The sequence below is a fragment of the Phocoena phocoena genome, chromosome 4 (assembly GCF_963924675.1).
Source record: "Phocoena phocoena chromosome 4, mPhoPho1.1, whole genome shotgun sequence".
NCBI lineage: Eukaryota > Metazoa > Chordata > Mammalia > Artiodactyla > Phocoenidae > Phocoena > Phocoena phocoena.
The window spans coordinates 18,756,319-19,044,676 of NC_089222.1; the positions used below are offsets into that span (position 1 = coordinate 18,756,319).

Consider the following 288,358-nt stretch of genomic DNA (forward strand, 5'->3'; position numbering starts at 1 on the left):
AAAAGATCATACGGAACTATCATATCATATAAAATATCATATCACTGACTATCAAGACAGGCAGTGCCTTGCTTGCAATGTGTACAGAAACACGAGAGACCCATGGACAACTGTTTCACAGTTCCTCCCTCTCTGACCACTTATTTTCTCTCTCCTCTCCTTCACTTCCCCAGACTCTAGGAGTGGGCTGTCTAGTACTATAGCCACTAGCTCATGTAGCTATTTAAATTAAGTTTTCAGTTGCATTAGCCATATTACAGGTGCTCAATAGCCACATGAATGGCATAGATATATAAATATTTCATCATCTCAGAAAGTTCTATTAGACAGCACTACTCTGCATGTTTGAGTGCTCCTAAGCTCAGCCTTTGGATGTTTCTTTCTGTATTCTACTCCTATATAGAAATAGAGATTTCTATAGAATCTTGTAGAATAAGATTTATTATGGAATAAATATTTATATATATTTCTCTCTCTTTTCTTTCTATATTCCCTCCCTTGGTGATCTCATCTAGTCTCAAGGCTTTAAATATGACTCTCAAATTTGTATAATCCTAAATCTCTCCCCAGAAGTCCAGATTTAATTCTTTAATAGCATTCTGCACACCTTTACCTGAATGCCTAGTAGGCACCTCAAAAGTAACGGCCAAAACTGAACTACTGACCTTCTTGCCACAGCTGCTCCCTCTCCCACCAACAAATCTGTTCCTCCTGCAGTCTTCCCAGTATGAATTAAGTCAGTTCTCTTCTTCCAGTTGTTCAAGCAAACAAACAAGTTTTAAAAAAATCAACCCTTAGATTCATCCTTGACCTCCCTCTTTTCCACAAAACCGACACATCTGTCCCATTGGCTCTTGTTTCAAAATATATCCAGAATCTGACTTTTCACCCTTCCCCTGCTACCACCTGGTCCAAGCCAACACCATCTTTTACCTGGATTATTCCAGGCAAGTTTGGCCCCCTTTTTGGTTTCCCTGCTTCTACTCTTGTCCCCTGTGGTCCATTCTCATAAGAGCAACTAGAATGGTCTTGTTTAAAAAGTAAGTCAGATCATGAATTTCTCTGCTCAGAATTCTTTAGTAGCTTCCTATCTCACTCAATAAAAGTCAAAGTCTAGTCACACTGGCATTCTCACTCTTGCTAAAATATTCAAGACATGCTCCCACCTCAGAGCCTTTATAGTTGTTGTTCTTTCTACCACTTCCCCCCACAACGCAGCTCCACACATGTGCTTTTTCCCTCATGATACTGACTTATTGAAGAGACCAAGCCAGTTGTCTTATAGTGAGCCATATAATGAATTTCTCTGTTTACTCATGGTGGTGTGTAGCTTATTTCTCTATTGCCTGTATTTCCTATAATTGGACATTAAATCTGAAAGTTTGATTAAAGCTAAATATTCTTGGCAAGAAAAATCCGTACATTATATTCAGTCTTCATATTACATTGAATTGGAAGGTACATATCTGATTATCCCACCATTAGTGATTCTAAGTTTAACCAAGGTGTTAAGGTGGTAACTTTCAGATCTGTCCATTATAAATTTATATTTTTACCTTTGTGATTAACAATCTGAAGGGTGAATGTTATTTTTTTAATCGTGATTTTTAATAATGTTTTTTAGCTATATAAGTTTGTTTTTTCAAATAAAATATTTTTTAGAGATCCATCCAATATATAAAACAGATAACAGCAGAACTATTCTAGTTGCAGTGGGAAATGGCTAGTATTGGCAGCTTCCAAGGGAACTGTGACGAGCGCAGTTTGTAATTCACAGAGCCCAGCCAAGTGCTGGAGGAAACAGAGGCCCAAAGAGGATCCATGAAGTCTTAAGGCGGCCTAGCATCTCATGAGAAAGGCTCAGTGCGCTTTGTGTTAGAGCACAGTGTGGGGAGCGCTCACTTCCTGGGAAAGCCGTGGTTATGGATGATCATTAGAATGGCACTTGGTTTTTCCCTGGCAGTCCACCCACTGTTTTTAGTTGTCTGAGTGCTGTCTTTGACATTCTATCTGTTCTGCAGATGTGAAGATTTGAAATTACTTCATTTTTAGCGTGTGTTGGGCTGCAGACTTTTTTTGTTTCCCTTTTGGAAATTCTTCATCCACAAAGAATTCCAGAATCAGACATTATTCATCTTATGTCTGGAACACTAAAATCTCATGAGCTTCCATATGTCTTACCTCTTTCCACCTTTAGAATATTGAAAATGCTGCCACAACTGAAGTCAGTTTTATCATTTCCTTGCTGCTTGCTTCCTTTCTGCACCTTATTTATCGTACAGCCTTAATGTGCCTTTGTAAAGAATTGAACAAGTAAATTTGGTATATCCACAGAATGTATCTAAGATGTATGGTATATATTTTTATTTTCATGAAAAGAGGTCTCCCTATATTAAGTGGAAAAAGCAGATAATAAACTATAATTGTCTCACTTTTGTTAAAAAAATTAATATTCACAAAAATCCCATGTCTATTTCTGTGAATGTTTATGTGTGTGTTGAAAATCAAAAAAGGCAAAAATGTTCATATTGATATTATCTCTGGGTGTGATCTTTATTTTCCTCTTTGTATTTCTCTTTTTTTTTTCCCCAGCAGTCGTGTCTTATTTCTACAGTCATTACTTTTATAAAGATTAAAATTGTTTTTTTAAAAAATAAGCAATAATAACTTTGATCTGTCAAATCCAAGCTACGTTGAAGGCGATTCCAGGCTCATCCTCTGTTTACTCCATCCATGCCATCTGCTGGGATTTTTCCCTGTTCTCTTATTGTCCCATTCAAGCAAGTTTTCCCCTGACCCAGGCTTGTATTTATTTTACTCCAGGTTCCTGGTCCTCTCCTAGAATTGCTCACTTGGCTCTGGAGAGATTCTCTGTTCTCTTGTACCCAAATAAACTTGTCAGAAAAGGAAAGGAGGATGCAAAAATTATGTTCTAAAAGGAACTGTCACTAGAATGTGATCAAGGCCCAGAAGTGCCCCAATATACACCTGTTGAATGAATTGATCTATTCTTTTTTGTCTCATTTATTTTGTAAGTTCCTATAATCAGGAGCTTTGCTTGTTTTCTGTAATGCCCTAAACATTTTGGGTACTTAATATACATTAATGAATAGTCCTTTTTTTTTAAAGACCCATAATTTACCTAATAAAAGTGAATGTAGGATCTGTTGTCAACTTTGACCAGAATTTGTGCTTGCACAGGGTTACAGAAAAGGACAGGATTTAAAGATAACTTACATTCAGCTCGTACTCATAGATTTGTGATCGTGGGTAGTCGCATAAGCCTCTGAGCTTCCTTCATTTATAGCCTCACTGCTTCTCTTCTGGACTCTCTCTGCACTGTCCTCTGCAGTGCTACACAGTGTAAATCTGACCTGGTCCCCACCACCCCCGACTGAAATCTCTCAGGGACTCCCTGATGCTACATTGCCTCCCACCCAACCCCCACCATTTAGCGGTAGCACCTAGAAGCCTCTCTTCAAACTTGCCACTGGAATAGCACCAAACTCCCAGTAGCTCCTCACACCTCCCAGGCCTCCTGGGGCCACCTCCTGCCTTGCTCCGTTTGTCCACAAGGCATCTTTCTGCAGCCACTGCTTCTGCTTAACTCCAGGCTGGGCTTCGCAGCCCTCCTCTCTGGGGTGCCTTCCTTGATGTAAAAGATATTCTGTTTCTCTGCCCACTCACACCGCAAGCTCTTTGAGGCAAAATTATAGGATCTGTAGTTCCCTTGTCTTGAAGAGTACCTGGCAGCATTCAAATGTTTATTAAACTGTATTGTATATATGTTCTTCTAAACCATCCAAATGATTTTTATTTACAGAATGTGATTTCATTTTTATATAATCTCCTCCAAAATAAGAAAAAGGCTTAGAAAAGGAAAATATATGAATTAAAGTAACTTAAAATACTACCAGCAGTCAGAAGTGACTATTTTTTGGAATATATTATAGAGAATTTTTTTAAATTATAAAATGGTCAAAGTTTAACCTCTTGATTTTCCTTTGGAGCCAGTACTCCAAGAAATCAGTAGCTTTGCAAATTACATGCATTAAAAATTAATAGCCAGTTCATTGTGCTTCCCACATCAAAGAATACAAAATAGTTTTCTGGTAAATATATAGCTTTTTTGTAATTCAAAATAAGAAAGAATTTTTTGCTTTTCTCGTGTTCCCTAGACCCCAGAGCCATCTTTTGTCCTATTTTTCCGGAAGAGAAGGCGAATCCCAGTGAGGGAAGCGACTTGACCATCTTACTGAGCTGGTCAGTACAGAAGCAGAAGCTGGGAGGAGGAGCCCCTGACTGCCCACCTGGTGCTTTTCCCCTCAGGCACATTTCCTCTTTCTCCACTGGAGTAAAGATAAAAGTAAGTTTTTAAGCACTTCTAATTCCTGTATGCGCAAATTAGACCTGCTGCTGAGATGTTCTTATTTTACTTTTAGTCTCATTAAGACATTAGCCCTAAACCTAGAGCATTAATTGTTCTTTCATGTTCATATGTATAATTTCTTTGAGCACAAGAAAAATATTGCCTTCTAAGAGATTTCTTAATTTGTTTTCTCAACTATTTTTGAAGAGAACACAACAAATAAAATATTCCAGGTCTCCTTTCTTATCCTGCAAATACATATAGTATATGTTTTTGTATTCCTCTAAATTGTACTCTCGGGATCAGTTTCCATACTGAGTCATCCACCACCGAGCACCCGTGTTTTCCAGGCAAACTGTTTTATTATTTCTAAATGACTCATTCCTTCTGAATCATCACACCTTATGTATTCTGTTAAATAAAAAGTTTTAGGCACTTTTCTACAATTTTTCTTCTTCCAGACTTCAAAATGTCCCATTTAAATGACATAGCTATTCAACCAGTTTTCCCTTGTATCTACGATTTATGTGGATCATTTTCTTCTTGAACCCTTTCATAATTTGAGATAAGCAGAGGAAGTTCTTTACATCATACCCTCTGCTCCAGATGTTTCCTGAAATAGAACACATAAATAGCAACATAAAAATATGTGTAACATCATTCTCTGTTTTCCATCATTATATTTATGCTGTTTACGGTTTTATTAACTTCCCAAATTTTTACATGAATTTAGGGAGAAACACCTGTAAAAGAAAAGTACAGCTTTAATGTTTGTTGGTACACAAAATCTTTGGAATTCAGCATGTTGGAAGAATGTAGCACTTTCCTCCCTTGACTTCCATGTCATATTTGGCTGGTTCTCTCCCTCCCCTTTGGAAATTCATTCTCTGTCTTCTTCCTTGAATCATTCTCCTCACCCTATACATACCAGCCTTCCTCAAAGTTTCTTTTGTTTTCTATTTTGTCTCATTATTCTCACATTCTTTTTTTTTTAATTTTAATGGAGTGTAGTCGATTTACAACGTTGTATTAGTTTCAGGTGTACAGCAAAGTGAATCAGTAATACATATACATATATCCACCCTTTTTTTTTTTTTTTAGATTTTTCTCCCATATAGGCCATTACAGAGTGTTGAGTAGAGTGCCTTGTGCTATACAGCAGGTTCTTATTAGTTATCTGTTTTATATATAGTAGTGTGCATATGTCAGTCCCAATCTCCCAGTTTATCCCTCCCAACCTCCATCCCCTGGTAACTATAAGTTTGCTTTCTACATCTGTGACTCTACTTCTATTTTGTAAATTAAGTTCAGTTGTACCTTTTCTTTTTTTAGATTCTACATATAAACGATATCATATAATATTTGTCTTTTTTCTGTGTCTGACTTACTTCACTCAGTATGACAATCTCTAGGTCCATCCATGTTCTGCAAATGGCATTATTTTGTTCTTTTTTATGGCTGAGTAATATTCCATGTATATATGTACCACATCTTCTTTATCTGTTCTTCTGTTGATGGAAATTTAGGTTGCTTCCATGCCCTGGCTATTGAAAATAGTGCTGCAGTGAACACTGTGGTGCATGTATCTTTTTGAATTACAGTTTTCGCAAGGTATATGCCCAGCAGTGGGATGCTGGGTCATATGGTAGTTTTACTTTTAGGTTTTTTTTTTTTATGTCTATTCTTATGCTAATACCACATTGTATTGAGTACTGTAGCTTTATAGTAAGTTTTTTTTTTAAACATTTTTATTGGGATATAATTGCTTTACAATGGTGTGTTAGTTTCTGCTTTATAACAAAGTGAATCAGTTATACATATACATATGTTCCCATATCTCTTCCCTCTTGAGTCTCCCTCCCTCCCACCCTCCCTATCCCACCCCTCCAGGCGGTCACAAAGCACCAAGCTGATCTCCCTGTGCTATGCAGCTGCTTCCCACTAGCTATCTACCTTACGTTTGGTAGTGTATATATGTCCATGCCTCTCTCTCGCTTTGTCATAGCTTACCCTTCCCCCTCCCCATATTCTCAAGTCCTTTCTTCAGTAGGTCTGTGTCTTTATTCCTGTCTTACCCCTAGGGTCTTCATGACATTTTTTCCCCTTAAATTCCATATATATGTGTTAGCATACGGTATTTGCCTTTCTCTTTCTGACTTACTTCACTCTGTATGACGGATTCTAGGTCTATCCACCTCATTACAAATAGCTCAATTTCATTTCTTTTTATGGCTGAGTAATATTCCATTGTATATATGTGCCACATCTTCTTTATCCATTCATCCGATGATGGGCACTTAGGTTGTCTCCATCTCCAGGCTATTGTAAATAGAGCTGCAATGAACATTTTGGTACGTGATTCTTTTTGAATTATGGTTTTCTCAGGGTATATGCCCAGTAGTGGGATTGCTGGGTCATATGGTAGCTCTATTTGTAGTTTTTTAAGGAACCTCCATACTGTTCTCCATAGTGGCTGTACCAATTCACATTCCCACCAGCAGTGCAGGAGTGTTCCCTTTTCTCCACACCCTCTCCAGCATTTATTGTTTCTAGATTTTTTGATGGTGGCCATTCTGACTGGTGTGAGATGATATCTCATTGTAGTTTTGATTTTCATTTCTCTAATGATTAATGATGTTGAGCATTCTTTCATGTGTTTGTTGGCAGTCTGTATATCTTCTTTGGAGAAATGTCTATTTAGGTCTTCTGCCCATTTTTGGATTGGGTTGTTTGTTTTTTTGTTATTGAGCTGCATGAGCTGCTTGTAAATTTTGGAAATTAATCCTTTGTCAGTTGCTTCATTTGCAAATATTTTCTCCCATTCTGAGGGTTGTCTTTTGCTCTTGTTTATGGTTTCCTTTGTTGTGCAAAAGCTTTGAAGTTTCATTAGGTCCCATTTGTTTATTTTTGTTTTTATTTCCATTTCTCTAGGAGGTGGGTCAAAAAGGATCTTGCTGTGATTTATGTCATAGAGTGTTCTGCCTATGTTTTCCTCTAAGAGTTTGATAGTTTCTGGCCTTACATTTAGGTCTTTAATCCATTTTGAGCTTATTTTTGTGTATGGTGTTAGGGAGTGTTCTAATTTCATTCTTTTACATGTCCCAGTCCAGTTTTCCCAGCACCACTTATTGAAGAGGCTGTCCTTTCTCCACTGTATATTCCTGCCTCCGTTATCAAAGATAAGGTGACCATATGTGCGTGGGTTTATCTCTGGGCTTTCTATCCTGTTCCATTGATCTATCTTTCTGTTTTTGTACCAGTACCATACTGTCTTGATTACTGTAGCTTTGTAGTATAGTCTGAAGGCAGGGAGCCTGATTCCTCCAGCTCCATTTTTCGTTCTCAAGATTGCTTTGGCTATTCGGGGTCTTTTGTGTTTCCATACAAATTGTGAAATTTTTTTGTTCTAGTTCTGTGAAAAATGCCAGTTGTAGTTTGATAGGGATTGCATTGAATATGTAGATTGCTTTGGGTAGTAGATTCATTTTCACAATGTTGATTCTTCCAATCCAAGAACATGGTATATCTCTCCATCTGTTTGTGTCATCTTTAATTTCTTTCATCAGTGTCTTATAATTTTCTGCATACAGGTCTTTTGTCTCCTTAGGTAGGTTTATTCCTAGATATTTTATTCTTTTTGTTGCAATGGTAAATGAGAGTGTTTTCTTGATTTCACTTTCAGATTTTTCATCATTAGTGTATAGGAATGCAACAGATTTCTGTGCATTAATTTTGTATCCTACAACTTTACCAAATTCATTGGTTAGCTCTAGTAGTTTTCTGGTAGCATCTTTAGGATTCTCTATGTATAGTATCATGTCATCTGCAAGCAGTGACAGCTTTACTTCTTCTTTTCCGATTTGGATTCCTCTTATTTCCTTTTCTTCTCTGATTGCTGTGGCTAAAACTTCCAAAACTATATTGAATAAGAGTGGTGAGAGCGGACAACCTTGTCATGTTCCTGATCTTAGTGGAAATGCTTTCAGTTTTTCACCATTGAGGATGATGTTGGCTGTGTATTTGTCATATATGGCTTTATTATGTTCAGGAAAATTCCCTCTGTGCCTACTTTCTGCAGGGTTTTTATCATAAATGGGTGTTGAATTTTGTTGAAAGCTTTCTCTGCATCTATTGAGATGATCATATGGTTTTTCTCCTTCAATTTGTTAATATGGTGTATCATATTGATTGATTTGCGTATATTGAAGAATCCTTGCATGCCTGGAATAAACCCCACTTGATCATAGTGTATGATCCTTTTAATGTGCTCATGGATTCTGTTTGCTAGTATTTTGTTGAGGATTTCTGCATCTATGTTCCTCAGTGATACTGGCCTGTAGTTTTCTTTCTTTGTGACATCCTTGTCTGGTTTTGGTATCAGGGTGATGGTGGCCTTGTAGAATGAGTTCGGGAGTGTTCCTCCCTCTGCTATATTTTGGAAGAGTTTGACAAGGATAGGTGTTAGCTCTTCTCTAAATGTTTGATAGAATTCGCCTGTGAAGCCATCTGGTCCTGGGCTTTTGTTTGTTGGAAGGTTTTTAATCACAGTTTCAATGTCAGTGCTTGTGATTGGTCTGATCCTATTTTATATTTCTTCCTGGTTCAGTCTAGACAGGTTGTGCATTTCTAAAAATTTGTCCATTTCTTCCAGGTTGTCCGTTTTATTGGCATAGAGTTGCTTGTAGTAATGTCTCATGATCCTTTGTATTTCTGCAGTGTCAGTTGTTACTTCTCCTTTTTCATTTCTAATTCTATTGATTTGAGTCTTCTCTCTTTTTTTCTTCGTGAGTCTGGCTAATGGTTTATCAGTTTTTATCTTCTCAAATAACCAGCTTTTAGTTTTATTGATCTTTGCTATCATTTCCTTCATTTCTTTTTCATTTATTTCTCATCTGATCTTTATGATTTCTTTCCTTCTGCTAACTGTGGGGTTTTTTTGTTCTTCTTTCTCTAATTGCTTTAGGTACAATGTTAGGTTGTTTATTCGAGATGTTTCCTGTTTCTTAAGGTAGGATTGTATTGCTATAAACTTCCCTCTTAGAACTGCTTTTGCTGCGTCCCATAGGTTTTGGGTCGTCGTGTCTCCATTGTCATTTGTTTCTAGGTATTTTTTGATTTCCTTTTTGATTTCTTCAGTGATCACTTTGTTATTAAGTAGTGTATTGCTTAGCCTGCATGTGTTTGTGTTTTTTACAGATCTTTTCCTGTAATTGATATCTAGTCTCATAGCATTGTGGTCGGAAAACATACTTGATACAATTTCAGTTTTCTTAAGTTTACCAAGGCTAGATTTGTGATGCAAGGTATGACCTATCCTGGAGAATGTTCCATGAGCACTTGAGAAAAATGTGTATTGTTGTTTTTGGATGGAATGTCCTATAAATATCAATTAAGTCCATCTTGTTTAATGGGTCATTTAAAGCTTGTGTTTCCTTATTTATTTTCATTTTGCATGATCTGTCCATTGGTGAAAGTGGGGTGTTAAAGTCCCCTACTATGATTGTATTACTGTCGATTTCCCCTTTTATGGCTGTTAGTATTTGCCTTATGTATTGAGGTGCTCCTATGTTGGGTGCATAAATATTTACAATTGTTATATCTTCTTTTTGGATCGATCCCTTGATCATTATGTACTGTCCTTATTTGTCTGTTGTAATAGTCTTTATTTTAAAGTCTGTTTTGTCTGATATGAGAATTGCTACTCCAGCTTTCTTCTGATTTCCATTTGCATGGAATATCTTTTTCCATCCCCTCACTTTCAGTCTGTATGTATCCCTAGGTCTGAAGTGGGTCTCTTGTAGGCAGCATATATACGGGTCTTGCTTTTTTATCCATTCAGCCAGTCTGTGTCTTTTGGTGGGAGCATTTAATCCGTTTATATTTAAGGTAATTATCAACATGTATGTTCCTGTTCCCATTTTCTTAATTGTTTTGGGTTTGGTATTGTAGTTCTTCTCCTTCTCTTGTGTTTCTTGCTTAGAGAAGTTCCTTTAGCATTTGTTGTAAAGCTGGTTTGGTGGTGTTGAACTCTCTCAGCTTTTGCTTGTCTGTAAAGGTTTTAATTTCTCCATCAAATCTGAATGAGATCCTGCTGGGTAGAATAATCTTGGTTGTAGGTTTTTCTCCTTCATCACTTTAAATATTTCCTGCCACTCCCTTATGGCTTGCAGAGTTTCTGCTGAAAGATCAGCTGTTAATTTTATGGGGATTCCCTTGTGTGTTATTTGTTGTTTTTCCTTGCTGCTTTTAATATGTTTTCTTTGTATTTAATTTTTGATAGTTTGATTAATATGTGTCTTGGCATGTTTCTCCTTGGATTTATACTGTATGGGACGCTCTGTGCTTCCTGGACTTGATGAACTATTTCCTTTCCCATATTAGGGAAGTTTTCAAGTATAATCTCTTCGAATATTTTCTCAGTCCCTTTCTTTTTCTCTTCTTCTTCTGGAACCCCTATAATTTGAATGTTTGTGTGTTTAATGTTGTCCCAGAGGTCTCTGAGACTGTCTTCAGTTCTTTTCATTCTTTTTTCTTTATTCTGCTCTGCAGTAGTTATTTCCACTATATTATCTTCCAGGTTACTTATCCGTTCTTCTGCCTCAGTTATTCTGCTATTGATCCCTTCTAGAGTATTTTTAATTTCATTTATTGTGTTTTTCATCATTGGCTGTTTCCTCTTTAGTTCTTCTAGGTCCTTGTTAAATGTTTCTTGCATTTTCTTTATTCTATTTCTAAGATTTTGGATCATCTTCACTATCATTATTCTGAATTCGTTTTCAGGTAGACTGCCTATTTCCTCTTCATTTGTTAGGTCTGGTGGGTTTTTACCTTGCTCCTTCATCTGCTGTGTGTTTTTCTGTCTTTTCATTTTGCTTATCTTACTGTGTTTAGGGTCTCCTTTTCCAGGCTGCAGGTTCGTATTTCCCGTTGTTTTTGGTGTCTGTCGTCAGTGGCTAAGGTTGGTTCAGTGGGTTGTGTACGTTTCCTGATGGAGGGGACTGCTGCCTGTGTTCTGGTGGATGATGCTGGATCTTGTCTTTCTGGTGGGCAGGTCCACGTCTGGTGGTGTGTTTTGGGGTGTCTGTGGCCTTGTTATGATTTTAGGCAGCCTCTCTGCTAATGGGGCTGTGTTCCTGTCTTGCTAGTTGTTTGGCATAGGGTGTCCATCACTGTAGCTTGCTGGTCGTTGAGTGAACCTGGGTATTGCTGTTGAGATGGAGATCTCTGGGAGATTTTCACCATTTGTATTACGTGGAGCTGGGAGGTCTCTTGTGGACCAGTGTCCTGAAGTTGGCTTTCCCACCTCAATGGCACAGCCCTGACGCCTGGCTGGAGCACCAAGAGACTGTCCTCCACACGGCTCAGAATAAAAGGGAGAAAAAATAGAAAGAAAGATAGAGGATCAAATAAAATTAAGTAAGATAAAATAAAGTTATTAAAACAAAAAGTAATTATTAAGAAAAAAAATTTTAAGTAAAAAAAAAAAAAAACGGACAGACAGTACCCTAGGACAGATGGTGAAAGCAAAGCTATACAGACAAAATCTCACACAGAAGCATACACATGCACACTCACAAGAAGAGGAAAAGGGGAAAAAATAATCTATCTTGCTCCCAAAGTCCACTTCCTCAATTTGGGATGATTCGCTGTCTATTCAGGTATTCCACAGATGCAGGGTACATCAAGTTGATTGTGGAGCTTTAATCTGCTGCTTCTGAGGCAGCTGGGAGAAATTTCCCTTTCTCTTCTTTGTTCGCCCAGCTCCTGGGGTTCAGCTTTGGATTTGGCCCCGCTTCTGCGTGTAGGTCACCTGAGGGCTTCTGTTCTTTGCTCAGACAGGATGGGGTTAAAGGAGCAGCTGATTTGGCAGCTCTGGCTCACTCAGGCTGGGAGGAGGGAGGGGTATGTATGCGTGGCGAGCCTGCGGCGGCAGAGGCCAGCGTGAAGTTGCACCAGCCTGAGACGGGCAGTGTGTTCTCCCGGGGAAGTTGTCCCTGGATCCCGGGACCCTGGCAGTGGCGGGCTGCACAGGTTTCCCGGACGGGAGGTGTGGAGAGTGACCTGTGCTCGCACACAGGCTTCTTGGTGCCTGCAGCAGCAGCCTTAACGTCCCATGCCCGTCTCTGGGGTCCGCGCTGAGAGCCGTGGCTCGCTCCCGTCTCTGTAGCTCCTTTAAGCAGCGCTCTTAATCCCCTCTCCTCACGCACCAGGAAACAAAGAGGCAAGAAAAAGTCTCTTGTCTCTTTGGCAGCTCCAGACTTTTCCTGGACTCCCTCCCGGCTAGCCATGGCGCACTAACCCCTTCAGGCTGTGTTCATGTGGCCAACCCCAGTCCTCTCCCTGGGATCTAAGCTCTGAAGCCCGAGCCTCAGCTCGCAATCCCGCCCCGGCGGGTGAGCAGACAAGCCTCTCGGTCTGGTGAGTGCCGGTCGGCACCGATCCTCTGTGCGGGAATCTCCCCGCTTTGCCCTCCGCGCCCCTGTTGCTGCGCTCTCCTCTGTGGCCCTGAAGCTTCCTTCTCCGCCACCCGCAGTCTTCGCCCGCGAAGGGGCTTCCTAGTGTGTGGAAACCTTTCCTCCTTCCCAGCTCCCTCCCACTGGTGCAGATCCCGTCCCTATTCTTTTGTCTCTGTTTTTTCTTTTTTCTTTTGCCCTACCCAGGTACGTGGGGAGTTTCTTGCCTTTTGGGATGTCTGAGGTCTTCTGCCAGCGTTCAGTGGGTGTTCTATTGGAGCAGTTCCACATGTAGATGTATTTCTGATGTATGTGTGGGGAGGAAGGTGATCTCTGCGTCCTACTCTTCCACCATCTTCTTCTAGCTCTTCTGCCCATTTTTTAATTGGGTTATTTGATATTTTTGGTATTGAACTGCATGAGCTGTTTGTGTATTTTGGAGATTAATCCCTTGTCGGTTGCTTCATTTGCAAATATTTTCTCCCATTCTGAGGATTGTGTTTTTGTTTTGTTTCTGGTTTCCTTTGCTGTGCACAAGCTTTTAAGTTTAATTAGATCCCATTTGTTTATTTTTATTTTTCCTCAGAGTTTTGTCCTTGACTCTTTTCTCACCTATGCAGGTTCAGTCTTGTCCACTCTTGTGGCTTTAAAACCTTTATCTGGTGCTTACTCCCAAGTCTTTATTTTCAACTCCTATCTCTACTGAATGGGAATTCAGTATATTCATCTGAATGGGAAATATGTCTCCTGGATGCCCCACCAAAATAACACATGCCTGCAGCTGAGTCTGTCTCCCCTACACCCTTGCCCCCCATGCCTTAGCACACAATAATCAGCCGCAGCCTCATTTTTACATCTCCCTAGAACCCAGTTTTTAAAATTTGTTATCAAATATTACATATTCTCATATTTAAGGTGTCAATCCTTAAAAGACCTTTTGAAAATATCAGTTTCTCCTCCCAACTAGGCCTGCTCCTCAGAGACAACGACTGCCAATTTTTTCTTAGCTATTTCTTCCATTATTTACCTTCATATTTATAAATGCATATATATTGCAACTTCATCATTAATTAATTTTAGACCTTATGTCTTGCTTTCCTGATATGAATTTCAGTTCTCTCACCCCTATTCCACCACATTAACGAAATAAAAGGTAAAAATTATGTGAGCATCTCAACAGATGCAGAATTAATATTTAACAGTATTAAACCACCTTATGAATGGATTAAAGACCTAAATGTAAGACCAGACACTATAAAACTCTTAGAGGAAAACATAGGCAGAACACTCTTTGACTTAAATCACAGCAAGATCTTTTTTGACCCACCTTCTAGAGTAGTGGAAAGAAAATCAAAAATAAACACATGGGACCTGATGACACTTAAAAGCTCTTGCACAGCAAAGGAAACCATAAACAAGATGAAAAGACAACCTCAGAATGGGAGAGAATATTTGCAAATGAAGCAACTGACAAAGGATTAATCTCCAAAATACGCAAGCAGCTCATGCAGCTCAATATCAAAAAAACAACCCAACCAATGTGTGGAAGACCTAAATAGACATTTCTCCAAAGACGACATACAGATTGCCAGCAAACACATGAAAGGATCCTCAGCATCACTAATCATTAGAGAAATGCAAATCAAAACCACAATGAGGTATCACCTCACACTGGTCAGAATGGCCATCATCAAAGAATCTATGAACAGTAAATGCTGGAGAGGCTGTGGAGAAAAGGGAACCCACTTGCACTGTTGGTGGGAATGTAAATTGATACAGCCACTATGGAGAATAGTATGGAGTTTCCTTAAAAAATCAAAAAAAGAACTACCATATGACCCAGCAATCCCACTACTGGGCATATACCCAGAGAAAACCATAATTCAAAAAGATACATGCACCCCAACGTTCACTGCAGCACTATTTACAATAGCCAGGACATGGAAGGAAGCTAAATGTCCATCAACAGAGGAATGGGTAAAGAAGATGTGGTACATGTATACAATGGAATATTACTCAGCCATAAAAAGGAATGAAATTGGGTCATGTGTAGAGACATGGAGGGACCTAGACTCTGTCATACAGAGTGAAGTAAGTCAGAAAGAGAAAAACAAATACCATATGCTAACGCACATATATGGAATCTAAAAGAACGGTACTGATGAACCTAATGGCATGTAGGGCAGGAATAAAGACGCAGACGTAGAGAATGATCTTGAGGACATGGTGGGGAGGGGAAGCTGGGATGAAGTGAGGGAGTAGCATTGACATATATACACTACCAAATGTAAAGTAGATAGCTAGTGGGCAGCTGCTGCATAGCACAGGGAGATCAGCTCAATGCTTTGTGACTTAGAGGGGTGGGATAGGGAGGGTCGGAGGGAGGCTCAAGATGGAGGGGATATGGGGATATATGTATTCTTATAGTTGATTCACTTGGTTGTACAACAGAAACTAACACAATGTTGTAAAGCAATTATACTCCAGTAAAGATACATATTTAAAAAAAAAGCTTATGAGATTTTTTAAACTCAACAAACTAGAAATAGAAGAGAACTTTCTCAATCTGATAAAGGGTATCTACCAAAAACCCTGCAGCTATCATCATATTTAATGGTGAAAGACTTTTCCCTAAGATCAGGTACAAGGCAAGGATTTCTGAACTCACCACTTCTATTCAATATTGTTCTGAAGATCCTAGCCAGTGCAGTAGTCAGTAAGGCAGTAAATATTGGAAAGGAAAAAGTAATAACTCTGTAGTCTCAGATAATATGATTGTCTATATAGAAAATCCCAAGGAATTTACCCCTCAAATACTATAAGTGAATTTAGCCAGGTGGCAAGTGACAAGATCAATACACATAAGTCAAATGTATTTCTCTATACCAACAACAAACACAGTGGAAAATGAAATTAAACTAACAGTACCATTTGTATTAGCATCAAAAAACATGAAATACTTGGGAGTAAATTTAATGAAAGGCCTACAGACATTGCTTAGAGAAATAAAGGAGCATCTAAATAAATGGAGAGATACACTACGTTCATGGATTGTGATGACTGGAGCCTTGATATTGTTAAGGTCTCCATTGTTACCAGATGGAGATTCAGATTCAATGAAATTCCAATCAAAACCCCAGCAGGTTTTCTCTGTGAAAATTGACACACTGATTCCAGTATCGATATGGAAGTGCAGAGGACCTAGAATAGCTAAAACAAAAAGAAAAAAATGGAAGATTTACATTATTATTTTAAGGCTTACTATAAAGCTATAATAATTATGACAGAATGGCACTAGTGTTTATAAAGACAAAAGAATAGAGAATCCAGAAATAAATCCATATATATAGTAATTTGCTTTTCAGCAAAGGCTCCAACATAATTCAGTGGGGACAGGATAGTCTTTTGAACAAGTGGTGCTGGGTGATGTTCAAACTCAGCTCATACCATACATAAAAATTAATTCAAAATAGATTGTAGACCTAAACATAAAACTTGAGACCCCCAGAAAAACCTTAAGAGAAAGCATCTATGTCCTTAAGATAGGCAGAGATCTTAAGACAGGATACAAATGTATTAACTATAAAAGAGAATTTGATGAATTGGATTAATAAAATTAGAATTAAAACCAAAAGCTACTGCTAAGAAAATGGAAAGGGAAGTCACAGACCAAGAGATATCTACATCTAAAATATGTAAATGAACTTTTAGAGCTCAGTAGTCAAGGACAACCCAAAAGATTTGAATAGAAACTTCACAAAAAATGATACATTTGAATTGCTAATAATAAGCATACAAAAAATACTCAATATCATTAGTCGTCAGGGAAATGCAAATTAAAACCACAGTGGGGTACCACTTCACACTTGCTAAAATGGGTAAAATTAAGGAAACTGACAAGTATCCAAAAGGTTGTAGAGCCACTAGAGCTCTCAGGTGTTGCTGATGAGAGCGTAAAATGGTAGAACCACTTTGGAAAACTATTTTACAGGTTTTTTAAAATTAAACTACACTTCTCATGACTCAGTATTTCCATTGTTAATTACCCAAAAGAAATGAACACGTATTCACAAAAAGACTTTTACTTGAAGGTTCACAGCAGTTTTAATTCATAATAGTCCAAACTAGAAACAACCCAGATGTCCATTAACTGAATAGATAAGACAAATTTGGGTGTATTTAATTATACATCAGTAGAATATCTACTAAGCAGTAAAAAGGTATATACAAATGATGCATGCAATAACATGGATGAATCTCAGAACGATTGTTCGAAGTGAGAGAAGCCAGACTAAAAAGTATACATCTCATGTGATCACATTCATGTGAAGATCTAGAACTGGCAAAATGAATGTATCGTGATAGGACTCAGATCAGCAGTTGTCAGATATTGCAGCATAGGAGAATTGATTTGGGAAAGGGCACAGGAATAGTTTTAGGGTGATGTAAATGTTCTTTCTTTTTTAGGACAGTGGTTACTATACAATATGAACATTTTTACTGTATGTAAATTATACATCAGTAAAGCTGATTTAAAATAAAAGTGAGGCGCTGAAGAGCTGAGAGGAAGCTCTCTGTTTTAGAGCAGCATTTGTCAATTAGTGGGCTTCATGAAAGGTGATCATGTGGATAGATGGGATTTCCAATCTCCAGAAGAGAATTCTTTAATCCATAGTGGGGGCTGGGAGCTGGAGGTAATAAGCCTGGTTTCTGGTGATCTGGACTTGGGCAGGGGAAAGAGGGCTGGTGGACTTACTCAGAAAGTAGACTTTTACTCAACTTTAAGTCCTTTACCACCCTCTCCTTCATATACAGCCCTGGGGTTGGTGCTTTTCTGGTTCATTTTTTTAACCAGCAAATAAGATTTCTGTCTTAGCAGGATGAAGGAGGGATGATTTTCTGAGTTTGTGGAGTAGTGGTGGGGAGAACTCTATTCCTTTGCAGACTTTCAAACAGTCCCCTGTGTTCAGTCCTCTACCCTAGCCCATTTTCTGTGGTACTTGGTACCTCCTAACCTGGGCCTTTGGGGGTTGTGCAGGGAGAATTGGTTTGTTTGTCATTAGTATCCTTTCCTCCTCTACTCTGCTAAGTCATTGACCATTCTGCTGCTGTTTTCTATCTTCATATACAGTGATTTGGGGTTACAGGTGTCGCTTAGGGTCTTTGAAGACAGAGTTTACATTCCTATTTTTGTTCTTACTGTTTGGAGGAGGACCTTAGAACAGTAAAATCCATACTGTACATTTTCAACTTCAGCAATACCAAACTCCTGCTAAGTCTCCAAACACACAAGTTTTTTTTCATATCTCTGTACCTTTGTAGAACTCCTTTTTGCTTATAAGGTCCCGTTTAATTTCTTCTTCACCTGCAAAGGCTTTTATCTTTCAAAATCCAGTTCTCCCTCCTAACTTTTCTTGTCGGCTGCTTCTGTACCTTTATTTCACAAGAAATCCACTTCATCAGGAAGTTTACTCTGGAGGAATACCAGGAGCCACTGGAAAGTACTTGTTAGAGTAATCATACACTGACTAAAGTGAAAGTGATAGGAAGGGTTGAATGAACTCTGAAATTGCATATGAACCACTTAGATAGAAATTGGGAAAACAGACCCTGGCCCATTGCAGGGATGGAAGAAGCAGGGAAGATGAAAGCCTTGGGGGAGATGGGCAGGCAATGTGCAACAAGACCGGAGGAGGAATAAATGTAAACATTCAACATTTATTTATTTTATTTTTTTTTTTTGGCTGCATCAGGTCTTAGTTGCAGCACGTGGGATCTTCGTTGAGGCATGCAGGATCTTTCATTGCGGCATGGGCTTTTCTCTAGTTGGGGCGTGTGGGTTTTCTCTCTCTAGTTGTGGCATGCGGGCTCCGGATCACGTGGGCTCAGTAGTTTGCAGCATGCGGGCTCAGTAGTTGTGGCGCATGGGCTTAGTTGCCCCATAGCACGTGGGATCTTAGTTCCTGACCAGGGATCAAACCTGCATCCCCTGCATTGGAAGGCGATTCCTTACCACTGGACCACCAGGGAAGTCCCATAAACATTCACAATATAAACTCTAATTTCCCTTTCTACCCCTGACATACATGTTTAGACCGATATTTCGTCAAATTGAAGATTGTAAAACACTCATTGCATGTGCCATCAAGAAAGAAAAAACTCAAACTATGATACAATGCTTTCTTATCATTTAGAACTTTTTTACTTATTAGAAGAGTTCTTTTCACAGATATCGTTTAGACAGATATTTTTAATTATACATAACTCTTGTGCATACATAGAGTTTGGGGCTATGCCATAGTCTTTGGGATTTTTTTTTTGAAATCTCACTTGCCAAGGTTACCAGTGACCTTCACATTGGCAAAGCCAGTGGGTAATTTTTGTTTTTCCTTAACCTCTCAGCAGCATCCAACACCAGTGACCTCCGTTTTGAAAGTTTCTCCTTCAGCATCCTTGAAATTGCTTCTTAGGATCCCTCTAAGAATTCTGTTCTTCTCTTTAACCCAGAAATGTCAGTGATTCTCAGCCCAGAGCCCTTCTCACTTTATGCACTCACCCTGAGTGGCCTCTCAGGGCTGCCTCTCCAACCCAGATCTTGCTGCTGACCTGCAGGTTTTTATATTCACACTTCATGCAGTCATCACCACTTGGATGTTCCACAGGTACCTCTTCAAACAACACATTCAGAATAAAACTCTTATCTTTTCTATGGCCACCTCCCATAAGACAAAAACAAAAAGTCTGTGTTGGAAGTGACAACATTAGTCCCCCAATACCCAAGCGAGAAACCCAAGATTCCTCCCTCTTACTCTCTTCTCCTTTTCTGTGAATTCTTTCTCACTATCTAATCAGTGCCCTTCTCTTTGTTAGTTACTGCCACCTTCCTGGTTTAGGGTCTCACCACTTCTTGCATGGATTATTACAGCCTTCTAATTGATTTCCATGCCTCCACTCAGCTACTAGAGTCGTCTTTCTCAAACATAAACCTCATCATGTTACTTCCCAGCCTAAATGTCTTTGTTTCTTTTTGCATAGTTTTCCAAATAAAGTTCAGACTGCTTAGGTTAGCACACGAGACAGTCTGTGGTCCAGTTCCTGCTGCTCTCTGGTTTCCTCCCCTCTTGCATGTCTGTACACTTCCTCCGGTGAAATCAGCTGGAACTATCATAGTTCTGAACTCACTGTGCCATGTTAGGCCTCTGAGCCTTCACATGTATGTCTCCCTCTCCCTAGAGTATTCTTCCTTTCCTTTTTGTCTAAATACTTCTCATTAATCCCTTAAAACTAGGTATATACATCCCTTATTTGGGGAAGCCTTTCCTTACTCTTAGATCTGACTTAAATACTCTCTTTCAAAATGGACAAAGGGCATGAAGAAAGGCTTTGTGAATGAACAACACAAAATGCCTACTAGGTAAATAAAAAGATGTTCAGACTCAGATTAAAACAGTGTACTTCATTTATTCACCTATAAAATTTGCAAAGATTTAAAGAGTGGTATCACTCAAGGAGAACGTGGGGAGATGGGCCCACTCCTACACTGACATTGGAAGTATAAATTTGCCATTCTTCTGGAGCACAGAAAATGGATGTATATATTTATCTAAGAACCATTAAAAAGTATATGCATACACATACACCCCTTTTGACTCAGCATTCTCCTCCTTGCAATATATCCTAAGAAAATAACTTTTTTTGGTAAAACATATTTTCACAAGAAAAATTTCAGGATGTTCATTCATAAAAATATTAACAGTGGTTATTTCTGAATGGTAATATGAGTAATTAAAGTGTTTTTCTAACTTTTCTGAGAAGAACATGTATTAATTGTGAGAGCAAAACGGGAAAACAGAAGCCCCAGCCTAGTGCTCCTGATACCCTGTTGTGCTTGCCTCCCCTGTTGCCCTCATTAAACAGTGAGTGTGCTGAGGGCTATCACCATGAATTATTCAGTATCATCCCACCAGCCCCTGGCTCAGAGTAGAAAATGCTGGATGAGTGAGTTACACCAGTAACAGCTAATGAGCATTTCCTGTGTCTTGGGCATTGTTCTAAGCATTCGACATATTAACCTCATTCTCATAAGATGGGTACTATTATTATCTCTGTTTTGCAGGTGAAGTAGGCTGACAAAAGTTAACCAACTTCTGTAAGGCCACACAGCTGTAAGTAGCGGGGTTGGGATTCAAACCCATGCAGACTGGCTTTTACTAGTGACACAAGATAGCATCGTGGTTCTGAGTTAGATTGTATCTCTGATTGAGAATAGTTGGATTAGGTTCCAGGTCTAGGATTCCAGCCAGACAATTGGGCATCAGTTGAATCGTGGTCTAAATAAAAAGGCAGAATTTGACACCCACAGATCTGAACCAAATACCAGGGAAGTAATCTTCATTTCTTTGGCCTTTAAAAAAAAAAAAACTCAAATCATTTTAGACTGTAAACTTCTCATTGAAATTGGTATCACCCCCTTGGGATTTAGCTTTGTTATATGTTCCCTCTCTCTGCTATTCATGTCCCTTCAAAACTTAAAGACCTAAATTTTTAATTAGTTCTTTAACTCTTCTTCCCACCACTTCTCTTTCTCAGTAAGATTACTTATGACACGTTCATCAAATTTTATCTTTAAAACCTATCAATCTTCATTTTTACCATATCTTCTCTTTTTTTCTTTTAAAGTCTCAGAATTTCTGAAAGCTGCATTCCTATTATCTGGAACTGTACTGAATAATATGATGGCCGCTAGCCATATGTGGCTTTCTAAGTTAAAATTAATCAAAATTAATTTGAATAGGCAAAAGATTTAAACAGCGCTTCTCCAGGGAGATACGGGGCTGGTCAGTAAGCACAGGAAAAGATGTTCAGCATCATTAGCCATGTAGATGTAGGTTAAAGCCCCAATGAGATAACACTACACACTATTAGAAAGGCTAAAACAATCACAAATGTTGAAGAGGATGAAGAGGATGTGGAATCAACCGTATCTCTCATACATTACTGGTGGGAATGTAAAATGGTATAGCCACTCTGGTAAACAGTTTGGCAGTTTCTTATAAAAATACACTTAACGTTCAACCCAACAATCAGACTTGTAAATAACCTGTGGTTAATTACCATAGAGAAATGAAAAACATGTTCACACAAAAACCTGCACACTAATACTCACAGCAGCTTTATTTGTAATAACCCAAACTGCAAACAACATAAATATCCTTTAATAGGTGAATGGGCAGACAAGCTGTGGTATATCCATACAATAAACTCAGCAATAAAAAGGAATGAACTGTTGATACATGCAGTAAAGTGAATGACTCTCAAAATCATTGTGTTCAGTGAGAGAAGCCAATCTCAAAAGCTTACATACTGTGTGATGCCACACATAAAACATTCTTGAAATGACAAAATCATAATGATGGAGAACAGATCAGTGGTCTGTTGACTGTATGACTACAAAAGGGTAGTATGAGGGGTTTTGAGGGATGATGGGGTAGTTCTGTATCCTGATTGTGGTGGTACTTACTATAAAAGGAAGGGAAGAAGGAAAGAAAAGGAAGAAGTGATTCATGTAAAACTGGTGGTATCCAAATAAGCTCTGTTAATAGTCAGTTTCCTGGTTTGGGTCACTGTGGCGATATAGGATGTTACCATTCGAGGAAACTGAGGGAACGGTACACAGGAACTCTCTATATTATTTTTGTAACTTCTATGTGAGTCTACAACAATATCAAAATTAAAATTTTTTAAATGAAGTTACAATTCAGTGCTTCAGTTACACCAGCCACGTTTTAAGTACTCAGCAGTCCCATGTGGCTAATGGCAGCCATATCAGGGCAGATATGGAATGTTTCCATCAATGCAGAAAGTTTTATTAGACAGCACTGGTCTAAAAGCATACGTCTGACTCTGGCCAGTGTTCTCTCCTCCTTGACTATTTCAGATTCTAATATCACATGAATACTTTCTTGTATTTTCTGTCATGTTACTTTATCAACTTGTTGTTTTGCTTATTTTCAAACCTAGAGAAATACTTCTCTTTACTTTCTCAAATTTCATGTCAATTTAGGAATTTATTTGACATGGGTTTTAATAGGTATCTGGATATTTAAATTTTCTAACAGTTCTGCATTTTGCTTCTGGACCAATTTTATCACCTGTATTAAGATATAGTCCTAATCCCACTACTGGGCATATACCCTGAGAAAACCAAAATTCAAAAAGAGTCATGTACCAAAATGTTCATTGCAGCTCTATTTACAATAGCCCGGAGATGGAAAGAACCTAAGCGCCCATCATCGGACGAATGGATAAAGAAGATGTGGCACATATACACAATGGAATATTACTCAGCCTTATAAAGAAATGAAATTGAGTTATTTGTAATGAGATGGATAGACCTAGAATCTGTCATACAGAGTGAAGTAAGTCAGAAAGAAAAAGACAAATACCGTATGCTAACACATATATATGGAATTTAAGGAAAAAAATGTCATGAAGAACCTAGGGATAAGACAGGAATAGAGGCGCAGACCTACTAGAGAACGGACTTGAGGATATGGGGAGGGGGAAGGGTGAGTTTTGACAGGGCGAGAGAGAGTCATGGACATATACACACTAACAAACATAGTAAGGTAGATAGCTAGGGGGAAGCAGCCGCAAGGCACAGGGATATTAGCTCGGGGCTTTGGGACAGCCTGGAGGGGTGGGATGGGGAGAGTGGGAGGGAGGGAGATGCAAGAGGGAAGATACATGGGAGCATATGTATATGTATAGCTGATTCACTTTGTTATAAAGCAGAAACTAACACACTATTGTAAAGCAATTATACCCCAATAAAGATGTTAAAAAAAAAACAGATTGAAATTAGCACACATACCATTCCATAAGCCAAATACATAATAAACAAGACCTACTCTTTGCTCAACGAAATAGACTCATCCATGGTGTATCACCTCACACCTATTAGAATGGGCATCATCAGAAAATCTACAAACAACAAATGCTGGAAACGGTGTGGAGATAAGTAATCCTCTTCCACTATTGTTGGGAACGTAAATTGATACAGTCACTGTGCAGAACATTATGGAGTTTCTTACAAAACTAAGAATAGAATTACCATATGATACAGCAATCCCTCTACTGGGCATATACCCAGACAAAACCATAAATCAAAAAGAGACATTCACCACAATGTTCATTGCATCACTATTTACAATATCCAGGTAATGGAAGCAACCTAAATGCCCACAGACAGACGAATGCATAAAGATGTGGTACATATATAAAAAGGAATATTACTAAGCCATAAAGAGGAATGAAATTGGGACATTTGTAGAGACGTTGATGGATCTAGAGACTGTCATACAGAGTGAAGTCAGAAAGAGAAAAACAAATCTTGTATGTTAATGCATATATGTGGAACCTAGAAAAATTGTACAGATGAACCGTTTTGCAAGGCAGAAATAGAGCAACAGATGTATACAACAAACGTATGGACAACAAGGGGGGAAAGCTGTTGGGGGTGGTGGTGGGAGGAGTTGAGAGATTGGGATTGGCATGTATACATTTATATGTATAAAGTAGATAGCCAAAAACAACCTGCTGTATAAAAATTAAATTCAAAATAAAAAAAATAAAATTAAAAAAAGTAAAAAAAAAAAAAAAAAGATATAGTCCTGGGACATCCCTGGCAGTCCAATTGTTAGGACTCCGAGCTTCCACTGCCAGGGGCATGGGTTTGGTCCCTGGTCAGGGAACTAGGATCCCGCACGCTGCACGGCACAGCCAAAAAAAAAAAGATTAAAAAAAAAGCTCTCATACAGTTATTCTAATATACTTTCTTGACAGTATCCATTGTATTTTCCTTCTCTTTTACCCTTACCCAAAAGCTTTTTCAAAATATTGGATTTCCGAAAAGGTGCGTAGTTTTTCGTGTTTGGTGCTGTATCTTCCCTGTCTTCTGGATGTACATCTTTTGAAAAGGTAATTCCTTCGATTGCCACGTTCTAGTCTTTTGTCCCATAACACTTATTCCTCTTCGGCACCTTTGTATCTTCACTTAAAAATTAATGGGTACTCACTTTATTGTGGAACTTTACTATGGAACTTTATACTTGAGCTTCATCCACCCTGTAGGATACTTAGCTTTATAGTTTTATATGAGCCACCATCTGGGATTTGAAGACAAGGCAGTAGAGGATGAAACAACAGCTCAAGATCCATTCACATAGCAACAAAGTTGAGACACTGAAGGAAAAAAAAGAATAGGGGTGACTCACCTGAAGAAAGACACAAAAAAAGAAAAAGAAAGGAATATTGGAATTAAGATTTATATATTTGTGGAAGGAAAATCTGAATATTATAATGATATCAGTGTTCCTTCAAAATAATTCACAAGTTTATTACAATTATAATCAAATTCCTATAGGATTTTTCTTAAAACTTGACAATGCAGAAACTCATCTGGAAGACCATCAAAGAATATTTGAAGTGTAAAAACGAATCATAATTAGAAATAGGAGGGAAAAAAGCCAGGTAGTAAAACTTAATAAGACAACAGTAATTATGATAGTGTAGGCTTGGCATAAAAACAGAGTAATAATCATTGAATCTAAAGAGCCAGGAAATATACCCTAAACAGTATAAGAATTCAACAAAAGAAAGGGTTCTTCTTGAATTAATTGTATAAATTGTATCTGATTTCACTACCTGTAATACATAAATAAACAAAGGATATGAATAGAAAATTTACCAAAGAAGAAATATAACAAATAAGGAAAATAAACAGAATTTTCTAGGATTGAAGAAATAAAAATGAAAACAATGAAGTTCTGTTTCTCATTATTAAATGGGTGAAGGTTTTTATCATTAAAATGCAGATGCGATTGATGGTACAGTTAAACTCATGCTCTCCTTCTCTGCTGTCATCATCTCCTTCCTATCGTGGCCTTACTGCACCTTTCTTGGTGCAGTAGTATTGCACATTCTATCATTCAACAAATCATATCAGCTCTACCTTTGTCTCCAGTGTTCCTCTCCTGGTTCAAGCTCCCAGCCTTCTTGCCTGGTTTATTGCTATAGCCCCTGACTTGTTTCTTCTTATCTTGCTCCTCTGCAATCTCCTCTGAACACAGAAGCCAAAATTACCAATTTATAATGTAAGTCTGCCAGCAATCCCACTACTGGGCATATACCCTGAGAAAACCATAATTCAAAAAGAGTCATGTACCACGGTGTTCATTGTAGCACTATTTACGATAGCCAGGACATTGAGGCAACCTAAGTGTCTATTGACAGATGAACAGATAAAGAAGATGTGGCACATATATACAATGGAATATTACTCAGCCATAAAAAGAAATGAAATTGAGCTATTTGTAATGAGATGGATAGACCTAGAGTCTGTCATACAGAGTGAAGTAAGTCAGAAAGAGAAAAACAAATACCGTATGCTAACACCTATGTATGGAATCTAAAAAAAAAAGAAAGAAAATGGTTCTGATGAACCTAGGGGCAGGACAGGAATAAAGGCACAGACGTAGAGAAGGACTTGAGGACACGGGGAGGGGGAAGGGTAAGCTGGGACGAAGTGAGAGAGTGGCATCAACATATATACACTACCGAATGTAAAATAATTAGCTAGTGGGAAGCAGCTGCATAGCACAGGGAGATCAGCTCAGTGCTTTGTGACCACATAGGTGGAATAGGGAGGGTGGGAGGGAGATGCAAGAGGGAGGGGATATGGGGATATACGTATACATATAGCTGATTCCCTTTGTTATACAGCAGAAATTAACACAACGTTGTAAAGCAATTATACTCCAATAAAGATGTTACATAACTAACTAAAAAAAAAATGTAAATCTGATCATGTCATTTCTCTGCTCAGTAGACATCAGTTGTATCCCAACTCACTCAGAGTAAAGTCAAATTCATCTTAATAGTCTACAGACCCTGCATGGTTTAGTGTCCTACCTTTCCTTTCTGGCCTCATCACTCACACTGCCCCCCTTGCTTTCTCTACTCTGGTCATGTTAGTCTCCTTGTCATTCTTGTAGTAAGTCAAGCATACTCACACCTCAGAGCCTTTTTACTTATGGTTATTCTGCCTGAGATGTTTTAGCCCAAAATACCTCCTCAACCTGCTCCCTCTCTTCTTTCAGATCTCTGTTCAGTTGTCAGTGAGGTCTTCCCTGACTGCCCTTTGTAACACAGTACCCTCTCATCCTTTCTAAGCCCTTGCTCCACTTCATTTTTCTCTATTGCACATACCACCATCTAAGTTATATGTTTACTTATGTGTTGTTTTTCTTTTTCCAGCTAGATTGTCAGTTCAGTAGGTACAGGGACTTTATTCACTGCTGTATCTCTAGCATTTAGCAAGTGCCTGGCACATAATAGGCACTCAGTATTTATTGATTAAGTAGGAACATTGATTGAACCTTTCTGTTTTGTTTCTTTAATTTTTTTCTTTTATTCTTTTTTTCTTTTTTTAATTAATTTTTTTATTGGAGTATAGTTGATTTACAATGTTGTGTTAGTCTCTGCTGTACAGCAAAGTGAGTAAGTTATACGTATTTTATGATAGTTTGTTTCCCTCCATCTGGCAGATATAACAATTAGAAACATATACACATCTAACAACACAGTATCAAAATACAGAAAGCAAAACAAATTAAGGGAGCAATAGAAAACTCAACAATAATATTTGGAGACTTCAATAGCCCCACTTTCAATAATGGATAGAACTACTAGGCGGAAGTTGATTGAACCTTTTTGGACGTCAACTTACAGCATGGTTTAAAAGCCTTTTTTTTTTTAAAGTAAGAGAATGTTAAATTCTATCCATTGATGATGAGAGAGAGAGGTCTGCATGTAGCAGGGTCTGAGAGGATGAGATCAAGAGCAGTAATAAAGGTTGTTTTTCTCTCTCTCTCTTAGAGAGTAAGAAAAGAGATGATGGTAGTGTAATAATTTCCAAGTATAGAGGAAGTTGTACAATCAAGAACAAGCACTATGTGTTGGCCATCTTTAATAAACTCAAAATGGATCAAACCCCTGAACATAAGGCCAGACACTATAAAACTCTTAGAGGAAAACATAGGCAGAACACTCTTTGACATAAATCACAACAAGATCTTTCTTGACCCACCTCCTAGAGTAATAAAAATAAAACCAAAAATAAACAAATGGGACTTAATGAAACCTCAAAGGTTTTGCACAGCAAAGGAAACCATAAACAAGATGAAAAGCAACCCTCAGAATGGGAGAAAATATTTGGAAATGAAGCAACTGACAAAGGATTAATCTCCAAAATATACAAACAGCTCATACAGCTCAATATCAAAAAAACACAACCCAATCACAAAATGGGTACAAGACCTAAACAGACATTTCACCAAAGAAGACATACAGATGGCCAACAAACAGATGAAATGCTCAACATCACTAATTATTAGAGAAATGCAAATCAAAACTGCAGTGAGGTGTCACCTCACACCAGTCAGAATGGCCATCATCAAAAATTCTACAAACAATAAATGCTGGAGAGGTTGTGGAGAAAAGGGAACCCACTTGCACGGTTGGTGGGAGTGTAGAATGGTATAGTCACTATGGAGAACAGTATGGAGGTTCCTTAAAAAACTAAAAATAGAACTACCATATGATCCTACAATCCCACTCCTGGGCATATATCCAGAGAAAACTATAATTCGAAAAGATACATGCACCCCAGTGTTTATTGCAGCACTATTTACAATAGCCAAGACATGGAAGTAACCTAAATGTCCATCAGCAGAGGAATGGATAAAGAAGATGTGGTAAATGTATATAATGGAATATTACTCAGCCATAAAAAGGAACAAAATTGGGTTATTTGTAGAGACGTGGATGGACCTAGAGACTGTCATATAGAGTGAAGTAAGTCAGAAAGAGAAAAACAAATATCGTATATTAACGCATATATGTGGAATCTAGAAAAATGGTATAAATGATCTTATTTGCAAAGCAGAAACAGACACATAGAGAACCAATGTACAGATACCAAGGGGGAAAGGAGGGGAGTGGGATGAATTGGGAGATTGGGATTGACATATATACACTATTGATACTATGTATAAAATAGATAACTAATGAAACCTACTATATAGCTCAGGGAACTCTACTCAGTGCTCTGTGGTGACCTAAATGGGAAGGAAATCCAAAAAAGAGGGGATATATGTATACATCTAGCTGATTTACCTTGCTGTATAGTAGAAACTAACTCAACATTGTAAAGCAACTATACTCCAATAAAAATTAAAAGGAAAAAAAAGAAAACTAGGTTGATGGAAGCAAAATGTTGATGCAGGTCAGTAGCAGAAAATGAGGCTATAGGTGACGAATAGATGTTAAAAGTGTTGAAAATGAGTCAAAGGAGCTAGGCCTGCCATGATGTCTGATAGAGATCAGTAATGTGAATTCTTGAACTATGAGAGGTGTGAAAGCTCTCTAAATCCAGGCTAGTTAGTGTCATGTAAGATAGCAAGGAGGGTAGGATAAGAAATACCAATTGAGAGGCAGTTGTAACAAGGCAGAGTTGAGGTATCACTACTCTAGGTTAGTAAGGAGTGTATGAAGCAAAGGCATGAATCAAAGATAAGCCGTCAGTGATGTGGCAAAGAATGAGGTGATTAACTGCATATGGGATGCAAAGGGAGAGGAAATAAAAGGTTCTCTCAGTATTAAGAGATCATATTCCCTTTTAATTATTTTGTTTTTTCATTATAGGTTTTCCTGTCATTCACAGAAAAATGGATCATTTAAACCTTTGGAGGACTCAGTTATCACAATACTTCTATACTACCAACTGAGATTCATGACAGTAAATTTATGACCATAAATGTCTGCATCATAGAACTGCTGAAGAACTAAAAGAGAATATTCTTTAATCTTCTTAAAATTTATTCCTAAAAATAATCCTATAGTATCATGATATTACTAAATTAAACTAGAAGGCACAGTTATTAAATTATTAGACTTGTTAATAAGAGCACACATGTGCAACGGCTACTGTATCCTGACAGTTACCAAACCTCAAATTTTGATGATTTCCCTTTGTGGGAAAGGTCATTATATTTGCAAGAAACCACTGAACATTGTCATCAAATATATTTTCAGCTGAGTGTCTTTTAGGAGAATTTACTTGAAACAAGTTCTAGAAAATTCCATGCCCCACCACTAAGTGGATTTGATATTATGGCAGCAACTTACAGACTTGTGGTTAGTACTGTGAACCACTACAACAGTGTGGTGATAGACCGGCGTTTTGAGCAAGCTGTACATTATTGCACTGGAACCTGCCACACCTTCACCCATGGAGTTGACTGCATTGTGGTCCATCATAGTGTTTGTGCAGACCTCTTACACATCCCTGTGTCTCAGTTCAGAGATGCAGATCTGGACTCTCTGTTTCTACCCCATGAAAATGGGTTTTCCCCAGCTGAAGGTGACTATCCCCATCAGGCCCTCACAGGCATACCCAGGGTCAGGAAAGGATCTACAATTCAGAACACCTGTAACTTAAAGGACATTGCAGGAGAAGCAATCAGTTTTGCCAGTGGGAAAATAAAAGAATTTTCCCTTGAAAAACTCAAAAACTCTAACCACGCAGCTTACAGAAAGGGAAGGAAAGTTAAGTCTGACTCATTTAACAGGAGGTCAGTTGATTTTGACTTGCTCTGTGGCCATTATAACCATGATGGGAACTCCCCATCCTTTGGTTTACTCCGGAGTTCCTCAGTCGAGGAAAAATCTTTATCCCATAGAAACTCACTCGATACGAACCTGACTTCATTGCTTCTTCACAACTTCTCTGAAGAAGACCTGGTTACTCAGATTTTGGAAAAACATAAAATAGATAATTTTTCTTCTGGAACAGACATAAAGATGTGCTTAGACATCTTGCTAAAATGCTCTGAGGATTTGAAAAAATGCACAGACATCATAAAGCAATGTATAAAGAAAAAGTCAGGGAGTAGCATCAGTGAAGGAAATGGCAATGATGCAATTTCTAGCTCTGAAACTGTCTATATGAATGTAATGACCAGGTTAGCATCCTATCTGAAAAAGCTACCATTTGAATTCATGCAGTCTGGGAATAATGAGGCTATAGATTTAACAGAACTGGTCAGTAATATGCCTAGTTTACAACTGACTCCCTTCTCCCCAGTATTTGGCACTGAACAGCCCCCTAAGTATGAGGATGTTGTCCAGCTCTCAGCCCCTGACTCTGGACACTTTCAAACTATAGAACTGCAAGATGACAAGCACAGTTCTAGGAAAACAGACACTGTAAAATCCATTCCAAACACCTCTGCAAATTCCTTATGTAATTTAGAGATAAGTGATCCCAGACCTCTAAAAAATGTCCAGCTTCAATCACAGTCATTAACCATGAACGCTTTAGAAAATGTTTCTTCTGGTAATCTAGTGGAAACCCTTTATATTGAGGAAGAGTCAGATGGAAAGAAAACATTAGATAAAGGACAGAGGACAGAAAATGGACCCAGTCAGGAGTTGTTAAAGGTAAATGAAGATAGAGCATTATCAGTTCGTGGTACTCATCTTAAAAAATGCCCTGCCTCAATGCAAAATGAAATTGGTAAGATATTTGAGAAACCAGTTGTTAATCTATCTGAGGAAGATCTTAAATCAAAAATTCCTAAAGTTGAAGAGGGAAACCACAGAGATTTTATGAAGCCTAACAGTCAGGAAGAGATAGATAAATTGTTAATGGATTTGGAATCTTTCTCACAGAAAATGGAGACCTCTCTAAGAGAGCCAGTTGCCAAAGGTAAAAGCTCTGTCTCTCTAAATAGTCATAGTCAGTTGACTGGTCACCTCCCTGTAGATCTTGAGCCTGAATCTAAAGTCTCTTCACCCACGGAAAAAGTGTCACCTTCCTGCCTAACAAGGATTATTGAAACCAACGGACACAAAATAGAGGAAGAGGATCGAGCCCTCTTACTGCGAATTCTAGAAAGCATTGAAGACTTTGCTCAAGAACTGGTTGAATGCAAATCAGGCAGAGGGAACCTATCACAAGAAAAAGAGATGATGCAAATTCTACAAGAGACCTTGACAACTTCCTCGCAGGCCAGTTTATCAGTCTGTAGAAGTCCTGTTGGTGATAAAGCCAATGACACTACCTCGGTTTTGATTCAGCAGACCCCAGAGGTGATCAAGGTAAGACCCGACAATCTTCAGTTCTGAGATGTCGCCAAAGAAATGTTCTAATGTTTGCAAAATTTATAAACAAAAACTTTTTTTGTTACTCATTTTATGTTCTACTAAAGCTCCTGCCCTGCACTAGGCACGGTCTCACTAAGTTCAGTGGAGAAAGCCAAAAAGCGAAATCTTTAGAGTCAGTCAGACTAGTTTTAGTTGCCTTCCCCACATCCTTTATCATCTTCCTAGCTCTGTGACCAAAGGAGAGTTACTTAGCCTTAATATTCTCATCTATATAATGGAAATAATAACGATCAAGATAACTTATGTGAAGCACAAGCAAGGTGCCTTACACGAAGTAGGCATTTAATATTAGTTCTTACCCTCAGTCAACCAGTAGGCCACTTATTACTGAATGCTGTGTAGAGTGCAAGCCAGTGTAGAAGTTAAAATCTAGTTGGGGAAACAAAGCTAACATACCAGAAACAGTATGTGAACATGTAAGCATGTCTCTGAAAGTTTTGTTAGTGCAGTAGGTCTTCAAAGAAGGTAAAGACTAGAGGATGTGAGATTTCCTTCATCATGCAAGTGGGAATAAATATCCATCTACAGTCATAGGGTAGAAGTATTTTCAAAAGGCTTTGAATCTACCCTGCTACTGATAGCATTGTTTTTGAATAATCCCAGAAAGGGAGTTATCTGCCCATTTGTAGGTATGTGTGTGTGTGTCTTAGCACAACAGGATTATTTTTGTTCATTTTACATGTCCAACGCAGTTGGTAAGAGGCTCTGCTCCACCTCACTCAGGGACCCAGGCTGATAGATGCTCCATGTTCCTACAGCTGCCCCATTGCCCCATCTGGAATATGTGGCCTGTGAGTTCACCAAGGAAGGCGAAGAAAGGGATGGAGCTTTTAACTGCCTTGTCCCACACATGACACACTTCCCATCTGCTCACAATCCAGTGATTCCAACCTGAAGTCTAAGAATCATAGGGGAGCACATAAAATATTTGGTGAGCACTGTCTCTACCATATGAATATACCATACATGCCAACATGTATGAATTCAGACATGAAGCCAAAGCAAGTTGTAAAATAACGATATGAATTATTTAGAGATATTTACATTTGTCCAAAAAGTATGAATAAATACATGGATACATCACATACAGTATTCAGAACAATGATTAATCCCTAGAGGTAGGAAGAGAGATGGAACTGAGGAAGGGTGTCCAGGGCCTCAGTAAAATTAGTAATGTTCTATTTCATAATCTGGTGATGGATCGTGAGTATTTTGTCATATTATTTTATGCCATGTTGTATATCTTTAATGTAGTAAATTTAAAAAACAAATGGATATTAGAGATGGCATAAGTATGGCCAAGTTAAAAAACAAGTTACTTATTATTTTAGCATTAATGTTTTCATTGGAACAGGAAAAAATGCATATTGTGATCAGAATAAATTTTACCTCGTATTTGTTTTGTGGCTGTTGTTCTCCTGTGCACATTTTTAGTTACTAGTGACACTAAAGTTTAAAACAATAACTACTTAAGGTTATTAAATAATTTAGGTCTAAAGATCCTCAAGTGTTCACTGAGCATTTCTGTGAAGTCTCTGTGTGAGCCTCCTCATTCATTGATTCACAGATGGTAATATCTTTAGTTAATGTGAGTCAGTGCTGGGGGGAGGAACTATGGAAATTAATTATAAAAATAAGAAAAAAATCCTTTCATGTACATAAGCAATACTGATGTGCTTAATATTTTAGAAAGAAAAGAAAATGCCTATATAGCAACCTCAAAATGGTAATAACAGAAGATCTAACAGTATTTGTGATCTGAGCCATGCCAAGATATTTAGATGTATTTTCTCACTATTTCCCCATTAAAAAAAAGTCTACTTTCTCTGATGACATATTCCAATGTCTCACAGCCACTCTAGCCAGAAACTCTTACTGTAATATAGTGTTTTGAATTTTATTTAACCCTCTTGCCCCATTATCTTCTGTGAAAAAAGGAGACAAAATTCTTCTAGGAGAGGTGGGCTACAGAAAGCAGAAAATGTGAACTTGAAGCCAAGAAGAGGTCCTGTGCAGCACCTCTCCTGTGTCCCTGGTTGACAGCTCATAAGTGGGTCTCCAATCTACGTACAGCTACCTGAAAATGACACAATGGCCTCTAATGAGCTCCCCAGTTTTTTGACAAGTATGGACTGAAGTCAAAATCATATTAAAAGACTCTCCCATAGGTCTTTTAAATAAGTTCCAATATCATAGAATAAAATTTGATGAGATTTCTTCTTTTTTTCCCCCCAGAGGTACATAATTTTTTTTTAATTGAGGTATAATTGACATATTAGTTTCAGGTGTACAACATAACAACTTGATATTTGTATACACTGTGAAATAATCACCACAATAAGTCTTATTACCATCCATCACCATTATAATTTTTATTTCTTTATTGAGATATTGAGATATCTTCTTAATGAAAGTTGAAAAAGTAATTCATGAAAAGCTAATTTAAAGAAACAGGTAATATAAAATGTTTAATTCAGGAATGTACTTAATGCAAGAAAACAAAACCATTCTTCCTTGCCTCCTACCTTTTCATTTTTTTTGTCTTTCTTTTCTTCTTATGAAATATTTTAAATCAGGAGATGGCAAACGTTTTCTATAAAGGGCCAAATAGTAAATATCTTAGGCTTTGCAGGTCACAAGTTCTCTGTCACATAGTCTTCTTTGTTGTTTGTTTGTTTAAACAACCTTTTAATAATATAAAACCATTCTTAGCTCCAAGTCTTAAAAAATGGGCAGTGGGCCAGATTTGGCCCACAGACTAGTTTTTCAACCCTTATTTTAAACAAATAGAAAAGTATTGTGAATGGTAGAAAAAGCATTCTTATTACTCACCACTTAGCTTTGTCAAATCTTAATGTTTTGCCATAGCTTTGTTTCAGATCTTTGTTTTACTTAATATTTTCGTTAATATCATCATCATTTAATAAAAGGTCATCTCAGATATAGTTGAAATCCCTAGGGCTCCCCTCCCCAGTATTCTCTCCCCTTTCCAGAAGTAACCACTTCTTGAAGTGTCAATATTTATCTCCTGCAAGCTTTTTTTTTTAAACGTTTTTTAAATTTTATTTATTTATTTATTTTTGTCTGCATTGGGTCTTCGTTGCTGCGCGCGGGCTTTCTCTAGTTGCAGTGAACGGGGGCTACTCTTCATTGCAGTGTGCGGGCTTCTCATTGCGGTGGCTTCTCTTGTTGTGGAGCGTGGGCTCAGTAGTTGTGGCACATAGGAGTAGTTGCCTCGTGGCATGTGGGATCTTCCTGGATCAGGCTTGAACCTGTGTCCCCTGCATTGGCAGGTGGATTCTTAACCACTCTGTCATCAGGGAGGTCCCATACTGCAAGTTTTTATACAGTATCGTTGGTCATGTTTTTATTATTGTATTAAAAAAATGAACAGAAAGTAGCAGAAAATAAAATCAGAGAGGTAGGTTAGGGCCAGCTTACGAATGACCTTCCTTGTATGCTATGCTAAAGAGTTTGTTCTACAAAAAAGAAGCAGACTCTGGGCTTCCCTGGTGGCGCGGTGGTTGGGGTCCGCCTGCCGATGCAGGGGATGCGGGCTCGTGCCCCGGTCCGGGAGGATCCCACATGCCGTGGAGCGGTTGGGCCTGTGAGCCATGGCCGCTGAGCCTGCGCGTCCGGAGCCTGTGCTCCGCAACGGGAGAGGCCACAGCAGTGAGAGGCCCGCGTACCACAAAAAAAAAAAAAAAAAAAAAAAGAAGCAGACTCACAGATATAGAGAACAAACTAGTGGTTGCCACAGTGGGGAGAGGGAAGCGGGGAGGGGCAATATAGGGTTGGGGGAGTAAGAGGTATAAACTACTAGGTATAAAATAAGCTACAAGGATATATTGTGCAACATGGGGAATATAGCCAATATTTTATAATAACTATAAATGGAATATAACCTTTAAAAATTGTGAATTACTATATCATACACCTGTAACTTACATAATATTGTACAGCAACTATACTTCAATTTTTAAAAAAAGAGTTTGTTCTAAGGCAGTGAGGCACTAAAGGAGACTTTAAAGCAGAGGAGTCCCACAAATACAGTTTTTTAAGAATAATAATTTTTTAAAGAATAATAAATTAAGGCTTTTATTTTTTCAACATTTTGGACAGTCAAAAATTTTCCAGCTGTTCAAAACATTTCAAGTAAAAGACTTACGTAAGGGGCATGTAGGAATTGCTTTTATATGACATTGATGATTATCCCTGAGAAGAAAGATTGACTTGACAATATTATATATAATTAATATTTTAATACATATGTATTTCAAAATAATTTCTCACAAGGAACAGTATTTGTTGTCCAGAAATACTATTCAAACCTATATTGGGAGAGGGAGTCAAATAGAAAATACTAGGAGGATGTTGAGAGATTGATAAAGAGGATATTGGTCTAAATCAGGGGTCAGCAACCTGTGGCCCATGGACCAAATGGGACCTGCCACCTGTGTTTGTAAATAGTTTTATTGGAACACAGCTAAAGTCCTTCACTTACATATGGTCTATGACTGCTCTTGTGCTTTGCCTACTAAGCTGAGTAGTTACAACAGAGACCTTAAAGCCTAATATATTTACAATCTGGCCGTTTACAGAAAATGTTTGCTAATTCTTAGTCTAGGTATTATTTCATAGTAGATCAGCAAAACAGACTTTTGATAAGGTTCAGTGTGATATTTTGTTAAAGACATTGGAAATCTTGGAAACATCATTAAATATCAATAGCAAAAACTACCAATGATGGATGGCAGTAAAACAGTGTACCAGTAGAAACAGAAAAGTGAGTAAGCGCAGTTTCAGAATCCTTCATCATGGGTTCTGATCTACACAGCTTCCTCCCCTTTCCTCTCCAGTCACTACCTATCTCTGACTTTTCCACTTAAGATAGATTCCTTTTTTTTTTAACATCTTTATTGGAGTATAATTGCTTTACAATGTTGTGTTCGTTTCTGCTGTATAAAAAAGTGAATCAGCTATACATACACATATAGCCACATATCCCCTCTCTCTCGCATCTCCCTCCCACCTTCCCTATCCCACCCCTCTAGGTGGTCACAAAGCACCGAGCTGAACTCCCTGTGCTATGTGGCAAAACAGATTCCTTTTCATCCCCTGTCTTATTGCCTGTTCTTTTTTCCTTTTCTTTGCTCATGAACTCTCTCACTGTGTCAAGTTATCTATATCATTGGTCAACAAATGAGTGTTTGCCTGTGTACGTACATTTTTCACAAAGACTCTAAGTGACAGGAAACAATCCTGTAGGTCCTAGAATAGCTGAGATGTTATTCAGATGGGTCTGAAATGAGTTAAACAGAAGAGAACAGTATGTTTTCACTTATATGTAGAATCTAAAAAATTAAAGCAAATGAATGAATATAACGAAACAGACTCACAGATACAGAGAACAAACTAGTGGTTACCAGTGGGTGGAGGGGTGGGAGATAGAGCAAGATAGGGGAAGGGGGTTAAGAGGTACAAACTACTAAGGAGAAAATAAAGAAGCTACAAGGATATATTGTACAGCATCGGGAATGTAGCCAATATTTTATAATAACTAAGTGGAGTATAATCTATAAAAATACCAAATCACTATGTTGTACACCTGAAACTAATATAATATTGTAAATCAACAATACTTCAATTTAAAAATAAGAAGAACAGCTTGTAGAGGAGAGAAAGGAGGTGTGGCTGAGGTTTCAAAGGGTTTCATAATAACAAATGGGTGAATTACTTAGGACATGTTTTGACATGGGACATTAAAAAATTTTTTAAACACTGAGAAAAATTGTACTGCTTTGGAAGTTCACGTAATAAATGATATTTTAATTCCATGTTTTATTACCTCCAGCAGATGGTATTACATTTGTTTCTGGTCTGTTTTTAGCCTTATGGGGCAATAACCTGTTGGCTATTATTCACAGGTTAAAATAATAAACCCTTGCCTCCCCTGAAAATTATTTACTTTTACTTAATTTTAGTAAAAACAAAGCCAGGGGGAAATTTCCATTACTGCTTGTCTCAATGGAAAGAGTGGAGGGCAGGGGGAAGAATTCTTCAATGAAAGAGGAAGATTTTTTTTTAAGCTATACTATAATATTTAAATCTAGTGAAACCATACAAATTTCACTAATTGAGGGGGAAACCTGTCTGAATTACTAGAAAGTACAAATTAAAATTTTAATGTTTAATTTTTTTAAAAAAACTATTAATTTCAAGATTAAAGAGTAAAACTATTATCAGAGTATTGCCAGGTGTGAACTTTAGCTGGATCTATCTTAATAATGTGGTAAAGATCATTCATAGTTGTTAAAAAATGATTAAAGAAGACAACTTAGGTGATCAAACAGACTTTATTTAACACTTCATGAAGTAGAATCTCCTTTTGGAGAGTGGCAAAATGGAGTGGAAGGCAAGAAGCTTTTATAGGATAAAAAATGAAGAAAAAGGAAGAGGCAAATATCTGATTGGCTGGGGCCCCATAGTCAACCTTGTTTGGGGTGAGAAGGCCCACAGTTGGCTTGGCATTTGGGGATTAGCTGACTGAATATACAACATTTTTGGTCAAGTGGACCATTTACAGGGACACATAAGTTATCCAAGTTTTGGTTTGATGACATGGCAGAAGCAGCTCCATCTTGAGCCTAGAAGTTTATTTCAACATAGTTAATACATTATCGGTATGCAAAACGGAGGTTGCTAAAATGCTTTAAAATGCTTTTAAAAAGATAGTTTCTAAATAGCTTAAGCATGTACTGTGTACAGCACACAGTTGGGGATAAAGATAAATCAGACATCGTAAGCTTTGTGGAGCTCACAGTCTAGTAGGAGAGATGAGCTATTTACTGTGATGCAAAGTAGAAAGAATGGATTCCATGAGAGAGATAAGTGAAGTGCTACAGAGTTCAGAGGATGGAGAGAGAGATCCCAGCTTGTGGAATTCAAGGAAGTTTCTCTGGAGGAAATAGCATTTGGATGTGGATACCCTACTCTTATCCAATTAATTTACTTAAGGTCCTAAATGTTGGTGTTATTACAGTGTTAATGATACTAAGGGTAGAGGTTTATTTCTCACATTGGCTTAGACCATTTCCATACTGTTCCAAGACATCAAAATGTACCTTAGTCTTCTCCATCTATCTTACAAATATAAGCCTTTGGTCCCAGGAGAAGCCAATAAGGGAGGCTAGATGGATAGATCATAAATCCATTGTTTCTCTCAAACCCAGGCTCTCTGGTAGTCTAATCTCGATGATCAAGGGCAAACGAAATGGGCTTAACAGAACTCCCCTTCCAAGAGAGTATAAAGGGAAATATCAGGCTGCTGTGCTTATATTATTTCAATTTCCAAGTTAGTAGAATTCATACTAATAAAGTAAAGGGTTAAATGGGTGGGACCCATCTCCCATCATTTTTCTGCAGTTTTTAAGTCAGACTTTAAGCAGACATTCTATCTCACAACCTAATTCGTACCTTATCTTCTCTTTAACCACTTCAGACTCCAAAATTGTAATCTCCGGCTCCCAAACATACCCCTATTAAAAATGTAAGCACATGCAGAGAGATTTATGAATTCCTCTCAAGTTTCTTTGCCTGAGCCACTATCCTCTATTGGCCTTTATTTAGCAAATGGTAGCGTTAAATAAGTATTTATTGAATGAATAAACAAAAAAGTGAATGAATAATCAGATGAAGGATTTTTGCTTGTCTGCTTTGCCTCCTTCTCAAATGGAAACTCTGCCCTCTTGCCTGAAGGCCATCTCTTTCCCGGCCCTTGGCTTCTCAAGGATGCATGCAAAAGGACCTGACATAAGGTTCCCTTCTAGGACTTGAGGGTGGTGCCTCAGCAAGACTCAAATATATCACCCAGACCTCTGGCCTCTTAATTCCTCTAGATTTTAACACCTAAAAACCTATGGTGTTCTGGGGAAAATGCCATCACCTTCCCTGGCAAGAGGGGAGAACCCCATTAAAAGTGTAGATCATTTTACCTTATCGCAGGATGGAAATTTCTTGATTATAGACTGTAGGCATTTTGAGGAGAGGGTGCTCCCTTATTAACCATTGCACCCTCAAGCCCTAGTGTAGTACCTCCATATACAAGCTGTTTGTTTAAATCTTGAAAATTCCTTTTCCCCATTCTCAGAAGTCCTATCTTCATCCCCATGGATTTAGGTTGGAAAAGAACTTTTCTGGACACTTAATTTCAGTACAATTGTTTGTTTTTGTTTGTTTGTTTTTGGATGCCCAAGAGGGTCAGAGTAATCTTTTAAGGTGGGAAGGATTTACACTTATTACTAGCACTCACTTTGTTTTTTCTGACCCTGATCAGGAATATGTGTCTGAGATACCATTCCAGCGGCAATAATGGGCCTTCCTAGGTTAATGATCTAACATTACGGTTTTTTCAAAGTTTAGATATTATATTCTATAATTTCATATATATTTAAATGCAGAATAATTATGTAAATAAATAAAATTGTATCAAAGCACACTTTTGGAACCTTATTAAAAGTTTCTTCTGGAGCATTTCTCTTTTTACTTTCTAGGTTTGTATCCATGCCTTCATTAAGATGAACCAGCCATGTCATTGAGGGAAAATGTTTCTTCTCCCCCAGCTTTATAGGTGCTGACGGTTTCTTGAGTTCAGTGCTGGAAATGTTTGACTAGAAATCAAAACACTCAAATAGGAAACCATTCTCCCTTCTACTTCATTAACCACCATGTAGATTAATAAAAGTAAAAAGGGATCTGGCCAGGGACAAATATAAATTTGCAGAATGAGTTCAGCCAGTGTTCCTCCTCCACCTTTAATGTCTTCTGAGATCAGGTCCTTTTGCATCTCCATCCATTCTAATTAATCAACATCACTTATCTCAGATATGTCCCCACCTGTATTCAAAAGAATATGATATGTATGTACTAATGTAGAAAAATGGTCACAATAAATAGATAAAAATATAAATTGCAAAACAGATGTACCAATGTGATCTCTTTTTGTTATTGATATGTCTGTATGTACACAAAAAAATGGGGAGGGGTAAATATGCTCCCAATTATGCATGTTCCTCTAGAAGTAAAATGCGAGACCCAGATATCCAGGTACTTCTGCTAAGTATAGCCCCCCCTACAGCCTCCAGAACAGGAGTGAAAAGGAGCTCCCAGAGCTCAGATTGCTCCTCGGTTCCCCTCACCATTTCTGCCTTAAGACCATCAGGACTAATCTGATATGCCCTTCATCCCTGTTTACATTAGTCACCAGGGAAATCTAGGAATCCAGATCATCACTTTCCTCCTCACCCTACTCTTGTACATCCCCTTTTCTGAGCCCAGCCCTGAAATCCTTTCACCATGCCCTCTTGATCATCCACTGGCAAAATGTCCTAGGTCATCAAACTCTTTTCTAAACATTCCCTTTACCTTCTTGTTCTAACTGAAACCTGTTTCTCCCTAAGAGTACTATAGCCATGTGAAATGATGGCACTTTTCTTTCCCACTCCACCCCCTGTCTCACTGGATCTAGAGGGAGCAGTAAATGTTCTTACATTTCATTGCAGCTTCCAGGCTATTCTTTTTCCCACCTCTCTGAAACTACCCTCCCTCAACTTTGAGCTAATGTCATCAGACTTGCCACCCACTACCCCTCCTTGATTTTAGTCATCTACCACCCCCAGGTCCCTTCCCTTATTTCCTGAAGATTTTAATTCCTGGCTGTATGACACTTTCCAATACTACTTGCTAACATTCTTGTGAGTTTTCAGTAGATGAAGCATTCAGTACATGCTTCTCAGTTCTTTGATCTCTCCTCCAGTGAGCTTGTCCTCTGCCCTTCTTTAGCTACTCATTCTCTAGTCCTTTGTTTATGTCAGTGGCTTTAAAAGTATGGTTCCCAACTAACAGCATTAGCATCACCTGGGAGCTGGATAGAAATGCATATCCTCAGGCCCCAGCCCAGGCCTACTAAATTAAAACTCTGAGGTTGAGGCCCAGCAACCTGTGCTTTAACAAGCCCTTTAGGTGATTCTCATACATGATCTTGTTTGAGAACCACTGTCATAGTTCATCATTAAAATCACTCTCTGAATGTACTCTGTTTCCATGCCTTGCCTTCATTTTGTGGTACTCATCTGGGAAAACTCCAACTCATGTTAAATGTGTTTCTGTCTACTCTGGGCTTTTATTTGTGCAGCTGACCTTGACTGGAGAATATCACACAACCATACTGAGTGGTCTTGTGTTAAATTTATGACTGCCAACATACAGTGCACCTTTAGCACTCTGGCAGTCCTACTACATTTCCCTATTCCCTCACTTTCCCGCTCTGCAAATGACTCTTTCGTAGTTTCTTCTCTGTCCTCTAACATCTCCTCTTCCATCCTTGCCCTCAGCGAATTACTTTGGTTCCTATTTTACTGAGAAAACTGAAGCAATACGAGGAGACCTGTAGCCACCCACCTAGCCATATCAGTACCTATATACTTTCCCTTCCCTTCTGTTGCTGTGCATATACAGTCCGGGCACCTTTCTAAGGCCATCCTCTATACTTGTGCTCTAGATCCCCTCCTCTCCCATCAACCCAGGGACACTCCTCCAGTGATTGACCCTTTTCTCCCCTGCAGTCATCAGTTTTTTCCCTTTGATCATTCTGTCAGCAGATAAACATACAACAATTCTGCCCTCTTTAAAACCAGGCATCCAAAAGGCACTTTGACATCCAAAAGACACAGCTCCATCAGTACATTTGCAACATAATGCTCAGCCCTAGGGTCCTTGACCATCAATTCTAGCCTTCTCTCTTTTTTTTTTTTTACATCTTTATTGGAGTATAATTGCTTTACAATGGTGTGTTAGTTTCTGCTTTATAACAAAGTGAATCAGCTATACATACATCCTCATATCTCCTCCCTCTTGCGTCTCCCTCCCACCCTCCCTATCCACCCCTCTAGGTGGTCACAAAGCACTGAGCTGTGCTATGTGGCTGCTTCCCACTAGCTATCTATTTTACATTTGGTAGTGTATATATGTCCATGCCACTCTCTCACTTCGTCCCAGCTTACCCTTCCCCCTCCCCGTGTCCTCAAGTCCATTCTCTATGTCTTTATTCCTGTCCTGCCCCTAGGTTCTTCATAACCTTTTTTTTTTTTTAGATTCAGATTCCATATGTATGTGTCAGCATACAGTATTTGTTTTTCTCTTTCTGACTTACTTCACTCTGTATGACAGACTCTAGGTCCATCCACCTCACTACAAATAACTCAATTTCGTTTCTTTATATGGCTGAGTAGTATTCCATTGTATATATGTGGCACATCATCTTTATCCATTCATCTGTTGATGGACACCTAGGTTGCTTCCATGTCCGGGCTATTGTAAATAGAGCTGCAGTGAACATTATGGTACGTGACTTTTTTTTTTCTTTTCCTATGTTTTCCTCTAAGAGTTTTATACTGTCCAGTCTTACATTTAGGTCTCTAATCCATTTTGAGTTTATTTTTGTGTATGGTCTTAGGGAGTGTTCTAATTTCATTCTCTTAACGTAGCTTTCCAGTTTTCCCAGCACCACTTATAGAAGAGACTGTCTTTTCTCCATTGTATATCCTTGCCTTCTTTGTCATAGATTAGTAGACCACAGGTGCGTGGGTTTATCTCTGGGCTTTCTATCCTGTTCCATTGATCTATATTTCTTTTTGTGTGCCAGTACCGTACTGTCTTGATTACTGTAGCTTTGTAGTGTAGTCTGAAGTCAGGGAGTCTGATTCCTCCAGGTGCATTTTTTTCCCTCGAGACTGCTTTGGCTATTCGGGGTCTTTTGTGTCTCCATACAAATTTTAAGATTTTTTTTGTTCTAGTTCTGTAAAAAAGACATTGGTAATTTGATAGGGATTGCATTGAATCTGTAGATGGCTTTGGGTAATATAGTCATTTCACAATATTGATTTTTCCAATGCAAGAACATGGTATATCTCTCCATCTGTTTTTATCATCTTTAATTTCTTGGATCAGTGTCTTATAGTTTTCTGTATACAGGTCTTTTGTCTCCCTAGGTATTTTATTCTTTTTGTTGCAATGGTAAGTGGGAGTGTTTCCTTAATTTCTCTTTCAGATTTTTCATGATTAGCGTATAGGAAAGCAAGAGATTTCTATGCATTAATTTTGTATCCTGCAACTTTACCAAATTTCATTGATTAGCTCTAGTAGTTTTCTGGTAGCATCTTTAGGCTTCTCTATGTATAGTATCATAACATCTGCAAACAGAGACAGTTTTACTTCTTCTTTTCCAATTTTTATTCCTTTTATTTATTTTTCTTCTCTGATTGCCGTGGCTAGGACTTGCAAAACTATGTTGAAGAATAGTGGTGAGAGTGGACATCCTTGTCTTGTTCCTGATTTTAGAAGAAATGCTTTCAGTTTTTCCCATTAAGAATGATGTTTGCTGTGGGTTTGTCGTATATGGCCTTTATTATGTTGAGGTAGGTTCCCTCTATGCCCACTTTCTGGGGAGTTTTTATCATAAATTGGTGTTGAATTTTGTCAAAAGCTTTTTCTGCATCTATTGAGATGGTCTTATGGTTTTTCTTCTTCAATTTGTTAATATGGTGTATCACATTGATTTTGAGGATATTGAAGAATCCTTGCATCCTTGGGGTAAATCTCACTTGATCATGGTGTATGATCCTTATAATGCATTGTTGGATTCTGTTTGCGAGTATTTTGTTGAGGATTTTTGCATCTGTATTCATCAGTGATATTGGACTGTAATTTTCTTTTTTTGTAGTATCTTTGTCTGGTTTTGGTATCAGGGTGATGGTGGCCTTGTAGATGAGTTTGGGAGTGTTCCTTCCTCTGCAGTTTTTTGGTAGAGTTTGAGAAGGATGGGTGTTAGCTGTTCTCTAGATGGTTGATAGAATTCACCTGTGAAGCCATCTGGACCTGGACTTTTGTTTGTTGGAAGATTTTTAATCACAGTTTCAATTTCATTACTTGTGATTGGTTGGTTCCTATTTTCTGTTTCTTCCTGTTTCAGTCTTGGAAGGTTATATACATTTCTAAGAATTTATCCATTTTGTCCAGGTTGTCCATTTTATTGGCATAGAGTTGCTTGTAGTAGTCTCTTAGGATGCTTTGTATTTCTGCGGTGTCTGTTGTAACTTCTCCTTTTTCACTTCTGATTTTCTTGATTTGAGTTCTCTCCCTCCTGATGAGTCTGGCTAATGGCTTCTCAATTTTGTTTATCTTCTCAAAGAACCAGCTTTTAGTTTTATTTATTTTTACATCTTTATTGGAGCATAATTGCTTTACAATCGAGTGTTAGTTTCTGCTTTATAACAAAGTGAATCAGTTATACATATACATATGTTCCCATATCTCTTCCCTTTTGCGTCTCCCTCCCTCCCCAGCTTTTAGTTTTATTGATCTTTGCTATTGTTTTCTTTGTTTCTATTTCATTTATTTTTGCTCTGATCTTTATGATTTCTTTCCTTCTGATAACTTTGGGTTTTGTTTGTTCTTCTTTCTCTAGTTCCTTTAGGTGTGATGTTACATTGTTTATTTGAGATTTTTCTTGTTTCTTGAGGTAGGATTGTATTGCTATAAATTTCCCTCTTAGAACTGCTTTTGCTGCATCCCATAGGTTTTGAATCATCGTGTTTTCATTGTCATTTGTCTCTAAGTATTGTTTGATTTCCTCTTCGATTTCTTCAGTGATCTCTTGGCTATTTAGTAGCGCATCATTTAGCCTCCATGTGTTTGTGTTTTTTTATGTTTTTTTCCCTGTAACCAATTTCTAATCACATAGCATCATAGTCAGAAAAGATACTTGATATGATTTCAATTTTCTTAAATTTACTGTGGCTTGATTTGTGACCCAAGATGTGATCTATCCTGGAGAATGTTCTGCGTGCACTTGAGAAGAAAGTGTAATATGCTGTTTTTGGATCGAATGTCCTATAAATATCAATTAAATCTATCTGGTTTATTTTGTCATTTAAAGCTTGTGTTTCCTTATTAATTTTCTGTTTGGATGATCTCTCCATTGGTGTAAGTGAGGTGTTAAAGTCCCCCACTATTTTTGTGTTACTGTCAATTTTCTCTTTTATAGCTGTTAGCAATTGCCTTATGTATCAAGGTGCTCCTTTGTTGGGTGCATATATATTTATAATTGTTATATCTTTTTCTTGGATTGATCCCTTGATCATTATGTAGTGTCCTTCCTTGTCTTTTGTAACATTATTTTAAAGTCTATTTTATCTGATATGAGTATTGCTACTCCAGCTTTCTTTTGATTTCCATTTGTGTGGCATATCTTTTTCCATCCCCTCACTTTCAGTCTGTTTGTGTCCCTAAGTCTGAAGTGGGTCTCTTGTAGACAGCATATATATGGATCTTGTTTTTGTATCCATTCAGCGAGCCTGTGTCTTTTGGTCAGAGCATTTAATCCATTCCCGTTTAAGATAATTATCAATATGTATGTACCTATTACCATTTTCTTAATTGTTATGGGTTTGTTTTTGTAGGTCCTTTTCTTCTCTTGTGTTTCCCACTTAGAGAAATTCCTTTAGCATTTGTTGTAGAGCTGGTTTGGTGGTGCTGAATTCTCTTAGCTTTTGCTTGTCTAAAGCTTTTGATTTCTCCATTATATCTGAATGAGATCCTTGCCGGGTAGAGTATCTTGGTTGTAGGTTCTTCCCTTTCATCTCTTTAAATACATCATGCCACTCCCTTCTGGCTTGTAGAGTTTCTGCTGAGAAATCAGCTGTTAACCTTATGGGAGTTCCCTTGTATGTTATTTTTCCCTTGTTGCTTTTAATAATTTTTCTTTGTCTTTAATTGTTGTCAGTTTGATTACTGTGTGTCTTGGCAAGTTTCTCCTTGGGTTTATCCTGCCTGGGACTCTCTGCACTCCCTGGACTTGGGTGGCTATTTCTTTTCCCATGTTAGGGAAGTTTTTGACTATAATTTCTTCAAATATTGTCTCTGGTCTCTTAGGCTGTCTTCATTTCTTTTTATTCTTTTTACTTTATTCTGTTCCATGGCAGTGAATTCCACCATTCTGTCTTCCAGGTCAGTTATCCGTTCTTCTGCCTCAGTTATTCTGCTATTGATTCCTTCTAGTGTAGTTTTCATTTCAGTTATTGTATTGTTCATCTCTGTTTGTTTGTTCTTTAATTCTTCTAGGTGTTTGTCCTTTAAGTCTTCTAGGTCTTTGTTAAACATTTCTTGCATCCCTCAATCTTTGCCTCCATTCTTTTTCCGAGGTCCTGTATCATCTTCACTATCATTATTCTGAATTCTTTTTCTGGAAGGTTGCCTATCTCCACTTTATTCAGTTGTTTATCTGGGGTTTTATCTTTTTCCTTCATCTGGTACATAGCCCTCTGCCTTTTCATCTTGTCTGTCTTTCTGTGAATATGGGTTTTGTTCCACAGGACGCAGGATTGTAGTTTTCTTGCTTCTCACATGACTTTTTGAATTACGGTTTTCTCAGGGTATATGCCCAGTAGTGGGATTGCTGGGTTGTATGGTAGTTCAATTGTTAGTTTTTTAAGGGACCTCCATACTGTTCTCCGTAGTGGCTGTATCAATTTACATTCCCACCAGCAGTGCAAGAGGGTTCCCTTTTCTCTACACCCTCTCCGGCATTTATTTTTTGTTGATGGCTACTCTGACTGGTGTGAGGTGATACCTCATTGTAGTTTTGATTTGCATTTCTGTAACGATAAGTGATGTTGAGCATTCTTTCATGTGTCTGTTGGCAATCTGTATATCTTCTTTGGCAAAATGTCTATTTAGGTCTTCTGCCCATTTTTGGATTGGGTTGTTTGTTTTTTGATATTTAGCTGCCTGAGCTGCTTGTAAATTTTGGAGATTAATCCTTTCTCAGTTGCTTTATTTGCAAATACTTTCTCCCATTCTGAGGGTTGTCTTTTCATCTTGCTTATGGTTTCCTTTGCTGTGCAAAAGCTTTTACGTTTCATTAGGTCCCATTTGTTTATTTTTATATTTCCATTTCTCTAGGAGGTGGGTTAGAAAGGATCTTGTTGTGATTTATGTCATAGAGTGTTCTGCCTATGTTTTCCTCTAAGAGTTTTATAGTGTCTGGCCTTACATTTAGGTCTTTAATCCATTTTGAGTTTATTTTTGTGTATGGTGTTAGGGAGTGTTCTAATTTCATCCTTTTACATGTAGCTGTCCAGTTTTCCCAACACCACTTATTGAAGAGGCTATCTTTTCTCCATTGTATATTCTTGCCTCCTTTACCAAAATTAAGGTGACCATATGTGCGTGGGTTTATCTCTGAGCTTTCTATCCTGTTCCATTGATCTGTATTTCTGTTTTTGTGCCAGTACCATACTGTCTTGATTACTGTAGCTTTGTAGTATAGTCTGAAGTCAGGGAGCCTGATTCCTCCAGCTCCATTTTTTGTTCTCAAGATTGCTTTGGCTATTTGGGGTCTTTTGTGTTTCCATACAAATTGCGAAGTTTTTTGTTCTAGTTCTGTGGAAAATGCCATTGGTAGTTTGATAGGGATTGCACTGAATCTGTAGATGGCTTTGGATAGTATAGCCATTTTCACAATATTGATTCTTCCAATCCAGGAACATGGTATATCTCTCCATCCGTCTGTGTCATCTTTGATTTCTGTCATCAGTGTCTTACAGTTTTCTGAGTACAGGTTTTTTACCTCCTTAGGGAGGTTTATTTCTAGGTATTTTATTCTTTTTGTTGCAGTGGTAAATGGGGGTGTTTCCTTAATTTCTCTTTCAGATTTTTCATCATTAGTGTATAGGAATGCAAGAGATTTCTGTGCATTAATTTTGTATCCTGCTACTTATGAAATTCATTGATTAGCTCTAGTAGTTTTCTGGTAGCATCTTTAGGATTCTCTATACATATCATGTCATCTGCAAACACTGACAGCTTTACTCTTCTTTTCCCATTTGGATTCCTTTTATTTCTTTTTCTTCTCTGATTGCTGTGGCTAATACTTCCAAAACTGTGTTGAATAATAGTGGTGAGAGTGGGCATCCTTGTCTTGTTCTGATCTTAGTGGAAATGGTTTCTGTTTTTCACCATTGACAGCGATGTTGGCTGTGGGTTTGTCATATATCAGCTTTCTTTTTTGACATCTCTTAATTCATCCCTCACCCAAAATCCTGAGACATCACACACATGTAAACCTCCAACAAAGACATTGGGGCAACTGATTTTATAGTAGTGTCACCATGCATTCACTGATATTCAACATGGCAGTGTCGGTGGATTGGAAACCCTATATTCCTTCGAACTTGAGTTGTCTAACATGTTTTTAGGCCAAAATTGAATTCTTATGCTCCATAATGAACAGTCTCTACTTGAAGTAATTACTGAAGGAAGAAGAAAGGCAGACTAAGAAGTACAGAACTCTATGAACCAGAAATTCCAGTTATCCAAGAATTATAATATGTAATAATTTTAGGTTCTTAATTATCTCTGCCTGCCCCAGATCGTAGAAGAGCATCTACCCCTAAGTATTAGGAACACTGAGAGTTAAAAATATTAGATTTATGGGTTCTTTTTCCTATGGAATGTGTTCCTGTCATTTGGAGGAGTTGAAGCAAGACACAAAAATGCTTAATTAGATGTCCTCCTGTTTTGCTACAACCAATGAGGTTAAGGCTAGAGGAGCAAAGAAACCATGGATCACCACCAACATCAACCACCAGCCTCCTTCCCCCACTCCAGTGTTGCATTACTAAAAGTAAAATAACATTCGTGACACAAAGTAAGCTATTAATTAGACAATGAGAAAACACCAAGTTGGAGCATAAAGGAGGATATAAAAATTTAGCATTAAGAATAATTAGCTTATAATCAATTTCCTCTATTAAAGCTTATTTACAATGATATTTTAAATAAAGTCTATGATTCCAAGTTATTATTAGCTTTTTTAACTGCTCTGCCAGTTAGAGCCAAGATGAGAAAGGCTTTTTTAAGTTGAGATGTAATAGTACAAAATTCACCCTTTTTAAAGTGCCTAATTCAGAATCACTATATTTGATACCCGTTACTTATATAATATTGTACATCAACTGTACCTCAGTTAAACTATATGCCCTATAGTGTTCATTGTATCACTTTATGTTTCTACATCAATAAAATACAATCACACACACAAAAAGTGCATAATTCAATAGATTTTAGTATATTCAACAAGATTTTGTAACCATCAGCACCAACTCCAGGACGTTTTCATCATCCCACAAAAAAATCTGTATTCATTAGCAGTCACTCCCCATTCCCCCCTCCCTCCAACCCCTGGCAATCACTAATCTTTCTTCTGTCTCCATAGATTTGCCTGTTCTGGACATTTCATGTAAACAGAATCATACCGTATGTGGTCTTTTGTGTCTGGCTTCTTTCACTTAGCATAATGCTTTAAAGATTTATCATGTAGCATGTATCAGTACTTCATTCCTTTTTATGGTTAAATAATATCCCATTGTATGAATATACCACATTTTGTTTATCCATTAATCAACTGATGGACATTTCAGTTGTTTCTACTTTTTGGCTACTGTGAATAACACTGCTCTGAACATTCATGTACAAATTTTTGTGTAGACAGAAAAAGGCTTCTGATTTAGCTTTTTTTTTCAAAACAGCCAGCTTCCTTTTTAAAATCAGAAGTACCCTCTTGATGTAGCGTAACTTCCTCTTTCATATGTAACTTTTTTTTCCCTGTAGCATCTTATGAGCAAAATCTTTTGATGTCACTTCAGAGTGACTCTCATGTCTTTCTGGACCTGATTCTTCTCACCTCAACACAGGTCCTCACAGCTGAGCTGATTTCCCAGGCTTGCTATGCTACGTGTTTCTATCACTCACTCAAATGTTCACAGTTTTGCTGCCTTGTTTATCCCAACAGGTCTTCTTAACTCTGTGGTCTTGATCAGTGCTATTATCTCAGTCTCCAAAGTCATTGTCACCTGAGGCTGGTATGACTTTACATGTTAGTTTATAAAATAAAGGCTAGACTTATTTTAGGACAACACATTGCATATATCGATACAACATTAACTGTTTAGCAGTTTTATACAAGTCAAAATAAGTGATTCATGTCTTCAGCAAATGTTCAAAATTTTCTCTATCCTGTGTAATCAACCCATTTTTTCCTTAAAACATCCCATAGAGCTGATGCTTTCTGAAGAGAGTGAATTAATATTGTATATCACCACTGTCTTCATTTTCAGAGGGGGAAGGGCAGGGAGTTATGAGAGGATTTGGAAAGCTCTAGAAAATCCATTCTGAGTTCCAAACTAAACTTCAAAGACTGAATCCTACAAAAACAATATGTTGGGTGTCACACACAGTTTTATCCTTCTATCTCCTTCCCACTGTCACCTTCCTTTAGGGTATAGGCTCTTTCTGGACTCACGCCTCAGTTCTGTAGGTCATTTCAGGACATGATAAGGGAATATCTTTTCTTGCTTGATATATTGGAGGCTATCCTTAAAACAGTTCTATAGTTTTTAGTCATTTCGGAGAGGCCAGTCTCTCGTATGTACCCCTGCCAGGGAACCTGTAAAACCCTGTAACCCTGGAATCCACCACTGAGCTGGTTCTCTTTGAGAAAGGTTATCCTTCTTGCTCAAGCATGTTTGCTCAGGGGGAACATATACGGAATGGTAACACAAGAAAGGAACCCCAGTCAAGGCAGCTGGATCTTAAGGTAACAACTGATATATCCCAGTCATTCCCACAGCAAGAGAGCACCAGTCTTTTCCATCCTCTAGTCAAGCTGTCTTAACACAGTTGCCCTGAAGACCAGGTTGGGCCCATGGTCCAGACAGGACATCCTCTGTCTGCAGGCAGTGTATGTGCATGAATGATCTGCAGGCCAAAAAGAGATGCAGGTTGCTGTGCAGGAAACACCTACTATTGGCTAGCTGTCTCGTTAGGATGGACTTCATGTATGCTGCAGAGGGCAGGAGAGAGTATCGCATGGTTTATTCCAGAAGGACATTGGGAAGACCCTTACATTCGACTCTTTCCATTATAACTGACAAACCTTCCATCTTTGCAAATTGAATTTATAAACTATATGTTTATAGTTTTCTATTCTTCCTCATTCTGTTTAGTTCCTCCCTGGAAAACCTCACCTAGAAACAGCTTTTCCCTTCCAGCCCCCAGCCCCAAGGATTGTACCACTTTCTCTGTGACTGAAGTAAAGAGAGAAGAGAGCAGATCATAGGCCGTGTTTATGTCAATAGTGAAATTCCTTGTTTGATCTTTTTCCAGTAAAGAAGAGGTCACTCTAAAAGCCATGTTCTTTGCTGCTATGTTTCAGTTATCATATACTTCTTGAAACTAACTCACATTCTTAGACTCTTTCTTGAACCAAGCAGGTATACTTCCATACAGACACAAGTAAATATGTAAAAAGCAAATAAACAAACTTCATAATAGTCTTTCTCCATCAATAACTCACTGCCACAGACCAGTTCTTTCCTAACCCCCTTTAGGGGACCTGGCCTTTCTCCCTGTGAATTTTTTGGAAAGCCATTGGATAAATAAAAACTTAGAGCTTATTTCACCATCAAAGGACATGGAGAAATGTCTTCTTCCTGCTTAAGAGGGGTAGCAGGACAGCCTCTTAACCACTGTTCTGACTTTGAAACTCCAGAGATTTATAAGAAGTAAATGAAAGTATTTGCTGTCCTTTGCTCTAAACCAACATTGTGCTAGGTGCGATGAAGAAAAAAAGGGATCACTTCTTATCTTCTTCGTATCCTCAGCACCCAGCAAAGTAACTGCACATAATAAGTGTCAGAAATATATTTGTTGAGTGATTGAATGACTTTACAATTGGCCTTACCCTGAAAAGTTTAGACACTATTGGAAAATATTGCCAGATTATAAAATATTGCAGTAGAAGCCCTTTTACCTGAACATGATTGGGATGGATAGTTACTCAATAGGGAATTGTAAACTCTATCCATGTATTCTGTAAAATGTGTATCTTAAACATTTTATTTTAACTTGGAACATTAATTATTCAGATCTTTTAATGTAGAGCCAAGCCTTTTCTTTGGAAATGAGTGTCATAATTGGAAATTGAAGTTTCATGACATCTTTTTGTAGTAAATCACACTCAGTATATTTGTTAACTGATTTCCAGAAACTTAAGTCAGTAGTGAAGCAATTTGAATGTAGTTACCTTCTAGATTTTAATGATTTTTCTCCTTTATCTCACCGATAACTAATTTTACAGCAGAAAAATTTTAGTAGTTTTTTGCCTTTACTGAGTCTTTATAAAATATTCAACTTAGGGTTTTAGTTTTAGAAATATCAACTCTCTTTTTTCCACATTCATATTTCATTAGTTTATGTAATTGAATTGAATTATTACTGTAAAAAGTACAACCAGTTTAAACAGATGGGGACAAATACAACCAACTCTTAGTAAGCATAGAACTCAACTACTGAGATAAGAAACATGAGAGCATAACAGAAACTAAACTATTAGCCATGAACCAGTAGTCCTGGGCATTGGTGGTTCTCCTATAGGTAAAATGGAGAGCATTGGTTCGTCCAGAGAATAAGTTAAGTGGAAGTCATTCAAGAAAGACTCTACAATATTTTATTAAGAGAATTGCAATAAGGGGACTTAAATAGATAATCCTTCATGAAATAGGTAAAATTTGAATTGAATTTCGAAGGATGGTTAAAGTGTGTATAATTTGAGGAGAAGGAGTATTCTCAGGAAGGGGATGAAAAGTCACACCCCTGAATCCATGGGTTGTTGTAGGAAGGGGAGAAATACAACTAAGGTGTGGCTAAAGTGAAAAAGCATTAAATCACAAGTCTAAAAACCCAGCTGCGTTCATAACAGACTTTTTTAATGTTTTAATTTGGAGGTAAATAATGAAGGAGGAATTAGAGCGTTATAGACAAGAGTGTAGGGAAAGCCACCTAGCTCAAAGAGTTAACCTGAATGAGAGAAAATTGGGGAGACAAAGGAAAGGCCCAGGTTGAAGCATTAGACCAGTGGTTTCAATGTAATCCTCTTTCAATCATAGTATATATTGAGAGCTTTCAGGTAAGATTTTGTATGAGTGGAGAATTCTACAGCTTAAAAAGAAATTTGAAAACTACAGGTTTAGGCATATAAGCCCAATATACATGTTATAAAGTGTTACCAGAATGTCTTAAAATCGAGAAAAAAAACTTAAGTTGCAGGAAACAATGGAAAACCAAAGAATTTAATTCCCAGTAAATTAGACAAAGGTTCGGCAGAAGAGAATTGTAAGCTGTTTTTGGTTTTGGGGTTTATTTGGTAATATTTGGTTTATATTTTCTAGAAGTAGAAAATCAGTATGGATTGAATAATATGGATGACTGAAAATAAATATTGAATTCTAAATATTAAACATGAGATAATACTTGAAGATTTGCTTGTAAATAACTATGAGGCAGCTATTCAATATATGATAAAATAATAGAATTTTTTTTAAATCTGAGATTTCTTGAAAGCTTAAGAAAAACGAGTCTCACAAATTCAAGATGTATTATGTCATTGCTATTTGATCATCTTTTGTACCTTTATTATAACCAAATTTCATTCACTTCTGTGTATCTAAATCTGCTTTCTTTTGGCATTCCATCATTCTTCTTTCTTAACTAACCAGTGCTTTGACAGTAAATTTTCAAATGTATCCAGAGTCATAATCACTTCAAAAAAGTATGCTTGATCACTAGATAGTCTTCTGCAAACTGACCAAAAAAAAAAAGAAAAAAGATTTGATTTTAAAATCTGAGACTAACAAATCTCTGTATATTCCTGTTTGAGGATGATAGTGTTTTTCTCCATATTTTGACTGGTTATATCTAGAAGGTTTTAGACATTTGCTTCCCTTCAAATAAGAATGTTTTTAAATTATTCTTAAAATAATAGTTTCAAATTTGAAGTGCAGCATGTTCTTTTTTTCATAAAATATTAAATAGCAAAATCAAAAATGCTCTACATGTTCTCTCCTAGCTTGAGGAGAAACTGTTTTATGTGGCTTGACACCTCATGTACTCTGAGTTTAAGAAGTTAGCATTATCTGAGAAGTCACTATTTTTAGGTCCAGCTGTAATGTTTCTAACTTTGGTGCTCAGAGTAGTGGGTGCTTCCTTTCCCAGAAGGCTCTGTATTCTCCACATGGGCAGGTCAGTTTGTCTTAAAGCTACCTACGAGGAGCAACAGGCCCATTGCAGCCCGTGTTTCTTACTTGAAAATTATGAGCAGGTCTTGGGAGCCACAGGCTGTATTTGGGAAGCAGCTGCATGTCAGTACAAGCATGGATTGTGGTCCCTGGAGGCTGGGAGAGCACAATGCTTGAACTTAATTTCTTTGGGAGATAAGAAGAAAAAAAATACCTTTCTACCTGACGAGATTGACAACTTATTAAGTCTGACTATCTTCAGAAGTGTGCTGGACAGTTTGATAAGTAAACATCCACTTTTCAAAGATGATGATCAAGGAAACATCTCTACGAAGGGACCCGGACTTAAGGGGAGAGTTAGCTTTCCTGGCAAGGGGCTGTGATTTTGTTCTCCCGTCACGGTTTAAGAAGCGGCTGAAGTCATTTCAGCAGACACAGGTTTGAAACTTGGGTGTTTCTTTTAAAATATTTTTATTACTAATAAAACCACCCAGTGAACTAACTTACAAATAATTTTACAGCTCACTTGATATTAGATCAAGGAATTAATCTGTGTCCTCTATTCAGCTATTTCCAGAAAGCTATTTGTAGAGAGATTCCAACAGGTTTAAAAATAGACCTTCTGGACCTGAAGTACAGTACTCACATTTTTCTCTTGTAGAGAGGGAATCCAGTTTTAGAGACAATTAAATACAGCTTAACAAATATTTTAGAATTTTTCATAGAAATATCTTTGAGAAGTTAGAATTTCCATGTTAAAATCCTTGTTTGTACTTTGATTCAGTAGACTTAATTTGTATTAACATACATATATCTGTAATGAATCTTTTTTAAAAAAGAATATTGATCCTGATAGTTTTTTTTTTTTTTGAAAGAACTATTTTTATACATATAGGCAGTTGTGTGTGTGTGATATACTGTGTGTAGGGAGCAAAGGATGGCAGTTACTCCTGGGTTGTGAAAGAATGTCTTCCCTCAGCTGTGAGGTTGAGTCATTTCTGCCTGCAGTGGCTGCTTGCAGAGATTGTGCTTATTTGCTTACAACTGTAGAGCCAGTGTCTCATCAAACAAGTTACCTAGCACTGAATACAATACAGATCAAGGGCCATATCAATGATGGACATCCAGAATCCAGCAAGAAACCATAGTTTTGTAGTTATTCTGACCTAAAGTAATTTCAAATTATTTGAGTGAATGATATGAAATTGCGTTTTTAAAAATAGGTCAAAAATGGTCAAATATTGGAAATGCTACAGTAACATAAGGGTACTGTTCAGAATGAATATCTAAATGATACTGTATAGGGAAAGACTGTAATGGAGAATTGAGATACTTTACACAGCTAATTCTGTTTTAATGCTGTTCCTAGATTTGAATGAAATAGTTTTATTTAAAGTGGGCAGATGCTAAACTTGGTAAATCTGACGAACTTTATATTACTGTTTTATTCTATAATGTTGTAAAGCGTCAGTTTTATTAAACTACTTTAAGACTTAAATTATATGTCTCCTATTGAACCCAGTGGAAAGTAAATCAATACACCTGAAAAGTTCAAAGTAAATGCATTCTTTTTATCTTCCCTTTAAGTATTAACATCAGTTTTATTAAATATGGACTTAAACAGTGAATTAGTAAATACTTCCCTATTAGTGAACTGCTCTGTGTTAAAGTACACTGAGGAAAGCAAAGTAGACTATTATATAATTGAATATTTTCCCATTCAAATTAAAACTTTGACAAATAGCCAGGGTTTCTTCTGAATGTCACTTATTTCTGTCAAAGCAAAAGTGTAGAGTTAACACTGAAGGGCTTGCTCTAAACCTTCTCCAGTATTGTGTGTTCACTAGAATATTGAGTTTCATTCCCAGTGGCACCAGTGGTCTCAATCCTATCGTTATAATTGCCCTGAAGTTATCCATAACTACCCTGGATGTCACACCATGGGAAACATTTTTGAGAAACAAAAAAGAATTTTGGTGACTGTATATTTGTAGTCTCACAAATCTCTTTCAGCATAGAGTAATAGAAAGGAAATGACACTAATACAAGTGACCTAAGTAAAGCCCCTGAAGAATTATATGCTTTATTTTAGAAATTTAAGAAGTTTCTACTGTTATTGACTCATAGGACTATGTAATAATAATTGCAGATTTAGCACTAAGGCAGAGACAATTGTTTACTTAGAAGAGATTATCAGTTTGTTAAATCAAAAGTAGTTTGTAAACTTTAAATTGCCTTACAAGTGTAAGTGATTATTTTATTTAGTATTGAATCTGAAGGACCATGCCAAGTTATGTTTAATCTTTTTTTTTTTTTTTTTTTTTTTGCGGTACACGGGCCTCTCACTGTTGTGGCCTCTCCTGTTGCGGAGCACAGGCTCCGGATGCGCAGGCTCAGTGGCCATGGCTCACGGGCCTAGCTGCTCCGCGGCATGTGGAATCTTCCCGGACCGGGGCACGAACCCGTGTCCCCTGCATCGGCAGGCGGACTCTCAACCACTGCGCCACCAGGGAAGCCCTGTGTTTAATCTTTTGAGAATCCCATCCTTTGGCCTTGTGACTCATTTTCTTAAATAAGACATATCTCTGCCCAGCACAGTTTTGAGCCTCTTCCCTATGTTACATCCTGTAATTTCCTTTAATCCTCACAACAACCTTCCAAGAAGAAGGTTGTTGTGAGGATTAAAGGAAATTAATCTGTAAGGATTAAAGGAAATTAATCTGTTTTATTACTGAAATTCTAAAAGGTTAAGTAACTTTCCTGAGGTCACAGAGCTAGTAAGCCATCACTGATTTTTGTTAAGTTTTTCATATTTCATTGGCATCACTTCCCTCTGCAATGTCTTCCTTGACTATTGCTTTATATGAGTGATATCCTGATACTGCAGCAAAGGCTTGGTGTGACCAACTGGCCTTCGTATCCCCAACAGTATTAATATATGAGCAGATTCCACTCTGTATTAATGTCAGATATTAACATGAGAAATGGGCCGTGTTTAATAAAAGTAGGAGATTAAATCATATTTATCACATATTTATATGAATGAAGCCTGTCTTCCTATAATACTTATGCTTTTCAAAGGTAGCTAAAATTTTTACCCTGAATTTAAAAATCATGTTATAAGTCCATATGTCAAAAGGGAATATGTCCAGATCTACTTCATACTGATAAATCATTGTTCAGACTTTAGGAATGGCGTTAGGATATAATTTAAGGAAGAACACTCGAGTAATATTTTGTGTTCACAGTGAATTTAAAATAAATTTAGCTAGTCAACAGTCATGTCCATCTTTCATACTTTACGTAGCATTTAATAATGCCATGCTCATGAGCCTTGACAGATAATTTGGTCAAAATTAAGAATAGAAATTAAACTCTGAAAATCTTCATGGAATCTTTTTTGCTTTTTCTATTATGAATCTCAGAACTAAATTTAGTCTTCATTGCTAAAATAAACTTCTACCTGAATATTAGTGTACCTCCCCTCCCCTTTCCCTAAATCATGGTTACTCTTAGTCTCCCTGTTGCCCCCCAACCTTTAAATACTGTCCTTTCTATGTCTGTTTATGGTACACCACATCAAATCCTTTTTGGAAAAAGGAATGATATAAACTATTAAAGAATTAATAAACTGTAAAGAGAGTTTGGCTGTGGTGAAATTAATGACCATGATCCTTGTCTATTAGAGTATACTAAAAATGAGAGAATTGTGTATCTCAAAAAATAGCATGCCTCTGGTGGCAAGTCAGTCAGCCTGGTAGAAGACATTCTAAAACTAAAATGCTTTAATTTTCTTAACAAAGACTTTCTTTGCATCAGGGACTAGCAGTGATTTTACCTAGATAAAGTCAAACTAGGGAAGAAGGTAGAAGGACAGCCCCCACAATACATTTTAGATCTATATATTTAAAAAGAACTCATTCTGTTTGCTTACTGAAGGACAGGTAGAAATGCATAGAAACACCAAGAACAGTCTTCAAGAAGAATTTACTAATCCAGGTCCAACAGACTGAGAATTCACCTTAAGGTCCTTAATATGTCAACTGACCTTGCTCTTAAATGTCTTGCTCATCACTGGTGGGAAAATGTACTGTAGGATTTTTTAAGCACAAATCTATGTAGACTCTAGTATTGACAGATGAGTAATGTACTGATTGATTCAGTGTAGGTAAGCATTCCCTCAGAGCATGCTTACCCCTGTCCATGGTTGAGTGAGCTCTTCATCTGTACTGCTTCTAATTGTGGTTTCTTGTATCTATACCCAGCTTCCTCTTACTGGTGAGGACTTTCCAGTAATATATACTGTTTAGAATATTTGTGTCTCATGATCATATTTTCTTTCCAGATTCAAAATAAACCAGAAAAGAAACCTGGAACACCACTTCCACCTCCAGCCACCTTTGCAAGTAGTGCCCGACCTCTCTCCCCTGTTCCTCATGTGAATAATGTTGTGAATGCAACATTATCCATAAACATTCCACGGTTCTACTTCCCTGAAGGACTCCCCGATGCCTGCAGTAATCATGAACAGACTCTAAGCAGAATTGAAACTGCTTTCATGGATATTGAAGATCAGAAAGCAGACATTTATGAAATGGGAAAAATTGCAAAGGTAATATAACTACTAAATGACGTATAATCTCCCTTTCTCTAGCAATCCCAATCTCCCTCTCTTTATTGCCTCCTTGCTCTCTGTTTGTAAGCATACATAGATCTTTTTTTTCCATATTGGAAAAATGTATTTGATACTGATGTATTAGCTATGGTTCTACTTTATGGAGCTCTTAAGTTTGAAAAAAGCCTTAGAGGTTTCCTAGTCCATCCTCCCATTTAATACAGGAATTCCATCCATGGCATCACCAACACATAAATCCATTATCTGCTTGAATGCCTTCAGTGACAGGAAACTCACTACCTTGTCAAGCAGCCTGTTCCATCATTAAATAGCCTTCCTTGTTAGAAAAATTTCCCTTGTGTTGAATATAAATCTCTCTTTTTTGTTCTCATTCATTGATCATAACTCCTTGCCCTGAAGCCAGACAAGGAACAATTAGGCCAGCTCAACACTGTAATTCTTCTCAGAAATAAATGGATTTGCCACTAGGAAGCAAGTCTGTGATACTTTTCAATATATCCAACTGCTTCTAATTTAAGGTCTTAGTCCCTAACGCTAAGACTACTGTAATATCTTTAGTAATGGATTCTACACCTCCAGCCTCCTCCTAGAACAGTTACTACTGAGCATAATCATCAGTTTATATTTGATCATGTCATTCCCCAGCTCAGCAATATTCAGGGATTCCTACCATCTGTAGGAGTGCTTTGTTTCGTTTGGGTTCTGTTTTTATGATGCATGTATACTGAAGAGTCAGATCATACCTCAGGATTTAGCAGTGGTCTCAAGCTGTGCTTCAAGAGACAGAGGGGCTTTAGTAGGCTAAGGGCTGCACGTGGACAACTAGACACCAAGTGGGAGTTCCCAAGACCCCATGCACCCTTCCACTGGGAATGCTTCCTCTGCTTTCAGGAATAATATTTGAAAGTTTGAAGACTACCGCTTTTGAGGATAAAACCCAAACTACTGTTCCCTGCATGGGCCTGACCCACCTGCCCTCCCACAGGCTTGCCTCTGCATTTGGGCTCTCATAGTTCTCCCCTCCAAAGTGGGCTTCCACTCTGCCACTCCCACATCACCCATCCTCTAAGACCTAGCTTCCATTGTGTCCTGAGAGATGTCCCTGAACCCCCGCCCTGTCATGTCCCATCTTCTCTCCTACCTCTAACCTCAGAACATTTGTTACTGCTGTTAAATAATTTGTAAGTAGAGTGATTTTAAGGGAAGTGAAAAAGAATCCTTTTTTTATTCCTTTTTTCATCACCCCCCCAATCTTAGAACTTGCTTTTTGACCCCTTAGAATGTTTCTAGTGAAAAACAACCTCTTTCATTCCAAAAGTAAGAGCTCACCTGCTTCTCCTTTATTGTACATATGAGGAAACCGAAGTCCTACAAGTATGTACGTAGAGTCACAGAGTTTGTCCATGTCAGGAGACATGTCCTCTGACTCCTGCATCGTGCTGTTTCTACCCTATCTCCCCTGGACGTATGCTAATATACCATCAACTGACTTCCAAGTTATATCCACCCAAATAAGTTATAAGTTCTTTCAGGACATTGGCATTTTCTTACCCCAAGCTTTGAGAGATGACTATTTTATGAATCAAGTGGTAAATTATCTGAGTGGGCTAGAATGATGAATCTAAATCCAAAAGATAGAATTTAGCAAGGATGAATGAAGTCTAATTTGGAGATAACATGTTAATCGCATAAATGCCAAACAGGGTATGTCTAACATGGTAACAATTTGTGTGAGAGAGACATGAGGTTTCATGGACCACTTCGGGCAGGCAAACAGGAGAGACTGCAGATTGCAGGACATGGTAGTTCCCCGGTGGTCTGCTGGGCTCCCCACATCTGGAGAGCCAATCAGTGACTAGTGCCTCACTGCCAGAGACCTGCAGCCTGCTCTGTCTTGAAGGTCTCTGGGTCGACCTTCCTCTAAGTATTCCCAGCGCCTAACTGAGGAGCCTTCCTGCTGTGCTGCCTCCACCCTCCTGCTCTGGCTCTCCCACCTGGCTGGTGGTAGCCCTGCCCTGCCTGTGGCTCAGTGGCCGCCAGCACTCCACAGTGAATGCACAGTGAGAGGAGAGCAGAGAGCCTGAGGACTCCACATGGTCACGAGAAGTGTAGGAGAGAGCGTAGTCAAGTCAGAGAAGGGGTTTACATGCTGGGGAGTCAGAGGGAGGACTTTCCTATTTACAGGCAGTGAGGATCAATCTGTAGGTGGCATCAGGAAACACTGCCAGTGTTGAAGCTGACAACATAGAGAAGTTTAAAAAGATAGAAAACTATTTTGTTTAGTAGCCATAGTAACAGGCATTTACGTGACAATTTACTGTTTATACCAAATTATCATGTGGCACAATAGCCCGCATACACATACGTGTCTGATTAACTTGTCTGAATTGTACTTGATTATAGCCCTAACTTCCATTAGGGGTGCCAAGCATTTGTGTTCACTGCTTAGACCTTAATTGTCAGCGCAGATAGCAAGGTGAACTGCTCATACTTTTAAAAAGTTAAAACTAACATTGCATATAAAGATGAGGATGTGTGTATAATGACCTTGGAAGTACTGTATCAGCTCGTTTTATTGGATTTTGTCTCTCTATTCTTAAAATCATTTATTTTTTAAAAAATTCATTTAATCATGTCTTCCAGTTAGCTAGGCTCATGTAATCCAGCTTTTCCTTGGCTACAGCCAGTCTTTTAGCACTCACTAAATCAATCTTACTTTCCACCGTTCTTTGCTCTACAGACCGTCCTCATCCTTTGGCAGTGCCTGTATCACTGACCCTCGTGTGCTTGTGTTCTCATGACAGGTTGGCTATAGGAAAGGAGAAGACAACCCCTGGGGGACAACAAAGGAGGATGTGGTCAGAGCAATAAATGAACGTTTTTATGGATTCTTATAGTTTACAAAGCTACTTGGAGGACCTTCCCTGGTGGTCCAGTGGTTGAGATTTTGCCTTCCAATGCAGGGGGTGTGGGTTTGATCCCTGGTCAGGGAGCTAAGATCACAGATGCCTCACGGCCAAAAAACCAAAACATAAAACAGAAGCAATACGGTAACAAATTCAATAAAGTCTTTAAAAATGGTCCACATCAGGGCTTCCCTGGTGGCGCAGTGGATGAGAGTCTGCCTGCCGATGCAGGGGACACGGCTTCGTGCCCTGGTGTGGGAAGATCCCACATGCCGCGGAGCAGCTGGGCCTGTAAGCCATGGCCGCTGAGCCTGCGAGGCCCGCATACCGCAAAAAAAAAAAGGTCCACATCAAAAGAAAAGAGAAAAATCTCTCTCTTATAAAGCTACTTGGAAGGCCACCTTGAGTTTACAGTCTACTCTCCATGATGCTTAAGTGTAGCTGTAGAGACTGGGGTCTGTTTTTTAAGTGCAAAGAAAACTCTGTTTATGAAATCTGCATCTGTTGGTGAAGTTTAGCTCATTCATCTTCAACCTCAAACAGCGTGGAGAGATTAATGTCCATTTCTGATTAAATTCTCAGTGTGTAGTTTGTACTTTTTTCCACAGCTTTAAGTAGTAATGGAGAAGAAATGACTAGAGAATCAATCTAAAAGGAGCAAAAGCAGCATAGGATGGGCTTCCCTGGTGGCACAGTGGTTGAGAGTCCGCCTGCCGATGCAGGGGACACAAATTCATGCCCCGGTACGGGAAGATCCCACATGCTGCAGAGCGGCTGGGCCCGTGAGCCGTGGCCACTGAGCCTGTGCATCCGGAGCCTGTGCTCCGCAACGGGAGAGGCCACAACAGTGAGAGGCCTGCGTACCACAAAAAAAAAAAAAAGCATAGGAACAGAAACTGAGGAACAGCAAGGGAAGTATTTGTCACCACTGAGTTTTAGCCTCTAAGAGAAAGTTGAGAGAAAAGAATGAAAGTCTTCTGAACCGAACAAAGCCCTCCAGCTCCTCTAATTGGCTGATACAGTACCATCTTGACCCATCGTGCCTGTGGCCTGGAAGCTAGCCTCTCTGTACCTTTTTTTCTTCATCTGCAGAACTGGATAAAAATACCCACCCTCTTCTGTATGGGATCATGTCAGGGCCAAATGAAATAACGGGCGTGAGACATTTTAAAAATGTTAAAGAACATTACAAATATTGGGTGATCATCTCTTCCTGTGTATCATTAGACAACCTTGCTTTCAGTTCTTTATGTTGTTGGGCCATTTTTAGATCTAATTATAGGTGTCAGTCAAGCTTTCTTTGCTCCAGCAACGCTGACTCTTTCCTCCTCCTCTAAATCTCAGTTTCCTAAACCCATTTTCAGCACATCTTGTACTTCCTCACTTGTCATCCAGTCTTTTCCTTTGTAAAAAGCCTTGACATGAGCTTGTTCTCTCCTTTGTTATAAAAGTTTCTATTCTGTTGCACTCAGGTTGATATCATTTACTTTTTTTTTTAGGTTCTTATTGATCTCTGACTCCCTTTATCTTTTTTTTTTGTCTGCAAGAAACCCACTTAATTAAAAAAAATTTTTTTAACATCTTTATTGGAGTATAATTGCTTTACAATGGTGTGTTAGCTTCTGCTGTATAACAAAGTGAATCAGCTATATGTATACATATATCCCCATATCCCCTCCCTCTTGCATCTCCCTCCCACCCTCCCTGTCCCACCCCTCTAGGTGGTCACAAAGCACCGAGCTGATCTCCCTGTGCTATACGGCTGCTTCCCACTAGCTATCTATTTTACATTTGGTATGTCAATGCCACTCTCTCACTTTGTCCCAGCTTACCCTTCCCCCTCCCCATATCCTCAAGTCCATTCTCTATGTCTGCATCTTTATTCCTGTCCTGTCCCTAGTTTCTTCAGAACCACTTTTTTTTTAGACTCCATATATATGTGTTAACATACAGTATTTGTTTTTCTCTTTCTGACTTACTTCACTCTGTATGACAGACTCTAGGTCCATCCATCTCACTACAAATAACTCAATTTTGTTTCTTTTTATGGCTGAGTAATATTCCACTGTATATATGTGCCACATCTTCTTTATCTATTCATCTGTTGATGGACACTTAGGTTGCTTCCATGTCCTGGTTATTGTAAATAGAGCTGCAGTGAACATTTTGGTACATGACTCTTTTTGAATTTTGGTTTTCTCAGGGTATATGCCCAGTAGTGGGATTGCTGGGTCATATGGTAGTCCTGTTTTTAGTTTTTTAAGGAACCTCCATACTGTTCTCCATAGTGGCTGTATCAATATACATTCCCACCAACAGTGTATGAGTGTTCCCTTTTCTCCACACCCTATCCAGCATTTACTGTTTGTAGATTTTTTTGATGATGGCCATTCTGACTAGTGTGAGGTGATACCTCATTGTATTTTTGATTTGCATTTCTCTAATGTTTAGTGATGTTGAGCATCCTTTCATGTGTTTTTTGGCAATCTGTATATCTTTGGAGAAATGTCTGTTTAGGTCTTCTGCCCATTTTTGGATTGGGTTGTTTGTTTTTTGATTTGAGCTGCATGAGTTGCTTGTAAATTTTGGAGATTAATCCTTTGTCAGTTGCTTCATTTGCAAATATTTTCTCCCATTCTGAGGGTTGTCTTTTCATCTTGCTTATGGTTTCCTTTGCTGTGCAAAAGCTTTTAAGTTTCATTACGTCCTATTTGTTTATTTTTGTTTTTATTTCCATTTCTGTAGGAGGTGGGTCAAAAAGGATCTTGCTGTGATTTATGTCATAGAGTGTTCTGCCTGTTTTCCTCTAAGAGTTTTATAGTGTCTGGCCTTACATTTAGGTCTTTAATCCATTTTGAGTTTATGTTTTGTGTATGGTGTTAGGGAGTGTTCTAATTTCATTCTTTTACATGTAGCTGTCCAGTTTTCCCAGGACCACTTATTGAAGCGGCTGTCTTTTCTCCATTATAGATTCTTGCCTCCTTTATCAAAAATAAGGTGACTATATGTGTGTGGGTTTATCTCTGGGCTTTCTATCCTGTTCCATTGATCTATGTTCCTGTTTTTGTGCCAGTACCATACTGTCTTGATTACTGTAGCCTTGTAGTATAGTCTGAAGTCAGGGAGGCTGATTCCTTCAGCTCCATTTTTCTTTCTCAAGATTGCTTTGGCTATTCGCTCACTCTCTTTATCTTAATCCTTTGTTTTTAAGCAGATGCAGGCCAGCCATACATTTTTAAAAAATGGTAAAAGTGTATTGTCTGAAGCCCTTGCCATCCACTGCCCTTCCAGTTTTTTCTTTTGGCACTTTCTCCAAGGGCCCGATACCCTCATGTTGCCTAACCTTTAGCTGCTCAGGGTGACCCACTACATGAAAAACAAGTCAGCCCTTTCCCATCTACTTCAAAACATATCTATTCTGTACTTTATCTCTTAGGATTCTGCCTTTGGGTCATAAAAAATTTGTAAATGTTAATCCCAGTGATTTACTACTCTTTATGAGCTGATGTGTACACATATTAACTGGAGTCTTCTGAATAAAAGACTGTAATCTAAGGAAATGAAAGTTTTTAATAGTGGAAGTAGCCCCACTGGAGATAGTAAGTGCACAGTCCCTGGAAGTGTTTCGCTGAGCTGGTGACCACTTCCCAAGGATGAACTAGAAGATTCCTGATCCCTTCCAATTCTGAAAAATCCGTAGTGGCTCTAGTGGTAGGAGCTTCAAGCACCTTGGCAAGCCAGTTCCAGTCTCTCCTTGTATTTTCTCCCTTTTTGTGGCTCTGCACCCCCCACCTCCATAATACAGGCTATTCTTTCAAATTTTCCAGCAGTTACCAACAGCCTGTCATATTTAAGAGCATTTTCTTGGCAAACCACCATTCTGCATGAAAGGAAGGATTGGGATTGGGGAAAGTGGATTTGACAGTTACCACCCAAAGTATGTTAATTGTAAGCTTTGTACCTTGGCAGTCATAATTTATACAATAAACAAAATCCATTTGTTTGCTAAGCAACACCTTTCCCTCATTCTTGACCTCAGTGGAGGTATTTGACCTCTGGACTTAAGAAATCTTAAATTCCATCCTGCTTGCAGAACACGCTTTAGTGGCCCTGGCAGAAGCAATCTCATTTCTGCCCTGTACTTACCTTCCTTGGCCTGAATCTCACCATCCATATCGTCATCTCTGACATGAACCCAGCAGCCCTGGGCATTCTCTCAGCATAACTGATCTCAGATGAAGTACTATGCAGACTTCTGTGGGGATCCCCCATGCACTGAGGCCTCACATCAGGAGCAGCTTCACTTCAACCTATTGTGGGTTCACATCCAGTTATCTGTCAGAGGGGAAGCTTCCCTTTGTAGAATAAGGCTCAACAGATCCTATATCTAATATGAATAATAAGAATATCTTTATCCAATGACAAGATGTGACTCTCTGAAGAGCTTCAGATTTGGGAATACATTTTATGTGTATATATAAAATTGGGATCATTTATAGAGACTATTTCTCTGCTAATATTTAGATATTATTATTACTTGGAAGAATTTTCCCTCTAGAAAAAAAGCAGGTTAATTTGGTACAGACTGTCTCTTATAAGAGTATAAGAATAATTTTTCTTAATTGAAAGAAAGAGCTTTTTTATTGAGGAGAAAAAAATCATTATCTTTTAGGGTATTGTATTTAATTCTTTCTAAGGCTTTTATAATATGTAGTCATTTGTGGTATCTTCTAAATAAATAATAGCATTTTAATTTTTGCCTTTCAGCTTTCACCTGAATTGTATCCATTTAAATAGATTTATAGCTGTTTTCTTGAACAGTCCAGGCTTTTCTGGTTCTTTTTGCACCTGGGGCTTAATAACACAATAAGCAAAGGAGAGAGAGGGAGAGAGGTGATAGAGTGTATTGACACCAAGTGAGTGAGCAATAAAGGTGGCTGTGTTTTCCTGCCAAAGGGGGAAAGGCATATACAACCATGACATTCAGTCACTTCTTTTTTTTCCTAAAGGTAGAAAATATATGATGTAAGAGTGGTAGGAAGGGAGGGAGACTGGTTGCTTTTTCAGGTTAGGGGAAAGAAACATCACTATAAATGCACTTGAAGAAAAGGCAAATGGATTTTCATTTTCTTCATTAAACATGTCATCTTCTTATTTTGTTTCCCCTCTGTCTTGCTGAATCTACTCCAGCTGATGTATCTGCCTCTGCCCCAGTTTTGCTCCTCCAAGGGCCCTTCTGTCCACTGTGGCATGAAGGGTAAAAGCCACAAAGGCCCTTTCTTTGGTCATGTCATCTCTTCACTGCCCCTTGGCTTACACTGTATTTGTGCTTTATTTGCAGGTCTGTGGCTGTCCTCTTTATTGGAAAACCCCCATGTTCAGGGCTGCAGGGGGAGAGAGGACAGGATTTGTGTCAGCCCAGTCATTCATTGCCATGTGGAGAAAGTAAGTATGAGTGCAGTTACTCTGGGGCTGGGCAAGGAATTGTCTGGCCCTCATGACATGCTTTATAAAAGTCACTTATTTTACTCATTTATTACTTTTCCCCTTATCCTTTGTTTCAACAAGTAAAATTCAATGACTCACAGCTTATTCCCACACACAAATTCTTTCCCTAAGCCTTTATCTTACGTCTCTAATCAGTAAAACAGACCTTCAGAAATACTTCTTTAATGACTATTTGGTAGTTTCTTAGTTTCACTTGTTAACAATTTGAGTCTTAGGATTTGACTCTTGCAGCAGTGACATAAATGCTCCTTTAAGGGGAGCAGACCACACATGTCACATGCTTCCATTCTCATGTGATCAAATTTAGAATTGTATGTAGTTGATTTCTTAAAAATAGCTGAATTCTAGTAGATTTTAGTTACTACTTTTTAAAAGCTCCAGTTAAGGAAAAAAGGAATAGTACATCTATCAAGATACTCCTGGATTTTAACATCCTGACAAGTTTTCTTGAACTCAAATCCAACTTTCTTCTCTCTTTTGTTTTTTTCTCCCTTCTTTCTTCTTTAGAAGTTATTTCTTGATATATTTATCAATTTAAGAGACTGTTATAGTATGCCCCTTCTACCTCTTCTAACTGATCAGCCTTCTTTAAATATGCTCTTCTCATCTTTTCTGGGCTAGATACCCTTCCTGATGAACTATTGGGAAATGCTGTTCACCTGATGTCACTATCATCATCATCATCATTTAAAATCAACATATAATAGCAGCAAAATTCAGCTTACAGATTCTTCTGGTTCTTCCATGCCACCTCAAAGCCCTTAGTAGTATAATGCTTGAGAACATAATAGGTGATGAATAACTGTATTCTTATTTTGAAAAATCTAGCAGCAAGTTGAGTTCACCAAGTTCTTCTTGCATTACAATAGAACTAAAGTGATCAGGGGATATAAGACTACCAGTTAATGGACTTCTTTTAAAGAACGACATCAAAGCTAAAAGTTATAAATGCTTCATGTTTTCCAGGTGAGTTTTAGTCATTTTGTTACAGGGAATAGTTCTAAGTTGTTCAAATACCAAGGACTAGAATGGCCCTAGGACTAGAACCACTCCTCATACACCAGCAGGATGACCCTCCAAAGTCAGGGCCATGGTCACCATTCCACCTCTCCTATAGCAAATAGGAAACAGCTAGATAAAAATCTTAAAAAAAATTTTTGTGTGTGTAGTCGTAAAAGAAGAACTCCTTGGAGTCTAGAATTAGCAAAACAGAACTAATTAGGAGTAAACCAGTAAAAGAATTGGCATTTGCCATTCTGGCTGTCTCTGGCACCCTAGAACCTGAGGGAAGAAAATAGAGCCAAGGGCCTGAACAATAGGGGGGTCAGCTTGGATTCCCTCTCCTTTCCCTACCAGTAAAGCCAGGACTTCAGCTGGGTGGTCTGCTTGTCTATTATTAATTATTATTGTTGTTATTAAAAGTCAGTGTATAACAGTAGCAGAATTGAAGATCTTGAAATGTGTAGATGTTCTAGCTTTCATTCAGCTAGCTTCTCTCCCCCTGGTAGGTGCCAGGCCCTGAAAAATGCCTCAGGTGGAGTGTGAACAAGGGTTAGAAAGAATAGGGATGTTACACAGCTCTTGTCCTGGGTATCTTCAGCCATTGAGTTCAGCATTGTTGGCAAAAGCCATCTAACAATCTGGGAAAGCAGCAAAAAGTGAGTTATTATTTCAGAGAACGTGTTGAAGAAGCTGGGAGATTAAAAAGGGGTGGGGGGAGTAGTTCATTCTATAAAAAATTAGAGCCAGAGAGAAGAACTATAACTACTTACATTCTAAGTTACTTTGAATATGCTAGGACCCTATGTTTGTGAGCCTGAGGCTGACTATCAAAGAAAAACTAGTAATCAACTTGTTTATCGGCAGTTAACTGCATAATATTAAGGAAAGTAACAGCCAGTTTTTTTGTCTTAGACTTCATGTCACCGGGATAGGGTGGACATTTCTGTTGGTGGACAGAGCAGCAGCACCCGCAACAGCTATATTCCTTTATTGAGATGAATCATTTTCACTTTATCTCTAAGGAAAAGAGATTATTTCTGCAAAGGCAAAAGGCAAAAATACTTGAAGCACAAGTCTTCATTTTCAGTTACTGTAGGACACTGCTTATGAAGTTATACAGCATGAGCAACTGTCCCTGTCTTTTTTCATTAAAAAAATTTTTTTTTTAATTCTGTGAACAGATAACTGATGTCTCTGTATCAAAGCTTTATTTTCTGGCCAGATACTATAACGACTGGAGCGCCCTCTAGTGGGAGCTCCTTTCTCAGCACTTAAAATGCGTGCTTTAAAAGAGACTCAAGTATGGCTATTTTGGGAGACAAAGCAACTAAGCAGGATGGTTTGAATTACCACACTGACCTTAAAGAAGACATGTGTTTATTTTTATAATTTTTTACAAATTGTACCCTTTGCATAAAGTGACTTGGGTCCAAGTATAGTATATAAAACTTTCAAGTACAAAAAAATAACTGGCAGGACTTCCCTGGTGGCTCAGTGGTTAAGAATCCGCCTGCCAGTGCAGGGGACACGGGTTCGATCCCTGGCCCAAGAAAATCCCACATGCCGCAGAGCAACTAAGCCTGTGCGCCACAACTACTGAGCCTGCGCTCTAGAGCCCACGAGCCACAACTACTGAGCCAACGCACCACAACTACTGAAAGCCCGTGTGCCCTACAGCCCGCACGCCGCAACTACTGAAGCCCGTGCGCTCTAGGGCCCGCGTGACACAACTACTGAGGCCCACGTGCCTAGAGCCCATACTCCACAACAAGAAAAGCCACCACAAGGAGAAGCCTGCGTACCGCAACAAAGAGTAGCCCCCGCTCACCACAACTAGAGAAAGCCCACGTGCAGCCAAAAAATAAATTTTAAAAAATTAAAAAAAAAATAACTGGCAGATAATGACACAGAATTAAAACATATTGGCATATACATACACATGCTGACTTGCTCCAGTAATAGGCTCTATATAATCTTGAGGGGAAAGTCAAATACAAAAGTTAACAGCAAAACAGGAAATAGTTTGCCTCCTGTCCCAGTGTTTATGGGGTGGAGGCTTCTGAGCCCTCCTCTGAGTGGTTTGAGCATGAACACCTTAACAGGCTCTTGTTCCCCTGCCTCTGCTCCCCGTCCCTTCCCTGCTCTGCTGCCCATTTCATATCTGTACTTTGACATCTGTTTCTCTTGCAGTCAAGACATTTTTAGGGGAAAGGCATTGCTCCACAGCTTTTCTTTTTGAGTTCCCAGTTTACCAGCTTTGTGACAGAGCTCCTCTTACACAGAGTCAGTAATATTGTCCCAGCTTTTTTATGCTTTATTTCCTCTTACCTTTTCCTGTCAAAGTGTGATTTTTCGACTAACAAAACAATATTTCATCCTAAGAGCTCTGGATGATAGTTTAGGATAGCTATGTTTACCTTCTTTCTCCAGCTTTCACGCCTTTTTTTAATCTCTTTCTCTCCTGCCTTATAGAGTTCACCAGCCACTAGCATTGGCTGAGAATCAGAATTCACCTTTTCTCTCTGATTCATGCTTCTGATCGCAAAAGGCCATACCTGATTTGACTTTTCCCTCTTAGAGAGTCTCTCATCTGTCAGTGTCTGTGCAGTTCGTACTTAGTGGTGCTATACCTCACTGCCTTTTGTTGTGATCATCCCACCCATTTTCTTATCCTAAGAGGTGATTCCCATCAACACCTATTTCAGTAATCTTTTTCTGAAATGTATATTTATTTAACTTTGGGGGTCCTGAGCATGCTGAAAAATGTTAAGGAAAATAAATATAAAGATCATTCTATGGCTTTAATAATCACAAATGAAGTCAGTTAAGGGTATATCTGTTAGATCACAAACATTTTTTGAGAATCTTCAATGTGAAAGTCACTATATCTAGTGTTAAGGGAAAAAAAGAGCTATAACTTTGCCTGCCCTTTAGGTGCCAGAGAAATAAAAGAAAGTTCGTGGTACAATGGTGTATGTAATACATACAAATTAAATAGTACAAAGATCAGTAAGGAATTTAGTTGTCAGAGAAGGTTTTTTGAAAGGGGTAGTTTATTAGCTGGACCTTAAAGAATAGCCAGCGTTCAGATAGCAAAGTTGGGAGAGGTGGTGTTCTAGGAGAGTAAAACAACATGAGAAATGGCACCGAGGCAAGAATGCACACAGCATGCTCAGAGAAGAGTGGTTCAGGCCAGCTGCCTGGAGCGGACGTTTCATTTATCATAGTAGTGAGATAGGCAGACTCTAGCCTAATTAAAGAGGGCCTTAAATGCCCAACTTAGACATCTAGACTTACTCATATAAGTGGTAGAAAACTGTTGAACATTTTTGGAAAAGGGAATTATATAATCAAAGAATGTTTTAGAATGATGAATTGTCCATGATGTGAGGTTGCATGGACACTGAAGCCTGTTATGACCCTCTTCCCTTCTAAAGGTCTCAGCATGAAGGAATAAGACCCTGGACTTGATGATAAGACAGAAATAGGAAGGAAGGAATGGTTGTCTAAAATGTTTTGAGGAAATATTCCTTAGGACTCTAGTATTCCCATCCCAAATTCCAAGCACCTAGTGGTCTAAGTTAGAAAGCTGGGAGTCATCATGGACTTCCCCCCTTTTACCCCTCCACACCTATCAACTACCATTTCCTTTCACTTGAACCATATTTGCCCCTTTCTCTTCATCTCCCACTGCCAGTATCCATGCTCAGGCCCTTGGAAAGATTTCTGCTTGATATTTTTGAAAAACACATCTGGTCATGTCTCAGTCCAAGTTAAAATTCTTCTGTGAGTAGGCGAAAGTCCAGGCTTCTTGACCTAACATAAAAGGGCCTCCAGGGTCCAATCCTACATGCTCATGTCCCCTTCCCTTACCACCCCGTGCTTGCAGCTGCTCAAATAATCTGTGCAGGCTCACACCAGGTCTTTGTACATGCATCCCTCTTGATCTGCAGTAGTCCACTTTCCTACTTCACAACTCTTCAGGGAATTTCACTGGTCCTCCTGTGTCTTTCCATGACACCCTGAGTTTATTACTTCTGTAATAACATTATACAGGATTATACATCTTATTGGTGTAGCTCTTTCACTAGACTGTAAGTTCCTTACAGGGCACAAAACTATGTCTTGGGCTTCCTGGTGGTGCAGTGGTTGAAAGTCCGCCTGCCGATGCAGGGGACACAGGTTCGTGCCCCGGTCTGGGAAGGTCCCACATGCTCCGGAGCGGCTGGGCCCGTGAGCCATGGCCGCTGAGCCTGCGCGTCCGGAGCCTGTGCTCCGCAATGGGAGAGGCCACATCAGTGAGAGGCCCGTGTACCGCATAAACAAACAAACAGACAAACAAACAAAAAACTATGTCTTATTTTCTTTGTATTTCAAGTATTCACAAGGCCAGACAGTATCTGGCACACAATTAGCATTCAGTAAATGATTAAGGAAGAAAAGCAAGAAAGGTTGGAAACTAATTGGATGTGGAGAATAAGGAAGAGAAATAAGTTTAAAATGACTTCAAATTTTCAAGCCCAGATAACTTGGAGTGGTACCACCATTAACAAAAATAGACATCCATGATTTTTGAGAGGAAGATTTTAAATTTGGTTTTCGCTATTTTGACTTTGCTGTCAGAGTATAGCATCCAGATGGAAATGTCCAGCAATTAGTTGGATGTGAGGAATTCTTAGAACTTGAAGATTTAATAGGGCCTTCATTTTCTTCTTAAGCCTGGTGCTTCAAAGTCTAATTTCAAAAGCCCCCTACCATGTTAGTCCTGAATATGTCTGCCAACCTGGACAAGCAGAAGTTCATGTCTTACGTGGTATGTAGTGGTCCATCAGATGTGTTCCCTCCTATTGGGCAGCTCTGGAGTTCTGGTTCCAGTTGCCCTGAGCTAACCTGAACAGACATTCTCCTTCAAGTGTATTTTTACATGCATTAGTTCAGTTGACTCTGTGGTCTCAGAAGCATTCTACAAAAATAATGTACCGTCTTGTTGTTGAGCTTTTATTAAGATGGCCCTTTGACAAAATCAAGAGCATGGAAAAATTTCCTTTTTTTAATCACTGAAAAGAGAGCACTTGATTCTTGATCTAAATGGCCTTCAGATCAGACTGAAATTACCAACTATTGATGTTGTAGTCATTGTTCATAGTAGTCAGTCTTCCTAAGCAATTGTTTCTTTTCTAGGTTGCTGAGTAACCATCATGATGATGCCTCTAAGTTTATCTGTCTTCTTGCAAAGCCCAGCTGCAGCTATCTAGAACAGGATGATTTTGTTCCTTTACTTCAGGTAATTTTCATTTCCTTTTAAAAATGGGTTTTATTTTTAGAGTTTCAGAGGCTTTTAAAATTTTTTCAACTGTGAGATATGTCAACTGAGATATACAAATTTAGAGGTCAGATTTCTAGACAAGTTGTTTCCAAGCTTGTTTTAGCAGCAAAATCCTTTTGTTTAGAGAAAATTAACACTGATAATAGTATAAACAGATAATAGTATGAAACAGATAAAACAGGGCTACTCCCACTGAAGCAGAAGAGAGAGGCCTTACTCAGCCTCTCCTCTTGCCCACCCACAGTAGTCACAGAAGCACCTTCTGAAACCAGGCAATTGGCCTAGTTGAGTAGACCTTTGTTAAGGTTAAAGAGAAAGAGATCGCCAACAGAAAGAGCCCACTTGGGGAATATTTATATCCAGGCCTTCTGATGAGAATCAATTGCATGCCAAAACTGGATCTGTTTTTATTATAGCATTCTTCATAGCCTGATACATTACTTGTTAATATTCTTAATTTCATATTTAAATATTACATTTTTCTAAGTAGTTCACAAATTACTTGAAGCTGAGACCTGCCTTTCATTTCTGTTGAATGCACATCATTTTTTTAGTTGTTCTAGTAAATCCTTGTTTACTGTTAGTTAGGATACCTAAAGAAGGGCAGAAAGATGCATTAATGTAGTGCAGGTTTTTTTAAGTTGTATTCGTGGCTACCATGAATTTTTTAATAGATTTTTGTTGAATTGCAACATACATACACAAAAAGACACACTAATCACAGTGCATCAATTAATTTTCACAGTGTGAGCACATCTGTGTAACTAGCACCCAGATGAATAACCAAAAATTACCAGTACTCCCAAAGTTCTTCATGCTCCCTCCCAGTCACTGATGCCCTAGGGGAACCGCTATCCTGACTTCTAACACTGTATGACATAGATTTCTAGTTGCTGGAACAGTTTTACATGTTCAGAAAATGAAGTTTGGTTGTAATTTATTTTGTGTGCAGGGTTTTGAGCTTGTCTTAATTTGCATGGTAGCCTTGATTATCCTTAGACTCATCTGCTACATGTTTTTGTTCCCCTTTAAAAAGTGTTCATGGGAATGAGGATTGTTAATCGTTTCTTACATTTAATCAAGGTCATCATACATAATATCCAATATTATGTGTTCCTATTTATGTTTTGTGAAAGTTCTCCAGCCACCCCTCACCCTCACCAGCTCAATCCATTCGCAGCCGTGCTCTGTCTCCTACAAACTGCATCTTTTTGGCCCCCTTCCCCTAATAGCTTCTGGTTGGGTCTGGCAGATGGATAGCACCGCCAGGAGGTGGGAGGGCAGAAAAGAAAGAAGTTAGCATTTTTTCCCAACTCTTTGCTTCAGCACAGTAATGTATTTCTCTATAATACAGCTTCTGCTGGATGGCCGCTTCTCCACAGTTGTAGTGCCTACTGGGCTCCTGTAGCTCTGTTCCTCCCCTTGCCCTTTGGCCCTAGGGATTGTAACAATATCTTTCTGTTGCTCATCCCCGGTGCCTTCCACTCCCTTGTTTGTTCCCTTAACCTCCCCACGACTCCACACATAATTGCTTCGTGAAAGGTTCATATGGGTGAATTCTTTTTCCTATGGGGACCTACCTTGACTGAGTTTTATCAGAAGCTTTAATAAAAGCTTTGACAGGAATATAAATTAAGCTGTATCAAGAGAATTATGAACAAACAACAAAATTATGAGTTAGTGGACATTTTTACTTCCTTCCCTTAAATGTAAGGAGAAGTTTTATTTTCATATAAGAAGTGGACGTATGGAGTCTTCTGGTAAAAGATGACAGACTGATACATTCTCCTCCCATTCTTTTCCAAACTCCTCCAGTTAAAATATAGATATTTAAAAGGAATAAATCCATGAAAGTTAATGGAATGGCATAGAGGAACAGAGGAAGAAAAAAATCAGTATACAAGATAGGTAGTATTCCTTGAAGATAGAAAGCAGAAGCAGGCTAAGGAGACCACAGCCTGGAACGAGGGGCTGTGTATGGGCTGCAGTGGAGAAGTGAGCTACTCTGTTCCACTCTGCTCATTAGGATCCCAGAGAGGCTGTAAACTTGGAGCTGGCAGAGCTAATGAGAAGTATTAGAAATGGGGAATCATTGAAGGCTGGTATACAGAGCAGTTGACCAGTTGACTCCTTACCTGGTTCCCAAATGTAAAGTGCAGCCTGACAAATTAACAAGCAATAGAGCATGTTAAGACAAATTCCAGTAGAGGAACATCCTAGATAGTGTCTGGCCAGTACTCATCAAAACTGTCAAGATCATCAGAAAGAAGGGAAGTCTGAAAAACTGTCTTAGCCGGAAGGAGCGTAAGGAGGTACAACAGCTAAATGTAATATGAGATCCTAGAGCAGAAAAAAATACATTAGGTAACAACTAAGGAAATGTGAATTAAGTATGGCCTTGAATAATAGTAATAATGATGTATCAATATTGGCTTATTAATTATAGCAAATGCTAATGTAAGATGTTAATAATTAGGGATCTGGGTGCAAAATATGGGAACTTTATACTGTCTTCTCAATTTTTCTGGAAGGCTAAAACTGTTCTAAAAAGGCATTTTTAAAAAATAATTACTATATTCAGGGAGATTATATAAAACAAGAATAGATGCTGACACAAGAAAGAGCTGTTTGAATTTTAAAATGTAAGTGCCAAAATTTTAAATTTCAACATAAGGCCTGGAAACTAAAGTTAAGGATATCTCTGGCACACACAAACTCACAGATGGGGGAGAAAGAGAGAGACAGAAGAGAAGACATAAAGGACCAATTCAAGAATTTCAACATCTAACTAACTGGAATCTGAGGAAGAAAGAAGGGAAAAAATGGAGAGAAGGAAATCATCAAAGAAATAATATAAGAGTCATCAAGGAAATAATACAGGATGGAGAGAATTGGGAAGACTGGAGTGATAGGATGGGTCCAGAGAGCAGGAACCCAGTGGGATTCCTTGGGATTCCTGTTTCCTTTCTTGAGGAAATACAACATGCCTGTGTAACCATCATCTGATCAAAAACAGAATGTGACCCTCCCATCCCAGCCTCTCATGTTCCCTCCAGTTACTGCCCACAGAACCAGAATATACAGAATATAAATCTTCTGGTTGAGAGGAGCCTCTGAGTGCCAAACACAGTGAATAAAAAAAAGATATACATAAACCAGTCCTCTTGAAATTTTAGAAAACCACTGGAATCCCCCAGAGAGAAAAACCAGGTCACCTTAATAAGAATAAGAATCAGGATGGTATTAGATTCTCATTGGCAGCTCTGGGGAAATGGATTTGAATTCAGATTTCTACATCCTGCCAAGCTATCAATCGGATATGAGGTTAGAATAAAGTCATTTAAAAATTCAGAAAGTTTATCTCCTGTTTTCTTAGAGAGTTACGGGAATATATTCTACAGCAAATTAAGTAAAACAAAAAAGAGAAATGCATGAGATACAGGAAAGAGTGGATTCGATCCAGAGAAGCAGTGAAATAAAGTCCCAGGTTGGCAACTGAAGAACAGCCAGTCCAGAATAGAGAAGGTGGAGGATTTCTCTGGAAAGGGAGGTAGAAGGGGATAGTTGTTACATGTGAGAACAGGGAAACTGGAGAGTATGATGAAGATGCAGCATCGTGTATCAACAAGCTAAAGAAAAGCAATTAGAAACTCCTTGAAAAATGAAAAACCTGTGTAAGACAGTCATGTATAAACACGAAGCAAACTGAAATGTGACATGATTATAAACAACTGATGGAGGGTAAGAAAAGGAAGTTCATCTAACCTCAATGCCTGGAACATTCTCCTTTGAATGCCCCCAAGGGACATGATGTTGGACCAATAAGAAATGAAATGCATTCCTTATATGCTGCTTAACTTAGCATTCAACAGTATTTATATAATCAAAATGTCATAAAATATTTTGATGTATAACACCTAAAGTCACTCTATGGATTAACTGTAGAAAATTTTATTATGGTTGCAGAACAGTATTTAAACAACCTGAACAATGTAAAAGTCAAAATATTGCCAACAAAATGTGAAAGAGAAAAAGAAGGAGAAGAGAAAATAAGGGTAGGGGTGCTATAATCATCATCCTATGTAAAAGGAAATTAAGGCACTAAGATGAATGGAGTGAAAATTAAATGTATAAATAGATTATTTGCAGTTTACAAAGATAACCAATACAAGAACTAAAAATCATAACCTCAAATATTGGGTAAGGTGAGTAAAGTGGGACAGTTTAAATGAGCTAAACCCTCATCTTCCCTAGCAAAGAATAATAGATATTGTCTAAAGTTGATAGAGCTATAAAGAAAAGTAATTGTAGGGACTTCACTGGTGGTGCAGTGGTTGAGAACCCACCTGCCAACACAGGGGACACGGGCTTGAGCCCTGGTCCAGGAAGATCCCACATGCTGCGGAGCACCTAAGCCCATGTGCCACAACTACAGAGCCTGTGCTCTAGAGCCCGCGAGCCACAACTACTGAGCCCATGTGCCACAACCACTGAAGCCCACATGCCTAGAGCCTGTGCTCCACAACAAGAGAAGCTACCGCAATGAGAAGCCCACACGCTGCAATGAAGAGTAACCCCCGCTCTCCACAACTAGAGAAAGCCTGAGTGCAGCAATGAAGACCCAGCACAGCCAAAAATAAATAAATTTTTAAAAATAAATTAATTTTAAAAAGTGATGCCTATTAAAAAGAGTAATTGTAACATAGTATTTAATTATACTTAAATAATAATTAAATTTTATGTTTAATTATAGAGTTAAGCAGCAAAAGAAATAAAAATATGAATGATTCAAAAGAAGTGGGGCTAAAGGTGCATGGATGGGGTAGGTTGGTAGAATGGTTCTTCCATCATAAGTTCTTATATACTCCTTGATTTTATACCATGTGTATATGTAATTTCTCTTATTTTTATTATGGATAATTTTGAGCATATACAAATGCAGGCAGAGTGATCTACTGAACCCCCATGTACCCATCACCCACCTCCAATAATGATCAGAAACCAAAGAGACAGAGAATTTAAAAAATAGTAGCACTTTCAGTAAGTTGAAATCTTGGTATGGGGAAAACATTAACAAAATAGACCACCAATTAACTAATTTCATCAAGAAAAAGGAGAAAGAACTAATAGACAAAATAAGAAATGACAAGGAGGAACAGAAGAAATTTTTTAAAAATCATAAAAGACTATTTTGCAGGCCTCAAATTTATTTGGAAATAAATTTGAAAACCTAGCTGAAATGGAAAATTTCCTAGGAAAATACATCTGACCAAAATTGACCCCATTTTATTTATTTATTTATTTTATTTATTTTATTTATCTATTTTTGGCTGTGTTGGGTCCTCGTTGCTGTGCACGGGTCTTCTCCAGTTGAGGTGAGTAGGGGCCACTCCTTGCTGCAGCGTTAGGGCTCCTCATTGCGGTGGCCTCTTCTGTCACAGAGCACGGGCTCTAGGCACACAGGCTTCAGTAGTTGTGGTGCATTGGCTCAGCAGTTGTGGCTCATGGGCTGTAGAGCTCAGGCTCAGTAGTTGTGGCGCACGGGCCCAGCTGCTCCGTGGCATGTAGGATCCTTCCGGACCAGAGCTTGAACCCATGTCCCCTGCATTAGCAGGTGGACTCTCAACCACTGTGCCACCAGGGAAGCCCAACCCCATTTTATTTAGAAAGCTTAACAAAGTAATTTCCTTAGAAGAAGTAGAGATCTTTATTAAGGAACTACCCCACAAAAAGCACCAGGCCCAGGTAGTTTCACAAGGGAATTCTACAAAACCTTCAAAGACCAGATAGTCCTAATGCTTAATAAATTATTCCAGAGAATTGAAAAGGAAGGAAAACTCTATAGCTCCTTCTATAAAACAACTGATACATAAACCAGGTACAGACAGTACAAAAAAGAAAATTGCAAATGAATATAATTCATGATTAATAATAAAAAGTAATAAATAAAATATTAAAAAGATGCATACAACCTGGTGGGATTTATTCCAGGAAGTCAAGATTGCTTCAGTATTAGGATCTTTTTTAATATCACATGTTGTTTCTAAGAAAAAAATTATGATTGTCTCAATAGATGCTGAAATCACTTTGGACAAAATTTAACACCCATTCATTAAAAAATGCTCAAGAAAGGAGATATTTGAGATACTTTCTTAACATGATTATAATATATATATATACCTAGCGCTAAAGCCAGTATAGAAAAACATTAGAGGCATTTCCATTAAGATAGAGACAGGGCAAGGATGTCACAATATCCATTACTGTTCAGCATTGTACTAGAGTAATTATACTGTACAAGAGAAAACAATTAGAGGCATAAGAATGGTTGAAGAAGTAAAGTATTCATAGATGACGTGACAGTAAACCTGGAAACCCAAGAGAATCAGTGATAAAACTCAAAACAATAAAATAATTCAGTAAAATAGTAGGAAATAAAATTAACATATACAATCACCAGATCTTCCATTTCTGACCAAAATGGAGTAACTGGGACTGGATTTGCCTTCCTACCCGAAACAACAAAAACGTCAGGCAAGAAATACAAAATAATGGTTTTCAAGGTGCCAGACATCTGGCAACAAAAGATAGTGATTCCTGAGAAACAGTAAACAAACAAAGTGATCCTTATGATTTCCTTGAGAGAGTTTCCAAGCCACAGTGTGTTGATGGGGACCCTAGGCAGAGTTCAGGGAACTCCCTGAGTTTAGGAGACAGAGCTGAGAATCTAGAAGGACCAAAGCAGCTAGAATTCTTGGGACAGAGCACCAAAGAGGAAAGAAATGCACAGAGAGAAAACTCCAAGGAGCTTCAGAACTCCTCCATGAGTATTCATCAGAGGTACTGATCAGCAGATATATGTGAGGAAAGTAACCAAAGCTGAAGAAAGAGCTACCCCAAATTAGAGGGAACAGTACCCATAAGTCACACAGGGCCAATCAAGACTAATATCTGTCTCTACCAGCCAGACTGGAAAACCTCATAATACATGGCACTTTAGGTAGAGTAGTCATAGGAGTCTTGCCTCAGTAGTGGGGAATAATTAGCCCTAAATTAGATAGCACTCAGTCCTGTCTAACAGATCTGAAAAGCAAAATCTAGAAGGATGAGAGGGTTTTTCAAAGTAACTTAACAGCATCCCAGAACATAAAATATTTATTCTATTCAGAACTTGAGAATAAAAGAATGTAAAAATATCCAGCACTCAAAAAGGTAAAATTCAAAATGGCTGGCAACACCAGGCATGCAAAGAAACAAGAATACAATTGATGATTAGGAGAAAAATCGATCAATTGAAACTGACTCAAAACTGACACAGATGTTAAAATTAGCAGACAAGTATATTAAAACAGATATCAAAAACTGAATACTTTTTTCAAGACCCAAACTGAACTCGTAGAGATGAAAACTAAGGTGTCTGGGGTGGAAAATATACCAGATTAGATTAACAGCAGATTAAACATTGCAAATTAAATGACTAGTGAACTTGAAGACATAGAATAGAAACTATCCAAAATGAGACATAGAGACATAAAAAAAGAAAGAAAAATGAAAAGAGCATCAGTGAGCTGTGGGGCCTAACTTCAAGCAACTTAACATACTTATAAATGGAAGAGAGGATGTTGTTAGATAAAGAATTTGTCAGGTCTTAGTCGCAGTTTCCTAGGACGGAACTTCTAAAGCCTCGGAATTTCCCGAATGATGAGTGTCTTTGTTTTTCATGCCTGAGTTTATACTAATGAGGTGACTCATCGTGGGCCCCTGTATAGTTCCAGGATGAGGGCTTCCCATGCCAGAAAGGCCGACCATGTGATTACAGGTTTGAGACTTTCAGCCAGGTGATATCAGCCTGACCTCCAAAGAGGCAGGGAGCCTGGAGATTGAATTCAGTCGTGTGGCCAGTGATTCAATCAATCATGTCTACATAATGAAACCCAATTAAAAAGTCTGGACACTGAAGCACAATTGAGCTCCCCCTGGTTAACGATACACAGTAATGTGCTAGGAGGGTGATACATCTTGAGGACACAGAAGCTCCACATTTTAGACCTTCCCAGACCTTGCCCTGTGCATCTCTTATTTGGCTGGTCCTCATTTGTATCCTTTATAATAGAATAGTAATCATAATATATTACTGTCCCCAGTTCTGTGGGTCATTTGGGCAAGTTGTTGAACCTCAGAGGATAATGGAAACCCCCAAATTCATGGCCAGTTAGTCAGAAGTATGGGTAGCCTGGGAACCCCAGAGTTATGGCTGGTGTCTGAAGTGAGAGGAGTCTTGTGGGGGACTGTGCCCTTAACCTGTGAAATCTGCACTAACTCTGCATAGTTAGTGCTGAAATTGCATTCCAGGGGGACAGAAAATTATTTGAAGAGATAATGGCCCAGAATTTTCTGTACTTGGTAAAAACTATAAACCCATGAAACTAAGATGCTCAATAAGCCCAAAGCACAAGAAACACAAATCTATACTAGGGCACATCATAATAACGTGGCTCAAAATCAGTAATAAAAAGAAACTTTGAAAAGTAGCCAGAGAAGATAGTCACATTTCATAGAGTGGAACAAAGATAAAGATGACAGCGGATTTCGTGTTGGAAAAGTCCAAGCCAGAAGACAGAGGAGCAACATCTTTAAAGTACTGAAAGGAAAGAACTATCAACCTTGAATATTATACACAGTGAAAATACCGTTCAAAAATGAAGGTGAATTAAGGATTTTTTTGGACATAGAAAAGCTCAAAGAATTCATCACCAACAGAAATGCACTACAAGAGATGTGTTGTGTTTGTTTGTTTTTTATTTGTTTGTTTGTTTTAAAAGTTGTTTAGGCAAGGAAGAAAGTAATACCAGATGGAAATGCAAATCTACACAAAGGAATGAACTCCAGAAGTGGTAACTACATGTATGTGATTTTTTATTATTCACATCTCTTTAGAAGAAAAGTAACTCTTTAAATGAAACTATCAACAATGCATTATGGTGTTTCTAATATATGTTTAAGTACAATTTGACAACAATAGCATAAAGACTGGGAGAAGAGAAATGGAAGTATATTGTTATGGCTTGCATGTAATCCATGAAGTTGTATAACATCTCTTGAAAGTAGATTGTAGTAAACTAAAGATGTATGCTGTAACCTCTGATGCACCTCTAAAATAAGAGTTATAGCTAATAAGCCAAAAAAGGAAATAAAATGAAAGAATCATAAAGAACACTCAGTTAACACAAAAGGAGGCAGAAAAGGAAGAAAAAAAAAGAACAAAGAATGGATGGGACAAATAGCAAGATGATAGATTTAAACCTAACCATATCAGTAGTCACATTACGTATAAATGGTGTGAATACCCCCAAAAGCAAAGATTAGACAAAAAACCAAGACCCAAATATAGTATGTTGCCTGAAAGAAATATAAAGACACAAATAGGTTAAAAGTAAAAGGAGGGAAATATATATACCATGCTAATATTAATCAAAAGAAAGCTCTTACAGAAATGCAAATCAAAACTACAGTGAGGTATCACCTCACACCAGTCAGAATGGCTATTATCAAAAAGTCTACAAGTAACAAACGCTAGAGAGGGTGTGGAGAAAAGGGAACCCTCCTACACTGTTGGTGGGAATGTAGATTGGTGCAGCCACTGTGGAACACAGTATAGAGGTTCCTTAAAAAACTAAAAATAGAGCTACCGTATGATCCAGCAATCCCACTCTTGGGCACATATCCAGACAAGACGAAAACCGTAACTTGAAAAGATACATGCACCCCAGTGTTTGTTGCAGCATTATTTACGATAGCCAAGACATGGAAGCAACCTAAATGTCCATCAGTAGATGAATGGATAAAGATGTATATAATGGAAGCCATAAAAAAGAATGAAATAATGCCATTTGCAGCAACATAGATGGACCTAGAGACTATCACACTAAATGAAGTAGTAAGTCAGACAAAGACAAATATCATATGCTATCACTTATACGTGGAGTCTAAAAAAGTGATACAAATGAACTTATTTACAAAACAGAAACAGACTCATGGACATAGAAAACAAACTTATGGTTACCAAAGGGGGAAAGGAGGTGGGGGTGGGGGGGAGGATAAATTAGGACCTTGGGGTTAACAGATGTACACTACTCTATATAAAATAGATACACAGCAAGGACTTACTATATAGCACAGGGAACTATATTCAGTATCTTCTAATAACCTATAATGGAAAACAATCTGAAAAAGTATATATGTATAAAATAAGTAGCAAGGATATACTGTATAGCACAGAGAATTATTAGCCATTATCTTGTAATAATCTATAGTGTAGTATAATCTGCAAAAATACTGAATCACTATGCTGTACACTTAAAACTAACATAATATTTGTAAATCAACTATACTTCAATAAAAAATTAAATGAAAAAAACTGATTCAAATTTGTAAAATAAATATCTATATTCCAAACGATAAATAAGTAAAATACAGGACTAATCCCATAAGGGACATACAGTTAGTAGACAAACAGTGGGAAAATGTTAATTCTCACTAGATATCAAAGAAATGTAAATGAAAGCAGTCTGAAGATGACAATTTACACATTCTAAAAGAACCCCCCAAAAATGTTTATATCCAGTGATGGTGAAGTTGCCCAGAAATTGACTCATACATTCTTACAGCCATGTTGTTCCCACCCTTTAGCCAGAAATGTTACCACTAAGAACTTAAGAAAGCAACAATTTGGCAAAGGTAGAAAGGTCCCTCCTCATCCTCCTGACTTCTAAATGTTGGAACTCCCATAGCTGAGCCCTTTAACACCTTCTCTTTTCCATCCATATGCACTGTTTGGAGGATCTCACCTATATACCCAGATCTCTCTCCTCATGGATCTCCAGGAAGAAAGCAGACCCCAGCAGAGATTTTCCTGGGGGTGGGGTTTGGGGAATTTTTTAGGCACTTCAAGGGCTCTGAACTCAGTCAGAAGGGGCCGTGAAGACAGGAGGGGCCAGAGAGACCCCTAAAGCAAGCTTCTTCATAATATTACTCCCTTATGTTAATAACCAAATGTCCCAGGCTTTATCTGATGGGGAGTAAGGATGAGGTCCCCAGGAATTCCCTCATTGCAGTAGCCCTTAGCTCTCCTGCAGGCCACCAGATCTCAGCTGCCCTTGACCCCTGCCTCAAGTCTGTGAGAATTATTTTTGTGAGATAGCCCATTCATATTTTGACTTCCTCACTGAAGCCCATGTAGGAGAGCAAAATTTGCCACCCCAAAATGTCTCTTTGGCATGTAGGTTATTTCAGGCTGAACATAAAGCCCAAAAGACACAGGAAAAAACTTTGACCTTCTCCCTAATTGCCTAAAAGAATTTAGATAGAGGGACTGTTCCTGGAACAGAGCTATCAGCAGAGATCTCTGCAAAGAATAATGGGCTAAGTATGGTGGGGGAAACTGGGCAGGGCCTAGAAATCAGAGTCCACTCTGTTCTATTGTCTCTGTGTAGCCCAGCGAACACTTGTTTATCAAACATTTGCTTTTCCATCTTCATGTGAATTGCCTTCCTCCTCTTTGAAGTCCCAAACCACTACCCCCAACATCCACGTGTGTCTTTAGCTGAAGATGGTATTTAAGGTAAAGGCTTTGGCCATTTTGGCTAGTTACTCAGTTTTCCTGGGTCTCTCCCATGTATACACATTTAACTTTTGTTTAATTTTTCTCCTGTTAAAAAAAAAAAACTCTTACAAATAAATGGAAAGACATTCCATGTTCATGGATTGAAAGACTTACTATTTTTAAATACCCATACTATCCAAAGCAATCTATAGATTGATGCAATCTCTATCTAAATCCCAATGGTCCCATTCCCCCATTCCCTGGCAACTACTATTTCTGTTCTCTGCTTCTCTGAGTTTGACTATTTTAGATACCTCATATAAGTGGAATCATGGAGACGTTGTTCATTGGTTATAAAGTTTCAGTTATCCAAGACAAATAAGTTCTAGAGATCTGCTGTACAACATAGCACCTATCATTAACAATACTGTATTGTGCACTTAAAATTTTGTTAGAAGGTAGATCTCATGTTAAGTATTCTTACCAAAAAACAAACAAAAGAAACAAGAAGAGAAGCAGCACAGGGAAAGTGTTGGAGATGAAGTATATGTCTATTACCTTGATTGCACTGATGGTTTCCTAGGTGTATGCATGTGTCCAAACTCATCAAATTGTGTATATTAAATAGGTGCAGTTTCTGTATATCAGTTATACCTCAATAAAGTTGTTTAAAAATACCAATGGTATTTTTTGCAGAAATAGAAAAAACAATTCTAAAATTCATATGGAATTTTTAGGACTTGGAATAGCCAAAACAATCCTGAGAAAGGAGAACAAAGCTGGAAGCCTCACACTTTATGACTTCAAAACTTATTACAAAGATACAGCAATCAAAACAGGATGGTACTGGCATAAACAGAGATATACAGACCAATGGAACAGAATAGAGAACCCAGAAATAAATTCTTGCTTATATGGTCAAATGACCTTCAACATGGGTGCCAAGAATAATAATGGGGAAACAATAGTCCCCAACAAATGGAGCTGGGAAAACTGGATATCCACATGCAAAGGAAAGAAGTTAGAACGTATCTCACACCATATAGAAAAATTAATGCAAAATGGATTAAAGACCTAAACATAAGACCTGAAACTATAAAACTCCTAGAAGAAGACATAGAGGAAACTTCACGATATTAGATTTGACCATGACTTTATGGATATGACACCAAAAGCACAGGCAACAAAAGCAAAAATAGACAAATGGGATTATATTAAACTTTAAGCCTTCACAGAAAAGAAACAGCACAGTGAAAGGCAACCTACAGAATGGAAAAATATTTGCAAACGTATCTGATTAGGTTACTATCCAGACTATATAAAGAACTCCTGTGACTCAATAACAACAACAACAAACAACCTGAATTTAAAATGGGCAAAGGACTTGAGTAGGTATTTCTCTAAAGAAAATAAAACGTCTGATAAGAATATGAAAAGATGTTCAACATCATTAAATAAGTAGGGAATGCAAAGCAAAACCACAATGAGATACCACCTCACACCCATTAGGATGGTTACTTTTTTTTTTTTTTTTTTTTAAAGCATTGGTAAGGATGTGGAGAAATTGGAATACTGGTAGGAATGTAAAATGGTACAGCCACTATGGAAAGTAATATGGAAGTTCCATATGATCAGCAATACTACTCCTGGGTGTACATCCAAAAGAATTGAAAACAGAATCTCAAAGAGATATTTGTACACCCACGTTGATAGCAGCATTATTCACAATAGCCAAGAGGTGGAAGTAACATAAATGTCCATCAGTGGATGAATGGATAAAGAAAATGTGGTATATACATGGAATGGAATATTGTTCACCTTTTTAAAAAGGGAAATTCTGTCACATGCAGCAACATAGATAAACATTGAGAACATTATGCTAAGGGAAATAAGCCAGTCACAAAAAGACGTATACTGCATGACTCCACTTATATGAGGTATCTAAAGTGGTCAAATTCATACAGGTAGAAAGAAGAATGGTGGGTGCCAGTGGCTGAGGGAGGGTGAGGTAAGGATTCATTGTGTGATGAGTGTAGTTTTAGTCATCCGGGATTGAGTGGGTGGGGAGTGGGGGGAATCTGGAGATCTGTTGCCCAACAATGTGCAAGTGGTTGACAGTATTGTACTATATGCTTGGAAATTGTTGGGAGGATGAATCTTATGTATTTTTTTTGCCACAAAAAGAAAAGAAAAGGCAGGGTGGCTATATTAATGTCAGACAAAGTAGTTTTTAGAGAAAATAATGTTGCTAGGGAATGATAAAGGGATCAATTTGTCAAGAGGATATAACAATTCTAAATGTTTACACACCTAATAACAGACCTTCAAAATGCATGAATCAATATCTGATAGAACTGCAAGGATAAATCCACACTTATAGTGGTAGATTTCCACGTGCTGCTCTGAATAATGAATAGAACAAGTAGAGAGAAAATCAATAAGAATATAGAACACTTAAACAAAACTATCAACCAACCTGACCTAATTGACATTTGTATTACACTTCACCCAACAACAGCAGAATACACATTCCTTTATTTTTTCTCTGAAATCTTGATATATTTGATTATATTTTTCCCCACATGTTATCTTTTCTACTTTATATTGAAAACCAGAAAGGATATTAGGAATCTGAGTAAGAAGGTATGGGTTCACACATACCTTTGTCATACAGTATACACATTCCTTTAACATGTACACAGAATATTTACCAAAATAGACCATATTCTGGGCCATAGAACAAATCTCAACAAATTTTAAATATTCAGCTCACAAAATATATTCTCTGACCATAATGGAATTAAATTAGAAATAATAAAAGATCTGTGAAAAATTCCTAAATATTTGATAACTAAATAACCTATGGGTCAGAGAAGAAGAAATCAAAAGGAAAATTAGGAAGTATTTTGAAATGAATGAAAATGAAAATACAACATATCAAAATTTATGGGATTCTGCTAAAGCTGTATTTATTTTTTTACTTCCTATTGTACTTTTTTTAATTTAAAAATTTTTTTATACAGCAAGTTCTTCTTAATTATTTTATACATATTACTGTATATATGTCAATCCCAATCTCCCAATTCATCCCACTCACCCACCCCCATGCTTTCCCCCCTTGGTGTCCATACATCTGTTCTCTACATCTGTGTCTCTATTTCTGCCTTGCAAACCAGTTCAACTGTACCATTTTTCTAGATTTCACATATATGCGTTAATATACGATATTTGTTTTTCTCTTTCTGACTTACTTCACTCTGTATGACAGTCTCTAGGTCCATCCACATCTCTACAAATGACCCAATTTTGTTCCTTTTTATGGCTGAGTAATATTCCATTGTATATATGTACCACATCTTCTTTATCCTTTTGTCTGTCGATGGGCATTTGGGTTGCTTCCATGACCTGGCTATTGTAAATAGTGCTGCAGTGAACACTGGGGTGCATGTGTCTTTTTGAATTATGGTTTTCTCTGGGTATATGCCCAGTAGTGGGATTGCTGGGTCATATGGTAGCTCTATTTTTAGTTTTTTAAGGCACCTCTATACTGTGTTCCACAGTGGCTGTATCAATTTTACATTCCACCAGCAGTGCAAGAGGGTTCCCTTTTCTCCACACCCTCTCCAGCATTTGTTGTTTGTAGATTTTCTGATGATGCCCATTCTAACTTGTGTGAGGTGATACCTCAGTGTAGTTTTGATTTACATTTCTCTAATAATTAGTGATGAGCAGCTTTGCATGTGCCTCTTGGCCATCTGTATGTCTTCTTTGGAGAAATGTCTATTTAGGTCTTCTGCCCATTTTTGAATTGGGTTGTTTGTTTTTTTAATATTGAGGTGCATGAGCTGTTTATATATTTTGGAGATTGATCCTTTGTCTCTTGATTCATTTGCAAATATTTTCTCCCATTCTCAGGGCTGTCTTTTCATCTTGTTTACAGTTTCCTTTGCTGTGCAAAAGCTTTTAGGTTTCATTAGGTCCCATTTATTTATTTTTTTTTTTATTTCCATTACTCTACAAGGTGGGTCAAAAAAGATCTGGCTGTGATTTATGTCAGAATGTTCTTCCTATGTTTTCCTCTGAGCGTTTTATGGTGTCCAGTCTTACATTTAGGTCTCTAACCCATTTTCAGTTTCTTTTTGTGTATGGTGTTAGGGAGTGTTCTAATTTCATTCTTTTACATGTAGCTATCCAGTTTTCCCAGCACCACTTATTGAAGAGACTGTCTTTTCTCCAAGGCAAGGTATCCTTGCCTCCTTTGTCATACATTAGTTGACCATAGGTGCATGGGTTTATCTCTGGGCTTTCTATGCTGTTCCATTGATCTATTTTTCTGTTTTTGTGCCAGTACCATATTGTCTTGATTACTGTAGCTTTGTAGTGTAGTCTGAAGCCAGGGAGTCGGATTCCTCCAGCTCCATTTTTTGCCCTCAAGATTGCTTTGGCTATTCAGGTTTTTTTGTCTCCATACAAATTTAAAGATTTTTTGTTCTAGTTCTGTAAAAAAATGTCATTGGTAATTTGATAGGGATTGCATTGAATCTGTAGATTGCTTTGGGTAGTATAATCATTTTCACAGTTTTGATTCTTCCAATCCAGGAACATGGTATATCTCTCCATCTGTCTGTGTCATCTTTGATTTCTTTCATCAGTGTCTTATAGTTTTCTGAGTACAGGTTTTTTATCTCCTTAGGGAGGTTCATTCCTAGGTATTTTATTCTTTTTGTTGCAATAGTGAATGGGATTGTTTCCTTAATTTCTCTTTCTGATCTTTCAATGTTAGTATATAGGAATGCAAGAGGTTTCTGTGCGTTCATTATGTATCCTGCAACTTCACCAAATTATGTATCCTGCAACTTCACCAAATTCACTGATTAACTCTAGTAGTTTTCTGGTGGCATCTTTAGGTTGTCTATGTATAGTATCTTATCGGCATGATAGTTTTACTATCATGGGAAACAGTGACAGTTTTACTTTTTCTTTTCCAATTTGTATTCCTTTTATTTCTTTTTCTTCTCTGATTGGTGTGGCTAGGACTTCCAAAACTATGTTGAATAATAGTGGTGAGAGTGGATATCCTTGTCTTGTTCCTGATCTTAGAGGAAATGCTTTCAGTTTTTCACCATTGAGAATGATGTTTGCTGAGAGTTTGTCATGTATGGCCTTTATCATGTTGAGGTAGGTTCCCTCTTATGCCCACTTTCTGGAAAGTTTTTATCATAAATCGGTGTTAAATTTTGTCAAAAGCTTTTTCTGGATCTATTGAGATGATCATATGGTTTTTATTCTTCAGTTTGTTAATATGACGTATCACATAGATTGACTGGCATATATTGAAGAATCGTTGCATCCCTGGGATAAATCCCACTTGATCATGGTGTATGATCCTTTTAGTGTGTTGTTGGATTCTGTTTGCTAGTATTTTGTTGAGGATTTTTGCATCTATATTCATCAGTGATATTGGTCTGTAATTTTCTTTTTTTGTAGTATCTTTGTCTGGTTTTGGTATCAGGGTGATGGTGGCCTCGTAGAATGAGTTTGGGAGTGTTGCTTCCTCTGCAGTTTTTTGGAAGAGTTTGAGTAGGATGGGTGTTAACTCTTCTCTAAATGTTTGGTAGAATTCACCTATGAAGCCATCTAGTCCTGGACTTTTGTTTGTTGGAAGATTTTTAATCACAGTTTCAATTTCATTACTTGTGATTAGTCTGTTCATATTTTCTATTTCTTCCTGGTTCAGTCTGGGAAGGTTATATACCTTTCTAAGAATTTGTCCATTTCTTCCAGGTGGTCCATTTTATTGGCATAGAGTTGCTTGTAGCAGTCTCTTATGAGGCTTTGTATTTCTGCAGTGTCCATTGTAACTTCTCCTATTTCATTTCTAATTTTATTGATTTTAGTCCTCTCCCTCTTTTTCTTGATGAGTCTGGCTAATGTTTTATCAATTTTGTTTATCTTCTCAAAGAACCAGCTTTTAGTTTTATTGATCTTTGCTATTGTTTTCTTTGTTTTTATTTCATTTATTTATGCTCTGAACTTTATGATTTCTCTCCTTCTGCTAATTTTGGGTTTTGTTTGTTCTTCTTTCTCTTGTTCCTTTAGGTGTAAGGTTAGTTTATTTGAGATTTTTATTGTTTCTTGAGGTAGGATTGTATTGCTATAACCTTCCCTCTTAGAACTGCTTTTGCTGCATCCCATAGGTTTTGGATCGTCATGTTTTTGTTATCATTTGTCTCTAGGTTTTTATTGATTTCCTCTTTGATTTCTTCAGTGATCTCTTGGTTATTTAGTAACATATTGTTTGGCCTCCGTGTGTTAGTGTTTTTTACGTTTTTCTCCCCTGTAATTTTTGTATGTTTCTTTTTTTTTTTCTTTTTGCGGTACACGGGCCTCTCACTGTTGTGGCCTCTCCAGCTGCGGAGCACAGGCTCCAGACACGCAGGCTTGGCGGCCATGGCTCACGGGCCCAGCTGCTCCGCAGCATGTGGGATCTTCCCGGACCAGGGCATGAACCCGTGTTCCCTGCATCGGCAGGTGGACTCTCAACCACTGCGCCACCAGGGAAGCCCTCCCCTGTAATTTATTTCTAATCTCATGACATTGTGGTCAGAAAAGATGCTTGATATGATTTCAGTTTCCTTAAATTAATCGAGGCTTGATTTTTGACCCAAGATGTGATCTATCCTGGAGAATGTTCCATGTGCACTTGAGAAGAAAGTGTAATCTGCTGTTTTCTTATGGAATATCCTACAAATATCAATTAAACCTATCTGGTCTATTTTTTCATTTAAACTTATGTTTCCTTATTAATTTTCTGTCTGGATGATCCGTCCATTGGTGTAAGTGAGTTGTTAAAGTCCCCCACTATTATTGTGTTACTGTCGATTTCCTCTTTTATAGCTGTTAGCATTTGCCTTATGTATTGAGGTGCTCCTTTGTTGGGTGCGTAAATATTTATAATTGTTATATCTTCTTTTTGGATTGATCCCTTGATCATTATGTAGTGTCCTTCCTTGTCTTTTGTAACATTCTTTATTTTAAAGTCTATTTTATCTGATATGAGTATTGCTACTCCAGCTTTCTTTTGATTTCCATTTGCATGGAATATCTTTTTCCATCCCTTCACTTTCTGTCTGTATGTGTCCCTAGGTCTGAAGTGGGTCTCTTGTAGACAGCATGTATATGGATTTGTTTTTGTATCCATTAAGCGAGCCTTTGTCTTTTGGTTGGAGCATTTAATCCATTCACATTTAAGGTAATTATTGATATGTATATTCCTGTTACCATTTTCTTAATTGTTTTGGGTTTATTTTTGTAGGTCTTTTTCTTCTCTTGTGTTTCTCACTTAGAGAAGTTCCTTTAGCATTTCTTGTAGAGCTGGTTTGGTGGTGCTGAATTCTCTTAGCTTTTGCTTGTCTGTAAAGCTTTTGATTCCTCTGTCAAATCTGAATGAGATCCTTGCCAGCTAGAGTAATCTTGGTTGTAGTTTCTTCCCTTTCATCGTTTTAAATATATGGTGCCACTCCCTTCTGGCTTGTAGAGTTTCTGCTGAGAAATCAGCTGTTAACCTTATGGGAGTTCCCTTGTGTGTTATTTTTCCCTTATTGCTTTTAATAATTTTTGTTTGTCTTTAATTTTTGTCAATTTTATTACTATGTGTCTTGGCGTGTTTCTCCTTGGGTTTATCCTACCTGGGACTCTCCGCACTCCCTGGACTTGGGTGGCTATTTCCTTTCCCATGTTATGGAAGTTTTCGACTATAATCTCTTCAAATATTTTCTCTAGTCCTTTCTCTCTTCTCCTTCTGGGACCCCTATAATGCAAATGTTGTTGCATTTAATGTTGTCCCAGAGGTCTCTTAGGCTGTCTTCATTTCTTTTCATTCTTTATTCTGTTCCGCAACAGTGAATTCCACCATTCTGTCTTCCAGGTCACTTATCTGTTCTTCTGCCTCAGTTATTCTGTTATTGATTCCTTCTAGTGTATTTTTTATTTCAGTTATTGTATTGTTCATCTCTGTTTGTTTGTTCTTTAATTCTTCTAGGTATTTGTTAAACATTTCTTGCATCTTCTCAATCTTTGCCTCCATTCTTTTTCTGAGGTCCTGGATCATCTTCATTATCATTATTCTGAATTCTTTTTCTGGAAGGTTGTGTATCTCCACTTCTTTTAGTTGTTTTTCTGGGGTTTTATCTGGTACATAGTCCTCTGCCTTTTCATTTTGTCTATCTTTCTGTGAATGTGGTTTTCGTTCCACAGGCTGCAGGATTGTAGTTCTTCTTGCTTCTGCCGTGTGCCTTCTGGTGGATGAGGCTATCTAAGAGGCTTATGCAAGCTTCCTGATGGGAGTGACTGGTGTTGGGTAGAGCTGGGTGTTGCTCTAGTGGGCAGAGCTCAGTAAAACTTTAATCTGCTTGTCTGCTGATGGGTAGGGCTGAGTTTTCTCCCTGTTGGTTGTTTGGCCTGAGGCAGCCCAGCACTGGAGGCTACAGCCTCTTTGGTGGGGCTAATGGCAGACTCCTGGAGGGCTCATGCCAAGGAGTACTCCCCGGAACTTCTGCTGCCAGTGTCCTTGTCCCTGTGGTGAGCCACAGCCACACCCCCTCCTCTGCGAGAGATCCTCCAACACTAGCAGGTAGGTCTGATTCCGTCTCCTATGGAGTCACTGCTCCTTCCCCCTGGATCCTGATGTGCATACTACTTTGTGTGTGCCCTCCAAGAGTGGAGTGTTTCCCCCAGTCCTGTCAAAGTCCTGGAATCAAATCCATCTAGGCTGAGAAGTCTGATTCTCTGGGAATTCCTCCTCCCGTTGCCTGACCCCCAGGTTGGGAAGCCTGACGTGCGGCTCAGAACCTTCACTCCAGTGGGTGGACTTCTGTGGTATAATTGTTCTCCAGTTTGTGAGTCACCCACCCAGCAGTTATGGGATTTGATTTTATTGTGATTGTGCCCCTCCTACTGTCTTCACTGTGGCTTCTCCTTGTCTTTGGATGTGGGATATCTTTTTTGGTGAGTTCCAGTGTCTTCCTCTGGATGATTGTTCAGCAGTTAGTTGTGATTCCGGCACTCTGGCAAGAGGGAGTGAGTGCACATCCTTCTACTCCGCCATCTTGAGCCAATCACTTTAAAGCTGTATTTAATAAGTGAGTTTAGCAAGGTTACAGTTACATTATCAATGTACAAAACTCAATTTTCTTTCTATATGCTAGCAACAAATAATTGGAAATTGAAATCTTTTAAATACCGTTTATAATACTACCCCAAAATATCAAATACTAGAGGCAGATCTGACAGTAGATGTGCAAAACATGTGTACTGAAAACAGTAAACATTGCTGAGAGAAATTAAGATTTATATAAATGGAGAGATTGTCTTCTTTATTGATGGGAAGACTTGATATTATTAAGATGTCAGTTTTACCTTAGATTTGACTCTTAGAACCATAGTAATGTTTTACATACTCTCCCTGCAATAAATAATAATCAACCAAGACCTGTAGGCAAGAAACCCAAAATAGAATATAAACAGTAACAAATGAACTGAACTGTATTACAAATGGACAGCACAACCACATTAAAGAGGATAAAGGAAGATAAGGAAAGAGCTAACCTAAGTAACCTTGGAAAGAATATTTTAACTGGAGACTCTTAAGACTAAAGACAAAAGGTACTGTACACAAATACTGTAGCCTACTTAGTAAATTACTTTCTCAATGGGGTAGGTGTTGGCAAGTCTGTTAAAGTTACAAAGGAAAGGGGGAAGTCATGAATGAGCCTTGTGGTATTGAATTGAAATCAGTTATCTGTATGATTACATAGTTTTTAATATACACAGATAGAAAGAGAAAGAAATATATGTGTACATACGGACTGATATACACACATATATATATTCCTAGTTCTGTCTGCCAAGAGGGTCCACTAGCAATGACACCCTAGTAGTAACAAGCAGCCCCCAGATGTGGTTTCTCAATACCATTCTGCAGTAAAAGGAATCAGGGCTGCTTGGAGAAAAGGTTGATTCTAGGGCTGGAGCATGGAAAATATAAGATGAGACTGGACCATCTTGTGATACCAAAAAATACAGAAGTGCTTACAAAAGGGTGGGACATGTCAAGAGGACACAGGAGCCAATTTAAAAGAGTTCCCAGTGACCAAAGCTAGCTCATAAATTGAACAAATAAGTACGCCGGAGAGAAAGGACAGCTCTTCCTTATAGAAGGAAGGGGGAGACTTAGGTAGGGGGAGACCTTCAAGATGGCAGAAGACTAAGACGTGGAGATCACTTTTCTCCCCACAAATACATCAGAAATACATCTACATGTGGAACAACTCCTACAGAACACCTACTGAGTGCTGGCAGAAGACCTCAGACCTCCCAAAAGGCAAGAAACTCCCCACGTACCTGGGTAGGGCAAAAGAAAAAACAGAGACGAAAGAATAGGGATGGGACCTGCACCAGTGGGAGGGAGCTGTGAAGGAGGAAAAGTTTCCACACACTAGGAAGCTCCTTCACTTGTGGAGACGGGGGATGGGTAGGGGGGAAGCTTTGGAGCCACAGAGGAGAGTGCAGCAACGGGGGTGCAGAGGGCAAAGCAGAGAGATTCCCACACAGAAGATTGCTGCCGACCAGCACTTACCAGCCTGAGAGGCTTGCCTGCTTACCCACTGGGACGGGTTAGGGCTGGGAGCTGAGGTTTGGGCTTGGGAGGTCAGATCCCAGGGAGAGGACTGGGGTTGCCTGTATGAACACAGCCTGAGAGGGCTAGTGTGCCACAGCTAGCCAGGAGGAGGTCCGGGAAAAAGTCTGGAACTGCCTAAGAGGCAAGAGACCATTGTTTCGGGGTGCATGAGGAGAGGGGATTCAGAGCACCACCCAGATGAGTGCCAGAGACAGGTGCAAGCTGCATCCATCAGCACAGACACCAGATACGGCATGAGACACTAGGGCTGCTGCTGCAGCCACTAAGAAGCCTGTGTGCGAGCACAGGTCACTCTCCACACCTCCCCTTCCAGGGAGCCTGTGCAGCCCACCACGGCCAGGGTCCCGGGATCCAGGGACACCTACCCCGGGAGAACGCATGGCACGCCTCAGGCTGTTGCAATGTCATTCTGGCCTCTGTTGCGGCAGGCTTACCCCGCATTTCGTACCCCTCCCTCCCCCCGGCCTGAGTGAGCCAGAGTCCCCTAATCAGCTGCTACTTTTAACCCTATCCTGTCTGGGCAGGAACAGACGCCCTCAGGTGACCTACACACAGAGGTGGGGCAAATTCAAAGCTGAACCCCAGGAGCTGTGTGAACAAAGAAGAGAAAGGGAAGTTTCTCCCAGCAGCCTCAGGAGCAGTGGATTAAATCTCCACAATCAACTTGATGTACCCTGCATCTGTGGAATACCTGAATAGACAACGAATCATCCCAAAATTGAGGTGGTGGACATTGGGAGCAATGATATATTTTTTTTTTTCCTTTTTCTCTTATTGTGAGTGTGTATGTGTATGCTTCTTTGTGTGATTTTGTCTGTATAGCTTTGCTTTTACGATTTGTCCTAGGGTTCTGTCTGTCCGTTTTATTTATTTTTTTTACTATAATTTTTAGCGTTTGTTATCATTCGTGGATTTGTTTTTTGGTTTGGTTGCTCTCTTCTTTCATTCCTTTTTCTTTTTTTCATTTCTTTTTCTTTTTTTTTTTTTTTTTTTTTGCGGTTTGTGGGTCTCTCACTGTTGTGGCCTCTCCCATTGCGGAGCACAGGCTCCAGATGTGCAGGCTCAGTGGCCATGTCTCACGGGCCCAGCCGCTCCGCGACATGTGGGATCTTCCCAGACCGGGGCACTAACCTGTGTCCCCTGCATCGGCAGGTGGACTCTCAACCACTGCGCCACCAAGGAAGCCCTATTTTTCATTTTTTTATTTTTAATAATTTTTTTTAATAACTTTATTGTATTTCTCTTTTTTCTCTTTCTTTCTTTCTTTTTTTCTCCCTTTTCTTCTGAGCCGTGTGTCTGACAGGGTCTTGGTGCTCTGGCCAGGTGTCAGGCCTGTGCCTCTGAGGTGGCAGAGCCAAGTTCAGGACACTGGTCCACCAGAGACCTCCCAGCTCCACATAACATCAAATGGCGAAAGCTCGCCCAGAAATCTCCATCTCAACGCTAAGACCCAGCTCCACTCAACGACCAGCAAGCTACAGTGCTGGACACCCTATGCCAAACAACTAGCAAGACAGGAACACAACCCCAACCATTAGCATAGAGGCTGCCTAAAATCATAATAAGGTTACAGACACGCCAAAACACACCACCGGATGCGGACCTGCCTACCAGAAAGACAAAATCCAGCCTCATCCAGCAGAACACAGGCACTGGTACCCTCCACCAGGAAGCCTACACAGCCCACTGAACCACCCTTAGCCACTGTGGGCAGACACCAAAAACAACAGGAACTACGAACCTTCAGCCTGTGAAAAGGAGACCCCTAACACAGTGAGTTAAACAAAATGAGAAGGCAGCAAAACACACAGCAGATGAAGGAGCAAGGTAAAAACCCACCAGACCTACCAAATGAAGAAGAAATAGGCAGTCTACCTGAAAAAGGATTCAGAGTAATGATAGTAAACATGATCCAAAATCTTGGAAATAGAATGGAGAAAATACAAGAAACGTTTAACAAGGACCTAGAAGAACTAAAGAGTAAAGAAACAATGATGAACAATACAGTAAATGAAATATAAATTCTCTAGAATGAATCAATAGCAGAATAACTGAGGCAGAAAAATGGATACGTGACCTGGAAGATAAAATAGTGGAAATAACTACTGCAGAGCAGAATAAAGAAAAAATAATGCAAAGAATTGAGGACAGTCTTAGAGACCTTTGGGACAACATTAAACGCACCAACATTCGAATTATAGGGGTCCCAGAAGAAGAAGAGAAGAAAAAGAGAAAAGGACTGAGAAAATATTAGGAGAGATTATAGTTGAAAGCTTCCCTAATATGGGAAAGGAAATAGTTAATCAAGTCCAGGAAGCACAGAGTGTCCCATACAGGATAAATCCAAGGAGAAACACGCCAAGACACATATTAATCAGACTATCAAAAATTAAATGCAAAGAAAAAATATTAAAAGCAGCAACGGAAAAACAACAAATAACATAAAAGGGAATCCCAATAAGCTTAACAGCTGTTCTTTCAGCAGAAACCCTGCAAGCCAGCAGGGGGTGGCAGGACATAGTTAAAGTGATGAAGGAGAAAAACCTACAAGCAAGATTACTCTACCCAACAAGGATCTCATTCAGATTCGATGGAGAAATTAAAACCTTTACAGACAAGCAGAAGTTAAGAGATTTCAGCAGCACCAAACAGCTTTACAACAAATGCTAAAGGAACTTCTCCAGGCAGGAAACACAAGAGAAGGAAAAGACACACAATAACAAACCCAAAACAATTAAGAAAATGGTAATAGAAACATACATATTGATAGTTACCTTAAATGTAAATGGATTAAATGCTCCCACCAAAACACATAGACTGGCTGAATGGGTACAAAAACAAGACCCATATACATGCTGTCTACAAGAGACCCACTTCAGACCTAGGGACACATACAAACTGAGAGTGAGGGGATGGAAAAGATATTCCATGCAAATGGAAATCAAAAGAAAGCTGGAGTAGCAATACTCATATCAGATAAAATAGACTTTAAAATAAAGAATGTTACAAAAGACAAGGAAGGACACTAAATAATGATCAAGGGATCAATCCAAGAAGAAGATATAACAATTATAAATATATATGCACCCAGCATAGGAGCACCTCGATACATAAGGCAACTGTTAATAGCTATAAAAGAGAAAATCAACAGTAACACAATAATAGTGGGGGACTTTACCACCTCATTTACACCAATGGAGAGATCATCCAAACAGAAAAAAAATAAGGAAACATAAGCTTTAAATGACACATTAAACAAGATAGACTTAATTTATATTTATAGGACATTCCATCAGAAAACAGCAGATTACACTTTCTTCTCAAATGCACACGGAACATTCTCCAGGATAGATCACATCTTGGGGCACAAAACAAGCCTCAGTAAATTTAAGAAAATTGAAATCATATCAAGCATCTTTTCCGACCACAACGCCATGAGATTAGAAATCAGTTAAAGGGAAAACAAACACAAACACATGGAGGCTAAACAATATGTTACAAAATAACCAAGAGAACACTGTAGAAATCAAAGGAAATCAAAAAAAAATCTAAAGACAAATGACAACAAACACACAATGATCCAAAACCTATGGGATGCAGTAAAAGCAGTTCTAAGAGGGAAGTTTATAGCAATACAAGCCTACCTCAAGAAACAATAAAAATCTCAAATAAATGAACCTTACACCGAAAGGAACAAGAGAAAGAAGAACAGACAAAACCCAAATTAGTAGAAGGAAAGAAAACATAAAGTTCTGAGGAGAAATATATGAAATAGCAATAACAAAATTAATAAAATAATAACAAAAATTAATAAAACTAAAAGCTGGTTCTTTGTGAAGATAAAGAAAATTGATAAACCATTAGCCAGACTCATCAAGAAAGAGAGGGAGAGGACTCAAATCAATAAAATTAGAAATGAAGTAGGAGAAGTTACAATGGACACTGCAGGAATACAAAGCCTCATAAGAGACTACTACAAGCAACTCTATGCCAATAAAATGAACAACCTGGAAAAATGGACAAATTCTTAGAAAGGCACAACCTGTGGAGACTGAACCAGGAAGAAACAGAAAATATAAACAGTCCAATCACAAGCACTGAAATTGAGACTGTGATTAAAAATCTTCCAACAAACAAAAGCCCAGGACCAATTGCCTTCACAGGTGAATTCTTTCAGACATTTAGAGATGAACTAACACCTATTCTTCTCAAACTCTTCCAAAATATAGCAGAGGTAGGAACACTCCCCAACTCATTCTATGAGGCCACCATCGCCCTGATACCAAAACCAGACAGAGATGTCACAAAGAAAGAAAACTACAGGCCAATATCACTGATGAACACAGATGCAAAAATCCTCAACAAAATACTATGAAAGAGAATCCAACAGCACATTAAAAGGATCATACACCATGATCAAGTGGGGTTTATCGCAGGAATGCAAGAATTCTTCAATATATGCACATCAATCAATGTGACACAGCATATTAACAAATTGAAGAACAAAAACCATATGATCATCCCAATAAAGTCAGAAAAAGCTTTTGACAAAATTCAACACCCATTTATGATAAAAATCCTCCAGAGTGTAGGCATAGAGGGAACTTATCTCAACATATTGAAGGTCATATATGACATACCCACAGCCAGCATCATCCTCAATGGTGAAAAACTGAAAGCATTTCCTCTAAGATCAGGAACAAGACAAGGGTGCCCACTCTCACCACTGTTATTCAACATAGTTTTGGAAGTTTTAGCCACAGCAATCAGAGAAGAAAAAGAAATAAAAGGAATCCAAATTGGAAAAGAAGAAGTAAAGCTGTCATTGTTTTCAGATGACATGATACTATACATAGAGAATGCTACCAGAAAACCAGTAGAGCTAATCAATGAATTTGGTAAAGTAGCAGGATACAAAATTAATGCACAGAAATCTCTTGCATTCCTATACACTAATGATGAAAAATTTGAAAGAGAAATTAAGGAAACACTCCCATTTACCATTGCAACAAAAAGAATAAAATACCCAGGAATAAACCAACCTAAGGAGACAAAAGACCTATATGCAGAAGCTATAAGACACTGAAGAAAGAAATTAAAGATAATAGAAACAGATGGAGAGGTATACCATGTTCTTGGACTGGAAGAATCAACATTGTGAAAATGACTATACTACCCAAAGCAATCTACAGATTCAGTGCAATCCCTATCAAACTACCAATGGTATTTTTCACAGAACTAGAACAAAAAATTTTACAATTTGTATGGAAACACAAAAGACCCCGAATAGCCAAAGCAATCCTTACAAAGAAAAACAGAGCTGGAGGTATCAGGCTCTCTGACTTCAGACTATACTACAAAGCTACAGTAATCAAGACAGTATGATACTGGCACAAAAACAGAAATATAGATCAATGGAACAGGATAGAAAGCCCAGAGACAAATCCACGCACATATTATCGCCTTATTTTTGATACAGGAGGCCACAATATACAGTGGAGAAAAGATAGCTTCTTCAGTAAGTAGTCCTGGACAGCCACATGTAAAAGAATGAAATTAGAACACTCCCTAACACCATACACAAAAATAAACTCAAAATGGATTAAAGACATAAATGTGGGACTTCCCTGGTTGCGCAGTGGTTGAGAGTCCACCAGCCAATGCAGGGGACACAGGTTCATGCCCCAGTCCAGGAGGATAGCACATGCCACGGAGCGGCTGGGCCCGTGACCCATGGCCGCTGAGCCTGTGTGTCCGGAGCCTGTGCTCCACAACCGGAGAGGCCACAACAGTGAGAGGCCCGCATACCGCAAAAAAAAAAAAAAAAAAAAAAAAACCTACACTGAGGTATCACCTCACACCAGTCAGAATGGCCTTCATCAAAAAATCTACAAATAATAAATGCTGGAGAGGGTGTGGAAAAAAGGGAACCCTCTTGCATTGTTGTTGGGAATGTAGATTGATACAGCCACTACGGAGAACAATATGGAGGTTCCTTGAAAAGCTAAAAATTGAGCTACCATACGACCCAGCAATCCCACTACTGGGCATATACCCTGAGAAAACCATAATTCAAAAAGAGTCATGTACCACAATGTTCATTTTAGCACTGTTTACAATAGCCAGGACATGGAAGCAACCTAAGTGTCCATCAACAGCTGAATGGATAAAGATGATGTGACACATATATACAATGGAATATTACTCAGCCATAAAGAGTAATGACACTGAGGTATTTGTAGTGAGGTGGATGGACCTAGAGTCTGTCATACAGGCTGAAGTAAGTCATAAAGAGAAAAACAAATACCATATGCTAACACATATATATGGAATCTTAAAAAAATGGTTATGGAGAACCTAGGGGCAGGACAGGAATAAAGATGCAGATGTAGTGGATGAACTTGAGGACACGGGGAGGGGGAAGGGTAAGCTGGGACGAAGTGAGAGGGTGGCATGGACTTATATATACTACCAAATGTAAAGTAGATAGCTAGTGGGAAGCAGACTCATAGCACAGGGAGATCAGCTCGGTGCTTTGTGACCACCTAGAGGGGTGGGATAGGGAGGGTGGGAGGAAGATGCAAGAGGGAAGAGATATGGGGATATATGTTTATGTGTAGCTGGTTCATTTTGTTATAAAGCAGAAACTAACACACCATTGTAAAGCAATTATACTCCAATAAAGATGTTTAATAAATAAATAAATAAGGTAAACACCACTATATAAATGCCACAGTCAGTTTCCATCAATGGCTGCTGAAATCTGTGGGCACAAGTTTTCAGAGAAACAGGATATTAGCAGTGTCTTAAAGTATCTCCCGCATGATATTTATCATTTATTAAGGGGTAATAATAAATTTATGGTGGCAACCCAGCAGATACCACTTTAACCAAGTGTGTTCTAAAATTAACACAAGTTGTAAAACATATCAGCATCACATACTCCTTGTAAGACTGAAAAGGACACAACATCACTTCTGTGGTATACCCATTAAAAGTGTGTAACGTTAATGATGAGGAAATACCAGACAATGCCACATTGAGAGACATTCTACAGAAAAACTAACCAGAACTCATAAAGTGTCAGAATCATGAAATAAAAGGAAAGACTGAAGAACTGCCACAGATTGGGAGAGACCAATGAGACACAAGAACTAATGCAGTTAGGATCCTGGAACAGAAAAAACGGATTAGGGGAAAAGCTGGAAATTTTTGAATAAGGTCTGTAGTTTAGCATTACATCAATGTTCATTTCCTAGTTTTGATAATTGTACTATGGTTTGTAAGTTGTTACCATTATGGGAAGCTGGGAGAAATATGTAGGAAATCTCTCTATAAAATTTTTGCAATTTTCTGTAAGTCTAAAATTATTTTCAAATAAAATTTAAAGAAATAGTAAGGTCCATTGGTTTTAGACTGTATGGGTAGGTATGAATAGCTAACTGCTCTGAAGAAACAAAGGAAAGAGATATAACTGATGTCTGTCCATTCATGACTAGCCAATTAATAGATTATATCTATGTTAGCATTGCTGTTGCCTCTGGTTATTAAATTAACAGTAATTATCTCCATTAGGTTCTCTAGGCTCATTCAAAGTGCTTTTAAAACCTAATTAGAAAATAAAAACAGTATTTCAAGGATTTAATATTCTAATAGTCTTCCATGAGAACAAAATATCAGATTTTAAAATAAATAAAATCCTAAATTGGAAAACACATTTGTCAACACAGTTATTTTGATGAACATTAGCTGGTTCATAGAACTTAACATAGATTTAAAGCTATTTGGCTACAAGGCTATTTTTTTCCCAAAAAATTTCCCATGTCTGTAGTTTGAGAAAGAATCGTTCTAGTGGGCTTGTGTCTATCATCCTTTCTGTGTAAATTTCACTTAGCAATCCCTACCAAGATCTGTGGGATGAATTTCCTGGACATGCATGTTAGAATTACAGTATGTACCTGTAAGACATTTGATTCATAAATCACCAAATATAGCTAACTTAAAATTTTAACTTTTTATTGACATATACTGTTCAAAAACAAACATAAGTATGCTTGTGAAATATTTGAATTTAATAAAGTACTAATTAAATTTTAAGTACATTGTTCAATATTCTGAAACAGCGAGTTTGCTCAACTGGCAAGTATTCTACAAGAGGGAAAAAAATTCTGTAGGTGTCTTGGGGATTTTTTGGGTATGTTTGTTAATTTAGTTTGGTTTTGTTCTTTTTCAGGATGTGGTAGATACACATCCTGGCCTCACGTTCCTGAAAGATGCTCCAGAATTCCACTCCCGCTACATCACCACGGTAGGCCGAGTCCCTTTTTGTCTTAATATAACTCTGTAAGTCTCCTTTTTGTCATTATCTAGTATCCAGGCTTTCAGATCTTTATGCAAAATGGGCTATAATGATTATTTTAAGTGGAAGGAAGTAAAATTGAATTAGTTATTTCTATCTATTTGCCTTCTTATATGTGTCCAGCGCTTAAGAGGTCTCTTGTATATAAAATTTAAGTGATATGCTCATTCGGTCTGGTATTATGAGGTATACCTTTTGCTGTATCATTAATATTGATACCCAGTTGATCTTTAGCATTTGCAAATAATACTGAAAAGAATTTTCAACATCCTTTTCCAAAAAAAGATGTATCTATAGTGCCTCAAAGTTAGAACTGAAATGATAATGAAAAATAGATTGTATGTAATCAGAAAACAAATCATGTAAGAATTTAAAATAACATGATCACAATCTCCTATTTTGTGGGGTGTTCTCATCCCATGTTTCTCATACACAGCCTCATTTGGTCAGTCACAGGCAGGGCATGCAGTATGAGTGAGAGCACACAGGCCTACAGCTCATACTGCAGCCACACCAGGCATTCTCTGCCCTAGCTTCCAGATTATCTTTGGAAGAACTCCACAGCTGAACCAACCTCAGGGCACACCTCACATTCACAGCCATACCCGGGGGAGATGATCCCTGCCTCTGGTAAATAGAACAGTCTCCTCTGAGGAAGGCCCTCTCATTCTTAGGGCACTTTTTGTTGGCTACGAATTTGTTGGTTTCTGTTGAGTTACAGAATACTACCATTCTTTTTCTACTGTAGGAACTTCATTATTTGCTTTTACATTGATTCTCTTCTGTCATAAAACTTTATAAGACTTTATTTGAACCATAAGGTGTCACTGTCATCCAAGAGTATCTCAGAAGTTATTTTTGCCTGTTAACCACAACACTCTACTAAACTACCTCCACTACAATCACCCTGGCCCAGCCACTCATCCTTGTGTTTCACATAGATTCCTTCTAATTGGTCTCCCTACTTACACCCTCATTGCCCTACAGTCTAGTCTCCACAAAGCAGAGTTATCCTTTGAAAATATAAGTCAGACCATGTCACTCCTCTGCTCAGACCCTCCAGTGTTTCCCCATCTCATCACTCTGCTTCAGCAACAACGGCCTGCCTCCTCTCTGTTCCTGGAACAGAGCAAACCTGCTTCTGCCTCAGGTGCTTTGTTCTTACTCTTTCCTCTGCCTGGAATGCTCTTCCTACAGATTTCCACATGACTCACTCCCTCACTTCATCCAGATGTGTGCTCAGACATACCCTTCTTAGTGAGACCTTCCCTGATCACCCTCTGCCTTCTTCACCCTTCTTCTGCCTGTCCCCTTCCTCTACACTTCTGTTCCTTTGTTCTGCTTTATTTTCCTTCTTAGCGCCTATATCACTGATACGTAAATTTTTTGTTTATTGTCCATCTCCTTCTCTATAACATAAACTCCATGAGAGGAGGGACTTTGTCTATATTTAGATGTTGCTATATCTCCAATACCTAGAATAGTGCCTGGCACATAATAGATACACAGTAAGTATTTATTGAGTGAATAAGTGAAGTTATTCATGCTTAAGAATTCTATACATAACCCTGGTTTCAATTCCAATAGGAATTATTGGGTTCTGATTGCTGACTGTTCTATAAACTAAGGATGTATTAATAGTATATTAGAATCTCAAGAATTAGAAAAGATCTTAAAGATAATCTAGACCAACCTTCTACCAATTCAGAGAATGCTGTCTACAGAGCAACCTTTTATTGGGATTTGTTCTTAGAAAAGATATTAAAGAACAGAATTATAAAAGAGATAAATTTTCCTTCTATACACTTTCTAGTTTGGTATTTATTGAAGTATGATCGCTGGACCTATGATGGTCTATAGTCATCTAGCAAGTGGCCCCCAGGAAGTTTTAGGAAGAGTGCAAAGCCATGAAACCATTTTGTTCACATATAATTCACATTTTCTGAGAAATGCTAGTATGTTAGTCGTTGAACAAAAAGAACTACATAGGTCAATTAACAGGATCCAATTAATTATTGCTGCTGACATATTTGCGTGACATTTGCATATTATTGTTTACATTTCTTAAATTTATGCTTTATTGTTAGTATTATGCTGCTTTATCCCCAGTTCACAAAAATGAATCCAGTATAGCTGATTCACTTTGTTGTAAGCAGAAACTAATACAACTTTGTAAATCAACTATACTCCAATAAAAATTTTTTTTAAAATGAATCCATTGCTCAGTAGTAGTCATTAAAGTGTAAAATACTTGTGAAATAATGATAATGGGGCAACTCAAAACATCATAACGTAAGTAGTAAATAAGATCTAACTGAGAATACAGAATGTGAATCTGTATATCCTGAGATAAGTGTACCTACTGTTGTGATAATCTCATACTACCCTCCAAAACAGAAAGATGCAAATGAAAAGCATCACACTGAATACCTAGAAACAATTTTATTGGACTGGTTATCTGTTCTACCCAGTGCCTTTTCTATTATGAAATTTGGTCAGATAATGACATGAAGTCATTGAAAGTTTTAGGTTATTTCAGAGTACAGTGAATTTTTCTATAAAAAAATAAAAAATAAGCTTTCTAGTATGAAATTAATTAATTTTGTTGCTAATGGCATAGAAGTAACCAAATTAGAGAAGTGTCATTCTCTACCCTGCTCATGGCAAAGATAACAGTATTTCCAAGAAACTTACAAAGATCAGCCTCAGAATTAATGACAGATATCTCAAAAAAAGCAAAATTAATTTATCATATGACCCTGTTGAATATATACTCTCAGTGGCATACAGTATAGGACAATTAACATATTTTGTTTGCATGGTAGAGTTATTCAGTTATTTCACTTTACAGTTGGAAGAAACTGCTTACACAGTGTATGACTCAAGTATTAGCTTATGTGTGGCACATATACAATGAAGAAAATTTGGGCAACTTTTATTTTCCATTTATCACTGAAAACCTATGCTACAGGAAAAGACTTTTTATTTGTTTGTTTAGTTAAGTATTTTGTCAGCTGTTTTAGAATGGAAAGGCAGAACACCAAATTTACATACAGCAAAAAAGGACATCACTACCTAAATAAGAGCAGAGTCACTCCACGTTCTCCTTTATTTCCAGAGAAGAGTTGGCAAGTGAGAAATAAGCCTCTTGATATCGAATGAAAATGAGAATTGGAAATACCAGCAAATTGTAGCCCTTGAGTTTGCAGGTTTGCATACTATGCAAAGAAATTGCCAGTGAATAAGGCTCTGCTTATCCTTACTGGCATATGCTGACTTTTGAGGAAAGAGGTACTCATGTGAGGTTTTAAAATTAGTGATAATATTGAAAATAACTTTTTGTGATATTGGTGCTGGCAGTAAAGATATTTCTGTGGCTTGCTCAGATGGTGTCTTAGTGGTGTATTCAGTGTCTTGATTGGCCTGAATCTATCACTCCAGGCTGAAATGTCAGGATTTTCATTGTTAAGGACAAGGTAGTGATATTTCCTAAAATGGCTAAACTGGTGGAAACTGCTCATCACTAATAGCTTAACTCTTTCCCCTTGAGAACGTTTTCTTTTGACAGAGAAAGAAATCATTTTTATTAGATAGTTTTGTTTAAGTCCAAGTTCTGCAGGAGACCATGAAGAAATACTTTTCAGAGCCATAGTGACTAGAGTGGATCAGGAACCCATTCACACACACACACACACACACACACACACACACCGCCTAATAGAAGAGCCAGGCTTCCAGCATTGAGTTGTTCATCTGCATTAAAGTCATCTACAAAGAGCAATCTCTCTGTAATTTCTGTGTCTGCATTTAATCTGCTTATCAAAAACTCTGACAGAACCACCAAACACATACTTCTATTCCTGGTGACCTCTAATTGTGAATTAGAGTTTTCCACTTCAATAGATATAAAGAAAAAGAAAGGAGACTGACTTACAATTCAAATTGTCAAGTTGACTAGAGATTCCTTGGTGAAAAATTATCAAATTTCATTTCTCTCACTGATAGTAAACAGTTTTTCTTACTATTATTAATTTTTACTTTTTTTTATATTTTTAAATTTTTGATTAATTTCTTTTTAAAAACCTAAAACTGGTAGACCAAAAAAGTTAGGGGGGAAAAAAAACAACTGTAATTAATGTAGAACCAGCAGTTACATACTCTCACCACTAGATGGTGCCCCTACCTCGATAAGCTAAAATGCTGAATCAGTTGTGTGGAAACCAATAAATGTGCTGATGTAAGGGGCCACTGAATAAGGAGATTTTGGGCTATGGAAAAATGGAATACAGGTACATTTTATTACAGTATGAGACAAGTAGGTTAGCAGAGGCTAAAAATAGGAAATTACTTAACATTCAAAATGTTTATGAATTTTAAAAATTCTGTCAAAAGAACAAAAGATGAAGAAAAGAATAAAATAAAAATAAATACAGATTAAAGTTTTATAATTTTAAGTGTTATATAGTACCTCCATAAGTAATATAAAATATTTGAGGGGTATATATATACAAAATTTAGATAGACAGGAAACTTAGACTTTAAGATAAATTTACATTCAAAATCAAGAAATAAGGACAAAAATCTAATAATGTGCAACAAAGAAAAGTTTGGTGTAATAATATGTATTGAAATTGACTTTAACTTGAGAGAGAAGACGTGGAACTATGATAAAAGATATTCTTAATTTTTATTTTCATATATATAATTTCTGGCCTAAAATCCTCCATCTTTTTTATAGGAACTTTTGTGAAGCTAGTGCTAAAAATACAGTGTTGAATAAAATACTTTCTCTTCCCTGAAGCACCTCACTCAGAGTCTGAGTGACTGGGGCCAGTAGAGAAGTTGTAGACACCAGCTAGTCCCAGCTCCCACCTAACACGGGAATCCTGTGAGCTTCTGCCTAAATAATTGTGGTGAGAAGAAACCTCACTACTTCATACAACCCATTGCTTCATAAGGCTAATGTTAGGAAACTCTTGTTTACATTGAAGCATTTCTAACCAGTAAGGGCATTTCTATCCAGTAATTCTAGTAGTTCCAGTTCTATTTCTACCCTCTGATGCAGTACAAAACAAATCAACTTCTTCTTCCACCTGATAACCATTCAGATCATGGTCACATCTATACTGTGGTCTTATTTATTCCTCAAGAGTAAACACAACTACATTAGTAGTCTCTTTCACAATAATTTTGTATACAGTTCCCTGTTTTATATTTTCTGTACATCTTATATGCAATCTATCTATAAATCATAGACAACAGTACTGATTTTATGTAAAATATTAATTAGAGAACTTTCCTAGGTTAGTATCCATCTGCTATTCAAAACTTTGGATAGAGTTATTCAATTAGCTATGAATCCAACCCATATGTCTCTATCACAAATATAACATGGAAGTCTTTGTTACACAGCTTTCCAATCTCATTAATTTATCAAGCAATTTTCCAAAGAAGATATACAGATAGCCAACAGGTACATGAAAAGATGTTCAACATTACTAATCAGGGAAATTCAGATCAAAACTAAAGTGAGATATCACCTCACACTTGTTAGAATGGCTATCATCAAAAAGACAAGAAATAACAAGGATGTGGAAAAAAAGGAACTCATGTGCATTCTTGGTGGGAATGTAAATTGGTGCAGCCAAAGGAGGTTCCTCAAAAAAACTAAAATAGAATTACTGTATGATCCAGCAATTCCGCTTCTGGGTATTTATCCAAAGGAAATGGAAACAGTAACTTGAAAAGATACATGCACCCCTGTGTTACTGTGTCATTATTTATAATAGCCAATAAATGGAAACAACCTAAGTGTTCATCCACAGATGAATGGATAAAGAAGATGTGGAATACAATGGAATATTGCTCAGCCATAAGAAAAGAGTGGAATCCTGCCATTTGCAACACCATGGATGGACCTTGAGGGCATTATGCTAAGTGAAATAAGTCAGAGAAAGACAAATACTGTATGATATAAATCTTAAAAAAAAAAAAAAAAAGAACGCTCACAAACACAGAGAACAGATTGGGAGCTGCCAGAGGCAGGAGGTGGGGAGAAGGCAAAATGGGTGAAGGGAATCAAAAGGTATAAACTTCCAGTTGTAAAATAAATTAGTCATGGGGATGTAATTTACAGCATGGTGACTATAGTTCATAATACTGTACTAAATATTTGAAAGTTACCAAGAAAGTAAATCTTAAAAGTGCTCATCACAAGAAAGAAAAATTCTGTAACCGTGGAAATGGATGTTCACTAGACTTATTGTGGCGATTATTTCACAATATATACAAATATCAAATCATTATGTTGTACACCTAAAACTAATATAATGTATGTTAATTATACCTCAGTTTTTTAAATTATCATGCAGTTATTGACCACCTGATGATATAGGCAGAGCAACATATCAGGCACTGGGATGCAAGTGAAAAGAGATCAGGTTCCTTAGAATTTGGAGGTGATGACAATCAGGTGGACCTGTGTTGAGAATATAACCACAGGATGAATGAAGGAGACTCAGGTGACATCAGGAGCACAGAAGACTGCTTGACCCAAGTGCCTGTGCTGGGGCTTCCTATGGAGTTGGTAACTGAGCTAGATGCTGAAGGGTCGGGAGGAGTTAGCACTGGTAGCGAGATGGGGTGAGGTGTGCCGGGCAGCACAAGTCTGGACCTTCATCCTGAGGCTACTTTTTTCCTGTTATTTTTGGGAATCACTCTCTTTGATAAGGAATCCAGAAACAGAATAGTGGTTTGGTTCCTCATTAGGCCTACTCTTAGGCTAGATGTCCAAATGTCTTCTCTTTTTGTTCTTCTTGCACTAAAATAGCCTAAAAAGGGGATCTAACCTCTTCTATGATAAAAACCACCAAGGATACAGGATTTCCATATCATTAGATAATCAAAACTAAAGCCAAAGTACCAAAAAAGCTGCTTAATTGCTCTTCTCACCCTTGCTTCCTTTCGAAGAAGAAAAGAAAAAAAAGAAAAAACCCTAATAGGTCAAGTGCAAATTAAATGGGTGGGAATAACCCCAGGTAAAAGTGTTAAGAATGCTCTGTGGCCTCCTACCTCCAGGATTGCAGCCTGTCTTCCTTCTCCAGTCCTCCCCTACACAACAGCACATACATCCTCCATTTCAGACACCTTTGCCACCCATCCTCCTTCTCTCCCATCTTGTCCAGGGTCTTCTCCAGAGTTTCACCTTTGTTAAACTTATTAAAACACTAGTTAGTAACAAAACTGTTCATGCCTAAATAAGGACTCGGGATATAAACTATCCCAGATGTATCTGAGTTTCCAGAGAGAGTTCAGAAGTCTTCAAAACTCCAATGGATAAGGCTATAATAACCAAAATATGCCCTCTTGAATCATACCATGTTGGCAGCCATTCTTCTGACCCAGTAATTAATTGTTAAGCCACCCCAGTGCAGATTTCCCACCTCATATGCCTTCCAGAAACATCTAGCCTAATAAGCACTACTTGAATCCCTATATGAGAGGTAAAAATGAAAGTGACATGTAGGCACCTGGGAAATGCCGACTTGTGAGCAAAGAATTTTTTTATTAGAATTATAAGGGCAGATGCAAACTATATGGATGTAGACTTTTTTAATATAGTATTAATTTTTACTAGAAATTACACTTGATATAATCAAAAGGCCAAAACTTAGCTTGGTTCAAAGAATGTTCAAAAGATGGCCTTTGATAAAGTAATAGATATCTTTAATGTTTTTATTTGGTTTTGTTTTCCTTTTGGAACCAGGTTATTCAGAGAATATTCTACACAGTCAACAGATCTTGGAGTGGAAAAATTACTGCAACAGAGATAAGAAAAAGCAACTTTTTGCAAGTATGCCTCTCATTGAAATTCATATATAAGGAGCAATTTAAATAATAATCTTACTTCATTTAACAAATATTTGAGTGCTTATTGTGTGCAAAGCCCTGTCACTACTTTCAGTTGTTAAGCAGTTATCAGATACCTGGAATGTGTTGGGGGAACAAAGATGAATAACAAGAAATTTTTGCATCAGGGCATGCACTGTGGAGCAAAAGAGAAAAGGGCACAGACAGCCACACCTGACTTGAAAAATTCCACAGAAATGTATCATAAACATGCAGTGAAGGCTTCACAGTAGGACTGGCATGTGATCTTGACCTTAGAGATATCAGGAGTTTACCAAGATAAAGAAATCAAAAGAAAAGGGGATTCCAGATAGAGGAAGCAGCATAAACAAAGGCCCAGAAGCATGAAAGTGGCCCGTTCAGGAACTGCAGAACAGTCTTAAGTGGCCACAGGCTCCAAGGAGAGTGACCAGTGATGAGGCCTGAGGGGTGAGACAGGGCCAGGTTGGGAAGGGCCTTGCAAAAGAAATGGAGGAATTTCAACTTGTTCCTTTTAGCAGTGACTCTTTATCCATCTCCTGCTAGAGAAAAATACTAAAAATTCCTTTTAAGAAAGAATGCATTTCATTCAATTATTTTATTTATTTTACCAAATGAGAAAGTATTGACCACTAGTGGGAGCCTTTAACCGAGGCAATCTTCATGCCTGATTGTTCAAGCTCTTCTATTAACCTAAAAAAAGTAGAATTGGTCACACTTGAAAGAAAATGAAATATTTTACTTTAAGTAAATCATACTAAATGAAGCTTAAGCAAATAATACAACCTTATTTACACTCTGTTTTTCCCATCTTCATCTGGGACAGACAAAGTAATGAAGACTTGGCAAAATTAGCAATCCATAATAAATATGCAAACACCTTTTATTCTAATAAATGAAAAGTCATCATCACGGTCATTATTAATATTTACTGAACACCTGGTGTCTGCCTGGGCTCTCAAGAGGTAATGTGGTATGGGTTGAGATGGCAAGAATTCCATTAAAAAGGCCTTACACCTTAAGAATGATAGGGGCTTCCCTGGTGCCACAGTGGTTAAGAATCTGCCTGCCAATGCAGGGGACACGGGTTTGACCCCTGGTCCGGGAGAATCCCACATGCCGCAGAGCAACTAAGCCTGTGCGTCACAACTACTGAGCCTGCTCTCTAGAGCCCCGTGAGCCACAACTACTGAAGCCCGCATGCCTAAAGCCTGTGCTCCACAGCAAGAGAAGCTCACACACTGCAACAAAGAGTAGCCCCCACTACCCACAACTAGAGAAAGCCCACGGGCAGCAACAAAGACCCAATGCAGCCAAAAATAAATTAATTTTTTAAAAATGATAATAATCCCTCACATTCCTGAAGCACATTAGAGTTTTATATTTCTAGATCATTATTATAATCCATATTTTTTTTACTGATGGTAAAATTCATATGGTTGAATGACTTGGATAAGATCACACAGCAAAATAAGTGGTTGAACTGGAAATAGAACTCAAGTGTTCTACTTCCCTCTATTTTCTTCCCTACCCCTCTCCTTAGTCTTCCTCTTAGTACATGAAGGTATGCTCATAAAATATTCAAATAACATAAACGTATATAGAATAATAAGCAGAGGTCACTATCTCTTCACCCTGCCATTTCACTCCCTTTACCAGAGGGAACCCATGTTATCTGTGGTTTTATTCCTCTGTATATGTGTGTGTGTGTGTGTGTGTGTGTGTGTGTGGAGTATATATTGTATGTGTGGAGTATATAGTTTTGTTCTGTGTGGCTGCTTTTTTGAATTATTTTTAATATGTGAGACCATACTTATTACTCTGTTAACTTTTTTTAACTTAACAGTATGTCTTGATGTTTTTTCATTTCCATTCATATAAATCTATCTCATTCTTTTAACTATTGCGTAATCTGGCATGGCTGTACTGTAATTACATACTTCTCTACTGAAGATGTTCAGTTCACTTTCATTATCTCCCTATTACAATAATGCAGTGAACATCCTTATACTTTCCTCTTGTGTGTATATGAGTAAGAATTTCTCTAAAATAGAGTACTGGAGGGAAAATACTGGATCAAATAGCATGTGCATTTTTTTTTTTTTTTTTTTTTTTTTTGCGGTATGTGGGCCTCTCACTCTTGTGGCCTCTCCCATTGCAGAGCACAGGCTCCGGACACGCAGGCTCAGTGGCCATGGCTCACGGCATGTGGGATCTTCCCGGACCGGGGCACGAACCCATGTCCCCTGAATCGGCAGGCGGAGTCTCAACCACTGCACCACCCGGGAAGCCCGGCATGTGCATTTTTAATTTGATACATCCTGCCAAGTTACCCTACTAAACTCCTGCACTAGTTCATACTTAAATTTACATACTCACCAACAGCAGAAGTTATTCATTTTTTTCATTTTATGACAGTCCAGTAGATGAAAATAAGAGCTCCCTGCTTCTCAAGATATTTGTTTTATTGTACATATTCTGTGTGTACATTTATACACATTAAAGAGCATCTTATAAAAAAAACATTACAAGCAAGTTTGGAAAACAGAAGAAAAAGCATATTTTACCACCCTAATAAAACTAATATTCTTGTATATGTTCGTCTAATCTCATTCATATGCATATTTGGATTTTAGAATTTAATATAGTTCTTAATGTGTACAATCTTATATCCTGTATTTTACACTTACCATGTCATGATTTTCCTTTGTTTCTATATAGACTTTATAATTTTTACTGGCTGCAAAATCTTTCATTGAGTGGCTTTTACCATAATTTGGAATTCAAGGTGAAAAACATTATAAGAAAGATGACTATTTCGTAATACAAGAGTATTACTTTGATAAAAATTATTTTCTAAAATGTAAATACTGGAATTCCATTTTATTTTCTTTTGAAGATTTAGCTAGTACATGTTTTAACCTTGCTTTTAAATTTTAATTCAGACTTCTCTCTTAATGGACAGCATATACCTAGATCTGCTTTTGGGGTTTGGGTTTTATTCTCAATCTGAAAATCTTTTAATAGGGAGATTTAACTCATTTACCTTTGTTGTGACTGTTGATATATCTGGTCTTATTTCTGTCGTCTCACTTTGTTTTTTCTATTTCCTAAGTTTCCTTATGGTTTATCTTTTTTCTGACTCTTTCTAAAAACATCTTCATTTATCTGCCCATTTATATGATAATTTGGCTTATTATAAGAATTCTGGGCTCAAAAATTACTGTTTCTGGTGTTTTCCCTAGGGGCACACAGTGAGTCAGGGGAGACCCAGGCTTATTTCCAGCTCAGGGCCCTGCAGCTCTACCCTCCATGCCTTCTATGCCAGGCTACCCCACACTATCACAATGGTATAAATAAGTCACCTTTATGGTAAACTTGATGCCATTACAAAACCAAACCCTGCATGTGGATGCCCACTCTTCATAATAGAATAGATAGAAGATCAGTCTTTTAACTTTGAAAAGTTAAAAGTAATGTGAGTTTATGGCCATGTAATTAAAAGTCTGTTGTCTGATTGTTCTGTGCTTGCTAGTCTGGGGACCTCTGATAGGCTGCAGTCCCCTTGGTGATAGCTCTTCCCTTTCCCTGCTTTTAAATCCTCCGTAGCATCTAAGTCTTTGCTAAGAATATTACGGAGCATGTAAATGCTTATAGGTTGATCAATTGATTAAAAGGTAGGATGAGATTGCCTACTAAATTTCCTGGTTTGGTACCAAAACCAAAATTTTTAATTCAGTTTAGAGTAAAAATTAACTGGGATCTATATAATGGCCAAATCTGGGTCTTCATATTTTTAAAATAAATTAATCCTTCTATTCATACCATTTCAGACTCTAGCACTTTTGGAAGAAGAGGAAGATATAAACCAAATCACAGATTATTTCTCCTATGAACACTTCTATGTTATTTATTGTAAATTCTGGGAACTAGATAGTGATCATGACCTCTACATCAGCCAGGCCGATCTGTCTCGATACAATGACCAGGGTGAGTGTTTCTATGGATGTTGACTTTACTATTTTGAAGAAGGCAAGAGTTAAATTGTGCTCATTCATTATGGGGAATTCCCATTTCTTAAATCCTGTATCTAATCAAGTCCTCTTGAAAGGGCCAAGAATTTTTAAGTAGAAATGAGTGAAGGTACTAATTTTTTATTTAGAAACCAGATTTAGGAGAAGGGGTTTGGAGGTAAGTAAGAAATTAGAGTCTTAGTTTTGATGAATGGGTGAGTCTTTATAGTGATGCTTATTTTCTGATGATGAACTGAATAAGAACCACATCTATGTAAAGTTTATTTGAAAGAGAATGTATATACACCTTTATAAATTCTCATTTTACAGTATTTATAAACAACCAAGGATGAAAATGATGTTTCTAACTTGCCAGTGTTTTCAAGGATTCATAAAACCTTTACTGGAATTTAGTTCTAGAAAAGGTATTTTCTCTGCAGGTGAATTTTGTGTGCTTTCTTTTGTCAGAAAACAAAAAATTACATATTACATGATATTACCCTTCTTACTTCATTTTGATCAGTAGTAAACTTAGAACCTGTTTCCTGCTGATTTAATATTCTTAACCAAGCACCAAGATACATTGATTCATTATTCTCTCATAAGATTGTCCCTGTTCTGTTCTTAAATGTCTTCTCAGATACTGTGGATTTTTTTAATAAGCCCTTAGCCTTTTAGATATAGCAAAGTACAAATCTTAAATAAATACTTTGAATTTTGCTTCTGATATTTGGTATATCTGTGACTAGTAGTATACATCTTAAGAAAAGGTTCATTCTGGGCTTCCCTGGTGGCGCAGAGGTTGAGAGTCCGCCTGCCGATGCAGGGGACGCGGGTTCGTGCCCCAGTCCGGGAAGATCCCACATCCCACATCCCACATGCCACAGAGTGGCTGGGCCCGTGAGCCATGGCCGCTGAGCGTGCGCGTCCGGAGCCTGTGCTCCACAACGGGAGAGGCCACAACAGTGAGAGGCCCGCGTACCGCAAAAAAAAAAAAAAAAGAAAAGGTTCATTCTATATGTCAGTTTCCAGAGAACTTTCCATTTTAGCTCACAAAACTCAGGTGCCAACCAGGCATCAAGAGGAAATACTAAATTGTACTTATTTGATAAACAAGCATTTTAGTATTGTATTCTTCCTTCAAGTACAGATGTACCTCGTTTTATTATACTTTGCTTTATTGAATTTTGCAGATAGAGCATTTTTTACAAATTGAATGTTTGGGGCAGCCCTGCATTGAGCAAGTCAATCGGTGCCATTTTTCCAGCAGTATTTGTTCACTTCATGTCTCTGTGTCATATTTTGGTAATTCTCACAATATTTCAAAACGTTTTCATTATTGTTATATTTTTTATGGTGATCTGTGATCAGTGATCTTTGATGTTACTATTGTAATAGTTTTGGGGGACCATGAACCACACCTGTATGATAGCAAGCTTAATTGATAACTGTTGTTTGTGTCGGGCCTCCATATTCCCTGAGACACAACAATATTGAAATTAGGCAAATTAATAGCCCTACAGTGGCCTCTAAGTGTCCAAGTAAAAGGGAGAGTGGCACATCTCTCACTTTAAATCAAAAGCTAGAAAGCTTAGAGGGGAAGGCACGTTGAAAGCCAGGACAGGCTGAAAGCTAGGCCTCTTGTGCCAACAGTTAGCCAAGTAGTGAATGAATGTGAAGGAAAAGCTCTCAAAGGAAATTAAAAGTGCTATTCCAGTGAACACATGAAAAAGAAAGTGAAACTGGAAATTCCCTGGCTGTCTAGTGGTTAGGACTTGGTGCTTTCACTGCACAGGTTCAATCCCTGGTTGGGGAAATAAGATCCCACAAGCTGCATGATGTGGTTAAGAAAAAAAAAAAAAAAGTGAAACAGCCTTGTTTGCTGATACGTAGAAAGTTTTAATAGTCTGGATAGAAAACCACACCAGCTACAACATTCCTTTAAGCCAGAGCCTAATCCAGAGCAAGGCCCTAACTCTCTTCAATTCTGTGAAGGCTGAGAGAGGTAAGGGAGCTTCAGGAGAAAAGTTTGAAACTAGCAGAGGTTGGTTCATGAGGTTTAAGGAAAGAAGCCATCTCTATAATATGAAAGTACATGGTGAAGCAGCAAGTTATCCAGAAGATCTAGCTAAGATAATGAAGGTGGCTACACTAAACATCAGATTTTCAATGTAGATGAAACAGCTTTCTATTGGAAGCAAAAGCCATCTAGGACTTTCATAGCTAGAGAGGAGAAGTCAGTGCCTGGCTTCAGAGCATCAAAGGACAGGCTGACTCTCTTGTTAGGGGCTAATGCAATGCAGGTGGTGACTAAGTTGAAGCCAGCTCTCACTTACCATTCCAAAAATCCTACAGCCCTTAAGAATTATGCTAAATCTCTTCTGCCTGTGCTTTACAAATGGAACAACAAACCGTGGATGAGAGCACATCTCATTACAACATGGTTTTCTAAATATTTTAAGCCCACTGTCGAGACCTACTGCTCAGGAAAAAAAGATTCTTTTCAAAATATGACCCTGATTGGAGAGGACTGGCGGCGTGAACACAGCCTGAAGGGGTTAGTGCACCACGGCTAGCCGGGAGGGAGTCCGGGAAAAAGTCTGGACCTGCAGAAGAGGCAAGAGACTTTTTCTTGCCTCTTTGTTTCCTGGTGCACGAGGAGAGGGGATTAAGAGCGCTGCTTAAAGGAGCTCCAGGGACAGGCGCGAGCCGCGACTAAAAGCGCGGACCCCAGAGATGGGCATGAGATGCTAAGGCTGCTGCTGCCGCTACCAAGAAGCCTGTGTGCGAACCCAGGTCACTCTCCACACCTCCTTCCGGGGAGCCTGTGCAGCCCGCCACTGCCAGGGTCCCGGGATCCAGGGACAACTTCCCCAGGAGAACGCACGGCGCGCCTCAGGCTGGTGCAATGTCCTGCCGGCCTCTGACACCGCAGGCTCGCCCAGCATCCACACTCCACCCTCCCCCCGGCCTGAGTGAGCCAGAGCCCCCGAATCAAGCGGCTCCTTTAACCCCGTCCTGTCTCAGCGAAGAACAGATGCACTCTGGCAACCTGCACGCCAAGGCAGGGCCATATCCAAAGCTGCCCCGGGAGCTGTGTGAACAAAGAAGAAAAAGGGAAATCTCTCCCAGCAGCCTCAGGAGCAGCGGATTAAATCTACACAATCAACATGATGTACCCTGCATCTGTGGAATACCTGAATAGACAATGATTCATCCCAAATTGAGGAGGTGGACTTTGAGAGCAAGAGTTATTATTTTTTCCCCTTTTCCTCTTTTTTTGAGTGTGTGTGTGTATGCTTCTGTGTGAGATTTTGTCTGTATAGCTTTGCTTTCACCATTTGTCCTAGGTCCATTTTTTTTTTTTACTATTTAAAAAATTTTTTTCTTAATTGTTATTTTATTTTAATAATTTTACTTTATTTTACCTTATTTTATTTTATTTTATTTTATGCTCTTTCTTTCTTTCTACTTTTTCTCCCGTTTATTCTGAGCCATGTGGATGAAAGGCTCTTGGTGCTACAGCCAGGAGTCACTGCTGTGCCTCTGAGGTGGGAGAGCCAACTTCAGGACACTGGTCCACAAGAGACCTCCCAGCTCCATGTAATATCAAATGGCGAAAATCTCCCAGAGATCTCCATCTCAACACCAACACCCAGCTACACTCAACGACCATCAGGCTACAGTGCTGGAAACCCTATGCCAAACAACTAGCAAAACAGGAATACAACCCCAACCATTAGCAGAGAAGCTGCCTAAAATGATAATAAGTCCACAGACACCCCAAAACACACCACCAGACGTGGACCTGCCCACCAGAAAGACAAGATCCAGCCTCATTCACCAGAACACAGGCACTAGTCCCCTCCACCAGGAAGCCTACACAACCCACTGAACCAACTTTAGCCACTGGGGACAGACACCAAACAGAACAGGAACTACGAACCTGCAGCCTGCAAAAAGGAGGCCCCAAACACAGTAAGATAAGCAAAGTGAGAAGACAGAAAAACACACAGCAGATGGAGGAAGATAAAAACCAACCAGACCTAACAAATGAAGAAGAAATAGGCAGTCTACCTGAAAAAGAATTCAGAATAATGATAGTAAAGATGATCCAAAATCTTGGAAGTAGAATAGAGAAAATGCAAGAAACATTTAACAAGGACCTAGAAGAACTAAAAATGAAAAAAGCAATGATGAACAACCCAATAAATAAAATGAAAAATACTCTAGATGGGATCAATAGCAGAATAACTGAGGCAGAAGAACGGATAAGTGACCTGGAAGATAAAATAGTGGAAATAACTACTGCAGAGCAGAATAAAGAAAAAAAAAATGAAAAGAACTGGGGACAGTCTCAGAGACCTCTGGGACAACATTAAACACACCAACATTCAAATTATAGGGGTTCCAGAAGAAGAAGAGAAAAAGAAAGGGACTGAGAAAATATTTGAAGAGATTATAGTTAAAAACTTCCCTAACATGGGAAAGGAAATAGTTAATCAAGTCCAGGAAGCACAGAGAGTCCCATACAGGATAAATCCAAGGAGAAACATGCCAAGACACATGTTAATCAAACTGCCAAAAATTGAATACAATGAAAACATATTAAAAGCAGCAAGGGAAAAATAACACACAAGGGAATCCCCATAAAGTTAACAGCTGATCTTTCAGCAGAAACTCTGCAAGCCAGAAGGGACTGGCAGGACATATTTAAAGTGATGAAGGAGAAAAACCTGCAACCAAGATTACTCTACCCAGCAAGGATCTCATTCAGATTTGATGGAGAAATTAAAACCTTCACAGACAAGCAAAAGCTGAGAGAGTTCAGCAACACCAGACTAGCTTTACAACAAATGCTAAAGGATCTTCTCTAGGCAAGAAACACAAGAGAAGGAAAAGACCTAAAATGACAGACCCAAAACAATTTAAAAAATGGGAATAGAACATACATGTTGATAATTACCTTAAATGTAAATGGATTAAATGCTCCCACTGAAAGACACAGACTGGCTGAATGGATACAAAAACAAGACCCATATATATGCTGTTTACAAGAGACCCACTTCATACCTAGAGACACGTACAGACAAAGTGAGGGGATGGAAAAATATATTCCATGCAAATAGAAACCAAAAGAAAGCTGGAGTAGCAATTCTCATATCAGACAAAAGAGACTTTAAAATAAAGACTATTAGAAGAGATAAAGAAGGACACTACATAATGATCAAGGGATCGATCCAAGAAGAAGATAAAACAATTGTAAATATTTATGCACCTAACATAGGAGCACACCAATACATAAGGCAAATACTAACAGCCATAAAAGGGGAAATCAACAGTAACACATTCATAGTAAGGGACTTTAACACCCCACTTTCACCAATGGACAGATCATCCAAAATGAAAATACATAAGGAAACACATGCTTTAAATTATACATTTAAAAAGATGGACTTAATTATATTTATAGGACATTCCATCCAAAAACAACAGAATACACATTTTTCTCAAGTGCTCATGGAACATTACCCAGGATAGATCATATCTTGGGTCACAAATCAAGCCTTGGTAAATTTAAGAAAATTTAAATTGTATCAAGTATGTTTTCTGACCACAACGCTGTGAGACTAGATATCAATTACAGGAAAAGATCTGTAAAAAATACAAACACATGGAGGCTAAACAATACAGTACTTAATAACGAAGTGATCACTGAAGAAATCAAAGAGGAAACCAAAAAACACCTAGAAACAAATGACAATGGAGACACGATGACCCAAAACCTATGGGATGCAGCAAAAGCAGTTCTAAGAGGGAAGTATATAGCAATACAATCCTACCTTAAGAAACAGGAAACATCTCAAATAAACAACCTAACCTTGCACCTAAAGCAATTAGAGAAAGAAGAACAAAAATACCCCAAAGTTAGCAGAAGAAAAAAAATCATAAAGATCAGATCAGAAATAAATGAAAAAGAAATGAAGGAAATGATAGCAAAGATCAATAAAACTGAAAGCTGGTTCTTTGAGAAGATAAACAAAATTGATAAACCATTAGCCAGACTCATCAAGAAAAAAAGGGAGAAGACTCAAATCAATAGAATTAGAATTGGAAAAGGAGAAGTAACAACTGACACTGCAGAAATACAAAAGATCATGAGAGATTACTACAAGCAACTCTATGCCAATGAAATGGACAACCTGGAAGAAAAGGACAAATTCTTAGAAATGAACAACTTGCCAAGACTGAATCAGGAAGAAATAGAAGATATGAACAGACAAATCACAAGCACTGAAATTGAAACTGTGATTAAAAACCTTCCAACAAACAAAAGCCCAGGACCAGATGGCTTCACAGGCAAATTCTATCAAACATTTAGAGAAGAGCTAACACCTATCCTTCTCAAACTCTTCCAAAATATAGCAGAGGGAGGAACACTTCCAAACTCATTCTACGAGGCCATCATCACCCTGATACCAAAACCAGACAAGGATGTCACAAAGAAAGAAAACTACAGGCCAATATCACTGATGAACATAGATGCAAAAATCCTCAACAGAATACTAGCAAACAGAATCCAACAGCACATTAAAAGGATCATACACCATGATCAAGTGGGGTTTATTCCAGGCATGCAAGGATTCTTAAATATACGCAAATCAATCAATGTGATACACCATATTAACAAATTGAAGGAGAAAAACCATATGGTCATCGCAATAGATGCAGAGAAAGCTTTCGACAAAATTTAACACCCATTTATGATAAAAACCCTGCAGAAAGTAGGCATAGAGGGAACTTTCCTCAACATAATAAAGGCCATATATGAGAAACCCACAGCCAACATCGTCCTCAGTGCTGAAAACCTGAAAGCATTTCCACTAAGATCAGGAACAAGACAAGGTTGCCCACTCTCACCACTCTTATTCAACACAGTTTTGGAAGTTTTAGCCACAGCAATTAGAGAAGAAAAGGAAATAAGAGAATCTAAATCGGAAAAGAAGAAGTAAAGCTGTCACTGTTTGCAGATGACATGATACTCTACATAGAGAATCCTAAAGATGCTACCAAGAAACTATTAGAGCTAATCAATGAATTTGGTAAAGTAGCAGGATACAAAATTAATGAACAGAAATCTCTTGCATTCCTATACACTAATGATGAAAAATCTGAAAGTGTAATCAAGAAAACACTCCCATTTACCATTGCAACAAAAAGAATACAATATCTAGGAATAAACCTACTTAAGGAGACAAAAGACCTGTATGCAGAAAATTATAAGACACTGATGAAAGAAATTAAGGATGATACAAATAGATGGAGAGATATACCATGTTCTTGGATTGGAAGAATCAACATTGTGCAAATGACTCTACTACCCAAAGCAATCTACAGATTCAATGCAATCCCTATCGAACTACCAATGGCATTTTTCACAGAACTAGAACAAAAAATTTCACAATTTGTATGGAAACACAAAAGACCGCGAATAACCAAAGCAATTTTGAGAACGAATAACGGAGCTGGAGGAATCAGGCTCCCTGGCTTCAGACTATACTACAAAGCTATAGTAATCAAAACAGTATGGCACTGGCACAAAAACAGAAATATAGATCAATGGAACAGGATAGAAAGTCCAGAGATAAACCAACGCACATATGGTCTCCTTATCTTTGATAAAGGAGGCAGGAATGTACAGTGAAGAAAGGACAGCCTCTTCAAAAAATGGTGCTGGGAAAACTTGACAGGTACATGTAAAAGTATGAGATTAGATCACTCCCTAACACCATACACAAAAATAAGCTCAAAATGGATTAAAGACATAAGTGTAAGGCCAGAAACTATCAAACTCTTAGAGGAAATTATAGGCAGAACACTCTATGACATAAATCACAGCAAGATCCTTTTTGACCCACCTCCTAGAGAAATGGAAATAAAAACGAGAATAAACAAATGGGATCTAATGAAACTTCAAAGCTTTTGCACAGCAAAGGAAACCATAAACAAGACCAAAAGACAACCCTCAGAATGGGAGAAAATTTTTGCAAATGAAGCAGTTGACAAAGGATTAATCTCCAAAATTTACAGCCAGCTCATGCAGCTCAATAACAAAAAAACAAACAACCCAATCCAAAAATGGGCAGAAGACCTAAATAGACATTTCTCCAAAGAAGATATACAGACTGCCAACAAACACATGAAAGAATGCTCAACATCATTAATCATTAGAGAAATGCAAATCAAAACTACAATGAGATATTATCTCACACCAGTCAGAATGGCCATCATCAAAAAATCTAGAAACAATAAATGCTGGAGAGGGTGTGGAGAAAAGGGAACACTCTTGCACTGTTGGTGGGAATGTGAATTGGTTCAGCCACTATGGAGAACAGTATGGAGGTTCCTTAAAAAACTACAAATAGAACTACCATATGACCCAGCAATCCCACTACTGGGCATATACCCTGAGATAACTATAATTCAAAAAGAGTCATGTACCAAAATATTCATTGCAGCTCTATTTACAATAGCTAGGAGATGGAAACAACCTCAGTGTCCATCAACAGATGAATGGATAAAGAAGATGTGGCACATATATACAATGGAATATTACTCAGCCATAAAAAGAAACGAAATTGAGCTATTTGTAATGAGGTGGATGGACCTAGAGTCTGTCATACAGAGTGAAGTAAGTCAGAAAGAGAAAGGCAAATACCATATGCTAACACATATATATGGAATTTAAGGGGAAAAAATGTCATGAAGAACCTAGGGGTAAGACAGCAATAAAGACACACACCTAGTAGAGAATGGACTTGAGGACATGGGGAGGGGGAAGTGTAGTCTGTGACAAAGTGAGAGAGTGTCATGGACATATATATACACTACCAAACGTAAAATAGATAGCTAGTGGGAAGCAGCCGCATAGCACAGGGAGATCAGCTAGGTGGTGTGTGACCACCTAGAGGGGTGGGATAGGGAGGGTGGGAGGGAGGGAGACGCAAGAGGGAAGAGATATGGGAACATATGTATAGCTGATTCACTTTGTTATAAAGCAGAAACTAACACACCATTGTAAAGCAATTATACTCCAATAAAGATGTGGAAAAAAAAATGACCCTAATTGACAATGCATCTGATCACCCAAGAGCTCTGATGGAGATGTACAATGAGATTAATGTTGTTTACATGCCTGCTGACACAAGATCCATTCTGCAGCCCCATGGATCAAAGAGTAGTTTCAACTTTCAAGTCTTACTCAAGAAATACATTTCATAAGACTATAGCTACCATAAGTAATGATTCCTTTGATGGATCTGGGCAAAGTCCACTGAAAACGTACTGTAAAGGATCACCACTCTAGATGCCGTTAAGAACATTCATGATTCATGCGAAGAGGTCAAAATATCAAAATGAACAGGAGTTTGGAAGAAGTTGATTCCAGTCCTCATGGATGTCTTTGAGGGGTTCAAGACTTCAGTGGAGGAAGTAACTGCAGATGTGGTAGAAACAGAGAACTAGAATTAGAAGAGGAGCCTGAAGATGTGACTGACTTGCTGCAAATCTCATGATAAAACTAACAGATGAGGAGTTGCTGCTCATGGATGAGCAAAGAGAGCAGTTTCTGGAGATGGAATCTGCTCCTGGTAAAGATGCTGTGAAGATTGTTGAAATGACAACAAAGGACTTAGAATATTATATAAACTTAGTTGATAAAGCAGCAGCAAGTTTTGAGAGGATTGTCTCCAATTTTGAAAGAACTTCTGCTGTGGATAAAATGCTATCAAACAGCACCGCATGTAATAGAGAAATCATTTGCGAAAGGAAGAGTCGATCTATATGGCAGATTTCATTGTCGTCTTATTTTAAGAAATTGCCACAGTCACCCCAGCCTTCGGCAGCCAGCACCCTGATCAGTCAGCAGCCATCAACATTGAGGCAAGACCCTCCACCAGCAAAGAGATTACAGTTTGCTGAAGGCTCAGATGATGGTTAGCATTTTTTTGCAATAAAGTATTTTTAATTAAGTTATATGTATTGATTTTTTAAGACAATGCTGTTGCACACTTAATAGACTATGGTATAGAATAAACATAACTCATATGCAATGGGAAACCAAAAACTTCATGTGACTCACTTTAGTGTGATATTCACTTTATTGAGGTGGCCTGGAACTGAACCCACAATATCTCTGAGGTATGCCTATAGTCATACCTTCCTGTTACAAGAATAGCATAAAGATGGAGATATTTATCGGGGTGTCAGGCCAACCTTGTTAGCTATGCACCTTCTAATTACCAGTGGCCAGATCATCTGTATAACGTGAGCTAGTCTCCAGAGGTCATACAAAACCCTGTGGGCTCTAAAGCGCCTTCTCTGGCTGGCATAACCAAGTTCTCATTAAGCCCTAAAATATTGTATATACACATACAGTAACTCATTAGAGGCATGTTAAAGGAATGAAGTCCAGAAAAGCAGGCATCTAGGCCTGCATAATGCAGGAGCCACTGAAACTCTGTGTAATTGCCCACCCACTAATCTGTCCTTAATAGGACAACATGATCTTAAGTTTTAGGAGCTTAAACTTTCTAACTCTAAAGAAAGACGTTCAAAAAGACTTTAGCTTCAGAATTAAATACCATTGCCTTTCCTATATAGCCCTCTTCTGTTCTATTTCCTCTTATTTTCAAATTATTAACCCCATAAACCAGTGCTCAACAAACTCTAGGGGGCCCTTATTCAACATTTGGTATGTGGCCAGGAATGGCAGTGCTGACACTCATATTCTCAGCATTCTTCAACCAGATTGATTAACCTTTATGTTGACTGTACCTAACGCTGTGCAGAAGAGTTAGAGCTGGTAGCTGTTAACTCTAATGATATCACTGGTTCTGAAGTTTTAGTGTGCATGCCATTGCCTGGGGCACTTGTTAAAAGAACAGATTCCTATCCTCACTACATCCCTAGGTCTGAGATCCACTGTTATCTCCCTTTTTTTAACTAATGATTTTGGTTACTTTTAACTCACAATTAGGTATGCTGATATAGATTACCTAGGATCTATCATCAAAAGCAACATACTATCTTAAGATATAATCATCCCTCTGAATAAAACTTACTGATGGAATTTATTTTAAAATTGTATGTTATATCATGTTATATCCTGGATTTTTATAGGATGAGAATATAAGAAAAGTATTTGTGGTATGTTTTAGTATCTTTTATAAAATTCTACCTGAAAAGCAGTTCTCCGTTGTTTTACTCAAATTCCCCAACAATCAGTTCCCCCCCTTGAATTTAATGCTAGGATAAAATCTGTCTTGTTTTAGGGGAAAGTTGTCTGGTCTCATTAGATAACAAGATCAATACAAATTTTGTACATTTTTGTCTTAGTTGTCAGGATATTCGGAACCAATTCGATGCTCAACTATATTAATATATCCCAGCTGTCAGGCACATCCATTTGCCTGTTCTTTTTTAAATGATTGATTGATTGATTGATAGAGTAAGCCATCTCAAATTCCTGCTTTCAAGAAGTATGTTATACATAAGTAAAAATTTAACTACTCATATTCTCATCATGGAAGATTATTAAGATTTAGCTTGTGGCTACTTGAAAATAAATTTGCCAAAAATATTGCCTTTTGGAGCATGCTTTAACTAGCTTTGTACTTTTTATTTACATTTAGCTTCATCAAACAGGATTATTGAAAGGATATTCTCTGGGGCAGTAACAAGGTAAGAAAAAGCATCTGAGTTTTAAAATGAAGTACAAGTAATACTTTAACAATGTCATTTTAGCAAGGCTTCCTGCATAATTTGTCAGTGCTGTAGGTCAGATAATACCCTGCAAAACATGCAGTTGTGGCTTCATACAAGATGGCGGTAATTCTTTAATATATGGGCATTAGTCCTTTATCTAAATACAGGTAAAAGTATTTAACCTGCTGATTATTTGTATTCAAATTAGAAACCAGATTTCTTTCTTCATATCTACAAATACTTTCTGATTTCATCCCCTAGGCATTTGAAAATAAGATAGGCAGTGCAAGGGGTTGCCCTTTGTGAGGTTTCCAGCATTCTATTTTTTTTTTAACTTAATTTCCAAAGAAATGTTACTTTATTTCTTAGTCTCTCATAGTACTAAATTTATCTGAGTAATTGCTCAGGAAACTTTATAACCATGTGTTTTCTTCAGGGGAAAAACAGTACAGAAAGAGGGAAGAATGAGCTATGCAGATTTTGTTTGGTTTTTGATTTCTGAGGAAGACAAAAGGAACCCCACCAGGTATGTCTTCTGAGTTTCCTTTGCCAAGATTTTAAACACATGAGCAAAGCTTGAAAAATTCATGATGTATACGAGTGAGTGCCAGCTCAACTAGGGGTGCCAAGATGGGTTTGACTTAGTCTCTGCCCTCAGACTGAATGTACAGCCACAGTGTATCAAGAGAAGTGCTCTTACCCCTGGAAACAAAGGTGAAGTGGCATGTGAGCTGGCCCTGAAGGATATTAAGCATTTATATGGAATATGGGAATAGATGCTGTGGATTTTAGTTGTTTCATGATCTTCCTTGTTCGGTAGTAAATTGGAGAGGAAAGAAGAGCAAACTGTGGATGACTAGTATATGAGAACATGCCCTCATTCTCCCGGTTAGAATCATCTCTCCCTTTCCTTGGCATACCTTGATTTGTCGCTGTGAGTTTATCCATCTGTTTCTTACACCTCTGTAACACTGTGTTACACAAGCTAGGAACAAGAAGAAGAGAAGGACATAGATTTTTGTGTCCCTCTCTTCTTTTTATTCCTAGCTTGTGTAACACAGTGTCCTGCACATAGCTTTTGCTCAGTACCAAGGGAGGGAGAGTCTGCAGTCCCTGATGCTGCCTGCTGGTATTACTGACTCAGCTGTCTGCATGTTAGTTCAAAACGTTATCTAAATGTTGGATATATGGTTTGGAAATCATTGAAATGGAAATAAAACTAATTTATTTCATGGGCAGCATGTTGTCCATTTCAAAGATAGTAATTTGTTGTTCATGTAGACAACTTAGAAAACATGGCTAAAGCAGAAGAAAATAAATTTTAATACTGATATTCTAACACTCAGAAAAAGACTTAAAAATTGGTATGTGTTGTACAGTCTTTTACATTCTCTTTGGACATGTAGGTTAATTAATTCCATAGGATTAGATTTAATCCTTTGGAATGTTATCTCCTAATATCCTCTAGTAGTTTTAGCTAAATAGTTGTAACATCCACTATATTTTTCCTTAAAATAAATTCCGCAGGAAAGGAATTGCTAGGTTAAGGGTGTAGACATTTTTAAGAGCATTTATAAAAGCTATTAAATTGATTTTCAGAAGAACTATCATTTTATACCTTTATCAACAAAGTATTGAGCATATTTTCTATAACCCTTATTCACACTAGGTATCTTCCTCTTAAAAATATTTTCGAATTTGATAAGAATTCAGTATTATCTTTTTTGCATTTCTTTGATTGCTAGTGAGGCTGAATTTTTTTTTAAGACATACTGAATTTTTTTTTTGGCTGCTTTGGGTCTTCGTTGCTGCATGTGGGCTTTCTCTAGTTGTGGCGAGTGGGGACTACTCTTTGTTGCACTGTGCGGGCTTCTCATTGTGACAGCTTCTCTTGTTGTGGAGCACAGGCTCTAGGCACATGGGCTTCAGTAGTTACAGCACACAGGCTCAGTAGTTGCAGCATGCAGGCTTCAATAGTTGCGGCGCACGGGCCCTAGAGTGCGCTGGCTTCAGTAGTTGCAGCACACAGGCTCTAGGGCATGCAGGCTTCAGTAGTTGTGGTGCACAGGCTCAGTAGTTATGACACACAGGCTTAGTTGCTCTAAGCAACATGGGATTTTCCCAGACCAGGGATTGAACCCATGTCCCCTGCATTAGCAGCAGGATTCTTAACCACTGTGCCACCAGGGAAGTCCTGAAGCTGAATTTTTTTCATACATTTTGGGCCATTTTTATTTCATCTTAGGTGACTTGCCTTTTCATGTTTTTTGCTCATTTCTGCTGGATTAATTTTTTAAGTTTATCATTTTATCACAAATATACATCAAGCATTAAAATTTTTTAAATACATACATTCAGAAACCTTAATATAAAATTCATTCTTAATTCTTTACCCCATAGTTAACATTTAGGTATATGTCCTCCTACCTCCTCCTCCTCCTCCCTCCTCATTCCCCTCCATCCCCTCCTTTCACTCCTCCTCCTCTCTCTTTCTCTCTGCACCAAGTGAGAAATCATTGTATCATTTAGTGTACAGTTTTGTGATACACTTCTTCACGTAAGAGTATATTTCTATGCCAGTAAGTGTGCATGTTTATAATTTACCATTAATCCATTATTTCGAATGTTTAGATGTTTTTTTTTTAATTTATTTTATTTATTTATTTTTGGCTGCTTTGGGTCTTCATTGCTGCATCGGGCTTTCTCTAGCTGCAGCGAGCAGGGGCTACTCTTCATTGCAGTGCGCAAGCTTCTCATTGTGGTGGCTTCTCTTGTTGCGGAGCATGGGCTCTAGGTGCCTGGGCCTCAATAATTGTGGCACATGGGCCCAGCTGCTCCGCGGCATGTGGGATCTTCCCGGACCAGGGCTCGAACCCATGTCCCCTGCATTGGCAGGTGGATTCTTAACCACTGCACCACCAGGGAAGCCCTAGATGGTTTTAATTACCTAAATTTCCGAAGGTTTGAAGGCTGTGCATCTTTCCATTTCTTGCCTTTTTGGTGTTCTGTTAACGCTCTCAATTTCAATCTTTTATCTTTCATGTTTACTTAATTATGAAAAAGCTTTCCTCAAATAGTTCCCATCTTTTCCTCTTATTATCCCATAGGAACAAATGATATAAATGATAATAAAGAAACTTTATATAACAAACATGAATATATACTTGCTCGCCTTTCTTCTATCAGCTTCTTTAAAAAACATAAATTATATACTATAATAATTAGGACAATATATTATTGGGTTTGTAGTATATAGAGATGTGATATACATAACAATAGCATAAAAAAGAGGGATGAGGGAATAGTTACATAGGAGTACCGTTTCAGTATCTCACAGGAATTAAGTATAAATCTGAAGTAATTCTAAGAAGTTAAAATGTATATGGTAAGCCCTAGAGCAACCAGCAGGAAATTAACTCAAAAATACATAGTAAAAAAAAAATCATTAAAAGAGTTAAGTGTCCCACTTAGAAAATATTCACTTAAATGTAAAAGAAAGCAATAAAGGAAAAATAGAGGAAAAACTCCAAGACACATAAAAAACAAAAAGTAAATTGGCAGGCATAAGTCCAACTATAACAATAATAACATTAAATGTGAACGGATTAATCGTTTCATCAAAACGCAGATTTTCAGACTGGGTCAAAAAAAAAACACGTTTTCTGGATATAATTCTGTGCTGTCTATATGAGACACAGATTAGATTTAAAGATACAAGGGGGGAAAAAAGGAAAAGGAAGGCTCAAGATATGCCATGCAAACAACAATCATAAGAAACCTGGAGTGGCTGTATAAGTATCAGAGGACATAGACTTCAAAACAAAAATTGTTACTAGAGACAAGGACATTCTATTTCATAAAAGGGTCAATCCAACAGAAAGACATTACAATTATAAACATATATGCACGTAACAACACAGAACCCTAAAAACATGAAACAAAAACTGACAGAATTGCAAGGAGAAGTAAATAATTCAACAATATTTGGAGACTTCAGCACCCCACTTTCAGTGATGGGCAGTCAGGAAGAAGATCAACAAGGAACTAAAAGTCATGAACAACACTATAAACAAAACTATAAATCAACTGGACCTAACACATATCTATGGAACTCCCCACCTAAGAACAGCCGAATATATCAATATATTTTTCTCAAGCATGTGGAACATTCTCCAGGATAGAGTATGTGGTAGGCCATATAATAGCCTCAAAAAATATAAAAAGTGAAATTATACAAATTATGTTCTCTGACCACAATGGAATAAAATTAACAGAAAGAAACTTGAGGATTCACAAATATGCAGAAACAACGCACTGCTTGAATAACCAATGGATCAAAGAAGCATACCTAAAGGAAATTAGGAAATAATTTGAAATGAATGAAAATGAAGGAACAACATACCAAAACTTTAAGATGAGCAAAAAGGAGAACATAGTATACCAAGACTTATGGGATGAAGCTATAAATCCATCTATTGAAAAAGAAGAAATGTCTTAAATCAATAACCTAACCTTCCACTTTTAGATGCTGGGAAACAAGAACAAATGAAGTATAGCAAACAGAAAAAAAAAAGATTAAAATTGATAAATGAGAGAATAAGAAAACAGTAGAGAAAGTCAATGGAGCCAAAATTCAGTTCTTTTGAAAATATCAGTAATGTTGATAAGGCTTTAGCTACACTGATCAAGAAAAAAAGAGAACATACAAATTATTAAGGTCAGAATTAAGAGGGAACATGACTACTGACCATAAAGGAATGAAAAGGATTATAGTATATATATATTATATATAACAACTTCATGCTAACAAATTAGGTAGCAGACAAAATGAACAAATTCCTAGAGAGAGCCAAACTACTAAACTGGTTCAAGAAGAAATTAAAAATCTGAATAAGAAAAACAGTCCCAGGCTGAGGTAGCTTTACTAAAGGATGCTACCAAACACTTTTTAAAAATAACAGTTTTTTACAAACTCTTTGAAAAAATGAAAGAGGAAGGAACACTTCCAAATTCATTTTATAAGGCCAGTATTACCCAGATACCAAAACCAGACAAAACATTACAAGAAAACTGTAAACCACTATCCTTTATGAATATAGATACAAAAATACTCAACAAAATTAGGAAACTTAATCTAGCAAAATATGAAAAAGATTATATACCATGACTAAGTGAGACTTATCCCAAAAATGCAAGGTTAGTTTACCATCTAAAAACCCAGCAATGTAACACATCATATTAATAGAACAAAGGATAAAAACCACATGATTGGCCCAGTAGTCTCAGCAAAAGCAGTTGAAAAAGTTCAACATTGCTTCATGATTTAAAAAAAAACAACACAGATTAAACATGGACAGGAATTTCCTTGACCAGATAAAGCATATCTTTGAAAAACCTACAGCTAACAACTAGTTAATGGTGAAAGTTTGAATGCTATTTTCCAAAGATCAGGAAAAAGACAGGGATGTCTGCTCTATTCAACACTGGATCCTAGACAGGATTATCAGGCAAGGAAATGAAATAAAAAGCATACATATTGGAAAGGAAGAAGGAAAATTATTTTTTCATGTAACTTTTTAAATTTATTAATTTATTTATTTTTGGCTGTGTTGGGTCTTCATTGCTGTGTGCAGGCTTTCTCTAGTTGTGGCGAGCGGGGGCTACTCTTTGTTGCAGTGTGCAAGCTTCTCATTGCAGAGCACGGGCTGTAGGCTTCTGAGCTTCAGTAGTTGTGGCACACAGGCTCAGTAGTTGTGGCTTGTGGGCTGTAGAGCGCAGACTCAGTAGTTGTGACACACGGGCTTAGTTGCTCCACAGCATGTAGGATCTCCTGGACCAGGGCTCGAACCTGTGTCCCCTGTGTTGGCAGGCAGATTCTTAACCACTGCACCACCAGGGAAGTCCCCAAAACTATCAATTTAAAGATGATATTATATACAGGAAATCCTAAGAAATCAATCAAGAAACTGTTAGAACTTAATAAAGGTTAATTTCAATTTACAAAATCAGTTTACAAGATTGATAAAATACATAATATCAGTTTACAAAAATCAGTTGTTTCTGTGCATGAAAAATCCAAAAATGAAATTAAGAAAATAATTCCATTTATAATAGCAGCAAAAAGAATAAAATACCTAGGAATAAATTTAACAAAAGAAGCATAAAAATTACACCGTGAGAACTATAAAATATTGTTGAAAGAAACTAAGGAAGATCTAAATGAAACAAAGATATCCCATGTTCATGGATCAGAAGGCTTAATATTGTCAGCATGGCAGTTACTCCCCAAACTGATCTGTAGATTCAAAACAATTCCTAACAAAATCTCAGCTACTTTTTTGTTGTTGTTTTTGCAATAATGGAAAAACTGAATCTTGAATTCATATGAAAAAACAAAAGGATCAGGGTAACCAAAACAATCTTGAAAAAGAATAAGATTATAGGACTCATACTTTCTGATTTCAAAATATACAAAGCTGAAGTAAAGACCATATAATACTAGCAATAAAGACAGACATACAGACAAATGGAATTGAATTAGGAGTCCAGAAGTAAATCCTCACATTTATGGTAATTGATTTTCAACAAGGATCTTAAGTCACAATTCAATGCGGGGAAAAATGTCTTGTAACAAGTGGTGCTGGACACTGGATATCCACATGCAAAAGAATGAATTTGGACCCCTACCTCATGTTATACAAAAACATTAGCTCAAATGGATCACAGACCTAAATGTAAGAGCTAAAACTATAAAACCTTTCAGAAGAAAGTATAGGAGTAAATTTTCACAACCTTGGTTAGATGCAGTTTCTTGGATGACACCAAAACCACAAACAACAAAAGAAAAAAATGAATGAATTGGACTTCATCAAAATTTTAAAAATTTATGCTTCAAAAAACAACATCAAGAACATGAAGGATAACCCACAGCATGGGAGAAAATATTTTTAGATGATATATCTGATACATAACTTGTATCTAGAATATATAAATAACACAACTCAATAATAAAAAGATTACTCAATTTTAAAATGAGCAAAGGATCTGAATAGACATTTCTCCAAAGAAGATACCTATACAGCCAATAAGCACATAACAAGATTCTTGATATCACTGTCATCAAAGAAATGCAAATCAAAACCACAGTGAGATACCACTTTACACCCACTGGGATAGCTATGAATTAAAAGTCAGATAATAAACAAGTGTTGGCAAAGATGTGGAGAAATGGGAACCCTCATACACTGCTATTGGGAATGTAAAATGCAGCAGCCGCTATGGAAAACACTGACAGTTCCTCAAATGGTTATAGTGTTACCATATGACCCAGAAATTCCACTGCTAGGAATATACCCAAGAGAAGTGAAAACATATCCACACAAAAACTTGTACACCCATACAAGTTTCATAGCATCACTATTTTCAGAGAGGGGGAAGATGGCAGAAGAGTAAGACACGGAGATCACCTTCCTCCCCACAGATACATCAGAAATACATCTACACGTGGAACAACTCCTACAGAACACCCACTGAACGCTGGCAGAAGACCTCAGACCTCCCAAAAGGCAAGAAACTCCCCATGTACCTGGGTAGGGCAAAAGAAAAAAGAATAAACAGAGACAAAAGGATAGGGACGGGACCTGCACTATTTTCAGTAGGCAAAATATGGGAACACCCAAATGTCTATCAATTAATAAATGGAAAAACAAATGTGATATATCCATATAATCTAATATTCAGCAATAAAAAAATATGAAGTACTACATACTATAACAGTTGAATCTTAAAAACATTATGCAGATTAAGACGACATCAACCACAAAAGACTACATATTGTATGAATACATTTATATAAGTTGTCCAAAATAGGTAAATCTATAGATACAGAAGGTACGTTAGTAGTTGCCTAGGCCATGAGGGACGTGGAGAGGCAGGAGTGGGGCAGGGAATGATGTATAAGTGCTACTAGGTATGGAGTTTCTTTTTTGGATGTGATAAAAGTTAATTGTGGTGATGGTTATACAACTCTGTGGATATACTAAAAAGCATCTGACTATACATTTTAGATGGATGAATTGTATGATATGCGAAATATATCTCAATAAAGCTGTTTAAAAAGAAGAGTTGAGATAATACAAAGTATATTCTCTGACCATAATGGAATTAATGTAAAAATCAATAAGAGAAGGATGACTGGAAATTAAACAACATAATTCTAAATAATCCTTGGGTCCAAAAGAATTTTTCAGGAGAAATTAGATATTCAAAAGATAAAGGAATACTATGAATGACATACACACACACGTAAATGTGGTGACTTAAATGAAATGGACCAATTCCATTAAAGTCACAAGTTAACAAAAGTTGTCCAAGGAGAAATACATAACCTTAATAGTCTTGTATCTATTAAAGAAAATTGAATTCATAGTTTAAAACTTTCTGAAAAAGAAATCTCTCAGCCCAGATAATTTCACTACTGTATTCTTCCAAACATCTGAAGAAGAAATATCAAATTCTGTACTACTTCTTCCAGAAAATACAAAAGGAGGGAACAATTTCCAGCTTATTTTATGAAACCAGCATTACCTTGATACCAAAACCAGAAAGACACATACAAGAAAATAAAACTACAGACCAACATCCCTCATGAAGATAGACCCAAAAATCATTAACAGAATACTAGCAAGTGAAAGCTCAACTTCTCAACCTCTCAGGCCCGGCCCCTCTTCCAAAATCAGCAGATGCCCCAAGGGAAAGATGGTCACAAATGCTAGGCTCCTCCTTTCTGGATTTCCTTCTACATCTGGACACCATAGTTCTTCACTGCCCTGTTAATAGTCCAGTGCCTTCAAAAAGGATTTTTACTGCAGATTTTCTCAGTGGGAGGGTTAATCCAAAACACTTAGTTCATCATTACCAGAAGCAGAACCCTTCAGATCAACTTTACATATCTCGAGATACATAACTGGATCTTTACTTATAGAAATATTGCCAAAAGAGGTTTTTAAGTCAAAAGCTTTCTTTTGTACCCCTTTTCTGCCTTGCATGTTGCCTTTCTCCTACCTAACAGCTAACATGTTGCTGAGGCCTTATTCTTTGCCAGGTAACAACTGTTGCATATGTGATGGCTTGTTTAATCTTCATATCACTATGAGTTTAGGTGTCAGTGTTCCCATTTACAGTTGAGGAAACAGACGCTCTGAGAGATTGTACACCTACAAAGTGACCTAGCTTGAATTCAAGTCCAGGTCTGTATCACTCCAAATTCTGGACTGTTTATCAATTAAAGGTATGGCCTATCATGTGAGACAGCATGTTTGCATGTCTGTCTTCTTACCAGCTAGGCTATGGAATCCCTAAAAGAGCATTCTCTTGGTGTCCTGAAATTCCTTATTGCTTAAGAGACTCAAAATTAGGCATTGGCCTAATTTGTCTCCTTGGCTTCTACTGGCACTTACTAGGCACCCAGAGTATTTGTTCTCAGTGCTTCACATTATCTTACAAAAGCAGAATGTGATCAGAAGACAGTTAAATCTCACTGTTGTAAAGTAATGACGAAAATATGTATACATCAAAATCAAACACTTATTTAAAACACAGTAGAAATCAGATTTGTGGCTTACGAATGACATGGGTAGAAAAAAATGTATTTCATGAAAGAAGTAATATACTCACTGAAGTGTGATAAGTGCTGTGTAAAATACTACGTAAAAAATTGTGATCTTGAGTCTTTCCTGTGCCTGGTCCTGTCAGGGTTAGATATGGAAAGTGTCTTTGGATAGATTATTTTTTGTGGACAGGCTTTTGCAATCAACCCTCTTGGTATGTCCTTTAACCACCCCTCTGGTCTGGCTGTTTATCACGTTCTGCTTCTGCCTTGGTCTTCTGACTAGGTGTCCTCTCCAGCAACTATCTCATTCATCTTTATGTCTGAGGACACTAGGCCAGTGCCCTTGAAGGTAGTAGGTGCTAAAATATGTATACTGAATATGCAAAGGAATATACATTTAGTTAATCCCTAAGTAATAACGAAGTTCCCCGTAACTTGTTTCTGCAATAGCTTATAGGAGTTTATATCAGGGATAAGACATTTCTGGTCTAGAAGTTAATTTCATTCAGCCTGAGAACAAGGCCAAAAGGTAATCTTGTTTATGTCTATAATTGTACAAATACAATCTTTAATGAATATAATTATGCTTTAAAACCAAAAATTGGTGGCAAATATAGCAAAATTTTAACACTGGTTCTCTCTGGGTAGTTACTCCTTTTGTGTGCTTTTCTGTTTTCCAGTTTTCTTGCAATGAATAGTCATTACTTCTAGACCTAAGAAAATATTACCTTTGTTAAAAAGAACAGAGGAAAGAAAAAAAATTAAATCTGCATTGGAAAAAACTTTAGAGAGTATGTATTATTTTCAATAAGAAAATTTCCTCTGAACATGTCGTATTTAACCATCCAGTAGTCCCTGCTTCTAAACTTCCGGGGACAAATAGCTATCTACTGAGGTATATTATTTTATTTTGCCAGCTCTGAGCCTTAAAACATTTTCTCTTCTTTGTGCATTGATCCTTTTTATGCTCTCTAATACTCACAGAATTACATCAGATTCATCTACCACACGATATTCTTTGAAACATTATATTTAAAGGCAGCTCTTATGTGACTTTGGCAAATATTGAGGCAGTCTATTTGTCTCTTTCTTTGTGTTCTAGCTTTGATTCTCTTTTATGAGCTATTACAAAGAACTGAAGTATATGCTTTAGCTTTATTTGTTTTATAGACTCTTTTATCTTAGTTCTTAATTGAAAATGCAACTGACTTTAGTTTATATTTCTTAGTAAAGTAAGTTGCCTTTCACTAAAGTCCTATTAGATAATTGCCAAAATCAAGAGGTACTTCCTTCCTATTGTCCTAATTTCTATTATCCTAAGATACGTAAGAAGGAATTTCAAGACACCAAGAGGCCTTAAAGACCACAGGACAGTCTACTGCTTCTTTCTGTACTATTCAAAACATTATTACTTAAAAAGTAATGATACAGTGGCAAAAGAGCCACATATTACCACATTTATTGTAGCCCTCTGCTCATGAAGTCTGTGTCCTCAAGGTTTTTCTCACAATCAAGATATCAGGTCTGTCTCTTCAAGGTTTTTCACAAATCATGAAATCATGTTTCAAAGTGGGACAATATTAAAACCCTGAGAGTAGATGTGATATGACAGCCAAACTCTATTACCTCATGTTCATTGGCTCCAGTGAATGTCTCCTCTGTTCTTTGATGGTAATGTTAAACATCAAGCTGGTACAATTTTAAAAATAGATTTCTCAAAAGAATTTTGCAAGTATTAGTTTAATTTGTTGCAGTAATGTAAACTTTATCTTTTGGAATACAGGTGCGTTACAGATCTTAGTGTGGCTTACTTGAAAACAATTAATAGTCATAACTTATTTTCACCTTTTTCTCCTCAAAAGAGATTTTTTAAAACCATTAAGTGTATAGAGTTTCTCAGTATAGCTTAAGGCCTACAAATGGTAATTTAACCAAGAGTCTCTTAGAACCTTCTCTTGAGAAGTTTTAAATTACCGTGAATCAGTGGCTCTTTATAGAAAAATATTGTTCCCTGTTACCAATTAATGCTATTAGCTTCATATTCTATGATGAATTAGTGACATGGCTATACTTGCTACTGTAAGTGACATTGCTAAATGATAAAGTGGCCATAGTAGAGTGTGGGTAAGCTTCTAAATGAAGATAGCAACTTACCCACATATAGTACTTTTAGTCCCTCTTGAAATTCCACTAAAATGACAGTACAGAGATTTTTTTAAGGAATAAATCCATAATAACAAAGGAAAAAAGGAGAAAAAAATAAGGATTTGGAAACCAGAAAGTAAAAAAATTTAGCACACTACCTGAAACCTAAGCCACCATAGGAAAAGACAAAGAAGCAACTGGATATATCGCAAAAACCTCCAAACATTCAGGACTTTGGGGTACCGGGAACATTGGAAGTAGGGGTGGGATAAAGATAGAACCAAAAATGAGGAGAGTTTATAGAAAGTTTCTTTAAGGAAACAGCTGATCTCCAGATCATCTCCTCTACCCAGGCAGGAGACTGGTGCTTTATTCCCTCAAGAGTATAAAATAGAGGGCCTCTGGACTGGGGAGCACTGAGCACAATTGAAGGTAGGGCTACCATACTGAAAACAGATGAAATGAGTGTATGCTTACTGAAAGATAAGATGCCCAGTCTTCATTCCTTACGCAACTTTCAGAATCTTGGCAACCTGTCCTTAACCTCTAGGCAGGAGACAAAAAGATGCTTTTCTGGAGAATCTGGCCAGCCCACGAATAAAGACCTGAAAATCTGACATTGGCTCAGCCCCAAGGAAAGAACCCAGGCAGATCATTTTACAGTAAAGCTCAGAGTCAACAAACCCATAAGCCAGAACTTCCAGTCAGCTTTTTAGCATCTACTCTTAAATATGAGCAGAGAACAAAGGATCAGTAAATACCTAAGTAAAGCTTCTTACATAAAAGATAGAGACCAAACAGATAGAAGTGGGAGGAAAGTAACTTGGATGAAACAGAATTCAGGGAGAAGAAACCTTCAGCAAAAACAACAAATACACTGTTACTATTAGCCTCAAGATAAGAGAAAAAATGAAATTCATAGAAAATGAACAGAATGGTACTTTTTATAAAAGAAACAGCGTGGAACCAAAAAAAGAACTCTGGAAAATCAAAATTATGATAGCAGGAAAAAATAATGTTCAGAAGATAAAGCTAGGTAGACCTCCCAAAAAGAACCCCAAAATTGAAGTAATATAATATAGAGACAAGATATGAAAATTAGAAAGCCAATCTAAAAAGTCCAACATAACTAGAAATTGAAATATAAGATTTACATGGTAACTTTAAAATTCAGCCATAAGAGAGTGATGGCAGCAAGATGGTGAGTTATAAGTTTCCATTGCTCATCCCCTAACAGAAATACCAATTGAACTGTCCATGAACAAAAATACCTTCACAAGAGCTAAGGATTCCAGGGCAGCGCCAAAAGACCCAACCTTTGGGCCCACCTCAGCACCAGTTCAGCCCCTGTGTCCCCAGGCTTCAGACTCAACCCTGTATTCGAGTTCCAGGCTTACCCCAGCACCAGGCCAGCCCTTGCAACCCCAGACTCCAGGTAGGATATTGCCGACCCATCCTCCAGACTCACCCAGCACCAAGCCAGCCCCTGTGGCCTCAGACTCATCCCAATGCCAAACCAACCCTGGAAACCCAGGTTCCAACAAACCCCAGTAGACCTCAAAATTGGCCAACCCCCAGAGACCCAGGATCCAAACTCACCCTTGCAGATTCAGGTTTTAGGTACCACAGGCCCATCCCAGCACTAGGCCAGTCCCTACAGGATCAGGCTCAAGACCCACCTCTTACCATCAGTGCCCATGGACCCAGGCACAGGCCCCACTCACCTGCTGACCCAGGTACCTGAGCAGCCTACCCAAGTACTCCAGCAGTAAACCTGCTCACAGACCCCCCACTAGACAACCTGTCCAGAATCTCTGAATAAGGAGACTGTTGAAAGGATTTCCCTGCCAAAGCCAATCTGTAAAGACTGAAATAAATGCCTACTTCTTCAGAGGCAGAAACACCAATGCAATGTGACAAGAATCACAAATAATCAGGGAAGTATGACACAATCAAAGGGACAAAATAAAACACTAATAACTTACCCTAAAGAAATTGAGATCTGTGAATTGCCTGACAAAGAATTCAAAATAATCATCTTAAAGGATCTCAGTGAGCTACAAAAGAACACAGACAACTAAGCAAAATCAGGGAAACAATACATGAAGAAAATGAGAAGTTCAACAAAGAGAAATCATAAAAATGAACCAAACAGAAATTCTAAAACAAAAGAACAAAATTACCGCACTGAAAAATTCTATAGAAAGCTTCAACAACAGAGCAATTAAACAAAAGAAAGAATCAGTGAGCATGAAAACAGGTCAATTAAAATTACCCAGTCAGAGAAAAAATAATGAAAAGCCTCCAAGACTTACAGAAGACCATGAAAATAAACAATATATACATTATGGGAGTCCCAGAGGGAACAAAGAAAGAGAAAAGGGCAGAAAACTTATTGAAAGAAAGAATGACAGAAAACTTCCCTAATCTGGAGAAGAAAATGAACGTCCAGATCCATGTAGCCCAAGGAACCTCAAATAGATAAAAATATTAAGAGATCTTCACCATAGCACATTACAATCAAATTCTCAAGTCAAAAACAATTTTGAAATCAGCAGGAGAAAACCAACTCATCACATACAAGGGAACTCTTATAAGACCAGCACTGTATTTCTTAGCATAAACTTTGCAGACCAGGAAAGAGTGGCATGATATATTCAAACTGCTGAAAGAAAAAACTGTCAACCAAAAATGCTGTGCTTGGCAAGGCTATAGTTCAGAAATAAAGGAGAGATAAAAACTTTATCATCACTAGACCTGCCTTACAAGAAATGCTAAAGAGAGTTCTTCAACCTTTCCTTAAAGGATGCCAACTAACATAAAAACATAGGAATTATAAAACCCACTGTAAAAGTAAGAATATAGTCAAGTTCAGAATATTTTAATACTATAAGGATGATGCATAAATCACTTTTAACTCTGCTATAAAAGTTAAAAGGCAAAATAATTTAACTGTAATTACAATAATTTTATAGTGAATACACAATCCATGAGTTATAAATTGTGACATCAACAACATAAAATGTGACAGGAGGAAAAGTTAAAACATAACAGATTTTGTATGCAGTCAAATTTAAGCTGTTGTCAACTTCAAATACTTTTATAACTATAAGATGTTTCATATAAGCCTCATGATAACCAAAAATAACCAAAACAGACACAAATTAACAAAATGGCAATAGTAAGTCCTTACCTATAAATAATTACTTTAAATGTAAATGGATCAAAATCACCAACCAAAAGACACGGAGTGGCTAAATGACTACAAACAAGATTGTACAGTATGCTGCCTACAGGAGACTCATTTTAGCTTTAAGGACACACAAAGCCTAAAAGTGAAGGGATGGAAAAAGATATTCCATGCAAATGGAAACAAAAAGAAAGCTGGGTTAGCTATCCTTATGTCAGACAAAAGACTTTAAAATAAAGACTAATAAAAGAGAAAGAAGGACACTGCAGAATGATACAGAGATCAATCCAACAGAGAATATAGCAGTTGTAAGTATTTATACACCCCAACATGTAAGAGCACCTAAATATATAAAGCAAATATTATCAGACTTAAATGGAGAAATAAACAGTACTACAATAACAGTAAGTTTCTTTACTACCGCACTTTCATCAATGCATAGATCATACAGACAGAAAGTCAATAAAGGAAATACTGGCCTTAAACAACATGTAGACCAAGTGGAACTAACAGACCTATACAGATCATTCAGATCATTCCATCCAATAGCAACAGGATACACATTATTTTCAAGTGCACATGGAACTTTCCCTAAGATCATATTTTAGGCTACAAAAAAGTCTTACTAAATTTTAAAAGATTGAGTTATATCAAGTATCTTTTCTGACCACAGTGGTGTGAAACTAGAAATCAATAACAGAAGGAAAATTCACAAATGTGTGGGAAGTAAAAAACACTCCTGAAAAATATACAATGAAGGAAAATCAGTTCTAAGAAGGAAGTTTATAGCAATAAATGCCTACATTAATAAAAAAAGAAAGATCTCAAATAACCTAACTTTACACCTCAAGAAAGTAAAAAAGCAGACTAAACCTGAAGTTAGCAGAAGGAAGGAAGTGATAAAGATCAGAGCAGAAATAAATGAAATAGAGACTAGAAAAGATCAGTGAAACTAAGAGATGTCTTTTTAAAAAGATAAACAAAATTGACAAATATTTAGCTGGACTAAGAAAAAGAGAAGACTCAAAATTATAATTGAAGAGGAAGCATTACAACTGATACAGAAACACAAAAGATCATGTAAGACTACTGTAAGTACTTATATGCCAACAAATTGGATAACCTAGAAGAATGGATCAATTCCTAGAAACATACAACCTACCAAGACTGAACAGGAAACCTGAATAGACCACTAACAAGTAAGGAGATAGAATCAGTAATCAGAAACCTCCCAAAAAAGAAAAGTCTGAGACCTAATGATTTCACAGTTGAATTCTACCGGTGAAAGAATGAACTCAAATTATTCTCAAACTCTTCCCAAAAAGTGAAGAGGAGGGAATACTCCCAAATTCATTTTATGAGACCAGCATTACTCTTGTACCAAAGTCAGATAAGGACACTATAAGAGAAGAAAATTATAAGCCAAGATCTCTGATAAACATAGATACAGAAATCCTCAACAAAATACTGGCAAACTGAATTCAACAACACATTAAAATGATCATACACCATGATCAAGTGGGGTTTATGTCTAGGATGCAAGAATGGTTTGACATGCAAATCTATAAATGTCATATACCACATTAAAAGAATAAAGGACAAAAGCTATACGATCAACTCAATAGATACAGAAAAGCGTTTGACAAAATTGAACACCCTTTTATGATTTAAAAAAAAAAAACTCTTATCAAGTTAGGTGTAGAAGGAATGTACCTCAACATAATAAAGGCTATGTATGACAAGTCCACAGCTAACATAATACTCAATGGTAAAAAGGTGAAAGCTTTTCCTCTAAGATCAGGAACAAGACAAGGATGCCCCACTCTTGCCACTTTTATTCAAGTGGAAGTCTTAGCCAGAATAATTAGGCAAGAAAAGTAAAGAAGAAGTATCCAAACCAGAGAGGAAGAAGTAAATTTTTTTCTTTGCAAATGGCATAATATTATATACAGAAAACCCTTAAAGACCACAAAAAACTGTTAGAAAAAATAAATGAATTTCAGAAAGTTGCAGGATACAAAATGAACCTGCGAAAATTAGTTGCATTCCTATACACTAACAACACTGAAATATATAAAATCTTAATGAAAGAATATGAAGAGGACAGAAGAAAATGGAAAGATACCCCATCTTCATGAGTTGGAAGAATATTGTTAAAATATCCATGCTACTCAAAGTGATCTACAGAGTCAGTGCAATAACTATCAAAATTCCAATGACATTTTTACAAAAATAGAAGAACAATTCTAAAATTCATACAGTACTAGAAAAGAACATGAAGCAATGTTAATGAACAAAAACAAAGCTGGAGGCATCACACTACCTGATTTCAAAATATACTACAAAGCTATTATAAAACAGCATAGTACTGGCATAAAAACAGACATATATACTAATGGAACAGAGTAGAGAACCCAGAAATAAATCCATACATTTATGGTCAACTGATCTTTTTCTTTTGGCTGTGTGGGTCTTTGTTGTTGCATGCAGGGGCTACTCTTTGTTGTGGTGCGCAGGCTTCTCATTGTGGTGGCTTCTTTTGTTGTGGAACACAGGCTCTAGGCATGCGGGCTTCAGTAGTTGTGGCATGTGGGCTCAGTAGTTGTGGCATGCAGGCTCTAGAGCACAGGCTCAGTAGTTATGGCGCATGGGCTTAGTTGCTCCACAGCATGTGAGATATTCCCGGACCAGGGCTCGAACCCATGTCCGCTGCATTGGCAGGCAGATTCTTAACCACTGCATCACCAGTGAAGTCCCTGGTCAATTGATCTTTTTCAAAGGTGTCAAGAACACACATGAGGAAAGGACAGTCTCTTCAATAAAGGGTGTTGGAAGAAAATAATAAAAGGTGTTGGAAAAACTGGTTATCCATATGCAGAAGAATGAAATGGGACCATTTTCTCACTCCATATAAAAAATCAACTCAAAATGGATTGAAGACTTAAATGTAAGACCTGAAACTATAAAACTACTAGAAGAAAACATAGGGAACAAGCTTCTTGACATTGATTTGTGGGGGTGGGGGAATATATCCCAAAAGCACATGCAACAAAAACAAAAATAGACAAATAGAATTGAATCAAACTAAAAAGCTCCTAGTAGGAAACAACAGAGTGAAGAGAGAACCTATGGAATGGGAGAAAGTATTTGCAAACCATACATCTGATATTGAAAATATTATAAGGAACTCTAACAACACAATACCAAGAAAACAACTAATTTTAAAAATAGACAAAGAGGGGACTTCCCTGGTGGTCCAGTGGGTAAGATTCCATGCCCCCAATGCAGGGGGTCCAGGTTCAATCCCTGGTTGGGGAACTAGATCCCACATGCCTGCCACAACTAAGAAGCCTGCAAATGCAACTAAGAAGTCCACATGCCACAACTAAGAAGTCTGCATGCTGCAACTAAAGATCCTGCATGCCACAACTAAGACCCGGCACAGCCAAAATAATAGAAAGAAAGGAAGGAAGGAAGGGAGGGAGGGAGGGAAGGAGGGAGGGAGGGAGGGAGGAAGGAAGCAAGCAAGAAAGAATAAAAATAGACAAAGGACCTGAATAGAATTTCTCAAAAGGAGACATACAAATGGCCAACAGATAAATGAAAAGATGCTGAATATCGCTAATCATCAGGGAAATACAAATCAGAACCACAAGATTTCACCTCAGACCTGTTAGAATGGCTTTTATCAAGAAGACAAAAGGTAACAAATGAGGATGTAGAGAAAAGAGATCCCTGGTACACTGTTGATGGGAATGTAAATTGGTACAGCCATTATAGTAAAGAGTATGGAGGGCTCCTCAAAAAATTAAAAATAAAACTAACTTATGATCCAGCAAATCTACTTCTAGGTATATATCCAAAGGAAATGAAATCAGTGTCTTTTTTTTCTTTCATTTACTGAATACTGTTTTATTTCTGAGCAAAAATGGAAATATGCTAGTGGCATGTGACATTTTCTGGGCTCTAAAGAAACTCTCCTTTCTCAAATGATGACTGATTTAGAACCAAATGTAATGGTCTTTTTAACCACAGTAAATTATTAAGATAATTTTTGTTTCTAACTCCAAGCCCTTAAAAGTACAGGCTTCAAAGACTAGCCCCTTAACTTAAGCAAAATATTCTCTGACATAAATCGTAGCAATATTTTCTTAGATAGTCTCCCAAGGCAAAAGAAAGAAAAGCAAAAATAATCAAATGGGACTTAATCAAACTTAAAAGCTTTTGCACAGCAAGAGAAACCATTAGCAAAATGAAAAAACTTATGGAATGGGAGAAAATATTTGAAAAGATGGGACTAACATGGGGTTAATTTCCAAAATATATTTTACAAACAGCTCATACAACTCAAAATCAAAAAAACAACCCAGTGAAAAAAAGGGTAGATCCAGAAATAAACCCACACATCTATGATCAATCTATGACAAAGGAGGCAAAAATATACAATGGAGAAAAGAAAGTCTCTTCAATAAGTGGTGCTGGGAAAACTAGACAGCTACATGTAAAAGAATGAAATTAGAACATTCTCTAACACCATAAACAAAAATAAACTCAAAATGGATTAAAGACCTAAATGTAAGACCATATACCATAAAACTCAGAGGAAAACATGGGCAGAACTCTGTTTGACAGAAATAGCAGCAATATCTTTTTGGATCCATCTGCTAGAGTCATGGAAATAAAAACAATAAACAAATGGGACCTAATTAAACTTAGAAGCTTTTGCACAGCAAAGGAAACCATAAACAAAACAAAAAGACAACCTACAGAATGGGAGAAAATATTTGCAAACGATGCAACCAACAAGGGATTAATTTCCAAAATATACAAACAGCTCATACAGCTCAATATTAAAAAAATAAATAAACCCAATCAAAAATGGGCAGAAGACCTAAACAGACATTTCTCCAAAGAAGACATACAGATGGCCAGCAAGCACATGAAAAGATGCTCAACATCATAATTATTAGAGAAATGCAAATCAAAATTCCAGTGAGGTATCACGTCACTCTGGTCAGAATGGCTATCATCAAAAAGTCTGCAAACAATAAATGCTGGAGAGGGTGTGGAGAAAAAGGAACCCTCCTACACTCGCACTGTTGGTGGGAATGTAAACTGGTACAGCCACTACAGAGAACAGTCTGGAGGTTCCTTAAAAAACTGAAAATAGAGCTACTGTGTGATATGATCCTGCAATCGCACTCCTTGGCATATATCCAGAAACGATGAAAACTCTAATTCAAAAAGATACATGCACCTTAATATTCATAGCAGCATTGTTTATACTAGCCAAGACATGGAAACAACCCAAGTGCCCATCAACAGACAGTTTAAGGAGATGTGACATACATATATATATGTATATGATTTAGCCATAAAGAAAGAATGAAGTATTGCCATTTGCAGCAACATGGGTGGACCTAGAGATTATCATACTAAAAGTGAAGTCAGACAGAAAAACACAAATATTGTATATGTGGAACCTAAACAATAATACAAATGAATCTGTATACAAAAGAGAAACAGACTCACAGACATAGAAATAGACTCACAGGTTATTTGTAATAACCTGTAAAGGAAAATAATCTGAAAAAATATATCTGAATCACTTTAAACACAATATTGTAAATCAACTATACTTCCATTTAAATAAATAGATAAATAAATAAAATAGTCACTTTGCCCACCTCCCCCAAAGAAAAAAGACTGGCCTTTTCTCAAATTACTACAGTTGCAACTTGTGTCTTCTCTTTCTTTTTCCTTTTCTACCTCTTTTCTCCCCTTTTTTAGGTATAACTGACATATAACATTATACTAACATTATATTAGTTTCAGGTGTACTTCATGATTTGCTGTTCATATGTATTGCAAAATGATCGCCGCAATAAGTCTGCTTAACATCTGTCACCATACATGGTTACACTTTTTTTTCTTGTGATGAGAACTTCTAAGATCGACTCTCTTAGTAACTTTCAAATACGCAGTACAGTATTATAAACTATAATTACCATGCCATACATTACATCCCAGGACTTATTTATTTTATAATTGGAAGTTTGTAGTATTTGACCCCCTTAACCCATTTCACCCACCCCCTACCCTACTCCGGCAAATACCCATCTGTTCTCTGTATCTGTGATCTCTCAGTTTGGGGGTTTGGTGGTGGTGGTGGTAGTTTTTAAATTCCATGTGTAAGTGAGATCATACAGGATTTGCCTTTCTCTGACTTACCTACATAATGCCCTCAGGGTCCATCCATGTTGTCACAAATGGCAAGGTTTCATTCTTTTTTATAACTAATATCCCATTGTGTATATATACCACATTTTCTTTACCTATTCATCCATTGATGAAAATTTAGGTTGTTTCCATATCTTGGCTATTATAATTAATGCACAGTGAACATGGGGGTGTATACATCTTTTTGAGATGTTGCTTTTTCTTTTGATAAATACCCAGAAGTGGAACTGCTAGATCATATGGTAGTTCTATTGGCAATTTTTTTAAGGAGCTCCCTGCTGTGTTCCATAGTGCTGCACTAATTTACATTTCACAGCACACAAGAGTTCCCTTTTCTTCACATCCTTGCCAACATTTGTTATTTCTTGTCTTTTTGATAACAGTCACTCTGACAGGTGTGAGGTGTCTCACTGTGGTTTTGATTTTCATTTCCCTGATAGTGATGTTCAACATCTTTTCATGTACCTGTTGGCCATTTGTATGTCTTCTTGGGAAAATGTCTATTAAGATCCTCTGCCATTTTTTCAGTTTGTTTTCTTGCTGTTGAGTTTTATGAGTTCTTTATATATTTTTAATATTAACCCCTTATCAGCTATATAATTTGCAAATATTTTCTCTTATTCAGTATGTTGCCTTTTTATTTTGTTGATGGTTTCCTTTGCTGTGCAGAAACTTTTTAGTTTGATGTAGCTTACTTGTTTATTTTGTTGGTTTGCTTTTGGTGTCAGAGCCAAAAAAATTCATTGCCAAGACCAATGTCAAGGAGCTCACAGCCTAGAAGCTAGAAGTTTTACAATTGCAGGTCTTACATTCAAGTCTTTAACCCATTTTGAGTTGGTTTTTGTGTGTGATGTAAGACAGTGGTCCAGTTTCATTTTTTTGCATGAAGCTGTCCATTCTTCACAACACCCTTTATTGAAGAGACTGTCCTTTCCCCGTTGTATATTCTTGGTTCCTTTGTTATAAATCAATTGACCATATATGTGTGGGTTTATTTCTGGGCCCTATTCTGTTCCACTGATCTGTCTGTTTTTATGACAATCATACTGTTTTGATTATTACAGTTTCATAGTATATTTTGAAATGAGGTAGTGTGATGCTCCAGTTTTGTTCTTCTTGCTCAAGTTTGCTTTGACTATTTGGGATCTTCTATAATTCCATACAAATTTTAGGATTATTTGTTTTATTTATGTGGAAAATGCCATTGGAATTTTGATAGGGATTTCATTTAATCTGTAGATTGCTTTGGGTAGTATGGACATTTTAACAACATCAATTATTCCAGTCCATGAGAATGAAATATCTCCATTTATATGTATCTTCAATTTCATTCATCAATGTCCTGTGGTTTTCAGTGCACAGATCTTTCACCTCTTTGTTTAAATTTATTCCCAAGTATTTTATTTCATTCTTGATGCAGTTGTAAATGGGGTTGTTAATTTCTCTTTCTGTTAGTTCACTGTTACTGTACAGAAATGCAACAGATTTTTGTATATTGATTTTGTATCTTGCATTTTTACTGAGTTTATTTATTAGTTTTCTTACAGTTCTTTGGTGGATTCTTTAGGGTTTTCTCTATATATAAATATATATAATATTATATCATCTGTACATAGTGACAGTTTTACTTCATTTCAAATTTGGATGGCTTTTATTTCTTCCTCTTGTCTAATTGCTCTGGCTAGGACTTCCAGTGCTACATTGAATAAAAGTAGCAAGAGTGGGTACCCTTTTCTTGTTCTTGGTCTTAGAGGAAAAGCTTTCAGCTTTTCACCATTGAGTATGATGTTAGCTGTAGACTTGTTATATATGGCCCTTATTATGTTGAGGTATGTTCCCTCTAAACCCACTTTGTTGAGAGTTTTTATAACAAATGGATGTTGGATTTTGTCAAATGATTTTTCCATATCTATTCAAATGATCATATGTTTTTTACCCTTCCTTTTGTTAATTTGGTGTATCATGTAGATTGATTGCAGATGTTGAACCATTCTTGCATCCCTGGAATAAATCCCACCTGATCTTGGTTTGTGATCCTTTCACTTTATTGTTGAATTCAGTTTGCTAATATTTTGTTGAGGATTTTTTCATCTATAGTCATCAGGAATATTGGCCTGCAATTTTCTTTTCTTGTGGTATCCTTGTCTGGTTTTGCTATTTGGGGGTAATGCTGACCTCAAAATTAGTTTGGGTGTTTCTTCCTCTCCTATTTTTTAGAAGCATTTGAGAAGGATTAGTATTAATTCTTTTCAGATGCTTGATAGAATTCACCAGTAAACCTGTCTGGTCCTAAGCTTTTGTTTGTTGGGAGGTTTTTCATTACTGATTCAATCTCCTTACTAGTAATTAGTTCAGATTTTCTTTTTTTCATAATTCAAGTCTTGGTAGGTTGTATGTTTCTAGGAATTTATCCATTTTTTTCTAGGTTGTCAAGTTTGTTGGTGTATAATTGTTCATAGTAATCTCCTACAATCCTTCGTGTTTCTGTAGTATTACTATTACTGTTTTTTCTGTCACTTCTGATTTTATTTGAGTTCTGTCTCCCTCTCTCTCTCTCCTGTTTGGGAATATAGCTACAGGTTTGTCAATTTTGTTCATCTTTTCAAAGAACCAGTTCTTAGTTTCATTGACTTTTCATTGTCTTTTTAGTCTCTTTTTCATTTATTTCTGCTCTGACCTTTGTTGTTTCCTTCCTTCTACTACTTTTGGGTTTCATTTGTTCTGCTTTCTCTCATTGCTGGTGGAGTAAAGTTGTTTATTTGAGGTTTTTCTTGGGTTTTGATATAGACATTTATTGCTATGAATTTTCCCCTTAGAACAGTTTTCACTGTATCCTCTAAGTTTTGGTATGTTGTATTTCCATCTTGATTTGTCTCAAGGTATTTTTTTACTTTCTTTTATTTCTTCTTTGACACATTAGTTGTTCAGTAGCATGTTGTTTAATCACTACATATTTGAGAATTTTCCAGTTTTCTTCTTGTAATCAATTTATAGTTTCATACAGTTGTGCTCAGAAGAGATGCTTGATATGATTTCAACTTTCTTAAGTATACTGACTTGTTTTATAGCCTAACGTATGATCTATCTTGGGGAAAGTTTCTTATGCACTTGTGAAGAATGTGTATTTTGTTGCTTTTGGATACAATGTTTTGTATGTATCTGTTAAGTTCATCTGATCTAACATGTCATTTAAGGCTGATGTTTCCTTATTGATGATTTTCTGTCTGGATGATCTATTCATTGATGAAAGTGTGGTATCTAAGTATCTTACTATTATTGTATTGCTGCTTATTTGTACACTTAAGTCTGGTAATATTTGCTTTATATATTTATGTGCATAAATATTTACAAATGATGTGTCCTCCTGTTGTATTGATCTCTATATCATTCTGTAATGCTCTTCTTTCTCTCTTATTACAGTCTTTATTATAAAGTCTTTTGTCTGACACAAGTATAACTAACCCAGCTTTCCTTTTGTTTCCATGAAATCTTTTTCCATCCCATGACTTTTAGTCTGGGCGTGTCTTTACAGTCAGTGAGTTTTTTGTATGCAACATATAGATAGGTCTTGTTTTCTTATCCACTCTCCAATCTCTTTTGCTTGGAGAATTTAGTCCATTTACATTTAAATTGTTGATAGGTATGTACTTATTGCCATTTTTTAACTGTTTTCTGATTGTTGCTGTAGTTCTGTTTATTCTTCTCATGTTCTCTTTATGGTGTGATGACTTTCTTTCATGGTATGCTTAGATTCCTTTCTGTTTATCTTTGGTCTATCTTTTATGGGTTATTGCTTTGTGAGTACCATGAGGCTTACATATAACAAATTATACTGAGTAAATTTTAACTTGATAGGAACTTAAGCTTGAATGCATTCTAAAGCTCTACATTTTTGCTGTCTCCTGCCATGTTTTGCTTTTGATGTCACATTTTACATCTTTTATCTTGTATATATCTTAACCAATTATTATATAGTTTTACTACTTTCATCTTTTAGCTTTCATACTAGCTTTATAAGTGATTAATTCACCATCTTTACTATATATTGGCCACTACCAGTGAGATTTATACTTTCATATGTTTTCTTATTACTAATTAGTACCATTTTTTAAATTTTTTTATTTTTTTTAATTTTTGGCTGTGTTGGGTCTTCGTCGCTGTGCGTGGGCTTTCTCTAGTTGTGGTGAGCAGGGGCTACTCTTCGTTGTGGTGCACGGGCTTCTCCTTGCGGTGGCTTCTCTTGTTGCAGAGCATGGGCTCTAGGCACATGGGCTTCAGTAGTTGTGGCACACAGGCTCAGTAGTTGTGGCTCATGGGCTCTAGAGCGCAGGCTCATTAGTTGTGGTGCACGGCTTAGTTGCTCCACGGCATGTGGGATCTTCCCGGACCAGGGATAGAACCCATGTTACCTGCATTGACAGGCAGATTCTTATCCACTGTGCCACCAGGGAAGTCCAGCACTGTTTTCTTTTCTTCAATTCAAAAAAAAGTACCTTTCTTTTATTTCTTGTAAGGCAAGTTTAGTGGTGATAAACTCCCTAAGCTTTGCTTGTCTGGAAAACTCTTTATCTCTTCTATAATTCTTGATGAAAATGTTGCCAGGTAGAGTACTCCTGGCTAGAAGTTTTTTCTTTTAGTACTTTGAATATACCATCCTGCTCCCTTCCAGTCTACAATTTTTCTGCTGAAAAGTCAACTTATAGGGGTTTCCTTGTATGTAGCTAGTTGTTTTCCTCTTGCTGCTTTTAAGATTCTCTCCTTGTCTTTAACTTTTGACACTTTAACTATAATATGTGTTCCTGTGGATCTCTTTGGGCTACTCTCTTTTGGAACTCTCTGGGCTCCCTGGATCCAGATGTCTGTTTCTTTCCTCATGTTAGGGATATTTTCAGCCATTATTTCTTCAATTAAGTTTACTGCTCCTTTCTCTTCTCCTTTTCAGACCCCTGTAATGGGAATGTTGGTCTGTTTGCTGTCCCATAAGTCTTTTAAGCAGTCTTCACTTTCTTTCAATATTTTTGTTTTGTTTTTGCTCCTCTGATTGTGTGAGTTCCACTACCCTGTCTTTGAGTTCACTGATCTTTTCTTTGCTTCATCTAGTCTGCTGTTGAACCCCTCTAGTGTATTTCAGTTCAGTTATTGTATTCTTCAGTTCTGTGACTTCTATTAAGTACTTTCTTATACTTTCTGTCTTCGTTGAAGTTCTCACTGTATTCATTCTTCTTTTCTTCTGAGTTTGGTGAGCGTTTTTATGACCCTTATTTTGAACTCTTTATCAGGCAAGCCAATTATCTCCATTTCATTAAGGATTTTTTTTCTGAGATTTTTTTTTCTGAGATTTTTTTTTCTTTTTCTTTAGTTTGGAACATATTCCTCTCTTTCTTCATTTTGCTTGACTCTCTGTGCTGGTTTCTGTGCATTAGATAAAACAAACACCTCTCCCAGTCTTGAAGTAGTGGCCTCACATAGGAGATGAACCTTATGGTTCAACCCTGCCCCAGCCTGTGGTTGTCTGTCAAATCTCTGTACTTATCCAAGCATCCTATTTTAAGTTTGATGGTTCCCTGTAGTTGAGGGTATGCAAAGACTGGTCAGTGTCCCAAAAGGAAGGATCTCAGTCAGCACCTAGATTCAGGCTGATTACAAGCCAGGCTCTCATCAGCAGCTCTTAAATTATGCAAATATATACAGTCCTGTGGAACCACAAGTATAAGCCCCACTAGCCATCAGAACTAAGTAATTGGGAGGTATTCCTGGGCAGCAATCGAAAAACATCAGGGGTGCCAGATGACTATATAAACTCCTTTCTGGGAGATACCAGCAGGCTGATGCAAGGCAAAGTAAGAGTGCAGAGATGGCATCCATCAGCCTGTGTTCCCTGAAAGCACGTCCATAGGGCCCTAGATGTGAGCCAAACCTGAGGCCTGTGACTAAGGCCAGTGACCCAGCACACACACTAGGCCTCTTTCACAGAAAGACTAGGTGGGGTTATATTTCACTCTGTTGTTTGTGTAGTGCTCTGAGCATGGTCGCTTACTATGTGAACTGTCTCTCCAGTCGTACAGTCTCATGGTACCTGGGAATGTAAGCCTCCCTGGCCACCAGAGCCAGGTGATCAGAAGGTGTCCCCTGGGTGGCAGCCACAAAAACCAGGGCTCCAGACATATATAAAAGCTCCCCTCCGGGAGATACTGGCACACTGGAGTGCAGCAGAGGGAGAGTATGAAGGGACTTTGAGGTCTCTAGAAGGGATTACCCTTAGATCTGTGTTTAATTAAGAATTCTACCTCTCTGACTGCAGCTTTGGTGGTAAGCTAATAGGCTTCTTTAACAGAGAGACTGGGCTCCTGGGCGTGTTGCCTCTTGCTGTGCCCTGGGATTGGTAGCTCTTTAAGAATTCTTTCTCCATTGGTTACAGTCCTGTGGAACCCGTGAGTATAAGCCCTGGTGGCCACCAGAGCCAGACGATCTAGAGATGTCCCTGGAGGCAGCCACAATAACTAAGGAGTCAGACAAGTTTATAAGCTCCTTCCTGGGAGATACTGACCAGCTAGAATATGGCAGAGGGGAGCTCAAAGACTGCATCCATCAGCCTTCATTCCCTGAGAGCTCCTCCACAGGCCTCTAGACGTGTGCCAAACCAGCAGCCTGCCCCTTAGGCCCAAGTTCCTGGATAAGCAAATAGGCCTCTCACTGAAAGACAAGGAGTGTGTTTCAGTCTGCTATGTGTGCTGTGCCCTGATGTGGTGGCCTGCTAAGAACTGTCTCCAATTGCTATGGTCCCATGAAACCCAGAAACACAGGCCCTGCTGGCCTCCAGAGCCAGGCAATCAAGTGGCATCCCGTGGGTGGCAGCAACAAAAACTGGAGCACCAGCCTTATGTAAAAGCTTCCCTCTGAGAAATACTGGTGCTCTGTAAGGCAGAGGGAGAGTGGGAAACTGGTGCCCTCTGGCTGGAGTGTGGCGCAGAGGGAGAGCGTAAACATGGTGCCTGCTAGTCTGTCCTTTCACAGTAACCCAGCAGGCCCCCAGATGTGTGTTAAATTAGACGCTTGCCCCTTAGGCCGAGGCTTTAAGATAAGGAAATTAGCCTCCTTAACAGAAAATCTGGGCACCTCCATAGCGGCTGCTTCTGTACTTGGCCCTGGGGCAGGTGAGTCCAAGCATGCAAGCCCTTTAAGAGCCTTTTCTCACTTCACTAGAGGACTCAAGCCTCATTGGTTTTCAAAGCTAAGTGTTTCAGAGAGAGTCCGGATCAAGATGGCAGAGAAAGAAAACCTAAGCTTATTTCCTCCCACAGAGCCACTAAAACTACTTCATATGGAACAGCTGTCTCTGAGAACAGCCTGAAGACTAGCAGGACAGATTTTCTACAACCATAGATATATATAAAAGGCCACACCAAGACAGGTAGGAGAGGCAGAGATGCAGTCCAGCAGAACCCATACCCCTGGTGTGGCAATCCCACAAGCAGGAGGGATATCGTAACCAAGGAGGTTTCCCCTGAGGAGCAAGGGGCCCCAGCCCCATGTCGGGCTTCACAGCCCACAGGCCTGCTCAGGGAAGATGAGCCCCTGCAATGTCTGGCTTTGAAAATCAGCTGGGCTTATGTCCAGGAGAGCCTAAGGCTCCACTCTTTGTGTGTGTGTGTGTGTGTGTGTGTGTGTGTGTGTGTGTGTGTGTAGTGTTAGGAAGTGTTCTAATTCCATTCTTTTACATGTTGCTGTGTGTGTGTGTGTGTGTGTGTGTGTGTGTGTGTGTGGTGTTAGGAAGTGTTCTAATTCCATTCTTTTACATGTAGCTGTGTGTGTGTGTGTGTGTGTGTGCGTGTGCGTGCGTGTGGTGTTAGGGAGTGTTCTAATTCCATTCTTTTACATGTAGCTATCCAGTAAGGCTCCACTCTTGAAGAGTTTGCACAAACTCACTCTGAGTCCCAGCACAGAGATAGCAGCTTGGAAAGAATCTGAATCATACAAGAGGGAGATTCATTGACTAATTTTAGGGCATGTGCCAGAGGGGCAGGTTTCTGGTGAAACTTTCTCCAGGGATAGAAGTGCTGGTGGGCTCCCTTTTTGTTTTTGCTCTCCTTCCACGCAGCTGGCCTGGCTCTGGCAGGTACCATTTCTGTCATTCTCCATCAACCTACCTAACACCTGGCATCCATCCCCAGCATTCCTCTGAGAACTCACCCCACCCAACCCACCAACCTCAGCCATCCCCTCCAAAGCAACTCCCACCCTGCCCCACCTGGCAGGTGGCCCCAACCAGCACCAGTGCCCCTCAAAAGTGGCTCCTGCTAGAGGGGACCATCCTTGCGCACTAATGTGCCAACAGCAGTCGCAGCCAGGCCTCGTGAATGGCCAGGCTGGGGACTAGCCCTGCCCACCAGGGTGTCAACAGCAGTTGCGGCCAAGCCACTCAGCTAGCCAGACCAGGGATCAGCTCCATCTACCAGTGCACCCACAGCACTTGCAGCCCAACCACAACAAGAGAACATACACAGCGCATACAGGGGATAACCAGGAGCACCTCGCTCTGGTGACCAGGGGTGATGTTGCCACTGGGCCCCACAGGACACCTACATAAGACCAGTCTTTCAAGACTGGGAGATGTAGCTGATACACGTATTATGTAGAAACAAACACAGACAGTTAGGCAAAATGAGGAGACAAATAAGAAAACAAGACAAAACCAAAAGAAAAAAATTAAACAAAATAGAGATAAGCAATTAACCAGATAAAGGGCTCAAATCAATAGTCTTAAAGTTGTTCACTGGACTCTGGAGAAAAACAGATGAACTCAGTGAGAACAGTAACAAGATAGAAAACACAGAAAAGAACCAATCAGAACTGAAGAATAGAATAACAGAAATGAAAAATACACCAGAGGGAATCAGCAGACTAGAGGATGCAGAAGAATATATCAGCAATCTGAGACAGGGTAGTGGAAGTCACCCAATCAAAACAGCAAAAAATATTAATAATAATTTGTAAAATGAGGATAGTTTGGGACTTCCCTGGTAGACCAGTGGTTAAGACTCCACACTTCCACTGCAGGGGGTCCAGGTTTGATCCCTGGTCAGGGAAGTTCCCCATGCCACATGGTATGGCCAAAAAGTAATAATAAATTTAATTTAATTTAAAAAATAATAAGGATAGTTTAAGGGACCTGTGAGACAACATCATGTGTACTAACATTCACATTACAAGGGTCTCAGAAGGAGAAGAGAGAGCAAAAGTTTTCTTCAAAACCTATTTGAAGAAAAATGACTGAAAACTTTCCTAACCTGGCTAACAAAACAGACATCCAAGTGCAGAAAGCATAGAGTGTCCTATATAAGATGAACCCAAGACACCCATACCAAGATACATTATAATTAAAATCTCAAAAGTTAAAGACAAAGAGAGAATCTTTAAGGCAACAAGAGAAAAGCAACAAGGGACTCCCACATAAGACTATCAGCCGATTTGTCAGCAGAAACTTTACAGGCCAGAAGGGACTGACATGATATTTAAAGTACTAAAAGAAAGAAAGCTTACAAACAAGAATACTCTACCTGGCAAGGTTATTGTTCAGAATTGAAGTAGAGATAAAGGGTTTCCCAGACAAGTAAAAGCTAAAGGAGTTCATCACCGCTAAATAAGCCTTATTAAGAAATGTTAAAGGGACTTCTTTAAACAGAAAAGTGAAGGCCATAACTAGAAACAAGAAAATCATGTAAGAAAAAAATCTCATTGGTAAAGGCAAACATATAGTAAAGGTCAGTCACCTACAAAGCTAGTACGAAGGTTAAAAGACAAAAGTAGTAAAAGCACCTGCACCTATATATAAAACAATTAGTTAGGCAATACACAAAAAGATGCAAAATATGTCAGAAACATAAAATATCGGGGGCAGCAAATGTAGTGCTTTTAGAATGCACTCAAACTTAAATGACCATCAGTTTAAACAGACTGCTGTATATACAGACTGTTGTATATGAACCTCATGGTAACCACAAACCAAAAACGTGTAACAGATACACAAAAAATAAAGAGAAAGGAATACACACATAACATGGAAGAAAGTCATCAAATCAGAAAGAAAGAGAACAAGAAACAAAAGAAGAAAGGAACAGAGAAGAACTACAAAAACAACGAAATGGCAATAAGTACACACCTGTCAATAATTACATTAGGGGCTTCCCTGGTGGTGCAGTGGTTAAGAATCTGCTGCCACAGGGAACACAGGTTTGAGCCCTGGTCCAGGAAGATCCCACATGCTGCGGAGCAATTAAGCCCGTTCACCACAACTACTGAGACTGCGCTCTAGAGCCCGCGAGCCACAACTGCTGAGCCCACGTGCTACAGCTGGTGCTCCACGACAAGAGAAGCCTCCACAATGAGAAGCCTGTGCACCACAACTAAGAGTAGTTCCCACTTGCCGCAACTAGAGAAAGCCCGCACGTGGCAATGAAGACCCAACACAGCCAAAAATTAATAATAAAATAAATATTTTTTAAAAATAATTACATTAACTGTAAATGGACTAAATGCTCCAATCAAAAGACAAAGTGTGGCTGAATGGATTAAAAAAACAAGACCCATTTATATGGTTCACATTAGACTCACTTCAGATCTAAAGACACACACACAGAATGAAAGTAAAGGGATAGGGACTTCCCTGGTGGCGCAGTGGTTAAGAATCCACCTGCCAATGTAGGGGACACAGGTTCGAGCCCTGGTATGGGAAGATCCCACATGCCGCGGAGCAGCTAAGCCCATGAGCCAGAACTACTGAGCCCACATGCCACAACTACTGAAGCCCGCACACCTAGAGCCCATGCTTCACAACAAGAGAAGCCACTGCAATGAGAAGCCCACGCACCATAATGAAGAGTAGCCCCCACTTGATGCAACTAGAGAAAGCCCACGTGCAGCAATGAAGACCCAACACAGCCATAAATAATAAATAAATAAATAATTTTTTAAATGGAAGTGAAGGGATAGAAAAATATTTCATGCAAATAGAAATGAATACTAATGATATTAGTATTAGATAGAAATGAAAATCTAATATTAATGATATTAGAATACTAATATCAGGCAAAACAGACTTGAAAGCAAAGACTGTAACAAGAGACAAAGAAGGTCATTACATAACGATCCTTGGGGTCAATCAAACAAGAGGATATAACACTTCCAAATATCTCTGCACTCAACATAGGAGCATCTAAATACATAAAGCAAATATTAACATACATAAAGAGAGAAACTGATAGTAATACAATAACAATAGGAGGCTTTAATACCCCACTTACATCAATGGATAGATCATTCAGACAGAAAAATCAATATGGAAATATTGCCCTTAAATGACACAGTTGCACTTAACAGAACATTCCATCCAAAAATAGCATAATACACGTTCTTTTCAAGTGCACATGTAATATACTTTGGGTAGATCACATGTTAGGCCACAAAACAAGTCTCAATAAATTTAGAAAGATTGAAATCATATCAAGCACCTTTTCTGAAAGTAGAAATCAATTACAAGAAGAAAACTGGGAAAAACACAGACACATAGAAGCTAAACAACATGCTTCTAAACAACCAATGATTCAATATAGAAATCAAAGAGGAAATTTAAAAATACCTGAGACAAATGAAAATGGAAACACAGTGTTCCAAAAACTGGAGCACAGCAAAGCAGTTCTAAGAGGGAAGTTTATAGCACTACAAGCCTACCTTAGTAAACAAGGAAAACCTCAAATAAACAATTTAAGCTTATACCTAAAGAAACTAGAAAAAGAACAAACAACACCCAAAGTTAGTAGAAGGAAATAATAGAGATCAGAATGGAAATAAATGAAACAAAGACTGGGGAAAAAAAGATCAGTGAAAAAAACTAAATGAAAGAGAAGTTACAACTGACACAACAAATACAAAGGATCATAAAAGATTACTACAGTTATTTGCCAGCAAATTGAACAGCCTAGGAGAAATGGATAAATTCCCAGAAACATGCAACCTTCCAAGAGTGAATCAGTAAGAAACAGAAAATCTGAACAGACAGATTACCAATAATGAAACTGAATTAGTAATTAAAAAAAAAAAAAAGCCCAACAAACAAGCCCAGGACCAGACAATGGTAAATTCAAACAAACTTAAGGAAGAGTTAATACCTATCCTTCTCAAACTATTCCAAAAAATTGAAAAGGAAGGAACAATTCTAGATTCATTATACTGATATCAAAACCAGATAAAGACACTATAAAAAAAATTACAGGCCAATATGTCTGATGAACATAAAATGCAAAAATCCTCAACAAAATATTAGCAAATTGATTTCAATCATATAGTAAAAGAACCATACACCATTATCAAGTGTATTCCACAGATGCATGGATGGTTCTGTATGCACAGATCAATCAACATGATATACTACATTAACAAAGTGAAGGATAAAAATCACATGATCATGTGACTAGATGCAGAAAAAGCATTTGACAAAATTCAGTATCCATTTTTGATAAAAACTCTCAACAAAATGGATATAGAGGGAACATGTATCAACATAATAAAGGCCATATATGACAAACCAGCAGCTAAGAAAGTACTCAATGGTGAAAAGCTGAATGCTTTTCCTCTAACATCAGGAACACGAAAAAGATTTCCACCATTGACACTTTTATTCAACATAGTATTGGAAGTGCTAGCCACAGCAATCACACAAAAAAAGAGATAAAAAGTATCCACATTGGAAAGGAAGTAGTAAGACTGTCACTATTTGCAGATGACACGATAATATATATAGAAAACCCTAAAGACTCCACCAAAACACTATTGGAACTAATAAATGAATTCAGTAAAACTTCAGGATACAAAATCAATATACAGAAATCTATTGCATTTCTATACACGAATAATGAATTATCATAAAGAAATTAACATAACTATTATATTTACAATTGCAACCAAAAGAACAAAATAGCCAGGAACAAATTTTGCCAAGAAAGTGAAAGACTTATACTCTGAAAACTATCAAACACTGATGAAAGAAACTGAAGACAATATAAATGAATGGAAAAATATAAGAATTAATATTGTTAAAATGTCCATACTATCCAAAGCAATCTACAGATTCAGTGCAATCCCTATCAGAGTATCAATGGCATTTTTCATGGAATTGGGACAACTAATCCTAAAATGTGTATTGAAACCACGAAAGACTGTGAAAACCAAAGCAATTTTAAGAAAGAACAAAGCTGGAGGTATCATACACCCTGATTTCAAACTATGCTACAAAGCTACAGTCATCAAAACTGTATGGTCTTGGCACAAAAACAGACACATAGATCAATGGAAGAGAATAGAGAGCCCAGAAAGAAGCCCACTCTTACATGGTCAATTAATGTACAGCAGTGGAGCCAAGAATATACAATTGGGAAAGGACAGTCTCTTCAATAAATGATGTTGGGAAACTTGACAGCTACATGCAAAAGAATGAAACTGGATCACTTTCTATGCTATATACAAAATATAAACTCAAAATGGATTGAAGACTTAAATGTGAGACCTGAAACCATGAAACTCCTAGAAGAAAACATAGGCTGTATACTCTTTTACATTGGTCTTAGCAATATATATTTTTTTGGATCTGTCTCTTCAGGCAAGGGCAACAAACAAAAATAAACAAATGAGACATCAATCTAAAAAGGTTTTGTGCAGCAAAGGAAACCATCAACAAAACATAAAGGGAACTTACTGAATAGAAATACTTGTAGATGATATATCTGATAAGGGGTTAATATCTAAAATATATTCTAAAACTCACACAATATCAAAAAAACAAACAGTCTGATTAAAAAGTGAGCAGAGGGCATGAATAAACATTTTTCCAAGGAAGGCATACAGATGGCCAACAGACACATGAAATGATCTTCAATATCACTAATCATCAGGGGAATGCAAATCTAAACCACAATGAGATCCTCACATCTTTCAGAATGGCTGTTATCAAAGAGACAACAAATAACAAGTGTTGGTGAGGATATGGAGAAAAGGGAACCCTTATGCACTGTTGGTGAGAATGTAAATTGGTGCAGCCACTACAAGAAGACAGTGTAGAAGTCTGTCAAAAAATTAAGAATAGAACTGCTATATGATCCAGCAATTTTACTTCCAGGTATTTACCCAAAGAAAACAAAAACACTAATTTGAAAAGATATGTGCACTCCAACGTTCAGTGAAGCATTATTCACAATAACCAACATATGGAAGTAACCTAAGTGTCCATCGATAGGTAAGTGGCTAAAGATGCTGTGATCTCACACACACACACACACACACACAATAGAATTTTACTCAGCCATAAAAAAGGAATGAAATCTTGCCATTTGAAACAACATGGATGGGCTTTAAGGGTATTATGCTAAGTGAAATACGTCTGACAGAGAAAGACAAATACCATATGATTTCATTTATATGTGGAATTTAAAAACCAAACAAACAAAATAAGACAGAAACATACTCACCAATATGGAGAACACAGTGGTGGTCACCAGAGGGTAAGGGGGTGGTTGGGTGAAATAGATGAAGGGAAATCGAGAGGTACAAACTTCCAGATATAAAATAAGGCATGTGGATGCACTGTATTGCATAGGGAATATAGTCAATAATGTGGTAATAACTTTGGTGACAGATGGTTACTAGATTTGTTGTGGTGATCAATTCATAATATGTATAAATGTCAAATCACTATGTTGTACACCTGAAACTAATATAATATTACATGTCAACTATACTTCAATTTTAAAAAAGGAGAGGAAAAAATCTAGACTTGGGGGGAGTTGTCTCAGTTGTATGTCTTAAAAGTTTGGGTGCACAATGTGGGGTTCAAACTCTTTGCTCCTCAGGGAGAAGCTCTGGATTTTGAGTTTCTACCTGATTGTGGGTCACTGTGCTGGGTTGGGGTTTACAGCAAGATTGTGTCTCAGCATCTCCTACCCACTTAGGTGTGAGTTTTTTTCTCATTTGCCCAATATGTAGGAGTCACACAGCTAGTTTTTAGTTTTTTTCAGAGGAAATTGGTCCATATGTAGCTATAGATTTGGCATGTCTTGGGAGGAGGTGAGTTCAGGATCTTTCTACTTGACCATCTTGAACCATAACTCTGAAGTCAGTCTCTTGAAGAGATATCTGTACTCCCTTGTTCATTACAGCGTTATCACAATAGCCAAAATATGGAATCAACCTAAATGTTCCTCAAAGAATAAATGGATTAAAAAAATGTGGTATATGTATAAACACACAGTGGAATATTACTCAGCCTTTAAAAAGAAGGAAATCCTATCATTTGCAACATGGATGAACCTGGAGGACATAATGCAAATTGGAATAAGCCAGGCACAGAAAGACAAAAATAGTGCATGATCTCACTTATATGGGAATCAAAAACAAGTCAAACTTATGGAAGCAGAGAGTAGAATGGTGGTTACCAGGGGCTGGGGGTGTGAGGGAAATGGGGTGATGCTGGTCAAAGGGTACAAAGTTGCAGTTATATAGAATGAGTAAATCTAGAGATCTAATGTACAATATAATGACTATATATTTAATATAATATTGTGTTAAATAGTGGAAATTTACTTAGAGAGGGTAGAGTTCAGGTCCTCTCATCCCTACCCCCCCCCCAAAAAAAGTGGTAACACTGTGAGGAGATGATATGTTAAGTGGCTTTACTGTAGTAATCGTTTCACTGTGTATATCACATTATTTTGTTATTTTAGTTAAAATGTTTTTAAATTTTTTAATGAAATTAGCTACAGTAAAAAAGTAAAAAGAAACATAAGATTTAAATTATGTATCTTATTTAACCCAGTATATCTAAAATGTTATTTCAACATGTACTCAATATAAAAGTATTGATGTTTTACTGTTTTTCTCTTCCTAAGTCTTCAAAATCTGTTGTGTATTTGCACTTAAAGACATCTCAAATTGGACTAGCCACATATAGCTAGTGGCTACCATATTGGACCATGCAGATTTGAATTACAAGAATGCCACAAAAAGAGAATGGATAAGGGAAAACAGAGGTAGGGAAGAAACAAAATAATTTGAGAAAATGTCCAAGAACTAAAGAATACTAGTTTCCAAATTGAGCCCAGCAAAATAAGTGAATTAGATTACAGACTAAGGCACCTCATCATATTATTTCAAAACACCAGAAACCTCTATAGGCTTCAAAGGAAAAAAAAACAAACAAACAGGTTACAGTCAAAGGATCAGTGAGTGGCTTTAGACTTCTCAACAACAATGGATAAATGGAAGACAATGGATCAGTGCCTTTAAAATTCTGAAGGAAAAGAACCACCAACCTATAATTCTATAAATACCAACTACATTGGGAGTAAATAAAAGGTATTTTCAATGATCCAAGATCTAAAAATGTAGCTTTTAGGAAGCTACTGAAGGATGTGTTACACCAAACAAGGAAGTAAACCAAGAATGAGGAAAATGTGATATATAAGAAACAGGAGAAAGGTGAAGGGAATTCCTAGGGTGAAACTGTGAACCAGGCCTAGAGATCAACCAGTCTAGATGAGAGTAAGTCAGAAGGAACCAAGAAAGACTTCAAGGAAATGCAATTGATAGAATACCTAATGGGACTGATTATGGATTGTAGAAAACTGGTAGAGGTTTTGGGGTTGAATTAGTAACATGTACTGTACCCCAAAAACTAAGCAAAAAAAGAGAAAAGGAAAATGTAGTTATAAACTCTGAATGTTGAGTAATTTATCTATATATTAAGAGGCTGGGGAGGGCTGTGGGTAAGGTGGAATGAGTGGCAAAACAGCTGAAACCTCATCTTTCATAGTGCAAAATTAATCCACTCCTTAAAACAGAAATATGAGAAAGGAGCAATATAGACATCTTAACTGAAATGTAAAGATAAAAACCAAAATCAGGTGTTGAAAATGGTTGGATCTGGGGAAGAGAAAATAAAGGTCTGCCATTTTTTCTAATAAATTTTGTAAAACTATGTCTAAGTCTAAAGTATACACATATGTAACTTTTAAAAGAAACATGAACAATAATAAATCTGAGTGAATAAAGGACCTTTAACGGGCCATTGCTAATGAGTATCCTTCTCTCCTAGCATTGAATACTGGTTCCGCTGCATGGATGTGGATGGGGATGGTGTGCTCTCCATGTACGAGCTGGAATACTTCTATGAGGAGCAGTGTGAACGGATGGAAGCCATGGGCATTGAGCCCTTGCCATTCCATGATTTGCTGTGCCAGATGCTTGACCTGGTGAAGCCAGCCAACGATGGTAAGATTGAGTAAAGAGCCATTTGCATTGTACACCTAGGTGTACAATGCAAACTCCGTTGCACTGTAACGGAGTGTGGGATATAATCCTGGATGGTCCTAAATTATTTAACTTCCCAGAGTCTTCCATACAGGCTTTCCAAATACAGAAGTATTTAAGTTTCTCCTTTATTGTTAGCATAGAACCAGCAAATGATGGCAAATTCTGTTTAAGAAATAGGCTTTTTCAACTTAAAACAGAACTACCATATGATCCAGCAATCCCACTCCTGGGCATATATCCAGAGAAAACCGTAAGTTGAAAGGATACAGGCACCCCAGTATTAATTGCAGCACTATTTATAATAGCTAGGACATGGAAGTATCCTAAATGCCCATCAACAGAGGAATAAATAAAGAAGTTGTGGAACGTGTATACAATGGAATATTACTCAGCCATAAAAAAGAATGAAATAATGCCATTTGCAGCAACATGGATGAACCTAGAGATTATCATAAGTGAAGTAAGTCAGAAAGACAAATATATGATATCACTTATATGTGGAATCTAATTTTTTTTAAAAAAAAGATACAAATGAACTTATTTATAAAACAGAAGCAGACTTATAGATATCAAAAACAAACTTATGGTTACCAGAGGGGAAGGTGGGGAGGGATAAATCAGGAGCTTGAGATGAACACATGCACGCTACTATACTTAAGCTAGATGACCAATGGCGACCTACTGTATAGCACAGGGAACTCTACCCAATATTCTGTGATAGCCTATATGAAAAAAGAATCTAAAAAAGAATACGTGTGTATGTATAACAGAATCACTTTGCTGTACACCTGAAACTAACACAACACTGTAAATCAACTATACTTCAATAAAATTAAAATATTAAAAAATATAAATTAAAAAAATTGTTTAAAGAAAAAAAAAGAAATAGGCTTTTTCCATAGAAACAGAAAGCAGACTAGTGATTACCAGGGGCTGAGGATTTGGGAGGGGAGATGGAGTTGGACTGCTTGATGGGTACAGTTTCCTTTGGGGGTGAAAAAATGCTATGGAATGTGACAGTGGTGATGGTTCTGCAACATTGTGAATGTACGAAAAGCCACTAAGTTGTACCCTTTAAAATGGTTAAAATGGTGAATTTTATGTGAACTTTACCTCAAAAAAAAAGAAATCAATGTTTATAATCAAATAAGCATAATCAAATATGCACATACTTTTAAACTTCAGTAAAAGTTTTGTTCACTTGCCAAAACAGCTCTTGAAATTTACCAGATTTGTTCTTACACAGGCAAAATAACTCTACGAGATCTGAAGAGATGCAGAATGGCTCACATCTTTTATGACACTTTCTTTAATCTGGAGAAATACTTAGACCATGAACAGAGAGATCCCTTTGCGGTCCAGAAGGTACCAGTATAGTTTTAACTTCTATTTGAGGGCTGCAGTATCAGGGGTTGTGTGCTACAGATAAAAATGGTCTCTGTCTGCAGGAATTCTGGTATTTAAAGAGGTAACATTTAAAACATTTCATCACATACTGAAATGAGAGAATAAAGGACCTAGAGCACATCTCTTCCCATAGTATTAGAAAGTATATTGGGCTTGATTTAACTGTACCATTCAATTTCGGAATGACAAGGTAATAAAAACTAGATGCTCTCCAAAATAAGACAACCTTCAGATAATGTAACACTTTTTCAAGTAGTAATGATCACTGTACATGACTATCAGTTTGAAGACATTCTACAGCTGAAGAGGGGTGAGCTGCCTTCCCCATACACAAAAACCTGTGGACTCTCAGAAAACCCGTGTCCAGAAAAACACCAAACAAACAAAAATCAGAATATCACCACTTCTTCTAATCCCCTGTTTAAAGAGTAAAAATTATATTGATGGAAAAGAACTGTTTCAGTTGAGTCCTATAGGAGTACAAGTACAGGAAACTTTCTCAGTCTTTTCTTTGTCTTCCATATGTTGCATAACTGTACTTGTAAGAATACAAAGATCAGCTTCTAAAACCAAATACTCTGCACTGGAACTTGGGGCACATCAAGATGCATTATCACTAGCCTGAAGTCAGTATTATATCATTGAGTTTAAGATGCCCCATTATTTTATATACCTTTAAGCAAGAAAAATTATTGCCAATTGTAAGTCTGAGATGCATGCCAATTTCAGAGATGTTAAAAGGGTGGGGTGAAGTAGATTAAATACAGTAATTAAGACATTGTGTAGTCAATATTTAGGTACTTGCATTCTTCTAGGCATAACTAACCTTACACCCTAGGGCAATACTAACTCAATTTCATCATGGAAAAACATCATTTAACCTAGAACATATAATCCAAGATGCTGCCTGTATTGTAGAAGGAAAAGAAAATATATGCCCTTTTTCCCCCTTCATTTCTTTTATTTATGTTCTAAATTTTACTTTAAATTTTTTACCTTTAAATTTTCCTTTTTTTTCTGAGAGGTGGTAATTATCAACATTCTGAAAGTGCAGAAAGTGCTCAGTAAATTCCAAGCACTGTGTTGAAAAGACACTGGTTATATAGAGATGACTCAGTATATAAAGAATGGGTATACAGAGATGAAAAAAGACAGAAGAGCAAAAGGTGGCAACCAAGCATAGTATAGCGAAGGAAATGATTGGGGGGAGAAGGGCAGTTTCTAAAAGATAACACAGATAACACGGTATCTGAGCTGGCTTTGAAAGAAGCAATAAAAATTTGTCAGAGGGAGGGATGGTACATTTCAGGTGGGCATAAGCAAACCACAGGTCACTCCACATAGCTGCTGTGCAAAGTGCCAGAGGAGAAGGGGCTAGAGAAGAGCCTCTGATAACAAGGGTGAAGAATCTCGACCTAAACAGTCTAGCTGCTGAACAGCCTTATAATTTTGTAATTCAAGGTGTAGAAAATCACTTTAGGAATGTTACTTTAGCACCACTTTTAACATGTTTAAATGAAACATTTTTCAGATAGGTTTTTTTCAGTGATGTAAAACATTTGTAATGACCTATCTCCAATTCTTTGTCTTTGATGTTGTTTCCTGTGGCTGTCCTCTTCCCAATCAGGATGTTGAGAATGACAGTCCTGAGCCCTCTGACTGGGACAGGTTTGCTGCTGAGGAATATGAGACCCTTGTAGCAGAGGAGTCTGCCCAAGCACAGTTCCAGGAAGGGTGAGTGAGTCTGCCTTGGTCTTGTAGAACTTTTTTTAACAGGGGTAATAACCACATTAGGACCACCTTAAAAAATCAAGCTAGTAATCCTTTCCTATTTCTACCATTTTTGAATATCATAAAAATGAGTGATTTTAACCAACTTCAGTTAAATGAATATTTCCCCAGCAGTCTTCTCTTTCCTTCTTCACTAATTTCCTGAAAAGTCTTCTCATGTGCCATTTCCTTTAATGGAGTTGTACCTTTCACTGAAAACTGAGATCATTGTGCAGTCACACTACTTTGCTAGGGATGTTAGTACACCCTGTTTATAAAGACAGGAGGAGGCTAGAACTGAAGCTCTTTTAAGTAGTAAAGATCATCATGTTTAAAACAAATCTTTATCAGACATGGTTTGGTGCTTTCAACCCTGAACAGGAAGTAACTTCTACAAGGATTTATAATAGGGTATAATTCCATAAAGGGACTGTGGTAAGAAATTAAATTATCCAAGACTTTTACTGCTTAGAACATTTCAGTAACTATAATTTGCTGGCTCTTTTCATCTTCTAGCGATTCCTTTAGCAGTTCCTATGATTCTTCCTTAGTCATTGTTTCTCTAAGCCTCTCAATTAACCTTTATTATTAATGTAATGCATTGTAATGCATTTTGAATACGCAGTATATTAATTTGATTTAATATTCAAATAAAAGAATAAATAGTAATTTTCCTGCTACCCAGTTGTCCCCAGAAGCAACCACCGTTATCATTTTCTGTGCACCCTTCCAAAGACACTCCATCCCCACTCCCTCCCATGTGTTCTCACACTCTCTCTCTCATACACAAACACACATATATACATACATATGTGTATATGTATAAAAGCAAATACACATATACATTCTTTTATTTCTTTCTTCCTCTTACACATATGGTACCATACTCATTATTTAGTTTCCTGCTTTTTCCACACTTTTATAAAGTTTCTGTTATACAAGATGAATAAGTTCTGGAGATCTGCTGTACAACGTAGTATCTATAGTTAAAAAATGGTATTGTGCACTTTAAAATATGTTAAGAAGATAGATCTCATGTTAAGTGTTCCTACAAAAGAAAAAAAACACAAGGAAATGTATGGAGGTAATGGATATGTTTAGTACCTTGGTTGTGGTGATGGTATCACAGATATAAGCATATATCCAAAATCATCAAGATGTATTCACTAAATGTGTACAGTTTTTTGTATCAAACTTCAATAAAGCTAAAAATGATAACAACAAAGATTGGAAGAGCAGCATGGTGAACCAGATACTTGTATTTTATGATCATTGAGGTATAAATGAGGCATCACAAATATTTGGGGGGCCCTGAGGTGTATGAAAAAATTAATAAAAGAATAACTGAAGGTTGGAGAAAAAACAAATCAATAAATTGGAGATTATTCCATAAATATATTTAATGAATGTGCTAAGTTTTTTATAACTGCATAATATTCCACTATATAGTTATACCATTATTTTACATTCCTCCGTTCACAAACATTATAGTGAAAACAGTGAAATATTAGAGATATAATGTTGCAGTGAATAATCTTATGTGTCATTTTATACATATGCGGGATAAATTTCTAGTGTGTAGCAAACAGATAGCAAACTTGCAAAGACACAGGAGGATTTTAGAGAAACCAACAAGAAATGATGCAGACACCCAGAACTAGGTATGGTGGGAGCATTTCATCCCTAGGCCTAAAAGGACAAGTAGGTGAAACCATCATCAGAACCCAAAGAGAAAAGCTATATGGAGAGGGTCACCTGACAGAACTTGTGACCTTCGTAATGGGATTTAGCCAACCCGTGACAACCCAGCTGAGGGATAGCTGCTAGAATATCCCGTTTCATTCTCATATCCTTCAGTATACTGCAGGCACTTCGCTTTAGCTTCCAACCAGAAACCAGAAGACAAGAGAGCCCAATGGTGTGGTCCATTTGGGTCAGCCTCCTGGGGCACAGAGCTAGGGGAAGAGTAGATCTAGAGGGATAAACAGAAAATACCCAGCTCAGTAGATAATGTCAAATAGTTCTCCATAGAGATTGTACCATTAAGTCTTGAATATCTTTTTTGAGAGTACTGAAGAAGCCATCACCAAACCACCTTCTTTAATCTAGAGATTTCCTTAATATGCTTAGCCACAAAACTGGGACCTCATTTTTATGTCAAAGACCCAGAGGAAACCCTTAAAATCATTCATCATTCATTGATTATCTTAAGTCTGAGTGCATCAGAAAAGACAGGCAAGTTGATTCACAGGCATGATTTAGTTTTTTGGCAGGGAGCTTCATTAATACGAATTGGGGTAAGTGTACTGATCTTATGAAGCAATATCACTACTGTTAAGAAGATGTGTAGATGTTTATAATAGTGAAAACTGGAGACAATCTAAGTATTTAATAAGAAGAAGATTAATAAAATTACCCTACACATACACAGTGCAATCCCATGTAACCATTAAAAATCATTTTGTGGATGTATAATTCTTAACTAGCAAAGAAAAAACAGAGATGTGAAAGAAGGCTTTGAAATATCAAGTAAAACTGAATAGAAAGGAACAAAATAAAGTTATCAGAAAATTAGGTATATATAAGGAAAACAAAAGGGATCTAACTTAAACACACTAGACAGTGGAGCAAATGAAATAGAAAAAAATATTCAAAGATAACAGAAAAGCTTTTTTGAAATTAAAGAAGACCTGAATCTGAAAGGTCAGAAGTCACACCATATCCAGGAAATACTGATGATGACTGGCCCCATAGATGTGTGGTGAATTTAACAGAATTCGAAGATAAATAAAAGTTTACTTTGGGGGCTTTTTCCATTTTTAAAAAATGCAAGTCACCAGACAAAAGAGGAAAAAAAAATCAGCCTTGCCTCAGGTACCTCCACAGTAAAAATAAATACTAGAAGATCATAAAATAATATTTATAACTTTCTCAGAGAAAGAAATTCTATATCCTAAAATTTTATACTAACCCAAGATGGCATTCAAACATGAAAACACAAATGGATATTTTCAAACATACAAGAACTGAAAGGAATAAAGCACCCATGAGCTCTTCGTTAAAAAGGACATAATCATAAAACCAAGAGATGAACCAAAATAGAGAGCCCAGAAATGGAATGGCCATGGTGGAAAAGAAATAATAGTGAGTGTTCAATCCATTTAAATATAAAAGGATAGAGGCAGAACATAATATTCTGGAAAAAATAATATAACTAAAAGTGGGATGTGGAGAGGAGGAAGAAATATATGTGTAAGTTTCATTAGCAGCTACCCTCTAAAGCTGATAAGTCAAGTTGAGGGTTTAAGGCTATTAATTAAACACTTGAAAAACCAAAGCCAGACTCTAAATATTCTAATTCAATCAGAAAACATGTACACACAAAAAAGAAAAACACAGACCACGCAGCATAAAGATGAGAGAACTAAAACAAATACTTTTAAGTCAGTGAATATAAATGGAACAAACTCACTTATTAAAAGAAAAGTATTGAACTACAGAATGACAACAAAAGCTGAATTAAAAAAGACTAAACACCCCAAAAAAGCTGTCCTGATAACATCAGATTCTTGAAGCAGAAACTCCAAAAGGAATAAAAAGGAGAAATTGAAACCTGTATTTGCAGCCATAATAAAATATTCCCTGAAAATGGATACCTTTGTGGTTTATTGTCCAGAGACCATTTACAAAATACATATTAGGCCACAAACAAAACTTCAGTGGACTTCTAAAAAGTAACAGTAATACAGACTAGCTTCTCATTTCAAGGAGGTAAACAAAGCATCCTGTAGTTTTCAGTCTCTGATACCATATAAAAATAAGAAATACAGAGCACCACTTGAAGTAATAGGAGAAACTTTCAGTGGACTAAAAGAAGGAAAGCAGATGGAATCGGATTGAAGAGGGAGCCAGAGCTTAGGTTCTATGCAGGAAGATGAGGAAGATAATTGCCATAGATAAAGGGAGCAGCACTTACAGATGATTCATACCTTAATTTGACTGAAACCAAGAGCAAAAGAGAGACCAGAAGAAGCAGCATCCCGGGAAGTTGAACCCTGTACATCCCATCCTACCCATAAAGGAAAGACAAAATCAGTGAGTATGGGATCTTCGGGCAGCATGTCCCATCCATCCCCCTATTCCCATTTAAAACACTAGCAACCCCACATTGCTCTCTCCTAAGCAGCCAGTGCAGAGGCAACAGTCTGTTCTCTACTACATAGTAAAGTGGACAAATATCAAGCAATAAAATACTCAACAAATGGAAGAACTTTCAACCCTGGAAGGAGACTCACTACAACAATCAGAACAAGACATCAAAATGGGTATATTTACTTTTCTTTTTTCCTGCACCGCACAGCATGTGGGATCTTAATTCCTCAACCAGGGATCGAACCCGTGCCCCCTGCAGTGGAAGCGCAGTCTTTAATCACTGGACCGCCAGGGAGGTCTGACTATTTTTAGAGATAAGAGAGAATATTACACTCTTCAGGCAAGACCAGCCAAGTATCTTTCCAGTATCTGGAAATGAAAAGAAAAAAAATCTTAATGAAAAAACACAATCATTGGGCTAAATAATAGAATGGACACATCTGAAAAGTTTTTGATTTGGAATATTGATTGTGATACAGGAGTAAGAAATCCTTGTAGAAACCAGTAGAAATAATAGCCAAATAATTCCCAGAATTTTAGCTGTTTAAACAAATAAAAATATACACAGAAACAGGAATCAGCAAATTTTTTCTGGCCAGGTAGTAAATATTTTAGGCTTTGCAGGTCTCTGTCACAATTACTTAGCTCTGCCACGGTGGTGTGAAAGTAGCCATAATGTGTAAGCAAGTGAATGTGGCTGTGTTCCAATAAAATTGTAATAATAGACACTGAGATATTAACTTCAGATCATGTTCACATCACGAAATATTCTTCTTTTGATTTTGTTTTCAAATTTAAAAAGGTAAAACCATTCTTAGCTCATGGGCTGTACCAAAACAGGTGGTGAGACAGATCTGGCCCACCGATTGTAGTTTCCCAATCCCTGTAGTAGAGTGAAATTTCAGAACATAAAAGATAAAGAACTGAAAAGCTACCAGAGAGGGAAAAGAAAAGATTACCCACAAATTAAACACAAAAAGAAATAGATACACTAACTAATATGTATAAAATATATAACTAACAAGAACCTGCTATGTTGCACAGGGAACTCCACTTCACTTCACTATACAGTAGAAACTAACACAACATTGTAAAACAACTATACCCCAATTAAAAAAAAAAGACAGAAAGAGAGCACTTCACTGAAATACTGAAAAGAAAAAACCTTTGAACCCTGAATTCTGTTCCTATTTAAATGTGAGGGCCAGATAAAGACATTTTTAGACATTCAAAGATGCAAAATGGTTGCCACCCACAGATGATCTCTGAAAGAAATATTAAAGGGTATTCTTCAGCAAGAAGGTAAATATATCCTAGAGGAATAGTGGGATACAAGAAACAACAAAATTAGTAAAATTTATCCTTAGAATTAGGGAAGTATTGATTATAGATACTGTTAACAGAGAGCGTAAAAGAAGGTCGGGGTAATATGCTATGAATCTTCATTAGAGTGAAGAATATAGACACTGATAAATTTATATTTAACAATGACTAGAGTTAAAGTATGTCTGTTGGGCTTCCCTGGTGACGCAGTGGTTAAGAATACGCCTGCCAAGGCAGGGGACACAGGTTCGAGCCCTGGTCCAGGGAGATCCCACATGCCACAGAGCAACTAAGTCCATGCACCACAACTACTGAGCCTGTGCTCTAGAGCCCGCGAACCACAGCTACTGAAGCCCGCGTGCCTAGAGCCTGTGCTCCACAACAAGAGAAGCCACTGCAATGAGAAGCCTGTGCACCGCAACGAGTAGCCTCTGCTCTCTGCAACTGGAGAAAAGCCCGCGTGTAGCAACAAAGACCCAACGCAGCCAAAAATAAATACATAAAGCAAATAAATTAAAATGTATTTATATATGTCTGTTAAAAAGTTTAAGGACGGGGCTTCCCTGGCGGCGCAGTGGTTAAGAATCTGCCTGCCAATGCAGGGGACATGGGTTCGAGCCCTGGTCCAGGAAGAACCCACATGCCATGGAGCAATTAAACCCATGCACCACAACTACTGAGCCTGCACTCTAGAGCCCGTGCTCCGCAATAAGAAGCCACCGCAACGAGAAGCCCATGCAATGCAACGAAGAGTAGCCCCCACTCACCGCAACTAGAGAAAGACCACGCACAGCAACTAAGACCCAACGCAGCCAAAAATTAAAAAAAAGAAAGTTTAAGGAAAACCACTAAAAGAATAAATATTAAATAGAAAACTTTCTAATCAGTTTTAGAAAAAGACAGTAGACTATTAACTGGAAAAATAGTTGTATAAAGAAAACGCAATCTACTAAAAGACAATGTGTTTATCAGTATTCTTTTGGTGAGAAGTGACTTTAACTCAAATTGGCATAAGGGGGGAAAAGCATTAGCAAAAAGGAAATTATTGAACTTTTATTGAATTCAATAATTATTGAATTATAGAACTGAGAAGTCTAGGGATAGTACTGACTTTATAGAGACTTTGACTTTATCTCTTTCATCTCTTAGATAATGCTTTCCTTTCATTCTTTCACTCTTCAGCAAGTTTTTTATATGTGGTGGCAAGATGATACCTTCAAGTTCAAATAAAAGAGACAATCCCTTTCCCACAAGGTCCAACAAGCTGCCCAGGACTTGTGTTGGCTCTGATTGGCTTGGTTTGGGTCTAGTCCCTGAACCAGCTCCTGAAGGAGTTAGGCCCAGAACTTAGCTTGGACAGGAGTCAAGTTCATCCAAACCATGTGTATTCCCAAGGAAACTTTGGGAATTTTGAAAATATGGCCCCAAAAAAGGAAATACCATACTGGTAAAGGAACACCAGATGTCCACTACAGTAAGAAAGGAGACAAGAAGACAAAGACAGACAAAATAAATGGACAAAGTAAGTCCAGATAAAGTATGAATCACAAAACTCAGAATGGATTAAAAATCCAACTGTACACCATTCTTTTAGATTCATACCTAACACAGGGGTAACAGTCAAATAAATAGTAAACAAGAGGAAATCAGGTATAGCAATGTTAATGAGACAAAGAGAATTGAAATCTTTAAAAGAAACTTACCAGTATTTCAGCAGCTGGCCATGAAAATAAGTTACGAACTTTATGCAATACATAAAACAAATCTGATATAAATACAAGGAAAAATTCACAATCCCACAGTCATATAAAAACCAACAAATCAAACAGGCTGAAAAATTCATAAAAAATATAGAATTAGTAAACTTTCATAGAGGTACTCAAAAGTATACTTGGTACCCAACAAATACACATGGAACCATCACAATAAAGTACCTATTTATTAAGGCATGAAGGAAACGGCAACATTTTTTAAAATTACTAGCATATAGGGCACATTTGTTACTTAAAATGTAACCTGAAATTAACAACAACAACAAAAATGCACATATCTGGAGAGTTAAAAATAAAATTTTGAAAAATTAAATATATCTTAAAATAATTGTTAAGCTAAAGAGAAGATCAAAATACCAACTACAGTTTCTTTTAGAATCAGGCAATGAAAGCATTATATTTATTAAAATCTGTGGGATATGGACAGGGGAAAACTTGTAACCTGTAGACAGAAATAAATGAATTAGGCGACGCATGAAAAAGGATGACAAAATAGACCCAAATAAAGTACATGAAAGGAAGAAGTTCAACAACTGTATTTCAAACAAAAATAAATCTATTAACTTATCCACACATACCCATATTCTGTGCCAAGCACTATTCTAAATATTTTAATTCATAAAACTTCTATTTTGTAGGTGCTGTTATCCCTAGTTTACAGATATTAAAACTGAACTACAGAAGATTAATCTGTCAAATCTACCAACATATATAAAAGAATACATCATAAGTAAGGGGGTTTTATCCCAAGATTGCAACAGTGGTTCAACTTTACAAAATCTGTCATTAACAGATGAAAGGAGTAAAAAAGGAAACAAAATATAAACTGATTCTTTGAAGGCATGTGATAAAATATATCTTCTGGTTTGGAAAAAAATCATAAAACTAAGCAAACTTAAGAGCACCTCCTTAATGGGTAAAGGGTATTAATCCCATGCCCCAGAAACAACCAGCTAAAAATATAATAGAAAAAAATCCTATTTGTGATATCAACAAAAAAAGTGACTCCAAAATATATGTGAAGAAAATATAAAATTTCACTAAAAGTTATAAAGATCATTCCCCATGTTAAAATTAATTTATTAATTTGATATAATCCCCCCAAATATGTTGTAGAACTTGATCAGCTAATTCTAAAACTCATACTGAACAATAAATACAAAAGACTTGCAGTGAGTTCTGAAAAGAAACAAAGGTATGGTGGGGCACAGGGGATGTGTACTATGAAGCCATAGTAATTAAACTCATTTTAGAATCCATGCCAAAACAGAAGATTTATGCAAAGCAATACAGTATATGATAAAGACAGTGTGTCAAGAAAAGTCTAGTCAGTAAAATGTTGGCTCTCTGGTGGAGTGAAGAAAGTACATATTAAGCTAATATCTGCATGCAAATAAAGAGTTTAAAAGCAAAAAAGTGATGGGAGAAATTTATAGGGAAATTATTTATAGATTTGAGTATATTTTAAAAGTGACAAATTCTATATCACAGTCAAAAGCAAACACATAGGGTTGAATACTCTTTCATAAATTGGATTCTTCAAAATCAATAGTTAAGAACATGAATATTAACCAATTCTACAACATCAAAAGATAGAAATTTCACCCAGGAAATAACAAAGAAAAATCTCACTTCACCAACAGTTAAAACGTAGTAGCCAGATGTAACAATTTTAAGTGTTATCTGTACCTAACAACAAAGCCCCAAAATACATGAAACAAAAATTGCCAGACAATTCAACAATTATAGCTGGAGATTTCAACACTCCTCTTACAGTAACTGATAGAACTAGAGACAGTCACTAAGGATACAGAAGACTTGAACAACACAGTCAACGTATTTGATCTAATCAATATATACACTCCACAAAACAGTAGCAAAATATGCATTTTTCTCAAATGCACATGGAACTTCTTCAGGAAAGACCATCTGTTAGGTGAATAAAACAAGATTCAGTAAATTCAAATCAAGTATGTTTTCTGACCATTATAGAATTACAAATCAATAACAGAAGGAAATCTGGGAACCCCAAAATGTTTGGAAATTAAGTAACACACTTCTAAAGACGCATGGGTCAAAGAAGACACTGCAGGGAAATTTAATACTATCTTGAAACGAATGAAAATAAAAGAACATATGAAAATGTATGAGGTGCAATTAAAGCAGTGCTTAGAGGAATATTTATGGCCCAGAAAGGTCGAACATCAGTAATATAAGCTTCCATCTTAAGAAGCTAGAAAAAGGAAGAGCCAAATAGACCCAAAATAAGTAGAAAGAAGGAAATAACAAAGATCAGAGTAGAAATCCATGAAATAGAAAATAGGAAAATAATATGAAAGAACTGATGAAACCAAAAGTTGGTTCTTTGGAAAGATTTTAAAAGAGATAAAGCTTTAGAAAAAACGAGAGAGAGAGAGAGAAAGGAATAAATTAAAATCAGGATGAAAGAGGTTGCATCACTATGGACACTATAGAACTTAATTATAAAGGAATATTATGAACAACTTTATCCCAATAAATTTGACATCTTAGATGACATGGGACAAAATCCTCAAAAAACTCAAATTACCAAAACTGGCTCAAGTAGAAATGGAAAATCAGAATAGACTATATCAAGATACTAAAGTTATTAAGTTTTCCCCAAAAGAAAAGTCCAGGTCCAGATGGTTCCAATGGCAAGTTCTGTCAAATATTTAAGGGAAAAAATAATACCAATCTTTCATTAATACTGTCAGAAAATAATAGTAGGAGGGGAACGCTTCTAAATTTATTTTAGAAAGCCAGTATTACCTTTATACCAAACCCAGACAAAGATCACGAGAAATGAAAACTGCAAACCAGTATCCCTCATGAACATCAATATAAGACTTTTCACAAAATATTTATCAAATCCAGCAACATATAAAAAAGATTATACACTCTAAGTGGGGTTTACCTCAGGAATGGAAGTCTGTCTTAACATCTGAAAATCTATTAATGTAATACACCATATTCATATTAAAGGACAAAAACCACATAATTTCCACAGACACACAAAAAGCATTTGACAAAATCCAACATCCATTCACAGTAACTCTTACCCCAGTAAGGATAAAAAGGAACTTCCTTAACCTGATAAAAGGCATCTATAATTAACATCATACGTATAGTGAAAAACTGAATGCCTTTCCACTAAGATCAGGAACAAGGCAAGGATGTTTCTGTCCCTCCCCATTTCTACTCAGCACTGTAACTGAGGGTCCTATCCTGTGCAGTAAGACAAGAAAAAAAAACATTAAAAGTGTTCAGATAGATTGGAAGGAAAAAAGTAAATCTATTCCTAGATTATATATCCTTTAAGTAGAAAATACAAAGAAATCTGTGTAAACGCTACCAGAACTAATAAATGAGTTAGCAAAGTCTCAGAATACAAGCTCAGTATACAAAAATCAGTTGTATTTCCATGTACTAGCAATGAACAATCAAATAGTGAAATTCAAATAAAGAATTCTATTCACAACAGCATCAAAAAGAAAAAATACAATAAATATAACAAAAGAACTATAATACTTGCACGCTGAAAACTGCAAAACAGTGCTGAGAGAAATTAAAGACCCAAATAAATAGAATTAGTATTGTTAAAATGTCAATTCTCCCCAAATTGATCTACAGATTTAACCCACTCCCTATCAAAATCCCTGCAGGCTTTTGTTATAGAAATTGGCAAACTGATCCTAAAATTTATATAGAAATGCAAAATACCTAGAATAGTCGAACACTTTTTTAAAAGAACAAAGTTGAAGGACTTAGGCTACCTGATTTCAAAACTTACTAGAAAGCAAACAACCATCATGGCATTGTAGAATTGCTAAGTATACACAATCAATGAAACACTCTAGAAATAGACCCTCATATATACAGCCAATTAATTTTCAACCAAAGAAGAAAGGGTGGTCTTTTCAGAAATGATGCTGAAATAATTGGATGTCCATATGCAAAAACAAGAACCTCAATCCACATCTCACACCATATACAAAGATAATTATCTCGAGTTCCCTGGTGGTCTAGTGGTTAGAATTTGGCACTTTCACTGCCATGGCCTGAGTTCAATCCTTGGTGGGGGAACTGAGATCCCGCAAGCCGCATGGAGTGCCAAAATAATTATTATAATTATTAATAAATAGTAATTATTATCTCAATAAATTTAAGAGCTGAAACCCTAAAGCTTCTAGAATAAAACATAGAAAAATCTTTGTGACCTTGGGTTAGGCAAGAGCAATAAAAATATTGATAAATTGGACTTACTTCAAAATTAAAAACTATTGCTCTTCAAAGACACCATTAAGAAAATGAAAAAGACACACTGGGGGAAAACATTTCTAAAACATCCTGATTAAGGATTCTTCCCAGAATATATAAAGAACTTACAGCTCAATAATAAAATGACAACCTAATTTTTTAAGTGAACAAAAAATTTGAATAAATATTTAACTAAATTAGAGGTACAAACAGCAGAGAGATATATGAAAAGATGCTTTACATCATTAGACATTAGGAAAATGTAAATTGAAACCACAATGAGATACACTACACAGCCACTAGAACATCTAAAATCACCAATTGGCAATGATGTGAAGAAGCTGGAACCCTCATATATTGGACTGATGTGGATGTAAAATTATGTAGCCTCTTTAGAAATGTTTGGCAATTTCTTAAAAAGTTAAACATACATTTATCATATGAATCAGTTCCACTCCTAGGAATCGACCCAAGAGAAATGTTTACCCAAGACTTGTACATGAATGTTTACAGCAGCATTATTCTTAGTAGCCCAAAACTGAAAATAATCCAAATATCCACTAAACTGGTGAATTGAGAAACAAAATATAGTATATCCATGTAATGGAGTGCTCTTCAGCAATAAAAAAAAAAAAAAGGAATGAACCATTGACAAACACAACATTGATGAATCTCAAGCCAAGTGAAAGAAGCTAGACAAAAAGAGTATATTCCAATCTTGTCTGATTCCATTTATGTAAAATTCTAGAAAATGCATCCTAGGGACTTCCCTGGCAGTCCAGTGGTTAAGACTCCGTGCTCCCAATGCAGGGGACACGGGTTCAATCCCTGGTTGGGGAACTAAGATCCCGCATGCCACACAGCACAGCCAAAATTTGAAAAAAAAAAAAAAAAAAAGCAGGCTTGCCAAAGGGGAAAGGGGCAGGGAGGATGGATTGGGGGGTTTGGGATAAGCAGATACACACTACCCTACCATATATAGGGTAGATGACCAACAAGGATTTACTGTGTGGCATAGGGAACTCCATTCAGTATCTTCTGGTGACCTATAGTGGACAAGAATCTGAAAAAGAATATATATGTATAACTGAACCACTTTGCTGTACACCTGAAGTACACAGTATTGCAAATCAACTATATTTCAATAAAAAAGAAAATATCACAATTTTTTAAAATTTTCTAAAAAATTCTAGAATGACAGAAACCAAATCAGTGGTTAGCTGGGGAGGGCACAAGTGATTCTAAAGGGGCATGAGGAAACTTTCATTGGGCGGGGGCGGGGGGGTGGATATTTACATGATCTTGAGGTGTTGGTTTTACAGGTGTATACAAAAGTCAAAACTTATTAATTATACACTTTAAATATGAGCAATTTATTCTATGTCAAATATACCTCAATAAATAAAAGGAAAGAACTACTAATACATGCAACAACACGGATGAATCTAAAAAATACCATTCTACATGAAAGAAGCCGGACACTAAAGACTACATATTATATGATTCCATTTATATGAAATTTCTAGAAAAGGCAAAATTATAGAGCCAGAAAACAGATCAGTGGTTGCCTAGTTCCAGGATTGAGAGTACAAAGTGAATGCAAACAAGCACAGGGAGAGGAAAGGCAGATGGAGAGATGAAAGTATTCTACAATTGAATTGTGGTGATGATTGCACAATTACTAAAACACATTAAACACTTAAGATCAGTGAATTCTATGATATGTAAATTAAACTTAAATAAAACATTTGTAAAAAGCAAGCACCCAAAAAAGTTTAGCTTATTAAATTGGCAGGAATTTTTTAAGAGATGGTATGAATTCAGTACATGCTTGCATTCCTGCTGTATACTAAGCACTACTGGATATTGGTGAACACAGACAGGATCCCTGCCTTAGCAGGGAAAAACAGGCAGGTACAATTAAAATAAAGTGTCTTAACTGCTCTCTCATAGAAGCAGCACATTGTAGTAACATACTGCTGGTAGAAGCAAATTGGCCCAACCTCCCTGGAAATTAATCTGACAATATGCTGTAAAAGCCTGAATTCATACCCTTTGACTCCCGATTCTAATTCTGGGTATCGATTGTAAATAATCAGAAATTTAGATAAAACTGTTCTATCCAAACAGTTGGCATTGGTCACAGGTAATTATAAAATTAAAAAATTCAAAGCAACACAAATGCACGATAATAGAATAGTTAAGTAAGTCATGGTATCTGTCATATTTTGCAGATATTTAAATTATGTGTTGCACAAAAATGTAACATGGAGAAATCAGGGTTACAAACTTGTGATATAATCTCAATATTAAAAATGTGTATCTATATAAACATGCTAAATGATAAGGCTCCAAAATATTAACAGTGGTTAACTCTGGGCTGTGGGATTGCAAGTACTTTGGTTTTTTATACTGTTCTGTAATTTATAATGTTTGTATAATGAACATGTACTACTTTAATAAACAGGAAGAAGTTATTTTTCTCCTTTATCTGTTTACATAGCTGATATATATTCACTGCAGAACAGTTAGAAATGAAGATAAAAATCTTCACCTAAAATCTACCACCCAGAGATAGCCTGACTTATCATTTGGGAGTATATCCTTCTAGACATTTCTTTGCAAATAGATAAGTAATTTGTTTTACAGAAATGGAACTTTATACTACATATTGTTTTGTAACCTGATTTAGAGGAAGAAGAAAATAGAGATAGCAGGTCTAAACACTTAGAAGTTTATTAGTCTAAAAAGGAGAGAAAATAGATGGCAACTAAAGAGAATAGGTAACTGGCTCAAGCAAAAGTTTTTCTCGAGTTGTGTTAGTGCTCAAAGAAGGTGCCAGTGTGTGTGGAGGGCAGAGAGGGGAAGCAAAGGGATACAGGCAGAAATACAGGTGAGGGGTCACGAGAGGAGATGCGGAGACCAGCTGTAGTGAAATTTGACCAGTGCATATGAGAGGCTTCTGCTGGACACCCATCTTCTCATGTTGTGGGAGATAAGATAAGGCCTACACAGAGCACATGTGGGTGATGAGATCTCAAGGGGAGAGGAGAAGCCTTACAACAGCCATGGCCTGTAGGGTGAGCACTAGAATGTCAACAAAGGAGAAGAAAGGCCTCTTTATTACAGTTGTTAGTAACTGACTGACATGGTTCAAAAGCAAGGCCAGACCCAGAATTCCAAGGCTACATCACCTAGGGCTTCATCTCAAGAGGAATTACAAATAAATTAGGGTGAGTTTGCCAAACAGAAATTACCAGAATCAAATATTAGAAAGGGAGGATGCATGGTAGTGCCATGGAAAGAGCATAAGCTTAGGAGCCAGACAGATCTGGTTCTACCTCCCACTCACCAGCTGGGCAGGTTATCTGACTCCTGAGGCTAAGTTTCAGAAGATACCAGCAACCACCTTCCAAGGTGGTTGTGAGAATCAAAGATAATACATATAAACACTTGGCACATCGTAGATACCTGACAAATAATAGCTATTACTGCTCCCTGAAGGAGAAGAGATACAATATAACATCATGGTTAAAAGCACAGAATTTGGATTTAGACAAATTTAGTTAACTTCAAAGCCATGCTCTATCAATCACTAGAGCAAGCCTCAGCATCCCCTATACAATGAGGATACCACCTGCCACACCAAGCTGTTTCCGGATTAAATAAGACAATGTACATAATGTATTATGCCCTTAGGCATAGTGCCTATGTAATCAATAAACAATGGCTATTATTACTACCACTTCTGTGATCTTGGTCACATTATATAACCTCTCTGAATTATAATTTAGTCAGGTATTACATTAGCATTCCACTGTCTACCTTGTTCCCTTCATTCCCAGGGCACAGAACATGGCACACAGTTGGCAACAGTAAATATCTGTTGCATGAACAACAGGACTGTACTGAGAATTAAAGATAATGTATATAACGTTTCTAACAGTGTCTGGCATATAAATCCTGGGAAAAATGGACCTATTTGTGTTTCCACTGGAACATGGGCTCCTTCAGGGCAGAGCACCTTGTTTTATTCATCTTGTAATACCAGCACCTGGCAAACTGTTAGGGATGTAGGAGATCCTTAGCAAATGTTTACTGAGTGGCACAGAAGGCAGCAGTAACCTGGCAGCCACCCTCACTACAAGAATAACGCAGGAGCCCAAACAACTTGACCCTCCAAAATCAACTTGAAATTCTCTATCTACTTTACCATCTAACATCATAGGTCACCTCTGGGCCAAGTGCCTGTACCTCCTGATTCAAGGCTCGTACTTAGGTAATGCCTTCAATAAGCAACCTAGTAATTAAAAGATAATAAGTAATCTGGTAATGACTCCATATTTTAGTGAGGTGAAAGAGGGTAAAGGGTCTCCATAAGTATGAGTTTGCAAACATTGTGAAGTATCCCATCTAGCATCAAAGTAATGAACGGTCTTAGGGGAAGCCAAGGTACCAGTTACATATACCTAGTCAACTAAATGACCATGACTATGTGTCACCTATATGAAGATAACAGGTTATGACACCAAACTTATAGTTAACATTCTTATGGTTTCTGCAATGAAGTTTAAAACTCCACAAAAACTGTGAAAAGCAGGCTAAAGGGTCCCCTATGTTGCTATCTTAAGAAAACGCAGCCTGTAATAATTAGAAACAAGATTCTCTGCCAATCTGACAAATACTTGATTACTTCAGATTTTTAGTTAAGAGTCTTTTACATTATCTCAAAAATACTTTCTTACCAGATATTCTGGTGTTTCACCAACAGCTTTACATTTGATCAACTTAGATTAAACACAATTTTCTTTTGCATTCTGAGAGTCATTATCTGATTAGTAGAGAAAGATAAGCTTACTGCAGAAAAATTGCAAAATATAAAGAGATTAAAATCATCCTCGGTTCAGTCATCCAGAGGTAACCATTATTTATACTTTGGTATATTTCTTTTTGATGCTTAATGTTACTAGTGTATTCAAAAACATGACTTTTAATGCTTCAGAGTATTCTCTCAAGCAGTAACACATCCATTTTCCCTATCATCGGACATTTAGATAATTTAGAAGAACTGTTTTCTACTGAATGTTTTTAAAGGTGGATTTCTCCTTTATACTAAATATAAACATGTACTGACTTACACCTTGTATGAGATCTACATTTACTTCATTCAGCACTGGAAAATAAGACACTGTAGGCAAAGAAGGCCCATCAGAAACCCACTGGAGCAGTCTTCCAGGAATGTATGCTATTGAGAGTCAAGTCTGGGGTAAGGGGCTGTATGGAGCCTGGCTGTCCTGAGTGAGGTGGGAGAATTTAGCAGAAGAGCAGGGATCGTGGCGGGTGGGGTACGTGTGTGTATACATTGGGGCATGAGTTATAATCTTACAAGTCCAATAGTTCTGAGTCATTATTTTATAATCTAAAATTTATTCTAAAATTTTTATACTATCTACATCCAAAATAAGTAAGAATTAATAATTGATGACTCATGACCCTAGAACTGCAAGACATCCTCAACCATCAAAAATGTAGTATCAGGGCTTCCCTGGTGGCGCAGTGGTTGAGAGTCCGCCTGCCGATGCAGGGGACACGGGTTCGTGCCCCAGTCCGGGAAGATCCCACATGCCGCGGAGCGGCTGGGCCCGTGAGCCATGGCCGCTGAGCCTGAGCGTCCGGAGCCTGTGCTCCGCAACGGGAGAGGCCACAACAGTGAGAGGCCCGTTTACCGCAAAAAAAAAAAAAAAAAAATGTAGTATCAGGACTTCCCTGGTGGTCCAGTGGTAAAGAATCCGCTTTCCAATGCAGGGGACGCGGGTTTGATCCCTGGTGGGGGAACTAAGATCCCACATGCTGCGGGGCAACTAATCCCACGCGCCACAACTACTGAGCTCGCGTGCCTCAACAAGAGAGCCCACGCGCCCTGGAGCCCACATGCCACAACTAGAGAGAGGAAACCCAGGCGCCACAACGAAGAGCCCACACCTCAATGAAAGATCCCGCACGAAGACCCCACGTGCCGCAACTAAGACCTGACGCAGCCAAAAATAAAGAAAAAAAAAATGAAGTAGGATCAACTTTCTGAGGCAGGAAAGGAGGTGGTACATATTAGGAAATTTTAACAAAAGTTGAAGCAAAAGATTTTCTATAATAGTTACTGAATGGGTCAATAAGGAAATTCTCTGAACCAAAATCTAACTTCTAAAGTATTGATATTTCAGGTAATCCATTTTATATAAATGACTTAGGTTATCTGTTCTTAAAAGTATAAAGGTAAAATTCATCCACTCCTATTTCTAAAGTGTTATAGACTCCAATTCAGAGAACTATTTAACAGTTTATTTTATACATACAGCCAGCATATATCTTAGATTTCCTCAGATAAGCCCTGAATCAAATATTCTATCCCTTTGCCCCTGTAGTCAGAATCCCAGAAGTGGAATCAAACCACAACTCCCAGACAACACCCTGAAACTGCATACAAATTCTTTGTCAGACCACATATGTGCCAGTCATTATTTCTGCTCATTCTAGCTATTATACTTCCATCCCAGGAATCTGCAGAACTAGCCCTAATACTTTTGCCCAGAAATTGCTCATCTGAAAGGGGAAACTTACTTAGGGAAACAGGTTTCTAAAGGCTATCATATTGCTAGCAAAAATATGATATCTGGCAAATTGCAAAAGTATATGAACCATCATTTTCCCTTATGCTAACTATGAAGTTACTAGTAGTTGCTACTATGTTACTACTAAGTTAAAGAATTTGTTCTCAATTTGATATCTAGGGTTTCTTAGTGAACTGTTTGTGAACTCTATGAGTTCTGCTTTAAAGCTCTGGCCAATTAACAGAGAATACCTCATAAAATAATTTCATTTGAGCCCAGTGGAATCCCAGTGACCTACGAGTAAACCTGGAAGTGGTCATTTAGAAGGAATCAGTAAACATTCTCTCTCCCTCAGGAATTCCTGGAGAGCAGGATAAAGATTAAGGCTCTTGCAGTTCTGACTTTAGTGACTTCAAGGTGACTTCTGCACCCTCACCATTTTACTGACTCCAGCCTTCCCCAACAACTCAACACATAGTTTTACAAAAGCATTAGGACATCATTTTTCATTCAACAGTACATTTTAAGCACCTAGCACCAGGCACTAGACTATATAGCCCAAGAAAATTAGTGAGTTATAAAATGGACACTTTACAGTTGAGTAGGGATGACATTTATTTAATTATACAGTTATGAAAGAAATAAACAGGGTAAACCGATAATGGAGAGAGGCTTGCAACTTAGGATGCTGAGGGAAGAAGAATCTCCTAGGGAGGTGATGAGAACCTAAAATTTGAGAAGGAAAATTATGCAAAAAGCAGGGAGCAAAAATGTTCTAGGCAGAGGGAAAAATATAAGCAATGGCTCTGAGGCAGGAAACTGTGTTGAGGACATTTTAAAAGGCCAGTGTAGCTGGAGTATAGTGAGCAACAGAGGGAAATGTGGCTGGAAAGATCAGCAGGGGCCAGATCATGTAGGGCCTAGGGAAGAAACTGAAAAAAGTTAAACAAGGTAGTAGTGTAACCCCACTTGCGTTTTTTGAAGATTACTCTGCTACATTGGTAGAGGGGCAATAGAGGCAGGAAGACAAATAAGGAGGCCATTGCAGACATCTAAATAAGAGATGGTGGAAGCTCAGGCACTGGGAATCAAGAACCTTTTCAATGACATCTCAGATTAAAAGATGAGCACAAGTTAACCAAAGGGGGAAGGGCACTGCAGGCCACTGAAAAACAGGTATTGTACCGTGGCATTAGGTCCCAAGACCTATTCTGACACTGTAAACAGTCTGGTATGACAAAAGCAAAGGGTATGTGATAGGAGCGAAGGCAAGAAGACCAAGTGTTAGAAAACTATTGCAATAATCCAAGCAAGAAAGTATAGCATCCTGAACTAAATCAGCGGCAATGGAGAGGAAGAAGCAGGACTGCATCCATGTGGTATTGAAAGTGGTAGGAGAGAGTGGCTGGATTTGAAGAGGGAAGGGGAAAGGCAGGAAGAGGAGCTTGGAATAACAAGGTTTATGGTTTTGAGTAGGTAGATTATGGTGCTGTTTGCTAAAATAGGGAGAACCAGGGGTATGGGAAGGACGAGTCCAGGTTTGTACACGCTGCCATATGGGAAGAGCCACATAATAGACAGCTGGATACGTGGCAGTCTCCAACTTAGAAAGAGGCTGAGGCTAGACATGTACATTTAGAAACCACAGGTGAACAAGTGGTAGATAAAGCCATAGAAAGACTGATTGCTCAGGGAAATACAAAATGAGAAGAGCTTAGTCCAGAATGCTGGGATGCACTAACCCTAATGGGGCAAGAGTTAGAGCAGGGTTTCTCAACAACAGCACTGATATTTTAAGCTGGGTAATTCTGTTGTGAGGCACTTTCTGTTACATTGTAAGATGTTTAGCAACACACCTGGACTCTACCCACTAGATGCCAATAGTGGGACAATCAAATATGGCTCCAGACACTCCCAAAAGCCCCCCGGAGTGAGGGGAAGCACCGCCAGCTGAGAACTACTGAGTTAGGGTAAAAGGACTCACCAGGACACTGACAAGAGGTTCTGAATGAGCTCCCTCAAACTTAAGATTCCTCCAAAGTCTCTGTGTATATTACTGCTCTTGGTGCCTTGAAAGTACAAAAGAAATGCAGGTGACATTCTACTACATCCAACCCACAAAACATTGGAATACTTTTAGGTACTAGATTGGATCAAATCCATTGCTGGAAATCCCATTTCTGTATGAGGCTACAGTGGGGGGAAAAATACATACTCTTTTGTAAAAGATTTTTTATTCACAAATTACAAAAAAAATTGTGACCCTGCCCCACAGTATAGGATGAGGTGTCACCATCCTGCTTCAGTAAGCCCCAGCACTTCTCCATCAAGAGAATAATATGTGATATTTTCCAAGAGTTTATGATATATAGACCCTCTCACCTAATCTCTTTTCAACACTTATAAGGGGTAGGAACTGCTATTAGTCGAGGAGGCTGATGCAGGGGGGTTAAGTTACATGCCCAAAGTCCTATTAAGTGACCTGAGATTAGAACTCAACTTCCAAAGTCCATGCTCTAAGGCTAAACCACTTAGCCACTATTCCAGATGGCCTCCATTAGGCTACAAGCTTTGTGAGGAAGGGGCTGGTTGGTCTTTTTCACCATTGTATCCCTAGCATTTGGCTCATGCTTAGCAACAGGAGCTCAAATAGTTACTGTGACTGAGTCTCAGTTCAGACTTAACTCTTTAATTCATTCCCAGATCTGCACTGAGAGCTCACAGACAGCAAGTTAGGTTACCAAAAGGAAGAAAATGCCTTCCATTCTGACAGGAAATAAGCAGCCAGCGTCTGACACTACATTTCTAGAATTAACTTTTCTTTGAGAGTTTTTCTGCCCAGAAATGGAGCCTCTACCATCAACCCTGCTTCAGTTGCATTAAAGCAAACGTACTCTCCTTATTGCCTCCTTATTCAACATACACCATAACTGGCGTATAACTATTGAGGCCTCAAGGAGATGAGGGAGGAGTGGAAACAGAAATTAAGTATGGAATATTTTTGCAAAATGACAGTTAAGTAATTTCTGACAGGATCATAAATGGTACTCAGGGCAACGTTTTCCAAACATCAGATAAGCTTTTTAATAAAAATGTAATATTCTCTACTCTCTATGAATAGGTGCCACCTACTAGGTATTCCTGCCTCAGCATATTTTTCATCACCAGGCAGTCTTGGTACCTTTTTTAATAAAAGGACTATATATCCAGAAATTTCTGCACAGATGAAGCAGCCATCATTCTGAGATAAAATATTTTGTCATCCCTACCTGGAATAGCCAGGAGGGGTGGCCTGGAGGATATGGAACTCAGGAAATACAAGTAACCTCTAAAGAAGGAATATGCTGTGGCGTTCTGCAAAGAATGGAGGGAAACCCATGAGTGGACTTTAATATGCTCTATGTACACATAGATATACATCTTCAACGTACTTCTTGGAAGCCATGGAAGCTATAAAACTATTTGAGGGAAAGTTCCCCACTCCGCATGGAAGCCACTTCAATGAAAGCATTCATGTAAAATTCATACTTTCCAGACCTCATACCCTCCCTAACCTAGCTTCATCCATAATGCTCTCATTCCCATCAAAGCCTCTAGGGAAGGCTTGATTCAGCCAGTTTTCAACATAAGTAAGAGGGAAGGGAGAAGAATGTGTTTTCTGTTCCAGAGCACTGTCCCCTCCAGGGTGGCTCAGTTGTTCACAGCTACCATTTAGCAAGTCGGGGTATTTCTGCTAGCTGGTCTTGTCTCTAGTTTGCTATACTAACTTCTACCCAAACATTAAAACTTTCTTTTAAAAAAATCAGTAACTCACTTTTGCTGTTCTTTCAGCTCCTTTGAAGATTATGAAACAGAGGAACCTGCCTCTCCCTCTGAAATTGGAAACAAAGGCAATAAAATAGTGACCTCAAGCCTTTCAGAGAAATGTGGAAAGCTTCAGTCAGTGGATGAAGAATAGCTGCCAATGTCTACATGAAAGGGAGATATGTATTTTAAATGTTTTTTTCTTGTGAAGAGATGCTGTAGTTTGCATATTGCTTTTTAAAGGCTTTGATTTCTGCAAGTGCGTTATCTGCAGCACTAGGAATTTTTTTAACGTTTTTGAGCAATAGCTCTGGATACACATACCCAGTTTGGGAGACTCCTCCAATTTGCCTCAAACCTCTTACAGAGCTTTTCCTCAGAAGCAAGTAAGATATACATCACCTTCCAACGTCTGTGAATCAGCACTCTTCACCCCTGAATGTACCAAGGATCTCTTGGGGACAGTGCCAAGCACAGTTCTCTGCACAAAAGCAGGAGTTGCCTCTGTTGTCCAGCATCCCTGAGGCCCGTCAGGGCTCCTATGGAGCCCAGAAGAAACCTTCACTTGCAGAAAACTTGAGTCAAAAAATTCTGGAACTTGAAAAAGCAGTCAGGGCCTCCAGAACTGAATTAGCCCTGGTAATAAAAGCACTGCCAAAACATCTCAGAGACTTCTTTTAATTGTATGTGTACTGGAGTTCAAAGATCTTGAACTTAATCTAATTTCACAATGACCTGCCAAACTGCTAGTCACTTTACATCCTCAGGTATTGTAACCACTGGGCCTTCCAACCTTGCTGGCAAGCTCTAAATAATCCCTCCCCATCCTGACTGTGGATCTTATATAAAATCTGAAGAAAAACTTGTTAACTGAAGACAGGTACAGAATATGACTCACACTTGGGGGGGGGGGAAGTTTCCTTAATTTTAACTCATCTAATATTTGTAGAGAATTATTGAGTGATTAATCTAAAAATTAGTTGATGTCCCCTCTATACTTCATATCAGAAGACCTACTTGAAGACTTAAATAATTATATATGAAAATTCTTACTAGACATATTCATCACTAAATAGACTAGGCCAACAGTAAAGGCCTCAATCTAAACATTATTCCTTAACTTCATGTTGAAAAGAAACTATATCAATTATTGCATCCACTTCAGTATTTATCACAAAAATGGAAGAAAACAGTGATGCCACCCATAAAGGAAAGCAACTTCATGTTTACTATAGTGGTAGATGTGGTCAACACAGAATACATTTTTCAGCAAGCCACAATGCAGCCAAGCCCCGCAATACTGTTGAAGATAAAATTGAAAATAAACTATTAAAAAGGATGGAAATTTCTGACACTATAAAAGAAACCCCCAAGAAACTTTTTAATATCCACTTCTGTCAAAGTCATCAAGTTTTCTCCTGGATTTTTTGTTTTAACCTCAAGTCCTCAATGTCAGAATAGCTTCCTTTGCACCCCACATTGGTTCCCTTGCTGGTGTGACGGCCAGACTTTGAAACAATCAAACCTTGGGCTGTGGTAGGCAAAAAGTGGAGAAAAGGAGAATTTAGGAAATGTACCATCAACTAGTATAGTTATTAATAGAGTTAGCAATCCTTCCTGTCAGTATTCTCCCAGTTTCCTGTTATTTTACCTTCATGATCAGAACTGACCTTCCATTTAACTATTACAGAAAGTATTAAAAGTTAGTTTCTAACAGTTCACAAAGAATAAATAAAAGCTTAAAAGTGACTAAATTTTTTGGAAACACTACAAAAAATAATCTAAACACACTGGTAAATTATTAGGATTAAAAGTGTTTATGTGGTACATGAAATTTACCGTCTATCCCATCCAACCTTTACCAGGGAACAAAAGCAACTTTACATTTTCAGATAAAAATGCTATAAAGGTAAATTTTGTTAGAAGCCAGATATGGTTTAAAGGTCTTATTAGCCATAATGATCTAAACTATTTCTAAGACTCAGCAAAAATTCAGTTTTCCAATATACATTTGATTTTGGTTTTTTTACTACATGGCTGTACTTGACCTTGTTTCTACTTACTGAAGTCCTCTTTCACTTTGGTCAATAATTGGTTTCAAAAGTCTACAGTTATTATAAAAGTACAGCTAACAATATCATTCCACTTAAGATAGTGCTTTTAATTTAGGTTACCCAAAGTATCACATTTTCAGACGTAAGAATGTGTTTCACTGTACTCCCTTCTTAGTATTGAATGTAAGAAATGTGAATTCTGAGGAACTAAGATAGTATATATTTGACTTTCTGGTAAAGATCATGCAGAATATAATCATTACTGCCCAACTGGAAATTTCAAGTTATTACAATATCCAAGACTCTTGACAAAAGTTAAATTGAGGGTATGATCTTATTGCTAGTCAATGAAAAATGAGTTTCATAGCATAACATTGCCAAGGTAATCAAACTAATGAAATTCTGTATATTTTCCCTGCATCTTATCTATGTCATTGTGTACTGTTCAAAGTGTTTATAAAACTCTAGATTGATCAAATGAGAGAAGTCATTTGCTCAACTTTTGGAAATGTTATGGCGTGTTTGGGTGGAGAAGCCTGCATGATTTAACTTTTGTTTTTGTTTTTCCCTTTTTGCAAAACTAAATAAAGTTGTCAAATATGAACTAAGATAATCACTACACACTTTTGGTTTTAATCACACTTGCAATTCATTTTTATGTTTGAAAGAGTAGCATTATAAACAAACTTGAGTTTCAAAGAGAATAACTCTTTGAACCCCTGGGAAAACTTTATAAAGAAAGATCTGGAAGGATAACACCTCATAATGAAAAGTGATTTCCTCTGGGAATAGGTATTTGGGTTTGGAAGTGAGAAGTTCACAGGGATCAAAGGAGACTTTAAGCCTTATATATAGTATATTCTTTTAAAAGAATGTGTAATTGTTATTTGGATACCTAAAACTTAATTTTTTAAAAATGAGGGAGAAAAATTAAAATACCATCCACACATTAGATTCCCATTCTATACTGTGAACTTAGTATTTTCTAAAGCATTTTATATTTGTTGCCTGTGATATGGGAAAAGAAATTTTACTTTTCATCTGTTGTTAAACTTTTACTTTTCTTCAGCGAGGTCACCGAGTTATTTTAAGAAAACTAAGAACACAGTGAAGGAATTCTTTATTCTAGAACTGTATTACACCTCTGCTTAGAGATGTAGACCTATGGAAACTAATCAAAAAGATTAGCTCTAAAACTGTCAGCTCTAAAACTTCTGTCACCTAAGGTGAAAGATCATTGGATCATTTATGGTAATTACAAGAACTCAAAAGAACAAGTGAAGATGAGTCATATTAAATGCTGTTATTGTTTTGGTGGTTTCAAATCCTGTTGAAGTAAATCCAGTTACTTCAGTAATAATTTCTCAATCATCCCTTGTTAGCCATTGGTCAGCATTCCTAAAATAACTCATGGTATAAAGAAAAACAACGCAAAAATCAAGGCACTGTAATTAATACTCTTCCCCAAATGCATATAATACAGGCCATTCAGAGCGTGCTATCCCAAACTCCTCAGTATTCTACAACATAGAATTACAAAACTAACATTTATTGATAGATTTAAGGTGTAATACAGGTTTCCAAAAGTGTGGCAGTGAGAATACCAGCATAAAAAAGAGAAACTTGTGCTAAAAAAAACCTGAATTCATCACTGGCAATATTACATAACAATCAAGGCCCTCACATACTAATGATTTTCACTTTATCTATATTGCCAACCTCCCATGCATCAAAAAACACAAAACTAAGATTATCAAACTTGGGAAGCAATAAAGTACTCAAGGAATTTTAAAATCATAATATTAGGAAAATTTGGGAGATTTGCAAAATTTATCCTAATCATCCATGTGTACAATCTCATTTCTAGTCATTTTTGCAGTGATCATTAGTGAATAAAGAACAGATTTACAAGTTTATATAGCAGGGCATCTGCGTCCAACACAAAATTGTTACAAACTTTAGGCAAATACATGTTTCATAAGACAGTGCTAACACTTAGAGGAATTAAATAAAATTCCGAAACTTGGAAAGCAAATAAAGACAAGACAACTAAGAAGCATTTTCCACCATTTACTCTTGTTATCAAAAATAGTTCAACTCTTCTCGCAAAACAAAAACAAAATAGTACATACTGGACACATACATCACATTTTTCTTCCTATGGCTTTAGCCCACCCCCACCCACCAAGAGACAAAAAAAAAAACAAAAAAAAAACCCAACAACAACAACAAAAACAACTCTACCTGACCACATTCACAGAAAATGACACCAGGATACACTACAAAACAGAAGGTGTCATCTGCTCTGTGTCCAAAGGTTTCTTCTCCATGTTTTGTACTAGGTGAGTAACCATCATTGAAAATGCTGTGTGCCAAATCAAAACATAACTTCAACATATGTCAGATCTCAAGAGAGATGGTGAACGTAGTAGAAACTGAAAATTTTCCAGCAGTATTTTTCTTTAAATAAGCACTGTCAAAGCAGCAACTCTTCTTTTAAATCATAAGGTCATTTCTTTACAACCTAGTCAGTCCTTGTTTTATTTGGGCTGTGCTCTTTCAAGCAACTGACTAGATTTCCCTTCAACAGAATGTTGTGACTCACTTATCTCCCCCATAAAAATTACAGGGAAGAAGTGCATTTAAACTGAAACATAGTTTGTGCTTTACATGCAAAAGAGTATTCTAAAGAATATCCTCCTAGCTTCAAACCCACCTAAATGCACAGGCTTCATAAAAAGGCATTTTTATTAGGCCTCTATAAAGAAGTCTCCACAATGAATAGCACCCTAAAAAAAAAAAAGGAAAGAAAGAAAAAAGCATATTCAAAATGAAGTCTGTGGCAAACAGAGGAAACGAAAATCACTTTGAAGTGGCCAATGGCAATAGGTATAATGCATAAATCTGAGTAACTTTTGGAGCATTATTCTAAAATTATTTTAAATAAATCCCAATTTCTAAATAAAACATTTAAATAATTTTTTTAAAAATTCTGTCACATACCATAGTCTAAATTCAATTACCTTCAGAATAGAACTGTTCTTCTCCACTTCATTTATCCTATTAAAACATTGCTCAAAGTGAAGGATTTGTTTTTTTCCCTAGAAATGAGTCAGACTTAACTAAAAATGGGGATCAACTCAGAAGAGTTTTGTGGCATAAACAGCTAAAAACATCTGCAGTCTGACAGAATTTCAGTTTGTTCACTTTTAAAAGACAGATTTCTTCAACATTCTAATGAGGGGCAAATTTTCTTTCATAATACTGCTGATTTAAGAACTGCTACATACACCAGTAGCCAATTTTCATGATTAGAAATGGTATTATGTCAGCACAAAGGTTGAGCTGGACACATCAGCTTTTCAACAGGAGAAACATCAATGGCATCTGAAGGTAGCACTGAGTCTCCTGAACAAACTAATGGCTACTTTTTCACAAGATATGAGCACAATCTTTATGGACTGACTAGATACCACTTCCTTACATTTAATCATAAACTTTGATTATGCACAAAGCATGACCATAAACAGTGAGGTTAATGTTATTTTCCTTGCCAAAGTTCGTTTTGTATAAATCAGTTGCATCAGCATTTGTTCTCAAACTATGAGGTTCTGTAAGAACTAAGGACATATAGTTGTAGGGTTACTCCTCCATTATCTGCAAACTATTTCCCCGACACTAACACATATAACTTAGCAATGAAAACACTTGATACAAGTGATCTATATGCAGGAGCTCCGGCAAGTTAAACCAACAAAACCATAGCTGCCGTAAAACTGTAGCTATTTCCCTACCAGAGGTAGGTTTAAAGACCCACTGATTTAACAGTCGAATCTCATGTCTATAGCTTCATCCAAACTTTTATCATCATGTGTACTGGCAGCTAAAAACGTTGTTACTGGGGACCCTGTGACATTAATTACACTGGTGCTGGTACTAGCATTGCGCACAGCAATGCTAGTCACGTTAATGCCCAAAGTGAGCCTGGTCTGCTCCAAGGCCTTTTCTGGCACAGCAAATGCCTCCAGCTTCTTCTCCCCATTGGCCATATAGGAGTTTTGGCAGCCACGACATATACAATCTAAGCAGGCTTTGCGGTTAGAGTAGCAAGGGCAGCGTTGGCCGCGGCATGTAAGAACACTTGGATTTTGAGTAGCACGCCCACATTTACACCCTTTCTTTTCCTGGGGTTTTTTATACACAGTCTTGGTAGGACTTCCTGGCATAAAATGATGACTAGGAATCTTTTCCTTTACTGTTTTGTCTTTTTTAAGAATACCTGGCTTGGTTTTTGAGTGAGATTTCTTGGATCCATGTTCATGACTCTTTTTCATGCTTTTAGCAGATAAAAGTACAGTTTTGCTGATTTTGGGTGTTGTGCCTCCATTGGGAACAGTTGCTATAGGTTGAAGAGAAATTTTGCTCTCCCGTTTCACTGTCACAGGAGCAGATGCCCCCAATGTTGGGCCTCGGATAATGGTAGAAATTGGAAGTGGTTGAACTTTCTCACTGTCGCTTTCTGATCTGGATCGTTTTCTATTCAATTTTGCTACCTTCGGAGTTGCTGCTGTACATGATAACCCATGAAGTGCAGGACTGGTGGACATAAAAACATTATGGCTAAGAGACTGGGAAGAAAGCTGCAGAAAAGGTCCATTGGATACAGTGGCTTCCAAGTTGGGCTGCAAATTAGGGCAACAGACTTCTGTGTTTGAAACAGTTTCTAAGCTGCGGAGTACTTCCTCAACACTCAGTAACAAAGAGTCACCAGGTTTTATATCTTCACTGAAACTGCAAATATCAATGCCTGTGGAGCATAAGTCAGTGGCTACCGTGTCACAGACAGGTGGCAAACTGTCAGACAGATCCTCAGTTTTTATGTCAACAGTGTTACATACATCAATTGTATTTGAATGTTCAGGTGAAGGAATATTTATACCAAATCTATCTATTGAAAGCCCATTATAAGTAGGCAAACCATTGATAACAGAACTGCCAATAGCAATGCTGAGGGTGCTTTCAGATACTGGAGATAAACTAGCTTGAGGATCAGTTGTGGGTTCTGAGGTCGAAGGTAAAGGGGAATGTGTCAAACACAAAGTAAAGGATGAATCTGAGGGTTTTTCCGTCTCCTCACAAAACAATGATCCATCATTAAGCAAAGCCAAAATATCAGAAGAACAGTCGACTGCTTCTATTATATCCCGTGCCAATGTAGTCTGTGTTATATATTCACAGAGTTTTTTGTAGCAGTTCACTAGGATGCTTAACTGCTTGTTTTCCTCAAACTGCTCATAGTCTTTGCACCAGCTACATGAAGGCTTCATCATCATTTTCTTGCCTTTACAACTTTTGCAGACATAGTGTTGGCAGGTGGAGTTGGTGGGTGCAATAGGATCTTGTAGCAAATGTCCTAAGAGGGAAAAAGGAGGAAAGCAAAGATTTTAGTAAGATAAATTTATAATTTCAGTTGAGATTATAAGTAATCTATTAAAGTTAAGATGGAGTAAACTCACCAGACCAGATAACAAAACATGTATCTTACAGGAAACAGAAAAATACTCAATAGCTCACTTCACTTCCATGCCATATTCCCCATTCCTTTATCTCAAACAGAATCTTCCTCAGTCTGCGTTTCTCCCCCAAATCAGTATGTTCTGGTCCACTTTCTTATTCTCTTCTCCAAAGGCTAGAAAGAGGTGGTGATCAGTCACTAAAAGCACAAACTAGGCTTACAACCCTTGGGACCTCAACCTAACCCAACTGTTGGTAATGCCACAACATACTGAGCACAGTCATACTGTTTATTTTGTGTTAGACATGGGAAAAAGATAAGAGCAAGAGAGAGTTAGTCCCTGCCCCCATTAAACATCCTTTGAGGGCATTAATCATTCAGTACAATGGCATCTTCATAGAAAAAAGTACAATTTCAAACCATTTCATTGTATATACCAATCATAAACTAAGAGAAGACCAAAATATAGTTATGATGGAAAAGAACTATATTCATTTATTAAAAAAGGAAATATTACTAAATTCTTTTATAGAAAATCAAAATACAATGACAATGGAAATAAGTGTTTAAATGTAGTTAAAAAAAAAAAACAGTATAATACTGGGCTCAAATTCTTCTGACAGAATACACAATGACCGTGGTCATGAACCACAAGTATCCAAAGTATAGCAATATAGTATAAAAGTGAAAGTGATCCCCCAACTTGATATAACTCCTAAACTATAAATGATCTATACATATGAATTAAAAAGGGGAAAACAACTAGCTCCCCAAAGAAGCAACTGGTCATTGGTTCCCAATTCAGGACAAATAGTAATTAACTCAAAGCAGCACCTGTTTTCTTATATACATTACATAACTTAAGACTGGAACAGAAAGTACTTCTGGTTATAGCTAGTGAAATCAGCAAACCCTCTCCCTTAAAAGCAACTATAAACCTGAAAATTTTTGACAAAGAGTCATTTTCACAACCAAAGACATAAAACCATCGGAGAAGCATTTATGTTTGAAAAACTGATTTCAGGTAAGGACAGTGGGAATCTGTGGTGTTCTGCTCCGGGGCTACCCAGGTTCTACCCTACCACCCAGCTCTATCAGTGTTACCCTGTGAGAACTGGAAGCTGCTGTGATGGAAGGGGACTCATTCCACTTAGTACAGAAGACAATGCATAAACATGGAGGCATTATCACTGGAAGTGACTTATCAGAAGCTGGCCAGTTGGGGAGGACAAACGGCTCAGCTTTTACTAGCCTGAGGTTACACAAGCTCAGGTTAGACAGAGAGGCCTCACACAAGATGGCAATTTTCCCCTAAGTTGATCTATAAATTCAATATAATCCCTTTGAGAATCCCACGTGGCTTTTTCTTTTTTAAGAAATTAACAGAATGATTCCAAAATTCATATGGAATCACAGAGGACCTGGGACAGCCAAAACAATGTTGAAAAAGAACAAAAAAGTTGGAGGACTTACACTACTAACTTTACAATCTTCCATAACCATAGTAATCAAGACAGTATGGTAATAGCAAAAGGATAGGTACATAAATCAATGGAACAGAATAGAGAGTCCAGAAAGAAATTTACATTTATGGTCAACTGATCTATTTGACAAGATTGTCCAAATAATTCAACAGGGGAAAAGAGAGTATTTTCAACACACTGTGTGAGACACTTTGATATCCCAATGCCAAAAAATAAACATATACAATATACACAAATATTAACTCAAAGTAGATCATACACATATAAATCTAAGAGCTAAATTTCAGAAGCAAAGCAAAATGCAGGAAAAAACCATGACTTTGGGCTGGGCAGTATTAGATGCATCATCAAATGCACAAAAGGGGAAGAAAATTGTAAAATGGATATTCACAAAATAAAAAACTTGTGCTTCAAAAGTCACCATTAAGGGCTTCCCTGGTGGCGCAGTGGTTGGGAGTCCGCCTGCCGATGCAGGGGACACGGGTTCGTGCCCCGGTCCGGGAAGATCCCACGTGCCGCGGAGCAGCTGGGCCCGTGAGCCATGGCCACTGAGCCTGCGCGTCCGGAGCCTGTGCTCCGCAACGGGAGAGGCCACAACAGTGAAAGGCTCACATACCGCAAAAAAAAAAAAAAAAAAAAAAAAATCTCAAAAGTCACCATTAAGAAAATGAGAAGATAATCCATGGACTGAGAAAAAATATTTGCAAACTGTATATTTGATAAAGGGCTTACAACATGATATATTAAAAACACTTTATGCAAATCAATAAAAAGACAACTCAATTTAAAAATTGAACAAAAGATTTGAATAAACATTCCACCAAAGAAAATATATAATAAGCACATGAAAATATGCCAATATAATTAGTTATTAAGGAAAGTGAAACTATGGCATACTGCTACACACCTACTAGTATGGATAAACTCAAAATGAGGGATAATACCAAGAGCTGGCAAAAATGTGGAGAAATCAGAACCCTTCTATATTACTGGTGGAAATAGAAAATGGAAAATCACACTGGGGAACAGTTTAGTAGTTTCTTTAAAAGTTAAACAGGGCTTCCCTGGTGGCGCAGTGGTTAAGAATACGCCTACCAATGCAGGGGACACTGGTTTGAGCCCTGGTCCGGGAAGATCCCACATGCCGCAGAGCAACTAAGCCCGTGAGCCACAACTACTGAGCCTGGGTGCCACAACTACTGAAGCCTGCGCACCTAGAGCCCGTGCTCCACAACAAGAGAAGCCACCGCAATGAGAAGCCCGTGCATCGCAACGAAGAGTAGCCCCCGCTCGCCACAACCAGAGAAAGCCCACGCACAGCAACAAAGACCCAATGCAGCCAAAAATAAATAATTTTTTTTTTAAGTTAAACATTTACCATACAAACCAGCAACTCTACTCCTAGGAGCCTATTCGAAGACAAATGAAAATATACATCCATATAAAGAGATGTTTGTGAATATGCATAGCAGCTTTACTCATAATAGACAAAAACAATCCAAATGTCCATCAACTAGTGAATAAACAAAATGTAGTATATTCATACAAAAGAATACTGCTCAGCAATTAAAAGAACTATTGGTACAAACCAAATCATGATGAAGTGCAGAAACACTGTGTTAAGTGAAAAGCCAGATGCAAAAGAGTACATTATTGTATTATCCCATTTATATAAAATGTCTAAAAATGACAGAAAAGCAGAAATAGTGATTGCCTAGGTCTGGGGGCAGGAGCATGGGTTAATTGTAAATGGGCACAATGGAACTTTTGGGGGTGATTAAAATGTTCTAACATCATATCGTGCTGATGCTTGTACAACTCTAAAAATAAATAAATAAAAACGCCTTAAGACAAGGCCCCAGTAGTTACAGAGTCCAACCTTCTTTCTACCCAATACAGGAATCCCTTAAAGTACCCTTGACTTAATCTAAGGAAGGCTGTAGGGGATATTAATACATAGAGAGATGTGTACACGCTTAAAAGGATAAACCGTAATACGGTTAAAAAGAAATACGTTATCTACTGGGAAGGAGAGACTGAACAAAGTGAAAAGGGACAGCACTACACTATTCTGGGTTTAATCTGTTTGGTAGCATTTAACTTTTAAACCATGTAAATATTTTACATAATTATATAACAAGACTAAAAACTTTAAAGGAAATTCCTACAAATCAAAAGTAAAATGTACCAAAACTCTAATTTCTTATCAAATTGATGGTATAACTATTCAGTTAACTACTTCAAATGACTTTAAAACAGAAAATTGACTCTAACGTTACATCCTTGTTTTGTTTTCAGAAATTACATTTATTGGTGGTAGTGTTGAAAGTTATTATAAAGTGTTAGTGTCTAATTGTAGGATAAAGTAAATGCTGATGCCCTTGAGAATCTAGATATTTTTTTTAGTAGGAGGAAGGAAGTCATAAGATGTGAAAAGTAAAAAATCCTGTAGTCCTGAATTTCAATTGGATTTATCAGTATAAACTCATGTTTTCATCTTAAAAGTACATATTTCCTAGCACTCACTATACACTGAAAAGGCGTGGCAACAATGGCAATGAACTCAGATAACCATGTTGAAAAACAATTTCTTGTTCAAAGGAATCAGAGCTTCTTGGACAAATGGCTGATTCTAGATCTGTGGCATAAGTTAGACGAGATGAGTTTTGATTACCTTCTTATGCCGGAAAGCAAGGAAACTATCAAAGATCCGGATAACATTAAAGGGACTCAGGAGCAAACCTAAGAGGTTTCCAGTGACCAAAGATGAGAAAATCTGAGCATGCATAAATGCAATGGAATATAAAGCACACCTAAAATGTTCAAATCTCTAGAGTTCATTTAAAAAAAGGAAAAAAAATCAGACACTAGTGAACCAGCTCATTAGTTTGAAAACTGGTAAATAAAGAGCAAGAAGCAAGTATTTATTCTGATCTACCTTACCTATATATAACTAAACCACCAAATAACCAAATCACAGATGAGAAGTTTCTCTTTATGGGAATAATGTAACTAATAAATGAAGAATGACATAATTTGAATGTCATCATTTTATAAGCCCTAATGATTTGCAAACTGTACAAGCTAAGTGATAAGTAAGGATTACCTCTTCTGGCCTTCATTCCATCACTGATTTTCTTTTCACCAGTCATGTCAATCAAAACCTCCCGGGAGGTACCAAACACCTTTAAAGGACTTACACCCTCCACATCTGTGTATTCTTCTATGAGATTTTAGGAGACTATGCCTAATACTAAGAACTGAAAATAGGTTAGAAAACACAATAACTATCACTTATTGATTCATAATTCCACCACCACTGAGTTCCTAAGAACTTCCACTATGTGGCCTCATATTACCTACTGGATTGCCCAACCATTCCTCAACACAAATATTTGAAATTTTAATCTATCATTAAAGATGCCTATAGGCAAACTTGTTTTATGCACTCAGCTAAGTATCCTAACCCTCAAAAGCGTCCCAGAGGGTTCTCTTTACACCTCACAACAAAGGCAGCTCCAGTGATACAGGAACAAAGAAAAAGTTCAGAGGCTTCTTAGAGCTGGGTTAAGTGTTAGCCATATACTTACTACATGTCCCTAAGGAAACTCCTCCCTGCAAAATTAAGAAATGTCAGATAACACTTTTAAAATTGTAAATATACATCTTATACTAGAAAGTAAAATGGATGGGCAATCTTCGTCAAGCGGAAGTGCATCACTTACTGGCAGACTGTACTATAAAAACTGGGTAGTATTTGGGGAAAGGTTTAATTTGCTTTAGCTTACATCATGTTCGCTATAGTTTCACACTCAAGTACAAAAAGACTTGATCAAAACACATCTTCAGACCTTAAAAATTTATAGTTCATGACAAAAAGTTTTCCCACTGCACTGCCTTGAATCCTTAATCTGCAATATATCACAGGAATTATCTTCCTTTACATAATATTAATACAAGTTGTCTTCTAACTAAATGAATTTGATATTATGTGCGCCTGTTTAAATAATACTAAATGATGCTATACTGACCCTAAAAATACTAAAGACTAAATTTCATTTTTACTCTTCACTTTAATAGAAGTTACTAATTCCTTTTTTATTCTCCCTCTTCTTCACTTTTCCCATCCCCAAATCACCCAATTATAATTTGAGACTAAAATTTCATTTTAGATTACAACAGTCATTCTGGGAATTTCTGGGAATACATAAATATTGGCAAGAAATTTGCTAAGATATTTAATATCAGATTTTTTTAATGCTCTTAGCTTGGTGAAACTTTTTATTATAGTAGTTTCATAAAGTCAGAAAGTAGTATAATTAATTTTTATATACCTATGTATACCAGATTCAATAATTATCTAGATTATGCCACATTTGCTTCATCTACCCATCTTTTGTTCTTAAGTATTTCAAAGCAAATCCCAGCAAACCTCTAAATACATCAGTATATATCACTACAAAGTACATTTTCTTATGTAATCGCAATGCCATTATCACACCTAACAAAATCAATTATTTAAATAAATTTTAAACCAAATTTAGGTTTAACTTAAGGTAAAAAAATCTTAAAGCCCTAGAAAAGGGCTTTAATTCTGGCATAAAAAAAACATTTCAAAAGTTATGTTCTTCTCAGTAAACATACTTTTTAGCCATAAAACGTTCCTTCTATTAAACAGATTTAACATAGACATTCAAATCACTACTTTATAGTATTAATAGACCAAAGGTAGCACTTGGACTGGTTGCCACGCACTTTATCCTTACCCCTGCAAAGAATAACTGACAGCATCAAGAATTACAAAGCAGCCTAAGTTTGAAAGAGAGACCCACAGCACCAAAATAAATAAGCAAGTAGGTCTCAAATCAGCTTGCCCCTTTCTCCATACAAGGGATAGGCACAACTCCTTAGTATAAGCAAACAAAGATATGATTAGTTTTGGCAAACTCTTCTAAATACATAACTGATTCCAACTTCGAACAAAGCCACTGGTAATTCATTCACTTCAGAATACCATTGGTAAAAGTGGACCATACTATTAATGTTATGCTGACATGCAGACTACCAAGTAAATTATGCCTTAACTGCTTCTGAAACAAGATCTTTTATTCTCCTTTGTACAGTGATTGTGTTTAACCCCACTAATATCCTGACCAGATGACTGGGGGAAATTAAGTTTAAGAAGTGCAGAGAGAGGACACAAGAAAAAATAAAACCAATAATGGCTAAAATGCTTAGCAAAACTTAGTGAATGACTAAAAAACGATCTTGTGAACACTGGACCTGGCAATAATAATGATCATAAAATAAAACCTACAAAAGCTACAATAGGTTAAAATCTGACAGGGACAAACTAGATGTGAACAACAACAGAGAGACTACAAAATCAATTCCTCATTCTAAAGTTTACATGGAAAAGAAATGATCCCAATGAAAATAATTTCAGTAAAATGAAAACTGAAAATAGTGGAAAATGGTTTAAGGAATTAAACTATCTCAATGGCTTAATTTTGTCGTTTGACCAAAAAAAGCATTATATAATTCTAACAGGCACAAAAAGAGCACTGATCAGAATCAAAACATTCTGTATTTACCACCACTCCTTGTCCAGAATTCCTTCTCCTGGTAATGCTTCTATTACAGCAACAAGGAATGCCTAATCAAAAACCTCAGATAATGCAAGTAATTTTATATAAGCCTTATTTGTTGTTGATGAGATGACACTTCAGGATCAGGGAAAATTAGCCAAGTCTAATATAAACAAATCCTGACGTCACTATCAGAAAGCAAAAAATGCACACAGGCAGGTCATGGTTAATAATTAAAACCATCATACCATTTCTCCAAGAAGCATTCTTGGAAACCAGAGTATTAAACAGTCAAGGAATTCACAAAAAGAAATAAATCTTATGATACTTAGATACATGGTATATACGGAAAAGTATCTGGAAAGAGGGAAAAAAATCAGTATAGAGCTCCACAGCTGTCAAATATGTGGTACCCTACAAAAGAGAGAAAGCAGTTTTCTGCTTTTACTGATAATGTAAGCAACATGAAACAGAAGGGATATCATATAAGATACATTTCTACATAAAATATGCTTTCCATCACAGCTTAAATTTGCTTCCCAACAAATGGACCCACATCAAAACTGATTAGCAAAATTAAAGGTTACCAGATACTTATATTAAAGCTCTAAGGCAAAAGGAGGAAAAGAATAAAAATGAAAAATTTCACTTGCTAAAATATAGTAATTATATTCATTGAGATTTTCTTAAAATCATTACTAAAGGAACTTTAAAAAAAATAGTACTAACTGGTTATCTTAAAATACTCAAAAAAGTAGAATTCTTAAATAAGAAGTTTCTAGGTTCACTTATGTTACTGATTCTAAAGCCGATTTCCTCAGCAATCACTACTGAATAAGATAATGTACTTTTCATCAGCCATTCCTTTCCAAATGGCCTAAATAACTGTATTGACCACCTAAATACAGACAGTCACACAGACAGAAAGAAATACAGAAAAAGAAGAGGGAGGGGGAAAAAAAAAAGCTTTATTAGCAGCAAAAAGAATTTTGTTGCCAGCCAGATCACATTGCTGTGAAACTCCTGAATCCAAGAGAGGACAGTAACTTAAGCAATGACAAAACATTTCACTTGAATGATGACAAGTGGCACACGTGGTCTTGGAAAGGCACTCTCAAATGTTGCAGACATAAAAACTTCAAATATTTTGTTCAGAAACGCAGTCTTGGATTCTTCTGCTATGCAAATCTCTCCTGCACCATAACGGCAAGACTCTTTTTTTATAGACTCAATCTGACTCAATTTGTTTCAAATATACGTCATACGTTTCCATTTTCTACAGTATGACCAAAAAAGAAAAAATATCTTTGTCCAGATTTTAAATTTTCTCAAGAGAAGTCAATAAAGGGACTTCCCTGGTGGTCCAGTGGTTAAGACTCCACGTTTCCACTGCAGGGGGCATGGGTTCAATTCCTGGTCAGGGAACTAAGATGCCACATGGCAAGGCCAATAAACAAACAAAAAAAATCAATAAAAACGTGTGAGCCTGATCTCAAAGCGGGGCGGGCAGGGGGTGGCCTTTAATTTACAAAAGGTGATAAAAATGAAACTGCAGAAACACTAGTAATGAATGATTGGGCGGGGAGAGGTCAATTAAATGCCAAGATCTTTGTTCAACATGTTTGAGAAGGTTCCATTTTGTTCCATTACAAAACATGTTCTTTCTAATAAGAATTTTTTTCTGTATGTTTGACACTATACAAATTGATCATTTTCTTTCATTATATTATTACGTGACTCTTTCAACATTTACCTGAATATTTCTCATAAACATGAAAAACTGGTAGATGTTAAATCCTTTGAAGCAGGGGTTCACAGCCTGCTAGGAACCTGGCCACAAAGCAAGAATCAGCAAGCGAGCAAAGCTTCATCTGCCGCTCCTCATCACTCCCCATCACTCGCATTACCATCTGAACCATTCCCTCCTGCCCCCAACCGTGGAAAAACTGTCCTCCCTGAAGCCGGTCCCTGGTGCCAAAAGGGTTGGAGACCGCTGCTTTAAACTTTACAAATCTGTTACAAATCAAAGAAGTTTTCAAGTTCATCATTGTTGGAAGTCAGGTTCCTAGGCAGTGAAACTCTTGGCAGAGAGGTCAGTGTGCTGAAAGTTTATCAGGTGAGGAAGGAAGGGGCAGAAGAACAAATTAGGCTGGGATGTATCACAACGAAGGCCTCAGATGACCCCACAGGGAGCTCTGAAGCTGCGAGGGCTCTTCAAGGTTGTCTTATGGTGGGACATGGGAGCCAGGTCTTTAATGGACTAGTCTTTGAATGCAGGCTACTCCAAGGAAGGGGATGTGAGCTTGGGTGAGTGGCTCTCTTCAGCCAACAGCAAATCCCAGGGAAGTCTGACAACCCCAGCAACACTCCCACTAACTAAGAAAATGAAGTCCTTCAGTCCTGAAGTGGGGATTTGGGTAGTGTATACATAGCATCCACTACAATTAGTAATTGTAACTGTCCAAATCTGATGAATATGAGTAAAAAAAAATGTAATAATGATGATGTACCTTTAAAAATGACTAGCCTTTGGGCTTCCCTGGTGGCACAGTGGTTGAGAGTCCACCTGCTGATGCAGGGGACATGGGTTCATGCCCTGGTCCAGGAAGATCCCATATGCCGCAGAGCGGCTGGGCCCGTGAGCCATGTCCACTGAGCCTGTGCTCTGCAACGGGAGGCCACAACGGTGAGAGGCCCGCGTACCGCAAAAAAAAAAAAAAAAAAAAAGTCTAGCCCTCCATTCCTTAAAGCTATAAAGTGACTAAATATCTAAGTTCTTTCTAGCTCTAAAATTTGATGATGCTAAGATTTTACGGCAAGATCTACAATGTATCAGAAGTCTTGCATTTGAATACCATTAACTGTTTAGGTGATAAGTATTATCAATATATTAGAGTTCTATCTTGTAGATTGAAATTTTCAATAAAACTTTCAAAATAAAATCCAATGAAAGCTTGCATATTTCCACTTCCCTGTATATTTTCATAATTTCAAACTTACCGAATTAACATATTTAAATATTCTCAAGTCTGATGATCTTTCTTCTTTTCAAAACCCTTCCTAAAGGTACAACTAAAAACTGTCCAAACGAACCAAAAAACAAAAAATACCTTCAACCTTCAAGCAGCCTTTAAAACCCAAATGCTTTCGTTTGTTTTGTTTTTTGTTTTAAATATTTATTTAGTTATTTAGTTATTCATTTGACTGCGCTAGGTCTTAGTTGCTGCGTGCAGGATCTTCATTGCAGAGTGTGGGTTCTTTTTTTTTTTAAGTTGTGGCATGCGGGATCTAGTTCCCTGACCAGGGATGGAACCCAGGCCCCCTGTACTGGGAGCACAGAGTATTAACCGCTGGACCACCAAGAAGTCCCTAAGACACAAGTCTTTGGAATGACATATGCAGCCTTTCAGAATCTAGCCCACACCCACCCTCCCCCCAAAATTTTGTAACATTAAGCTTTCTCCACAAACTCCATACTCCATTCTCACCTGGCCATTCCAAAACAAGCAATGCTTGCTTACTCATTCCTCTGTGATTTGCTCTTCCTAGAATGTCCTTCTTCCTTCCCTGCATGGTAAACTTTATTATTTTTTTTTTCCCTGCGTTGGTTCTTCGTTGCTGCACGTGGGCTTTAGTTGCAGGGCATGGGGGCTACTCTTCATTGCGGTATGCGGGCTTCTCACTGCAGTGGCTTCTCTTGTTGTGGAGCACGGGCTCTAGGCTCGCGGGCTTCAGTAGTTGGGGCAGGCAGGCTCAGTAGTTGTGGCTCCTGGGCTCTAAAGCACAGGCTCAGTAGTTGTGGTGCACGGGCTTAGTGGCTCCGCTGCATGTGGGATCTTCCCGGACCAGGGCTTGAACCCGTGTCCCCTGCATTGGCAGGCAGATTCTTAAACCACTGTGCCACCAGGGAATTCACTAAACTACTTACTCTTTAAGAATTGACTCAAATATGACCTCGGAGAGGAAGCCTTCCTTAATTCCTAGCCCTCAGTTTGTTCAAAAAGCACTTTGCACATTCTCCTATTATAGCACTTATCACATTATACTGTCACCATTCACTGGGTCTCACTCAAGGCCGGAAACTTATTTATCTCTGTATCCTTAAACCAGTGTTGGCACATAAGCCAGCACCTAATAAATGTACAATGAATGAATCATAAAAAGCACACTAGAGTTGGGAGTGACCTTGGAAATAAACTTGTCCCATGGCCTCATTTTAACCAAGATGGCCTTTCATAAGATTACATAGCTAGTTACTAGCAATGAGAAATAGTAGCTTAGTCTATTGATTCCCAATCTAGTATTCTTTCTACTTAACCAGCAGCATCCCTACTTCCGCTACTAAGTCCATGGCATCCACTGAGACAATTTTAGCTTCTTTTCACTTATCAAAAAGAATGATCACTGAAATTGGACCATAACAGAAATCAACATATTAACCACAAGATGTAAAACCTTTTGGGGGAAGGAGACAGAAGAACAGGTACTGGCAGTAACGAATAGTGAGTGGGTCAGGAAGAGTGAAACAAAGGGGAGAATGGATGACCAATAATAGTTTTGTGAGGGTCAGGAAATCTTTACTGCATAGAAATTGGAGCTACAAGAGTCCTGCCTGGATTCTCTACACACCAAGCTCAATTTTTAAAGTCAATCTTAAATGTTTTAAGTGAACATATATGCTATAAAGCACTGTACTACCTCCTCTGTAAAGAAAGCCCAACAAAAAAAACCTCAGCCTGCATGTCAGTCTACAAATTTACAGCATGAAAAATCTTAGCTAAAGACTGTATATATATGTATATATACATATATATGTATATATTAAATGGGTGTTATATATATAATATTAAGTATAAAATAATTAAAATATGTACAGTTGGTTTTCATAAGTGATATCACTTTAGAAAGCATTATGAATAGTAGCAGCATTAAACTGATGCTGATCAACCCCAATATATACATACATCTTATTCTTCCTGTGAGAGTAACTATGCTGACTCCGAGTCATATCCATTCAGCTTAGATTCACTCAATCTGTAACAGCATTATCAAGGCACATATAAAGACTGAGAAAACATACTTCTACTGATGTCAAAAGTCTGACATAGGGCCTGAACAATAATCCTTCCATAATCCAATCCATTGATCTAAATATCCCCATTCTCCAACTTTTCCAAATGAAGAATTGTTTAGGCTATCTTCATTTAAGAAAATATTCCTCTTTCCTCAATCACTTCAGCGAGTAACTTCTGAGGCCCTGCTATATGCCAAGCACTGTGCATTTAACTAAAGGATACTTGGACGTTTTTACATCACTGAATTACAGCACCAAAATTACACCTCAAAATTAAAGATGTAAAGTATGTCTTGAAACAATAGTAAGAAATCTCCTAGATACATAAACACATGGGAATAATAATCTGGATTCAGCTAAGAACAAAAATGACAATACCATAAAAAGACCTTATGTATCACTTAGCAAATGGGCATAGATGAATCAACTGTTTCAGACAATGTAAACTGTCCTTTTTAAAGCTTGTTTTTAGTTTTACAAAACCTGTGCCCAATATACTTTTTTGCAGACATACGTTGAAGTCTAAACCTCTTAAAAATCTTTTCATTAGGCGAAATTCGTATGAATGCTACTCATTGGGTTTGACATATATACACTAATATGCATAAAATATATAACTAATAAAAAACTGCTGTATAAAAAATAAAAAATTCAAAAAAAAAAAGAATAAGCTCAACTCAAAGAGAAATGAATTTGAAATTAGAGAACCCTCTTAAGAAGACAGCACTGTTTTCCTCTTGGCAGAGCTTCCTAACCCAGGTCCATTCTTTTTAAATTTTTGACTAAGCAGCACTTTAGAATATGTTCCTTTAAACTTCAACACAATTTATTTTAGTAGTAAACCAAAAAGCAAATACATGCCTCAAAAAAATCAACAGGTCCAAACAACAAACTAAAGTTTCAAGGAAATTATTAGTTCTCTAATTAAATATTCCAGCAGCTATGTTCTAAACCACTTTTAGCCCCTGATCATCTGGATTCCACAAACCTGTAAACTTTTCTTTAAAATATCTAGCACAAATAATTTCGCAGTATGACAGGAAAATGTGCATTTTAATTTAAAATAAGGGAATATTATAATATATATGCTCTGGTCACTAAAAATGGTGACACAGAGAGGTATTTTGACCACATGACCCGGTAATTATTTTAAAGTTCATTGCATCACTTTAAATAACTAAGCACTACTATACTGAGAGACCAGTGATAGCTAAACATGTATACCAGGGGAGTGGGCGGTGAAAAAAAAGACAAAATCCGTGTTTCCAGTTTGGGAAAAGGATTACAACCAGTCTGCAGACAAATGAAAAATGGAAATCGACTGTTAAATATCGCAATTTTAAAAGTATGAACGTTACTCAAGCCAAGCTGTTTACTGCACATCTGAATGGTTAAATTTCAGAGTTTAACTTTTATATCTTTGGTCAACCTACAACTATGAAAAATACTTCCTGATACTCTTGGATGTATCAACAGTTTATACAAAGTAAGTAAGCTTCACCAGTCAAGTACTATTATAACTAAAAAACCAAACACTGACCGTACATTATTAAATGGATGATATATAAACCACAACACATTCATAAACTCAAGTCATGCCTTATTTCACATTCTAGTAAGAATTAAAAGAGAATGCCAGACACCACTTATCTTAATAATTATGCAGGGGAGATTTTGTAGAGTGTTTTGTGGTTACAGAGCACTTCTGTAATATTCTGTTATTTTCATATTTTAGCAAAGCCATGATGGTCTCTCGTTAAATTATTACCAATACGATAAAACAGGCTAGTCAATTAGGCACAATTAAATCGATTCTCAGCTGAACAACAAACGTTAATTGAATAAATCAATATTAAGCTAGTTCCAAATTTCCCACACTGGTGTTCCACTGTACCAGAATGCATTAACAGGTTTGCTTTAATACCCTCCTGGAGAGTCATTCCCAAATTTACATTAGTGTCTTAAAACTGAAAACTACCAATGTCAAGAAACTTGCTTAACACAGCATTACTTAAATTTATTGGCACATGTTTTTTCGTTTAAGTACACCTATAAACCTCACATAAGGAGCATTCAAAGACAGCACTACTGTTATCCATGGATTAGTATTAGAATCACCTAGATGGCCTGCTTCAGACTGACTCAATAACTGCAGATACTGCCCAGGAATGTGTATTTTTAAAAAGCTTCCCAACAAATTCTGATCCACAACTGGGATTAAAGATACTTTAACCTTTTTTGCCTTGATGAACTGGGACTTTTTTTTTTTGCGGTACGCGGGCCTCTCACTGTTGTGGCCTCTCCCGTTGCGGAGCACAGGCTCCGGACGCGCAGGCTCAGCAGCCATGGCTCACGGCCTAGCCGCTCCGCGGCATGTGGGATCTTCCTGGACCAGGGCACAAACCCGTGTCCCCTGCATCGGCAGGCAGACTCTCAACCACTGCGCCACCAGGGAAGCCCAAACTGGGACATTTTTCTAATCAGTTAAGTAAGAAATGTGATTCAAAGATTTCAAGAAATTTTTAAAATAAACATATTATCAAAGATTATACTATAAAGTTCATTTTAATAAAACAAAGAAATTTTGACTTCCCACTAACAAGGGCTACATCTTGCTTTATTTAAATAATGTAATAAACGCATTTTGGCAATATATCTATTTTTAAATGACCTCTCTTGTTTATAAACTCATGAATGTTAAAAACAGGCGAAAATTGAATATATTATGCAAGGACAAAGCTGTAAATGTGACTTGGTTATTTGTAATTCTTGTATCTTTTACAAAAAAAAATTTTTTAGTGTTCTGTTACTAAATGATAAACTAAGGGTGGCTTTAGACTGGTATTTGCAAACACTTCAAATAACACACAGCCAAGTGTAGTTAGTCTTTATTCTCTAAAAATAAAAGGCCATACTGTATATCACTATGTATTCTCCTGCTAACATTGCTTTTTGGATAATTACCTACACCTTGTTGATATGGAGAATATTAAGAGAACAAAGACAATTTACACAGAAGGATAATAATAATCATGAACCAGATATTTGGAATCATTAGTATTTTTATGTTCCTCATTACCTAGTATTTCAATAGCAACCTAATTTTCTTAATGTTTCTTGTCCCCAACCAATGATCCATTGAATGGATATATGAAGAATTGAGAAAACTAAAACAATACGACTAAGAATTAATAAAATACGTGACTGAGTATTAAAACAACTTAAAACCCTCACGGCAGAAAGGATTTGGCAGAATTATTAACTGGTATGGCACGTGATTTGGTCCAGTAGTCATTTGACATCTCAAATTGCCTCACTTTAGAGGAAGAAAAATAGTTAAATTATCTTCTGTTTTTTAAATAACGGAAACCTTTTACTACATGAACAGTATGGAACACCTTCTTGAACCCAATTCACTAACACTGATATGGGGGAGTTGTTTTTCAAGTCTACAGTGGTGAGTTCCAGTGATCTGTTCATAACCCTATCCAGTTCAATGTTTTAAAATCAAAACCTCAGATGCAAACACTGAAGGCATCTTTCAATGCTCCCACTGGTTTCAGGAACAAATCTAAGTTCTTTAGTTGTTATAGCACTGTCCAGTAGAACTTTTTTATACAATGATGGAAATCTTTTACATCTATAGTAAGGTAGCTATTACCCACATGTGGCTACTGAGCACTTAAGAAGTAGCTCAGTATAACTAAAGAACTTTTCTAAATTGTCACAACAGCTAAGTGGCTGCTATATAGGACAGTGTAGGTTTAGAATATAATCTGAAGTAGCTCAGTATAACTAAAGAACTTTTCTAAATTGTCACAACAGCTAAGTGGCTGCTATATAGGACAGTGTAGGTTTAGAATATAATCTGATTCTGCTTCCAGACAAAATGGAATAATTACATTTTGTTTCATTTTTGTTTCAGTTGGGAGACTTACTCTCCCAAGTGAAACAAAAACTGGACAAAACAATTGTTTTCCAATATACTGGGCAACAGACACCACACAGCAGTGATCCGTGCATGGAGGAACAAATGAGCTAAGCCCTACAATTGCCCCAGCTTGCTGTCTGGAGACAATCTTCAGGCCACAGCACAAGGAGGGAGAACCAAGACAAAGCTCAGTAGTCTCCCGGAGTTGAGAAGACAGAGTCGCGAAGACAAGGCAGCTGGACTTCTCAGGGCAGAGTACTAGAGATGACAGAGCCGCACAGAGAAAGTACACCGTATTTATAGATGGTCTCTTTCAAATCTTCAGCTGAGTACTGAATGATCAGCACATGTTTATAAGGAAATTACCCCAGGATGGAGAAAGAATCCCCAGAAAGGAACAAAAAAAAACAATCCCTATAACTCAAAGGCAGCAGAACAATTCCTATTCCCACCACCTAGTGTGCGAAACCTCATAATTCACAAGGCATCAGACAGAGTAGTCAAAAGGTTCTTGCCTCAAGTAATGCAGAAAAATTAGCCCCTAAAGGCTGCTCTGGTTCCACCTAAAAAAAAACTTAAAAACAAGCCTTGAAAGGATCAAGGATCAAACTATCTGCAAGTAACTTAACCAAATTCCAAGAAAAAAGCTCAAGAATATTTATAGTACAAAAATACCCACCCACAAGGTTAAAATTTTACCAACAAGGTACCATTCACAATATCTAGCATCCAATCAAAATTAACTCGGTATGCAAAAAAGTAGGAAAATATGACCCACGCAGAGAAGAAAAACCAAAGAGCAACAAAACTTCTACAGGATTACAGCAGAACAGTAAAAATTCACTATGTGACTATTACATTATACATTCTCACTATATTCCATATGTTCAGAATTATTTTATGCACCTAAAAACAGAACTTCAAAATACATGAAGCAAAAAGTGACAGAAATTCCAAAGAGAAACTGATAAATCCATAATTACAGTTAGAGATTTCAACATCTCTCAAAACATGACAATAGAAAATCAGTAATGACACAGAAGATCTAAACAACACCATCAACCAACTTATGAAAATGTTTTAACTGACCATAAACACTGTGAACCAGTAACTATTCTGACTGCAAACAAGATAAAGCAACGCTGATTCTTATACAGGTAAGGTTTCATGAAATAATTCAAGATCCCAACAACATCAGAATTCTACGGTTAAAAATAGATAGGGCTATTTTGCAGAGTAAAATTTAGCTCCCTACCCCAGAGGTATTCAGGAAAAGGCTTAGGTGAACTTTCAAGAATATTACAGAAAGAGTTATCTGATGTGAAAAAATGACTGTATGAATTATGGTGCTTTCTGTCTAAAGCTTTATAAATTCTCATCATGAAGAATAACCTATTAATACCTTCCTTGTAAAACATATGTAAAAATTGAGCTGGCAAGCTCAATGACGCTATAAAAGGATCCCTGAAACAGCTCACAGCTTCTGGTGGATAGAATATGCCAGTCATATCCTATGTCACATCCTGAATAAATTCACTCACAAGCTGGACAACCAACTGATTAACTGTAGAGGGGATTCAGAAATCCAACACAAAGATACCTGAATTGGAATGCTCCCTTCTAACCCTAGAATCCCATATTATATATGGCCAGAGTCCCAAATTTCAGAACAGCAGACAGAGATTTAAACTTCAAGGGAATGGCATTTAGCACGATTGAGAGGAGGTCAAAAGCTATACCCCAGACCACCCACCTGCACATGCAGGATCTTAGTTCCCCAACCAGGGATCGAACCCACACACCCTGCAATGGAAGTACAGGAGTCTTAACCACTGGACCACCAGGAAAGTCCCTAGGTATGCCTTTAATTGTTGCAAAAAGAATTTTTTTTTTTTTTTTTTTTGCGGTACGCGGGCCTCTCACTGTTGTGGCCTCTCCCGTTGTGGAGCACAGGCTCCGACGTGCAGGCTCAGAGGCCATGGCTCACGGGCTTAGCCGCTGCGCGGCATGTGGGATCTTCCCGGACCGGGGCACGAACCGGTGTCCCCTGCATCGGCAGGTGGACTCTCAACCACTGCGCCACCAGGGAAGCCCTGCAAAAAGAATTTTAAAAAACTACTTGACTTTGCCAGAAAGCCTAAGTTATTTCCAAATTTGACACCAGACAACATTTTAAGTGCACATTTTTTGTGGATTGTAACAATAAAAATAGACAAATGCTAATTGATAAGACAAACTAAATTCAAAACACAAAATATATGCTGGCTATAAAACTAGATTAAATACAGGTTGAGATAGGCAGATATTCCAAATCTGCAAAGATTCAACATTTCTGAACAGAAAGGCAATGAACTAGAATAATTCTGTTAAAATATTACGGAGTCAGAAAAAGGAAAAGATGAGGAAAATGGTCAGACATACACTAATTAAGGTGAAAAAAATTATCTGAATTAATTTCCTAACATGGGAACAACAAAAAGAAATCTTTAAAAGAGGGAAGCCAATAACAGAAACGAAACAGTTAAGAAAAAAAGTCAAAGGTGATGGACAAAGAGAAAAATATAAATTAAAATAAAGATTCTGAAATACCACCTTTTAAATTAAAAGATAAAATTTAATCAGACCTCACAAAAACAGATTAAATCATACATTAAAATGTAGCCAGGTGGACTCTGAGGGAAGGTGTCAACTGAGAAGCTAATACAATAAGGCATTAACCAATTAGTGATAGTATGCTATCAATGCAATGAAAACAAGGAGTGCAAACGCAGGAGGAGGACTAAATGTTCAAATTAATTTGAAAGAATGAAAACCACAACCCCAAGACTCAAAAAATATGTTGTTTGTTTTACTATATCAAACAGTATATCCTATGATTTTAAAATCAAGGTTTCCAGGAAGGGGCACAAAATTAAAGTTTTTAGATTTTAGCCTTTCCTAAACATATTTCTAATAACATTTCCTCACTAATCCCAACTCCCAGGCACCATCAAATTACTAAACACTGTCTCATCCTTCTCTTCATTCTCCTCAGGCCCACACTAGATCCGGTCTATTTCCTCTCTTAACTGAATCCTCTCCCAAGCTACTGATAAGCCAGGTTTTATCGAATCTTCCATACAATTCAGTACTTTCTGTCAAGTATATATACCCTGTGAAAGCACTGTACTAGACATGTATATAAATTTAAGGATAGAAAATATTTCATCTATTCACAGTGAAATACGCCTAACCAAAGACAAATTGTAATACGGTATACCAAAAAATTAAGCTGTTATGATAACCATAAAGAGGACAAAATTTTCCATTTGCATTATCTTATGTTGTTTCCTTTTCACTACCACCACTATTCCGGCCTCTATAATATGGATACATCTGATATCCTTCCTAACTGGGTTTCACCACACTCCAATAATCAATCCTATATTCTATCCCAAAACTAACCTTTTTAAATACAAAATCTGTATATAACATCACTCTCCTACCTAAAATATTTCTCAAACACAACAGGGATTTGCAAATTCCCCTACCCATATCAGGATGGGGGGGAGGGGAGTGGGGGGGGGGGCATAAAATGCACATTACAAGGCCCTGCCCACAGAGATTCCAATTCAATCAGCCTGATATGATAATTGGTAATCTGAATTTTAACAATCCCTTTAGGTTTGATTTAGGTGGGCTATAGAGCACACTTTGAAAAAGAACAGGTCTACGAGGTAAATGTCAAATTCCTTAGCCTGGCATCAAGGTTCCCTGTAAAAAGGCCCCAAGTTACCACTATAGGGCAAGAATGGACTCTCTTCATTAGAGATAAACTTGATTTTCTGCAGCCTAAACAAGCCAATGTTCTCTCCCTCAAGTCTTGCTGAAAATGTTCACTTTTTGCCATTCTTCCTGGCCTAGCTCAAGCACCTAGCTTTTCACCAAATTGTGAAAAGGAGATTTTTCTTAGGAAAAGAAACCAACAGTTAAATTAATATATCTGACATAAAAAAAGTAGCTGCCAGAACACAGTACTAAATATTGTTCTTCCTTAACCAACCTACTAGATAAATGTTCCCTAAAGAATTCTTCCCAAATCAGAGAGAACAGGTAAACTTAAGTCCCAAGAAAAAACTGGTAAACCAAACTGCTTTAACCCCAGTGAGGGTTGCCCAAACTTTGACCCAAACAGTTATTCAAAAATGAGTTACGTGGGGGGAAAATCTCACTTACTGTTAATTTCTGAAATTTTTACACATGTGACAAACTTAACTTACGAGTAAGTTAATATTACATCAATGTTGGTAATAACATAAGTGCCTCTAACACACAATAATTGCTGGTTTACTTATGTCTTCCCCATAACACTGAGCAACATATGGGTAGGGGCCATGTGTCTTAATTCATCTTTTTATTCCAGCACTGAGAACAACACAGTGATTAATAAAGATTTTGTGAGCAAAAAACAAAATTTTTTTCAAGATAAAAAAATGATAGTGATTCTCCAAAGATGATATACAAACAGCCAAGAAGCATATGCAGGAGAGAGGGGGAAGATGGCACAAGAGTAAGACGCGGAGATCACCTTCTTCCCCACAGATACATCAGAAATACATCTACACGTGGAACAACTCCTACAGAACACCTACTGAACGCTGGCAGAAGACCTCAGACCTCCCAAAATGCAAGAAACTCCCCATGTACCTGGGTAGGGCAAAAGAAAAAAGAATAAACAGAGACAAAAGAATAGGGACGGGACCTGCACCAGTAACAGGGAGCCATGAAGGAGGAAAGGTTTCCACACACTAGAAGCCCCTTCGCGGGCGGAGACTGTGGGTGGCGGAGCGGGAGAGCTTCAGAGCCGCGGAGGAGAGCGCAGCAACAGGGGTGCGGAGGACAATGCGGAGAGATTCCCACACAGAGGATCGGTACTGACCAGCACTCACCAGCCCAAAAAGCTTGTCTGCTCTGGGAGCTGAGGCTCGGGCTGTGGGTCGGAGCACAGGGAGAGGACTGGCGGCCTGAACACAGCCTGAAGGGGTTAGTGCACCACCCCTAGCCAGGAGGGAGTCCCGAGAAAAAGTCTGGACCTGCCGAAGAGGTAAGAGACTTTTTCTTCCCTCTTTGTTTCCTGGTGCCAGAGGTGAGAGGAGAGGGAATTAAGAGTGCTGCTTAAAGGAGCTCCAGAGACGGGCGCGAGGCGCGGCTAAGAGCGCGGACCCCAGAGACGGGCATGAGACGCTAAGGCTGCTGCTGCCGCCACCAAGAAGCCTGTGTGCGAGCACAGGTCACTATCCACACCTCCCCTCCGGGAAGCCTGTGCAGCCCACCACTGCCAGGGTCCCAGGATCCAGGGACAACTTGCCCGGGGAGAACGCACGACGCACCTCGGGCTGGTGCAACGTCAGGCCGGCCTCTGCGCCGCAGGCCCAGCCCGCACTCCATACCCTTCCCTCCCCCGGCCAGAGTGAGCCAGAGCCCTCGAATCAGCTGCTCCTTTAACCCCATCCTGTCTGAACGAAAAACAGACGTCCTCCCATGACCTACACGCAGAGGCGGGGCCAAATCCAAAGCTGAACCCCGGGAGCTGTGCCAACAAAGAAGAGAAAGGGAAATCTCTCCCAGCAGCCTCAGGAGCAGCAGATTAAATCTACACAATCAACTTGATGTGCCCTGCATCTGTGGAATACGTGAATAGACAACGAATCCTCCCAAATTGAGGAGATGGACTTTGAGAGCAAGATTTATTATTTTTTCCCCTTTTCCTGTTTTTGTGAGTGTGTGTGTGTATGCTTCTGTGTGAGATTTTGTCTGTATAGCTTTGCTTTCACCATTTGTCCAAGGGTTGTCCATCTGTTTTTTTACTTAAAAAATTTTTTTTCTTAATTATTTATTATTTTAATAACTATTTTATCTTACTTTATTTTATCTTCTTTCTTTCTTTCTTTCCACCCTCCCTCCCTCCTTTCTTTCTTTTTTTTCTCCCTTTTATTCTGAGCCATGTGGAGGACAGTCTCTTGGTGCTCCAGCCAGGCGTCAGGGTTGTGCCACTGACGAGCCAACTTCAGGACACTGGTCCACAAGAGACCTCCCAGCTCCACATAATGCCAAACGGTGAAAATCTCCCAGAGATCTCCATCTCAACAACAACACCCAGCTTCACTCAACGACCAGCAAGCTATAGTGCTGGACACCCTATGCAAAACAACTAGCAAGACAGGAACACAGCCCCATCCATTAGCAGAGAGGCTGCCTAAAATCATAATAAGTCCACAGACACCCCAAAACACACCACCAGACGTGGACCTGCCCACCAGAAAGATCCAGCCTCATCCACCAGAACACAGGCAGCAGTCCCCTCCACCAGGAAACCTACACAACCCACTGAACCAACCTTAGCCACTGGGGACAGACACCAAAAACAAGAGGAACTACGAACCTGCAGCCTGTGAAAAGGAGACCCCAAACACAGTAAGATAAGCAAAATGAAAACACAGGAAAACAAACAGCAGATGAAGGAGCAAGGTCAAAACCCACCAGACCTAACAAATGAAGAGGAAATAGGCAATCTACCTGAAAAAGAATTCAGAATAACGATAGTAAAGATGATCCAAAATCTTGGAAATAGAATAGAGAAAATGCAAGAAACATTTAACAAGGACCTAGAAGAACTAAAGAGGAAACAACCAATGATGAACAACACAATAAATGAAATTAAAAATATTCTAGAAGGGATCACTAGCAGGATAACTGAGGCAGAAGAACGGATAAATGACCTGGAAGATAAAGTAACTACTGCAGAGCAGAATAAAGAAAAAAGAATGAAAAGAACTGAGGACAGTTTCAGAGACCTCTGGGACAACATTAAACACACCAACATTCGAATTATAGAGGTCCCAAAAGGAGAGAAAAAGAAAGGGACTGAGAAAATATTTGAAGAGATTATAGTTGAAAACTTCCCTAATATGGGAAAGGAAATAGTTCATCAAGTCCAGGAAGCACAGAGAGTCCCATACAGGATAAATCCAAGGAGAAACACTCCAAGACACATATTAATCAAACTGTCAAAAATTAAATAGGAAAAAAACAGATTAAAAGCAGCAAGGGAAAAGCAGCCAATAACACACAAGGGAATCCCCATAAGGTTAACAGCTGATCTTTCAGCAGAAACTCTGCAAGCCATAAAGGAGTGGCAGGACATATTTAAAGTGCTGAAGGAGAAAAACCTACAACCAAGATAACTCTACCTAGCAAGGATCTCATTCAGATTTGATGGAGAAATTAAAACCTTCACAGACAAGCAAAAGCTGAGAGAGTTCAGCACCACCAAACCAGCTTTACAACAAATGCTAAAGGACCTTCCCTAGGCAAGAAACACAAGAGAAGAAAAATACCTATAATAACAAACCCAAAACAATTTTAAAAATGCAAATAGGAACATACATATCGATAATTACCTTAAATGTAAATGGGTTAAATGCTCCCAAAAAAAGACACAGACTGGCTGAATGGATACAAAAACAAGACACACACACACATATATGCTGCCTACAAGAGACCCACTTGAGACCTAGAGACACATACAGACTGAAAGTAAGGGGATGGAAAAGATATTCCATGCAAATGGAAACCAAAAGAAAGCTGGAGTAGCAATTTTCATATCAGACAAAATAGACTTTAAAATAAAGACTATTACAAGAGACAAAGAAGGACACTACATAATGATCAAGGGGTCGATCCACGTAGAAGGTATAAGAATTGTAAATATTTATGCACCCAACATAGAAGCACCTCAATACATAAGGCAAATACTAACAGCCATAAAAGGGGAAATCAACAGTAACACATTCATACTAGGGGACTTTAACATCCCACTTTCACTAATGGACAGATCATCCAAAATGAAAATAAATAAGGAAACACACACTTTAAATGATACATTAAACAAGATGGACTTGATATTTATAACACATTCTATCCAAAAACAACAGAATACACAGTTTTCTCAAGTGCTCATGGAACATTCTCCAGGATACATCATATCTTTGGTCACAAATCAAGCCTTGGTAAATTTAAGAAAATTGAAATTGTATCAAGTATCTTTTCCGACCACAACGCTATGAGACTAGATATCAATTACAGGAAAAGATCTGGATCAAATACAAACACATGGAGGCTAAACAATACACAACTTAATAACGAAGTGATCACTGAAGAAATCAAAGAGAAAATCAAAAAATACCTAGAAACAAATGACAATGGAGACACAATGACCCAAAACCTATGGGATGCAGCAAAAGCAGTTCTAAGAGGGAAGTTTATAGCTATACAAGCCTACCTCAAGAAACAAGAAAAATCTCAAATAAATAATTTAACCTCACACCTAAAGGAAGAAAACATAGGAAGAACACTCTATGACATAAATCACAGCAAGATCCTTTCTGACCCACCTCCTAGAGTAATGGAAATAAAAACAAAAATAAACAAATGGGACCTAATGAAACTTCAAAGCTTTTGCACAGCAAAGGAAACCATAACCAAGACCAAAAGACAACCCTCAGAATGGGAGAAAATATTTGCAAATGAAGCAGCTGACAAAGGATTAATCTCCAAAATTTACAAGCAGCTCATGCAGCTCAATAACAGAAAAACAAACAACCCAATCCAAAAATGGGCAGAAGACCTAAATAGACATTTCTCCAAAGAAGATATACAGACTGCCAACAAACACATGAAAGAATGCTCAACATCATTAATCATTAGAGAAATGCAAATCAAAACTACAATGAGGTATCACCTCACACCAGTCAGAATGGCCATCATCAAAAAATCTAGAAATAGTAAATGCTGGAGAGGGTGTGGAGAAAAGGGAACACTCTTGCACTGTTGGTGGGAATGTGAATTGGTACAGTCACCATATATGGAGAACAGTATGGAGGTTCCTTAAAAAACTACAAATAGAACTACTATATGACCCAGCAATCCCACTACTGGGCATATACCCTGAGAAAACCATAATTCAAAATGTTATAACACACCATTGTAAAGCAATTATACTCCAATAAATATGTAAAAAAAAGCATATGCAAAGATCACCAACATCACTAATCATTAGAGAAATTAAAATCAAAACCACAATGAGATATCATGTCACACCCATTAGGATGGCTACTATCCAAAAAACAAACACACACACACACCCCCCAATAACGAAAACCAAAAGAGGAAACACAAGTGTTGGCAAAGATATGGAAAAACTAACTGGAAACCTTGTTCTGCTGGTAGGATTGTAAAAGGGTGCAACCACTATGGAAAACAGTATGGAGTTCCTCAAACAATAAAAATAGAAATACCACACGATCCTGCAATCCTACTTCTGGGTATATATTCAAAAGAACTGGAAGCAGGGTCTCAAAGAGTGTTTACACACCCATGTTCTTAACACTATTCACAACAGCCAAGAGGTGGAAGCAACTCAAATGTCCAACGTTGGATGAATGAATAAACTAAGCATAGTGTATACATACAATAGAATATTATTCAGCCTTAAATAGGAAAGAAATCCTGTCTCATGCTACAACATGGATGAACCTTTAAAACATTATGCTGAAATAAGCTAGTCAACAAAGACAAGTATTGCATGATTCTACTTATATGAGGAATCTACAATAGTCAAATTCAGAGAGACAGAAAACAGAATGGTGGTTACAAGGAGTTGCGGGGAAGGAAGAAAATGGTGCTTGCTTGTTGGGTACAGAGTTTCAGATTTACAAGATCAAAAAGTTCTGGAGGGGCTTCCCTGGTGGCGCAGTGGTTGAGAGTCCGCCTGCCAATGCAGGGGACACGGGTTCGTGCCCTGGTCCGGGAAGATCCCACATGCTGCGGAGCGGCTGGGCCCGTGAGCCATGGCCACTGAGCCTGCGTGTCCGGAGCCTGCGCTCCGCAACAGGAGAAGACACAACAGTGAGAGGCCCGCGTACCACAAAAAAAAAGAAAAAAAAAAAGAAGTTCTGGAAACCTGTTTCACAATAATGTAAATATACTCAACACTACTGAACTGTACACTTAAAAATGGTTAAGATGGTAAATTTTACATTATATGCTTACTACAATAAAAAATTTAATTATAGTGATTTTAAGTACAAGAAAAATAAAATCTTAAGTATCAAATGAACTCACACTTGAGAAGAATATAAATGTAAAACATTAGTATAACACTTAACGTACGATTAAACAAATGGCCTTTTAATTTAGCCTCTAAAAGGTATGTGGTTTAAAATAAATCACGCTAAATGTTCAAATTTCATTTTAGAAGATTCTTGCTATTTATAAATTGTTTGCTCAGTCAAAAACAAAGTATTTCTGCTAAAAGAATCAGAACTCCAGAACTGGAAGAGATTCTTGAGATAATCTACTGCACTAATTCCAAAGTGGGCCCACAAACAATGCCAAAATGAGAAAAATAAGGAAAATGAAAGTAGTCTTTCATAAAACTAAATCTATTTAATTTTAAGGCATATACTTTATTCTGAGAGCACATCCTTCCTACTTTGAACCTTGCTCTTTTTATCGGCAGCTTCGTCCATTCAACAATGCTTTTTCAGCCAGGAACTGTCAAGTGCAGGGCTACAACAGTGAACAAGACCAGCAAGACTCTCACCCTCAGGGAACCACGTACCTTGTAGTGGAATGTGAGAGTAGCAGTAGTAAGAAAAGATGACAGGATTTGCTTTTTTAAGTCCTTAACATTCAAAACAAAAACTTGGTCAGCTTAGGTCAGTGGGAAACACTATTCTCCAGCTCTTTCCTATTTTATAAATAAGAAACTGGATATCCAAAAGTTCCACAACTCTTCAGTAAAAGCCAAAACCACTTTGTTTCTAGAATTAAAAACATCAGGGAGGGGCTTCCCTGGTGGCGCAGTGGTTTAGAGTCCGCCTGCCGATGCAGGGGACACGGGTTCGTTCGTGCCCCAGTCCGGGAATATCCCACATGCCGCAGAGCGGCTGGGCCCGTGAGCCATGGCCGCCGAGCCTGCGTGTCAGGAGCCTGTGCTCCACAACAGTGAGAGGCCCGCGTACCACAAAAAAAAAGAAAAAAAAAAAAGAAAACCAGGGAAATATTCATGTCCCTGAGATTTGACCATTATTAATTTACAGGACTCCAAATATCTCAGAGAATACTATTTTTCCACTTAACATAGCCTTCCAGTTCTAACAGTATTTGATTCTACATATCAAACTTGTTATGTCATTTGAGAATATAAAAGCTTAATAAAAAACTTAAAATCCCTAGGGCAGAATTTATTGAGTTTCATGCCATCAAAAGAAAATTCATTCTACATACTTCGTGATAAATGATAAAGCAAGTCCAACGTTAAGAACAAGGGGAAAGAACTGACACAGAAATAGTACCCACAGTAATACTGTCTTGGTCACTGTTTCTGTGGCCTAGAAAGTACAATAACTCTCTGGAGCATTGCTATCCCATTCACCAGAAACTTCAGAAAGTTTAAACATACAAAGCAACTGAAAAACAAGCAGTGATAATCAGCTAATTAACATTTCAAAGAACAATGACAACAAAACCTGTAGTTCCAGTGAATAATCTAGGTTTGACAATATTTGACCAGACAGTTCAATCTCTTCTCTCACTTCCCCCTACCTTTCTCCATCTCTGCGCAAGGGTGGCACAAAGTCCACAGACTTGTTCTCATGGGTTCAAAAGGTTTTTCCCACTTAAAAATAAACTCACATATAACACAAATTTGGAAAAACAAACTTAAAGAAGATATTATCCCCTTTTGTGGATACAAGAAATTTAGGCAAAACGTTAAAGTAACTTGCCTAGACAGAAAGTAGAAAAGTTAAGATTTGTACCTAACTGCAAAGTTCATAGACCCTTTTTCCCTCCCTCACCTCCTCTCACTTTCTTTCTCTGAGTCTGTCATAAACACCTACATGCTATTCACTGAACAGGAGAGAATGAGGCAGAAGGAACACAGAAATGTACAAAGATACATTTGAAAGAGTTAAAAGCACCTGTGACAGAACAAAGAATTCACTGAGGGAGGGAGGGAATTGATGAGTTAGACCATACACAGAAAGAATATATTTTAGGCAGAAGGAACTTCAAAGAGCAAAGGTGGGGAAAAGAGAAGGAAGACATAAGGCATGTATGTTCAAAAAGACAAAAATATCAAACTGACTGAAGCTGAGAAATTATTAGAAATTAAGAGGGCAGTTAAATACAAAGCTGAAAGGGGAGGTTTGGGTCAGACACTGGAGGACCTGTTGAAACAAACTCCCTATTTACAGCGCCAAGATAGAATTAAAACTTAACTTTTACATATCTATTATCCTAATGAAATAAGACTGCACATGCCCTATTAACTGGAAGGAGTTTATGCTTTCCAGCTAGGAAAAAGAGTCCAGGACAGTATCTGACACAAAGATGAAAACTGTTGGATCTGAATTCAAATAACTGGGTTTTTTCCCCCATCTCTTCATAACCACAGACTTATGTCCAAAGAGATGAGGGGAAAAAACTGAACCTACATCCATATTGCTGAAATTTTATGCCAGCTACTCAATTATAAGGGAGAAGTAGAACCCATAAATCTTTTGCATAGGATGGTGGGGAAGAGAAGCTTGAACAAGAAGGAATAATTAAAAGCCCCAATGTCACAAAAATTCCTTTGAGTTGTCAAGACTGATTTTAAAAAAAGCTACAGTTGGACTTTCTAATGTAGCTTTATCTTTAATACCAGTTTTTAAAATGCAGGTTAGATTCTTGGAAAATGTTCAATTAGACCACAACTATCCTGAAGCTACTGATAACTTAAAATTCCAAGCATCTGCAAAACTACCATTTCCCTCTTTGAGAGCTAAGTCCCATCCACCATGTAAAAAGCAGACCTACCAGATCTTCAAGTGTTACCTGGATAATGACATCACTCTCTACTGCAGTTCTAGCAGGCCAGGATGGGCTGGTCTATGCCCTCTACATCACCACAGTAGCAATTCCCCCACCAAAAGAAAGGTTTGTGTTGAAAGAAGTTATAGTAGCCCCATCTCCTCATTCCACAAACTATCAAAAGCTATGAAGACATAAAAAAAAAAAAGCACTCCATTAAAAAAAAAAAGTGAGAGTGGGGTGGTGGAGTTCGCTGAAACTAAGCAAATTCTTATACTATATTTGTAAAATGTAAGCGGAAAAGAAACTTTGAATCTAGCCCAAAGCTCTCATTTTACATGTTAAGAAACTGAGGCCCAGGGCAATTAAGTGATTTACCAGGGCAACTGCTTCTCTATAAAGGTGTTAAGTGTCAGTTACCAGTCAGTGTAGCACTTAATCGCTTGTAAGAGTTACTTAAATGTTTATGAGATTAAGAGCACGACGTGCAAAAAAAACACTCTTCACCTCTTCTGTACCCCTCAGGGCTTTGCCCCAGAGCTATACGGAAAATGCTGAATGAATCTCAAATGAATACCATTTCTCCCTTCAGCCACTACAGTCGCAAAATTTCTCTTAAGATAAAGCTGAAATGCCTGAATTTCTCAAATTCTGACTAAACAAGTAAGTGGATCAACAAAACCTCAAAAGTTTTGGCGAAGTAAGAATATGAAGTGGAGTATTACTGTTTTGGTTTTGCCAGTTACCCTTTCCTTTATGTTAACGTTTTCAGTCTAAGTTTTTTCAAAAATAAATTATTATTATACGCATACAATTAATAACTGAGATAATAATCACAAATTATTATCACTTTTGAGACACGGATTTATTAGACAATTTAGCATATCTTCATCTCTCAAAAATAACTTGAAAATATCCTGCCCAGCACAAAGTAATACCTCTTGAACAAAAACACCCAAAATAACCCTCTACCAGGCCACAATATAGTAAAACCAACCAAAAAACGTAATCCTGTAAAAAATCCCACCAGCTAAAATGCACTGAACCATCAGTCTGCCCTGGCTCACTGTTTATCGTCAAATTGTCAAAGCATTAGAACAACCCGGGGGGGAAAAGTTCTGCAGCGACTTCACCGGCTATACCACCACCCACACACAACACGTTTGGGGAAATGCAAACACGCCACATGTAGGTGTTTTAACCAGGTTTAACCACGTTTAAACAAGGTAGGTATTAAGTCAGCTTTGGTATCAAAAGCTTTAAAAAAAAAAAAAAGAGAGAGAGAGGGACAACAACACAGATGCATATTTCACCTCTTTAAAAAAAAAAAAAACACCAGAAATGACCCAAGGCGAATTTAACAGTTTTGAACATTGAGGCCGCTGTACAGAGCGGTTTGGAAGGGTTCTGTCTTTCTGAAATGCCGGAAAAAAGTCCTCTGCCGAGTTTCAAAACTAAAGACCGCAAACTACCGCACAAATAATAAAAGTTTAATACAAACTACCCCGCCGTCAAACCGTTTCTGCTACCATCGCCCTGAGTTTTTTTTAAAACAAGCACTGAAAGGGGAACAATAAAAAGCGTCTCACCGCAAACGCAGCACGAGAGGGACTGTCGGAAGTAAGGCAAGAGCCTGTTAATCTCTGTAAACGCCTTGGGGTCTCCGGGGTCGTAGTTGAGCACTAGGCGGCTCGCGGAAATGTAGAGAGCAGTAGCATTCACGGGGTTCATTGCAGACACTTCGACACTGTTGGCTCTCGGTTGAAGAGAAATTCCGGATCCAACTTTGTAAGCAGCCAGGGAACAATGGCGAATTTGCAACAATTCGGAGGAAATCGAGGGAGAACCACTGGCCAAAGTTGTAACCAAAATCCGTACAAGTTTGTAGAGCCGTAGCAGTCCTCCCACACATGGGGCCTTGGCGCCCCTCCTCCGTCCCTGAGATTTGCAGACCAAGGGGAAAAAAAAAAAGAGAGAAACCAGCGTTCGAGTTTGTCCCGAGCGGCCGCGGGGCGCAGAACGCGGCGGCTTCGGCGCTCAGTCTAGCCCCGCGGCTCCGCGGGCGGCCTGCGCTCGAGCTGCATCTCGGGACGCGAAGGCACCTCCTGTGGTCGAACTGGGCGGTCGCGAGAGCAGGCCCCGGCCCGGTCCAGGGGCGGGCACGCTTCTCACGGGCTGCAGGGCCCTTACTCCATCACAGCGCCCGGCGCGGAGGCAGCAGCGACGGCAAGGACTGCGGTGAGGTCGTCGGATTCGTCGATCTAGTGCACCGAGCCGCGGCGGCGGCGAACGTGGCTGCTGCGGCTGGCGGAGGCCGCCGCCGCTCTCTCCATATCGGACACGCCTGGCTCTCCGCCCCGGCGATTACAGCCCGGCAGTTCCCTGAGGTGGCGAAGCGGACAGGAGAGGCCCCCGCCCGAGAGGGGAGGGCCGGGGAGGAAGTGCGCGGGCCGGCGGCGGCGGCGGCGGCGGGAGAGGGCGGGGAGCAGGCCCGGCCGGGCCGCGGCGGCGGCCCTAGCTCCTCAGTCGCTTACTCGGAGGTCACCAGGCGCAAGCGCCGCCCCCTCACTGCCCGGCCATCTTCTCCGCGCGGCACACACGGACGCCTCCTCCGCCAAGCACCACGGTCGCCGCCGCCCACGGCGCCCACCCGGCCGCGGCAGAGGCTGAGGCGAGCGCTCACACCGCCAGGCCCCGCCGCCGCCCAGCGCACACAGCAAGGCCCCGCCGCAGGCCCCTCCCCCCGTGCCTCGCCGCCCTCACCCCGACTCCACGCGCCACTCTAGCTCGGTAGGGCCCGGGCTGCTGCGGCCTTAATGTATCCCACGGGCTGTGCGGCGCCTCAGACCCTGCCGGCGACGACGACCGTTACCCCAACGGGCAAAGCCACTGTCATCCCCGAGACTCCCCCGCCGCCGTCGTCGCTAGCGCTCGCACGCATGCGCAGACCACACTCTCACCCCTCCCCCCCGCCCTTTGCTTTCCCTTCGCTTCCCTTTTCCCCTGCTTCTCCTCTAAGAGCCCCCTCCACGCCCTCCCAGAGCTACCGGCTCGCTCTGCGCATGCGCATTCCACTACCCAGCTCCACCGCCTTTCACCCTTACGCGTGCGCTTTGACCGCCCACCCAGAAAACCGGATAAACACATCAGCCCGCTCACGCCAGCCCCTCCCCACTGCCAACCCACCCTGAGCTCATTGCGCATGCCTGGCTCTCCACTTACGGCTCTCTGTACAGAGCATGCTCCCGGCGAGCCGCCTGCTCTTTCCGCCCCTCCCCCATGCGCTCTCAAATTCCCTCTTAGGCGTGTAGGTTGTGGTGAAACATTCGTTAGTTGACCCATCTTTCCCCAGTGTGAGCTGTAGGCTTCTCGCACTACACTGCTTCTTCGGTGTCCGCCAACGCGGAGGCCCTGCTGGGTCGCGCCATGTGGCTCTCTGCGCTGGCGCAACGCGGCCTTTCCTCGCCCTGGCTGACCGCGAAGTGAGGAGGAAGCCCCGCACCGCCCGAAGCCCCGCCCTCGCGGCCTTTCTCCTGGAACCGCGCTTCCCGGCCGCGGAAAGGGCGCTGTCGCCCCGACACTCGCCCAGCCCAGAAGGGAGGCGACGAGCGACGTGGCTGTACGCCCAGCGGGCGTTCGAGCTTCAGGGTCTTGGTTGGGGCCGCGGCCCGCGTCGACGGCAGCCTGAGGTCTCTGAGGCCCGGGCAGGACGTCTGAAGCGGCGGTGCCCGGACCCACCTGCCTCTCCCGCCTGCCCGAGCGGGCTCTACCTGCGGCCTCTGGTCCTTGGAGTCCGACTGACGCGGGCAGCCCGGCTTTCCAGGGGCACCGGCCGGGACTGCACAGAGCTCTCCACGAGAACAGAGTGCAATTTAAAAACAAAACGAACCTCTATTTTAGCTCCTTTAACAGACCTAGCCCCTCTGTGTGAACAGATCTCTTAAAGAACCCATGGTCCTGCTTTAGAACCCAAATCCTTGAAAGTATTATCTTTTTTTTAAACAAGTTTTGGCCTTGTGTTTTTGCAGGAGACCAAGGACACTGAGATATAAATAAACAAAGCCTAAATTAACGTCTGATTCCCCTCCCCTCCAGAAGGACAAAACCTTCTTTAAAAATAGAAACAGCGTTGGAATCATTATCTCTGGGTACACCAGAGCTCTTCAGCGTAATTTTTTGCCCATAGTAAATGCTCTACACATGTTTGCAAAGTAAGATTTATGACGTATGTAAATCTTTAGCAGCACAAATACCTGTTAGTTTTAGAGGCTTGCCACTTAGAGTAGAAATGGAGAGTTAAGATAAGGGAACCCATGTAACCTCTGATATATAATTTTTATTACCATTTGAGAATAGGTTTATTTTCTTTACAAGTCCTAGCATATTATCAGTATATAAGTATTAAGCAAAAATAATTATTTTCCTAGTTTTGTAAAACGAGCAAAGCTGTGCAAAATATATTTGGTCGTCATTTATCTAGAAAATGACAGTCTATAAAATTCACTCTTTTTTAAAAGCCTCATCATTTTTTTTAATAAGAGATCTTAGTTCTAAGTTCACTTTCAGATAAAACTGTTATAATATACAGTTCTATTTCTATTCCAGACTCTTAAGTTCTACAACACACAGGTTGTTCTTCCCCAGAGGACCAACACAGAGAGTAAAATAATCAGCACTGTTTCCATTCAGACAGTATAAATTAGCAGTCACCCTAGGCAAGTGATTACTTGCAGGCCCTTAACCTTGCTGATTTTCTCATAAACTAATTTTTTAAAATCTCTTGAGATGTGCACATCAAATTAAGATTAATTCTATTGATGGTTTGTGTGTGAAAGAGAGACAGAGAGAGAGGAGACAGTTCTTTTATAGCTTCTGAAATTGGTTGCAACTGGTGATAGACTGTGGCACTTAGAGGCAAAGCCTCTCCACACTGAAGTATACTCACTTGAGGTTTGCCTAAAAAGAAAACAAAAGAAGGGTTTATATAAAAAAAGTGCTTGGATCAAATAGGAGAAATCATACATAACTCAAATTCCTTAAACTATCAACCTAGGGTAATTTTTTTCATATTTTGTGTTTAATTATTATTCAGCAGTAAAAGTGTTAAAGTTGCCAGATCTAACAATAATATGAAATGCCAGTTTAAAAAATTTTTTTAACTTTTTATTTTAGAATAGGTTTGAAATTACAGAATTATTGCACAGATAGTACAGACAGTTCTCGTCACCCAATTTCCCCTATTACTAACATCTTACCTTAGTATGGTACATTTGTCACAATTAATGAACCAATAGGAATACATTATTATTAACTAAAATCCATATTTTATTCATATTTGTTCAGTTGTTCCCTAATGTCCTTTTCCTGATCCAGGATCCCATCCAGGATAGCACATCACATTTAGTCATGGCTCCTTAGGCTCCTCTTGGCACTCAGTTAAATTTTCATTTCAGAGAAACAACAAATACTTGTTTCCTTCTTACTATCGTCTTTCCTACCCATTTTGAATTAAAGCTTCCCTTTCTGTCTTCCAAGATTTCCATGTGCTTACCTCTATCATTGCACTTACCACACTAAGTGACAGTTGTTGGTTTAGCCCTGTCTTCTCCCTATTATACTATAACTGTTGAAGAGCAGTTTTCTGCTCTTCTCCCTCTTTGCTTTTTATCGTCATTGCCTAGCACAGGGTTTGACATATAACAGGTACTCGGTAATTGTTAAAATAATGACAGGGACTTCCCTGGCAGTCCAGTGGTTAAGACTCTGCGCTTCCAATGCAGGGGGCACGGGTTCGATCCCTGGTCAGGGAACTAAGATCCCACATGCCACAGCGTGGCCAAAAGATTTAAAAAGTAGTAAAAATTTAAAAAAATAAAGTAATGGTGAATTACTAGAAACGCAATAATGTAAGTAAACACCCCAGTACAGTGTGTGGTGAATAATAGGCATGGACACATGTTGGCTTCTCCTTGGGGAAAGACATAAAATGTCTTACAAATTTAAAGACGGTTCTTACATCAGCTAGATCAATGTCAATTCTAAGATCCTTAATAAAACAAGAAGTGTGGATTGATTTGAAACACTCAGAATAATCAACCAACAAGTATTTATTGATTGTACTCTAGCACTTTGGGGATAATAAAATAAATGCAGAAGTAGTTGTAGTTATACTTTCAAAGAACAAAGATCAGGCTGGCAGCAACTCAAAGGGATTTTCTGAGGGGTTAAGCCCTTTACAAAATTGTGAAATAGTTGTTTGCCTTCTTTTCTCTTCCTCTTTCACCCTCCTTCCTCTGCCCCCTCCTTCTTCTTTCTACACAAAAATCTACCTAGAAATAATGTTCCCTCTTCCCAGGTTGCATTCTCCCTCACTACCTAGGGTCTCCACTCCAGTGCCTTTGCCATTATAACCATCTGTTGTCTGTGTCCCCACCAACCCAAATTTATATGTAGAAATCTTTTTTTTTTTTTTGTCCGCGTCCCTTGGCATACGGGATCTTAGTTCCCTGACCAGGGATTGAACCCCTGCAGTGGAAGTACAGTCTTAACCACTGGACCGCCAGGGAAGTCCCTATATGTATATAGAAATCTTAACCTCCAATATGATAGTATTACAAGGTGGGGCTTTGGGAGATAATTAGGTCATGTGGGTAGAACCCTTAAGAATGGGATTAGTGCCCTTATAAAAAGGACCCCAAGAGAGCTCTCACTCTCTCTGCCATCTAAGGATATAACAAGAAGTCAGCCATCTTCAACCCAAAAGAGGGCCCTCACCAGGTGATCATGCTGGCACCTTGACTCACACTTTCAGCATCCAGAATTGCAGAAATAAATATTTATTGTCTAAGCGGCTCAGTTTCAGTTTATGGTATTGTGTTATAGCTGCCCAGGATCACTAAGACATCATCCCTACCAAATTTTAACAAGTGCTTAATCTACTGTCATCTGGAAAGAAATCAATCCAATTAACCTCAATTTATGGAGAGTGATAATAGCTTAATCTAACTTCCAGCAAATCTTTGAAGACTGGCCAGAGCAAATACCTCTTTATGGGGAACAGCAAACCAGATGAACTTAAACGAGGACCTAATCCAAACCAATCCTGTTCTTTCCGACCTCCTCCTCAAAAGGTGCCCCTCAAAAGAAACATATCCCTTTGCCTATCAATTCCTGTTGATATTTTTTCAATGAATTCTTTTCTAAATCCATACATATATCCATTCATTTCATCCAAAACATTTATTTAGCAAGTCTAGCGTCTATTTATTTTATATCTCAAATATTAAAATTGCCTTCGGCTTTTTCACCCCTAACTCCAGCCTAGATAAAGCAGCTGCTTTGTTGGTCATCCGCCTAGCAGAGTGCCAGACACATACTAAGGTACCTACTAAATGCTACTGTTTTTATTCCTTAAGACACTTTCAACACTATTCAAATGCCTATTAAATTTGTCCATTCATTTATGCAACCAACATTTATTGCCAGTTATATGCCAGGCATTCAGAATACAAAAATGAATAATTCAACAGTTTCCAGCCCTCAAAGAGTTCACAGTCTAGTTGCAGTGGCAGCTATGTAAAGAGCTAATTTATAATTCAGAGTGGTAAGGATTTAGGGATGCACTTGATGCAAATCTAAAGTATCTTAGTAGATATTTCTGTTACACTATGGGTTAAACAAGCTTGTGTAGATTTTCCTGGGAAAATAACTGCAATTATTCACAGCATTGTTTCTAAGAGAAAATGTGTTCTGCATTCCAAACAGTCAATTTAAAACTGAATTTTTGGAATACAGCCTGTTTGTCCCTGGGGGCTGTCTATGTGGCCATTATCTAAGATCCCTATTTGTCTTAGGACAATTTGTATCTCTTTACAATTCCCACCTGTTCCATATGGCCTATGGTACTACCTGAAGGTTGCTAGTCTCAGGGCCACCAACTTACTCTACAGGGTTCAGCACTACATGACTGAGACAGTTCTCTGCTCAAGCAAGTTGAGTCAAGAAGGTAGGACTAAAGGAGTCTCAGTCCTAAATTTGACTGTTCAAAATTTTTACTATTAGGGAAGGTAGTGAGAAAAGTTCATCAAGAGAGTGATGAGAGTTTGGAAACACTGCTATGTGAAATGAGAGCAGGAACTGCTTAGGGACAGAAAAAGGGATTGCAAAAATGGTTTCCAAAAGGGTATACCTCTTGGATAAAATAGGATCTGTAAAGATATCTTAGTAGACACTCCTGGACAATAAAGGCTTAAAAAATGGTCTTTGAACCACGAAAGACCCCAATGAGCCAAAGAACTCTTGAGGAAGAAGAACAAAGCAGGAGGCATCACACTTCCTGATTTCGAGCTGTACTATAAAGCTATAGTCATCAAAACAGTATGGCACTGGCATAAAAACAGACAAATAGACGAATGGAACAGAATTGAGAGCCAAGAAATAAACCTAGGCATATATGGTCAACTAATATTTGACAAGGGAGCCAAGAATACTCAGTAGAGAAAAGACAAGTCTCTTCAACAAGTGGCGCTGAGATAACTGGATATTCACATGTGAAAGAATGAAATTGAACCCATATCTTACAACACTTAACAAAAATTAACTCAAAATGGGGCTTCCCTGGTGGCGCAGTGGTTGAGAGTCTGCCTGCTAATGCAGGGGACACGGGTTCGAGTCCTGGTCTGGGAAGATCCCACATGCCGCAGAGCAACTGAACCCGTGAGCCACAGCTACTGAGCCTGCGCGTCTGGAGCCTGTGCTCCGTAACAAGAGAGGCCACGATAGTGAGACACCTGCGTACCGCGATGAAGAGTGGCCCCCACTTGCCACAACTAGAGAAGGCCCTTGCACAGAAACGAAGACCCAACACAGCAAAAATAAATAAATTAATAAACTCCTACTCCCAACATCTAAAAAAATAAAATAAAAGTAAAATCCTCACTGGAAGTAAACCTTTAAAACAAAAATTAACTCAAAATGGATTAAAGACTTAAATGTAAGACCAGAACTCATGAAGCTCCTAGAAGAAAACATAGGAATAAAGCTCCTTGACATGAGTCTTAGCAATGATTTTTTTGGATGTGACATTTAAGTCACATGCAACAAAATCAAAAATAAACAAGTGGGAGGACTTCCTTGGTGATCCAGTGGTTAAGAATCCACCCTCCAATGCAGGAGACGCAGGTTCGATCCCTGGTCAGGGAACTAAGATCCCACATGCCACAGGGCAACTAAGCCCATGGGCCACAGCTACAGAGACCATGCCCTCTGGAGCCCATGTGCTCTGGAGCCCACGTGCCACAACTAGAGAGAAGCCCACATGCTGCAACAAAGAGCCTGCGTGCCGCAATGAAAGATCCCGCCTAACACAACTAAGACCCGACTAAGCCAAAAATAAATAAATAAATAAATATTAAAAATAATAAAAATAAATAAACAAGTGGGACTATACCAAACTAAAAAGCTCTGCACAGAAGAAAAAACCATCATAAAGTGAAAAGACAACCTGTGGAATGGGAAAAAGTATTTGCAAACCATATATCTGATAAGGGGTTAATATCCAAAATATAAAAAGAACTCATATAGCACAATAGAAAAAAATCCAATATAAAAATGGTCAAAGGACCTGAATAGATATTTCTCCAAAGAAGATATACAGAAAGCCAAGAGGTACATGAAAAGATGCTCAACATCACTAGTCAGAGAAATGCAAATTGAAAACACAATGAGATATCACCTCACATCTGTTAGAATGGCCATCAACAAAAAGATGAGAGATAACAAATGCTGGTGTGGATGTGGGGAAAAAAGGAAACCCTGATGCACTGTTGGTAGAATTCTAAATTTGTACAGCCACTGTGGAAAACAATATGGAGGATCCTAAAAAAGTTAAAATTAGAACTACCATATGATCCAGCAATCCCACTTCTGGGAATATATCCAAAGGAAATGAAAACACTAACTCAAAAAGATAACCGCACCCACATGTTCACTGCAGCTTTAATTACAATAGCCAAGACGTGGAAACAACCTAAGTGTCCATCCATGGATAAATGGATAAAGAAGTTGTGGCATATGTATACAATGCAATATTATTCAGCCATTAAAAAAAAAACAAGGAAATCCTACCATTTGTGACAACATGGTTAAACCCTGAAGGCATTATGCTAAGTGAAATAAGTCAGAGAGAGACAAATACTATATGATCTCATTTATATGTGGAATTTCTGAAAATAAAAACAAACTCATAGAAAAAGAGATCAGACTTGTGGTACTAGAGGCGATGGGAGATGGAGGGAAGTATTGGAGAAAGGTGGTCAAAAGGAACAAACTTTCAGGGCTTCCCTGGTGGCGCAGTGGTTGAGAGTCCGCCTGCCAATGCAGCGGACACGGGTTCGTGCCCCGGTCCGGGAAGATCCCACATGCCACGGAGTGGCTGGGCCCATGAGCCATGGCCGCTGAGCCTGCGCATCCGGAGCCTGTGCTCCGCAATGGGAGAGGCCACAGCAGTGAGATGCCTGCATACAGCCAAAAAAAGAAAAAAGAAAAAAAATGTACAAACTTTCAGATATAAGATAAATAAGTACTAGGAATGTAATGTACAACATGATGACTATAACGCTGATATATGATAAACAGGAAAGTTACTAAGAGAGTAAACCCCAAGATTTTTCATCACAGGAAGAAAATATTTTCCTTTTTTCTTTTCGTTATTTTCTTCTTATTGTATCCATATGAGAAGATGAATGATAGCTGAACCTATTGTAATCATTTTGTAATATATGTATATCAAACCATCATGCTGTATGCTTTAAACTTATACAGTCATATGGGTCAATTATTTCTCTATAAAACTGGAAAAGCATGGTATTTGCAACTCAGAGACAGACTACAAGCTAAGAATGAAGATTTCTAACCTGATATATATATATATATATATTTGCTGTACACCTGAAACTAACACAACGTTGTAAATTAACTATATTTCAACTTTAAAAAATGGTTTAAAAAAATATTTCTAGCCTGAACTTGAACAACCTAGACTTTGTGGACCATGTTGTCCTTCTTGTTATTCCTGAGCTTTGGGAGGTAGCATGGAGTAGTGGAATTAGTGTGAACAAATCTTTATTCCAATACTTACTATGTAGATTTGGGGAAAATATTCAAGCTTTCTGAGCCTTAGTTTTCTCAACTGTAGAATGGGGATAAAAATACTTTCCTTAAAGGGTTACCATGGAGAGTCATATATTCATCAAATGTGTTTCTAACACAGGCACTATAGGTACACAGGTGAAAAAAACAGTCTCAAGGAGTTCCAGTCTACCAGCTAAGACAGAAATGAACATACAGTTATAACACAATGAGACAAGTATTTCAATATGGTGCTGTAAAAACATGAGAAGGGACACCTAACCAGACATCAAAGCTCAGGAAAATATAGAGGAAGTGATATATAAAATGTGACCTGAAGGACAAGTAGGAGAAGCAGGGGAAGGGCAGGAAGAGTCTCTAGGCAGAAGGAAGAGAATGTAGTAAGGCCTAGAGGAAGAAGCTTGCCTATTTGGGAAATTTCATGTAGTTGAGTAGGGCTAAAACATATATATTATAAGAGGAAAAGTTATGAGATATGAAGGATTTTATGGACATTATAAGAGTCATCCTAAGAGTAATGGGACATCATAGAAAATAGATTTTGGATGCAGGTGCAAGATTAGAAGCTGAGAGACCAATTAAGAAGCCACTGCAGTATTTCACCAAAAGATGACCTTGCCCAGGGGTCGTCAATTACAGTCTGAAGGCCAAAGGCCTATTTTTGTATGGCCTACAAGTTAAGAATTTTTTTACTCTTTTAAATTTTTTAAAATAATACTAATATTTTACTACACATGAAATTTATATGAAATTCAAATTTCAGTGTCCATAAATACAGTCTTGTTGGAACACAGCCACACTCAATCATTTATGAATTGTCTAGAGTATCTTTTGCACTGCTACAGGAGATTTGAGTAGTTGTGACCTGCAAAGCCTGAAATATTTACTAGCTGGCCTCTTTTTTTGGGGGGAGGGGGGCTGCACTGGGTCTTAATTGCGGCATACAGGATCTTTTAGTTGCAGCATGCGGACTTAGTTGCGGCATGTGAACTCTTAGTTGCAGCATGCACGTGGGATCTAGTTTCCCGACCAGGGATTGAACCCGGGCCCCCTGCATTGGGAGCACGGAGTCTTACCCACTGGGCCACAAGGGAAGTTCCTAGCTGGCCTCTTACTTTAAAAATTTACTGACCCTTGATCTTGGGCATTAAGCTAAGGTGGTGTCAGTGAGGGATGAGAGATATTAGGAGACTGAATCAATAGGAGATGGTGAATGGTGGAATGTGAGAATGAGAAACAGTCACAGGTGATGTCCAAGTTCTCTTATTTTGCCAACCATAATAACAAACACTTACATGGCCTTACCATGTGCCGGGCACTGATCTAAGTCGTTTAAGTATATTAACTCATTAATCTGTTCAACAACCCTATGAAGTATTATTTTTATCATCCCCATTTCACATATGAGGAAGCTGAGGCACAGAGGTCCAGTAATTTGTTCAAGGTCACACAGTTAATGTGAGGTGAGAATTGAATCCAGGCTGTCTGGTTCCCCAGTCTCTACTCTTAAGATTATTCTATAATTTCAGAATAGGGAACTCAGCAGGAAAAATGGGTTTGGAGGGAAATGATGAACGCAGGTTTTAGACATATGCAGTATAAAGTAGCTGTGGAACTTCCAAATTAAATGTCCTATAGGCAGTTGGATAAATGAATCTGGTGCTCTGGGTGTAGGAGGGAAGGATCTGGGTTGTAGATATAGACTTGGGAGTCAGATGGCAAGAGCAATCATGGGAGAGATAGAGATTACCCAGGGGAAATAAGAAGAGAAAAGGGCTAAGAATGAAACCCTGAGGACCACCAATATTTAAACAAAGAGTAGAGAAGAGCATCCCACAAAAAAACACTGAGAAGGAGTAGTTATAGAGATAAGCAGCAAACTGGAGAGATTTTTCATCTTGAGTCAGGTGGTGTATGTAAGTACTAGCATAACAACCAGCATACAGTAGGCATCACAAATGGTAGCTCCTGTTACTATTGAAGTCTTATTTGAAAGTACTAGCTCTTTCTTAGCCACAGTATGGGGCTGTTCCAAACCTTTTCCACATTCTCACGTCTTTGAACTCCCATCCTCCCTTGCCTTCCAATTCTTAGCAGCGGACCTTACGTCTACTTTAAGGAGAAAATCAAGATCTCCTTCTTCTCTACATCAAAATATTCCATAATTCCCCATCATTCATTCTTCCCTTCTCTTTCTGGCTTCCTCCAGGACTTTGCTCCATGGTTTTTCCAAGTTTTACTTCTTCAGCCCTCCATCCATCATTGCTATATTTCTCAGTTCTATCTAGCTATGCCATATGCTTCTTTCAGACCATCTTTCAGACCTCATCTTCTCTCTCTTCCTTTAATCTGTCAAACTTTTGGTAGAATTCAAGCTTATTTCAATTTTTTCATTAGCCATTAATTTTTTCATCTCTTGAAATCAGATTTATGCCCCCACCATTCTAATGAAGCTATATTCACAGAGGGCCCCTACTGTTTGACTTATTTATTGTCCAATCACTACTTTCAACAATGCTATATTAAATTGTCCTTTCTTGTTCTTGTATTGCATCTTAAGTAGAGCCCGTAACTTTCTGGTTAATAAAGTCCAGTCTAGTTTAAAACTTTGAATCAAGAGTAGGTTTGACTGAAATCACAGAAAACCTAAAATAACTATGGTTAAACAACATAGAAATTTATTTCTTTCATGTTTAAAAACAGGCCAGAGGTAGGCCACGCACAGTTGACATGGTAGTTCCACTGTCATCCGAGACTCAGGCTCTGTCATTATACCCTACCATGCAAATACATCTACCTTCAAGGTTATCTTATAGTCCAAGATGGCTACTGAAGCTTCAGCATTTCAGAAAACAGTAAGGAGGAAGGGAAAACAAAAGGGCCCACTTCCCAGCTGAATCAGAGCCTTTTAAGCAGTCTCCAATTTTAAGCAGCCTGCATAACATTTCTCTTATGTTTCTTTGGCCATAACTTAGTCACTTTGCCATGCCCAGTTGGAAGGGAGTCTGGAAATAGCCTTTTAGTAGGTGCATGAACTTGCCAAGTAAAATGGAAGTTCTACTATCAGGGAAGAAGGAGAGAATAGACTTTGGATGGCAACTAGCAGTTTCTGCCACAAACTATAATCTCAAAATGTTTTAAAATCTTATCTCTTCCTCTCCCTTCACTCTTCAAGATCTAGCTCCTCTTGGTGTGTAGGTACAAATAGGAGAGAAAGAATGACAGGGCAGTAGCACCCTTAAACCCAGACTAGCAAGGGCAACTCTGGGGAAACCTCTCCTCCTGTCAGGTAGAGGGGTCCACAGAGCCAAGGAGATTTGCCCAAGAGTCTAAGAAATGGCCAAGGGACAGCAGTTGGTAATAGAGATTTGATGTTTGGATTGAGGTGAGCATGTTAGGAACCTTGAAGAATGAGGAAAATCCAAGGTAAAAAGAGAAGGGAGGTGGGCCAGGAGCCATATTTGGGAGACCAACTGTACCTGTGCTGCCACATTCTGGTGTGAAATGCCAAGGACTTCAAAACTTCTAAATTGTAACCTGGCCTTCCATGCTGTTTTGAAAATATATTTTTCAAAGTAGGAAAATGAAACATATTTTATTTAAAAGTTTTTTGTTAGTTTGATTTATAACTTATAAATATTTAGATATATGGTATGTAAGCTGCCATTTATACTCTTGTCCTGGGCCCTGCTAATGGTTGAGGTGCTAAGGGTCTGCCCAACTGGGAAGGATCGAAGTTCTTACCCTGACGGTTGCCACTACTTCTCTGGCTAACATTAACTGGCAACTGATGTTCTGAGTGGCAGGCATCCAAGTTCAAGGTCTCTCTTGGGTAATTGTTTGTATTTCTCTAGGACTACTCCTGGGTGTCCACTCACATGCGCCCAGATATTCATGGGAGGATATCTCTGGGTTTGCCACTTCCAGGACCTCTTTGGTTCACACTCCCAGCACTCTATCCCATAGTCTCCTACTGCCAGCACCCCCTGGCCTGGTGATAGCTTCCTGAAGTGGGGTACAGCCAAAATGGTTCAATCGTGGCTACTTTCCTCAGGGCCCATCTAACAGGAATTACTCATTCTTGCTATGAAAAATGGTGGGAGTTCAGACTACTCCATAGCCTACCTCCATTGCCCATTTGACATCTCTCTTCTGTTCCTTTCCCTTTGCTTACATCGTCTCCTACTCAAGAATACATTCAACCAGGAAATCAGCTTCCCTTTCCCACACACCCTGACTCCAATCTCACCTGGTGGTGAGAATAGAGGAAAAGCATGTTTCCCTGGGAGGGGAACAAAAAGCCTCTTGCCATAAACACACAACCACAAGACTAGACTCTGATCTCCTATTTCTTCTCTCTTTTCCTATGAACTGGGAAGAGAGAGAAGGTTGGGGTGGTGTCTGGTAGTAGCAGGACTGGTCTTGTTGCCTCAGTCCTGAGGAAAATGGCTGCAACATTTGAGGTCCTCTGCTTCATTATCCTCAGCTATGGGCCCTCAGTCCCACTTCTGGAACAAAGGAAAGGTACAATTCAACAACATCAACCTACTTTAATAAATCTTGACCCTTCTTTTCCTTGACTGCTCTGAAAAAATTTTTTTATCCTTCATTACATCTTTCTTCTGAAAACATTCTTTCTCCATTGTTCCGCGATTTTGCACTGAGTGTTCCTACGTCTGTGTATTCTCTTTTTCACTAGTGGATTATTTCCTCCTATTTCAGTTTGACATTTAAGATAACCTTAAATTGAAATCAGCTATTTACATTCTCACTTATCAGACCATAAGTTTTTTGAGGGCCTGAAGTATTAGTTCATTTATTTTTGAATGGACACATGAGTGGTTGAATGAATGAATTCAGGCCACAGTTGTCAGCTCTTCTTATTTCATATCCCTGCTCTGGCAACTCATCCTCTCCAGTGGATTAAGTGGCCCCTTCTTCTTGAATAATTGTTGTATCTGTATCTCTACTTTGACATCTCTTCAAGCTTCAGATTCACATCTCTAGCTTTCTTCTTCACCTAGATGTGCTGTAGTCACCTTAAAATGTATATATCCAAAACTGAATACATCATTTCCCCAATATTCAGGTCTCACATTGCTCTTCTCTATTATTTCATTATGCCATTGTCCTCTCTTTCTCTAAAGCTTATAACCTTGGAGTTACCACTTCCCCCAACAAGTGTTATCAACCCTTTTTCTTCAAAACAATAACAAACCAGCTTACTACGATTATTATGATTCTATTTTTATGGGGTACTTAGAATAGCCAAACTCATAAAAACCAAAAATATAATGGTGGTTGCCAGGGCCTCAGAGAGGGAATAATGGAGCATTATTATATTTAATGGGCATAGAGTTACAGTTTTACAAGATGAGAAGAGTTATGAAGACGGATGGTGGTGATGGTTGCACAACAATGTGAATATATTTAATACCACTGAACTGTACAGTTAAAAATGGTTAAGCTGGTAAATGTTATGTGTGTTTTACCACGATGAAAACATTAAAAGCAATGATAACAAACTCCCTTATTACAGATGTTATACATCTGCAAACAATTTATTTTTTTTAATTTTTTAAAATTTTATTTTATTTGGCTGTGTTGGGTCTTCATTGCTGTGTGCAGGGTTTCTCTAGTTGCAGAGAGTGAGGGCTACTCTTTGTTGCGGTGCGTGGGCTTCTCACTGTGGTGGCTTCTCTTGTTGTGGAACACAGGCTCTAGGCATGCCGGCTTCAGTAGTTGCAGCACGCGGGCTCAGTTTTTGTGGTACATGGGCTCTAGGCACGCGGGCTTCAATAGTTGCAGCATGTGGACTCAGTAGTTGTGGCTCACAGGCTCTAGAGTGCAGGCTCAGTAGTGGTGACTCATGGGCTTAGTTGCTCTGCGGCATGTGGAATCTTCCCTGACCAGGGATCAAACCCATGTCCCCTGCATTGGCAGACGGATTCTTAACCACTGCACCACCAGGGAAGTCTTGCAAACAATTTATAAATGCAAACAAAAAAGACCACCTGTAAACCCACGTGTTAACAATTTGCATGTCTTTACAGCCTCTATATGTACACAAATACATATATATTTTCCACCAAAATGACATCATGAATGCAATTCTATTTGGAAACTGTTTTTGGAACCTATTTTTTTCACTTGACAACATGCCATGAGCTTTTCCCCATTTTGTGAAATTTTCTTCTACCACAGTGTTTCTCAAATTATGGTCCCTGGCAGCATCAGCATCACCTAAGGACTTGTAGATACAAATTCTCACACACTACCCCATGTTTACTGAATCAGTAACTCTGGGGGTAAGCGCAGCAGGCTGTATTTTGACAAGCCCCCCAGGTAATTCTAATGTACACAGAAGTGTGAGAGCCACTGTTCTACAATATGACTTTTTAACAGCTCATGATATTCCATTGAATAGTAATACTGCAATCTACTTAAGTATCCTGCTATTATTGGACATTAAGGTTATTAATTTTTCACTATTTAAATAACATAGTGAATGTTGCTGCAAGTAAACTTTGAAGACATCTCTGAGAGGGAAATAAACCGCTATTTTATTTAGGCCATTGTATCTAGGGGTCCTTTTATACAGCATCTTAGCCTTTGCCCTAGTGTACCTTCTTTACCTCAAACTTACAGTTGACTTCTAGCCAGACCCTCTAACGTAAGCCTCCTAGACCTATAATTTATCTTAATTAGTATTGACTTATTAAGCTATTTAAGTCTCTAATTTGCACAAATCTCACCACCCTCCTCTGCTCAAGAACTACTACTGTTTATTCATTCACGCATTCATTATTTAAGGTACACTGTCTGAAGTGATATTAGAAAAATAACATGGACACAGTCCTTACCCTCATGTACCTTTATAGTATCGTTGGAGACTTTGACAAAAGGGATATTAATCAAACATTCACACAAATAAATATAAAATGACAACTTTGATAATTACAAATAAAAGGAGAGGATATAAGGGACATATAACAGAAGCATTTGATTTAAAGAAGTCAGGGAAGGCTTCTCTAAGGAAGTGTCAAACTGAAATTTAAGGATGAGTAGACCTTAAGTACTGAAAAGGGAAGAGATGAACTTTCTACCCAGTGAAGGCAAAGACCCTGCAGAAGAGAAGCATGGTGATTTTGAGGAGTTGACAGAGACCAGTTTGGCTGGAGCAGAGAGATGGGGGGATGGTACTAGATGAGTCATAGAGACTGGTAGGATCTAGGCCATGCAGGGTCTTAGAGACAATGTTAAGAATGTTTGTTGGGACTTCCCTGGTGGTCCAGTGGTTAAGAATCTGCCTTCCAATGCAGGGGACACAGGTTCGATCCCTGGTCAGGGAGCTAAGATCCCACATGAGGTGGGGCAACTAAGCCCGCGTGCCGCAACTACTGAGCCCACACACCACAACTAGAGAGCCCGCGTGCCACAACTACAGAGCCCATGCGCTCTGGAGCCCACGCACCACAGCTAGAGAGAAGCCCGCATGCCACAACTAAGACCCAATGCAGTCATAAATAAATAAATATTTTAAAAAAGAATGTTTGTCTTTATCATATGAACATTGAGAATCCATTGAAGAGTTTAGGTTTGAGAATGGCATAATCACGAAATAGTTGCTTAGATGGATTAACTAACTAACTAACTAGCTAATTCTACCCTTAGACTTTTGTTCTTCCCCATTTATATTGTCCTCTGGGCAAACCACCCAACTTCAAGTCATGAGTAACTGCACAAGGGAGACTGAGAATGAATGGCCAATGACACAGGAGAAAAACTAGGAGTATGTGATGTCAAAGAAGCCAAGAGAGGGCTTCCCTGGTGGCGCAGTGGTTGGGAGTCCGCCTGCTGATGCAGGGGACGCAGGTTCATGCCCCCGTCCGGGAGGATCCCACATGCCGCGGGGCACCTGGGCCGGTGAGCCATGGCTGCTGACCCTGTGCGTCCGGAGCCTGTGCTCCTCAACAGGAGAGGCCACAGCAGTGAGAGGCCCGCGTACTGCAAAAAAAAAAAAAAAAAGGAGCCAAGAGAATTTTTCATGAAGGAGGAAGTGAAAAAGAAGAGAGTGATCATTAGTATTCAAGGCTACTGAGAAGGTGGGTAAAATGTAGATTTAATATGTCCATCACTTCCCAATGCCAATGAGATAGAGTCTGAATTTCTTACCTTGGTATTCAAGGCCCACAACAATCTTATTTTTACGTACACTTCCATCATTTTTCCCATGACATCGCTAAAATGAGCCTTTTAGACATGGTGCTCTTCAGATAAAGTGCCCCATTTATTTTATCTAGAACACTCTGCCTACCAATCACCATTGGCTGTATCTTCTGCCCACTGCTACTTATCTAATTACTACCTATTTTCTAGGCCCTGACCCTGTTTCACCTCCTCTACGAAGATTGCCGTGGAGGCCACTAGAATGTACCTCTCAGATCTCTGATTGCAGTGAGCATAATTGAATGAGGGCACCAGCTATTGCCCTCTGCAATTCATCACTGTTTACACCAAGGTTTTGCTTCCCATGGACTGCTCCCAGACAATGACTGAGCATGGCACAGATACTAAGGTAGGCCCATTCCTGGGAGATGCCAGACTCCTCTGACAGATGACTCTGAGAAATACTAAAACAACCGTCCAAGCTGTCCTTAGAACTGCACTGGGGTGTAAGATGCTTACATCCAATCTTCCTTCCCTCATTCTTTCACTCAGAATCAGACTTGCATTGTAATCTTATGGCTCTCCCAGTCTCCCTTTTTTGCCGCCCCATTTTCTCCAACAGTCATTACCTCTAGCACATTTCTTGCATTATTAATCTTGTTTTGCATCATTTCTCAGGGACCTGGACTTACACAAGTGGTATCAGAAGTGGTCCAAGAAAACAGGTGGTAAGATAGAAACTTGGACTGACTCATCTACTGCCATCCAAAGAGAATGACAACCTGGTTTGTAGGTGGGGCATAGGTAGTTCCTGGCACAAGATGGTAGCTCGGTTGCTAAGGATTCCACCGATGTTAACCTGGGAAAATGGCCCAGTGGAGGGGAATGCTGTGGCAGATGTGATGACACAGGCATTTGAAAAACATGGGAAGGAACAATGCCTACAAAGATAGTAAAATTGGGTTGTTACTACCAAGTTGTATTGATGCCTGCAGAGAAATCATGAGAGACTGAAGGCCACTAACAACAAGCAATTTTTGGTTAAGTGAGAGAGCCATAGGCCTGTGGGATAGGTTACAAAGAGACCTTTATCTCCATCAGGGGAAGGGAATACACAACTGAGTGGCAGGATGAAGACCTAATTGTTAGAGTAGCAGAGCTCCAGAGACATTAAAATGCTCAGCTAAGGCAGGTCTACAATAGCCTTCCAAGGGCACTGAAGTACTGGATAGAGGCGGCAAGTACAGTACAGTGTTTGGGTGGATGGGGTGCCTGCCTTCAAGACACGGTGTATGTATTAAATCAGAGACCTCTATATGGCACTGTGTCCTCATTAGGAAGAATACATGGGTCTGGGAACCAAGCAGAAGTGACCCCACTTACTATGACACCCAATGCCCCACCGAGGAATTTTGGGCTTCCTGTACCCACAACTCTTGATTCTGCAGGTTAGACATCCAAGTCCCCAAAGAGGGCACACTTGTGCCGGAGGATATAACAGGGACCGCATTGAATTACAAGCTGCAGCTGCTGCCAGGGTGCTTTGAGTTGGGTGCGTCCAGGCACCAGCAAGCGAGAAGAATCACTATCCATCAAGAGTAGTTGACCTTGATCAGCAGGGGGGCTGCTTTTACACAATAGGGACAAAGGGGAACACATGTGGAAGCCAGCGATCCACTTGGGTGCCTCCTGGCGCTCTCTGTTGTAGCCATAAATGGACATACAATACAACCTGGCCTGGGAAACGTATGATTACCAATGGTTCAGCCCCTTCCAGAATGAAAGTTTGGGTCACATCACCAGGTAAGTCAACAAGACCAGCCAAAGTGATTGCTGAGGATGAGGGGATTTGTGAATGGATGGTAAAGGAGGGAGAGGATGAATACCAGTTGTGGCTCTGAGATCAACTCTAGCGACAGAGACTATAGCTTGTGCTATAGTCTTCCTGAGTTTCCTCTCAGGAAGAAAGGCCCACAGAAACAGAGAGGAACTGCTTCCCAAACCTGTGGGAAGAGGCAGGTCCATGTGAGGCTAAGGGTAGACTGTGGTGGCTGTGAGAATGTGCCTTTCAGATCTCCAACTGCAAGGAGTATAATTGACTAAGGGCCCCAGCTACTGCTCTCTGAAATCCATGGCTGGATTCACTCTGAGGCCACACATCTTGCAGGCTGCTCCCAGCCAATGACTGAGTGTGGCAGAGAAACTGAAGTTCCTGGGAGATGTGGGACTCATCTGGAGGGTGACTTTGCTTAAGGACTCCCTGATGGTCTTGCTCTGGTCCTTTCCTCTCTCCTTCACTCAGGGTCAGATTTACCTTATGCTCACAGTCTAGAGTCTCTCCCAGACTCCCCTGGATCCCTCCCCATTTTCTCTCACAGGCATCACATTAATACACTTCTTACATATTCAATCCTGTCTGGTGTAAATTTCTTGGAGGACCTGGACTAAACCCTTGCCCTAAGCCCTCAGCTGAACTTTTTTTTTTTTTTTTTTTTTTTTTTTTTTTTGCGGTACGCGGGCCTCTCACTGTTGTGGCCTCTTCCATTGCAGAGCACAGGCTCCGGATGCGCAGGCTCAGCGGCCATGGCTCACGGGCCCAGCTGCTCCGCGGCATGTGGGATCTTCCCGAGCTGGGGCACGAACCCGTGTCCCCTGCATCTGCAGGTGGACTCTCAACCACTGTGTCACCAGGGAAGCCCCTCCCTATTTGAACTTTTATAGCACTTGCCCCCACTGCTCACCTGACACTTCCCAAATGCTACCTAGTCTCTTGGAGATAGCTACCATTATGTCACACTTGTCAACCTCTGTACTTCACCAAGTGCCCTATACCTAGAAAGAACTCAGTGCAACAGTCATAGGAAAGAGGTTGTCAGGGGTGCTGAGTTGTTCAGACTATCTTGCACCCCAGGATTGATGTTCCACACTTACTTCAAGTTCCTGGTGTACTATATCTTTCTCCACTCTCCAAATCTTCTACTCAAAGAGTTCCCCATCTTTACAGGGTGGTTTCATCTTTAGTTTCCTGTCCCCAAACCCCATACATTTTACCACATACATTGACTCAGTAGAGGATGTGGCATAGACAGCTACCTGACAACCAAATTTTTGTGACCCCCTTTCTGTAGTGTGGAGTTGTTGCTAATAAGAGGCTGGCCAGGCGGCGACCACACTGCCAAGCTTGATCCTGTATCCAGGGGTAGCTGGGATCTTTAAGAGGCAGGACTCCTCTTCCACTTATCTCCTTCCGTATTCTCCAGTTGAATATGGGTAGGGATGGTGAGGCCACAAGTCAGAAGAGGCCTGGGTCCCTGAATCACCATGTGGAGGAAAGCTGCCCACCATGTGGAGGAACACCTACACTGGAATGTTGGATGAGTGAACAATAAGCTTCTATTATGTTAGGTTACTGAAATTTGGGGGTTGGTTTTTTACAGTTGCTAGCATTATTCTAAATAATACAGAAATCATTTGTCCTTTTCTTGGCCACTCACCATCTTAACTCCCTTTTATTTAGAGGGAGTGTCCTTTTATGGGACTCTTGAGGACAAACGGATTAGATCCTTCTCATGCTAGGGTGTGGGCATGTTACTTAGTCTCTGACAATCTGACACATTCCCACTCAAGACTCTGAATGTGGGAGTAATGCAAAGATACATGACAATATAGAAACCATTCACAGTGGTGGTATGGCCTTGAGAATCCAGGGGCAGTGGCAGCAAGGCCTGGCAACAATGTTTTTTAGGTCAAAGTCCTAACAAGACTGTTCTTGTGGCATGACCTTTTCTGTGTTTTCCTGCTTCTAGATTCACTTGCTTTTTCACTTTTCTTCATTCTTCTTGACAATTCCTTCCTTGCAATAATTAATTATCTTCTTCAAAGCTCCAGAATTTGTTTCATCTACACTATCTCCTATCTACACTGGCCTCTCCTCCCAAGCTAGAGTCAACAGGATGACCATTTATTAAGCACCCAGCACTGTGAAAGGCGCTCTAAATATGCTGTCCGACAATTTAATCCTTCCATTTCTTCTATAGGGTCAGTATTATTATTGCTGTTAATAAATGGGAAAATTGCAGCTCAAAGAGATTAACTGATTTTTTCAGTGCTTGTGAGTGTTACTTGGAATTCAATTTGGATGGCATCAAAGCATGTTTTTCCATTGCACCAGAAACCCTTCACCAACTCCTAATTACTGCAGTGCTTCTTTCTAGGGCCTCTTATAGCCTACGATCATCTGATTCTGGAAGTATGGAATAATATCAATATTTACTTAATCCTTTCCTATACATAGAAGTGGTTGTAAAGAAAATTTTCTTGTTGCAGCTGTTTTCTAAGGCTTCAAAGAGTATGTGTTCTTCTTTTCCTTTCTTGTCCTTCCCTTCTCTTTTCTTCCTTTTCCTTCCCTTCCCTTTCACCCTTCCTTATTTTCTCTTTCTCTCTTACCCTCCCTCCTTCCCTCCCTCCCTCCCTCCCTTCCTTCCTTCCTTCCTTCCTTACTTCTTTCCTTCCTCCTTGACAAAACAACATATCATGTGGTATAGCAGATAGTACATGGTGGCATCACTTCAGTCAGCTCCAGGGGAGCTGACTTTCCTTAGAATGCACTGCAATCTAAGATGCTTCTTCCCAACCTTCCTTCCTTGTTTCTCTCATTCACTTAGGGTCACTCACGCTAGCATCAACCATAAGGTTGGGTGCACCATACCCTAATGGAAAGTAATTATCTTTATTACTTTTGATATTCCTCACTAAGTATGTCTCAAATATCAACAACACCCTTGGGAAACTGTATAGGTTTCCTGTGCTCCACGAGAAAGAAGCTGCCTCTAATGATGGAGCTGAGGGTCAGATAGTTTCATTTTCCCAGAGAAACTGGAGTAGGGAGAGACAAAGTCTTTCAGTGATTGAATACCTCCCCTGTATTAGGGACCATTGGTCCTAGAAACATAGAAATAAAAATTATAGAATCCTTACCCTAAACAACCCTATAGTCCAGTGGAGAGTCATACATTAATAGTTATCTTTTCCAGTTTCTAGATGTTAACTTTAATTGATTTAGAACAGCATAATTCATACCAAGTGCTTTAAACCATCTATTATAATAGAAATAATTGTGAAATTAGCATAGATCATATAACTTGTTAGAATTATAGCAGGAATTATAAAAGAAAAAGAAGTGAGGAGAAGCCACTAATTAAAAGAAACATTTCTTAATCCAGTATCATGACTCTTGTCTTAGAATTTTCTGAACAGTTGGAAGAGGGCTAGAAAGGAGGAGGATGAGGGGAAATGAAAGAATATTTCTTGTATCATGGCTGCACTTTAATTTAAATGCAACCCAGTATCCAGAAATGGGGAGAATCATTAAAACTCTTTTGTTTGAAATGGAAAAGGCCATCCTCAAGGGTAGTAGAATCAGTATACTCAGAAGGCAATACTGGAACTGTTCTTGGAGCTCAAGGACTCTTTCTTCGAATCCACATTGTTTTTCTTATCTTCTACCATCCCAGTTGGATGTCTGTACACAGTATACCATAGTTCTGAACACATCCATCCCAAACCCATTGCCAGGTATAAATACAGATAGAATTGGAGTGTAATGTGGGTGGGAAGGGTGAAGTTAGCAAAACCTGAACAAGTAATTTTAATGCAACTGATCAAGAAGGTACTGGCATAGAAGTAGGGACAAACCATGGGAACACAAAATAAAAATGTAGTAATTTTGTGGGATGGAAATCATGTTGGATATTAGAAGGAAGGGAACTAAGGCCATCAGGAAAAGCAAGAAGGGGAAGGGAGTGTTTTTAGAGAAAGTTAAGGCTATCTAGTGGGCCAGGTGGAGGGGGTAGGAGAAAGCCCCAAGCAAAGGACTGAACTGGTAGAGGAGAGAAAAGGGAAAGGCATCAGCGGCCTAAGTGTCAGATTTTTGCTTCATAGGGCTGAACAAGGTGAGCGATTGAGAGGTGGAAGTAGAAAAGGGACAGGTTGCTGAGCGGAGCACTGAGGGAAAGCAGAAGCAAAGAGGTAGGAAGACAGAGAACTGGTTAGAGAATTAGAATCACTAAGAATCATAAGCCTCTTTTTGTTGAGAAAGACAAGGACCTTTAGGATAGAGGGGCCAGGGCAGCATGTTCAATGGCGGCAGGAACAACATAAATGATTCAAGCCAGAGCTAAGATTCCAAACTGAAGTCTGCTAATGAGACACTTTCTGCAACCCAGGTAACCAGAGAAAGTGTAAGGCTCTCTTACACAGATATCACCAATAAAATGTAGAAATTGATAAAAGCTATAAATTAGGAACAAAACCAGATGGGAGTTTAGAGAAAGAAGAGGTTGCTTATAATGGGAAATTGTGGAAATGTTTTGCAGAAGAAATGGTGTTTGAAACTGGAGGCATTAGATTTGGACATGCAGAGATAGCATTGAAGAGAACAGCAAGGCAAGAATCTTCGGTGACCTAGTGTAGTGTTGGGAATGATGTCCTCCCAAAAGGTATGTCCAAGCCCTAACCCCTGGCACCTCTGTGAATGTGGCCTTATTTGGAAATAGATCTTTTCATATGTAATCTTGTTATTGATCTCGAGATGAAGTCATCCTGGATTTAGGGTGGGCCCTAAATCCAATGACTGGTACCCTAACAAGAAAAGGAGGAGGGAGATCATAGACAAGGAGACACAGGGAAAAAGCCCATGTGAAGATGGAGATTGGAGTGATGCTACCACAACCTTAGGAACACCAGGGCATGGACCAGGTTCAGTATGAAGAAAGGGTATGGGAAATGTAGGAGGAAAGGGGTGGTAGAGAGAGCCTCTGGGTTCCAGGTCCTGGAAGTGGAACAACCAGGAACCACTGGAACCTGGGAGAGACAAGAAAAGATTCTCCTCTAGAGCCTTTGAAGGCAGATTGTCCCTGCTGACACCATAATTTTGGTCTCTTGTCTTCCAGAACTGTGAGAAAATAAATTTCTGTTGTTTTAAGGCACCAATTTTGTGATAATAGGTTGTGGCAGTTCTAGGAAACTAATGTACCTGGTATGATTTTTCTGACTTTTTCCAGCAACTGTGGGCAGTCTGTGAGCAGAATCAGAGTGATCCAAAGGAAGCAGTGACCCAGGGTTGGGCCTTGGCATGGTGATCTTTTTTTAAATTTTAAAATAAATATTTATTTATTTTGCTGTGCCGAGTCTTAGTTGCGGCACATGGGATCTTCATTGCGGCATGCAGGATCTTTAGTTGCAGCATGTGGGATCTAATTCCCTGATCAGGGATGGAACCCTGGTCCCCTGCATTGGTAGTGCAGAGTCTTAGCCACTGGACCACCAGCGAGGTCCTGGCATGGTGATTGTGATGGAAAGGAGTTGAGGGAGGCTAGAGTGCTAGAGTAGGTAGAGTTTAAATAGTTATACTGTGGGAATTAAAAGGTTCCATTGAGGGAATGGACCAGATTCAGTATGAAGAATGGGTGTTGGGGGAAGGTAGGAGGAAAGCGGTGGTAGAGAGAACCTCCGGGTTCCAGGTTCTGGAAGTGGAGCAATTCTTGGTGATTACAAGGCCCAGCTTGTGGGTGGCTGTAGTGGAACAGAGCTGAAGGCCCTTCTTGTTGAGGAAGCTGAGGCATTCTCAGGACAGCTAGCCAGAAGATATTGGTATAAAGGCTGAATAAACTCTCTGAGAATAGCGGTGGAAGGCAGATGTGACGGTTAATTTGATGTGTGAGCCTAATTATGTTAGGCTAAGGGATGCCCAGATAGCTGGTAAACATTATTTCTGGGTGTGTCTGTGAGGGTGTCTCTAGAAGAGGTTTGTATTTGTTTGAGTATACTGGGTAAAAAAGGATCACCTTGGGGCTTCCCTGGTGGCACAATGGTTGAGAGTCTGCCTGCCGATGCAGGGGACACGGGTTTGTGCCCCGGTCCGGGAAGATCCCACATGCCGCGGAGGGGCTAGGCCCGTGAGCCATGGCCTCTGAGCCTGTGCGTCTGGAGCCTATGCTCCGCAACGGGAGAAGCCACAACAGTGAGAGGCCCGCGTACCAAAAGAAAAATAAAGGATCATCTTCACCAATGTGGGTGAGCATCGTCCAATCCATTGGGGGCCTGAGTAGGTCAAAAGGGCAGAGGAAGGCCAAATTCCCTCTCTGCTTGAGCTGAGATATCCATTTTCTCCTGCCCTAGGACATCTGCGTTCCTGATTCTAGGGCTTTTGGACTCAGATGGAGACTTACATCATTCACTCTCCAGCCTCCTTTTCTCAGACTTTTGAACTCAAACTGAATTGCACAACAGGCTTTCATGTTTCTCCATCTTTCTTTCTTTTTTTTAAAATAAGACCATATAATCTTTAATATTCATTGATACATGTGTAAACATGCAATAAACTATGAATATTATAGAGTGTTTTCTTTTTTAATTGAGATATAATTGGCATATAACATTATATTAATTTCAGATATACAACATAATGATTCTATATTTGTAGATATTGTGGAATGGTCACCACAACAAATCTAGTTAACATATGTCACCATACATAGTTACAAATTTTTTTCTTGTGATGAAAACTTTTAAGATCTACTCTCAGCAACTTTCAAATATGAAATACAGTATTATTAACTACAGTCACTATACTGTACATTACATCCCCATGACTTATTTATTTTATTCCTGGAAATTTGTACCTTTTGACCACCTTCACCAATTTTGCCCCCACTTCTCTCTCTGTCTCTGTCACCAATCTGAGCTTTTTTTTTTTTTAAGATTCCACATATAAATGAGATCATACAGTATTTGTCTTTCTCTGACTGACTTATTTCACTTAGCATAAAACCCTTAAGGTCCACCCATTGCAAGATTTCATTCTTCCTCATGCCTGAATAATATTTGTATATATATATATATAATATACATATATAATATAATATTTTATTTATCCATTTACCGATTGGTGGACACTTAGGCAGTTTCCATCTGCCTAAGCTAGTTTGGCTATTGTAAATAATGCTTCATTGAACATGGTGGTACATATACCTTTTCAAATTAGTGTTTCCATTTTCTTTGGATAAATACCCAGAAGTGGAATTGCTAGATCAAGTGGCAGTTCTATTTTTAGTTTTTTGAGGAACCTTCATACTGTTTTCCATAGTGGCTGTATCAATTTACATTCCTACCAAGAGTGCACAAGTGTTCCCTTTTCTCCACATCTTCACTAACACTTGTTATTTCTTAACTATTTGGTAATAGCCATTCTAACAGGTGTGAGGCTAAAACCTCATTGTGGTTTTGATTTGCATTTCCCTGATGATTAGTGACGTTGAGCATCTTTCCATGTACCCATTAATCATCTGTCTGTTTTCTTTGGAAAAATGTCTATTCAGATCCTCTGTCCAATTTTTAATCAGATTATTATTATTATTTTGCTGTTGAGTTATGAGTTCTCGCTTTCTATTTTTTAAAATATTCATGTTATTTTATTGTTTAAAAATTCCATCCACCTTTAATATTCATTGAAAATGCTGACTCCTCCATTTTTAAAAAAATTATTTATTTATTTTTGGATGCATTAAGTCTTTGTTGTTGTGCACGGGCTTTCTCTAGCTGTGGCAAGCAGGAGCTACTCTTTGTTGCAGTGCGTGGGCTTCTCATTGCAGTGGTTTCTCTTGTTGCGAAGCACAGGCTCTAGGTGCGTGGGCTTCAGCAGTTGTGGCTCACAGGCTCTAGAGCGCAGGCTCAGTAATTTTGGCTCAAGAGCTTAGTTGTTCTGCAGCATGTGAGATCTTCCCGGAACAGGGATCAAACCCGTGTCCCCTGTATTGGCAGGTGGATTCTTAACCACTGTGCCACCAGGGAAGTCCCTCTCTCTATATTTTGGATGTTAACCCCTTATCAGATATATGATTTGCAAATATTTTCTCTCATTTGGTTGGTTGCCTTTTCATTTTGTTGATTGTTTCTTTTTCTGTGCAGAAGCTTTTTAGTCTGATGTAGCCCCACCTGTTTATTTTTGCTTTAGTTGCCTTTGTATTTGGTGTCAAATCCAAAAAATCATTGCCAAGACCAATGTCAAGGAGCTTACTGCCTATGTTTTCTTTTAGAAGTATTGTGGTTTCAGTTCTTACAGTGAAGTCTTGAATCCTTTTTGAGTTAATTTTTGTCTGTGGTGTAAGGTAATGGTCTAGTTTCATTCTTTTGCATGTGGATATACAGTTTTCCCAGCACTGTTTATTGAAAAGGCTGTTCTTTCCCCATTGCATATGCTTGGTTCCTTTATTATAAATTAATTGATCACATATATGGGGTTTATTTGTTGGCTCTTGATTCTGTTCCATTGGTCTACACGTTTGTTTTTATGTCAATACTATACTGTTTTGATTACTATAGCTTTTTAATAAAGTTTGAAATCAGGAGCACAATGACTCCAGCTTTGCTCTTTTTTCTCAATATTGCTTTGGCTACTGGGGTCTTTTGTGGTTCCATGCAAATTTTAGGATTGTTTGTTCTATTTCTGTGAAAAATGTCATTGGAATTTTGATAGGGATTGTGTTGAATCTATAGACTGCTTTGGGTAGTATGAATATTTTAACAACATTAATTCTTTCAATCTATGAGTGTGGAATATCTTACCATTAATTTATGTCTTCTTCAGTTTCTTTCATTAATATCTTATCATTTTCAATGTACAGGTCTTTTACCTCCTTGGTTAAATTTATTCCCAGGTATCTATGTATGTATGTACGTATTTATTTATTGGCTGCAGCACGCAGCATGTGGGATCTTCCCTGACCTGGGATCGAACTCATGCCCCCTGCAGTAGAAGCACAGAGTCTTAAACACTGGACCACCAGGGAAATCCTATTTCCAGGTATTTTATTTTTTTAATGCAATTGTAAATGGGTTGTTATCTTAATTTTTCTTTCTGATAATTTGTTATTAGTTTAAAGAAATGCAACACATTTTTGCACATTGATTTTGTACCTTGCAACTTTGCTGAATTCATTTATTAGCTCTAATGTTTTTCTGGTTGAGTCTTTAGTGTTTTCCATATATAATATTTTATTTGCAAATAGTGACAGCTTTACTTCCTTTCTAATTTGGATGCCTTTTTTTTTTTCTTGCCTAATTGCTCTGGTCCATCTTGCAGACAGTAGATAGTGGGACTTCTCCTCCTCCATAACCACATGAGCCAATTATTTTTTTAAAATTAATTTTATTGTAGTAGATTTACAATGTCATGTTTAATTTCTGCTGTACACTAAAGTGACTCAGTTATACATATATGTATTGTTTTTCATATTCTTTTCCATTATGGTTTATCACAGGATATTGAATATATTGATAGTTCCCTGTGCTATACAGCAGGACCTTGTTGTTTATCCATTCTATATATAATAGTTTGCATTTGCTAATCTCAAACTCCTAATCCTTCCTTCCACTACCCATACCCTTGGCAAACACAAGTCTGTTCTCTATATTTGTGAGTCTGTTTTTGTTTCATAGATATGTTCATTTGTGTCATATTCTAGATTCCACATATAAGTGATATCATATGGTATTTGTCTTTCTCTTTCTGACTTAACATCATTTAGTATGATAATCTCTAGGTCCATCCTTGTTGCTGCAAATTACATTATGTCATTCTTTTTAATGGCTGAGTAATATTCCATTGTGTATATATACACCACATCTTCTTTATCCATTCATCTGTCACGAAACATTTAGGTTGTTTCCATGTCTTGGCTATTGTGAATAGTGCTGCTATGAACATAGGGGTGCATGTATCTTTTCATATTATAGTTTTGTCTGGGTATATGCCCAGGAGTGGGATTGTTGGATCACATGGCAACTCTATTTTTAGTTTTTTGAGGAACCTCCTAACTGTTCTCCATAGTGGCTGCACTAACTCACATTCCCATCAACAGTGTAAGAGGGTTCCTTTTTCTCCACACCATTTCCAGCATTTGTTATTTGTAGACTTTTAATGATGGCCATTCTGACTGGTGTGAGGTGGTACCTCATTGTTGTTTTGAGCCATTCTTATAATAAACCTCTTTATCTATCTATCATTTATCACCTAAAAGTTCTGTTTCTTTGGAGAACCCTAACCCTGACTAATACAGCAGGAAAGAGGGAAAAAGTGAGCCCGACACAGACATCATGAGAGAAGGGAGAGGAGGGTGTGTTGTGGAGGTCAGGGGATGCTGAAAGGTGGTACCAACAGAGGGCAAAAACTTCAAAGGGGGACTTCCCTGGTGGTCCAGTGGTTAAGAATCCACCTTCCAATGCAGGGGACGTGGGTTCAATCCCTGGTCAGGGAACAAAGATCCCACATGCCACAGGGCAACTAAGCCCATGCACCACAACTACTGAGCCCACACACAACTAGAGAAACCGCGTGCCGCAACTACAGAGCCCATGTGCTCTGGAGCCCATGCACCACAACTAGAGAGAAGCCTGCACACTGCAACTAGGACCTGATGCAGCCAAAAAAAAAAAAAAAAAAAAAAAATTCAAAGCAAGAGCAGCTCAGCAAGGGTGGAAGGGATGTCTGGAATTGCCTCTGGAAAAAAGGATAGGGCAGTTCTGTTCATTTCTCACAGAGCCCAAGGAGCCAGAAAAGACAAAGATTTTCCAAGATGGTGTGAAAAATGTGTGTGATCTGGGGAAAACCAGGTTCCACATCTTGATAACCATTTTAACTGGAATTTAAGCCAGGTCTCTTGTAACCCAATCTTAGTAGCCAAAGAAACACAGTTCAGGGGAAATAATGTGAATTTAAAATACTTCTTTTTTTTCCTTCAATTTTTAAAATAAAACACTAAGGGTGAAGTGCATTCATAATGCACAAGAAACACTTAAAAAATCCTCTCTCCCCACGTGGAGGGTAGCTGCTCTCCAAAATTTCCTCCAACACTCTTTACTCCTACCACGCAAACCTCAGTAAGGTGAGAAGACACCGGTACTGCACTACACCTAATTGACAGAGAGCTCTGGCCCTTATTCTGAAATTAACTGCTGAATTTGCACTGAGGCCACGCCTCTCCCAGGCTGCTCCCATCCAATCAGGGGCAGAAATATTTTGGCTCCAGGACTTAACAGCCTTGCTGAAGTTTCCTTAAAACTGCATAGTAGTCTAAAAAGCTCCTAGTCACCCTTCCTCCTTCTCTTTCTCTTTGACGGGGGTTCAGAGTTGGATTGAACCTGACTGATAGTTCTTCCAGCCTCTCCCAGATTTTGCTCCATTTTCTCTCACAGGTGGTCCCCTAACTGATTTCTTACGTGTTTAATTCCCCTCTAGGCAGCTGCTTCTCTGAAGATTCAGACTAACACATTCTCCCAAATATGGCACCTCTTCCAAATTTACTCCTTCCTTCTATTTCACCCATTTTTGCTGACAGTGGTCATTGACAAGAATAGGATGGCCAGATCAGGGTGACTCCTGTCTTGAAGTGTAGAAATAACTCAGACATAGGAATTCAATGAAGGGGCACTAGGGACAGGAAAATAGGCCAAAGCATGCAAGGATTCCAAAGGGCAATTGTTGGGTAAATACATTCTCCCTTTTTACTCCTCCTCCCACCCACCCTAGGCTGGGTCTTGCATCTGAAGTAGGAGAAATAACATGATAGATCTTTAGAATTCTGTATTGAGCACCCATGGGTCGGGCACTAGTACAGCAAAAAAGAAGACTGGGAGGAGAAAGAAGGGGAGGGAAAGAGAACTACCTGGAGGGAGCACTTAGGTTCAGTCTAACAGTTGTCTCTGGATCCCTTCTGTGCTGGGCTTTCTGCTAAATGCTGGTTACTCAAAGTTAAATAACAACAAAATCTTCCTTGCTTCCCGAGGGACCGATAGTTTCCCTAACCCAGGTAGAGGGAGGATCAGTGTAGACTGCCTTGAGGAAATACCTGAGTAGAGCCTGGAAAGATGAATAGGCATAGGAGAAAACATGCTATTGTCTATTTGCTAGCTCAGTTCAATTCCACAAATACATTCTGAAGGCCTCCTGTGTGTTGAGCCTTGTTCCAGGTGCAAGGGCCACAGTGGTGAGCAAGCTGCCACAGTCCCTGCCCTCTGGCTTGGGAATTTAGTTGGGAAGAGTTCTAAACAATGTTAACACCATGTGAGATGTGCCACAGGAGAGGGATCTGCAAAGCATCTTAGGACAAAGGAGTTCCAATGCCCCAACCCGAATCAAGTCCCAATGCTGAATATAGCAAAATTCTTCACACTGTAACTACATCCCTGCTTTTCAGGCTCATGTACCACCATTATCCCAAAAGCTGGGAACTCAACCATGTGTGTGAATCTGAACAGGCCATTATTCCTGGCATGCAGCTACCTTCTCAGAGATAACTTTCCTTTACACACCCAGCCTTGCCTAAATTCTCCACTGTGCTACCAGGCTGGTCCTTTGTCTACCTCTCTAGATTGGAAAGGTCCTTAACGCAGGGACCCAGATGCAGGGCCAAGAGCATCTACTACGGAGTCAGAGAGATGCAGGTGGGCTTTGTCCAGCCATATGCCTTCAAGCCTTAGACCCTCAGCTTCACTGCATATGTAGGTGAACAATTCCTACTCCAGGAAAGTAATAAGTACTAGTGGTTAGTTCTTGGCACATAGCAGCTGCTCAAAAATGTTTGCTAAATTGAGTTCTATTAACGCTGAAGTCTCAGGCCAGAGTTTGGACTTTACGAAGGCCCTGGCTGTGAGCTGGAGCTCGGCGGGGTTAATGATCAACTTTAGCAGTTTACTGTAGCTAAGAATGTGAAATATACACCTTGTTCTTTGCTTTGAAGAGCTGACTATTAGCTGGGGAAACAGATGGACAAGCTCCGAACAATTCAGTTCTAAATCCCTAGAGCAGTGGTTCTCAAACTCGAGAAAGCATCAAAATCACCTACAGGCCATCTGTTGAAACAGATTGCTGGCAACATCCCCAGAATTTCTGATTCAGTAGGTCTTGGATGGAGCCTGAGAATTTGAAAGTTTGCATTTCCATCTCGCTTTCAGGTGATGCTGAAGCCTGGTGCTCAGTAAGTGGTACATAATACGTCTGTGTTTGAATCCTGGTTCCACTACATCTCTAGTCTTGGCTGATCAAATCACTCTACCTCTCTGTGCTTCATTTGCTACATCTGTGAAATCAGGATAGTAAGCTAATGCAGGTAAATGCTTAAAGCAACACTTGGAACAGTGTTCAACAAACGCTGGTTAACTTTATTTTCTAAAGAAAATGAGAGGACAAAACCAGGGGTCTAGATAGCCAGAGAAAAGCGAGGGCTAAGTCGCTCTTCTGTGCAGCCTGGCGGGCACAAAATCGGTTGACCAGTCCCACACGACTCAGGGTGACGCCCTGGCGCAGCCCCGGGTCTCGAGCTCTCGTGCCTTTCTGCTAAACGCGCTCCGCATTCCAGCCCACAGGCTCCCTACACGCCGCCGACGCTGCGCAGGCGCAGACCCCGCGGTGTGCACACGATGCACATGCGCACTCAGACGCGCTGGTAAAGCAAAAATGGCGGCGGCGGCTATGCGCATGGCGGCACCCGGAATCAGGCTCAGTGCTGTAGTGAGAAGTCTCCGGGCCGCGGTGCGCAGCGTGTGTACCCAGCCTGTCTCTGTTAATGAGCGCATCGAGAACAAGCGTCAAGCCGCACTACTGGGAGGAGGGCAGCGCCGCATCGACGCGCAGCATAAGCGAGTGAGTCCTAAAGGGGCCGAGGCCAGACCGCTTCCGGCGGTCGCGACCTATCACAGCGTGAGCGGCTCGCGGCGTACGGGGCCTCCCAGCCAATCCGCGCGATGCCGCGAGGGGCGGGGCGGAGCCGAGGATGTTCACCTTGTGAACCTGTTGCCTTTCACTGGGGCAGGTAAAATCAGGACAAGCACCGTTGTGCTTTGTCACTGTCTACTTTCCCTTTGGAATTTTAGACGGGTCTGGCTGGGCTCCAGCGGCTTACCAGTTAATAGCTATGAACTTTTGGACAAGTTACCCCTTTGGAGTCAATTTATTCTAAATAGAAGATGGTAATAATTCTCCCCTTGTAATGTTACTGGAATAAGATAGTGAAGCAATGATAGGCACTTAATTAAAAAAAAAACTTGTTCTTCTCATGCCCCATGAAAGAGTGGTGGTAGGTTCTTGCTCCATTATGGAAGCAGGAAAATCAAGGCGTTTGGCAGGGGAAGTTACATGGGCAAACTCACATTCACCTGGGGTGGCTGTGTGGTGTGCGCAGGGAACTTGTGGAAACTCTGCCCCCCGAATGCCAGCCGAACCTCCTTTAGGATATCAGCGTGCTTGCTGGGTAGGAAAGACACCTTCGGAAGCAGGTGTTTTTTCCTGGGGTTGCTCAGGTTACTCTGAGAGTTTGGCTGGAGTGAGCAGCTGAGGCACTGCCACCCACTGCCCGGGGTACTGCGAGGCCCAGATCGGTGACTTGGGACTTGAAACGAGGCTCGCTCAGTGCGTCCCGGACACGTGTGAGTCTGGCCTGATGTGCTGGATGGGTTAAATAACCAACCTGGAAGATGCAAAAGTGAAATTTTTAGAGGTGAAGGATACTGAGGCATAAATTTACAGACGTGGGGGTAGTGGGGTCTTTAGTGAGGACATTTGCACTGGCCCTTTATTAACTCTAATTTGAGTGTTAATTTAGATGTTGTAAATGCCCATTTGACAAGAGCCTGAGTGTGACAGTTCCTTTTTGCCATTTGGGAGTGAGATGTAAATTTGGTTGAGAGTGTGTTGTGCCCGGAGTGCTTTTCCTCCCTTCCCTGAGGTCCCTGGGGTGGCAGTGTCTGGGTTGAGGGAGCTTTATTATTATTATTTTTTGGCTGCATTGAGCGGCATGCGGGATCTTAGTTTCCCAACCAGGAATTGAACGGGTGCCCCCTGCAGTGGAAGCGGGGATTCTTAACCACTGGACCTTCAGGGAAGTTCTGTGAGGAAACTTTAGATTATCCTCTGGAAAGGCCTGTCAGTGCACCCTGCACTCTTTCTGTTGGGGCCCATGGCTCAATCTCTCCCTGGAAGAACATCCCACCCATTTCCAGGCGGATCTTACTGGATTTAGATGCAGCCTCCAGAAACTGTTTTTCTTTTGCCAAGGCTGACTTAGTCAGGAGGCTTACTTGGTTTAAATCTCCTACCCCATACCCTTTTACACAATATTTGGACTACTTCCCCAGGATAGATTCCCAGAAATGGAATTACTGGGTCAAAAGATACAAACATTTTTAACACTGATATATATTGCCAAATTGCTTTCTTTCTTTTTTTTTTTTTTTTGTGGTACGCGGGCCTCTCACTGTTGTGCGCAGGCTCAGCGTCCATGGCTCATGGGCCCAGCCGCTCTGCGGCATGTGGGATCTTCCCAAACTGGGGCACGAACCTGCGTCTCTTGCATCGGCAGGCAGACTCTCAACCACTGTGCCACCAGGGAAGCCCACCAAATTGCTTTCTTGAAAACATTTTATTTTACACAGTAGTGTAGAGGATTACCTTTTTGTTTTAATACCACCTCACTGGCTTTGGCTTCCTTCTTAAGGGGAAAATATAGCTAGTTAGAGGGTTTGTTTTTTTTTTTAACAGGGGTCGGGGATAGACAATGGGCCCCGTTATTGGTCTTGGTCTAAGGGCTTGGGAGCCCAAACAATGGAGGCTCTTGACAGGTTGAGGTCTCCAACGTCACCCTCTCCAAGAACCATTTTTTAACTCCTCTCAAGTGAGCTCTTTAGCACTCTCTGTCCCACTCTTTTAATACTAAGCCACTCTCTGCTGTGGGGTTGTCTGTGTATCACAGTCACTGTCAGGGGTAGGGTCCCTAAGCAGGGCCCCCAATGTAGGAGAGGACCCTGGAGGCGGCAGGAGAAGTGTCCTTGGGGCTGGACCCTAGTGAGGTGAGCTTCTGTGGGGCTCCTTAGAAGAAGCTTGTGAACCTAGGAGTGTAGCCTCAGACCCTTCGCGAAGCCTGCTTTAGTTTTCTATCTCCTGCTTCTCCATTCTCCTTTTTACTGCTCCTTGGGTCTCCAGTAAATGTTTGTAGAACTCGTTATCTTGTTCCAGGGTCAGGCTCTCCTTACCCCCACTTCTCCTCTCTGCCTTTCCTTCCTACTCCCTTAATTTGCTTCCACAGTTAGTGGCTCCTGGAACAGCCGATCTGCCCTGATTTCCTTACTGGCTGAATTCTACTGATAACACCTTTCTCTTGGGCAGGTTTATGGAATAGAGGCTTTCACATAGGGTGAAGGCAAAAACTAGCCCTCCTGGCCCTCCCATGAGCACTCCTTGCTTACTGACTTTTGTCTATGATGACATCACTGAGCGATTTTTGTTGCATTTTAGGGAAAGCTAACGGCCAGAGAGCGGATCAGTCTCTTGCTGGACCCTGGCAGTTTTGTTGAGAGCGACATGTTTGTGGAACACAGATGTGCAGATTTTGGAATGGCTGCTGATAAGAATAAGGTATCTGTTCACAGTGGTGGTGCAGGCTTCCAGGTTTCACTTACCAGCTGTGGCCCTGCTGTTCGACACACTAGATTAATGAAGTCCTTTCAGGATTCAGGATGCATTGAAACATTTTCAAGTGTGAGGCCCTGGAATTGCAGAAGTGCCTCTTGAGAAGCACTGCTGGGGCTTCCAGGTTCCCCACTCACCTTTGTCTACAGATGAAGGAATGTGGGTGCACTACTCATACCTTGTGCAGGGTGACTCTGGCCCAGCTCCCAGGGCTCCGGTGTGGGTTCACAGTTCTTGCTGGTATAGAATGACAAACTTAGAAGGAGAGTTGGGAATTTTTTTGGATTGTGTTCTGGTCTGCCTAGGCACCAGGAACCCCTAAAGGCTAACCAGTCACCTCTTTTGACATACTTTAAGTTTATGCCTTGGAGTTTTGGAGGTCAGAGTTACCAACACTTGTTCCTTCAGTTGGGTGTTCTCCATGGTGCACAGAGTTCTTTGGACTCTCTTTTGGTCCATTTATTTTCAAGACTATGATCAAAGATTTGTAACCTTGGCACTAAACTCGCTGGCTCCATTTGAGCCATTATGGGCCACACAGTGACTGTCAGAATTCCAAGCAAAATGATAGGTTTGCCTTTTTAAGGTTTGGGGGTGGGATGTGTGGCTCTGTAGAAGTTGCCATGTTTTGTTATGTATTCTCCTTCCTCCTGTGAGGGTTCAGTAGTGGCATCCCTAGGGGGTCCCCTGATTATTCTGCTGAGGCCCACTGAGGCCCAAGACTACAGTGTTCTGTTGATGAAGCAGTAGCCCAGTGCTTGCTGTTGCAGAGCTGAGGGGGGAAGCGGGGATTCCTTCATGTTCTTTATTCATATTGAATTTTAAGGAATTTGGGGTGTGGTTTTTTTTAGGGGGAGTCTTTCCTTGGGGCATAACTGCGAAATTATTTAAGAGAAGTATTTGGTTTTTTTAACTTTCATTTTTCTATTTTTCTGGTAGTTTCCTGGAGACAGTGTGGTCACTGGACGGGGACGAATCAATGGAAGATTGGTTTATGTCTTCAGTCAGGTATTTCATATTCTAATTGGCTGAGGTTTCCTTGAGGGCAGAGCCAGGAACAAAATATGTGAGAAGAAAACAGTCCTGGGGAATGAAAACTTGCCTGTAGTTGGGGCAGGTGAGGGAATTACTTTGTTTCTTAGTGCATATGTCCAGAGTATTACACTATTATAATGTAATAGGGTGTTTTTAATTAGGGAGAAAGACTCCCTAGTCGGTGTGGGGGAGGATCACAGGGCAGTAGTCATCTAAGAAGTCCCAGGAACCAGGAGTTTATCCAAGTGAGTGAGAGTCCTTTTGGCAGGTTGGGTGCATGCTGGGAGGGCAGCTGTGTCCTGGGCAGATTGTGTGGACCTGAGGGAGTGCAACGGATGCAGCTTGGGCAGAGGGGATTTGACTCTCAGAGCCACAGGCCGCTTGAGTTTTAGGCTTTCGTGAAAGAGTTCAAACAATTTTTGTTAGGCTGCATCAAGACATACAGTTTCTTCACACGGACACCATAGGAGAATGTAGTAGGCAGAATAATGGCCTGCAAATATATCCAAATCCTAATCCCTGAAACCCGTGAATATGTAATTTTACCTGCCAAAGGGGAATTAAGCTTGCAGATGGAATTAATGTTACTAATCAGTTGACCTTAAAATAGAATAGCTTGCGTTATCCAGGTGGGCCCAGTGTAATCACAAGGGCCCTTAAAAGTGGGAGAGAGGCAGAAGGGGAGGTCAGAATAATGCTATGTGAGAAGGACTTGGTCTGCCTGTTTCTGGCTTGGAAGAGGGAGGAAGGGGGTCATGAGGTGAGGAATGTAAATAGATAGTCTCTAGAAGCTGGAAAATATAAGACAACAGATTCTCCTCTGGAGCCTCCAGAAAGGAGCATAGCCCTGCTAACCTTGATTTTAGCTCACTGAGACCCATGTAGGACTTCTAAATTACAGAACTGTAAGATAATGAATGTGTGTTGTTTCAAGCTGCTGAATTTGTGGTAATTTGTTATAGCAGCAGTAGAAAACTAACACAAAGAACATGTTGTATCCTATTTTTTGTTTGATTTTTTTTTCTCCACTAAGAGACAGAAATATGTATATAATGCTAAATATTTAGTTTCTTTTTACAGATCTTAAAGGTATAGAGCTTATTTAGGAACCTAGAATGTTTTCCAGGTTTGAGAGTAAAATAATTATACTTCATTATTTTAAGAGTTATTTAGACAGTACTCATTTGCTAATGAATTACTTTTAAAATATTTTAAAACTGTGTTATAAATGTGTCTGCCAAATGCCTAACTAGAAGGGATCATCTCTCTTTTTTTAATTTATGAGAGCTAGGCAAAGAATTGTATAGAAGGAACCATTAGTAAGATAGCTAGAACAAAGAAGGCTATTGTGCTTTCTGGGCACAATGTTCCCTTAACTATTAAGGAGATAACAAAAATTCATTGAATTGATGCTTCCGAGCACCTCTTATGCCTGTGGGTTTGGGTGGGAGTGAGGGGGAGGTGGAGATGACCGAGACAGTTCTTGCCCTGGAGAAGCTAATCATTTTGTAGGTAGAATGGGACAGAACAGGGGTGGCTACAGTTACCGATAGTCGGTGAGAGGTTCTGGGCAAGTGCCATGGGCTCAGGACAAGGGAAGGTCACATCCGGATCCAGGAAAGCTTTAGGGAAAATGGGGCATGTGAAGTAGGCCCTGAAGGATACTGAGGGGGAGGAGTGATGGGTCAGATTTTTTGTAGTGATCCCCCAAATGTTAATATCTGCAGACATTGTTTTCTGCGGGGAGCTTCTGTTTTTCCAGAGAAGCAGTCGCAGTCTTTTGCGTGATAATTGGCTTTAGATGTGTTCTGGGGGAAGGGGGTGGGGGGAAGGAGGGGCCAGCTGTGGCTCATCATTCACTGTACAGATTAGGCATCTCACCTGTTTTCAGCCTTGCCTTTGCTGCCTTTTGTGGCTGGGGATTGTGACTCCAGAAGCCCTCTGGTTAAGTTTCTTGAGAGAGTAAACCTCCTTTCTCCTCTCCAGGTGAAGAAGAGGCCCTGTGGGGTCTAACTGCTCCCAACACAGACTTCCTGTCAGTCTGCTTTCCACCGCACTTTCTGTGGTTCCTGGGCTGTCCCCTCCTGTGGTTACTCCCTCGGCAGGTGTAAAGGCTTCCATTTGCTCCAAGTCAGATATTCTTGTGCTTTCACTTCCCTCATTTGTTCACTCTCTCTTCTGCTGTTGTTTCCTCTTCCTTTTTTGTCCTCATGGGCTGAATGTGTTTTTAATTCCCTACTATCTTTTTGATGGGGATTTAGGAAGGAGGTCATTCCTACAAGAAGCTTTTTATATCAGAAGGTAATGAAAATCCAGAAGCAAGAAGAAGCAGTGAGGACTCATTCACTTCTTCCACCTCCTTTATCAAAACAGCAGATTGACCTCCACAGAATCTGATTTTTTGGGGTTAATTCTGCCTGAAAAGTTTTCCTTCCCTCAGAGCTACAAGTCATTTTTGTATACAAAGACTAGGTCTTTTGCTGTTCACATTACATGAACTCCTTTTAAGACATTTTATTCACTATTCATTCTATGGAATACTTTATGTCACACTTTCCCCCTAATCTTTTAAACTTCTGAAAATCCTTTAAAAATTTTTATCTATGAATTTTCCATTTCCTCCTCCTATTGGGTCTTCATCTCTGGCTAGTCACTCCATATTATTTTTTGATTTGTTTTCTTTTTAGGATTTTACGGTTTTTGGAGGCAGCCTGTCGGGAGCACATGCCCAAAAGATCTGCAAAGTAAGTATTTATTTTTTATAAATTTTCTTTTTTTAAAAAAAATTTTATTTTATTTTTGACTGCGTTGGGTCTCCGTTGCTGTGTGCGGGCTTTCTCTAATTGCGGTGAGCAGGGACTACTCTTCCTTGTGGTGCACGGGCTTCTCATTGTGGTGGCTTCTCTTGTTGCGGAGCGTGGGCTCTAGGCGCATGGGCTTCAGTAGTTGTAGCACACGAGCTCAGTAGTTGTGGCTCACGGTCTCTAGAGCACAGGTTCAGTAGCTGTGGCACACGGGCTTAGTTGCTCCGCGGCATGTGGGATCTTCCCGGACCAGGGCTCGAACCTGTGTTCCCTGCATTGGCAGGCGGATTCTTAACCACTGCACTACCAGGGAAGCCCCCAAAGTAAGTATTTAATATTGAAAACAAACTCAATACTTTCATCAGTCACATGGGGTGGGGCAGAGGTGTGCAGGATGTGGTGCTGACCTGAAGGTGCCTTCAGTAAAGGGCAGGAGGTCTTAACATTTTTTGTAGCATGGATCCCTTTGGCAGACTGGTGAAGCCGGACCCGCATTTTTTATATATTTTTAAAATTTAAAGTCTTTATTGAATTTGTTACAATATTGCTTCTGTTTTATGTTTTGGTTTTTTGGCACGAGACATGTGGGATATCAGCTCCCTGACCAGGGATTGAACCTGCACCCCTTGCATTGGAAGGTGAAGTCTTAACCACTGAACTGCTGGGGAAGTCCCTGGACCCGCATTTTTACATATGCATAAAGTAAAATGTAGGATTACAAGAGATTGAAAATTTAAAAATCACATTTGTAATATATATGCTTCCTTATTAATGAATTAAATCGAGATTTAGAAGTGGATAAACTGCTATAATTTTAAAGTTGGCATGAGTTGAAAATGATATTTCAAGATATCTGCCAGAAAGTGGGACCCACCAGAAAGTGGGACTTTCCTGGTAGTCCAGAGGTTAAGACTTCACACTTCCATTGCAGGGGGCACGGGTTCGATCCCTGGTTGGGGAACTAAGATCCCACATGCTGTGCGGTATGGCCAAAAAAAAAAAAAAAAAAAAAAAAAGATATTTGCAGCAACTTTAATGTGGCATAAAAAATCTGTGGCTTCTATTAATGACAAAGTCACAGGTATTTCTAATACTGCTGTGGTTAATAAAATTTTCCAAGTTCATGGACTCCTTGAAATCTACTCACAGGCTTCTTACGGTTCTGAGGATCCCAAGTAAAGAACCCATGGTCTAGGTAGAGAATCCAGGTACTAAAAAAGCAGTGCAAATGATGGCATTTAAAAAATGCTGCTACAGATGAGATGCTCTGGTGGTGAATAAAAGTGTAGATCATATTTGGGGAGTTTTGGAATAAAGGTAGAGTTGATCTTTAGTAGCTGGGCAGGGCTTCCCTGTGTAATGGAATACCTAGCTTCTCTGTGTGGTCCTGTCATGTGTTACTCCTGAGACCTTGGGCCAATCCCTAAACTTTTAAACCTTCCTAATTTCCTCCACAATTTATTGCCTCTGTTGTGATTACTAAATGAGATAATGGAAGTGAAAGTGCTTTGTAAATTCTCAAGGACTGTTAGAAATGTTGCTCATTAGGCTGTCAACTACTGACCCATGAGGAAAATCTGTCTTATTAGAAGTAAAAGGGCTGGGCCTGGCCTCCAGTTAATAGATGGGTCCACATTTACTTTCACAAAAATACTGCTTTGCCATTCTATCAGTTCAAAATATTATTTTGTTCAGTCCCAGGCTGAAAAAATACTACAGCCTGGGCCTGAGGCTCTAGAAGTGGTTGCCATGAACAGTCTTCGCCTCTGCAAATGGGAAGTGCTTTGGCTCTTGGCTGCTTGGGGGACTTCAATTAGCGGTTTAAATATCTGATTTTCTGTCTTCCACGAGGTACCCAATCATCATGTGGAATGGAGCCAGTGTTATGGACTCCTGTTTTGAAAAGTACACTCAGAGCATTTTCCAGAAAACCACCATGCTGCTTTGTAAATGCTGTTTTTCATAACAGGGTCAGTTGTCTCACAAAAGATTTTTCTGCTATCTCAGATCATGGACCAAGCCATGACAGTGGGGGCTCCGGTGATTGGACTGAATGACTCTGGGGGAGCACGGATCCAAGAGGGAGTAGAGTCTTTGGCTGGCTATGCAGACATCTTTCTGGTGAGAAACCGTTAATAGAGAATGGAAGAGTACAGGGAGTTCTCTAAGCTGTGTCCTGGTCAGAGCTTCCCTATCTTACCTCATTGTGTCCTGTAGCTCCTTCCTGTGTCATTGGGGTGGCATGAAGGGTGGATGAAAAGCAAGAGAGATGGGGGTTCCTGGTGGCCTAGTGGTTAGGACTCTGCTGTGGCCCCAGTTCAATCCCTGGTCGGGGGAACTGATAAGGTGGGGAGGGTTATCTTTCTTTTTCTTTCATAGAGACCACTGATACTTATAGGGGAAAACAAAATTAAAGATTATTCAGAAGGGAATGTCACTTAAATAATTTTTTTTCAAAAGCAAGGAGTAGGGAATATAAAAGATTAAAATGAACTGACTTGCTAAAAATTAGGAATTTTATTATTTTAACTTTATTTTATATCAGAGTATAGTTGAACAACGTTATGTTAGTTTCAGATGCACAGCAAAGTGATTCAGTTATACATATACATGTATCTATAGAATTAACAGTTTTTTAAAAAAGCAGTGTTTTTTTTTTGTTTTTTTTTTTTGTTTTTTTGCGGTATGCGGGCCTCTCACTGTTGTGGCCTCTACCACTGAGGAGCACAGGCTCCGGCCGCGCAGGCTCAGCGGCCATGGCTCACGGGCCCAGCCGCTCCGCAGCATGTGGGATCTTCTCGGACTGGGGCACAAACCCGTGTCCCCTGCATCGGCAGGTGGACTCTCAACCACTGCGCCACCAGGGAAGCCCCTGTGTTTTTTTTTTTTGTTAAGACATTACAAGATCATTATACAAAGTTCAAGCTGTAGTACAAAGAAGAAAGAAATCCCACCATCACCCAAGATCCCACCATTCAGAAGCATTTGGTGAACATCATTTCAGATATCTGCTTTCTTACAGACTAAAAGAGAAAGAAATGAAAACAAACACAAAAATTAAGTACATTATTTGAAGTAGGAAGTCATTGTAAGAGAGGTTGGGGTGAGGGAGAGATACTGCCAGATGTAAACTTGAGAGAAGGGACAGATCAGCATTTCCAGGGAGGGGAGGAAAGAAAGGACAGAGACAGGCAGACATTGTTTCTAATCAGGCCAGCTGTTCTTGTCATCCCCTGGCCTGCAGGCTTATGAAGGTTTTTATTCCCTGCCACTGCCCTTTGTGTTCAGTCAGAAAAATGTGTGTTTACTTTGTGTACGATACCTCTGGTAGTTGTGGGAGCACTTGTGTACGTTGAGAAGCCACTTTGTAGATCTTAAACCTACTTTTTAATCTTTAAACTTGAGCTCTAGGGGTAGCACACTGGGGAGTAAAGGCACTCCTTTATGTCTTTTACCCACATTCACCAGTTGTTTACATTTTACCTGTTTGCTCTATCATTTTCTCTCCGTATGCACATATTTGCACGGTATATTTTTCTGAAACATTTGAGAGTAAATTGGAGATTGTGCCTCCTTTATCTCTTAAATCCTTCATTGTATATTTTCTAAGAACAAGGACATTTTTATATAAACAGAGTACAGTAATTGAGAAACTTAATATTGATTCATCAGTATTATTCTTATTCATATTTCATCAAATGATCCTAATAATGGCCTTTATAGTTATCCCCCCGCCCCAGTCCAGGATTACGTACTGCCTTTAGTTGTCATATAACTTTAATCTCCTTCAATCTGGAACATTTCCTCAATTTCTCTTTGTCTTCTATGACTTTTGATATTTTTTAAAAACAGCTTTATTGAGGTATAATTTACGAAGCATAAAATCCATCCATTATAAGCATACATTTCAACGATTTTTAAGAAACTTGTGCAGCCATCACCACAGTCTGCAATTTAGAATCTTTCACTCCAAAAAGATCCTTCCTGCCTGTTTTCAGTCAATTCCTACCCAGCCCTAGGTAGCCACTGATCAGCTTTCTGCCTCTACAGTTTTTTCATCTCTCTTCACTTAAAATAATGTTTTTGAGGTTCATTCATATTGTACTGTGTATCAGTGATTTGTTTTTATTGCTGGATAATATTATATAGATATACCATATTTTGTTTATCCATCCACTAGTTGATGGACATTTGGGTAGTTTTTACATTTTGAATATCATAAATAATGCTGCTATGGACATTTGTATATAGCTCATCGTGTGGACATATGTTTTCATAACCTTTGAGTAGATTCCTAAGAGTGAAATTGTTGGATCAAATTATTGAACCCAAGTTCTTGTGCCCAATGCACAGTGAAGCCAAACAAATGGAAATGTCGGAGATTGGAGCGGAGAAAAGTTTATTGTAGGGCCAAGCAAAGACCTGAACTCCTCCATGGGTTTCAGGGAAGAGTTTTTAAGGGGAAGGTGAGGGAGGGTAGTAGGAGGGTGTGTGTGTCTGATTGGTTGGTGGTGAGGTAGCAGGGTGGTGTTTCAGGAATCTCAGCCATCAGCCTTCTGGTTCCAACCAGTCTGGGGTCCACATGCTTGTGCTCAGGGGGCCTGAGTTCCTGTAGAAGAACTCAGAGATATGTATGGAATTGTTATGCACATCCTCTGAGGAGGAACCAGGCCCAGGCCCCATGCCGCACTATTATTTCTTTCTGCATTCCCTCAATCCCCTAATTAGTAACTATTTGAGTCTGCCCTTTGGAACTCAGGGAAGGTCTAGGAGGCTAAAACCTTTTTCCTACAAACAAGAAATGGGGGACACAGAAAGGCTTTTGTACTTGGGAGGGCCTCACAGGGTCCTTCTCGGCTTCATTATAAGTTTATGTATAACTTTTTAAGAAACTGCCAAATTTTTTCCCAAGGTGACTGTACCCTTTTATATTACCACAAGCAGTGTAATTGGGGGTTTCTGGTTCTCCCCATTCTTGTTGACACGTAGCATCGTCAGTCTTTTCCATTATAGTCATTTCAGTGGTAAGTAGTGGTATCTCTCCGTGGTTTTAATTTGCATTTCCCATCTCACTAATCCTGTTGAGTATCTTTTTACGTACATGGTAGTCATTTGTATATCTTCTTTGCTGAAATGTTTGTTCAGATCTTTTGCTCATTTTGTAATTGGATTTTGGGTAAGAGTTCTTTATATATTCAGGATACAAGTCTTCTATCAGATATATGATTTTCAATTTTTTTTTTACTAGTCTGTGGCTTTTCATTTCTTTTCTTTTTTTTGGTAAATTAATTAATTTATCATTTATATTTGGCTATGTTGGGTCTTCATTGCCGCATGTGGGCTTTCTGTAGTTTCAGGGAGCGGGGGCTACTCTTCATTGCAGTGGGCAGGCTTCTCATTGCGGTGGCTTCTCTTGTTGAGGAGCATGGGCTCTAGGCACGCGGGCTTCAGTAGTTGTGGCATGTATGCTCAGTAGTTGTAGCTTGTGGGCTCTAGAGCACAGGCTTAGTAGTTGTGGCACACGGGCTTAGTTGCTCCACGGCATGTGGGATCTTCCGGAGCAGTGCTCGAACCTGTGTCCCCTGCATTGGCAGGCGGATTCTTAACCACTGCCACCAGGGGAGTCCCTGTGGCTTTCTATTTCTTAATGGTGGCGTTTTAAGTGCAAAAGTTTTAAATCTTAAAGTCCAGTTTATCAGTTTTTTTCTTTTGTAGATCATGCTTTTATTCTCATGTAAGAACTGTGCTCAATACAAAGTCATGAAGATTTTGTCTAGTGGTTTTGTTACCAACCAGGGTTCTTGGCCTCCTTAATCAATAGAAATTGGTCAGAGGCCAGACAAGAAATTCAGACAAGGCTTTATTGGGGCCCCTGCTGCAGCAGGAGGGAGCGAGAACAAACAACAGGTTCCCTTGCTTGCTTGCTCGCTGAGGAGGGTGCAAGCGAGCTTTTTCATTACATGGGATGAGGATAGGGGTGTGTCTGGGAGTCGGGCTGGAGGGGTGGCTTAGGTGGTCTGCCCACCCCTTAGGTGGTGTGGTGTGCAGGGGGCATGTGCAGTACCCTGCTTTAGCTCCGGGCTTTTCAAAAGTGGCAGTTGCATTTTTTGGTCTCTTTGTATCTCTTGTCCAGAATTTGCCCTGATTGCACCTGCATGCAGTTACTTTTAGTCCCATGTAGTTTTCTTGTATTTTGTTGCTCGAGGAGAGGTGTGTCCAGGTGCAAGCACTGCAGCACTGCAGCACTGCAGCACTGCAGCAAAGGGTCCCAGCTCCCAGCCTGTCTCAGTTTTTTTTCCATGAGGTTTTATAGGTTTTTGGCCTTCATATTAGGTTTGTGATCCCTTTTGAGTTAATTTTTGAGTATGGTCTGAGGTCAGGGTCCAAATTCATCCTTGTCCCACCACCATTAATTGACATGACTGTTCTTTCCCTACTGAATGGTCCTGGCACGTTGGTGGAAAGAAAATCAATTGACCATAAATATAAGGGTTTATTTCTTGACTCAGTTTTTTTCCATTGATGTATATGCTTATCCTTACATCAGAAGCACACTTTCTCTTCTGATAGTCTTATGATGTGTATGTTGGTACATTTGATTTCCCACAGGTCCCTCAGCCTCTGTTCTTTTTTCCTTTTTTTTGCTGTTCCTCAGAGTTGTGGACTTAAAAACTGTTCACACACTAAAAGTTGTGTCAACTTAAAAATAAATGCACAATGTGAGAGTTGTGAGTTAAGTTTTACTTGGGGCAAAATGAGGACTGCAGCTCAGGAGACAGCATCCCAGATAGCTCTGAGAAACTGCTCCAAAGAGGTAGGAGAGAAGGTCTGAATATATGTGATTTTGGTGAAGGGGGAATACATGCAATCAAGCACATATTTTTTGTAGAAGTTTTCTGCTAGTCTCATGAAAGTTACTGCTAGTCACGAGGAGCAGACGTGACCATGAAGGATTTTAGTGTTTTTCTAGATATGAGGAGATACAAGAATTGGGCTCATAAAATTGGCTCCTGAAAATATCTAACTTTCTGAAGACCTGTTCTGCCAGTTTTTCCCAGAGCACAGAGTTCCTAATTTCAGCTTTCTACCCTGAACTCCTTTCGGTGGGGTATTGAAAGTCAGCGGCTGCAAATGCACAAGACTTAATCCTTGTAGAGGTAGATGGCAAGTGCCAATTGTAGTTGACATTTAAAAAAAAAATTTATTTATTTGGTTGCACCAGGTCTTAGTGGTGGCAGGCAGGCTCCTTAGTTGCGGCTTGCTGGGCTCCTTAGTCGTGGCTTGCGAACTATTAGTTGCGGCATGCATGTGGGACCTAGTTCCCTGACCAGGGATCGAACCCAGGCCCCCTGCATTGGGAGCACAGAGTCTTATCCACGTGCTACCAGGGAAGTCCCTAAACTTAGACATTCTAAATGTACAGTTAAGTTGTACTGAATACGTTCATAATTTTATGCACCTATCACCATTGTCCATCTCCGTAACATTTTTTTTTTTTTTTTTTTGCGGTATGCGGGCCTCTCACTGTTGTGGCCTCTACCACTGAGGAGCACAGGCTCCGGACGCGCAGGCTCAGCGGCCATGGCTCACGGGCCCAGCCGCTCCGCGGCATGTGGGATCTTCCTGGACCAGGGCACTAACCTGTGTCCCCTGCATCGGCAGGCAGACTCTCAACCACTGCGCCACCAGGGAAGCCCATCTCCATAACTTTTTAAGTGTCAATTCTTTTTTTTCTTTTTTTTAATGTTTTTTAACATCTTTATTGGAGTATAATTGCTTCATGATGCTGTGCTAGTTTGTGCTGCACAACAAAGTGAATTAGCCATATGCACACATACATCCCCATATCGCCTCCCTCTTGCATTCCCTCCCACCCTCCCTATCCCATCCCTCTAGGTGGTCACAAAGCGCCGAGGTGATCTCCCTGTACTGTGCAGCTTCTTCCCACTAGCTAGCTATTTTACATTTGGTAGTGTATATGTCAATGGTATTCTCTCACTTCATCCCAGCTTACCCTTCCCCCTCCCCATGTCCTCAAGTCTGTTCTCTGCGTCTGCATCTTTATTCCTGTCCTGCCCCTAGGTTCTTCAGAACCATTTTTTTTAGATTCCATATATATGTGTTAGCATATGGTATTTGTTTTTCTCTTTCTGACTTACTTCTGACTTACTTCACTCTGTATGACAGACTACAGGTCCATCCACCTCCCTACAAATAACACAGTTTCGTTTCTTTTTATGGCTGAGTAATATTCCATTGTATATACGTGCCACATCTTCTTTATCCATTCATCCATTGATGGACACTTAGGTCGTGTCCATGTCCTGGCTATTGTAAACAGAGCTGCAATGAACATTGTGGTACATGACTCTATTTGAATTATGGTTTTCTCAGGGTATATGCCCAGTAGTGGGATTGCTGGGTCGTATGGTAGTTCTATTTGTAGTTTTTTAAGGAACCTCCATACTGTTCTCCATGGTGGCTGTATCAATTTACATTCCCACCAACAGTGCAGGAGGGTTCCCTTTTCTGCACACCCTCTCCAGCATTTACTGTTTCTAGATTTTTTGATGATGGCCATTCTGACTGGTATGAGGTGGTACCTCATTGTAGTTTTGATTTGCATTTCTCTAATGATTAATGATGTTGAGCATCCTTTCATGTGTTTGTTGGCAATCTTCTTTGGAGAAATGTCTATTTAGGTCTTCTGTGCATTTTTGGATTGGGTTTTTTGTTTTTTTTGATATTGAGCTGCATGAGCTGCTTGTAAATTTTGGAGATTAGTCCTTTGTCAGTTGCTTCATTTGCAAATATTTTCTCCCATTCTGAGGGTTGTCTTTTCATCTTGTTTATGGTTTCCTTTTCTGGGCAAAAGCTTTGAAGTTTCATTAGGTCCCATTTGTTTATTTTTGGTTTTATTTCCATTTCTCTAGGAGGTGGGTCAAAAAGGATCTTGCTCTGATTTATGTCATAGAGTGTTCTGCCTTTGTTTTCCTCTAAGAGTTTTATAGTGTCTGGCCTTAAATTTAGGTTTTTAATCCATTTTGAGTTTATTTTTGTGTATGGTGTTAGGAAGTGTTCTAATTTCATTCTTTTACATGTAGCTGTCCAGTTTTCCTAGCACCACTTATTGAAGAGGCTTTTTTTTTTCCATTTTATACTCTTGCGTTCTTTATCAAAGATAAGGTGACCATATGTACATGGGTTTATCTCTGGGCTTTCTATCCTGTTCCATTGATCTATATTTCTGTTTTTGTGCCAGTACCATACTGTCTTGATTACTGTAGCATTGTAGTATAGTCTGAAGTCAGGGAGCCTGATGCCTCCATCTGCATTTTTCTTTCTCAAGATAGCTTTGGTTATTCGGGGTCTTTTGTGTTTCCATACAAATTGTGAAATTTTTTGTTCTAGTTCTGTGAAAAATACCATTGGTAGTTTGATAGGGATTGCATTGAATCTGTAGATTGCTTTGGGTAGTATGGTCACTTTTACAATGTTGATTCTTCCAATCCAGGAACGTGGTATATCTCTCCATCTGTTTGTATCATCTTGAATTTGTTTGATCAGTGTCTTATAGTTTTCTGCATACAGATTTTTTGTCCCCTTAGGTAGGTTTATTCCTGGGTATTTTATTCTATTTGTTACAATGGTAAATGGGATTGTTTCCTTAATTTCTCTTTCAGATTTTTCATCATTAGTGTATAGCAATGCAAGAGATTTGTGTGCATTAATTTTGTATCCTGCTACTTTACCAAATTCATTGATCAGCTCTAGTAGTTTTCTGGTAGCATCTTTAGGATTCTCTATGTATAGTATCATGTCATCTGCAAACAGTGACAGTTTTACTTCTTCTTTTCTGATTTGGATTCCTTTTATTTCTTTGTCTTCTCTGATTGCTGTGGCTAAAACTTCTAAAACTGTTGAATAATAGTGGTGAGAGTGGGCACCCTTGTCTTGTTCCTGATCTTAGAGGAAATGGTTTCAGTTTTTCACCATTGAGGACGATGTTGGCTGTGGGTTTGTCTTAAATGGCCATTATTATGTTGAGGTATGTTCCCTCTATGCTTACTTCTGGAGCGTCTTTATCATAAGTGCGTGTTGAATTTTGTTGAAAGCTTTTTCTGAATTTATTGAGATTGTCATATGGTTTTTATCCTTCAATTTGTTAATATGGTGTATCACATTGATTGATTTGCGTATATTGAAGAATCCTTGCATTCCTGGGATAAACCCCATTTGATCATGGTGTATGACCTTCTTAATGTGCTGTTGGATTCTGTTTGCTAGTATTTTGTTGAGTATTTTTGCATCTGTGTTTATCAGTGATATTGGCTTGTAGTTTTCTTTTCTTGTGACATCTTTGTCTGGTTTTAGTATCAGGGTGATGAATGAGTAGAATGAGTTTGGGAGTGTTCCTCCCTCTACTGTATTTGGAGGAGTTTGAGAAGTATAGGTGTTAACTCTTCTCTAAATGTTTGACACAATTCGTCTGTGAAGCCATCTGGTCCTGGGCTTTTGTTTGTTGGAAGATTTTTAATCACAGTTTCAATTTCAGTGCCTGTGATTGATCTGTTTATATTTTCTATTTCTTCCTGATTCAGTCTCAGAAGGTTGTACTTTTCTAAGAAATTGTCCATTTCTTCCAGGTTGTCCATTTCATTGGCGTATAGTTGCTTGTAGTAATCTCTTATGTTCCTTTGTATTTCTGCAGTGTCATTTGTTACTTTACTTTTTTTTTTTTTTTTTTTGTGGTACGCGGGCCTCTCACTGCTGTGGCCTCTCCCGTTGTGGAGCACAGGCTCCGGACGCGCAGGCTCAGCGGCCATGGCTCACGGGCCCAGCCGCTCTGTGGCATATGGGATCTTCCCGGACTGGGGCACAAACCTGTGTCCCCTGCTTCGGCAGGCGGACTTTCAACCACTGCGCCACCAGGGAGGCCCAACTTTACCTTTTTCATTTCTAATTCTGTTGATTTGAGTCTTCTCCCTTTTTTTCTTGATGACTCTTGCTAATGGTTTATCAATTTTGTTTATCTTCTCAAAGAACCAGCTTTCAGTTTTATTGATCTTTACTATTGTTTCCTTCATTTCTTTTTCATTTATTTCTGATCTGATCTTTAAGATTTCTTTCCTTCTGCTAACTTTGGGGTTTTTTTGTTGTTGTTTCTCTAATTGCTTTAGATATAAGGTTAGGTTGTTTATTTGAGATGTTTCTTGTTTCTTGAGGTAGGATTGTATTGCTATAAACTTCCCTCTTAGAACTGCTGTTGCTGCATCCCATAAATTTTGGTCCATCGTGTTTCCATTGTCATTTGTCTAGGTATTTTTTGGTTCTAGGTTTTTTTCCTGTAATTGATATCTAGTCTCATAGTGTTGTGGTTGGAAAAGATACTTGATACGATTTCAGTTTTCTTAAATTTACCAAGGCTTGATTTGTGACCCAAGATAGGTCTATCCTGGAGAATATTGCATGAGCACTTGGGAAGAAAGTGTATTCTGTTGTTTTTGGATGGAATGTCCTATAAATATCAATTAAGTCTATCTTGTTTAATGTGTCATTTAAAGCTTGTGTTTCCTTATTTACTTTCATTTTGGATGATCTGTCCATTGGTGAAAGTGTGGTGTTAACGTCCCCTACTATGACTGTGTTACTGTCAATTTCCCCTTTTATGGCTGTTAGCATGTGCCCTATGTATTGAGGTGCTCTTATGTTGGCTGCATAAATATTTACAATTGTTATATCTTCTTGTATTGATCCGTTGATCATTATGTAGTGTCCTGTGTCTCTTGTAATAGTGTTTATTTTAAAGTATTTTTTCTGATATGAGAATTGCTGTTCCAGCTTTCTTTTGATTTCCATTTGCATGGGATGTGTTTTTCCATGCCCTCACTTTCAGTCTGTATGTGTCCCTAGGTCTGAAGTGGTTCTCTTGTAGCAGCATATATATGGGTCTTGTTTTTGTATCCATTTAGCCAGTCAGTGTCTTTTGGTTGCAGCATTTAATCCATTTATATTTAAGGTAGCTATCAATATGTATGTTCCTGTTACCATTTTCTTAATTCTTTTGGGTTTGTTATTGTAGGTCTTTTCCTTCTCTTGTGTTTACTGCCTAGAGAAGATCCTTTAGCATTTGTTGTAAAGCTGGTTTGGTGGTGCTGAATTCTCTTACCTTTTGCTTGTCTGTAAAGGTTTTAACTTCTCTGTCGAATCTGAATGAGATCCTTGCTGCGTAGAATAATCTTGCTTGTAGGTTTTCCCCTTCCATCACTTTAAATATGTCCTGCCACTCCCTTCTTTGTTGTGGAGTTTCTGCTAAAAGATCAGCTGTTAACCTTATGGGTATTCCCTTGTATGTTAGTTGTTGCTTTTCCATTGCTGCTTTTAATATTTTTTCTTTGTATTCAGTTTTTGATAGTTTCATTGATATGTGTCTTGGCGTGTTTCTCCTTGGATTTATCCTGTATGGGACTCTCTGCTTCCTGGACTTGATTGACTGTTTCCTTTCCCATGTTAGGGACGTTTTTGACTATAATCTCTTCAAATATTTTCTCAGACCCTTTCTTTTTCTATTCTTCTTCCGGGACCGTTATAATTCGAATGTTGGTGTGTTTAATGTTGTCCCAGAGGTCTCTGAGACTGTCCTCAATTCTTTTCATTATTTTTTTTATTCTGCTCCTCGGCAGTTCTTTCCACTATTGTATCTTGCAGGTCACTTATTCATTCTTCTGCCTCAGTTATTTTGCTATTGATTCCTTCTAGAGTATTATTAATTTCAGTTATTGTTTTCATCACTGTTTGTTTGCTCTTTAGTTCTTCTAGATTCTTGTTAAATGTCTCTTGTATTTTCTTCATTCTGTTCCCGAGATTTTTGAACATCTTTACTGTCATTTTATTTTATTTTATTTTGAAAAATTTTTTGCGGTACGCGGGCCTCTCACTGTTGTGGCCTCTCCCGTTGCGGAGCACAGGCTCCGGATGCACAGGCTCAGCAGCCATGGCTCACGGGCCCAGCCGCTCCGCGGCATGTGGGATCTTCCCAGACTGGGGCATGAACCTGTGTCCCCTGCATCGGCAGGCAGACTCTCAACCTCTGCACCACCAGCAAGCCCTACTGTCATTATTTTCAATTCTTTTTCAGGTAGGTTGCCTATTTCGTCTTCATTTATCTGGTTTTTTAGGTATTTACCTTGCTCCTTCATCTGTAACATATTTTTTTGTTGTTTCTTTTTTGTTTTTTTTGTTTTTGGATAGGTGGGGCGGTATTCCTGCCTTACTGGTTGTTTGGCTTGAGGCATCCAGCATTGGAGTTTGCAGGCAGTTGGATAGATCTGGGTCTTAGTGCTGAGATTAATACCTCCAGGAGACCTCACTCCGATTAATATTTGCTGGGGTCTGAGGTTCTCTGTTAGTCCAGCAGTTTGGACTCAGAGCTCCCACCACAGGAGCTCGGGCCCAGCCTCTGGCCGGGGAACCAAGATCCCGCAAGCTATGTGGTGTGGCAAAAAAAAAAGAAAAAAAAAAAAGAAAAGGAGCAAAGAATATCAAAGAATAAAAAACAAAATAAGGGCTTCCCTGGTGGCACAGGTTGAGAGTCCGCCTGCCGATGCAGGGGACATGGGTTCGTGCCGCAGTCTGGGAAGATCCCACATGCTGTGGAGTGGCTGGGCCCGTGAGCCATGGCTGCTGAGCCTGTGCGTCTGGAGCCTGTGCTCCACAATGGGAGAGGCCACAACAGTGAGAGACCCGCGTAACGCAAAAAAAATACAAAAAATTAAAAAAATAAAATAAAATTAGAAACGTAAAAAATATATTAGGAAACATAAAAATATAATTGAAACAACTACAACAAGGTAATATAAAACCACAACAGAAAAAATAGAAAAAAAGTGGGGGCATGGGGGGAACAAGCCAAAAGGAGAGAACAGTAACAAAGTATGAAGAATAAAATAAAATTGGAAAATAAAAAATTTATTAGGAAATATAAAAATATAAATGAATCAACAATAGTGAATCAACAAGGTAAAACAGTACCCCAATCTAAAAGAGGAAAAATGAAAAAGAAAAAAGAAGACTTGGCTCTTGGGGTGGAGTTTAGGAGGGGTGGAACTTAGGCAGGGGCAGGGTTTAGGGTGGGGTGGAACTTAGGCCGGTGGGGGGGTGAGGTCTGAGCATGAGGCAGGGCCTTTGCTTAGGACCGTGTCACTGGGGGTTCCTCCCATCCCCTTAGGTGTCTGTGGTCCCCCACCGGTGCCTAGTAGGTGCCCTAGTTGTGCAGAGACATGAATTCTGCATCCTCCTAGTCTGCCATCTTGACTCCCCCCTCTGCCGAGTACGTTCTTGCTTCAGTTTCTGACATATCCGTTGCCCTCCAGGCCATCGGGTGGGCTGGTTCCTGACTGGCGTGCACACTCTGTGCTGGTGGTAGCCTGGAATTCCACACCTGGAGAAACTTTTCAGCTAGCGGGGCAGCCGTAGGGAGGTGGACAGGGGCCATCTCCATAACTTTTTGTCTTGCAAAACTGAAACTCTATACCCATTAAACAGTCACCCCCCGTTATCCTCTCTGCCAGCCCCTGGTAACCACCCTTCTACTTTGTCTCTATTATTTTGACTAAATAACTTAAGTAAAATTGTACAGTGTTAGTCTTTTTGTGACTGGCTTATTATTTCACTTAGCACAATGTCCTCAAGTTTCATCTATGTTGTAACATGTGACAGGATTTCCTTCCTTTTCAAGGATGAATAATATTCCATTGTATAGATATACCACATTTTGTTTATCCATTTATCTGTTGATGGGCATTTGGGTTGATTCCATGTTTCACCTATTGTGAGTAATGCTGCTATGAATGTGGGTGTACAAGTTATCTCCTTGAGACCCTGTTTTCCATTCTTTTTGGTATATCCCCAGAAGTAGAATTTCTGGATCATTTGGTAATTCTATTTAAAATTTTTTGAGGAACCACCATGCTGTTTTGCACAGCAGCTGTACCATTTTACATTCTTACCAATAGTGCACAAGGGTTCCACTTTCTCCACATCCTCACCAACACCACTTGTTTTCTCTTTTTTTGATAGTAGTCATCTTAATGTGTGTGATGTGGTATCTCATTCTAGTTTTGATTTGCATTTCCCTAATGCAAGTGATTTTGAGCTGGAGGGGGAGGAGCTTGCAACAATGGGGTGAGGTGTAACAACAATGGCCACCTAACTTCCTAACTTCACCTCTGATCAGAATCAACAACCAGCTGTCGGAGCATAGATTTGCGAAATTTGGAGGGCAGGGTCCTTTTTGTCTGCCTCTGTATAAGCCACTGCAGGAACACATGCACAGCTGCATGCCTCATGGCTGGGGGTAGGGGGTGGGTAGGGGTAGCTGCTACAGTGCTACCAGTTGAAATTGACTGAAATTAACCACGATTTGCCCTCTAAATCTTCCTATGGATGTTAAGCCTTCAGTAGGCTTAACAGAGCTCCAGAAAGTTACATCAGACAGATTCTGCCAGTGTAATTTTTGTCCAGGTGGGGAGACAGATTCCTGATGCTTCCCATTCTATCATCTTCTCGGAATCCTCTCTGTGGATGCCTTTTTGTGCTGTTGTGAGCTATGTCCTGTGAATTATAGAAATTGGTCTCAGACCCAGGTCAAGGCTAAAAGTGGACATACTTCTCTTAAGCTGATGGGGCTCAGGGAAGGTTAGAAGCTGGGGGATGGGCAAGGAGTCATTGGGCTCTTATCTTTCCTGGGTCTTCAAGCCCCCTGGGAAATCTTGTTTTTCCTGGAAGGTGGCCTGAGGCTTGGCTCTTCACCTTTGTCCCTATGGAACCTTTTTGCCTTCTGCCACCTCCCTATTGCCCATCTGCCCTGTATAGGGGTGGGCAGACATTGAAGACTGAGTAAAGTAGCACCTGCCTCTTAGCCTTGCCTTGTAACTGTTGGGCATCCTCTGTGGAGGGTGTGAAGGGGCTCCAAGTAGAGGTCATGGATCCAGGGTAAGTGTTGGCCCTGTATATTCCACCTAAGGTTTTCTTTCATTATTCCAGCCAGTTTTGTACAGACAGGGGTCCTTGCCTGAGGTGTGTTTAGAGCTGGGGTGAGAGTGGTAGGATTCTCTCTGAGCTCATGTCCTGGTGGAGCTTTCGGGGAACTACCGCCCTGCCAAGGAGAGAAGAGGTTTTACTTGCCCCAGAAAGTAATATGCCAACCATCCCACCAGCTATGGGAAAAGTTGCATATACAATATTCTGGAAGAAACTGTACAGATTAGGCCTCTTGTCTCTAGGATAGAATTTCTGTGAATAAAAGCCAAATGTACTTTTATTGTTGCCTCTGTCTTTCTGCAGGTAATGCCTTGAACACCTCTGTAACCAGATGCCTTTGCCTTTCTCTTTTGGCAGAGGAATGTCACGGCATCCGGAGTCATCCCTCAGATTTCTCTGATCATGGGCCCATGTGCTGGTGGGGCTGTCTACTCCCCGGCCCTAACAGACTTCACGTTCATGGTAAAGGTAAGAAAAGGACCTGGTTCTCCTGCCCTTTGAGAGTTGTGCAGTACCTCACCTGCAATAACAATAATTCCTGACCCAGATCTGGGTTGTTATCTGCACGCTTATTGGATTTCAGTGCAGTGCTGATAAGGTCTTGGTGGAGAGAAGGTTTTGGCATGAAGACTGTAGCTTGTGTGGGTTCAGTGGCAGAATGTGCTTGTCTACTTCATTGGTGGGTGATTTTACTTGTTGATCTGAATTGCAAATGATTTTCAGGTAATCAAAGGTCCTATCCTCTGCCCAGACAGATGATCGTTTACTGAATCCTATTCAGAAAGTTTCTCATGGAAAGCTTTTCTGTAAACTGCTTCACTAGGAGGTTGTTTCTTATGTCCCACCTTTATTTCTTCAGCTGTTTGCCATTTTATTACATTTTGTCTATGATGGTAATGGTAAATCTGATCTCCAACTTCATTGTAAAGAGGTCCATATCTTTATTACATGATTTATATGAAATGATATTTTAAAATGATTTTTAAAAGAAGCCTATTTGAAATCATACATGGGTAATTACCTTTAACCTGATACTTAAAAAAGAAATCAGTCTTTTCCTCTTAAATATTTTTAACCATAATGAGCAATAAATGTCAAGACAGGGCTTTCCTGGTGGCGCAGTGGTTGAGAGTCCCCGCCGATGCAGGGGACATGGGTTCGTGCCCCGGTCCGGGAAGATCCCACATGCTGCGGAGCGGCTAGGCCCGTGAGCCGTGGCCGCTGAGCCTGTGCGTCTGGAGCCTGTGCTCCGCAACGGAAGAGGCCACAACAGTGAGAGGCCCGCGTACCGCAAACAAACAAACAAAAAATGTCAAGACAAATTATGGGGCAAAAAGGAAAGAGATTCATCCAGTATGAAAACAGTGTAAATAGAGGAGCATTAAATAGAATAGGAAATACTTTTCTCTTTGGCAGTAGGAATTAAAGTTTAACAAAGTGCTTACCCC

General features: G+C 38.7%; 3 protein-coding genes across 4 annotated transcripts in view; 2 read left to right on the forward strand and 1 right to left on the reverse strand.

The window, feature by feature from the left end:
• Positions 1–30,054: 30,054 nt before the first annotated feature.
• Positions 30,055–195,307, forward strand: PPP2R3A (protein phosphatase 2 regulatory subunit B''alpha). 2 transcript variants are annotated; one of them, XM_065876145.1, is made up of 13 exons: positions 30,055–32,043; positions 59,644–59,910; positions 68,182–68,285; positions 74,532–74,634; positions 105,211–105,285; positions 113,102–113,188; positions 117,057–117,213; positions 128,930–128,978; positions 129,439–129,528; positions 167,325–167,500; positions 168,789–168,907; positions 170,577–170,683; positions 192,681–192,807. In XM_065876145.1, the coding sequence occupies exons 1-13, from the start codon at positions 30,055–30,057 to the stop codon at positions 192,805–192,807; spliced, it is 3,450 nt and encodes a 1,149-aa protein (XP_065732217.1). The 2 variants fall into 2 exon arrangements, with proteins under 2 accessions (XP_065732217.1, XP_065732218.1); XM_065876146.1 differs by lacking the exon at positions 30,055–32,043 and adding an exon at positions 55,315–55,736 and having other exon boundaries at positions 192,681–195,307.
• A 3,221-nt stretch (positions 195,308–198,528) lies between these two features.
• Positions 198,529–230,927, reverse strand: MSL2 (MSL complex subunit 2). Its single transcript, XM_065876948.1, has 2 exons — positions 230,786–230,927; positions 198,529–200,120 (listed from the first exon to the last, which is right to left on the reverse strand). The coding sequence occupies exons 1-2, from the start codon at positions 230,925–230,927 to the stop codon at positions 198,529–198,531; spliced, it is 1,734 nt and encodes a 577-aa protein (XP_065733020.1).
• Positions 230,928–263,956: 33,029 nt separating this feature from the next.
• Positions 263,957–288,358, forward strand: part of PCCB (propionyl-CoA carboxylase subunit beta) — a 100,047-nt gene continuing 75,645 nt past the window's right edge. The window contains exons 1-6 of the mRNA XM_065877074.1: positions 263,957–264,210; positions 266,857–266,976; positions 267,970–268,038; positions 270,753–270,809; positions 272,877–272,990; positions 287,268–287,378. Of these exons, the coding sequence (XP_065733146.1) occupies positions 264,025–264,210; positions 266,857–266,976; positions 267,970–268,038; positions 270,753–270,809; positions 272,877–272,990; positions 287,268–287,378 (657 nt within the window). The 5' untranslated portion in view covers positions 263,957–264,024. The remainder of the gene's footprint in view (positions 264,211–266,856; positions 266,977–267,969; positions 268,039–270,752; positions 270,810–272,876; positions 272,991–287,267; positions 287,379–288,358) is intronic.

Coding starts and splice junctions, on each gene's coding strand:
- PPP2R3A (XM_065876145.1), top strand. CDS start 30,055: ATGGCAGCAACTTACAGACTTGTGGTTAGTACTGTGAACCACTACAAC. Junction 105,286..113,101: donor ACTCCCGCTACATCACCACG/GTAGGCCGAGTC, acceptor TTTTGGAACCAG/GTTATTCAGAGAATATTCTA. Junction 167,501..168,788: donor GGTGAAGCCAGCCAACGATG/GTAAGATTGAGT, acceptor GTTCTTACACAG/GCAAAATAACTCTACGAGAT.
- MSL2 (XM_065876948.1), bottom strand. CDS start 230,927: ATGAACCCCGTGAATGCTACTGCTCTCTACATTTCCGCGAGCCGCCTA. Junction 200,121..230,785: donor CCTCTCGTGCTGCGTTTGCG/GTGAGACGCTTT, acceptor TTTCCCTCTTAG/GACATTTGCTACAAGATCCT.